The sequence below is a fragment of the Salvelinus sp. IW2-2015 genome, linkage group LG26, assembly GCF_002910315.2.
Source record: "Salvelinus sp. IW2-2015 linkage group LG26, ASM291031v2, whole genome shotgun sequence".
Classification (NCBI taxonomy): Eukaryota; Metazoa; Chordata; class Actinopteri; order Salmoniformes; family Salmonidae; genus Salvelinus; species Salvelinus sp. IW2-2015.
In genome coordinates, this window is record NC_036866.1 from 41,854,568 (window position 1) to 42,141,883 (window position 287,316).

The 287,316-nt window shown below is 43.2% G+C and overlaps 6 protein-coding genes and 1 long non-coding RNA gene across 11 annotated transcripts in view; 4 read left to right on the top strand and 3 right to left on the bottom strand.

Moving 5' to 3' along the window:
• The first annotated feature begins 13,400 nt into the window (after positions 1–13,400).
• On the top strand, positions 13,401–47,857 carry LOC111952692 (transcription initiation factor TFIID subunit 4-like). 2 transcript variants are annotated; one of them, XM_023971589.2, is made up of 15 exons: positions 13,401–14,634; positions 14,892–15,061; positions 15,627–15,716; positions 17,518–17,706; positions 17,997–18,119; positions 18,259–18,348; positions 18,612–18,788; positions 19,273–19,348; positions 19,677–19,788; positions 21,224–21,393; positions 21,638–21,768; positions 24,030–24,155; positions 30,983–31,039; positions 43,508–43,630; positions 46,439–47,857. In XM_023971589.2, exons 1-15 carry the CDS (start codon positions 13,422–13,424, stop codon positions 46,598–46,600), a joined length of 3,009 nt encoding a protein of 1,002 aa, XP_023827357.1. In that variant the 5' UTR covers positions 13,401–13,421; the 3' UTR covers positions 46,601–47,857. The 2 variants fall into 2 exon arrangements, with proteins under 2 accessions (XP_023827357.1, XP_023827358.1); XM_023971590.2 differs by having other exon boundaries at positions 17,521–17,706.
• Positions 46,679–68,468, bottom strand: LOC111952276 (BTB/POZ domain-containing protein kctd15-like). Its single transcript, XM_023970828.2, has 5 exons — positions 67,725–68,468; positions 65,818–65,993; positions 65,048–65,192; positions 53,401–53,703; positions 46,679–51,209 (listed from the first exon to the last, which is right to left on the bottom strand). The coding sequence occupies exons 1-5, from the start codon at positions 67,749–67,751 to the stop codon at positions 51,051–51,053; spliced, it is 810 nt and encodes a 269-aa protein (XP_023826596.1). The 5' UTR covers positions 67,752–68,468; the 3' UTR covers positions 46,679–51,050.
• Positions 68,469–75,615: 7,147 nt separating this feature from the next.
• LOC111952298 (carbohydrate sulfotransferase 8) lies at positions 75,616–154,783 on the bottom strand. 2 transcript variants are annotated; one of them, XM_023970862.2, is made up of 5 exons: positions 154,478–154,783; positions 137,897–138,126; positions 79,033–79,073; positions 78,481–78,890; positions 75,616–78,224 (listed from the first exon to the last, which is right to left on the bottom strand). In XM_023970862.2, the coding sequence occupies exons 2-5, from the start codon at positions 138,093–138,095 to the stop codon at positions 77,516–77,518; spliced, it is 1,359 nt and encodes a 452-aa protein (XP_023826630.1). In that variant the 5' UTR covers positions 138,096–138,126; positions 154,478–154,783; the 3' UTR covers positions 75,616–77,515. The 2 variants fall into 2 exon arrangements, with proteins under 2 accessions (XP_023826630.1, XP_070291409.1); XM_070435308.1 differs by lacking the exons at positions 137,897–138,126; positions 154,478–154,783 and adding an exon at positions 120,280–121,003.
• Positions 154,784–197,995: 43,212 nt separating this feature from the next.
• Positions 197,996–217,530, bottom strand: LOC111952670 (TBC1 domain family member 15). Its single transcript, XM_023971564.3, has 17 exons — positions 217,425–217,530; positions 216,705–216,800; positions 216,537–216,611; positions 215,986–216,142; positions 215,469–215,676; positions 210,171–210,273; positions 209,814–210,017; positions 208,214–208,342; positions 207,837–207,940; positions 207,532–207,626; positions 203,661–203,777; positions 203,368–203,468; positions 203,163–203,262; positions 199,407–199,504; positions 199,091–199,207; positions 198,875–198,961; positions 197,996–198,733 (listed from the first exon to the last, which is right to left on the bottom strand). The coding sequence occupies exons 1-17, from the start codon at positions 217,446–217,448 to the stop codon at positions 198,533–198,535; spliced, it is 2,016 nt and encodes a 671-aa protein (XP_023827332.1). The 5' UTR covers positions 217,449–217,530; the 3' UTR covers positions 197,996–198,532.
• Positions 217,531–228,481: 10,951 nt separating this feature from the next.
• LOC111952291 (zinc finger C3H1 domain-containing protein) lies at positions 228,482–254,200 on the top strand. Of its 3 annotated transcripts, XM_023970851.1 has the most exons (35): positions 228,482–229,227; positions 229,614–230,072; positions 230,237–230,430; positions 231,914–232,304; positions 232,516–232,739; positions 233,375–233,501; positions 233,698–233,789; positions 233,864–234,043; positions 234,343–234,504; positions 235,477–235,623; positions 235,788–235,903; positions 236,544–236,687; positions 236,780–236,954; positions 237,735–237,872; positions 238,141–238,767; positions 238,947–239,056; positions 239,174–239,305; positions 239,428–239,549; positions 239,726–239,827; positions 239,944–240,072; positions 240,285–240,465; positions 241,996–242,182; positions 243,603–243,794; positions 244,002–244,239; positions 244,528–244,633; positions 248,040–248,238; positions 249,916–250,010; positions 250,171–250,278; positions 250,526–250,630; positions 251,018–251,183; positions 251,357–251,457; positions 251,743–251,844; positions 252,056–252,095; positions 252,941–253,003; positions 253,142–254,200. In XM_023970851.1, exons 1-35 carry the CDS (start codon positions 228,687–228,689, stop codon positions 253,277–253,279), a joined length of 6,333 nt encoding a protein of 2,110 aa, XP_023826619.1. In that variant the 5' UTR covers positions 228,482–228,686; the 3' UTR covers positions 253,280–254,200. The 3 variants fall into 3 exon arrangements, with proteins under 3 accessions (XP_023826619.1, XP_023826617.1, XP_023826618.1); XM_023970849.2 differs by having other exon boundaries at positions 252,941–254,200; XM_023970850.2 differs by having other exon boundaries at positions 233,375–233,483; positions 252,941–254,200.
• A 9,993-nt stretch (positions 254,201–264,193) lies between these two features.
• LOC139023068 (uncharacterized) lies at positions 264,194–277,175 on the top strand. Its single transcript, XR_011474216.1, has 3 exons — positions 264,194–264,455; positions 273,604–273,715; positions 273,810–277,175. It is a non-coding gene; the product is annotated as an uncharacterized lncRNA (long non-coding RNA).
• A 115-nt stretch (positions 277,176–277,290) lies between these two features.
• LOC111952424 (receptor-type tyrosine-protein phosphatase beta) overlaps positions 277,291–287,316 on the top strand; it is a 46,368-nt gene continuing 36,342 nt past the window's right edge. Inside the window, exons 1-4 of the mRNA XM_070435032.1 lie at positions 277,291–277,479; positions 278,101–278,505; positions 281,142–283,079; positions 284,282–284,462. Of these exons, the coding sequence (XP_070291133.1) occupies positions 277,428–277,479; positions 278,101–278,505; positions 281,142–283,079; positions 284,282–284,462 (2,576 nt within the window). The 5' untranslated portion in view covers positions 277,291–277,427. The remainder of the gene's footprint in view (positions 277,480–278,100; positions 278,506–281,141; positions 283,080–284,281; positions 284,463–287,316) is intronic.

The window sequence follows — 287,316 nt, forward strand, 5'->3', positions numbered from 1 at the left end:
CACACAGAGACAATACTGAAGCAGCGTCGAGACTGCCAACATGGGTAGCTAGCCCATTACAGCCCCATTGGGGTCTATTCCCTCCGGTCAGCTGTCTTTCCAAGCTGTCACACAGACTTTCCTATGTTGTCAGCTGTCCTTTCACAGCAGTCACTGGACAAGTCCAGATAATCAGAATCATAAAACACGGGACGAGATGTTAAAAACTGTCCATTGTGCCAATAGATGGTATGCACTCACATGAGATTTGCCGTGATGTTGACAGAGTGGCATGGGAGGTTTATTTCTTAGACTGGGTTAAGATGTCAATTTTGGGACACATCCTCAGTAGTGTGCTTCGAATCAGTGGGTGTTTCGGCCTTTAATTACTAAACACCCTCATCAAAGGTGGCCAGCTAAAGGGTGATCAAGCCTTAGCTTGTGTCCCATGCCCAATTAAGATTTCCCACGGGACTATGCAAGGCAGGGGCGTCCTCTTCCCTGAGCCAGCCCTACAGCTGACCACATACCTCATATGCCCTCCTCAAGTTGGAGGGATCTGAATTGGGTTCTCAGGTGGGGGTGGGGGGGTCATGAAATTATAGCCCAGCAAGGGTCCTTCCGTTTGATCCAGATCCACTGGCTGCCTCTTTCAGCTGCTTGAGAAACTGCTCTGACGGTCTGCCTTATTCTAAAATGGAATAAATGTTGTTTTCCCCTCATCAATCTAAACACAATGCCCCCTAATGCCAAAGAAAAATCAAGTTTGTAGAAATGTTTTCTAATTTATAAAAAATAAAAAAATAAAATATCACAGTTTCTCAGTAATTTGTTGTAGCACCTTTGGCAACGTTTACAGCCTTGAGTCTTCTTGGGTATGATGCTACAAGCTTGGCACACATGTATTTGGGGAGTTTCTCCCATTCTTCTCTGCAGATCCTCTCAAACTTTGTTAGGTTGGATGGGGAGCATTGCTGCACAGCTATTTCCAGGTATCTTGAGAGATGTTCAATCGGGTTTAAGTCCAGGCTCTGGCTGGGCCACTCAAGGATATTCAGAGACTTGTCCGGAAGCTACTCCTGAATTGTCTTGGTTGTGTGCTTAGGGTCGTTGTCCTGTTAGAAGGTGAACATTTGCCCCAGTCTGAGCGCTCTGGAGCAGGTTTTGGTCAAGGATCTCCCTGTACTTTGCTCCGTTCATCTTTGCCTGAATCCTGACTAATCTCCCAGTCCCTGCCGCAGAAAAACATCCCCACAGCATGATACTGCCATCACCATGCTTCACCGTAGGGAAGGTGCCAGGTTTCCTCCAAACGTGACGCTTTTCATTCAGGCCAAAGAGTTCAATCTTGGTTTCTTCAGACCAGAGAATCTTGTTTTTGGCAAACTCCAAGCGGGCTGTCATGTACCTTTTACTGAGGAGTGGCTTCCGTCTGGCCACTCTACCATAAAGGCCTGATTAGTGGAATGCTGCAGAGATGGTTGTCCTTCTGGAAGGTTCTCCCATCTCCACAGAGGAACTCTGGAGCTCTGTCAGAGTGACCATCGGGTTCTTGGTCACCTCCCTGACCAAGTCCCTTCTCCCCAATTGCTCAGTTTGGCCGGGCAGCCAGCACTAGGAAGAGTCTTGGTGGTTCCAAACTTCTTCCATTTAAGAATGATGGAGGCCACTTTGGTCTTGGAGACCTTCAATGCTGCAGACATTTTTTGGTACCCTTTCCCTGATCTGTGCCTTGACACAATCCTGTCTCCGCACTCCACGGACAATTCCTTCGACCTCATGGCTTGGTTTTTGCTCTGACACGGCATTGCCAACTGTGGGACCTTATATCGACAGGTGTGTGCCTTTCCAAATCATGTCCAATCAATTGAATTTACCACAGGTGGACTCCAATCAAGTAGTAGAATCATCTCAAGGTTGATCAAGGGAAAGATGATGCACCGGAGCTCAATTTCGAGTCTCATAGCAAAGGGTCTGAACACTTATGTAAATAAGGTATTTCTAAAAACCTGTTTTGACTTTGTCCTTATTGGGTATTGTGTGTAGTTTGCTGAGGATTAAACATTTTTAAATCCATTTTAGAATAAAGCTGTAACATAACAAAATGTGCAAAAGGTCAAGGGGTCTGAACAGAAATATTTTCCACATGAGAAATTTGACATTACAGTATTCAGACCTAGCCTAAAAATGTCAATGGAAAAGGTGAACCGTCTGTTTTACACTTAAACTGTGTTTTGATTCGATGGCATAGAACTAAATACTTAGCTTATCTATTTTGTTACATTCTAAAAAGAAAAGGTTCCTGAAGGGTCCTTCAGGATATTATAAGGTAAAGAAATTAACCTTGAGGTTCATTTAAGCAATAAGACCCGAGGGGGTGTGGTATATGGCCAATATACCACGGGCTAGGGCGGTTTTTGCGTTATGCCTGGACACAGCCCTTTGTATATTAGCCATACAGTGGGGCAAAAAAGTATTTAGTCAGCCACCAATTGTGCAAGTTCTCCCACTTAAAAATATGAGAGAGGCCTGTAATTTTCATCATAGGTACACTTCAACTATGACAGACAAAATTAGGGAAAAAATCCAGAAAATCACATTGTAGGATTTTTAATTAATTTATTTGCAAATTATGGTGGAAAATAAGTATTTGGTCACCTACAAACAAGCAGGATTTCTGGCTCTCACAGACCTGTAACTTCTTCTTTAAGAGGCTCCTCTGTCCTCCACTCGTTACCTGTATTAATGGAACCTGTTTGAACTTGTTATCAGTATAAAAGACACCTGTCCACAACCTCAAACAGTCACACTCCAAACTCCACTATGGCCAAGACCAAAGAGCTGTCAAAGGACACCAGAAACAAAATTGTAGACCTGCACCAGGCTGGGAAGACTGAATCTGCAATAGGTAAGCAGCTTGGTTTGAAGAAATCAACTGTGGGAGCAATTATTAGGAAACAGAAGACATACAAGACCACTGATAATCTCCCTCGATCTGGGGCTCCACGCAAGATCTCACCCCATGGGGTCAAAATGATCACAAGAACGGTGAGCAAAAATCCCAGAACCACACGGGGGGACCTAGTGAATGACCTGCAGAGAGCTGGGACCAAAGTAACAAAGTCTACCATCAGTAACACACTACGCCGCCAGGGACTCAAATCCTGCAGTGCCAGACGTGTCCCCCTGCTTAAGCCAGTACATGTCCACGCCCGTCTGAAGTTTGCTAGAGAGCATTTGGATGATCCAGAAGAAGATTGGGAGAATGTCATATGGTCAGATGAAACCAAAATAGAACTTTTTGGTAAAAACTCAACTCGTCGTGTTTGGAGGACAAAGAATGCTGAGTTGCATCCAAAGAACACCATACCTACTGTGAAGCATGGGGGTGGAAACATCATGCTTTGGGGCTGTTTTTCTGCAAAGGGACCAGGACGACTGATCCGTGTAAAGGAAAGAATGAATGGGGCCATGTATCGTGAGATTTTGAGTGAAAACCTCCTTCCATCAGCAAGGGCATTGAAGATGAAACGTGGCTGGGTCTTTCAGCATGACAATGATCCCAAACACACCGCCCGGGCAATGAAGGAGTGGCTTCGTAAGAAGCATTTCAAGGTCCTGGAGTGGCCTAGCCAGTCTCCAGATCTCAACCCCATAGAAAATCTTTGGAGGGAGTTGAAAGTCRGTGTTGCCCAGCAACAGCCCCAAAACATCACTGCTCTAGAGGAGATCTGCATGGAGGAATGGGCCAAAATACCAGCAACAGTGTGTGAAAACCTTGTGAAGACTTACAGAAAACGTTTGACCTCTGTCATTGCCAACAAAGGGTATATAACAAAGTATTGAGATAAACTTTTGTTATTGACCAAATACTTATTTTCCACCATAATTTGCAAATCAATTATTTAAAAATCCTACAATGTGATTTTCTGGATTTTTTTTCTCGTTTTGTCTGTCATATTTGAAGTGTACCTATGATGAAAATTACAGGCCTCTCCCTTCTTTTTAAGTGGGAGAACTTGCACAATTGGTGGATGACTAAATACTTTTTTGCCCCACTGTATATCGCAAACCCCTGAGGTGCCTTATTGCTATTATAAAATAAGTGTTTTGTCATACCAATTGTATGACAATCAGCCAATCAGCATTCAGGGCTCAGCAATCAGCATTCAGTGCTTGAACCACCCAGTTTATAATTAAGAACCTATACTCTGCTATCAGTTAATTTTTTAACCTTTGTAGACTAAAGGGGTGCTTTGAAGAACCCTTTTCAAACTAGGGGTTCGCTTTGGAACCAGCAGTGCGCTCGTGACCAAAGGGCACTCGTGCGAATAATTCAAATTGAGAAAGTTAGTCAAAAAGACAACTGGATGCGAGAAGCACGGGGATGATTGGAGAGACTCGGCCAATAAGAGATGACTTGCAATGGATCGACGTGAAAGGTAAGTGAACCTTAGCTATTCGCTAGCTAAGATAATAATTAATCAAACTACTATCAAATAACATGATGTATTGTTTTTTTTGTTATCTTAGTTTTTCATCAGCTAGCCAAGCTACATAGCCTGTAATGCTAGCTGGTAATTGTTGTATAAGTGTTGTGTAGCAGACCAGGGGGTTTGGTCAAGACGTTTACACAGATCAGACGCGGACAGAGTTGGATTAGCTTGGTTTCAAGGGTGTTTATTTAAATAACAAACAAAAAGAAACTATAGGTCTCCTCCAGGATACCGTCTTCTGGGCTCCTGGGTCTTGCTGTATCCTGGGGGAACCAAACTGAGCTCCCTCCGTTATCCCTGGGACTGAGCAAGACTATACAGGAGTAATCTCTCTTCCCTCAGTCCCCTCTCCCGTGTGCTTTATGGGACTCGTCCAGCTGGTGAGCAATCAGCCCCAATTAGTCCTGCCAGAAGAGCCCGTCAAGACCTGGCATGTCCAGCAGAGGAAGGCATCGCCTCGTGATGTAGACCCCGTTTGGCACCAGGCCTCGACGAGTCTCCTCCTTAGCTCTGTCGGTGGAAGGGGCTGTCGTCAGTGCGACGTATGTCTCCCTTCTCGATAGGGCATCCCATGCTTTGCCCCTGACCTGTGCACAACAGAAAAAGAGAAGCGTTGAAGGGACAAGAACCACCTGGTGACCCAATCGTTTGTGTCCCTTCCCCTGGCGATCCAGACCAGGAGGGCATGGTCTGTGACCAGGGTGAAGTGGGTACCCAACAGGTAATACTTGAGAGTGTCTAGCGCCCACTTCACCACTAGGCATTCTTTCTTGACCATAGAGTACTTTTTCTGTCTGGGTATCAGCTTTCGGCTTGTTTACATGATGGGGTGCTCTTCCCCATTGTGTGCCTGGGACAGGACGGCCCCTAGTTCCGTGTTGCATGCGTCCGTCTGGACCAACATCGGCACCCAGAAATCGGGCAATACGAGAATCATATGGGAGCACAATGCTTCCTTTAGGCGCCTGAACGCTGCTTCGGTCTCGCCTGTCCATTTAACTGTTTTCGAGAGGCGGGCCTTGGTTAGATCGCTACGGGGGGAGGCTATAGCCGCAAAATTGGGGATAAAGTGGCTGTAGTATCCTGCCAGTCCCAGGAAGGACTTGACCTGTGTCTTGATGCGTGGAGCGGGCCAGTCACGTACCGCGTGGACCTTCCTCTCCTGGCGCTTGACGTTCCCCCGTCCGATCAAATACTCCAGGTACTCCACCTCCTCGAACACTAGTTTGCATTTCTTGGGGTTCGCTGTCAACCCAGCTTGCCTGAGTGCGTCCAGCTCCACCTGGAGGCGCGTCAGGTGCTCTTCCCAACCTTGACTGTGGATGATGATATTATCCAAATTGTCCGCTGCGTACTGTTGGTGGGGTCGAAGTACTTTGTCCATCAGGCGCTGGAACGTGGATGGGGCTCCGTGGAGACCCAAGGGGAGCACCCGGTACTGATATAATCCGTACGTTGTCGAAAATACCATCTTCTCCCGGGAGGAGACTGCCAACGGTACCTGCCAATATCCTTTGGTCAGGTCGAGGGTGCTGATATACCGGGCAAATCCCAACCGGTCCATGAGCTCGTCCACCCTCGGCATGGGGTAGGCGTCGAACAAGCTGATGGGGCTGCACCATGTGCTGTGGGACTCTTTGATGACCCCCATCCTTAGCATAGCCTCCACTTCCTGCTTCACGGCCTGCCTTCGGGCCTCGGGAATTTCGTACCGTTTCCCTGGGCCAGGTGCGGACAGTTCAATGAGGGTCATGCGGCCCGGCTTCTCCGAGAACACCGCCATGTTTTTCCGATCTACTAGCTCCCGGAGTGCTTGCTTCTGGGCCGGGTCGAGGTCTTCATTGCTCAGGACCACCCCTGGTACCGTTGGAGTCCTCGGTCTCGACCATAGCACGCCCAAGGCTGTCCTCTCGTGCCACTTCTTCAATAGGTTCACGTCGTAAATCTGTTGGGGTTTCCGTCTCCCGGCTGCCGCACGCGGTAATTGATGGGTCCCAGCTTCTCTATCCCCTCATACGGCCCGTGCCATGTTTCAAGGGACTTACTTGCTGCTGTGGGGATTAAGACCAACACCTTGTCTCCCACCTGTAATTCTAGGGGCTGGTTTCCCCGATTGTAGACCTGGGCTTGGGCACATTGGGCCTTCTCCATATGTTTCCTTACCACTGGCCATATGGCTGTCATCCGCTCCCTCATAGTCTCCACGTGTTCCAGCACGCTGCGTAAGGTGGCCGGTTGGGCTTCCCACACCTCCTTGGCGAGGTCCAATAGGCCGCGCGGCCTCCTCCTGGGAGCCCCGGGCTCCGGGGTCTTGCTGTATCCTGGGGGAACCAAACTGAGCTCCCTTGTCCCTGGGTTTGAGCGTGACTATACGGGAGTAACCTCCATTCCCCCAGTCCCCTCTCCCGTGTGCTGCCCTTCTGGCAGCTTTATGGGACTCATCCAGCTGGAGAGCAATCAGCCCCTTGATTACTCACCAATTAGTCCTGGCAGGAGAGCCCGTCAAGACCTAGCACGTCCAGCAGAGGAAGCCATTTCCTCGTAATGTAGACTCCGTCTGTCACCAGGCCTCGACGAGTCTCCCCTGGTGGCTGACCTGCTGTACGCCACAGTTGGTACGTTTTAGCTAATTTAAGCTAGCTAGTTAAAGTTATTGTAATGTTAGCTTACTTTAGCTAGCTAGATTCAGTATTGAGACATTGTAGTCGTTTAACCTCATGACACACTCTCACCACACACACACATGAGGTTATGTTTAACTTAACAAAAAGAAGAATACATAAAACAGATCAGATTAGTTTGATGCAATTGATATTGAATACTCATGTTGTGTTTGTGTCTAATTGCCATTGAAGAAGAACTTAAAGCCCCATTTGGAGCATCATATTATGAGTCAACACTTAAATGTTGGACTGCATAATCCCATAATGTACCATACTAAGAAATATGGCGTCAGATAAATAAGAGGGACATCTTCACCTTTCCTGACAAGCTCTGCTTTGTTATAGACAACCATAAATAAAGATTAGGAGGACAGGTGGTTGTCTAGAAAGAGTGGTATAGGTTATGTTTCAGCCTCAACACTAATACATTTAACTTTTGCTTTTAGTGTCAACTTGAATTTGATTGTGGCTGTGGAATTTGTCACATGCACCGAATAAAACAGGTGTAGACCTTACCGTGAAATGCTTACTTACAAGCCTTTAACCAACTATGCAGCTCAAGAAATAGAGTTAAGAAAATATTTATCAAATAAACTAAAGTAAAAATAAAATAACAATAACGAGGCTACAGTGCCTTGCAAAAGTATTCATCCCCCTTGGCGTTTTTCCTATTTTGTTGCATTACAACCTGTAATTGAAATTGATTTGTATTTGTATTTCATGTAATGGACATACACAAAATAGTCCAAATAATCAACAACAAAAAATAGTCCAAAACAAAATATTCCCCCCAAAAATTACTTGGAAAAGTGGTGCGTGCATATGTYTTCACCCCCTTTGCTATGAAGCCCCTAAATAAGATCTGTTGCAACCAATTACCTTCAGAAGTCACATAATTAGTTAAATAAAGTCCACCTGTGAGCAATCTAAGTGTCACATGATCTCAGTATATATGCAGCTGTTCTGAAAGTCCCAGAGTCTGCAACACCACTAAGCAAGAATACCAAGGAGCTTTCCAAACAGGTCAGGGACAAAGTTGTGGAGAAGTACAGATCAGGGTTGGGTTATAAAAAAAAATCTGAAACTTTGAACATCCCACGGAGCACCATTAAATCCATTATTAAAAAATGGAAAGAATATGGCTCCACAACAAACCTGCCAAGAGAGGGCCGCACACCAAAACTCACGGACCAGGCAAGGAGGGCATTAATCAGAGTGGCAACAAAGAGACCAAAGATAACCCTGAAGGAGCTGCAAAGCTCCACAGCCGAGATTGGAGTATCTGTCCATAGGACCACTTTAAGCCGTACTGTCACACCCTGATCTGTTTCACCTGTCCTTATGCTTGTCTCCAGGCCCTCCAGGTGTCACCCATTTTCCCCATTATCCCCTGGGTATTTAAACCGGTGTTTTCTGTCTGTCTGTGCCAGTTTGTCTTGTATGTTCCAAGTCTACCAGCGTGTTTTTCCTGTGCTCCTGCCGTTTCTTTTCTCTTTTGATAGTCCTCCCGGTTTTTACCCTTGCCTGTTTTCTGGACTCTGTACCTGCCTGCCTGCCCTGACCTCGAGCCTGCCTGCCACACTGTACCTCCTGGACTCTGAACTGGTTTTGACCTTTTTCCTGTTCATGACCATTCTCTTGCCTACCCCTTTTGGATTATTAAAAAATATCAAAGACTCAAACCATCTGCCTCTCGTGTCTGCATCTGGGTCTCACCTTGTGCCCTTATACGTACACTCTGCAGAGCTGGACTTTACGGAAGAGTGGCCAGAAAAAAGACTGCTTAAAGAAAAAACAAGCAAACATGTTTGGTGTTCGCCAAGAGGCATGTGGGAGACTCCCCAAACATATGGAAGAAGGTACTCTGGTCAGAAGAGACTAAAATGTTGCTTTCTGGCCATCAAGGAAAAAGCTATGTCTGGCACAAACCCACCACCATAGTGAAGCATGGGGGTGGCAGCATCATTATTATTTTTTAAATTATTTAACTAGGCAAGTCAGTTAAGAACAAATTCTTATTTTCAATGACAGCCTAGAAACAGTGGGTTAACTGCCTTGTTCAGGGGCAGAATGACAGTTAGTCAAGTTTCTGTTTTTTTTTCTTATTTCTTGTTTGTTTCACAATAAAAATTATTTTGCATCAATGTGGAAGGCATGTTGTGCAAATCAAATGATACAAACTCCCCCAAAATATAGATTATTCCAGGTAGTAAGGCAACAAATAGGAAAAATGCCAAGGGGGGTGAATACTTTCGCAAGCCACTATATTCAGACCCTTTGCTATGAGACTCTAAATTGAGCTCAGGTGTATCCTGTTTCCATTAATCATCCTTGATGTTTCTACAACTTGATTGGAGTCCATTTGTGGTCAATTCAATTGATTGGACATGATTTGGAAAGGCGCACACCTGTCTATATAAGGTCCCACAGTTGACAGTGCATGTCAGAGTAAAAACCAAGCCATGAGATCAAAGGAATTGTCCGAAGAGCTCCGAGACAAGATTGTGTCGAGGCACAGATCTAGGGAAGGGTACCCAAAAATGTCTGCAGCATTGAAGGTCCCCAAGAACACAATGGCCTCCATCATTCTTAAATGGAAGCAGTTTGGAACCACCAAAACTCTTCCCAGAGCTTGCTGCCTTGCCAAAACGCACCTAAAGGACACGCAGACCATGAGAAACAAGATTCTCTGGTCTGAAACCAAGATTGAACTCTTTGGCCTGAATGTCAAGTGTCACGTCTGGAGGAAACTTGGCACCATCCCTACGGTGAAGTATGGTGGTGGCAGCATCATGCTGTGGGGATGTTTTTTAGCGGCAAGGACATGGAGTCTTGTCAGGCTGGAGGGAAAGATGTACGGAGCAAAGTACAGTGAGATCCTTGATGAAAACCTGCTCCAGAGCAATCAGGACCTCAGACTTGGGTGAAGGTTTACCTTCCAACAGGAAAACAACCTTAAGCACATAGCCAAGACAATACAAGAGTGGCTTCGGGACAAGTCTCTGAATGTCCTTGAGCTTCCCAACCAGAGCCCGGACTTGAACCCTATCGAACATCTCTGGAGAGACCTGAAAATAGCTGCGCAGCGACGCTCCCCATCCAACCTGACAGAGTTTGAGAGGATCTGCAGAGAAGAATGGGAGAAACTCCCAAGCTTGTAGCGTCATACCCAAGAAGACTTTAGGCTGTAATCACTGCCAAAGGTGCTTCAACAAAGTACTGAGTAAAGGGTCTGAATACTTATGTAAATCATATTTCCTTTTTTTTGTTTTTTACATTTGCAAAAATGTCTACAAACCTGTTTTTGTTTTGTCATTATGGGATATTGTGTGTAGATTGATGGGGGGGGGGACGATTTAATACATTTTAGAATAAGGCTGTAACAAAATGTAGAATAAGTCAAGGAGTCTGAATATTTCCCGAAGGCACTGTATTAACCATCTGCACAAGGCTACTACTTTTGCCCTCTTGCATTGCAACACTTCAGCCACTAGAAACGGTGCATATGCATGGTCTAAACAAGTTTGCGGGAGTATAAGCACATTCTCAAGTTCAGTTTTATGTATGCCAACTTATGTGAAAACTGGCGCATGCATGTTTAGGAGCATATTTGTTTTTTGTGTGCATATGCAACGTTTATAAATGAGGCTGCTGGAACCACATGTATATCCACATGTGATCACAACCTTTCACAAACCTTTCACATGTGAAATCATGTGAAACCATATGGTCTGGAACACTTCAAATTATGATATTTCACAGGTGATAGATACCCTGCAAACAAAAATGTGTCATTAGGATGTCCCACACTGTTTTCAATTAACATATTTATACAGTAAGTAGTATTCAACATGTCCTCACCTGGGATTTGAACACACAACCTATTAATGCACGGCCTTCTGCTCTTCCTACTATGCCACCATGTCTGTGTCAATGATTGAGTTCACCTATAGGCATATTCCTACACTTTGCACTTCAAAGTAGATCTCAGCTTTGTTAAAATACATGGAAGAAAATAAATGTATCATAGACTAGTGATTCAGGAGTAATATTAAAACAGATTAATATGCACCATCAACATTAGACAGCTCTACGGAAAACACACACTCAAATTGCTGAAATAAGTAAATTAAATCAATGAGAGAATAGTCATATTAATGTATAACTAAAACAGCAATGCAGATGGGGCTCTTTTACTCAGTGCAGAGACATCTTTTAGGTAATGAATGTGTAGTGGACTTACAAATTCCACAGATTTGGTGGTGCAACAGAGAGATCATCATACTCTAGATGCAGAGGTCATGAGGTCAAGTCCCGTGGGAGTTATACTGAAAAGTCAGCTCTAATTGATCATGTCAAAAGTAATCATATTAATTAAAGATGTTTACACTGTTTTATCTGAACAGCATTACCGCTTACCTTAAAACCCCCATACTATTTCATGACTTCCCTTACAATAATAAAAACGTGAAATGTGTAGTTTCACATGTGGAAATCGAATTTGCACCATCACATGAAACATTTTCAAATTCTGATGCGTGTAGTTTCATGGGATCACATTTTGAAATGTTATCCCTATTTATTTAACATGATATCATGTTTTCTTAAGTATTCAAACGTTTTCACATGTGTAGTTTTACGTTATCACGTTTCTTTTACATGTTGTCACATGTTATCACATGATGGTGATCAGATGTGGCAGTGTCAGAGGAAGGCCCTAAAATTTGTCAGACTCCAGCCAGCAAAGGCATAGACTGTTGTCTCTGCTACCGCACAGCAAGCGGTACCGATGCACCAAGTCTGGAACCAACAGGACCATGAACGGATTCTACCCCCAAGACATAAGACTGCTAATAGTTAGTTAAATAGTTAACCAATATCTTGCTACCCGGACTATCTGCATTGACCCTTTTTGTCTCATCACATATGCTGCTGCTAATGCTTATTATCTATCCTGTTGCCTAGTCACTTTATCCCTACCTATGTGTACATATCTACCTCATACCCATGCACGTCAACTCGGTACTGTTACTCCGTGTATATTGCCAAGTTATCGTTACTCATTGTGTATTTATTCCTCATGTTATTATTTCTCTCTCTTTTTTTCTCTGCATTGTGTGGAAGAGCCTCACGTGAGTTTTTCACTGTTAGTCTACACCTGTTTACGAAGCACGTGACAAATAAAATATGATTTTAATTAATTTGATCACGTGAAATTCATGTGGTTTTTCCATAAGGGAACACTGTATTATTCAGTCCCAGATTAAATAACACCGTATATAGATTCTACAGACCCTACTGAGTACTCCCAATCCCACTTTTACATCTGCACAAATAATCGTTTTTTCACTATATATTATGCCAATATGAAATTCATATACAGGGATTTGCATTGTTGCCAATGGAATAGGTGGAGTAGGGAGTCACCAGCACTCTGTATTTAACCAGCTGCCCAGCACAAGAGACTCAAGTATTACATATTCTATTGCGCAAATCCAATAACATATATTTGTATTTTATTAAAAGTGTATTATTTCATTATTTCCTACACAACATCTTTCAACATACAGTACCAGTATTTGTTTAAACTTTCAAACGTAATGCTAGTATAAATAATACATTATGCAAAAAATGAAAGTACATAAAATCATCAATGTATGTTGTCAAAGGTGGTTGCAATGCTGTGAAAAACAATTGTACGTATATCGAGATTCCACAATTTTGGATATCTTTGCATGCGGCTCTTATTTTGAAAAAGAGAATCCGCGATCGTGACGCCAGCATCCTGCTACTTGAAAAATGGTAATATCGTTTTTCTAAATTTGGTGCTGACGGGAAATCAACATCTCGCGCGTTTTCGACATAGTCTGGAACCAATGGTTGAGTTCGTTTTGCATGGCTCGGTGCCCGTATGTGGGGAGTTTGGATTTTAGACCATTCGATTGGTGCTTAAGCGAATTCTCCACCCAACCGGGGAACCGGGGCATGCAAAACAAACTTCAACACTCTCTAACACGTCTGGAATGGGTCTACTAAATAGAAGCAATAAGTATATAGCTTTGATTTGTACATTAGTAGGCCTATTTGTTTCCTTCTTTGTTATACTTGTCTTGAAGCACTACTGTAGGGTATCTTGTTGAATGAGAAACTTTGACGTACAACCAGCGCAAATCTTCATTATAGTAGAACAGTGGTGCTTTCTTGAAATTATATTTCTACATTCAAAGCCCACGCGCATGCGTACATTCTAAAATACGATTTGCACAACGGTCTATCATCAAAGATGGCGGGAGCCTCCGACCCACTGGAGGACATGCTCTTCAATGAGGTAGACGAAAAAGCAGTAAGTGACTTAGTTGGCTCTTTGGAATCGCAACTTGTCAGCCAAAAGACTTCGCCCGCCACATATTCCGATATCAAGCGAGAAGGATCTACGGGCACTGTCAGCCAGTTCTCAGGGAAAGTGCGTGATCAAGTGGGGTCTCTGGAGCCGCCACAACAAGGACACCCAAAAGCGGTGTTAAACGCGGAACCCTGCGCGAATCAGGCGATTTCGAATACGAGTATCACCGCTTCTACCTCTTCCATCACTACTGGGGGCATTATAAACGCTGGTACCAATTTACAAACACATGGAGCCGCATCTCGCATCATTTCCCCCGCACCACCAGGATCGGTAACTTTGCCTGCTCAGACGACTAGCTTCAACAGAGGGACTGTTTTGGGTCCAGCTGAAATATCGGTGGTGACTGCTCCGAACTCAAACCCCACAACAACAACAGCTATCAGGACTCCTTCACCTGGATTACAGAGTTTTAACGGTAGCCCTGGAGCTGTGAAGTTGGTCAACTCGCCAGCTGCTGCTCCCCAAATCGGGTCAGGCGGCAACACTGTTATAAGTACTGCCAGTGCGGGCAACTCAAATATCATTGTGTCTATGGCTTCACAGCCTCCTTCTCTACCAAACTATCCTGTATCTCAATCTGCTGTGGCATTTGTTACTCCCACTGTTACATTGCAAAGGCATCCCAGCCCCATGGCCAGTGCCTCACAGAATGGAGTAATAGACCCTAAGGTTTCTGCAGTGGTCACACAGGGTGCAGGTTCTCCGGGGGCCACCACCTCTCAGGTCATGAACCGCAATAACACTCTCATTAACACTACAATGGTGGCACCCAACCAGCCAGTCTCTGCTGGCCAATCAATAATTCTCGGAGGGTCTCCCTCTCCTGTTGTTGTGAACTCACCCATAAGCCAGGCACAGAGTGTGGCGAGTCCCACTCTCGCAGCCGGGGTGAAACCAACGGTTAACGGAGTTGGTCAGCCCACGGTGACCATCGTGAGGCCCCCCGGTGCTGCTGTGATGACCACCTCCGTGCAGCAGCAGAGACCTGGGCTGGTAGCGAGTCCCACGAGGACTGTGGCACCACAGATGGTCGTCAGACCACCACAGCAGACCACCATTCAGTTACCCCCTGGATTTACCATACCACCCGGTAAGGAACCCCACTGATGTTATCCTGATTCTAAAACCTAGGTTCTGACTCCCCAAGCTCCATTCTGAACAGAAATGTGCACCCTTCAATGTGTTGACCCATTAGTCAATTAATTAATTAAACAGTCAATAGCCTAGTCTGTGCTATTCATTAATGCATTTATTAACCCAATGCTTAGGCCCCCAAAAAACTCAAACAGTAAACCATTGAAAATGGCAAATCGAGAAAGATGTGTGACCTGACTGTTTCTCCCTCAGGTATGGTGCTGGTGCGTACAGACACAGGCCAGCTGGTAATGGTTCCTCAGCAGGTTCTAGCCCAGGCTCAGGCTAAGACCCAACAAGGCCAGGCAGCTGTCTCTAACATCTCCCCCCGGCCTGCTACAGCTACCGCTGGGGCCACCATCAGAGTCGGTACTCCCAGCCAGGTATGGATGGGGGGGGAATCAGGCTAAAGTTATCTAGAGGACTGGAATGGATTATGTCATATCAAACGTGTTTGTTGATCTGAACGACGTCTGTCTGCCATGTCGTGTCCATTCCTCTTTAGTGGCCCAAGTATAGGCCTAGTCCCCCTGACAACAACAAAAAATCACACTGCTAGATCATGCGGATTTTGCATAAGATCGGTGCTGCCCATGTCAGGAATGTTATTGGTGATGATGTAGTATGTGACTGTGTAAGAGCTCATCGTCAACATCAGTCTCATGAGAACATAGATTCTCGTTCGGTCAGGCCTTGGTTATCTGCTGTGGCTGTAGAGTCCCATTCGTGAGAGGTATACTCTGCCATTGGGCGCAACTGAAGGTCTGCCCTTATGTTGTAGGGATGTCCTGCTTTTTCTTCCTCTTCACCCTTTTAATTTCCCTCTCGAGTTGTGCCAGTGTGGGTTTCACTTTTAAGTAAGTCATAAGTTGACCATGTATACCGGTACTAATGTCTGTACTAATGTCCAGTGCACCTCTGACCCCTTGCTCCCCCTGTTCTCTGCAGGCCCCTTGTACAACCCAGGCTGTTCGTCTGGCCTCCCCTGTCCAGGCCAGAATGTTGCAGTCCCCCTCTCCCACCAGCTCTGCTATACAGGTGTGATCACTTACTGTTTCCATGCAGCCCTCTGTCAGAAAACACAAACCTAATTATAGTTAGCTACTAGAGACTCTCAGTAGATTTAAAATTAATTTGTATTAAATACATTTCACATATTCCAGCCCTGTTTTTATTTTTGTTGTGGTTTTAGTTGTTTGACTTACAGTGCCTTCGGAAAGTATTCAGACCGCTTTACATTTTGATACGTTACAGCCTTAATCTAAAAATGTTCTCAGCAATCTACACACAATACCCCATAATGACAAAACAAACATTGTTTTTTTAGACATTTTTGCACATTTATTAAAATAAAAAACAGAAGTACCTTATTTACGTAAATATTCAGACCTTTTGCTATGAGACTTGAAATTCAGCTCAGGTGCATCCTGTTTCCATTGATCATCCTTGAGATGTTTCTACAACTTGATTGGAGTCCACCTGTGGTGAATTAAATTGATTGGGCATGATTTGGAAAGGCACACACCTGTCTATATAAGGTCCCACAGTTGACAGTGCATGTCAGAGCAAAAACCAAGCCATGAGGTGAATGAATTGTCCGTACAGCTCCGAGACAGGATTGTGTCGAGGCGCAGATCTGGGGAAAGGGTAACAAAAATGTCTGCAGCATTGAACGTCCCCAAGAACACAATGGCCCCCCATCATTCTTAAATGGAAGAAGTTTGGAACCACCAAGACTTCCAAGAGCTGGCCTCCCAGACACACTGATCAATTGGGGAGAAGGACCTTGGTCAGGGAGGTGACCAAGAACCCGATGGTCACTGACAGAGCTCTATAGTTCCTCTGTGGTGATGGGAGAACCTTCCAGAAGGACATCCATCTCTGCAGGACTCCACCAATCAGGCCTTTATGGTAGATGGGCCAGACAGAAGCCACTCCTCATTAAAATACACATGACAGCCGCTTGGAGTTTGCCAAAAGTTTGCACCTAAAGACTATCAGACCATGAGAAAAAAGATTCTCTGATGAAACCAAGATTGGCACCATCCCTACAGTGAAGCATGGTGGTGGCAGCATCATACTGGGGGGGGTTCAGCAGTTGGGACTGGGAAATATGAAAGATGAACAGAGCAAAGTACAGACAGATCCTTGACGAAAACCTGCTCCAGAGCGATCAGGACCTCAGACTTGGGCGAAGGTTTACCTCCAACAGGACAACAACCCTAAGCACACAGCCAAGACAACACAGAGAGTGGCTTCGGGACAAGTCTCTGAATGTCCTTGAGCCCAACCAGAGCCAGGACTTGAACCAGATCGAACATCTCTGGCGAGACCTGAAAAATAGCTGTGCAGCGACACTCCCCATCCAACCTGACAGAGCTTGAGAGGGTCTGCAGAGAAAGATGGGAGAAACCCCAAATACAGGTGTGCCAAGCTTGTAGCGTCATACCCAAGAAGACTCGAGGCTGTAGTCGCTGCCAAAGGTGCTTCAACAAAGTACTGAGTAAAGGGTCTGAATAATTATGTAAATGTCATATTTCAGTTTATTTTTAAAAAATATATAAATTAGTGAACATTTCTAAAAAACCTGTTCTTGCTCTGTCATTATGGGGTATTGTGTGTAGATTTTGAAAAAAGATCTAACCAAGTTCAGAATAAGGCTGTAACGTAACAAAATGTGGAAAAAGTGAAGGCGTCTGAATTCTTTCAGAAGGCACTGTGTTACGTTGTGGTAAATGGTTGTTTACTCTCTCAGCTGCACTATGTGTGTTGTGTTAACCGTTGTTCTACTACTGTATAAAGTTCTAGTCATATTTATGCCTGTTGCCATTCTCTCCAGAAGGCGATAACCGTGGCTCCTGCAGGTGCGTCTGTGTCGGTGAAAATGACCACCCCTCAGAAGGCCCAGACAGTGATCACAGGGGGTCAAGCCCTGACCAAGCCTGGTGCTGTACGGCCCTCTATAACCTTTAACACTGCAGCCAGTGCCTCCACAACCCCTACAATGGTAACTGCACCAGTCTCCCAGGTTTGTCAACTGTGTTACTTTACTGACACTTTGCTAGATCCAAACAGTTTACCATGTGGTGAGTTGATTGAATTTTTTATATTGGCCGGTTTCCCACTTGGGGAAAGTGTTGTTTACTGTAAAGTGTTTTGCTATTTTAAATGCCCTTAAAATAACGTTTGAGTTGATTTAATCATGTTTTATAATACCAGAAGTTGTGGTGACATGAGAAGCAAACTTTGTGCAAAACGTATCAATCATTTTCATGGAAAGTCTAATCCTACTCAATGACCCATTCTCCTCTCTTACAGGAAATGCAAGAGAATGTGAAGAAGTGTAAGAACTTCCTTTCCACCCTGATCAAGCTGGCGTCCCACAACTCCCCATCTCCAGACACATCCAAGAACGTCAAGGCCCTGGTGCAGGATCTTCTGGTGAGTCAAGACTCCTATAGAATACTTTTTTACATTTTTATGTGGTTCAATTGTCAGCAGAATTATGGAGCGTGGAATTATGACATTTTTATTTATTTTTGTCTGATTTTCACACTTAATGTCTTCTTTCTTTGATCAGGATGCTAAAATTGAGCCTGAGGAGTTCACCACACGTCTGCAGGCTGAGCTGAAGTCCTCTCCGCAGCCGTACCTCATCCCCTTCCTCAAGGTTTGTTTGTTACCCTTAACCCTCAGCCGGACCTTTTTCTGAGCTCATTGCTATGCAATTGAAATGCAATTACTAAAGTACCATGTAACATGTTACTACAATGTTGTTACTAGTGTAATTAGTGTTACTACCCAGGTATAAGAGCAACTTAATGTCAATTGTTACCTTAACAGGGCAGGCCTGTGTGTACTAATACAAAATATATACATAGTCAATTGTTGACGACATTACCATGTAACCCGTGTTTGTTTCCTTCCGTACAGAAAAGCCTTCCTGCCCTGCGGCTGTCCCTGCTCAACAACCAGCAGTCTCTGCTGGCCTCCACCAACGCTGCGGCCCTGGCCGCTGCCTCCAATACTACCACCAGCACTATCAGGGCCCGGCTCCCCACCACCGTCGGCCCCGCCACAGGCATGGTCAGGACACCCACCACTGCTCTGGTACGACCCTCCCGGACTTAGACACCGGCGACTGGGAAGAAGCGCTGCAGTTTTGAATGGTTCTTCTTTCTGTAGTAGGCCTAGTAGAATTCCTTTGAGGCCGTTGTAAGGTTGTCTCTCTATAATAGGCATCGATACACACAACAGTTCTGTGCTGTGGTCTGTTATATTTAGTGTGTTGTGTTCTGTCTGTTATGCGCCACTTGGCTCAAACTATTGTGAGTTTTCTGTTCAAGTTGTATTTGTCACATGCACAAGTACAGTGAAATGCTTAACTTGCCCTACCCAACAGTGTAGTATTCAATATCAAAGTAGTATAACTAATATATATATATATATATATATATATATATATATATATATATATATATATTTTTTTTTATACAAATAAAGGAGGAAGCTATATACAGGGTCAGTGCCAGTACCAAATGTGCAGGGATACTGTTCATGTTCTAATGGCTCCTCTCTCCCACCTCTCTTCCAGGGTGTGAGAAGACCAGGGGTTCAGGGGGTCCAGACTCGCATGCCGATGGTCATCCCTCAGACCATCCGGCCACAAGGTACTGGTACCGCACAGCGCCCTCTCTCTCTATGCAGACAATGGACAACCTCAATAAGACATCCCGGCGCTCTCGACCTGTGCTATTGTTGAAGGGAAGAGGTTATCCCCAGTGGACACTTGTTTTACCCACATCATTCAATTATTCAAGGCCTGGATGATTATTAAGTGTCTCAGGTGTTAAAGTGTTGAGCTCTAACAGAAATGGACCGGCAGGGGATGCCTCAGGACCGGAATTGAAAATCCCTTGTTAAAAGCAATGCACAGAGGCCCATTTTCTCACCATGCTATTGAACAGCTTGTAATGATATGTTTTGTTTCTTTGTCAGGCACAGTTGCAAGAGGACTCACTATTATTGCAGGCAGATCTCCTGTGGGCATTGGTGCCCAGGCCTCTGCCAATCAGAAGAAGCTGAATGAGCCTGGAGGCGGGACGTTCAGGTACAGAATATCCAACTATACTCTCTGTAACCAGGTTTCCATCCAACCTTTTTATGCAGGTAAAGTACATGTCGGATAAAAAATGTTTAATGACAGGCCTGATGGAAACAGAAAGTTTAACAACAAATTTTACAAATGTCGACAATACAAAATACGCTAGACACGGTGGGATCTTTTTGTGGCTGTAAAATGTTTTATACGAGAAATGTCGGTGGAAATGCTTTTATGCACAAATATTGATATAATAAGCGTCATATCGAAGTAAACTTGGAGTCACGCGAGATGACTTGTTGTGTGACCCTCCCACTACGACTCGTTGGGAAAGCATGAAGTTTATTAGGCTACAGATTTAAATCAGTTATAATGAACTTCAACGGGTGGTGAAAGTGCCAGGTGAGCTTGATGCTCCTTTCCAATAAATATCGACGGTCTTATACAGGTTACATTATCATCGACGCTTGGCTTCCGTTTGACAAATACAAATAATCTATCTCATGTATGTCGGCTCTACCCGCACTGTATCTGGAAAAGGACAACTGAATGCATCCAACTGAAATGTGTCTTCCGCATTTAACCCAACGTGTGGGGGGCTGCCTTAATCGACATCCATGTCTTTGGCGCCCTGGGGAATAGTGGGTTAACTTCCTTGCTCGGGCAGAATGACCGATTTTTTTTTTTTTTTTTACCTTGTCAGCTCGGGGATTCGATCCAGCGACTTTTAGGTTTCTGGCCCAACACACTAGCCACTAGGCTACCTGCTGCCTGTTGGCAATACCAGAGTGGGCACACTCGCTATATAACGCAACATTTGAAAATGTGATGGAAACACTTAACTTGTATTTGGTACATGGGAATTAAACCACACAAGGTATTTTTTATGTGCAAATGTCATCACTCACAGCCTTTTATCTGCAACAAGTCAATTTGATAGAAACATCTCTTGTGGGAAAATGTGCATATTGTTTTTATGCAGATTTTAAAATATTCACATAAACATCTCTCACCAATTGGATGGAAACCTGGCTACTTTTGGTATCTGACCCCATGTAAACCTACAGTATTCGAGGCTCCTGGCACTGTTTGGCTTAGTTACTGTGATAGTTTTCCATGACGCACAGAAACAGATCGACCACAGGATGGCAGCATTTCACACGTTTTGACACAATGGTGGGGTTGAGAAACATACTTAAGTTAAACAAACTCCTGTTCTTGATCTGTGTGTAAATTACTTCATGTTCTTTTGAGAAATTGACATGAAATCGACATGAAACTGACATGGTGTAATTGTCTAAGCAACCACCAAATTTATATTCATGTTTAGCTTTCTTTAATGAACCAGAAAATCAAGATCACTGATTAACAAAGTTAGCTGGCCAACTTAATGAACTTCCTTTCTGGAGCACCCCACTGATCTGTGTATACTGCATCTCTTTAGAGATGATGATGACATCAACGACGTGGCGTCCATGGCGGGGGTGAACCTGAACGAGGAGAACGCCCGCATCATGGCCACCAACTCTGAGCTGGTGGGCACCAAGATCCGCTCCTGTAAGGACGAGGCCTTCCTCCCACCAGGCCTGCTGCACAGACGCATCATGGAGACCGGTATGTGCAATAACCTGTCCTTTCTCCTGAACCAGCTATAAGACCTGAAGTGTGCACTTGTTCACTTACTTTAATGGATTTTAAAGGAAATGACTAGTGTAAGAAATAAGCCTCTGAAAGAAGTGGAGCTGGGCCCTGATGTCTGTCGACCATCAATAAATAACTGACCGCACCTTGCCATCCTACCACAGATAATGGCACTGATTGGCTGCTAATGCCTTTCTCTCGCTTTCTTCCGCTAAAGCCAAGAGGTTTGGGGTGACAGAGGTCCCAGCTGAGGCAGTGAACTACATCTCCCATGCTACCCAGGCCAGGCTGAGATCCATGCTAGAGAAAGTGTCAACTATCGCCCAGCACCGCACTGACGGGGGCAAGGTAAGAACAGGGAGAGTAGAGGTTATCATGAACAGAAGTAGGTGAACAGTACAAGCACAAGTGCAACAGTACATGAATAACACAAAAATAACACATGACCAACATCATGAACAGTACACAAACTACATGAACAGTACACAAACTACATGAACCGTACACAAACTACATGAACCGTACACAAACTACATGAACCGTACACAAACTACATCATGAACAGTACATGAACAACAACATGAACAGTACACAAGCTCCATGAACAACAACATGAACAGTACACAAATTACATGAACAACAGCATGAACAGTACACAAACTACATAAACAACATCATGAACAACATGAGCAACATCATGAACAGTACATGAACGGTACACAAACTACATGAACAACATCAAGAACAGTACAGTCGTGGACAAAAGTTTTGAATGACACAAATATTAATTTCCACAAAGTTTGCTGCTTCAGTGTCTTTAGATATTTTTGTCAGATGTTACTATGGAATACTGAAGTGTAATTACAACCATTTCTTAAGTGTCAAAGGCTTTTATTGACAATTGCATGAAGTTGATGCAGAGTCAATATTTGCAGTGTTGACCCTTCTTTTTCAAGACCTCTGCAATCCGACCTGGCATGCTGTCAATTAACTTCTGGGCCACATCCTGACTGATGGCAGCCCATTCTTGCATAATCAATGCTTGGAGTTTGTCAGAATTTGTGGGGTTTTGTTTGTCCACCCGCCTCTTGAGGATTGACCACAAGTTCTCAATGGGATTAAGGTCTGGGGAGTTTCCTGGCCATGGACCCAAAATATCGATGTTTTGTTCCCCGAGCCACTTAGTTATTACTTTTGACAAGGTGCTCCATCATGCTGGAAAAGGCATTGTTCGTCACAAAACTGTTCCTGGATGGTTGGGAGAAGTTGCTCTCGGAGGATGTGTTGGTACCATTCTTTATTCATGGCCGTGTTCTTAGGCAAAATTGTGAGTAAGCCCACTCCCTTGGCTGAGAAGCAACCCCACACATGAATGGTCTCAGGATGCTTTACTGTTGGCATGACACAGGACTGATGGTAGCGCTCACCTTGTCTTCTCCAGACAAGCTTTTTTCCGGAAGCCCCAAACAATCGAAAAGGGGATTCATCAGAGAGAATGACTTTACCCCAGTCCTCAGCAGTCCAATCCCTGTACCTTTTGCAGAATATCAGTCTGTCCCTGATGTTTTTCCTGGAGAGAAGTGGCTTCTTTGCTGCCCTTCTTGACACCAGGCCATCCTCCAAAAGTCTTCGCCTCACTGTGCGTGCAGATGCACGCACACCTGCCTGCTGCCATTCCTGAGCAAGCGCTGTACTGGTGGTGCCCCGATCCCGCAGCTGAATCAACTTTAGGAGACGGTCCTGGCGCTTGCTGGACTTTCTTGGGCACCCTGAAGCCTTCTTCACAGCAATTGAACCGCTCTCCTTGAAGTTCTTGATGATCTGATAAATTATTGATTTAGGTGCAATCTTACTGGCAGCAATATCCTTGCCTGTGAAGCCCTTTTTGTGTAAAGCAATGATGATGGCACGTGTTTTCTTGCAGGTAACCATGGTTGACAGAGGAAGAACAATGATTCCAAGCTCCACCCTCCTTTTGAAGCTTCCAGTCTGTTATTCGAACTCAATCAACATGACAGAGTGATCTCCAGCCTTGTCCTCGTCAACACTCACACCTGTGTTAACGAGAGAATCACTGACATTATGTCAGCTTGTCCTTTTGTGGCAGGGCTGAAATGCAGTGGAAATGTTTTTTGGGGGATTCAGTTCATTTGCATGGCAAATAAGGACTTTGCAATTCATCTGATCACTCTTCATAACAAACTGGAGTGTATGCAAATTACCATCATACAAACTGAGGCAGCAGACTCTGAAAATTTATATTTGTGTCATTCTCAAAACTTTTGGCCACGACTGTACATGACGATCTACATGAACAGTACATGAGCAACATCATGAACAGTACACAAGCTCCATGAACAACAACATGAACAGTACACAAACTCCAAGAACAACAACATGAACAGTACACAAGCTCCATGAACAACAACATGAAACAGTACACAAAACTACATGAACAGTACATGAACAGTACACAAGCTCCATGAACAACAACATGAACAGTACACAAACTACATGAACAGTACACAAGCTCCATGAACAATAGCATCCTACTTGTCCCTTTTTTTCTTTCACTCTCCCTTTCTCCTGTCCCTTCCCTCTCTATGTAGGATGAGGAGTGGTATGAGCCGTCGACGGACGTCAGGGCCCAGCTCCGCTTCTTTGAGCAGCTGGACAGGATGGAGAAACAAAGGAAGGACGAGCAGGAGAGGGAGGTCCTACTCAAGGCTGCCAAGGTAGAGACACACACCACCTGACTACATGCACACCGGGACTGTGTTACAACCACACTACTGCATCGCCGGCAATAATTTGTTTAACTCCAGAAGAGGAGTGGCCTGTTAATAGTTGCAGTGTGTTTGTCCACCTCATGGGAACGATGTGACACATGAAAACGGAGGTAATTAGTGGATTTTGAACAGAAACCACAACTCCCTCTACAGACATCATTAGACGTCCACGGGAGTGTACACACACACACTAATTAACTTCATGTGGGATAGAGATGTCATCCAGGAGATAATTATCTCTGTGGTGCTGTGTAGATGGGAACTCACCAACCATATTAACACTGTCATGTGGGAGTTGGCCTAGTTAATATGCATTGCACTGCTTGTGATTGACATTAGACAGCACATACACTGGGCAAGAATATAAACGCAACAATTTTAAAGATTTTACTGAGTTACAGTTCATACAAGGAAATCAGCCAATTTAAATAAAACAATGAGGTCCTAATCTATGGATTTCACATGACTGGGAATACCGATACCTTAAAGAAGTGTAGGGTTGTGGATCAGAAAACCAGTCAGTATCTGGTGTGATGACCATTTGCATCATGCAGCGTGACACCTCTCCTTCGCATAGAGTTGATCAGGCTGTTGATTGTGGCCGGTGGAATGTTGTCCCACTCTTGTGGCTGTGTGAAGTTGTGGGATATTGTTCGGGAACTGGAACAGGCTGTAGTACTCGTCGATCCAGAGCATCCCAAACATGCTCAATGGGTGACGTCTGGTGAGCGGAGCGAGGAGCAGAGCGTGCCCAATTTGACTGGAGCGCCGAGCGAGATTCCCAAAGGCTGGAGCGTCATCTGCCTTCTCGCCCGCTCCAGTTGCGCTCCAGTGGCGCTCACTTCGCGAGTTCAGGGCGTGCCCGGCCCAGCACGCATTTGTAGTCTACTTTGTAGACTACTTGTGTGCTGCTATGGCTACTGTCATGGAGTTCTCTAAATATTTTTGTAAAGAAACTGATCAAATACTCAGGTGCAAAATCAAGGTGACTTACAAAGATGAGGACTAAGAGTAGTATAGTGAGTGCAATGATGTAAGGTCCATAACTAAAGAATCATTGTGGAATTTGAAAGACACGTATCCGAAAGCATGATAGGTGCCCTTGCTAAAAGAAGGGAACGAGGTGTGTAGCTAATTGTCATTGTAGCCAAGTATTTATAAACAAAAAATCTGATCACTTAAAAGTTTCCTTTATTTTTTTTCTTTCTATTATCTCTACAATTGATTTTGGCCCAATAGACCTGGCATATTCCAACTTTCAAGGAGCTTTCTGTTTTCATTGGGTTATTTTGCTTAGAAACCTTTATGCTTACAACTCTGCATGCCTGTCAAGAGTGGCCAAAAGGGTGTTTAGCGTCCCCAGTGGCTCTGCAAGAGCAGAGAGGATATTCTCTGCTGCTGACCTGCTCTCTAGGAACAATCACATGAGCCTGAAGCCACAGACTCTGGCCAAACTCGTCAATTCTAAAAAATGAATTCAAAGGCTCTGTAGACTGAGCCTAATAAGGCTTTTTTTCGTTGAATTTGTATTTAATTCTAAGTAAATCACAGCCTATATGTGCAATTTCTAGACTATAATGATTTGATTTCAATGAGATGTTTAAATGCTGAGCGCTTAATGTCTCCGACTCCCTACCAGCCTAGTGTGTCGCACTCGCAAATGCTTCACAATGTATTTCTTTTGTAGGCTATAACCTTGAAATAATTGGTTCCCTGTCTGGCTCTTGACCTATTTAGAGTGTTTATATGCTGTTTCATACGACACGTAGCCTATTTTAAAATGATGAGCACTTCTTACATCTTTTCATGTTTATTAAAATACTTTTCATTCAAATCATATGGTTTGGTTTCAATGCTTCAAACCAAATGGTAGGTCCAAAAATAGATGGTTGTTGGTTAAATTGTGATTTTTTTTGATGAATGGAGTTAATCATGGTGCACAAGCACCGCTCCATGAGCGATGAGCGGGATTTCCGACCGCTCAACTCCACTCACATACTCTGCTGGTGAGTATGCAGGCCATGGAAGAACTGGGACATTTTCAGCTTCCAGGAATTGCGTACAGATCCTTATGACATGTGGGTCGTACATTATCATGCCGAAACGTGAGGTGATGGCGGCGGATGGTTGGCACGACAATGGGCCTCAGGATCTCGCCACGGTATCTCTGTGCATTCAAATTGCCAGTGATCAAATGCAATTGTGTTTGTTGTCTGTAGCTTATGCCTGCACATACCATAACCCCACCACCAACATGGGGCTCTCTGTTCACAACTTTGACATCAGCAGACCGCTCGCCCACACGACGCCATGCACGCTGCTTGCCATCTGCCCGGTACAGTTGAAACCTGGATTCATCCGTTACGAGCACACTTCTCCAAAGTGCAAGTGCCCATCGACAGTGGGAATTTACCCATTGAAGTCGGTTACGACGCCCATCTGCAGTAAGGTCAAGACTCTGGTGAGGACGACGAGCACGCAGATGAGCTTCCCTGGGATGGTTTGTGCAGAAACTATTCGGTTGTGCAAACCCACAGTTTCATCAGCTATCCAGGTAAATAGTCTCAGACGATCACGCAGGTGAAAAATCTGTATGTGGAGGCCCTAGGCTGGCGTTGGTTACACGTGGTCTGCGATTGTGAGGCTGGTTGGATGTACTGCCAAAATCTCTAAAATGACGTTGGAGGCGGCTTATAGTAGAGAAATGAACATTCGATTCTCTTCCAACAGCTCTGGTGGACATTCCTGTAGTCAGAATGCCAATTGCACACTCCCTCAACTTGAGACATTGATCATGCTGTTTAATCAGGTTCTGTGCCACACCTGTAAGGTGGATGGATTATCTTGGAAATGCGCATTAACAGGGATGTAAAGAAATTTGTGCACACAATTTGAGAGAAATATATTTTTGTACATATGGAACATTTCTGGGACCTTTTATTTCAGCTAATGAAACATGGGACCAACACTGCGTTTTATATTTTTGTTCAGTATATAATTGACTAAAGTGAAAAAACAATACTTCTCTTCCCACACCAGATGCATAATCTTTATCAATAGTTCAGAACAGTAACTAATATACTATAACAGTGTTCTACAGCCCACATTGGTGCTATGATCTGCGGCTGTGACGGTAATGGAATTTTGGATGATGGGAATTGGCTAGCTAAATGACGCAGTCTCTTTAATAACCGTTCAAATAGCAATAGGCTTTTGGTAAAAAAGCAAAAAAAAATGTTTTAATTTAGGAAATCTGTTCCCAAGTATTCCCACAAATAAAAAAAGGCGTGATCGTGTCTCAATGTAATTATCAAGGTATGAAATTATTATTTTCAGATACAATCTCTTTTTGGGCTTAGTTGTGTTCAATTTGCAGAGTACAAATTATTATAATTATTTTGCGACCCCCAATTATTTTCCTGCCGCCCCGCGGCTGACTCATTGCCTACCGCTGAAGTTGTACCTTTTCGAGTTTAGAAGAAGTGACTGCTAAATGCTAACTCCCGATCTTATTAGCCATTCCTGTATGCATAGCTAGCACACAAAAATCGTTGCTTGTAGTCAGTCATTGTTAACTGTTGATTGGTGACTATGGCATGAACATATATTGGGGTTGACATCCATACAAGCATTTTCTACTCCGATTTTACCTCAACATAGTGTGAAATGCAAGTCGGAAGTTCACATACATTTAAACTCAGTTTTTCACAATTCCTGACATTTAATCCAAGTAAGATTCCTTGCCGTAGGTCAGTTAGGATCACCACTTTATTTTAAGAATGTGAAATGTCAGAATAATAGTAGAGTGATTTATTTCAGCTTTTATTTATTTCATCACATTCCCAGTGGATCAGAAGTTTACATACACTCAATTAGTATTTGAAGGCATTGCCTTCAAATTGTTTAACTTGGGTCAAACGTTTCAGGTAGCCTTCCACAAGCTTGCCACAATAAGTTGGGTGAATTTTCGCCCATTCCTCCTGACAGAGCTGGTGTAACTGAGTCAGGTTTGTAGGCCTACTTGCTAGCACACAATTTTTCAGTTCTTCCCACAAATCTTCTATAGGATTGAGGTCAGGGCTTTGTGATGGCCACTCCAATACCTTGACTTTGTTGCCCTTAAGCCATTTTGCCACAACTTTGGAAGTATGCTTGGGYTCATTGTCCATTTGGAAGACCCATTTGCGACCAAGCTTTAACTTCCTGACTGATGTCTTGAGATGTTGCTTCAATATATCCACATCATTTTCCTGCCTCATGATGCCATCTATTTTGTGAAGTGCACCAGCCCCTCCTGCAGCAAAGCATCCGCACAACATGATGCTGCCACCCCCGTGCTTCACGGTTGGGATGGTGTTCTTCGGCTTGCAAGCTTCCCCCTTTTTCCTCCAAACATAACGATGGTCATTATGGCCAAACAGTTATATTTTTGTTTCATCAGACCAGAGGACATTTCTCCAAAAAAGTATGATCTTTGTCCCCATGTGCAGTTGCAAACCGTAGTCTGGCTTTTTTATGGTGGTTTTGGAGCAGTGGCTTCTTCCTTGCTGAGCGGCCTTTCAGGTTTTGTCAATATAGGCCTTGTTTTACTGTGGATATAGATACTTTTGTATCTGTTTCCTCCAACATCTTCACAAGGTCTTTTGCTGTTCTGGGATTGATTTGCACTTTTCACACCAAAGTACGTTCATCTCTAGGAGAGAGAACACGTCTCCTTCCTGAGCGGTATGACGGCTGCATGGTCCCATGGCGTTTATACTTGCGTACTATTGTTTGTACAGATGAATGTGGTACCTTCAGGCGTTTGGAAATTGCTCCCAAGGATGATCCAGACTTGTGGAGGTCTACAATTTTTTTTCTGAAGTCTTGGCTGATTTCTTTTGATTTTCCCATGATGTCAAGCAAAGAGGCACTGAGTTTGAAGGTAGGCCTTGAAATACCTCCAATTGACTCAAATGATGTCAATTAGCCTATCAGAAGCTTCTAAATCCATGACATAATTTTCTGGAATTTTCCAAGCTGTTTAAAGGCATAGTCAACTTAGTGTATGTAAACTTTTGACCCACTGGAATTGTGATACAGTGAATTATAAGTGAAATAATCTGTCAACAATTGTTGGAAAATGACTTGTGTCATGCACAAAGTAGATGTCCTAACCGACTTGCCAAAACTATAGTTTGTTAACATAAATTTGTGGAGTGGTTGAAAAACGAGTTTTAATGACTCCAACCTAAGTGTATGTAAACTTCCGACTTCAACTGTATAAACAATAGCCTAAATGTAGGCTAATTTTGCTGGGGGGCAATGATATTCGTGATCTTTCCCCCACGCATTTCCATGTCATTTCCATTGTTTTGGTCGAGTTCGATTGACCTCTTTTCCGCATCTATTACGCGTGTACCCATGAGTTTACCAGTCCAATTGCCAGGGTTAGAGGTTCCAAGCCCTTTCTTTTTCTATGTGTGCTGCTTCTGCATTGTGGGAGTGTTGCCTAGGCCAGTGGTTCTCAAACCTCTCCTCGGGGACCCCCAGACGTTTCACAATTGTTTGTTGTTGCTCTGAACTAGCTCACCTGATTCAACTAGTCAAGGTGATTTAGTTGACAAGTTGAATCAGGTGTGCTAGCTCTGGAATAGATCAAATGCATGGAACGGCTGGGGGTCCCCGAGGAGAGGTTTGAGAACCACTGGCCTAGGCAACCGAAGACTCATTTGCTACAGCACCTTGCTTGTTTCAGCAAGGCGCAACAAAGTTTCTTTGCGTTGTTAAGAGTCCATGTTACCGCAGAAACGGACTCAACCGCAAATAATGCCTGTGGCCGTCCTGTCTTAAGTCAGCTGTTGGTTCCTAATGACAATATTTTATCTTCTTGTCGGTCTTCGTCCATAACCGTTGGTTACGCAGTTATTTAGTTGTTGGGCCAGCCCTACAAGCTAAAAAATAGATTCAAATCTAATCTTATTTGACACATTCGCCGAGTACAACAGGTGTAGACTTTACAGTGAAATGCTTGCTTACGAGCCCTTTCCCAACAACTGCAGGGGTAAAAAGTAAAACATTTTAAAAGTGAGAAATGTGCTAGATAAAAATAGTAACACAATATAGCAATAACCAAGCTATATACAAGGAGTACTGGTACCGAGTCAATGTGCAGGGGTACAAGGTAATTGAGAGATGTAGGTAGGGGTAAAAGTGACTCGGCAATCAGAATAGATAATATACAGAATAGCAGCACTCTGTGTTTGGCGTCAATATGCGTGTGTGTTGTAGTATGTGTGAGTGTGCATAGAGCCTGTGCAAGAGCCGGTGCAATTAAAAAAGGGGGGTCAATGCAAATAGTCAGAGTAGCAATTTGATTAACTCTTCAGCAGTCTTATGGCTTGGGGGTAGAAGCTGTTCAGTAGCCTTTTGGTCCCAGACTTGGCGCTCCGGTACCGCTTGCCGTGTGGTAGCAGAGAGAACAGTCTATGACTTGGGTGACTGGAGTCTTTGACAATTTTTTGTGCCTTCCTCTGACACAGCCTGGTATAGAGGTCCTGGATGTCAGGGAGCTCTGCCCCAGTGATGTACTGGCCGTACGTTTTTTCAGGGGGAAGAGGCGTTGTCGTGCCCTCTTCATAACTGTCTTTGGAGTATTTGGACCATTTATAGGTCCTTAGTAATGTGGACACCGAGGAACTTGAAGCTCTTCCTCTCATGACAAGGTATCCACCTCCCCTGTCTCTCTCTTTCCCTCTGTCTCTCCTTCTAACCCGTGTTTCTCTCAAATATAGAGTCGCGCCAGGCAGGAGGACCCGGAGCAAGCTCGGTTGAAGGCGAAAGCTAAAGAGGTAAGCGCTTCATTTAGTTTCCATCCACATACCAACACATCAAAGCAGTTGACACTCAGTATCATTATCGATGTACAATATCCCAAAATACGCAAATGGTATATATAGTCCATTGTCAGACGGCTACAGACTGGCATGCAAGAACTTTTCCACCAAAATTACTAAATTGGTCCATATAGACCGCCCCCCCCCCCCCCCCCACACCCAACCATGCCCATATTTGAGGCTAGCTCTACCCATATTATAGCTATGTCTTGGGGCACACTCTGTTTGGACAGTGTTTCACCACTTTGACCCAGAGGGGGCTCTGTGACCTCTGTGCATTATCCATAAAGATCAGGACAGGGGAGCCCAAGTCAGGACATGTTGCTGTAGTACCGTAGAAGTCACCTAATCAGTCTTTTGTTTAGCTTTATCATTTTTGTTAGTGATGGGCTAGACCAAAGGCATGTAAGCCAAGTTGCTCCCCGGGAGGAGGGTTGGCCCACACCTGGTTTGGTGTTTGGTATTTTATTAGGATCCCCGTTAGCTGTTGCAAAAGCAGCAGCTACTCTTCCTGGGGTCCACACAAAACATGAAGCATAATACAGAACATCAATAGACAAGAACAGCTCAAAGACAGAACTACCTAAAAATAAAATGTAAAGGCACACACAGCCTACATATCAATGCATACACACAAACTATCTAGGTCAAATAGGGGAGAGGCGTTGTGTTGCTTTATCTGTTTATTTGAGCAATATTAGATGGAAGGAAGTTCCATGCAGTTAGGGCTCTATATAATATACACTTTCTTGAATTTGGGGACTGTGAAAAGACTACTGGTGGCATGTGTGGTGGGATAAGTGTGTGTGTCAGAGCTGTGTAAGTAGACTATGCAAACAATTTGGGATTTTCAACACATTAGTGTTTCTTATAAAAAGAAGTGACGCCGTTAGTCTCTCCTCAACTCTTTGCCAAAAGAGACTGGCATGCATAGTATTTATATCATACGCCTTCCGGCGCCGACCGAGATGGCCGCCTCGCTTCGCGTTCCTAGGAAACTATGCAGTATTTTGTTTTTTTATGTGTTATTCCTTACAGTGGTACCCCAGGTAATCTTAGGTTTCATTACATACAGTCGGGAGGAACTACTGAATATAAGAGCAACGTCAACTCACCATCGTTACAACCAGGAATATGACTCTCCCGAAGCGGTTCCTGTGTTTTGCCTTCCACCCAATACAATGGATCTGATCCCAGCCGGTGACCCTAAACAACGACGCCGTAAAAGGGGCAAACGAAGCGGTCTCCTGGTCAGGCTTCGGAGACGGGCACATCGCGCTCCACTCCCTAGCATACTACTCGCCAATGTCCAGTCTCTTGACAATAAGGTTGATGAAATCCGAGCAAGGGTAACATTCCAGAGAGACATTAGGGATTGTAACGTTCTTTGCTTCACGGAAACATGGCTCACTCGAGAGACGCTAACGGAGTCGGTGCAGCCAGCTGGTTTCTTCACGCATCGCGCCGACAGAAACAAACATCTTTCTGGTAAGAAGAGGGGCGGAGGTGTATGCCTTATGATCAACGAGACGTGGTGTGATCATAACAACATACAGGAACTCAAGTCATTCTGTTCACCAGATTTAGAATTCCTCACAATCAAATGTCGACCGCATTATCTACCAAGGGAATTCTCTTCGATTATAATCACAGCCGTATATATTCCCCCCCAAGCAGACACATCGATGGCCCTGAACGAACTTTATCTGACTCTTTGTAAACTGGAAACCACACACCCTGAGGCTGCATTCATCGTAGCTGGGGATTTTAACAAGGCTAATCTGAAAACAAAACTCCCTAAATTCTATCAGCATATCGAGTGCTGTTAAACTAAGTGTTGTGTTCCAGAAGGGTGCTTGGTACAAGCTTGAATTCAGTGAACAGACTTCAGCGACGCATATAAGGCCTCCCCCGCCCTCCTTTCGGAAAAAGCTAACCACGACTCCATTTTGTTGCTTCCAGCCTACAAACAGAAACTAAAACAGCAAGCTCCCGCGCTCGGTCGTTTCAAAGGCTAGTCCGACCAATCGATTCCACGCTTCAAGACTGCTTCGATCACGTGGATTGGGATGTGTCCGCATGCGGTCCAACAACACCATTGACGAATACGCTGATTCGGTGAGCGAGTTTATTAGAAAGGTGCATTGACGTGTCGTACCCACAGCAACGATTAAAACATTCCAAACCAGAAACCGTGGATTGATGGCAGCATTCGCGGTGAAACTGAAAGCGCGCAACCATCGCTTTTAACCAGGGCAAGGTGACCGGAAACATGACCGAATACAAACAGTGTAGCTATTCCCTCCGCAAGGCAATCAAACAAGCTAAGTCCCAGTATAGAGACAAAGTAGAGTCGCAATTCAACAGCTCAGACACAAGAGGTATGTGGCAGGGTCTACAGTCAATCACGGATTACAAAAAGAAAACCAGCCCCGTCGCGGACCAGGAGTCGTTTGCTCCCAGACAGACTAAATAACTTTTTGCTCGCTTTGAGGACAATACAGTGCCACTGACACGGCCGCTACAAAACCTGCGGGCTCTCCTTCACTGCAGCCGAGGTGAGTAAAACATTTAAACGTGTTAACCCTCGCAAGGCTGCAGGCCCAGACGGCATTCCCAGCCGCGTCCTCAGAGCATGCGCAGACCAGCTGGCTGGTGTGTTTAAGGACATATTCAATCAATCCTTATCCCAGTCTGCGCTGTTCCCACATGCTTCAAGGGGCCACCATTGTTCCTGTTCCCGAAAAGCTAAGGTAACTGAGCTAACGACTACCGCCCCGATGCACTCACTTCCGTCATCATGAAGTGCTTTGAGAGACTAGTGTCAAGGACCTATACACCTCCACCCTACCTGACGACCCTAGACCCTCCAATTTGCTTACCGACCCAATAGGTCCACAGACGACGCAATCGCAACCACACTGGCACACTGCCCTAACCCATCTGGACAAGAGGAATACCTATGTGAGAATGCTGTTCATGCGACTACAGCTCAGCATTAACACCATCAGTACCCTCCAAACTCTGTCATCAGCTCGAGCACCCTGGGTCTCGACCCCGCCCTGTGCAACTGGGTCCTGGACTTCCTGACGGCCGCCCCCCAGGTGGTGAGGGTAAAGGTAACAACATCTCCACCCCGCTGATCCTCAAACACTGGGGCCCCACAAGGGTGCGTTCTGAGCCCTCTCCTGTACTCCCTGTTCACCCACGACTGCGTGGCCATGCACGCCTCCAACTCAATCAAATCAAATCAAGTTTATTTTATATAGCCCTTCGTACATTCAGCTAATATCTCGAAGTGCTGTACAGAAACCCGCCTAAAACCCCAAACAGCAAGACAATGCAGGTGTAGAAGCACGGTGGCTGAAGGAAAAACTCCCTAGAAAGGCAAAAACCTAGGAAGAAACCTAGAGAGGAACCAGGCTAATGAGGGTGGCCATTCCTTTTCTGGCTGTGCCGGGTGAAGATTATAACAGAACATGGCCAAAGTGTCAAAATGTTCATAAATGACAAGCCATGGTCAAATAATAACAGGATAAATGTCAGTGTTGCTTTTCATAGCCGATCATTAAGAGTTGAAAGCAGCAGGTCCTGGGACAGGTAGGGGTTCCATAACCGCAGGCAGAACAGTTGAAACTGGAACAGCAGCAAGGCCAGGTGGACTGGGGACAGCAAGGCAGTCTCATGCCGGTAGTCCTGACGTATGGTCCTAGCGGCTCAGGTTCTCCGAGAGAGAGAAAAAAGAAGAAAAGAGAGAAAGAAAGAATAAGAGAGAGCATACTTAAATTCACACAGGACAGGAGAAGACAGGAGAAGTACTCCAGATATAACCAACTGGACCCTAGCCCCCTGACACAAATATGCAGGCATAAATACTGGAGGCTGAGACAGGAGGGGTCAGGAAACACTGTGGCCCCATCCGATGATACCCCCGACAGGGCCAAATAGGAAGGATATAACCCCACCCACTTTGCCAAAGCACAGCCCCCGCACCACTAAGGGGATATCTTCAACCACCAACTTACAATCCTGAGAACAAGGCCGAGTATAGCCCACAAAAGATCTCCACACACAGCACAAACCAAGGGGGGGCGCCACCGCAGAACATAGAAGATCACGTCAGTAACTCAACCCACTCAAGTGAACGCACCCCTCCTAGGGACGGCATGAAAGAGCACCAGTAAGCCAGTGACTCAGCCCCTGTAATAAGGTTTAGAGGCAGAGAACCAGTGGAGAGAGGGGAACCGGCCAGGCAGAGACAGCAAGGGCGGTTCGTTGTTCCAGAGCCTTTCCGTTCACCTTCACACTCCTGGGCCAGACTACACTCAATCATATGACCTACTGAAGAGATAAGTCTTCAGTAAAGACTTAAAGGTTGAGACGAGTCTGCGTCTCTCACATGGGTAGGCAGACCGTTCCATAAAAATTGAGATCTTATAGGAGAAAGCCCTGCCTCCAGCTGTTTGCTTAGAAATTCTAGGGACAATTAGGAGGCCTGCGTCTTGTGACCGTAGCTGACGTGTAGGTGTACGGCAGAACCAAATCGGAAAGATGGGTAGGAGCACAGCCCATGTAATGCTTGTAGGTTAGCAGTAAAACCTTGAAAATCAGCCCTTGCCTTAACAGGAAGCCAGTGTAGGGAAGCTAGCACTGGAGTAATATGATCAAATTTCTTGGTCTAGGTCAGGATTCTAGCAGCCGTATTTAGCACTAACTGAAGTTTATTTAGTGCTTTATCCGGGTAGCCGGAAAGTAGAGCATTGCAGTAGTCTAACCTAGTAACAAATGCATGGATAATTTTTCTGCATCATTTCTGGACTGAAAATTTCAGATTTTTGCAATTTTACGTAGATGGAAAAAGCTGTCCTTGAAACAGTCTTGATATGTTCGTCAAAAGAGAGATCAGGGTCAAGAGTAACGCCGAGGTCCTTCACAGTTTTATTTGAGATGACTTCAACCATCAAGATTAATTGTCAGATTAATCATCAAGTTTGCGGACGACACTACAGTGGTAGGCTTGATTACCAACAACGACGAGATGGCTACAGGGAGGAGGTGAGGGCCCCTCGGAGTGTGGTGTCAGGAAAATACCCACTCACAACTCGAACGCTCAACAAAACAAAGGAGATGATTGTGGACTTCAGGAAACAGCAGAGGGAGCACCCCCCTATCCACATCGACGGGACAGTAGTGGAGAAGGTGGAAAGTTTTAAGTTCCTCGGTGTACCACATCACGGACAAACTGAATTGGTCCACCCACACAGACAGCGTTCAACCTCAGGAGGCTGAAGTAATTCGGCTTGTCACCAAAAAGCACTCACAAACTTCTACAGATGCACAATCGAGAGCATCCTGTCGGGCTGTATCACCGCCTGGTACGGCAACTGCTCCGGCCCACAACCGTAAGCTCTCCAGAGGGTAGTGAGGTCTGCACAACGCATCACTGGGGGCAAACTACCTGCCCTCCAGGACACCTACACCACCCGATGTCACAGGAAGGCCATAAAGATCATCAAGGACAACAACCACTGAGCCACTGCCTGTTCACCCCGCTATCATCCAGAAGCGAGGTCAGTACAGGTGCATCAAAGCAGGGACCGAGAGACTGAAAAACAGCTTCTATCTCAAGGCCATCAGACGTTAAACAGCCACCACTACATTTAGTGGCCGCTGCCAACATACTGACTCAACTCCAGCCACTTTAATAATGGGAATTGATGAAATTATGTAAAAATGTATCACAGCCACTTTAAACAATGCCACTTAATATAATGTTACATACCCTACATTACTCATCTCATATGTATATAGACTGTACACTATACCATCTACTGCATCTTGCCTATGCCGTTCTGTACCATCACTCATTCATATATCTTTATGTACATATTTTTATCCCTTTACACTTGTGTGTATAAGGTAGTAGTTGTGGAATTGTTAGGTTAGATTACTTGTTGGTTATTACTGCATGTCGGAACTAGAAACACAAGCATTTCGCTACACTCGCATAAACATCTGCTAACCATGTGTATGTGACAAATAAAATTGATTTGATTTGATTTATCAGCCCTCTTACAATTAAGAGCAAAACTGTGCCGCTCTGTTCTGGGCCAGCTGCAACTTAACTAGGTCTTTCCTTGCAGCACTGGACCACAACGACTGGACAATAATCAAGATTAGACAAAACTAGAGCCTGCAGAACTTACTTTTTGGAGTGGTGTCAAAAAAGCAGAGCATCTCTTTATTACGCCAGACCCTTCCCCATCTTACAACCATTGAATCTATATGTTTGACCATGACAGTTTACAATTCTAAAGTAACAGAAAGTAATTTAGTCTCCTCAACTTGTTCAACAGCCACACCATTCATTACCAGATTCAGCTGAGGGCTAGAGCTTAGGGAATAATTTGTACCAAATACTATGTTCTTAGTTTTAGAGATGTTCAGGACCAGTTTATTACTGGCCACCCACTCCAAACGGACTGCAACTCTTTGTTAAGGGTTTCAGTGACTTCATTAGCTGTGGTTGCTGATGCGTATATGGTTGAATCATCAGCATACATGGACACACATGCTTTGTTTATGCCAGTGGCAGGTTATTGGTAAAAATAGAAAAGAGGGCCTAGAGAGCTGCCCTGCGGTACACAAACACTTAACATGTTTGACATTTGAGAAGCTTCCATTAAGGAAAACCCTTTGAGTTCTATTAGATAGATACAGTGGGGCAAAAACGTATTTAGTAGCCACCAATTGTGCAAGTTCTCCCACTTAAAAAGATGAGAGAGCCTGTAATTTTCATCATAGGTACACCTTCAACTATGACAGACAAAATGAGAAGAGAAAAAATCAGAAATCAATGTAGGGATTTTTATGAATTTATGGTGGAAAATAAGTATTTGGTCAATAACAAAAGTTTATCTCAATACTTTGTATATACCCTTTGTTGGCAATGACAGAGGTCAAACGTTTTCTGTAAGTCTTCACAAGGTTTTCACACACTGTTGCTGGTATTTGGCCCATTCCTTCATGCAGATCTCGGACTTTCAACTCCCTCCAAAGATTTTCTATGGGTTGAGATCTGGCTAGGCCACTCCAGGACCTTGAAATGCTTCTTACGAAGCCACTCCGTCGTTGCCCGGGCGGTGTGTTTGGGATCATTGTCATGCTGAAAGACCCAGCCACGTTTCATCTTCAATGCCCTTGCTGATGGAAGGAGGTTTTCACTCAAAATCTCACGATACATGGCCCCATCATTTCGTCTTTACACGGTCATGCGTCCTGGTCCCTTTGCAGAAAACAAGCCCCAAGCATGATGTTCCACCCCCATGTTTCACAGTGGGTATGGTGTTCTTTGGATGCAACTCAGCATTCTTTGTCCTCCAACACGACGAGTTGATTTTTTACCAAAAAGTTATATTTTGGTTCATCTGACCATATGACATTCTCCCATCTTCTTCTGGATCATCCAAATGCTCTCTAGCAAACTTCAGACGGGCCTGGACATGTACTGGCTTAAGCAGGGGACACGTCTGGCACTGCAGGATTTGAGTCCCTGGCGGCGTAGTGTGTACTGATGGTAGGCTTTGTTACTTTGGTCCCAGCTCTCTGCAGGTCATGCACTAGGTCCCCCGTGTGGTTCTGGATTTTGCTCACCGTTCTTGTGTATCATTTTGACCCCACGGGTGAGATCTTGCGTGGAGCCCCAGATCGAGGGAGATTATCAGTGGTCTTGTATGTCTTCCATTTCCTAATAATTGCTCCACAGTTGATTTCTTCAACCAAGCTGCTTACCTATTGCAGATTCAGTCTTCCCAGCCTGGTGCAGGTCTACAATTGTTTCTGGTGTCCTTTGACAGCTCTTTGGTCTGGCCATAGTGGAGTTTGAAGTGTGACTGTTTGAGGTTGTGGACATGTGTCTTTATACTGATAACAAGTTCAAACAGGTGCCATTAATCAGGTAACGAGTGGAGGACAGAGGAGCCTCTTTAAAGAAGAAGTTACAGGTCTGTGAGAGCCAGAAATCTTGCTAGTTTGTAGGTGACCAAATACTTATTTTCCACCATAATTTGCTAATAAATTCATTAAAAATCCTACAATGTGATTTTCTTTCTCATTTTGTCTGTCATAATTGAAGTGTTCTGTGATGAAAATTACAGGCCCTCTCATCTTTTAAGTGGGAGAACTTGCACAATTGGTGGCTGCCTAAATAGTTTTTTGCCCACTGTAGCTCTGAAACCACAATATGGCAGAGGTGAAAGGCCATACACACGTTTTTGTTATGGTCAATAATATCAAAGGCTGCACTGAAATCTAACAGTACAGCTCTCACAATCTTCTTATTATCAATTTCTTTCAACCAATCATCAGTCATTTGTGTCAGTGCAGTACATGTTGAGTGCCCTTCTCTATAAGCATGCTGAAAGTTTGTTAATTTATTTACAGAGAAATAGCATTGTATTTGGTCAAACACCATTTTTTCCAACAGTTTGCAAAGAGCTGGCAGCACGCTTATAGGTCTGCTGTTAGAACCAGTAAAGGCCGCATTACCTCTTGGATAGCGGAATTACTTTGGCTTCCCTCCAGGCCTGAGGACAAAGACTTTCCTCTAGGCTCAGATTATGGCCACTCCTATCTGTCATATCTTTAGAGTCAGCTACCATCCTCAGTAGCTTTCCATCGAAGTTGTCAATAACAGGTTTGTCATTATTGATCGATAACAATAATTTACCCACCTCTCCCACACTAACTTTAGAACATTCAAACTTGCAATGCTTTTCTTTCATTATAATTTTTTTTCATGCATGAATACAATTGCTCACTGTTTGTTGTTGGCATTTCCTGCCTAAGTTTGTCCACTTTGCCAATAAAATAATTGGCAACATCAAATGGTTTCGTGATGAATAAGCCATCTGATTCGATGACAGATGGAGTTGAATTTGTCTTTATGCCCATAATTTACTAGTACTGAAGTTTTTTTTCCATAATTCTTAATTTAATTGATCTTGGCTTCATAATACAGTTTCTTCTTTTTGTTGAGTTTAGTCACATAATTTCTCAATTTGCAGTAAGTCAGCCAGTCAGATGTGCAGCCAGACTTATTCGCCACTCCTTTTGCCCCATCTCTTTCAACCATACAGTTTTTCAATTCCTCATCAATCCATGGAGCCTTAACAGTTCTAACAGTCCGTTTCTTAACAGGTGCTTGTTTATTAAGAACTGGAAGAAGCAATTTCATAAATTCATCAAGTGCAGCGTCTGGATGCTCCTCATTAATCACATCAGACCAACACATATTTTTAACATCATCCACATAGGAGTCACAGCAAAATCTTTTGTATGATCTCTTATATACCTTTTTAGGCCCAGCTGTTGGAACTTTGGCTTTCCTGGATATAGCCACTAGTGTATATTGTGATCACTGCATCCAATGGGGACGGATACAGCTTTAGAACAAAGTTCTACAGTATTAGTAAAAATGTGATCAATACATGTGGATGATCTTGTTCCTGTAGTGTTTGTAAACACTGGTAGGTTGATTAATAACCTGAACCAGGTTACAGGCACTGGTTAGAGTGAGAAGCTTCCTCTTGAGCGGACAGCTTGATGAAAACCAGTTTAGGTCCCCAAGAAAGTAGACCTCTCTGTTTACATCACATACACTATCAAGCATTTCACACACATTATTATTTAGATTCTGACTGTTAGCAGTTGGTGGCCTATAGCAACACCCCAAAAGAAAAGGCTTTAGATGTGCCAAGTGAACCTGCAACCACAACACTTCAATAACACTTGACATATCTTCTCTGAATATATACAGCAACACCTCCCCATAAGCATTCCTGTCTCTTCTATAGATGTTATATCCTTGTATTGTTACTACTGAATCATCAAATTAATTATCTAAGTGATGCCTAGTTTAACATCTATGTCAAGAATAGGCAACTGGTTTTCATTCTCTCCTAATCAGGGACCGACTCAGACCTGAGACACCAGGTGGCCTCTGTCCAATCAATCTGTGACATACAGTTGAAGTCGGAAGTTTTCATACACTTAGGTTGGAGTCATTAAAACTCGTTTTTCAACCACTCCACACATTTCTTGTTAACAAACTATAGTTTTGGCAAGTCGGTTAGGACATCTACTTTGTGCATGACACAAGTCATTTTTCCAACAATTGTTTACAGACAGATTATTTTACTTATAATTCACTATCACAATTCCAGTGGGTCAAAAGTTTACATACACTAAGTTGACTGCCTTTAAACAGCTTGACTGCCTAAGTTGACTGCCTTTAAACAGAAAATGTCATCATGGCTTTAGAAGCTTCTGATAGGCTAATTGACATTTGAGTCAATTGGAGGTGTACCTGTGGATGTATTTCAAGGCCTACCTTCAAACTTAGTGAGTCTTTGCTTGACATAATGGGAAAATCAAAAGAAATCAGCCAAGACATCAGAAAAAAAATTGTAGACGTCCACAAGTCTGGTTCATCCTTGGGAGCAATTTCCAAATGCCTGAAGGTACCACGTTCATCTGTACAAACAATAGTACGCAAGTATAAACACCATGGGACCACGTAGCCGTCATACCGCTCAGGAAGGATACGCGTTCTGTCTCCTAGAGATGAACGTACTTTGGTGCGAAAAGTGCAAATCAATCCCAGAACATCAGAAAAAGACCTTGACCTTGTGAAGATACTGGAGGAAACAGGTACAAAAGTATCTATATCCACAGTTAAACAGCCCTATATCGACATGACCTGAAAGGCCGCTCAGGAAGGAAGAAGCCACTGCTCCAAAACCGCCATAAAAAAACCAGACTACGGTTTGCAACTGCACATGGGGACAAAGATTGTACTTTTTGGAGAAATGTCCTCTGGTCTGATGAAACAAAAATAGAAGTGTTTGGCCATAATGACCTTGTTATGTTTGGAGGAAAAAGGGGGAGGCTTGCAAGCCGAAGAACACCATCCCAACCGTGAAGCACGGGGGTGGCAGCATCATGTTGTGGGGGTGCTTTGCTGCAGGTAGGGACTGGTGCACTTCACAAAATAGATGGCATCATGCGGCAGGAAAATTATGTGGATATATTGAAGCAACATCTCAAGACATTAATCAGGAAGTTAAAGCTTGGTCGCAAATGGGTCTTCAAATGGACAATGACCCCAAGCATACTTCCAAAGTTGTGGCAAAATGGCTTAAGGGCAACAAAGTCGAGGTATTTGAGTGGCCATCACAAAGCCCTGACCTCAATCCTATAGAAGATTTGTGGGCAGAACTGAAAAAGCATGTGCGAGCAAGGAGGCCTACAAACCTGACTTAGTTACACCAGCTCTGTCAGGAGGAAGGGGCCAAAATTCACCCAACTTATTGTGGGAAGCTTGTGGAAGGCTACCCAAAATTTTAACCCAAGTTAAACAATTTAAAGGCAATGCTACCAAATACTAATTGAGTGGATGTAAACTTCTGACACACTGGGAATGTGATGAAAGAAATACAAATAAATCAGAAATAAATCATTCTCTCTACTATTATTCTGACATTTCACATTCTTAAAATAAAGTGGTGATCCTAACTGACCTAAGACAGGGGATTTTTTACTAGGATTAATGTCAGGAATGTGAATGTATTTGGCTAAGGTGTATGTAAACTTCTGACTTCAACTGTAAATAAATCATTGCTACTACAAAGTAGAAAATAAAACCAGCAATACTTGGGCCCTCCAGGCCTCTGGCCTATGTGATCAAGACTAGTTTCTAGGATGTGCAGAGAGGCGTAACCTGGTTCTGCCTCTACCAATTTAATTTCTCAGACAGACAGAGACCTGACCAGAGGCAATGTTGGCTAGGCCTACAGAGCCCCACTCTCTACCTTGTGCCCTCATATCTAAAGATACAATGCCCCCGACACACACACGCGCTCGCCTGCTTCTGGCCGCTGTTCCATCTTAACCTCCAGGGTCAGGTCTCAGCTCACTGTACCACATCACCAGTGTGTGTGTGCACCATGTGCAGCACTTCCCTTTCAATTAGCATTACTAACGTTGACATTAATGAGGACGACAACGTTGCCTTGAATTATATCTTCTGTCGATTCCAGGCTCCTCCTTTGGAGAAGGCGGCTGTTTTAGTTTGCAGCACTAGCCTGCTGCAGAAGGATTTGTTTTCATGGCAGATGATAATAGCTCAATAATATGAAATGGTTGTGGTCAATGAATAGGCCTATTAGAGGGGTTTGTCCTGTATGATTTCTCTGTGCCGTTTTATAAGGCTACTGTACTTCTTCGCTCTGTATCACATCTCTCTTTTTGTAGATGACAACTGTCTCCATTCCAGCTGTTATGCCACCACTGATTGATCCTTTTCGGGATGTAAATCAGACAGGAGAAGTATAAATGCGTGTGGCTCTCTCTTTCCCCTCTTAGATGCAGCAGGCGGAGCAGGCCCAGATCCGGCAGCGTGAAGCCAACCTCACTGCCCTAGCGGCCATCGGTCCCCGCAAGAAACGCAAGATGGACTCGCCAGGGGGCTCCACATCGGGCACAGAGGTAAGGGGCCCTAAAATGTGGCAGTATGACGGTGCTGATATCCTCATTTTCCAATGACTTTCACCCTCTGACTCTTCATCACATTACGGGCGGGAAAAAAATATATAATATATATATATAAAAAAAAGAAAGTGTGGATTTCTTTGCTCACAGTCGTACATCTGTCATCAATGCACATCCCCCAGCACTCTCCCAATCCAGCAGAGAGCAGAGTGAATGTGACCAGAGTTGAGTGAAGGGGGTCAGCGTGGGCCTCTAGGCTTGTTGTGGGTGTCGGCACTGCTCTACCCCCTCTCCTCTCACCCCCTGAGAGGAGCCATAGATTTCAGCTCTGCAGAAATGAGCCTGAGGGGGGGGGACACAGCCTAGGGCGGCTGCAGTATGGGTGCCTCGGTCACACCCATCACCCCCTCCCACATCCAGCCCTGAGTTCTCCCCAAAGCGATCCCAGACAAAGGGCTCTGTGCGGGGAGAGAGCCCGGGATTAGGAGAGGGAGGGAATGCAAGCTTTAGAGGGAACATTTTAGGGAGGGGAAGGTGTAATAAAACTTTGCCATGGTGAAGTCATCTGAACGGCTAGCAAGCTTGTTGGTCAGTTGTGTAGTTAGCTAGCCAGGTAGTTAGCTGGGTCGTTCCAACAATTCTGGGTGCCTTTTGAGAAGTCGGTAAATCATTTTTCTTAACACTGTGTCAAAGAGCACATTTTCAAATTCATTATAAACATGTTTTCCCATCAAGAGATTAAAAAATAAATAATACTATAGTAAGTGCCTATTAAGTGCCAAATAAAGTAACAGGGTCGACTGTCATCTTAATCAGACATAAATCCCCTTGTGACAGGGTGAATGGAAGCTTGTTGTGTGCAACAGGGAGTGGCAATTGAATGCAAGCTTCCCAAAAAATGAAATTGTTCAAGTGTCTAGCCTGTCTATCTATGGGTAACAAGGTTGACTTGTTATGCAGATCCGCTCAGTTTTCCACCACTAAACACTAATGGCCAAAAAGAGTAGAACCAGCTCACCTGCTGTTACACTATGATTTGACAATTACATGTCCAATGTTTCTTTTGAGAAAAATATTTGAAAAGGAAGTTTCACCATATTAAAATGAAAGTTCAGTTCACATAACAGGGTTGACCTTAAAATGAGGGACAGCTGTAAATAAATCATCATCTTCAGAAATGACTGTCAAAGCAACAAAGTAACTAGGGCTTTACAATGATGGCGAAAACACAGAGGGACATATCAAAATGGCACTTTAGCAGTTATTTATTCATGTTACACTTCTCTTACTATAACATGTTTTTAAAATTCAATATCGGTGCACAATTTCTACTTAAAATATCAAAGGGACGCATAAGGCACTCATTTTGGGGAACTACCCAGCTAGTCCCTCATCAGCTACTTTGCATGCTAGTTTGTAAAATGGATATAAAGATGCTAGTGGAAATCTACACACTCATTGCACAGTATTCATATACAGATTAGTTACAAAGCAGGCAGCTTGGAGACAAGATTTCACGCCGGGATTCAATCCGATCGCCCCTTTTCGACTATGCACCTTGAAGGCAATCCTTGTGTTCACAAAGATTGCATTTGTCAGCTCAGTCAGATTTTTTTAAATGGAGATTTTCAGGAGCTCAATCAGTAGTGTTTAATGTCATCCCGCTATAAGGCGGATCTGATCGGAATGAATTTGGCCTTTTTAAGAACTAAATAACATTTGTAATACGTTCTTCTCAATAGAGAAAGGTTATTTATCCACGGCCAACTTCCATGCCTAATGTGAACGGGTGTCCTGAATGATCAGACCGGTCAGAGTTATATCACACGGGGATCTTTGACTGATTTGAGTCGGAACGGTGATCTCGTGCTTCCCATCACGCTTGATTGGAGTGTCTCCACTGAGTGTGTAATGTTGGGCATTCATTGTGCCAGTATGGAGTACACACCCGTGTGTGTGGCGCGTGTGTGCAGGAGGTTACCACACCTGCAGGCTGTTAAGCTGTATAATGCTCTGATTGTGTTCCTGTATGGACCTGGAGCCTCATTCCTATCCTCCAGTGTCAGCTCCCCCCTCAGGCTCTCGGCACATAGAAGTAGAATATGGTACTAAACTCATTTTACATAATAAGAACCACCATTGGTTCACAAAATGGCCATTTCATAAAACAGACATTTTCTAGTTCCCAAATGTTTTTCCTTGAGCACCGATAATGAAATGTACCCATTGTCACCACCAGGCCCCAGTTAAGGAACCCCTGACTGGCTTGTAGCCTATCAGTTCCAGGATACACTACAGGGCTATTCAGTTAGGCCCAATGTCACGGAGTTCACTAAGACATGTACAATTTTGTCACCCCATCAAACAAGCCTCAGGATACTTCAGTAGTGTGCACCACACAGCATCAACTCAACCCACACTGTATGATATCAGGTTGGTAATTGCTGCTCTTTGAGTTTGTTGGAGCTGTCCCGAAATGGAGCGAACATGGCATTTAGTGTGCACGGTGAGGGTGTGACCGTTTCCCTCAAGCTGTACATACACCTTGTATGAAACTGTGGTGACGTGCACACAAGCCTGGGCTATCAAAGGTTAATAGTGAGTGGGACAGGACAGGTGACAGTGAATTGACATTTCTCTGGTTAGACCACATCGCTTGTTCCCCCTGCCTGCATTACTATTGCTTGAGCCTCGATTTTGGCACACAGGCTGGATATCGCCAACACATATTTTAAGTCACTTGAAACAACCCTAAATCATTTACTAGCAGATCTAACTTTTGTCATGCCATCCCTTTCTCCTCAGGTTGCTTTGGGTTCAGGGGCCGGCTCTTCCACAGCCACCTCCTCCCGCCAACAGCTCCGTCAGCGGATCACGCGAGTCAATCTCAGGGACTTTATCTTCTGCCTGGAGCAGGAGAGGGCCACATCCCGGTCCTTACTGCTCTATAAGGCTCTCCTGAAGTAGTGGAGTCCCCCAGGGTTCTGGACTTCACCTAATACAAATTTGTGACAAGTTTCCCCTTTACCCCAACTCATACACACACACACACACACACACACACACACACACTCCCGTACCACACTATCCTATATCCCCCTAATCTGATGCTAAGCAACCCCACGCCACCCCAACGTTGCCCCCTGATCATACAGCCCCTTGTTCTCACATCAAATCTAGTCTCATTCACTAGCTGTGTCCTTTACAATGCCGAGAGCCTCGAAGCTGGCAGGCGGGCACACACTCGTTTTTTTACCATGACTCTATGCTATGTACCTGATGAGGTGCCTTTTTGAGTCTGTCCCGATCCGTTGCGTAATTCTCAAACAAAAACCTACAGTTGTAGGATTTATGTCAGGATCCTTGCTATTTTAGCCCAATGGCTACTCACTAAGGATGTTACGTCACACCACAGATAGTTTTGACCGGATTGTCAAGAGGTTTGTTTGGTCACCCTGGGTAGGATCTGTGCTCTCCAGATCAAAACCTACAAACACTTGTGTTATCTACGATTTTCCAAACATTGAAAAGGAACCATTTCAAATTGAAAGATAATGTTTGCATTTTATGTACCATACAAGTAAGTACTGAGTTTGAAAAAACGACAGGTTTTAATTCACCACACCATATAGTGAATGTTAGAGAAATCTATTGTCAGATAAATGTACAGAGTACTGTGATGTCTCATTTTAAAACAACAAATACATACAGTACTTACTAGTTCCAGACCTGGGTCCAATACTTTCAAGTTATTGAGCTGTGCTCGATTTAGTTTGCCTGGTACAGTAGAACCAATGGAATAGTCCCATTAAATGCAAACGCCAAGCTAAATCAAGCACACCTTAATTTGACCCAGGTTTGGCTGGTATACACGGTGGTTTAGGGTTCATATTACGATATTACTGCGCAGCATGTCTGATAGGTATTATGGCAGAATAGTGAAACATAAGATTATATATTTTTTGTGTGTGTGTGTAAAGAGCCAACTCGGTTCATACATAGACTTGTCTCTCCTATTGTAGACCGTGAATCTAGATAAATTACCAGTAGCCATTTTAAGATATTATTATTCAGACTCAAGCTCAGCACAGAACAGGGAGCTGGGCTCTCTTACACACTCACTCAGGCTAATGAAATAAAGACTTCAACAAACAATGTCCTATTGAGCACCATTCCTATAATTTTCTTCTCAAGACCTTAAATTCCATCCAGGATTTATTTTAATTTTTTTCACCTGGAAAGTCAGTCTCTTGCAGCACCACGCAACAAGATCTGTAGAGTGCTTTGCTATTTTAATTCTGATCAACATCAAAATGATCTGTCGTAGCGATCAAGCAAGTATTTTTCTAATGCTAATTGTATACAACTGCTCATTTTTTGGGGGTCGAAAGCGCTTTTTTCCCCCAGTTTGACTTTGGAATGACTGAAGGTTTTTAATGCTTTAAATGTATTTTTTACAGTAACAAGCATTTGTTTATATAGTTCTAATTGATCATTGAGATAAAGCTGTGGTGTTAAGAGTCTGGGTCTTGGCACCTAGCTACAGTACCATCTGTTGAAGGACACATTTTTGTGACTATTTATATTTCCTACTATCTGTGTATTCAAACCTGACGCATTTCAGGCGATGCAATTTTACTATTGTTTGTACCTTTGCAAAAAAAATTAAAGAAAGTGACAAAGTACAAATAGCCTGATTTCTTTGATGGTACGGTACATTCGGAAAGTATTCAGACCCTATGACTTTTTCCACATTGTTACGTTAGTCTTATTCTAAAAATAAAACAATTTCCTCCTCAATCTTAACAAAATACCCCATAATGACAAGCGAAAACAGGTTTTTTTAAATTACTGCAAATGTATTAAATAAAAACATACCTTATTTACATGTATTCCCCTTTGCTATGAGACAACCTGTTTTTGTTTTCATTGTGGGGTATTGTGTGTAGATTGAGGGGGGCGGGGGGCGATTTGATCCATATTAGAATAAGGCTGTAACGTTAACAAAATTTGGAAAAAGTCAAGGGGTCTGAATGCACTTTGTGCCAGGTTGAGTTTGCCTCTTTGGAGTCTTATGAATCTCTGCAACCCAGAACCAGAATCTCCAAGCTACTTGGCTGTCCACGAGAGATTAGTCAAAACTGCCAAAACCAGTTACAAATACAGACTGTACAAACGAAAGAATATTGACTCCGTAAGCAAACATACCTTAAATATTAACTGAAATTGCAGTTATACAAATCGGTGAAATGTGCACCATATTAACACATCCAAAATCCCAGTTTTCACATCATGAACATTTGTCAGGAAAGTTTTACATTAGTACCAGTCAAAAGTTGACACCTACTCATTCAAAAGGTTTTTATTTTTACAATTTTCTACATTGTAGAATAATAGTAAAGACATCAAAACTAAGAAACAACACATATGGAATCGTGTAGTAACCAAAAAAGTGTTAAACAAATATTTTATATTTGAGATTCTTCAAAGTAGTCACCCTTTGTCTTTGACAGTTTTGCACACTCTTGGCATTCTCTCAACCAGCTTCAAGGAGTTCCCACATATGCTGAGCACTTGTTAGCTGCTTTTCCTTCACTCTGTGGTCCAAATCATCTCAATTGGGTTGAGGTCGGGTGATTGTGGAGGCCAGGTCATCTGATGCAGCACTCCATCACTCTCCTTCTTGGTTAAATAGCCCTTACACAGCCTGGAGGTGTGTTGGGTCATTGTCATGTTGAAAAACAAATGATAGTGGGACTAAGCGCAAACAAGATGGGATGGTGTATTGCTGGAGAATGCTGTGGTAGCCTTGCTGGTTAAGTGTGCCTTGAATTATAAATAAATCACCGACAGTGTCACTAGCAAAGCACCCCCGCACCATCACTCTTCCATACTTCACTTGGGAACTACACATGCAGAGATCTGTTCACCTACGGTTTGAACCAAAAATCAAAAATTTGCACTCTGACCAAAATACAGATTTCCACCAGTCTAATGTCCATTGCTCGTGTTTCTTGGCCCAAATAAGTCTCTTCTTATTGGTGTACTTTAGTGGTTTCTTTGCAGCAATTTGACCATGAAGGCCTGATTCACACAGTCTCTTCTGAACTGCTGATGTTGAGATGTGTCTGTTACTTGAACTCTTTGGGCTGCAATTTCTGAGGTTGGTAACTAATTAACTTATCATCTGCAGCAGAGGTAACTGTGTCTTCCTTTCCTGTGGCGGTCCTCATGAGCCAGTTTCATCATTGATGGTTTTTGCAACTGCACTTCGAGAAACTTTCCAGATTGACTGACCTTCACGTCTTAAAGTAATGAAGGATTGTCGTTTCTCTTTGCTTATTTGAGCTGTTCTTGCCATAATATGGACTTGGTCTTTTACCAAATAGGGCCTTCTTCTGTATACCCCGCCTTGTCATAACACAACTGATTGGCTCAAGCGCGTTAAGAAGGAAAGAAATTTCACAAATTAACTTTTAACAAGGCACACCTGTTAATTGAAATGCATTACAGGTGACTACCTCATGAAGCTGGTTGGGAGAATGCCAAGAGTGTGTAAAGCTGTCAAGGCAAAGGCTGGCTACTTTGAAGAATCTCAAATAAAATATTTAACACTTGTTTTGGTTACTACATGATTCCATATGTGTTATTTCAGAATGTTGATGTCTTCACTATTATTCTACAATGTAAAAAAAGTACAAATAAAGAAAACCCTTGAATGAGTAGGTGTCCAAACTTTTGACTGGTACTGTATATATAAAAATTGGAAACCCCATATTGTCCATTTGACATTTAATTGAACAAATACCTACACATTACAGTAAATTACATTCAGATCTTGGGTAGGAAGTCGTCAGGAAATGAGGCAAACACAGACATGTTCTGTTCTTCCTGTGGTAGGGCATGGCCATTTTTGGCTGCATTTATAGTTTACCAATCATTGGACAAAAGGTCAGAATTGGGATGCCTGTGTAAACGCAGCCATAATGTCTCTGAAGCGGAGGTCATTGGTCATACCAGTAGGGAGTCCCTAGTTAAACCTGGAATTGAGCACCATATTTCTAGAGCTATTTCCTCCTAGTTGTCAACAGCCCAGAAGTGACGGACCGATTCACGTGGATCCTGATAGATACTGTATCTCTGTTGGAAATGGCAGCAGTAAGAGTTCCATACAAACAGAGCTAATGAGCTCACCTCAGACAGACTCATTTCAGAGGATCCCTTTAGTGTCTTTGAGTCTCAATAGAATCACAACCTTCTCACATCTTGCTAGTCCAGTCTACATTGCCACTGGCAAATGATATTCCCAAGCATGAAGAGTCCTTGTGTGTTTTTCACTGTTAAAGTTGTGTAAATAGGACTCGAAAATCAGCACCGGACGTGTTGATCTCTCACGGGTCCCTCTGTTCCTCCCAACCTAGTCCAGAGGCTCTTGTTTGATGTGGATGGTGGTGCCGATGGACTGACCCCTGCGGAGCTCGCGACACAGGACGTACTCGCTGAACTGTGAGGAGTCAACGCCGCCGCCACATGACGCCGTCACGCTGAAGCCCTTCTGGAACAACCTCTCCAGAACCTGCAGGGAGCACAGGAGAGTCAGACAGGGTCTTTAGACATTTGACATAAGTTATAGTGCCGAGTACGCTATTGTTATACCCTCTTCCTTATACACTATACAGTATATACACAAAAGTATGTGTACACCCCTTCAAATTAGTGGATGCTGCCATTTCAGCCACACCCGTTGCTGACGTATAAAATCGAGCACACAGCCCTGCAATCTCCATAGACAAACGTTGGCAGTAGAATGGCCTTACTGAAGAGTTCAGTGACTTTCAACATGGCAGTCATAGGATTGCCACCTTTCCAACAAGTAATTGTCAAATTTCTGCCCTGCTAGAGCTGCCCCGTCAACTGTAAGTGCCGTAATTGTGAAGTGGAAACGTCTAGGAACTGCTCACCCGCGAAGTGGTAGGCCACACAAGCTCAGAACGGGACCGCCGAGTAAGCTGACTGTCCTCGGACGCAACACTCACTACGAGTTCCAAACTGTCTCTGGAAGCAACGTCAGCACAAGAAATGTTCGTCGGGAGCTTCATGAAATGTGTTTCCATAGTCGAGCAGCGTCGGCTGGAGTGGTGTAAAACTAGCCACTATTGGACTCTGGAGCAGTGGAAATGTGATGAATCACGCGTCACCATCTGGCAGTCCGACGGACGAATCCGGGTTTGGCGGATGCCAGGAGAACGCTACCTGACCCAATGCATAGTGCCAACTGTAAAATTTGGTAGAGGAGGAATAATGGTCAGGCTAGGCGCCTTAGTTCCAGTGAAGGGAAATCTTAATGCTGCAGCATTAAGCATACAATGACATTCTAGATGATCCTGTGCTTCCCCAAACTGTTGCCACAAAGTTGGAAGGCCCTTTCCTGCTTCCGAATGACAATGCCCCCATGTCCATAGCGAGGTCCATACAGAAATGGTTTGTCCAGATCGGTGTGGAAGAACTTGACTGGTCTGCACAGAGACCTGACCTCAACCCCATTGAAAACTTTTGGGATGAATTGGAATGCCGACTGCGAGCCAGGCCTTATCGCCCAACATCTGTGCCCGACCACAGTAATGCTCTTGTGGCTGAATGGAAGCAAGTCCCCGCATCTAGTGGAAAGCCTTTCCCAGAAGAGTGGAGGCTGTTATAGCAGCAAAAGGGGGACGAAGTCCATATTAATGCCCATGATTTTGGAATGAGATGTTCGACGAGCAGGTGACCAAAAGTATGTATAATAGAGTTGACCAGGAGCCATATAAGAACTAAGAGTTGACCTGTAACTACATCACTGCACCTGAACTGAGTTGAGCCTATTAAGAACTTAAACATTTTAAACTGGGTTTGCAAAGTAACTGAAGTAAGTCAGTCTGCCATGTTACAGAGTTTACTTTCAGTCTTCAGCATTGCTGGATGACCCGATCTGCGGTGTACACAAAACATTAAGACTGACCAGGTGAATGCAGGGGAAAGCTATGCTCCTTTATTGATGTCACTTGTAAAATCCACTTCAAATCAGTGTAGATCAATTGGAGGAGACCAGTTAAAGGACTTTTAAGCCTCGAGACAATTGAGACATGGATTGTGTATGTGTGCCATTCCGAGGGTGAATAGGTAAGACAAAAGATGTACAGTGCCTTTGGAAAGTATTCAAACCACTTGACTTTTTCCGCATTTTGTTAGGTTACAGCCTTATTCTAAAATGTATTAAATTGTTTGTTTTTTCTTCCATTTAAGAATGATGGCCACTGTTCTTGGAGACCTTAATCAAGTTTAGAATAAGGCTGTAACGTAACAAAATGTGGAAAAAGGTCAAAGGGGCTTTCCGAAGGCACTAAGTGAAACGGGGTACTGTAGTAGGTGCCAGGCACACCAGTTTTGTGTCCAGAACTTCCAACACTGCTGGGTTTTTCACGCTCAATAATTTCCCGTGTGTATCAAGAACGGTCCACCACCCAAAGGACATCCAGCCAACTTGACAACTATGGGAAGCGTTGGAGTCAACGTGGGCCAGTGGACCATTCTTGAACCCTGTGGAACGCTTTCGACACCTTGTCGAGTCCATGCCCCGACGAATTGAGGCTGTTCTTAAGTCAAAAGGGGAGGGTGCAACTCAATATTAGGAAGTTAATCCTAATGTTTGGTATGCTCAGTGGCATTTACCTGAATCCACATCAGAACAGAATTGACCTATAGAACTACAATTATATCACTGTCCGTACCTGAACTGAGTTGAGCCTGCAGTAGCCGTTGAGAGGGAATCTGATTACGTGCGTGGGGTCGTGGTTCCAGCCGGAATTCACAGAGTTACACATGACGTCTCCAGTCTCGGGGAAGATCTCCTCGATGAGCACCTTCCCTCCGCTGAGGGCGATCCTCTCCCCCAGGTCAGGGGTCACTCGGACCACCAGGCACTCGCAGGGTGGTCTCTTCTGGCCCTCCTGCTCCGTCTGCCAGCGCTCCAGCTCGCGGACCATGGGTGTCAGTTGGTAGTAGCGGGCCTCCTCGTATAGCTGGGGGAAGTCCTGTCATAGTAGAAACACATAAGCAAGGATACATACCCACAAGAACACACAAACACAAGAAAGCATACACAAACACATATGAATACATGAACACCAGGGTTTCCATTAGCTGGTAATAGCTGTCCAGGAGAATAAGAGAAGGAGAATAAGAAACATCTATTGATGGAAATACATTTGACTGGTCATGTTTATCAGTCCATAGGTTCATTTGCATAATTTAGTGGAATTAAATTTGCGTGTGTGTACAATATATTCGTTATGCACAGTATCTTATCACACGCGTACAGTATACAGATACAGAGCCTGTGAGCGGAAAATCTGTCAAAGCGCAAGCACTGCTGCTAGAGCATCTTGTGCTGCTTTCAAGACAACTGGAAACTCATGACATTAGTGATCTTCAGATCGGGAATTTGGAGCTCTAGAAATAAATCCTTGTTTCAACAGGATGTTGTATCTATCTATACCTTATGTCATGCCTTTTTGGTTTTATTGACAATATCGGTTGGGGAAAAGGTTGGATGTTGCCACATACATCATTTTGTTAAGTAAGGAAGTTTCTATTCAAAAGATTAATAAATATTATCCTGCCAACAACTATATGAAGTAAAACAAAAAAAAATGCATTCGAATTGTACATTTTGTAATGACCACCCAGAAACGGTGTTGCATCTTTTTTGGCATTGTCTTCATTGAACATTTCAGATTTTAGACCATTATGGAGAGATGTGCTGCTTGGATTCCTTACCTACGAGTTAAACAAATACATTTACAAACAAAACAGAACATTTTCTTACCTTACAATTTTTTGGAGGAACTATTTGAATACAATTTAACACTCTACCAACAAAAAAAGCTGTTAGAATTCTAAGTGTGTGTATGTTTGAACACACACACCAGTTGACGTCTGAAGTTTACATACACCTCAGCCAAGTACATTTAAACTCAGTTTTTCACAATTCCTGACATTTAATCCTAGTAAAATGTCCCTGTCTTAGGTCAGTTAGAATCACCACTTTATTTTAAGAATGTGAAATGTCAGAATAATAGTACAGAGAATGATTTAATTCAGCTTTTATTTATTTCATCACATTCACAGTGGGTCAGAAGTTTACATACACTCAATTAGTATTTGGTAGCATTGCCTTTAAATTGTTTAACTTGGGTCAAACGTTTCAGGTAGCCTTCCACTCGCTTCCCACAATAAATTGGGTGAATTTTGGTCCCTTCCTCCTGACAGAGCTGGTGTAACTGAGTCAGGTTTGTAGGCCTCCTTGCTCGCACACGCTTTTTCAGTTCTGCCCACAAATCTTCTATAGGATTGAGGTCAGGGCTTTGTGATGGCCACTCCAATAGCTTGACTTTGTTGTCCTTAAGCCATAACTTTGGAAGTATGCTTGGGGTCATTGTCCATTTGGAAGACCCATTTGCGACCAAGCTTTAACTTCCTGACTGATGTCTTGAGATGTTGCTACAATATATCCACATAAATGTCCTGCCTCATGATGCCATCTATGTTGTGAAGTGCACAAGTCCCTCCTGCAGCAAAGCACCCCCACAACATGATGCTGCCACCCCTGAGCTTCACGGTTGGGATGGTGTTCTTTGGCTTGCAAGCCTCCCCCTTTTTCCTCCAAACATAACGATGGTCATTATGGTCAAATAGTTCTATTTTTGTTTCATCAGACCAGAGAACATCTCTCCAAAAAGTACAAACTTTGTCCCCATGTGCAGTTGCAAACCGTAGTCTGGCTTTTTTATGGCGGTTTTGGAGCAGTGGCTTCTTCCTTGCTGAGCGGTCCTTTCAGTTTATCGATATAGGACTCGTTTTACTGTGGATATAGATACTTTGTACCCGGTTTCCTCCAGCATCTTCACAAGGTCTTTGCTGATGTTCTGGGATTGATTTGCACTTTTCGCACCAAAGTACGTTCATCTCTAGGGGACAGAACGAGTCCTCCTTCCTGAGCGGTATGATGGCTGCGTGGTCTGGTGTTTATAGTCTACTATTTTGTAAAGATGAACGTGGACAGATTTTGGAATCCTCAAGGATAGACCAAGTTTGGCTGATTTCTATTGATTTTCCCATGATGTCAAGCAAAGAGGCACTCAGTTTGAAGGTAGGCCTTGAAATACATCCACAGGTACATCTCCAATTGACTCAAATGATGTCAATTAGCCTATCAGAAGCTTCCTAAACTCATGACATAAGTTTTCTGCAGTCAACTTAGTGTATCTAAACTTCTGACCCACTGGAATTGTGATACAGTGAAGTATAAGTCAAATAATCCGTCTGTAAACAATTGTTGCGAAAATGTACTTGTGTCATGGCACAAAGTAGATGTCCTGAACCGACTTGCCAAAACTATATGTTGTTACAAGACATTTGTGGAGTGGTTGAAAAACGAGTTTTAATGACTCCAACCTAAGTGTATGTAACTTCCGACTTCAACTGTGTGTTGTGTGTGTGTGTGTGTGTATATACAGTGGGGAAAAAGTATTTAGTCAGCCACATTGTGACAAGTTCTCCCACTTAAAAAGATGAGAGAGGCCTGTAATTTTCATCATAGGTAACTTCAACTATGACAGACAAAATGAGAAAAAAAATCCAGAAAATCACATTGTAAGATTTTTAATGAATTTATTTGCAAATTATGGTGGAAAATAAGTATTTGGTCAATAACAAAAGTTTATCTCAATACTTTGTTTATATACCTCTTTGTTGAATGACACGAGGTCAAACGTTTTCTGTAAGTCTTCACAAGGTTTTACACACTGTTGCTGGTATTTTGGCCCATTCTATGCGACACTCCTATCTAGAGCAGTGATGTTTTGGGGCTGTTGCTGGGCAACACGGACTTTCAACTCCTCCAAAGATTTTCAGGGGTTGAGATCTGGAGACTGGCTAGGCCACTCCAGGACCTTGAAATGCTTCTTACGAAGCCACTCCTTCATTGCCCGGGCGTGGGTGTGTTTGGGATCATTGTCATGCTGAAAGACCCAGCACGTTTCATCTTCAATCCCTTGCTGATGGAAGGAGGTTTTCACATCAACTCACGATAAATGGCCATTCATCTTTCTTTAACACGGATCGTCTCGTCCTGGTCCCTTTGCAGAAAAACATCCAAAGCATGATGTTTCACCCCCATGCGTCACAGTAGGTATGGCGTTCTTTGTCCTCCAAACACGACGGGTTGAGTTTTTACCAAAAAGTTCTATTTGGTTTCATCTGACCATATGACATTCTCCCAATCTTCTTCTGGATCATCAAATGCGCTCTAGAAAACTTCAGACGGGCCTGGACATGTACTGGCTTAAGCAGGGGGACACGTCTGGCACTGCAGGATTTGAGTCCCTGGCGGCGTAGTGTGTTACTGTGGTAGGCTTTGTTACTTTGGTCCCAGCTCTCTGCAGGTCATTCACTAGGTCCCCGTGTGGTTCTGGGATTTTTGCTCACCGTTCTTGTGATCATTTTGACCCCACGGGGTGAGATCTTGCGTGGAGCCCCAGATCGAGGGAGAGGATCAGTGGTCTTGTATGTCTTCCATTCCTAATAATTGCTCCCACAGTTGATTTTTTCAAACAAGCTGCTTACCTATTGCAGATTCAGTCTTCCCAGCTGGTGCAGTCTACAATTTTGTTTCTGGTGTCCTTTGACAGCTCTTTGGTCTTGGCCATAGTGGAGTTTGGAGTGGACTCTTTGAGGTTGTGGACAGGTGTCTTTTATACTGATAACAAGTTAAACAGGTGCATTATACAGGTAACGAGTGGAGGACAGAGGAGCCTCTTAAAGAAGAAGTTACAGGTCTGTGAGAGCCAGAAATCTTGCTTGTTTGTATGTGACCAAATACTTATTTTCCACACATAACTTGGCAAATAAATTCATTAAAAATCCTAAAATGTGATTCTTCGGATTTTCTTTTCTCATTTTGTCTGTCATAGTTGAAGTGTACATATGATGAACTTTACAGGCCTCTCTCATCTTTTAACTTGCACAATTGGTGGCTGACTAAATACTTTTTTGCCCCACTGTATATAAGTATATATATATATATTAACCACATACATACTTACCACATACGTTCCCCCATGTACTTTTTGTTGTTAATAACAAAACAAAACAAATTGAAAGAGGCCCGAGTTCCCGAGTTGGAATACCGAAATGGATGACCGCTCAAAACTATTCCCCCCCCCAGTCTGTGCTTGTTTTCCCCCCAGTTCCCAGTTGTCTAGAACGTACAACAGTCTGAGATTTACACGTTCCCAGTTGTTTTGAACGCGGCATCCAACAGCAGCGGAAGGCAGGCTTCATCAGTGCGTCACACACCTCTTCGCAATGAGCTGGAGGCAGTATGCATTTTGAAAACATATACTTAACCCTTGTGTGGTGCTCATGTTTTTGTTATTCACCCGATGTTCGCGGGTCTGATAGACCCACAACATTATTGGGTTTTTAAAATAATACAGCCATAACAATTTACGTAAAAATACTTAGATGTTGACTTATCAGTTGCAAGCAATATAGACAGCATACATAGTTAGTATTTACCATTTACCTCTGCTAGATCCCATTTGTCAATTAAAAGCGCTGTTTTTTTAATAATTAAAAATATATATATTTTACCTTTATTTAACTAGGCAAGTCAGTTAAGAACAAATTCTTATTTACAATGATGGCCTACCAGGGAACAGTGGGTTAACTGCCTTGTTCAGGGGCTGAAGGGCAGATTTTTACCTTGTCAGCTTGTGGGTTCGATCCAGCAACCTTTCGGTTACTTGCCCAACACTCTGACCACTAGGCTACCTGCCGCCCCATAATCAAGACATGGGTGGAATAAATCATGTTTATCTTGAACATATATAAATAAAAACAAGGTTTTAATCACTATTGATGTTTATTGCTGTAAACTGAACAAATTGGAAGGACAAATTTTACGGAAATGATAAATGAGCCCCATTGAACTCAAATTAAGGCCGGTCTACACACCACATGAGGGACAGAGTTATACTGTGTGTGTGTTGCAAATGTATTTATTGCACGATGCATGTGTACTGTGTCTTCCTGTCCTTCTTGGGTCCACACATATCACAGCACTTCTTGTTGCTACCGTCTATAAATCTAGAATGATGAAAACACTTAGTCCAGGAATTTTACTAATATCTCACTCACATATATAGTTAGAGCAGACCAAGGTAAGAGAGTCAGAAACACACACACATGCAACAACACTCACACCTACTTCCGGTATTGGAGTTGTTGGTTCTGTGGGTCGGGCGGATGGGGCACCAGCATCCTCCTCCTGAATCCTCCTCACGATGACTGCAGAAACTGGAGTCCTTGTGTTGCCTCCTCTGGATTTGAGGTCTTACCAATGCATTGCCCAGCTCCTTGAGAAAGAGTCATCTCCTCTGGAGCTTCCCTCTGTTCCAATCTGGGTTCAACGCCATCCAGATGACAAACGCGTTGTACGCCGAGATGTTGAAGAATATCACAAGTCGCCAGCGTAGGGTTCTTCTTTTGCAGCTGTAGCCAGTCACCAGCTTGTCTAAATTGTCCACCCCTCCTTTTGTAGCATTGTAATCCATTATGATTTCAGGTTTTTTTATGTTCCTGGACACAGATTCTCCAATCCCTATGCAGCGTACTCATGAGTACCATGTTTGCCATTGGCTCTACGGACATGTCGGCCGTGAACACAAACTTAGAGGAATTGATCGGCCTGTTCCGTGTATTCAACAGCTAAGGTGGGAGCTTTGGCTTGTTTTTTCATACTGTTCCTACCATTGTCAGCTTCCTTTTGAAGAGCTCCTGTCCCAGCTTGTGCAAAGTAAAAAAAGTTATTGCATGTGATGTTGTGGCCACGGAGTCCCTGTGTCACATCCAGGTCAACCCGCATCTCTTGGTTCTTCTCAGGGGCTCCTCCATCTGGCTTCCCCGTATACACTTGCAAGTTCCACACATATGATGAAGCAGCATCACAGGCAGCCCAGATCTTGATTCCATATTTTGCGTGTTTAGACGGTATGTACTGCCTAAAGGGGCAGCGGCCCCTAACTGGCATAAGCTGCTCATCAACAGTAATGTTGGGCCCAGGGTTGTAAAACAGGGGAAGACGGTCCACCCACTTGTTCTACATTGGCCTGCACTGCAGCTAGCTTGTCTTTCAACCGCAGAGCTGGTCTGGTGTCTTGGTTATCGAAGTGGATAATCCTGGAAATAATGTGGAAGTTTTCCAGATACATTGTTGCACTGAAAAGTTCTCTGCCAGTTTCTGCATCCCACAGGGATTCTGGGGATTCCCCATTAAATCTGAAAACACCAGCAAGGATAAGTACCCTAAAGTATGCATGTAAATGACTTTGGTCCATCTTCTTCCATCTCTCTTCAAAAACACACCTTCCCTTCAAATTAAAGCAGTTCAGAATGATTTTCTGGATGGTGTCTGGGATGAACAGTTCAAAAGAAGACTTTATGTCCTGCACCTGAGTAACCGCCATCCACGTCGGCCTTGGTTGCATCCTTATCGCATTGGCAGCCATGCGGGGTGGCTCATTCCTTGGGCAAGAAGACCATTCAATTTCAACAAAATTTGACATCCATATTTCTCCTCCTGCAGAATGCTGATGAGCTGGTTGCTGACGGGCTGGTCCTGGGACTGGCTGAGGGTCAATCTCATCCTCCAACTGTCAGACTCCAAATTGACTGAGACATGAACATTTTTCATCTTCCAGGCTGGAAGATGCTCCTTCCACACTAGCTTCTCTCTCTGCAAAAATAATTTCTAAGGCCCTCTGAGCAGAGATTATTTTTGCCATTCTGATTGATTGTGGTAAGGAGCCACACAAGCAACTCTATTTGTTGTGTCTCTCCCACAATTTGCACCTGGTGGGGGTAGTGTGGGAAAATACCTTTTTTTTTTATACAATGTATCAAAATAATGTATTATAATAGCATTGTGCAGATTCCAGCAAGAGATTGTGTACTTTAACACACTACAAAGGGTAAAAAGAGTGAGAAAAGCAGGAGACAGACAGGTTCTTGGTGCTATGTTGAAACAGCAGGCCCAGCGAGGAGGAAGACAGAGTGATGGCACTCATTTTTACTTGTTTTCACCCACACTTTTATTACCCTCGTGTCCAGTGGACCCAAACACCACATATGCAATATAAAATGTGTATGGGGGTGCACAGTCAATAAAAATGTGTTATTTCATACAGTGGCAAGAAAAAGTATCTGAAGCCTTTGTAATTACCTGGATTTCTGCATAAATTGGTCATCAAATTTGATCTGATCTTCATCGACAATAGACAAACAGTGTGCTTAAACTAATAACACAAATTTTAAAAACGTTCTTGTCTATATTGAATACATCATTTAAACATTCACAGTGTAGGTTGGAAAAAGTATGTGAACCCCTAGGATAATGACTTCTCCAAAAGCTAATTGGAGTCAGGAATCAGCTAACCTGGAGTCCAATCAATGAGACGAGATTGGAGATGTTGGTTAGGGCTGCCTTGCCCTATACATTATTTTTTTTTAACTCACAAAATTTGAACCATGCCTCGAACAAAATAAATCTTAGAAGACCTAAGATTAAGAATTGTTGACTTGCATAAAGCTGGAAAGGTTTACAAAACTATCTCAAAGTGTTGACGTTTATCAGTCCACGGTAAGACAACTTGTCTATAAATGGAGAAAGTTCAGTACTGTTGCTACTCTCCCTAGGAGTGGCCGTCCTGCAACGATGCAAGAGCACAGCGCAGAATGCTCAATGAGGTTAAGAATCCTAGCGGGTCAGCTAAAGACTTACAGAAATCTCTGGAACATGCTAACATCTCTGACGAGTCTATGATATGTGAAACACTAAACAAGAATTGTGTTCATGGGAGGACACCACGGAAGAAGTCACTGCTGTCCAAAAAAAACATTGCTGCATTTCTGAAGTTCGCAAAAGAGCATCTGGATTTTCCACAGCGCTACTGGCAAAATATTGTGCGGACAGATGAAACTAAAGTTGAGTTGTTTGGAAGGAAGGAACACACAGTATGTGTGGAGAAAAAAAAGGCACAGCACACCAACATCAAAACCTCATCCCAGCTATAAAGTATGGTGGGGGGAGCATCATGGTTTGGGGCTGCTTTGCTGCCTCAGGGCCTGGACAGCTTGCTATCGTCGAAGGAAAAATGAATTCCCAAGTTTATCAAGACATTTTGCAGGAGAATGTTAGGCTATCTGTCCGCACATCAGCAGTTGTGTGATGCAACAGGACAACAACCCAAAATACAGAAGTAAATCAACAACAATGGCTTGAACAGAAGAAAATACAACTTCTGGAGTGGCCCAGTCAGAGTCCTGACCTCAACCCGATTGGTGTGGCATGACCTCAAGAGAGCAGTTCACACCAGACATCCCAAGAATATTGCTAAACTGAAACAGTTTTGTAAAGAGGAATGGTATAAAATTCCTCCTGACCGTTGTGCTGGTCTGATCCGCAACTACAGAAAACATTGAGGTTATTGCTGTCAAAGGAGGGTCAACGAGTTCTTAAATCCAAGGGTTCACATACTTTTCCCACCCTGCACTGTGAATGTTTACACGGTGTGTTCAATAAAGACATGAAAACATATAATTGTTTGTGTGTTATTAGTTTAGGCAGACTGTGTTGGTCTATTGTTGTGACCTAGATGAAGATCAGATCAAATTTGATGACCAATTTATGCAGAAATCCAGGTATTTACAAAGTCTTCACACATTTGATGCGTAACCTACTGCCTTGTATGCATTGCTGCGCTTGGAATGTGAAGAAAAAACGTAGTTTATCAACATGAAGCTTAATGTTCTGATTTGTTGCATTATTATAATAATAACTTATTTTCAAAATGTATGTAGCATAGGCCTACTGGTTGTTTGAATTTGGGATCCATCTTCCCCCAACTGGCCCAGAGTGTTTGGAATAGGATATTCATTTCTCAACAAGCTGACCAATAAAAAGGAAGCCTAAACTTTACTAGAGTATATTGACATAGGCTAGTGACTTTTCTGTTAGTCTCATAGTGTAAACCAAATGTTTATCTTTACACAAACAAAGATTGCAGTTTTAAAACTGCTGTAAAAGTGCAGTAACTGCAGTCGACTGGTATTTTGGACTTGCAGAATAACTGCAGAATAACTGCAGTGTACAGCAGTTGACCGGCAGTTATACTGCACAATTACTGCAGTAAAAAAATATAATAATAATAATAATATTTGGGGTGCAGTAGTTGCAACATACTGCAGTTATACTGCAATCTTCTTTTGAAAGGGAAGACGTGTCTTTACATCTCACTCTCCCCTGTATCATCCCCTTGCATGCCCTATATTATGACAGCATTGCAGCACATAGATGTGCACACACACACAAACTTCTGTTTAGAATTACTGCGTGTGAAACAGAGAGAGCTGCTTCTATCTGCCTTTGCGCCATACTGCTTCTGACAACAGGCGTACACAGAGCTGCTGACCCCTCAGGCTCCTCTCTGTATCAAAGCCTGCCTCCTTAGCTCCCCTCCCTTCATAGGCTTGAAGCGAGGGATAGATGTGTTTTATAAAAAGAGGGCTCTATCTGCAGGGCACTTTAGTCATCCTGGGCAAAGCACAGAATAACACAGCTACACTAACTACAGAGAAGGATACACACACACACACACACACACATTTACACATGCACACACACACATCAATTTAGCAAAACACACAATGCCCCTACTTCCAGCCATGCAGAACTGGCCCCTGTAGAAGCCCAAGGCATAATGGATAACTGATTAAAGTGTTCGAATACTGCAGTTTACACACACTGAGTGCCTATAGTGGCACACCGTGAGAATTAAGCTAACGATGTGTTTCTGGGTACTGCAGGATAATTTGTATGACTTTACGGTCATGTTGGGGTTTGCATAACCATCCTGAAATCACTGTGAGAGACACTATTATTTCATACACAGAACAAAATCCCACAAATTTACCAAGACTGCATTTTCATACCAGCTTTTTGTATATCTAGAATGGGTAGGGGGTAATAAAAATAAAAAAATGGCAAAAAAATGAAAAGCCACCTAAAGACCTAGTCATGATTCCTGCATTTTCCCAGACCCTGTAACCAAAATATAGGTATTGGGTCTGTGTGATAATGACAAAGTAAAGAGGTTTTTACAAATGTTTGCTAATTTATTCAAAACCAAAAAGCAGAAATACCTTATTTACATAAGTATTCAGACACTTTGCTATGAGACTCGAAATTGAGCTCAGGTGCATCCTGTTTCCATTGATCGTCCTTGAGATGTTTCTACAACTTGATTGGAGTCCACCTGTGGTACATTCAATTGATTGGATATAATTTGGAAAGGCACACACCTGTCTATATAAGGTCCTACAGTTGGCAGTGCATGTCAGAGCAAAAACCAAGCCATGAGGTCAAAGGAATTGACCTTCCAGAAGGACAACCATCTCTGGAGCACTCTACCAATCAGGCCTTTATGGTTGAGTGGCCAGACGGAAGCCACTCCTCAGTAAAAGGCACATGACAGCCCACTTGGAGTTTGCCGAAAGGCACCTAAAGGACTCTCAGACCATGAGAAACAAGATTCTCTGGTCTGATGAAACCAACACTGAACTGCCAAGCGTCACGTCTGGAGGAAACCTGGCACTATCACTACAGTGAAGCATGGTGGTGGCAGCATCATGCTGTGGGCATGTTTTTCAGGGGCAGGTACTGGGAGACTAGTCAGGATCGAGGGAAAGATGAATGGAGCAAAGTAGACGGATCCTTGATTAAAACCTGCTCCAGTGCGCTCAAACTTGTTTTTGCTTTGTCATTATGGGGTATTGTGTGTAGATTGATGAGTAAAAAAAGATTTAATCAATTTTAGAATAAGGCTGTAACGTATCAAATTGTGGAAAAAGTCAAGGGGTCTGAATACTTTCCGAATGCACTGTATTATTAAAAGGGTTATACCCGCCAACAAGTGGTAAATAACGAGCTGTTTGAAAGGGGGTCATATAAATATTGCCTTATATTTTTACAGGTAACATACCACATCTGCGGTCTGAAATGGGTATAAGTTTGTATGTGTAAAAAAAATGTTGGGAAATTAAGTAATACCTGGTTAATAGACTGTGTTAGCCTAGGCATTAGCTCAGAAATAAAACAAGTCTTCATGCCTCAGGCAAGTTTATGCATAAGTAACAAAGTTGGTTTGGTTGAACTATGCTCGGGTGATAAGTAAAGTAATGTATTAGGCCTATTTTAGTCTTTTGGTGAGATGTGAGCTATTTTGGACAAGTGTTGTCCTCCTGGATTGTGAACTGTACCTTGAAGTCCTCTGGGAGCAGTAGTTTGCAGGTCCTGAGGAAGCTGAGGATGTATCTGAATATATCTCCATCCCTGTCTATGAAGTAGTGCTGCTTCAAGCTGTCCAGTACAATGGGCTCTGTTCCATTAAACAGACGACTGATTCTGGAGAGAAAGACAATGGTTAAGAGCTCTAGATTAATACTATGAAACAAGTAGTACTTGAAGTATGTTTAGTGATGCGTAAAACTTGTTTCTAGTGTAGTTGATCATTCCTTGAGAGTGATGTAAGTCATGTAGGCCTACATTTTAGGCAGGAAGTGGGCTACGACTTCGGAATCACATACTGGTTTGAATACAACACTCTCTCTCTCTCTCTCGCTCTCCCCCTCTAAATCGATGCCAACTGCACAGTACTCATCTTTCTTCTCCCCTATGCCTGAGGTGGTCCTCTCCTCTTCCAGCAGGAGTCTCACCTCACAGCTCCAGACAGCTCAGCCTTCTCCACTCGCTCTTTGTCTTCCAAAAAGCAATTAAAATCTACTCTTTTCTTTTCTCTCTCTGCCCTCTCTCTGTATTTGCTTGCTCTCAGACCAATTATCATGGATGCCAAGCTGCTTGCGTTTCAACACGATGCTAGGTGGATTTCTAGAAGTAATTGAATAACGTATCAGTCATAATGCACAGTCAGTAGGAAAAAAGTTAGTATTGAATCAATAATACATTATTTTCCATGAGAAAATTATTCACATTGCCATGGTGGTGCTACTTTATGGCCTTATACTCTTACCTAGACTCTGGGTATTTGGTGAGAGTACCCAGGCTGCTGGTGTACATGTGTCCTCCCACGTCGATGTGGACCGGGGCGTTGGCTTTAGTCAGCTGGGCCGGTGATGGGATGCCCTGGGCATTCATTGGAGAAACTGGAGAACGACTCATAGACATCCTGGACATGCTTCTTCCCTCCTACAGGAACACATGGAAAGAGATAGTATTTGTTATAGAAGTGTGTACTGCATCTGCCCTGAGTAAAGTGAAATGTAGTGAGAAGTCTACTTTTTATTGAAGTTAGGCTACTGATTGTGTAATGACGTGAAGCAATAGCAAATGAGGTGTATGACTCTGGGCTCGCAGCCAATCAAATTGTTTGAGAGATACATAAGCCTCAGCATTCCCCAATTAACATGAATACAATATTCATAAGCAGAGGGTGTTCATGACCCCAGGGCACTGGGCAAGTGCAGCTTCTGGATTAATTAAACCAACCATCCCCCACCAAGTCTCTCCATTGTAAAGAGGTTCTTTGAACCATAAAAAGGTGAACTTCATTCAATGTTTTGCCAGGGGCAAGATACCCGGGGCTGCTGAGCAGAGCACACAGAGTTCTCACTAGATTTCCTGGGTGTTGTCTCCTCTGCATAGTCAGAAACCAGTATTTTATGAAATCCAATTATTAATTTATTTTTTACACACATTTCTGGCCATAAAACCAAGTGAAAAAAATATATTGCAGAGAATCTACTTAACACTTGCATACTTTCCCCTCATATTTTGAAATTGAACATTCTTTAGCATATTATTTCAGACATTAATTCAATCAAGATGCGGTATAGAGGTCAATGGGGGGAGGGGAGGGGGAGGGGGGGGCGAATCTCCTCATTGCCCCCTAGCAAAATTTGCCTATTGTTCATATGTGTATTTCATAATATGTTGAAGTGAAAATCGGAGTATAATGTTTGTAATATGGATGTCAACCCCAACACATGTTCATGTCATCACCAATCAACTGCATTACAGTTAAAGGTGCTACACATAGGATTTATAGATTTTTCTTGCATTGTAATTTCACAAAATGTCAGTGAAGAATTTTAGCAACCAGGAAATAAATCAGAACAGCTTTCCCAGTTTGACAACTAGGTGCTGCTCCAGCTGGAGAAATCAATAGGCGAATATCACAGCCAATCACAACACTGGCGGGTAAGTAATACTATAAAACATTATTATTCCACTATTAGAGGCAGATATATTATGGACATTTTCTGAAATTACAATGCACATTTTAATTATATGTGTAGCACCTTTAAAAACGAGGACTACATCAACGAATGCTAGCTATGCTAACCAGATTATACGAACGGGAGTTAGCATATAGCTTCTAAACCTGAAAAGGGACTTCTAAATGTTATGCAGCGAAAACAGCCAAATATATCCAAATTGGATTTAAGTAACCCCATTTTGGGTCTGTTACAACACATAAATCATGACAGATGACAAATATCCACTTTGCTAGATCCGATTTGTTGAATGTGCACCAATGTGGTCAATGGAACGTCTGAGTTCCATCGACCCCTTTACCGTATCTTGAATCGAATAGAAACTACAGTATCTCAATAAATTGAATCCACCGTTTCAAACATTTTAGATCAGATGCGTTCCGGTGATTCTATCAGGTCACTGAAGCTTCCGTTCCACTAGAATATTACAAATACATTTGGCACAATCCAATAGTATCCGAATACGGGCGGCTAGTTTTTCTTGGCGTTTGGAGTCCAAATGTTTGAAAACTTTGGGGATAATCCCGGGAAATCTACACCAACGCAAGGATTTTAGAGCGTCCCGGTCTTTAAAATTCAATTTGTCAGACAGACTAGCCTACCCCCCCAAAACAACTACAAACGAAACAAATTGCGTCCTTACCTGGGAGGACACGGATAGAGAAGACATAGGAATCTCTTATCCCTTTCAATTGTATCTCTGTTTTATGCCAGTTTGGTCGTCGTTTGCTGTATATCTGTCTTTGTCCGGGTCTTTCCTTTTCTGATATGATGAAACCGTCGAGTTTTATGAGAAGAAAACCAGTCCGTCTCTAAATAAGAAGAGGGCTAGAAATATTCTTGCTCTGGGCTATTCAAACGCCTACAGGGCAAGGATTACGTTATAATAGAGCAGCCTTTTCTATCTCGCCTCATTTCGGTTCAAGATGAAAATGAGATCTACTGTTTCTTATTTCACAAGTAAATTTTATTTTACCAAAAACATCGCAGTTTTATTCCAACGGAGAGCAGTCTGGTCTGCTGCATGGGTAGCAGTGTTCGGTTTAATCTTGCTCCCAATTGTCAGAACTCCCTCATCGGATTTAGGAGTGTGAAAATTGGCTACGTTCGTCCCCAAAAAAACATACATGTAACGTTTTGATAAAATGTCTAATAAAAGGGATACTGTGAATGTCCATAAAACTATTAAATGATAGGCTCTTAAATAAAACTGTCCTCTCAGTTCTGTAGTGTTCTCGTCTCTCTCCCCAATAGTTTTATATTTTAACATCAAACATCTCCCTGGAATTTAAGCCAAATTACGTCTATCGTCATGCATTATGCCATAGCAAAAACCGCCTTAGGCAAAATGTGCCATTTCAGTTATTGCGCGCTAGTAGATGGAGATGCTTGCCCCGAGCGCTTGCAGGCAGATACGTTTTACCCATCAAACACTAGCTCAGTTTGGTAGTCTATTGGTATCATTCATCCACCAAAATGGGTCACTGCAGTGCATGATCTAGCCATATGGTCACCAATTTGCGTTCCATTGCTCAGAAAGATTCCAAAAACTGTAATGTCAATTTTTGCACCAGTGCTCTAGACATTAATTGCCAGGGTTGGGGAGTAACTGATTACATCAGTTACATGTAATCTGATTACAAACGGTCATCTGTTACTTTACCAGCAACACTGTTGTAATCAGATTACAGATACTTTTTGAAAAACTAGATTACTTCTTGGATTACTTTTAAATTCAGATTTTTGGTAAAAAATACATTGACACCTTTCTGTTTTCTCAATGACAGTCAATTCAGAATTGAAAAAAGGTGCACGTTTTAGTTTTTCTCCTGAGCAAGTCTGACCACAAGTCAGAGACCACTATGATGACACACCAGATGTGTTTTAATGGATCATTTTTGTCTTCTAATGCCTCTTAAGGGGAAAGTAATCCAACAGTAACAAAGTAAAAAGATTACTTTACTGAGTTTGGGTAATCCAAAAGTTAAATGACTGATTACAATTTTGAACAGGTAACTAGTAACTGTAATGGTTTTCATTTAGAAAGTTACCTACCCAACCCTGTCAATTGCCCATATGTTTAGATTTATTGTCAACTAGTCCCCCCCCCCAATTTTATTCATACTCAAAGGGTCCAAGACAGACAAAATGTACCTTAAAGATATACATAGGCTAGCCTAACTATGGACCATTTCAAGCATTACCCAATGCTTTCCCTCGCGTATGAAGCTACAGTATGGGTGAGTAGGATGGTATGGACATAAAAGACATTGCTTTGATAATTTCCTTGTTCATTTTTACATGAAAGTCATTCTCTTCATCGGTTGTAGAGCTATACACACAATGTCTGTTTGACACTAAGACTCCAGTGTTAAATCCTCCTCTTCCATTTGTTTTTGCCCCAGGGTGATGCTGTGCATGTGGTTTCCTCTGCTGTAGTGAAAACCAACACAAGGACTTGATTCTGCCTCTGTTCCAAATGGCACCCTATTCCCTAGATAGTGGACTACTTTTGACCAGTGCCTATTGGGCTGTAGTCAAAAGTGGTGCACTATAGGAATAGGGTGCCATTTGGGACAAATTACTCAATTTTTTTTCTAATTAAAGCAACCCTGCAGTTAGTTCAATTAGATTAAGTATGGGGAAGATGTTGTGAATTTGTAGATTTAAATAGCTGGCAAAGTCACCTCAGGCACTGGCAGTTCATTTTCTTAATTTATGAATGTTATGCTGAGTGTCTGATGTGGAAAGAGAAGAAGCAGCTCAGTTGTCTTTATGTCTAAAGAGCTCATCTTCAAATAAAGAAAATTAACCGTCTCGTTTTTGAAGTCATAAACGCAACACGTAAAGTGTTGGTCCCATGTTTCATGAGCTGAAATAAAAGATCCCAGAAATGTTCTATTGGCACAAAAAGCTTATTTTTCTCAATATTTTGGCACAAATTTGTTAACATCCCTGTTAGTGAGCATTTTATCTTTTGTCAAGGTAATCCATACACCTGACAGGTGTGGCATATCAATAAGATGATTAAACAGCATGGTCATTACACAGATGCACCTTGTGCTTGGAACAATAAAAGGCCACTCTAAAATGTGCAGTTTTGGCACACAACACAATGCCATAGCTGTCTCAAGTTGTGAGGGAGCATGCAATTGGCATGCTGACGGCAGGAATGTCTACCAGAGCTGTTGGCAGAGAATTTAAAGTTAATTTCTCTACCATAAGCCACCTCCAACGTCGCTTTAGAGAATTTGGCAGTACGTCCAGCCAACCTTACAACCGCAGCCCAGGATGTCCACAGCCGGCTTCTTCACCTGCAGGATTGTCAGAAGAAGGGGGGGGGGGGGGTGCTGAGGAGTATTTCTGTCTGTAATAAAGCCCTTTTGTAGGAAAAAACTCATTCTGATTGGCTGGGCCTGGCTCCACAGTGGGTAGGCATGGCTTTCAAGTGGGCGGTCCTATGCACTCCCAGGACCACCCATAAATCAATCAATCAAATTTATTTATAAAGCTTTTTTTACATCAGCCGATGTCACAAAGTGCTGTACAGAAACCCAGCCTAAAACCCCAAACAGCAAGCAATGCAGATGTAGTAGCACGGTGGCTAGGAAAAACTCACTAGAATGGCCAGAACCTAGGAAGAAACCTAGAGAGGAACCAGGCTCTGAGCGGTGGCCAGTCCTCTTCTGGCTGTGCCAGGTGGAGATTATAACAGAACATGGCCAAGATGTTCAAACATTCATAGATGACCAGCAGAGTCAGATAATAATAATCACAGTGGTTGTAGAGGGTGCAACAGGTCAGCACCTCAGGAGTAAATGTCAGTTGGCTTTTCATAGCCGATCATTCAGAGTTAGAAACAGCAGGTGCGGTAGAGAGAGTCCAAAACAGCAGGTCCATGACAAGGTAGCATGTCCGGTGAACAGGTCAGGATTCAATAGTCGCAGGCAGAACAGTTGAAACTGGAGCAGCAGCATGACCAGGTGGACTGGGGACAGCAAGGAGTCATCAGGCCAGGTAGTCCTGAGGCATGGTCCTAGGGCTCAGGTCCTTCGAGAGAAGAGAGAGAGAGAGAGAGAGAGAGAGAGAAAAAGAGAGCGAGATAATTAGAGAGAGAATGCTTACATTCACACAGGACACCAGATAAGACATGAGAAATACTCCAGATATAACAGACTGACCCTAGCTCCCCGACACAAACTATTGCAGCATAAATACTGGAGGCTGAGACAGGAGGGGTCGGGAGTAGAGGTCGACCGATTATGATTTTTCAACGCTGATACCGATTATTGGAGGACCAAAAAAAGCCGATACCAATTAATCGGCCGATTTTGATATATACATGTATATTTGTAATAATGAAAATTACAACAATACTGAATGAACACTTATTTTAACTTAATATAATACATCAGTAAAATCAATTTAGTCTCAAATAAATAATGAAACGTTCAATTTGGTTTAAATAATGCAAAAACAAAGTGTTGGAGAAGAAAGTAAAAGTGCAATATGTGCCATGTAAAAAAGCTAACGTTTAAGTTCCTTGCTCAGAACATGAGAACATGAAAGCTGGTGGTTCCTTTTAACATGAGTCTTCAATATTCCCAGGTAAGAAGTTTTAGGTTGTAGTTATTATAGGACTATTTCTCTCTATACCATTTGTATTTCATATACCTTTGACTATTGGATGTTCTAATAGGTACTTTAGTATTGCCAGCCTAATCTCGGGAGTTGATAGGCTTGAAGTTATAAACAGCGCAATGCTTGAAGCACAGCGAAGAGCTGCTGGCAAATGCACGAAAGTGCTGTTTGAATGAATGCTTACGAGCCTGCTGCTGCCTACCACCGCTCAGTCAGACTGCTCTATCAAATCATCGACTTAATTATAATATAATCAGAAATACAAGCCTCAGGTCATTAATATGGTAAATTCCGGAAACTGTCATTTCGAAAACAAAACGTTTATTCTTTCAGTGAAATACGGAACCGTTCCGTATTTTATCTAACGGGTGGCATCCATAAGTCTAAATATTCCTGTTACATTGCACAACCTTCAATGTTATGTCGTAATTACGTAAAATTCTGGCAAATTAGTTCGCAACGAGCCAGGCGGCCCAAACTGTTGCATATACCCTGACTCTGTGTGCAATGAACGCAAGAGAAGTGACACAATTTCCCTAGTTTAATATTGCCTGCTAACCTGGATTTCTTTTACTAAATATGCAGGTTTAAAAATATATACTTTTAAGAAAGGCATTGATGTTTATNAGAAAGGCATTGATGTTTATGGTTAGGTACATTCGTTCAACGATTGTGCTTTTTTTCCGCTAATGCGCTTTTGTTAAATCATCCCCCGTTTGGCGAAGTTAGCTGTCTTTGTTAGGAAGAAATAGTCTTCACACTTCACACAGTTCGCAATGAGTCAGGCAGCCCAAACTGATGCATATACCCTGACTCTGTTGCACAGAACGCAAGAGAAGTGACACAATTTCCCTAGTTAAAAGAAATTCATGTTAGCAGGCAATATTAACTAAATATGCAGGTTTAAAAATATATACTTGTGTATTGATTTTAAGAATGGCTTTGATGTTTATGGTTAGGTACACATTGGTGCAACGACAGTGCTTTTTTCGCGAATGCGCTTGTTAAATCACCCGTTTGGCAAAGTAGGCTATGATTCAATGATAAATGAACAGGCACCGCATCGATAAATGCAAGGCAGGACAAGCTAGATAAACTAGTAATATCATCAACCATGTGTAGTTAACTAGATTTTTGTTAAGATTGATTGTTTTTTGTAAGATACGTTTAATGCTAGCTCGCACCTTACCTTGGCTCTTTGCTGCACTCGGTAGTCAGGTAGTCAGCCTGCCACGCAGTCTCCTCGTGGAGGGCAATGTAATAGGCCATGATCGGTGTCCAAAAATGCAGATTACCGATTGTTATGAAAACTTGAAATCAGCCCTAATTAATCGTCCATTCCAATTAATTGGTCGACCTCTAGTCGGGAGACACTGTGGCCCTGTCCGACAGATACCCACGGACAAGGCCAAACAGGCAGGATATAACCCCACCCACTTTGCCAAAGCACAGCCCCCACACCACTAGAGGGAAATCTTCAACCACCAACCTACTCTCCTGAGACAAGGCCGAGTATAGCCCATGAAGACCCCCCCGGCACGAACCCGAGGGGGGCGCTAACCCGGACAGGAAGATCACGTCAGTGACTCAATCCACTCAAGTGACGCACCCCTCCTAGGGACGACATGGAAGAGCACCAGTAAGCCAGTGACTCAGCCCCCATAATAGTGTTAGAAGCAGAGAATCCCAGTGGAGAGAGGGGAACCGGCCAGGCAGAGACAGCAAGGGCGGTTCGTCGCTCCAATGCCTTCCCGTTCACCTTCACACCCCTGGGCCAGACTACACTCAATCATAGGACCTACTGAAGAGATGAGTCATCAATAAAGACTTAAAGGTCGAGACCGAGTCTGCGTCTCTCACATGGATAGGCAGACCATTCCATAAAAACAGAGCTCTATAGGAGAAAGACTTGCCTTCAGCTGTTTGCTTAGAAATTCTAGGGACAGTAAGGAGGACTGCGTCTTGTGACCGTAGCGTACATGTAGGTATGTACGGCACGACCAAATCGGAAAGATAGGTATGAGCAAGCCCATGTAATGCTTTGTAGGTTAGCAGTAAAACCTTTAAATCAGCCTTTGCCTTAACAGGAAGCCATTGTAGAGAGGCTAGCACTGGAGTAATATGATCAAATCTTTTGGTTTTAGTCAAGATTCTAGCAGTCGTGTTTAGCACTATCTGAAGTTTATTTCGTGCTTTATCCAGGTAGCCGGAAAGTAGAGCATTGCAGTAGTCTAACATAGAAGTGACAAAAGCATAGATAAATTTTTCAGCATAATGTTTGGACAGAAGGTTTCTGGTTTTTGCAATGTTAAGTAGATAGAAAAAAGCTGTCCTTGAAACAGTCTTGATATGTTCATCAAAAGAGAGATCAGGGTCCAGAGTAACTTCGAGGTCCTTCACAGTTTTATTTGAGACGACTGTACAACCATCAAGATTAATTGTTAGATTCAACAGAAGATCTCTTTGTTTCTTGGGACCTAGAACAAGCATCTCGGTTTTGTCCGAGTTTAAAAGTAGAACATTTGCCGCCATCCACTTCCTTATGTCTGAGACACAGGCTTCCAGGGAGGGCAATTTTGGGGCTTCACCATGTTTCATTGAAATGTACAGCTGTGTGTCATCCATAGCAGTGAAAGTTAACATTATGTTTCCGAATGACTTCACCAAGAGGTAAAATATATAGTGAAAACAATAGTGGTCCTAAGACAGAGCCTTGAGGAACACCGAAATTGACAGTTTATTTGTCAGAGGACAAACCATCCACGGAGACAAACTGATATCTTTCCGACAGATAAGATCTAAACCAGGCCAGAACTTGTCCGTTTAGACCAATTTGGGTTTCCAATCTGACGCCATTAAAAGGTCATTTACCACCTTCACAAGTGCAGTCTCAGTGCTGTGATTGGGTCTAAAACCAGACTGAAGCATTTGTATCCATTGTTTGTCTTCAGGAAGGCAGTGAGTTGCTGCGCAACAGCTTTTTCAAAACATTTTGAGAGGAATGGGAGATTCGATAAAGGCCGATAGTTTTTTACATTTTCTTGGTCAAGGTTTGGCTTTTTCAAGAGAGGCTTTATTACTGCCACTTTTAATGAGTTTGGTACACATCCGGTGGATAGGGAGACATTTATTATAATCAACATAGGAGGGCCAAGCACAGGAAGCAGCTCTTTCAGTAGTTTAGTTGGAATAGGGTCCAGTATGCAGCTTGAAGGTTTAGAGGCCAAGACTATTTTCATCAATGTGCCAAGAGAGTCATGTGAAATCCATAGATTATTAGGGCCTAATTCATTTATTTCAATTCATTGATTTCCTTTATATGAACTGTAACAAAATCTTTGAAATTGTTGCTTGTTGCGTTCATATTTTTGTTCAGTATAAATATCTAATCTAATTTCCTATGCTCCGACCTAAGGCAGATTCGCAACATACCACCAACAGTTTTAGTGATAATTAAGTGAAATTATAACCCTGAACCTTATCTTAGTTGATAAACTTACACTGACTCAGACAAGGAATATTGAAAAACCCTCGATATGGTACATACTGTAGATCTATTACTGTTCAGAAGAGTGAAACCAATTCATTTGCATCCATGTGACTATGTCGTAATGTTTGTCTCAATTGGCCAAACTGTGTCGATCTATGGTTCTGATGAGTCCTCTGAGCACCATGTATTTCCTGACCCTGCGCCTGGGGGCCCTGGCCTGATGAGAGACAAAAAGAAAGGGGGGGGGGGGCTAAGAGTGGCCCACAGGACAGGCCAGGGGAATGAGACATGACACTTTAACTCAGATTAGATAAATAAAGTGTCAAATGTGTCATTTGAAGTGGGGAAATGTAACATTTGTCACTTTTCCTAAAACCAGCAGTGGAAAAACAATAGATACATGTTTATGTTTAATTACTTAACATTTATTCATAGTAACGGCGCTTGAAAACCCAAACAAATGAAAATTGGCAGTGTTAAGGCTAGGGGATTGAAATCACGTTTGTAGATGGAACACTTCTGCACAGACATGTAGAACAATTGTACATTCACTTTTACAGTGTAATCATTTGTATTGTAACATTAGGCCCATATACAGTACCAGTCAAAAATTGGACACACCTACTCATTCAAGGGTTTTTCTTAATTTTTTACTATTTTCTACATTGTAGAATAATAGTGAAGACATCAAAACAATGAAATAACACATATGGAATCATGTAGTAACCAAAAAGGTGTTAAACAAATCAAAATATATTTTATATTAGAAATTATTCAAAGTAGCCAACCCTTTGCCTTGATGACAGCTATGCACATGCTTGGCATTCTCTCAACCAGCTTCATGAGGTAGTCCCCTGGAATGCATTTCAATTAATGCATTTTAACCTTGTTAAAAGTGAATTTGTAGAATTTATTTCGTTCTTAATGAATTTGAGCCATTCAGTTGTGTTGTGACAAGGTAGGGGTGGTATACAGAAGATAGCCCTATTTGGTAAAAGACCAAGTCCATTTTATGGCAAGAACAGCTCAAATAGAAACGACAGTCCATCATTACATTAAGGTCAGTCAATCCGGATAATTTCAAGAACTTTGAAAGTTTCTTCAAGTGCAGTCGCAAAAACCATCAGTGCTATGATAAAACTGGCTCTCATGAGGACCGCCACAGGAAAGGAGGAATCTGAAATATATTTGACTGAGTAGGTGTGTCCAACTTTTGAGTGGTACTGTAATTACCCAAAAACAAAATCATATGTTTCAATATAAATTGTCAACAGATTCAAAGATATTTTACCCTCATATACATCTGGAAGGCTTTATGCAATGAACCAACATACTATATAGTAATACCACTATTTCCTCCTCTATTCACAGATTCTTAAACTTTTTCAGCTCGAGACCCAAATTATAGATTGACTGTCCCCCCGTGACCCAAATTAAGAAGAAATAGTGTGTGATTTATAGATGTATTCTCTCAACTCGCGACCCATATCTCACAGGCCCAAGGCCCACCTTGGGTCCCGACCCATAGTTTAAGACACCTGCGTTGATATATTTTTCCTGTCCTTTATTTCATGTGTTTCTGTATTTGAGTAATGTACTGTAACAAGTCTATTTCATGTACTGTATGTAAAATACAAAACAAATACCCCAAGACCTCCCGAGTGGCGCAGCGGTCTAAGGCATTGCAGTGCTAGAGGCGTCACTACAGACCCTGGTTCGTTCCCAGGCTGTGTCACAACCGGCCGTGATAGGGAGTCCCATAGGGCAGTGTACAATTGGCCCAGCATCGTCCGGGTTAGGGGAGGGTTTGGACGCCGTCATTGTAAATAAGAATTTGTTCTCAACTGACTTGCCTAGTTAAATAAAGATTAAATACAAAATTAGTATATCTAGCCTCTCTCTTTCCCTTCTTTTCATGAACTTAGGCTTGAGCATAAGAATACACATTATTGAAGAGGACCAAAAAGTATACCTTCACATAACAAGGCTGAAAAACAATAACAATAACAGATCACTAACTCTTTACCCAAAGTACAGGTCACTTCATAGAAGTCACTGGTCTGCCAATCAATGCAAATGCATTTGACACACTATACAAAGCTTTATGACAAAAAGCTGTAGGCCTACAACCTATGTCCAAAGTAATTACATTAAATCATTATTTTAGCCATTTGTAAATAAGACCCGTAAAAAATAATATTTTACATGAATGTGCCTGTAGTGCTTGTTCAAGTCCCACAGGATAATAATCTCTTCCGTAGTGTTCATATTAATAACCTCAACCTGGCAATCCAGCCAGTACCTCAGTACAGGTCTTTAAAGGGCTTGGGGTAGTTAAACATCAGATAATCCATGTAATAAAAGTCATAGGCCCTCTGTCTTTCTGTGGAGTTCAATTGTTCAAAGTATCTCTGGGTGATGGAGGAGGAAGTCCTTTCTGCCTTTGGGTTCCTGTCTTTAAAGTCAGGGAAAGTTAGGTTTCTAGGTGCCCCGATGCTCCGTAGCAGGAAGTTGGCCTCCTCCTTCAGGTTCTCGAACTTCCCTATGAAGTCGTAGCGCAGCAGGCAGGGGCTGCAAAGCTGGCTGACCGGCTCCCAGTGGATGTCCATGCCCACGGGCCGCCTCACATCCAACAGGTACTGGACAAACTCTCTGAAGGTGACCCCGGCGCCGGTCCGCAGGGCGGAGCGTGAGGCGTTGGCCCGATACCGGGAGATGATGGGCCGGCCGAACACCGGGTGGTAGTACGAGTTGGGGCTCTCAAACTTGTCACGGAAGGCCGACACAAGCCTCTCGAAGGGCTCCCGTACGAAGAGGACCTTGGTGTAGGAGCGGAGATGCTTGGCCACGCCCGCCTGGTCGAAGGCGTCCAGTCGGCGGAGCTGGTTGGCGTAGTGGGCGTCGTCGTGGGCGATGATGTGCGTGGAGGTGGCGCTGCCGCCCAGGACCATCAGCACCCGCTTCCAGTTGGAGCAGCCGGCTTTGGGCACCTCACAGTACAGCAGGCCTGACCTATTATTTATTCAACAGTATAACAAAAATATATTCATAGTTATCTGGGGCTGTGTCCTGTATGTATCTAGGAATCCTGATTTCGGATCAGTTCTGCCTTTTTAGATCACAATGACTTAAATGATATGGACGGGGGGACCTCAAGATCAGCCGGGAACATGAATTGCAATGAAATACAATTATACATATAAGTTATGTACTGTAAATAATATCTGTAGATAATTCTCAATGAAATGAACCACTAAAGTTACAACACCTGTCCTCCACGTAGACGCGGGACACCTGCCGGCGGGACACGGGGCGCTCGGTGACACCCGGCTGGTATTTGGCGCAGACCTCCCTGAGCAGGCGGCGGCGGGACGCCTGGGTTTGCGCCAGGCCCTGTAGCCGACTGTCCTCTTCACCAGAGCGGGCACCACCAGGGGTTACAGACCCGCTCTTTAACAGCAGCTTCCTGTGGCGTTTGGTGAGGGGTCGCCTGGTGCTCTCGGCCTGCTGGTCCCCAGAGGTTGGGGTGGCTGGATGGGGCAGCCACTGGAAGGCTGGAGGTTGTCTGGGGCTAGGAGTAGGGAGGCTGGGGTAAGAGGACATCTCTACCCCTGGTGCTCCATGGAAACCTCCACCCAGGTTGATGCCTATAACGACTGCACTGTCAAAGGATTGCTCCTGTGGCACATGGAACAATTGTTAACAGAAGCTCAACTTTACGGATATAGTGCTTGTTTCTCAAGAATCCACAAGATGGTGCCATTACATTATTTTGAGTGAACTGAGCTAACAGTGATCTGATCTGATCCAATAATCGTACCTTTGGAATTGGCCACCTTGGAGCAACCATCAACTTTGCACCTAGAGGGAGAGAGAGAGAGAGGGGGGGGGGGGGGGGTTGAGTTTGAGAGAGATTGATAGAATCCTACATTAGTTATTACAAAAAGTCCTTTGCTGGTAACAAGTTTCTCCAGCTGAGCTGAAATAGTTATCAAGAGAGAGCCTGGAGGAGAGATGGTGTCTATTACCGATGGTACTATAGGAGGAGGGTCCATTTCATCACAAGATTAGGTTTTTGATAGAGAGGCAAGACGTGTGTGTCTGTGTTTGTGTGTGTGTGTGTGTGTGTGTGTGTGCCTTGCCAAGTGATATTCTTTAGACTGGGAAAAGTGACTATGCATAATAGGACAGGAATTGTTACAGGACTGGTGAGTAGGGATGCCAAAAACTGCTTTGTCATCAAAATATACAGTGCCTTTCCCGAAAGTATTCAGACCCCTTGACTTTTTCCACATTTTGTTACGTTACAGCCTTATTCGAAAATGGATTAAATAAAAAAAAATCTGAAATCTACACACAATATCCCATAATGACAAAGTGAAGAGGTTTTTAGAAATTTTTGAAAATGTATTAAAAATAAAAAGATGGCTTATTTACTTAAGTATTCAGACCCTTTGCTATGAGACTAGAAATTGAGCTCAGGTGCATCCTGTTTCCATTGATCATCCATGAGATGTTTCTACACAAAAAAGCTCAAAAACCAAGCCATGAGGTCGAAGGAATTGTCCGTAGAGCTCCGAGACAGGATTGTGTCAAAGCACAGATCTGGGGAACTAAAACATTCTTAAATGGAAGAAGTTTGGAACCACCAAGAATCTTCCTAGAGCTGGCCGCCCGGCCAAACTGAGCAATCAGGGGAGAAGGGCCTTGGTCAGGGAGGTAACCAAGAACCCGATGGTCACTCTGACAGAGCTCTAGAGTTCCTCTGTGGGAATGGGAGAACCTTACAGAAGGACAACCATTTCTGCAGCACTCCACAAATCAGGCCTTGGTGGCCAGACAGAAGCCACTCCTCAGTAAAAGGCACATGACAGCCTGCTTGGAGTTTGCCAAAAGGCATCTAAAGACTCTCAGACAATAAGAAACAAGATTCTCTGGTCTGATGAAACCAATATTGAACTCTTTTGCCTGAATGCCAAGCGTCACGTCTGGAGGAAACCTGGCACCATAAAGCTTTGGGATGGCAGCATCATGCCGTTGGGGTGTTTTTCAGAGTCAGGGACTGGGAGACTTGGCAGGATCGAGGTAAAGATGAATGAAGCAAAGTACAGAGAGATCCTTGATGAAAACCTGCTCCAGAGTGCTCAGAACCTCAGACTGGGGCGAAGGTTCACCTTCCAACAGGACAACGACCCTAAGCACATAGCCAAGACAATGCAGGAGTGGCTTCGGGACAAGTCTCTGAATGTCCTTCAGTGGCCCAGCCAGAGCCCGGACTTGAACCCTATTGAACATAGCTTGTCAATATGGGGTATTGTGTGTAGATTGATGAGGGGGGGGGGGGGGGGGATTGTCAATAAATTTTAGGATAAGGCTGTAACCTAACAAAATACGGAACAAGTCAAGGGGTCTGAATACTTCCCGAAGGCAAAGTATGTTGCAGAACTGAAAAAGAGCCAAACAGAAAGCATGATTCAATACTGGGGACTGAGTCACTCGACAATGTCTTTCACATTGTGTTGATAATCCATCATAAAATAATATTCTTTCGTGAGGGAAGTAGACACCCAAGAGATGGAGGAATACAACAGAAAACATCATTAGTCACCATGGCAGATGTTCAAGACATCACGTGGACATTAGAGATGTTGCTGGTGAGAACAACTGTAACTACAGTAACTACAGTAACTACAGTGCACGCTACCTTTTAAATACAGTCATGTAATAATACATGTAATGTTGCATCTAGAATGTATAATGACACTGTGCTAAATTTCTCATGAACCATTTCAAAAACAAGTACTCAATATTGTGTTACTTCTCTATAGCACTAGGCAGCTACAAGAAAACGAAATAAATAAATTCAGGGCCATTGGGCTGCTCCACAAGGGGGTGACTGATACTTGACATAACAATGACAACCTTGCCATTCTTTACTAGAACACACACGCACACACAAACACAGAGCACCTGCTAATGTGTTTGTACCAAGGGTAATGGGGGATCCAGATGGCTTCATAGCAGTTGACCTGGGATCATCTTAATACTGAAGGTTACTGCTTTCTGACGGCTGCAGTGTCAGAAGAGCCATGAAGAATCTCTCCACCTCTCAAGAGGTCAACCACTTCTTACCCTGACTTCTAAGAGACAACATTTGACTGAGTTTGGCACGATAAAGGAAAAGCAAAAAAACAAGCAACTGTATGGAGGGATATATTTTGAGCATTATAAAATAACGTATTGCAAATGAATGAGGGTAACAAAGACATACAGTGCCTTCTGAAAGTATTCAGACCCCTTGACTTTTCCCACATTTTGTTACATTACAGCCTTATTCTAAAATTGATTAAATAGTTGTTTTTCCTTATTAATCTACACACAATACCCCATAATGACAAAGCAAAAACTGTTTAAAAAAACTGATCACATAAGTATTCAGACCCTTTACTCAGTACTTTGTTTAAGCACATTTGGCAGCAATTACAGCCTTGAGTCTTCTTGGGTGTGACACTACAAGCATGGCACACCTGTATTTGTGGAGTTTCTCCCATTCTTCTCTGCAGATCCTCTCAATCTCTGTCAGGTTGGATGGGGAGCGTTGCTGCACAGCTATTTTCAGGTCTCTCCAGGGATGTTCGATAGGGTTCAAGTCTGGGCTCTGGCTGGACCACTGAAGGACATTCAGAGATTTGTCCCGAAGCCACTCCTGCATTGTCTTGGCTATGTGCTTAGGGTCGTTGTCCTGTTAGACTGGGGTGAAGGTTCACCTTCCGAGGTCCTGAGAGCTCTGGAGCAGGTTTTCATCAAGGATCTCTCTGTACTTTGCTCCGTTCATCTTTGCCTCGATCCTGACTAGTATTCTAGTCTCTGCCGCTGAAAAACACCCCCACAGCATGATGCTGCCACCACCATGCTTCACCGTAGGGATGGTGCCAGGTTTCCTCCAGTAGTGACGCTTGGCATTCAGGCCAAATGGTTCAATCTAGGTTTCATCAGATCAGAGAATCTTGTGGTCTGAGAGTCTTTAGGTGCCTTTTGGCAAACTCTAAGCAGGCTGTCATGTGCCTTTTACTGAGGAGTGGCTTCCGTCTGGCCACTCTACCATAAAGGCCTGATTGGTGGAGTGCTGTGGAGATGGTTGTCCTTCTGGAAGGTTCTCCCATCTCCACAGAGGACCTATAGAGCTCTGTCAGAGTGACCATCGGGTTCTTGGTCACCTCCCTGACCAAGGCCTTTCTCCCCTGATTGCTCAGTTTGGCCAACCGGCCAGCTCTAGAAAGAGTCTTAGTGGTTCCACACTTCACCCATTTAATAATTATGAAGGCCACTATGTTCTTGGGACCTTCAATGCTGCAGACATTTTTGGTAGCCTTCCCGAGATCTGTGCCTTGACACAATCCTGTCTCGGAGCTCTACGGACAATTCTTTCGTCCTCATGGCTTGGTTTTTGCTCTGACATGCACTGTCAACTGTGGGACCTTATATAGACAGGTGTGTGCCTTTCCAAATCATGTCCAATCAATTGAATTTTCCACAGGTGGACTCCAATCAGATTGTACAAACATTTCAAGGATGATCAATGGAAACAGGATGCACCTGAGCTCAATTTCGAGTCTCATCGCAAAAGGTCTGAATACTTATGTAAATAAGGTATTTCTGTTTTTATTTTTAATAAATGTTTAAACATTTTGAAAAAACTGTTTTCACTGTGTTATTATAGGGTATTTGTGTCGACTGCTGTAGATATTTATTTATTTAATCTATTTTAGAATAAGGCTGTAACTCAACAAAATATGGATAAAGTCAAGGAGTGTGAATACTTTCCAAAGGCACTGTACAGAAATGCTAATTGCTGGTTATGTCAATTGCACTTGTGTTGGTTGTCGAAGTAATAGCCCTCAACGGCATGTGTTCAGTTTTCCTCTTCACATATCTGGAACACCTACTGGTCGTTAGGGCTATTACTGTAGTGTTTACATACTGTATCTATTTAGGGAAGATTGTAAAGCATGCACCTGCTGCCTGCCTAAAAACCACCCCCTACCCATACATACCACCACACACAACCATCAGTTCCCTTCCTTAATGTCAGGCTTGACTCTCATGGCTCTCTAGCAATCATAGACTCACAGCCGCAACTGTAAACCTAAACTTCACTTTTTCATCTGGAGTTTAGCGCCGCGTACACACAGACAGACACACACACTCTCAGACAGACTCAGACAGACTCAGACAGACAGACAGACAGACAGACAGACAGACAGACAGACAGACAGACAGACAGACAGACAGACAGACAGACAGACAGACAGACAGACAGACAGACAGACAGACAGACAGACAGACAGACAGACAGACAGACAGACAGACAGTGGCCTAACGACCCTGGCCTGCCTATGATGGAGATGATGAGAGGGGAGCGACCTGACTAGGGTTGAGTATTTCACCAATGTTCCATCCAGAGAATAAATCACTTTTCTCCAGGTAAACCCGCTATTTCTCACCAAAACCGGAAGTGTCATTCAAAAACATTATAAAGCATATAAATAGGCCTATGTCTGGATTTGATTAGAGCTTTGATCGAAAATTCAAGCCTGATGCTACCTGAGCCTGATGAGTCATACATTTTATGAGCCCTACATTAACAACATTTAATGAGCCCAAGCCCAAAAAATACCAAATGATTGTGCTATTAACTAATACATATATGATACTGGCTACTGCACATTACGCACAACAGATAAAGATAAAAGCCCAAAGATGTAGCTAGCTATATGCTCTCTTGTGTAAATAAAGGAAACTAGCTCCAGTAGGCTAATCTTTTTGAGTGTGAACTGTATTACTGTATTTTATTATTATATGGACTGGAATTATGCACATCGTTCAAACCATGATTAAGCAGGGAGAGAACATGCGATACTGGTGCAGCAAATGCAGCCTACAAAGTTAAAAGTATAGGCTAGAACATTAGATTTTCATTTTGAAATATAATAGGGCCTATTTTAGAATTAGTAGGCTGACGCATTTATACCTTTCATAATATTTCCCCTAATGTTATTAGCCGACCTCCTATTTCTATTTGTTGTTGCTCCATTCCTTCCTTGCTTTCAACAGTTAAATTAAATACGTTTCGTTTACCTTCCCTTCATCATTCTAATGACATTCTTGAATAAGATAGGACTAGCATTCAATGACGAAGACTTTCACTTCTCTTGAGGAACTTTGAATGGTTATGGGTCTGAATAAATAACTGCTTTAGCCTATCGCCATCGTGCGTTCGCTCTTCTTTCAAACGACCCGATCTATTGGCTGCTGTATTTAACATTCAGAAAACAATTAATTTAAATAGTTTTTCCCTCATCAATCTACACACAATACCCCATAATTACAAATCAAAAACATGTTTTTAGAAATGTTTGCTAATTTATTAAAAAAAAAAAACGCAATGATCACATTTACATAAGTATTCAGACCCTTTAACTCAGTACTTTGTTGAAGCACCTTTGGCAGCGATTACAGCCTCGACTCTTCTTGGGTTTGACACTACAAGCTTGGCACACCTGTATTTGTGGAGTTTCTCCCATTCTTCTCTGCAGATCCTCTCAAGCTTTGTCAGGTTGGATGGGGAGCGTTGCTGCACAGCTATTTTCACGTCTCTCCAGAGATGCTCGATCAGGTTCAAGTCCGGGCTCTGGCTGAGCCACTCAAGGACATTCCGAGACTTGTCCCGAAGCCAGTCCTGCGTTGTCTTTGCTGTGTGCTTAAAGTCGTTGTCATGTTGGAAGGTGAACCTTCGCCCCAGTCCTGAGGTCCTGAGAGCTCTGGAACAGGTTTTCATTAAGGGTCTCCCTGTACTCTGCTCCGTTCATTTTTGCCTTGATCCTGACTAGTCTCACAGCCGCTGCCGCTGAAAAACATCCCCACAGCATGATGCTACCACCACCATGCTTCACTGTAGGGATGATGACAAGTTTCCTCCAGACGTGACACTTGGCATTCAGGCCAAAGAGTTCATTTGTGGTTTCATCAGACCAGAAAATCTTGTTTCTCATGGTCTGAGAGTCCATTATGTGCCTTTCGGCAAACTCTAAGCAGGCTGTCATGTGCCTTTTACTGAGGAGTGGCTTCCGTCTGGTTACTCTACCATAAAGGCCAGATTAGTGGAGTGCTGCAGAGATGGTTGTCCTTCTGGAAGGCTCTCCCATCGTCACAGAGGAACTCTAGAGCTCTGTCAGATTGACCATCGGGTTCTCGGTCACCTCCCTGACCAAGACCCTTCTCCCCCGATTGCTCAGTTTGGCCGGGCGGCCAGCTCTAGGAAGAGTCATGGTTGTTCCAAACTTCTTCCATTTAAGAATGATGGAGGCCACTGTATTCTTGGGGACCTTCAATGCAGCAGACATTTCTTGGTACCCTTCCCCAGATCTGTGCCTCAACACAATCCTGTCTCGGAGCTGTACGGACAAGTCCTGTGACCTCATGGCTTGGTTTTTGCTCTGACATGCACCGTCAACCTTATATAGACAGGTGTGTGCCTTTCCAAATCTTGTCCAATCAATTGAATTGACCACAGGTGGACTCCAATCAAATTGTAGAAACATCTCAAGGATGATCAATGGAAACAGGATGCACCTGAACTCAATTTCGAGTCTCATAGCAAAGGGTCTGAAGACATCTGTTTTTATGTTTAATACGTTTTTAAAAATGTCTAAGAACCTCTTTTCACTTTGTCATTATGGGGTATTGTGTGTAGATTGCTGAGGATTTTTATTTATTTAATAAAAAAAAAATTTAAGTCAAGGGGTCTGAATACTTTTCGAAGGCACTGTATAGGGCTATATATCAATCTAGAACAGGATGATCTATTTTGGATGCAATTTTAATGGAGAGATCGAAAGACTGCGAAAGAGTGCTCGCGCGTGCACTGATTTAAAGCGATGATATTCCAGTGATAGGCTGTTTTAAAACTTTGCAGCTGGAATAAATAAATACAAATGTTTACAATTTAAAAAATAAGGTGACCCCCAAAAGCCAGATGTAGATGGGTAAATTAGATGCGCATTCAGTCTTTATATTACTGTAGCAGAGACTATGCTTCAGAAAATGCAGGCTTACCTGTCACAAGAAAATAAGTTACTGTGATGAGATGAAGTATTTGTGAACTGCGTACCATACTGAGATAGGCTGTCTGTCCCCACCATGAGTGTTGATGATTCATCATGCAGAGGCCGTAGAGAAGACAGATTTAGACATTGCATATAATTTAACAGTTCCATTTCACGCCATGCTGTTCATATAAATAATTTACCGGTTTCTTGCAGTTAGTTATCCCGGGAAAAGGGAGTGGTTTTGGGCGGTAAATCCCGGTAAATCTTGGTAACCAGGCCATTCAATTCTAGACCTGACTGACAGCACGTGTCAACAGGGAGGACAGGAAGGTTGTGTCAATGCCATCACACTGACCTACACAGGGTCAGCACAGGTTCGATTATATTCCAGACCTGTGGAGGCCTGCTACTGGTGACAGACTGAAAGAGAGGGGTGTGTGTGTGCGTGTGTGTGTGTGTGTGTGTGTGTGTGGGTGTGTGTGTGTGTGTGTGTGTGGTGTGTGTGTGTTGTGTGTTGTGTGTGTGTGTGGTGTGTGGTGTGTGTGGTGTGGTTTTTGTACTCTGGCTCAGTTTGTAGAACATGGAGCTTGCAACGCCAGGATTGTGGGTTAGATTGGGGCGGCTAGTGTTGGGCCAGTAACCACGAAAGATTGCTAGATCGAATCCCCGAGCTGACAAGGTAAAAATCTTTCGTTCTGCCCCTGAACAAGGCAGTTAACCCACTGTTCCTAGGCTGTCATTGTAAATAAGAATTTGTTCTTAACTGACTTGCCTAGTTAAATAAAAAAGAGATATTCCCGAGGCCACCCATATGTAAAAATGTATACACGCATGTCTGTAAGTTGCTTTGGATAAAAGCATCTGCTAAATGTTATATTATATTTACTTTGTGTGTGTGTGTGTGTGGTGTGTGTGTGTGTGTGTGTCGTGGGGGGCTGAGCAGAAGGGCCAACTACTTACTTCCTAGGCAAGAACCAGAGGTCTCTCCACTGTCAGTCTACAGACAGACTCTATGAGTGACATCCATAACTCTGCACTCTGCTCTTTCTAATCCTCACCATGATAACTACTCTCTCGATTAAAATCTACTGTCAAACAGTGTAATTGTTTCAACTTGAAAAAGGTCGGTCACCCAGTTTCCTAACTAAATGTAATTCCATCAACTCATTAGTTGACTTGACTAACTGCATTCACGCTTCATCTTCTCTCTCAGCACTGAGCAAGAAAGGACAGCGCAACTCCATAGACTCAAACTTTGAGTGTATGGGAGGGATGTCTGTACAAGAGTAGTCACTTGTATAGACACACAAAGACACTCGTGCAGAGCAGTGGCGGTCGGTGCTGTTTAAGATGAGGGAGGAGGATTTGTTTTACATGAGCATGGCCTTATTTCTATTACAGCATATTGGATGACTCTCATTCATAGTCCATTCACCCAGTTCAATGGAACAGCGATAGGTTTAGGCTACTGATACTCAAATGTCCCCTATACCCATCATGACGTTGCTACAACCTAGCCTATGAATGAAGGTTTACAACGTAGGTGCACACAGGCCGGGAGACAAATTTGAGGTGACGGACGGTGACACATGGACAGACAGTGACACATTCGATACCGCCTTGCACACTCTTGCCTGCATCTAGCTGATCTAGGGTGTACTCATTAGTCCAACAGTTGAAAACAAAGAGTTTTTATTGGACAAATTCAGGTATGTTTGTCCCCGTTTTGTTCTGTTTGCTTCTGTTTAAGAAATGTTTTTCAACAGAATCGGCGGAATGAATGAATACACCCTTGAACATGGGCAAACAGTTAACTTTCATAGCCATATACAAACAGCCTGTTGTATTCCTTTTCACATCTACACGTGACATTTTGAATATATTTTGTATAATTTGATCTAAAAAGGATTACGTTTATTTTTTATATATATCTTTTTTTTAATGAAATTCACTGAGGAGGATGGTCCTCCTCTTCTTCCTCTGAGGAGCCTCCACTTGTGTAGACACACACACACACATAGGTGTATACAAACAGATCCTCACAAACATGTATAAAAACACATGCAATATGCATAAAGGAAGGTACACACACATGCTCAGAAATGCATACAGTACACTGTAAATGTATCTGTATATCCTATCAATACACATTACACAGGCCCGTCCACTCTTTACATCACAATTATACATGTCATCTTCTAGAGCACATATGTCAGAGTCAAGGCCCGCGGGCCACATCCGGCCCGCGAGAAGGTTTTTTACGGCCCCTGGGATGATCTTGATTTATTATTAGAACCGGCCCGCAGACCGCAGCAAGCCGGCAGCCCGCAGATCTTTTACACGCACCAATACTACATTTCCCACAATGCAACGGTGACGCACCGAGCAGTAGGCTGCTTCATTTCAATATTTATTGGCACAGCAGTCGTCAGCATCACAGTAAAATTAACTTTCAGATACCCATCAAAAATGGCAAAACGGAAGGTGGACACTGAGAACCGGGGGTTTCAAACAAGGTGGGAGTCGGAGTATGATGTGTCAGGTAAAGGAGGGTGAGGCTGGAAACCTGTGTGTCTTCTGTGTGGAGAAGTAGTGGTAGAGCGGTAACTTGAAGAGTATAATCTGAGACGACATTATGAAACGAAACACGCGGACAAAAACAAGAATATGGACATGGAACAAAGGCTACAAAAGGCAGAGGAATTAAAACGAGGCCTCAAATCTCGACAGGCTCTTGTTCAAAAAAGCCAAGATCAAAGGCCAGGTCTGCTGTCAAGTCCAGTTTTATTTTGGCAGAAGAGATCGCTAAATCAGCCCGGCCATTTTACGGAGGGGGATTTCATCAAAAACTGCATGATTAAGTTTGTGACGAAGTTTGCCCAGAAAAAAGGCAACCTTTTTAAATGTGAGTCTGAGCAGAAACACCATGCCGAGAGAGTAGACCAGTTGTCCATCAATCTAAAAGAGCAGCTTGTGAAAAAGGGAAAAGATTTCATTGCATATTCCTGGCTGTGGATGAGAGCACCGACATTTTCTTGACATTGCCCAGTTGTCAATTTTCATCCGCGGAGTGGACTCCAGCCTAAGCGTGACAGAGGAGTTTTTGGCTTTACGTCCTATGCATGCGCACAACTACGGGGCATGATTTGTATGAAGAGGTGTCAAGATTGTGTAAATGAGATGGAGCTGCCTTGGGAAAAACTCGTGGGTTTGACAACCGACGGAGCACCTGCGATGTGTGGACACAGGAGCGGACTGGTGGCGAAGATACGGGAAAAGATGCAAGAGGAAAACGCGACAGGTGAGCTGACAGCTTATCATTGTATCATACACACAGGAAGCGTTGTGCGGTAAAGCCTTGAAAATGGAGCAGTAATGAGCATCATCACGCGCACAGTTAACTTTATCAGAGCAAAGGTGTTTGAATCACCGCCAGTTCAAGGCATTTCTGACGGAGTTAGAAACGGAGCAGGGTGATTTGCCTTATCACACAGAGGTGCGATGGCTAAGCCAGGGAAAGGTGCTTTCAAAGATAGTTTCGAGCTTCGTGAGGAGATTTGTTCTGTTCTTGGACAGCCAAAGGGAAAGGACACAACACAACTCCCGAAGCCGAAATGTTTCCTGTGTGAAAATGGCTTTTCTGTGTGAAACATTACGAGTCATCTGAAATGCAATGAACTTGCAGCTGCAGGGTCGGGATCATGTCATACTCTGATATGTACAGTACAGTGAAAGGCATTTAAAACCAAACTGACTCTGTGGGAGACGCAGATGCGGAAGAGAAAATTTGAGCCACTTTCCCCAGCTGCCAGACCATGAAAGAGAAGCTCTCTACCAGTGCCTTCCCCCCCTGGGAAAAAGTATTCTAACATGTGACATTTTAACACAAAAGCGTAATTCCGTCCGCTTTGCATAAATACTAGGAAGTACCCTAGAACTGCCAATTGGCTGATTAATCAAAGGTATGCAAGACGTTGCTGGCTTGACTCGAGTTGATCTTGCTGACTTTGAAGCACAAAAAAGCAGGTTGGAACTGCTCCGGCCTAACACGACAGATGTTGCTAGTGACTGTGGAAAGCTCACACCCAAACCTCCAAATGCGAGTTCGATTGCCTCCAATGCAATGATGCACTGAGGGCAAAATATGGCGTGCAGGGGTGCTAAACGCGGAAGTTCGCATTGGCCGTTTCCTCCCCGACACAATGCCCAGCTGCGCATCCAGGCTGCTCAAACGTTGTCTATGTTTGCAGCACATACCTGTGTGAACAACTGTTTCTTTGATGAACCGAAAAAACATCACAGCAGAAGTCCGACTTACTGCTGAACACCTCCACTCAATTCTGAGGATTTCCTCAGCTCAGAGCCTTACCCCGAACATTGATGAACTTGTGGAAAAGATGGGACACCACCAAGTATCACCCTCAACCTCAAACAAGTGAACATTACTGTGGCAATCACATATTTAGAGTTTTTTACTCAAAGTTTCAAGTTTAAAAGTTAAAGTTTAATATTTGTTTTCAACTGCATGTTACTTCTCCTTAAAACAAAGTGTTGTTTTTGATTATAGATTTTTGCACTTTATTTTATTGTATTTCAATCCAATTATATTTTAAATATTTCAGTTGAGTGGAATGATAGAAAAATTGGCTAATTATTGTTTTTTTCTTTGAAGTAAATTTAGCCCACTTTTGCTAAAATAGAAAATATAGGCTACTGATGGTGCCTTGAATACCGGTTTCTTTCATTTAATGTTCATGTTATGGGGATTTTTATATAAAGGAAATTTGTCTTTTGTGTCTGTTGAAAATTAAAGATTACTGACAGAGCCATAAGAAAATATTGCTTTATTTATCTGATCATATTGGAATATATTTGTTAGGTTTTCAGTAGGTTCAATTAGGTTCACTAGACTATATGCGTCATTTAAAAAATTTTCAATGAACATTCGAACAGTCCGGCCCTCGGCTTGTAGCTAAATTTTTTATTTGGCCCTCCGTCCATTTGACTTTGACACCCCTGTTCTAGAGGGATTACCAGTAGTTTATCACACCACTTCTTTACTGGTGTGTGATGTATGACTAGGGCTGGTGTGGTGCCAATATTACCACCACACCTGCAGCCATGAGTCAGGAACGCAGTAAAATTCTACGTGACCGTTGAGTCATGGTAATCTCCTTTTATGCACTCTGGACATGCATTCGTAGTACCCAACTTACTAACGATCATCAGGTGTCTAATGGCCTGGTACTCTGGGCTCTATTGTCCCTCTAACCACTCTGATATCAATGCAAATGCTATGTGCTTTTAAAACTCACCTCACTGTGATTGATCAATTCGAGGAAAGAAGTTAAACAATAGGATGAAACTGAGTGAAAAACTTGGGCATTGTGGATGTTGTTTCAATGCCTAACACAAAGAAATGGACAGCACTTTATAGGCCTAAATATGAGCACCCCCCCCCCCAATTTTTTTTTTTTAAATTAAAATAATGATTGTGCCGTTATACAATAAATAGCCTACCGCATATTACACATGGCAGAAAAGCATTTAAAATAATATTGATTTAAGATCTCTTTGGTGTATGATTGGTCTAGCCTAAATTAAACAAATTCAGATTTAGCCTACAATTATAGTGAATTTGTTTTTGATTTTGAATAGCCTAGTAATAGGGCTTTTTTAATAAAAAATAATAATTAATAGACTGACACATTACCTTTAACTACAGAATATCTCACCACTGAGTTTAAATCTTCTCCTCTCTCTCCTTCATTCCTTTCTCCACCGCGCAGAGAGAGCTGTCAACAGTTTAATAAATATATTTAATTGTGAAAACATGTTACCATTTATGTTCCCGAACAGATTTCACTTGTTTTCCCAAATGAAGCACTGGGTAGCTACAGGAACAGGGTTGGAGAGCCTGTGGCATACAGAATAGCGCAGGGAAATTACCGGAGTAGCCTACCCAACATGAGTGAAAAACATTCAGGTGGGAAAATAGCCTCCATTCTCTATTCCAGTCCTTATGGATTACATGCATTTTTTTGTCTTGTCCCTGTTCTTGCCTATTTGATAATGGGCCATTGTAAATCGAAAAATAATTTTACATATTAGTAAAGACAAGATTCAATTGAGAATAGTCTGATGGGTGAAAATATGATAACTTGATGAGGGACCAGCGGCAAGAAACAGAGCGCAAGCTTTTCTTTTGCAACTTTTCAAATCCTCAATAGCCAATAGTCACATCATGCAGCCCATATATCTTTTGTTTTCTAAGGCATTCTAAGGTTTGTATCATTTACAACTAAAGTTTCCAAATAACTATAAATCTATCATATAGGACCTGTTTCACAATGTAGACGTTCCTTGTTGCGGCTTATGTGTGGAGCCTGGAGATGCTAAATGTGTTTCTGTTATTTAATGGTCAATTACCGTGAGAAAATTCCATGACTGCCACAGCCCTACGTATGACTCACGGATGCAAAGACAAAAGATCTATAGACAAAATGAAAGCCAACAAAACATAAAAAGATGACAAAGCACAAAGGCAGATACAGAGATGTTTAATCTCGATGTGACAAGCACACCAACTCACTGCTGTACGAAATATGCATTCGGTGGATATTGTTTCTTGTGCTAAGGATGTACAGTGCCTTCGGGAAGTATTCAGACCCCTTGACTTTTTCAAATTTTATTAGGTTACAGCCTTACTCTAAAATAGCTAAAATAGTCCCCCCCTCTTCAATCTACACACAATACCCCATAATGACAAAGCAAAAACAGGTTTTTAGAAAATGTTGCAATTTATAAAAAAGTCAAAAACAGAAAAATTATATTTACATAAGTATTCAGACCCTTTACTCAGTACTACTCAGTACTGCAGAGATGGTTGTCCTTCTGGATGGTTCTCCCATCTCCACAGAGGAACTATAGAGCTCTGTCAGAGTGACCATCGGGTTCTTGATCACCTCCCTGACCAAGGCCTTTCTCCCCTGATTGCTCAGTTTGGCAGGGCGGCCAGCTCTAGGAAGAGTCTTGGTGGTTCCAAACTTCTTCCATTTAAGAATGTTGGAGTTCCCCAGATCTGTGTCTTGACACAATCCTGTCTCAGAGCTCTACAGACAATTCCGTCGACCTCATGGCTTGGTTTTTCCTCTGACATGCGCTGTCAACTGTGGGACCTTATATAGACAAGTGTGTGCCTTTCCAAATCATGTCCAATCAATTTAATTTACCAAAGGTGGACTCCAATCAAGTTGTAGAAACAGCTCAAGGATGATCAATGGAAACAGGATGCACCTGAGCTCAATTTCGAGTCTCATAGCAAAGGGTCTGAATACTTATGTAAATGTCATATTTAAAGTTTTTTATTTTTAATCAGTAGCAAAAATGTCTGAAAAATTTGTTTTTTCTTTGTTATTAATGGGGTATTGTGTGTAGATTTGAGGATTTTTAAAATGTTATTTAATCCATTTTAGAATAAGGCTGTAATGTAACAAAATGTGGAAAAAGTTGAGCGGTCTGAATACTTTACGAATGCACTGTTTATAGCTACTTTCTGCATGAAAGCATGGAGTAATCAAAGAGAATCGACAATATATTCATGCATAATCTTCTATTTTATTAATGCGTCAGCCAGAGCAGAGCAGTGGTCGATTGAACTTAGTACTTTGCATAGTTGCTGTCATCCCACATTGGCCCACATAACCTTGGTATGACTTAAAGTAGAGCTGCAGCTCCAGCTCACCTGGTCTCAGTCAACTGTTGTGTGCACAGAAGAACAGTCATGTTAATGTCAGTCATGTGTCCATTCATCAGTTAAGAGAACAATGTATGAACATGGTGACTGGAGAATTTAGGCTACTATACGCTAATGGTGGTTTTTTGCTAGTGTGACATAGTGTTCCCATTTTTCCTCTACAATGGCAAATAACTTGAATGTGTATGTATGCATACAGTATCCACTGCATGCATACTGTATGTCAATGTGTTTAAGTGCACTTATGCAATGAAACCATTTCCATTTGGTTTCAAAATTCTACCCAGCCAGTCACACCATGTCAGGAAGATATTCTGATCTTCAGAGTAAGCATGTTAGCTTATGGTAACGCATCGATGTCAAATTACCAGGAAAGCCTTGCAGAGCTCCTGACTCTAATTTCACAGGGATTTATTTACCTGACTCCCTAACGACCTAAACTGAGATCTTTAATGTTCCCAGTATTAATCCCACCAAACATCAATTCTGTACATGCTTGCCAGATCTTTTTAAGATATGAGTTCTCCCTGTCTCCATTAGACACTGTTACCCTTGCTAATAAGAACTGAGACTGAAATCTACACCAACAAACATTGACTCACTTTTTAATGTGCTCAACTTTGGTCCATTGGGTGCAATATTCCTGAAGTAGGCCTTATTGCTCAGATGCCTTTGCTTCAACAACAACAAATAGTAAAGAAAACCTAAGGGCATGAGTTGGTCTTTTATTCAGATTTCTCACACAGCACTGCTTGTATCACAGTATCTTCTGACCAGTAGACACTCCTCAGAAGAGGAAGGGGAGGACCATCCTCCTCAGTGAATTTCATAAAAATTTAAAATGTAAAACATTAAAAAAGTTATCATTTTTAGATAAAACTATACTAAATATGGGCCTATCGAGTGGCGCAGCGGTCTACGGCACTGCATCGCAGTGCTTGAGGCGTCACTACAGACCCGTGATCAGGAGTCCCATAGGGCGGCGCACAATTGGCCCAGCATCGTCCGGGTTAGGGGAGGGTTTGGCCGGGGGGGCTTTACTTGGCTCATCGCGCTCTAGCGACTCCTTGTGGTGGGCCCGGGCGCTTGCAGACTGACTACGGTTGTCAGTTGAGCAGTGTTTCCGCCGACACTGGTGCCGCTGGCTTCCAGGTTCAGCGGGCGGGTGTTAAGAGGCGCGGTTTGACGGGTCATGTTTCGGAGGACGCATGACTCGACCTTCGCCTCTCCCAAGCCCATTGAGGAGTTGCAGTGCTAAGAAAAGATCGTAATTGAATATCACGAAATTGGGGAGAAAAAGGGGGTAAAATACAAAAAAATACGATAAAAATAAAACTATACTAAATATAATCAAACGTCACCAAATAACTGATTAAAACACAATGAACATTAGACCGGTGTAAATCTGTCCTTTGGTCTGATGAGTCCAAATTTGAGATTTTTGGTTCCAACCGCCGTGTCTTTGTGAGACGCAGAGTAGGTGAACGGATTATCTCCGCATGTGTGGTTCCCACCGTGAAGCATGGAGGAAAAGGTGTGATGGCGTGAGGGTGTTTTGCTGGTGAGACTGTCAGTGATTTATTTAGAATTCAAGGAACACTTAACCAGCATGGCTACCACAGCATTCTGCAGCGATACACCATCCCATCTGGTTTGCGCTTAGTGGGACTATCATTTGTTTTTCAACAGGACAATGACCCAACACACCAGGCTGTGTAAGGGCTATTTGACCAAGAAGGAGAGTGATGGAGTGCTGCATCAGATGACCTAGCCTCCACAATCACCCGCAACAACCCAATTGAGATGGTTTGGGATGAGTTGGACCACAGAGTGAAGGAAAAGCAGCCAACAAATGCTCAGCATATGTTGGAACTCCTTCAAGACTGTTGGAAAAGCATTCCAGGTGAAGCTGGTTGAGAGAATGCCAAGAGTGTGCAAAGCTGTCATCAAGGCAAAGGGTGGCTACTTTGAAGAATCAAAAGTATAATATCATATATTTTGATTTGTTTAAATGTGATTCCATAGGTGTTATTTCATAGTGTTGATGTTGTCACTATTATTCTACAATGTAGAACATTTGTAAAAATAAAGAAAAACCCTTGAATGAGTAGGTGTGTCCGAGCTTTTGACTGGTACTGTATACAGTTGGTTTCTGTCCCTAACAGTGCACATGCCCATATGACTGGTCAGAACCCGCTATCCTCTCTCTGGACATTGAAGCTTCCATAGATTTCTAGTAATTCTACTTTAGGAAAGCTCCTCAGGTGCTCTATTCCAACTCAGTGCCTCGACTCATTACCTCTGCACTGAGCAGGAGATACTGTGACAGAGATGGCTCTTTCAACAAACAGCACACAGTGCTGTGGTCCGGAAGCCTTTCAAGTCACGCTGAAATGCGCTCAAATATTTATAACCTTTCCATCAATAAAATATACCCCTACAGCAGAGAGAGAGACCTGAGGAGCTGGAGGTGGAAACTGAGCTGCTCTTCCTAACCTCCTGCTAAATGTATGACCATATTAGAGACACATATTTCCCTCAGATTACACAGACCCACAAATCCAATTTTGATAAACTCCCATATCTATTGGGTGAAATACCACAGTGTGGGATCACAGCAGCAAGATTTGTGACCTGTTGCCACAAGAAAAGGGCAACCAGTGAAGTGCGAACACCATTGTAAATACAACCTATATTTATGTTTATTTATTTTCCCTTTTGTACTTTAACTATTTGCACATCATTACAACACTGTATATAGACATATGACATTTGAAATGTCTTTATTCTTTTGGAACTTTTGCGAGTGTAATGTTTACTGTACATTGTTTATTTCACTTTTGTATATTATCTAAACATATAGCACCTTAAATTGGAGTGAGCGAGGGAGGGAGATCCAGTGCTCAGTTATAGATAGTAAGTTATAGTACTAGTTAGTTATACAAACAGTCTTGTTCTAGGTTAGTCAGTTAGAGGCAGTTCTGCACATTAAATTCTCTGCCAACAGCTCTGGTGGACATTCCTGCTGTCAGCATGCCAATTTTTGTTGAAGCACCATTGGCAGCGATTACAGCCTCAAGTCTCCTTGGGTACAAGCTTGACACACCTGTATTTGGGGAGTTTCTCCCATTCTTCTCTGCAGATCCTCTAAAGCTCTGTCAGGTTGGATGGGGAGCGTTGCTGCACCTCTATTTTCAGGTCTTTCCAGAGATGTTTGATCCGGTTCAAGTCCGGGCTCTGGCTGGGCCACTCAAGGACATTCAGAAACTTGTCCCGAAGCCACTCCTGCGTTATCTTGGCTGTGTACTTAGGGTCGTTGTCCTGTTGGAAGATGAACCTTCGCCATAGTCTGAGCGCTCTGGAGCAGGTTTTTAATCAAGGATCTCTCTGTACTTTGCTCCACTCATCTTTGCCTCGATCCTGACTAGTCTCCCAGTCCCTGCCGCTGAAAAACATCCCCACAGCATGATGCTGCCACCACCATGCTTCATTGTAGGGATGGTGCCAGGTTTCCTCCAGACGTGATGCTTGGCATTTAGGTCAAAGTGTTCAATCTTTGTTTCATCAGACCAGAGAATCTTGTTTCTCATGGTCTGAAAGTCTTTAGTTGCGTTTTGGCGAACTCCAAGCGGGCTGTCATGTGCCTTTTACTGAGGATGGGGCTTCCGTCAGGCCAAAAAGGCCTGATTGGTGGAGTGCTGCAGAGATGGTTGTCCTTCTGGATGGTTCTCCCATCTCCACAGAGGAACTCTGGCGCTCTGTCAGAGTGACTATCGGGTTCTGGGTCACTTCCCTGACCAAGGCCCTTCTCCCCTGATTGCTCAGCTCTAGGAAGAGTCTTGGTGGTTTCAAACTTCATCCATTTAGGAATGATGGAGGCCACTGTGTTCTTGGGGACCTTCAATGCTGCAGATTTTTTTTTGTACCCTTCCCCAGATCTGTGCTTTGGCGCAATCTTGTCCCTGAGCTTTTTGGACAATTCCCTCGACCTCATGGCTTGGTTTTTGCTCTGACATGCACTGTCAACTGTGGGACCTTATATAGACAAGTGTGTGCCTTTCCAAATCATGTCCAATAATTTTTATTTAATGGACTCCAATCAAGTTGTAGAAACATCTCAAGGATGATCAATGGAAACAGGATGCACCTGTGCTCAATTTCGAGTCTCATAGGAAAGGGTCTGAACACTTAAATAAGGTATTTCTGTTTTTTATGTTTAATAAATGTGCAAACATTTCTAAAAACCTGTTTTCGCTTTGTCATTATGGGGTATTGAGTGTAGATTGATGAGGAATAATTTTTATTTGATCCATTTTAGAATAAGGGTGTAACGTAACAAAATGTGGGAAAAGTCAATGGGTCTGAATACTTTCTGAATGCACTGTATAGTCTAGACTGTCCTTCCAGTGCAGCCATCTGTTCAGACAGAGTGTCTGTGTCATGACACTGTGTGGACAGGTCACAGTGCTGGAGGGTGTCCAGTCTACTGTGTCTCTGCCAGGTCTTTATAGAATTAATCAACACTTTGGACTCTCTTCCACATCGCAACACCCTGCCAAACTTACCCCCTCCATTTCTCCTTCCCTCCCTCGCCCCATCTATCCTCCCCTCTTTCCCTCCCTCCCGTCCTATAAAATGGGACTGGAGTGAGTCTGTGATCGCACAGAGCTGTTGGTGTGTTTAGTACTCAGATGTGTTTTGTGTTTGTCTCACTATCGTAGCTGAAACCCCCGCAGCCCTCGCAAGGGGGGGGGGGGGGGGGGGGGCAGACGAGCTCTGGAGGCCCATGCGCCCACCATCATCTCACGCTTATGTCTACATTTTATTAATTTCTTTAATAAATCATTTTGATGGTGGACTGATTGGATTATTTGGCATGAAAGGGGAACTTCCTTCTAGAACCAACTGCACGGGTTATAAAAGGCCTATGTGGCATCGATATGAGTCAGAAACATGAATTCTAGTGTCAAAATTGACTACAAAGTGTAAATAGGATAATCCAGTTGCCCAGAGACAACAAGATGTGGTCCGCCCCCAGCTGCCACGTGTTGTGGACCTGTTGTCAAGTCTGAAATGCACACACACTTGCCCAGTATAGGAGTGAAAATGTGCTTCCATAAAGTTGGTGCAAACTTCATAATGGCAAGGAATGGATTATATACAACAAACATACAACATGATGGCTGTGACTGGTGTGTCGTGAGTATAGTTAGCTAACGCAATTTTTTACATCACGCTGTAACGTACAATTGACCTTATTTTAGTGCCCCAAAAATGTAATTCTTCCAGGTCAACTGTAATATGAATACCATTGTAAAGCACAATTTCTCCCCTTTCTAGTAAAATCAATAACGAGACCTTCATGCTGCCCATCTTTGGGGTGGCAGGTAGCCTAGTAGTTAGAGCGTTGGGCCAGTAACCGAAAGGTTGCTGGATCGAATCCCGGAGCTGACAAGGTAAACATCTGTTGTTCTTGCCCCGAACAAGGCATCACCCACTGTTCCCTGGTAGGCCGTCATTGTAAATAAGAATTGCCTGGTTAAAAAAATGTAATAAAAATCTCTGCATGATTGAAGAAGCTCTGTTGAGTCTTTTTAAAAATGTTGGGTGGGGAAGCGAAACCTACTGCGTGATGGGGAACTGCTTTTTTCACCGATCTGTCCAACTTATCACCTCTAAAATGTAAATAAAATAGTTTATAAAATGCTTATTTGAAGATTTGTGTCAAATTTGAATCTGGTTTTTAGGGCGGCTGTTACGTTCCCCAGTTTCTGTGTTGTGGGTTTGTGTGTGTATTTCAGGAAATGGCTTCCTGGATTCTAAGCAGCTGATTGGTCAGCCCCATCGATGATTGGAGCTCTGAACCCTCCCTCTCGTCAGGGGAAACAGCTGTTTAATTACCAACTCCTTCTCCAGCTGGATAAAAGCCAGTGTTCCTTTGTCAGGAAGAGAGAGAGTGTCTTTGATGTTCTGTGTTGGTTGTTGAACAGTAACAGTTTTGTTGAAAGTATTTTCTAGCCGCTACTTCTGAGGTATGTGTATGCCAAAAGGATTGTGTTTGTGATTATTGAAATTGTTCACTTTATGTTAGTAATTATTCTGTTTTTGTTCCCAGGGGGGAAAGGGAAGGCACCTTGGGAGTGCTTAGGCAAGAGGCCTGCCGGCATACATAACCCATAGTATTTACTGTCTGCACACTAGGTAATACCTGGGCGGACCACCCCCTGTATATTGGTTAGCGCGCAGGAGATGCTAAAAGGTTAGGTGGGTAGGCAGGGAAGGTAGGAGAGGGGACTCTTTAACTTTAACTTTCTTTGGCTTGGTTCCGTCCAGCCCCTTTTCCCCACATTAACGTGTTAGGGAAATAAATTCCCTGAAAACGGTAATATTCTCTTTCATCCTTACCCACACCTACAATCACATACCTCTTTCACTCCATGGGGAGTTGAGTTGTAGCAGGGTGTTGCGTTCCCTCCAAGAGGCGTGTGTAACAGCTGTGCTAAAGTTGTCTTCAGAAGTAAACGGCAGCTGTCGCGGCTTTTGAGAGTCATGATGGCTTGCAGTGATGACGCAAAAAATGAATGCATTCAGTTGTACAATTGACTAGGTATCCCCCCTTACCCGGTCCCTTTCTTGTTTCTAATCTGCAAGAGGAGTGCTACACCTGGTGGAGAGAGGCTGTACAATACAGAATGAGTTCCGTCATGCGTGCTGTACGTTACGTCATGACACGTCACAATTTAGCGTACAGCGTCAGAGTTAAACAATTTAAAGGCAATGCTAGCAAATACTTATTGTTTTATTTTAAGAATGTGAAATGTCAGAATAATAGAGAATATTAGTTATTTTCAGCTTTTTATTTCTTTCATCACATTCCCAGTGGGTCAGAAGTTTACATACACTCAATTAGTATTTGGTAGCATTGCCTTAATTGTATAACTTGGGTCAAACGTTTAGGGTAGCCTTCCACAAGCTTCCCACAATAAGTTGGTTGAATTTTGGCCCATTCCTCCTGACCGAGCTGGTGTAACTGAGTCAGGTTTGTAGGCCTCCTTGCTCGCACATGCTTTTTCAGTTCTGCCCACAAATTTTCTATAGGATTTAGGTCAGGGCTTTGTGATGGCCACTCAATAGCTTGACTTTGTTGTCCTTAAGACATTTTGCCACAACTTTGGAAGTATGCTTGGGGTCATTGTCCATTTGGAAGACCCATTTGCGACCAAGCTTTAACTTCTTGACTGATGTCTTGATGTTGCTTCAATATATCCACAATTTTCCTGCCTCATGATGCCATCTATTTTGTGAAGAGCACCAGTTCCTCCTGCAGCAAAGCACCCCCACAACATGATGCTGCCACTCCCGTGCTTCACGGTTGGGATGGTGTAGCTAAGTTACTCACTACTTCCCTTGTTTGTTGTGATTAAATGGCAAAAGAAAAAGAAACACCCACATTAATTAAACCAAGACCCAAAGACAACTCTCTGGCTTCGATAATGGCCGCTGCATTTGAGTGCAGTTCACCTTTTTAATAAGACCGGTTTTACACAGCACAAACGTTCTATACTAGCTGCGATGATGGCTATCGGCCTACAGGACAGTTGTATATTCTAAAATAAGTTATTGGTTACTGATTCTTTTTTTTTTACAATCTGAAATGTTAGAATTTTCCACTTTAATTACTGATTTTTGCAGGGGTCCAGAGAAACTGTGCTACGCCAGTGGTTTGTATGTTTAAGTTTTTAAAGGGGTTGGGTGGGTTAACTGTCTGGGTTGTGTTTTAACCTATATAAAAAGGGGTGTGAACCTTTTTTAAAGCAAGCTCATGGTGTGTGTGGCTCTTTTCCACCCAGCCACACCCACACACAGTTATCTATACTGTATTATTCATTGGGCTGTGCTTGAGCGCATGTCTTTTCAAGGCAACAACAAGCGATATGATTGGACGTGCTCTGAGACAAAACACCTTCTGAATAAAACAGCAGGGAGGAGGTCAAGTGTTTAGGTAAATGACCGGATGATTGCTGCGAGAAATGCATTACACCGTATTTAAAGCTGGACACTTTACAAGCCTGCAGCTTGTACCTGAAATGCATCGGCAATAAATACGATTGAAAGGAATAAAGCTGCCATGCTGAACCTTTATGATTTTAGTAAAGTGACAAAGCATTGAGTTAGTTTCTAAAAACTACATCAAACATTTGATCATGATCCACAAAGTGAGGAAGAGAGTCAGTATTTTCGTGCAGGCAGACGAGTTGCTAACTTGTTGACAATGCAGTGCGGATTACTTTCAAGAGGATTCTCTATGGACTATTTGAGAACAAAGCTATTATTTATGGCAGAGGACCCAAACAGGCACTCTGTACAATATAAATCCAAAAGCTTGCATAGTGTAGCACATTGATATACAGTAGAGAAGTACTACAATCAACTTGCCTGCTGCATAGATACTTTGTGTGATGTAGTGTATGTGGACACCTGCTCGTTGAACATCTCATTCTAAAATCATGGGCATTAATATGGAGTTGGTCCCATCCTTTGCTTCTATAACAGCCTCAACTCTTCTGGGAAGGCTTTCCACTAGATGTTGGAAGATTGCTGCGGGGAATTGCTTCCATTCAGCCACAAGAGCATTAGTGAGGTCGGGCACTGATGTTGGGTGATTAGGCCTGGCTTGCAGTCGGCGTTCCAATTCATCTCAAAGGTGTTTGATGGGATTGAGGTCAGGGCTCTGTGCAGTCCAGTTAAGCTCTTCCACACCAATCTCGACAAACTATTTCTGTATGGACCTCGCTTTGTGCACAGGGGCATTGTCATGCTGAAACAGGGAAAGTCCTCCCCAAACAGTTGCCACAGAGTTGGAAGCACAGAATCATCAAGAATGTCATCGTATGCTGTAGCGTTAATATTTCCCTTCACTGGAACTATAGGGCCTTGCCCGAACCATGAAAAACAGCCCCAGAACATTATTCCTCCCCCACCAAACGTTACAGTTGGAACTATGCATTTGGGCTGGTAGTGTTCTCCTGGCCTCCGCCAAACCCAGATTCGTCTGTCGGACTGCCAGATGGTGAAGCGTGATTCATCACTCCATAGAACGTGTTTTTACTGCTCCAGAGTCCAATGGCGGTGAGCTTTACACAACTCGGAATTGCGCATGGTGATCTTAGGTTTGTGTGCGGCTGCTCGGCCATGGAAACCCATTTCATGATGCTCCCGTCGAACAGTTTTTGTGCTAACTTTACTTCCAGAGGCAGTTTGGAACTCGGTAGTGAGTGTTGCAACCGAGGACAGAGGATTTTTACAGGCTACGTGCTTCAGCACTCGGCGGTCCCGTTCGTTGAGCTTGTGTGGCCCACCACTTCGCGGGTGAGCCGTTGTTGCTCTTAGATGTTTCCACTTCACAATAACAGCACTTACAGTTGACCGGGGCAGTTCTAGCAGGGCTGAAATTTGACCAACTGATTTGTTGGAAAGGTGGCATCCTATGACGGTGCCACGTTGAAAGTCACTGAGCTTTTCAGTCAGGCCATTCTACTGCAAATGTTTGTCTATGGAGATTTGCGTGGCTGTCAGCAACAGGTGTGGCTGAATCCACTAATTTGAAGGGTGTCCACATACTTTTGTATATATTGTGTAGCACTTCATATCAACCCTGTCAGTCACATCTTCTATTCTAATCATCAGGGCCTCACAACAATGGAGTCTATTTTGATTTAGAGAAATTACAGTAAAGACGATTAATATAGCTTGAGTAAGCTTCACAGTAAAATATTTCAAAAGAACTGTGGAGATCTACTGTATGTTGGGTTAATGTTCTAAAAATACAGCTAGATATTAAATGAGAAATACATGTCATCATTAGCACTCATCTATCTACACTCTTAGAAGAAGAAAAAAGGTAATTGTCCCCATAGGGGAACCCTTTTTGGCGCTAGGTAGAACCCTTGCAGTGTGTAATTCCTATTATACCATAGCATTGTTGAATACTCCTTTCTGATTTCCTTGAAGGGCATTCTGGAGCGTGCATTACTTCCCTATAACGCACAGTATTTGCAGGGTAGAATTCAATGGCTCTAGTTAATTTTTTACATGTTTTGTTTGAGCTGCTTTTGAAAGGAAAAGTTGAAAACAGTATTGGTATTGTTGAATTCGGTTTTCATAATAGCAAACTAGGACAGATGGTTTGGTTAGCCAAGTCTGTTTGTTTGATTACCACGGCAACTACTGTAGCTATCTAGTAAACTTGCTAGCTGCTTCAGTGGATGTCGAGCACATTTCTAGTGGCAAATGTGTTAAATTATAGCCTTGGTATAAAAGGGATAATTAACTCGGACGCAATGCATTATTTTCCAGAGAACGCAACTACGTGGAAGGTCAGTTCCACTCTGCTAGCGCTTCCTGGAACACACCTTCCATGTCGTTCATTATTTTCCAAAGAACTCATTCCTTTATTATTCCTTAATTGGAATCCAAAGAGAGTGAAAATATCCAATAATTGGAACTTTTAATCACCCGCATTCAAAGTGACTGCCAGGGTAGGGAAGATTCAGTAATGAGACTACCTAAATCATCTAAACTGGAACAACCATCTCAGTAATGCATGCAATAAGTCCAACTACAAACCCTTTGGATTAGTTTAGAAAAATGTATGTTATTTATCTTTGCGTAGCACAAGATTTAAGCGACCAATCTATGTACATGCAAAAATCCAGATATTGAAACAAACAATTCTGAAAATCAACCTGCAATATAACATGCTGGGAAATATGATAATCATGGCTGTGGTTTTCAGTGTTTTACAGAGTCAAAATGACACAATCACACTCAACTCTGGTTATGAGTCCCACTGTATCACTGGCACATTCTGGACTTCTAACCCCTTTTAAACATTGTGTGCTTGAGATACAGACTCATACCAACCATTAGTCTGTGTGATAAACGGGGGCTGAGCTAGAGGGGTTTTTGTGAGACAAGGGTGGATCCCGACAGGTTCCAGGGCCGGGTCTTCTCACAAAAACATCTGTAGAATCCGAATACAAAAATATACTTGCAACAATTACAAAGATTTTACTGTTACAGTTCATATAAGGAAATGAGTCAATAGAAATAAATAAATTGGGCCCTAATCTATAGATTTCACATGACTGGGCAGGGGTGCAGCCATGGGTTGGCCTGGGAGGGCATAGGCCTACCCACAGGGCCCAGCCAATAAGAATAATACGAGTTTTTCCTCACAAAAGGAAAAACAGATGTATACAGACAGATGTAGTCCCATCTATGAAAAGCTGAGACTCACTCAAACACGTACATTTGTAATCTATTTTGCTCTACGACGGTTATTTGTCGTATATTAATTTCCGACTTAGAAAACAATTTCTGTACTTACAGCATTTTGGGGGGGGGGGGGGGCGGGGGGGGGGGGGCGGCTTGTCGGACTTTTTTTTTCATTGATATTTGTCAATAAAACTCATGAATGCAACTGTTTGTCAATTTTTTTGTGTGTTATACTTGTGGCCTTGGTTGTCCTAAAAATAAAATGTTAAAACACTTCATTGTGATGCTTAATATAAGGGTTGGACATTTAGATTTTAACCTTTTTATTTAACTAGGCAAGTCAGTTAAGAACAAATTCTCATTTATTTAGGAGCCCTAAATGAAAATAGTGAGAAAAAACACTGATTTTTGCTGTGGTCCTTGGGCCTGTTGAGGTTAAAACCAACAGTGGGGTTCTTGTACACACCTGCGTGTTAAGTTAATTTAAATCCTGAATCAACACTAGAAATGTTACACTGAAAAAGCAACACTAGGTAAAACTGGCCAATTTGCTGCGTACCATTCAATAAACTGTGGGTTCACTCATACTCACTTCTATTCTTCTACTCTCTGCTCAATAAAATCACTGAAAATACTAATTTGAAAGACAGAAATCATGGCAAAGATATCAACTATGTCAGTACTGTATATGTAAAATGATTAAGGGAATACCAGATATACAGTTACTTCAGAAAGTATTCATACCTCTTGACTCATTCCATATTTTGTTGTTAGCTTGAATTCAACATTTATTAAATTCATTTTTTTCTCACCGATCTACACACAATACCCCATATTGAAAACATGTTTTTAGAAATGTTTGCAAATGTATTGAAATACAGAAATATCTCATTTACATAAGTATTCACATCCCTGGGTCAATACAATCAACTTTGGCAGCGGTTACAGCTGAGTCTTTCTGGGGAAGTCTGTAAGAGCTTTGCACACCTGGATTGTAACTTTTTTTATTTATTATTCAAGCTCTGTCAAGTAGGCGGTTTTCAAGTCTTACCATAGATTTTCAAGACGATTTAACTACGCCATTCAATGTCATCTTGATAAGCAACTCCAGTGTATATTTGGCCTTGTTTTAGGTTATTGTCCTGCTGAAAAATGTATGTCTCCCAGTGTCTGTTGGAAAGCAGTCTGAACCAAGTTTCCCTATAGGATTTTTGCCTGTGCTTAGCTTTATTTTGTTTATTTTTATTCTAACAAACTCCCTAGTCCTTGCTGATGACAAACATACCCATAACATGATGCAGCCACCACAATGCTTGAAAATATAAAAAGTGGTACAGTGATGGGTTGTGTTGGATTTCCCCAAACATAATGCTTTGTATTCAGGACACAAAGTTAATTTATTTTCATTTTATTTTGCTGTTTTACTTTAGTGTCTTATTGCAAACAGGATGCATGTTTTGGAATATTTTGTATAGGCTTCCTTTTTTTCACTTTGTCATTTAGGTTAGTATTGTGGAGTAACTACAATATTGTTGATACGTCCTCAGTTTTCTCCTATCATAGCCTGTAACTCTGTAACTGTTTTAAAGTCACAATTGGCCTCATGGTGAAATCCCTGAGTGGTTTCCTTCCTCTCCAGCAACTGAGTTAGGAAGGACGCCTATATTGTTGTAGTGACTGGGTGTATTGATATACCATCCAAAGTGTAATTAATAACATCACCATGCTCAAATATATATTCAATGTTTGTTTAAAAAATAAAATACCCATCTAGCAATATGTGCACCTCTTTGCGAGGCATTTGAAAACCTCCCTAGTCTTTGTGGTTGAATCTGTTTTGAAATTCACTGCTTGACTGAGGGACCTTACAGATAATTGTATGTGTGGGGTACAGAGATGAGGTAGTTATTTAAAAAATGATGTTAAACACTGTGATGGAAAATGTTATGTTTGTGCTTTTCTATGAACCCATTTCTGTGTTCATGCAAGACTGATTTGAACGAATCCTCACTATCAGTATCTGCAATTTGGCAGTACGCGCAGACCCTTGTTTTGAGAACAAAATATATTTCAAGGTCTCCGCTTAGAGAGAAGAAGCCTCGTGAGGTATTGGTCTTTTACATGCATGACCCAGTATTGGTCGGTCACATGAGTGAAGCAAACGTTAATGATGAATTCATTATGAATAATGAATATGATAAATCATGCAAATATTACTTTCTGTGTAAGCAGTAAATAAGATAACTAATGGGACTGCCCTGGTAGAGCTCCTGATTGACATGTGTATGTAGCAGTGTGATGTTATTCCCCTAGATTATGCACCAAATTGCACACAAGGACCAATTCAAATAGGCCAGGTCAAGAGGGGATGTTAATAATTTGATAATAATAATTCAGTGTGTTTTTTTAAATTTAATTACAGCTCTGTTATTTTTTGGTGTACAAACATTTTATTCATATCTATATTGAACATACACGTGATTGTAAAAGTTTTGTATATTTTGGTTTGGCCCATTGCGGGTTATCTGTATTTCCGTACCCCCTTATTGTTCTCTTTTGCCTGACCTTCGGCTAGCGAGGTATGTTGTCCTTGGCTTCGCAATTGTTCAATATAAAACCGTGGTAATGTTACAATGTGATGTTATGCAACCATAAGTTTTGTTACAATGTGGACAATATAAAGATTTATGTTAACAGGTTTCACCGAGCTCGCTAACTAGGGTACCTATTGTAACTTGTGAGTACTTGGGACATTGTTTGAGTGAGTTTCCATGTGCTCGCGCAGGTGCCTGAGAGCTGTGACTGCGCCAAGGGCTAAAATATTTTGTGTTGCCTCTTCGTGTGTCGTATGTCTTTTATTTTGTCCGAATTATGTTGTATGTCATTTTACTTGTATGACATACAACAGTTTTCTCAACAGTTTTTACCCCCAAGCCATAAGACTTCTGAACAGGTAATCAAATGGCTACCCGGACTATTTGCATTGTGTTTTTTGTGTTTTTACCTACCTATTGTTCACCTAATACCCTTTTTTGCACTATTTGTTAGAGCCTGTAAGTAAGCATTTCACTGTAAGGTCTACACCTGTTGTATTCGGTGCACGTGACAAACTTTGATTTGATTTATGAGGCCGCCATCTGGTGTTTGGGTTAGAGATAAGCTTCCTGTTGAACAATTGATAGCCACCAGTACACACTGAACTCAAACAGGCTGTGGAGGGACACAGTGGGGAAATTTGGGACAGAGGTATGAATAAATGAATATGACACATTTTTTTACTATTTCTCAATTCTATAGTTTGGGTAGCATTAAAACAATCATCTGTTTCAATTACGTGGAACTGTGTCCAGAATGAAGTAGATCCATGTAAATGTTTTTAGTCCCGAATATTGAGCTGATAAGCCAGCACCAACGTTATGAAGGTCCTAGCTGATTTGTTAAACCACATGTTTCATATTTTGAATACTTTATGTCCCAGGGACAGTTTGTACAGAACTGTATGTCAATGCAACAATGATAACAAGAGAGGGGCTCTGGGATTGTTTACTTTAGAAGGTGCCTATTCAGCTTGACGGGACACTATCATCTGATGTGTCTGAGGTATAATTCTGTAAATGCATGGGTTTATCAAGACTTCCTGCCCAATTTTCTTAGGACTGATCTAGATGTTCATTTCCTTTCTTACAGGACTGGTGGAATGTCTGCTACAAAGTTTTTAAAAATATATATGTTTGCCAATGGTTATTTGTCTTTCCCTTTGAGGGGCTTCCTGCGGCAGGTGCCATAGGAGAGCAGTTATTGAGACTGTGCAGTGTAAAGGTGCCTGGATCCAGCTGTTGAGGGAGCTCCCAAATGAAGTAAGGCCTGGCCATTTTGTTTGTTTTTACCACACACGCCAGCACCCACACACAATCCACCTTGATAAGAAATGTACTGAAACACCCAATGTAAACCTGATACAATTTTTTTATTTTTATATCTTTAAATAATGTCTGAGGTACAGGGAAACAAACAGACTTAATGGGGTTGAATGACCTCTGACCTCCGTTCTGACTTCCTGGTGAGGCCTGATCACCCTCATTAGAAAGACTAGAAACATTGGGTGAGATTTAAATGGGCTATGTTAAAAACTAGATAATTAGGAAGACGTTTATAATTTATCAACAGTCCTATGTGTGATTCAGAACAAGAGAAGGAGAGAGAGAGAGTGCGCTGCCCCTGAATGTTGTTCTTTTTTTGGGACGCATGACTCACGATCTGAGTCATGTGTCCAAAGGGGGAATTACTGGTCCACTGGGGCCCTTTGGTAAATATGCAAATAGTTTTTCTTCACATTCCTGCCAGTAAAAGGAAAAAAGATAAGTTGGTAATGTTTGACAGTTACTCCAAATGGATTGAAGTTTTCCCCACCTCTACTTTATTATAAAGAAGTGTATTGCTGTTGTGGTGTTTTTGTCTTTATTTTTTTTTCAATGTTTTACCTTTTTTTTTTTTTTAGGGGGTAGATGAGCATTAATACTGTACATAGATTGTAGCTTCCATCAATGTAATTGTCTGCATCACTTCCAATCCCCCATATATTTTTTTGCAAATATATATACATATACAGTTGAAGTCGGAAGTTTACATACACTTAGGTTGGAGTCATATTAACTTGTTTTTCAACCACTTTTTCAACCACTCCACATTTCTTGTTAACAAACTAAAGTTTTAGCAAGTCGGTTAGGACATCTACTTTGCATGACACAAGTCATTTTTCCAACAATTGTTTACAGACAGATTATTTCTGTGTTGTGGAGATTGTGGAGGTCTGCACACTGTGAATTGTATAGTAATTTAGATCAGAAATGCATTGAGATACCGATCTGTCATTAACATGCCACTCGCGACAAAAGCTCCAGCTGAAATGTCATTCCCAGAAACCATTACTGTGGATATATATAGTTTGTACCTGTTTCCTCCAGCATCTTCACAAGGTCCTTTGCTGTTGTTCTGGGATTGATTTGCACTTTTTGCACCAAAGTACGTTCATCTCTAGGGGACAGAACCATGTCTCCTTCCTGAGCGGTATGACGGCTGTGTGGTCCCATGGTGTTTATACTTGCTTACTATTGTTTGTACAGATGAACGTGGTACCTTCAGGCGTTTGGAAATTGCTCCCAACGATGAACCAGACTTGTGGACGTCGACAATTATTTTTCCATGATGTCAAGCAAAGAGGCACTGAGTTTGAAGGTATGCCTTGAAATACATCCACAGATACACCTCCAATTGACTCAAATTATGTAAATTAGTCTATCAGAAGCTTCTAAAGCCATCACATAATTTTCTGGAATTTTCCAAGCTGTTTAAAGGCACAGTCAACTTAGTGTATGTAAACTTCTGACCCACTGGAATTGTGATACAGTGAATTATAAGTGAAATATTCTGTCTATAAACAATTGTTGGAAAAATGACTTCTGTCATGCACAAAGTAGATGTCCTAACCGACTTCCCAAAACTATAGTTTGTTAACAAGAAATGTGTGGAGTGGTTGAAAAACAAGTTTTAATGACTCCAACCTAACATGCTGACCAGACCGGACACATGGCGTGCACGAGCGTCGCAAAATAAATGTAGAAATCCATGTTATTCAATTATTGCACCCACACTGCTCGCGCGCGCCAACCAGCGTCTGCGACGCCAAGGGCTAAAATAGAACTCATTCCTATTTCTGACGCAGATCGAGCTGCAAGTCCTGCCTCTCCCATCTCCTCATTGGTTTATAGAAGCAGGTACCCACGTGCCATCTCCTCCTTGGTTATACCCACGTGGGGGATTGAAAGACGAACTTTGTTGCCGGTTGTCGTGGTAATACAATGAAAGTTTAGATGCGATCACCATATAAGTTCAAAGATGAAAAAGCCTGGAAGGAGGAGAGATGACTAGAAACGATTCGGTTGGCCGTTTTGTGTGGATTAATTGTCGGAGCAGAGGTCCTTGTGCATTTCAGGTAAAATAAAAACTCAATGTTTATATCCCAGGACAAATTAGCTAGCAACAGCAAGCTAGCTAAATAGGTACAAATTAACGTCCGCTAGCAAGTGCAAGCTAACTAGCTAAATTGCCATACATGTTTAATGCTTTTCGACCTGTCCCCAAATGAATGTCATTGGTTCAGTTTTGATATTTTAACCTGCGTGTCGTGATCGCGTTTGGTGTGGGGGGGCAAAATACATTTATGCACGATAGCACACTTTGGCGCACGCTCGCAGCCGGTTTGGGTTCAGTGTTAGTGTATGTAAACTTCCGACTTCAACTGTATATTACCTTACCTCGCTCATCAACTCATCCTTGACCGCTGGCTACGTCCCTTCCGTCTTCAAGAGAGCGAGAGTTGCACCCCTTCTGAAAAAACCTACACTCGATCCCTCCGATGTCAACAACTACAGACCAGTATCCCTTCTTTCTTTTTCTCTCCAAAACTCTTGAACGTGCCGTCCTTGGCCAGCTCTCGCTGCTATCTCTCTCAGAATGACTTCTTGATCAAATCAGTCAGGTTTCAAGACTAGTCATTCAACTGAGACTGCTCTTCTCTGTGTCACGGAGGCGCTCCGCACTGCTAAAGCTAACTCTCTCTCCTCTGCTCTCATCCTTCTAGACCTATCGGCTGCCTTTGATACTGTGAACCATCAGATCCTCCTCTCCACCCTCTCCGAGTTGGGCATCTCCGGCGCGGCCCACGCTTGGATTGCGTCCTACCTGACAGGTCGCTCCTACCAGGTGGCATGGCGAGAATCTGTCTCCGCACCACGTGCTCTCACCACTGGTCCCCCAGGGCTCTGTTCTAGGCCCTCTCCTATTCTCGCTATACACCAAGTCACTTGGCTCTGTCATATCCTCACATGGTCTCTCGTATCATTGCTATGCAGACGACACACAATTAATCTTCTCCTTTCCCCTTCTGATAACCAGGTGGGCGAATCGCATCTCTGCATTGTCTGGCAGACATATCAGTGTGGATGACGGATCACCACTTCAAGCTGAACCTCGGCAAAACGGAGCTGCTCTCCTCCCGGGGAAGGACTGCCCGTTCCATGATCTCGCCATCACGGTTGACAACTCCATTGTGTCCTCCTCCCAGAGTGCTAAGAACCTTGTGCGTGATCCTGGACAACCACCTGTCGTTCTCAACTAACATCAAGGCGGTGACCCGTTCCTGTAGGTTCATGCTCCTACAACATTCGCAGAGTACGACCCTGCCTCACACAGGAAGCGGCGCAGGTCCTAATCCAGGCACTTGTCATCTCCCGTCTGGATTACTGCAACTCGCTGTTGGCTGAGCTCCCTGCCTGTGCCATTAAACCCCACAACTCATCCAGAACGCCGCAGCCCGTCTGGTGTTCAACCTTCCCAAGTTCTCTCACGTCACCCCGCTCCTCCGCTCTCTCCACTGGCTTCCAGTTGAAGCTCGCATCCGCTACAAGACCATGGTGCTTGCCTACGGAGCTGTGAGGGGAACGGCACCTCCGTACCTTCAGGCTCTGATCAGGCCCTACACCCAAACAAGGGCACTGCGTTCATCCACCTCTGGCCTGCTCGCCTCCCTACCTCTGAGGAAGTACAGTTCCCGTCAGCCCAGTCAAAACTGTTCGCTGCTCTGGCACCCCCATGGTGGAACAAACTCCCTCACGACGCAGGTCAGCGGAGTCATCACCACCTTCCGGAGACACCTGAAACCCCATCCTTTAAAGGAATACCTAGGATAGGATAAAGTAATCCTTCTAACCCCCCTTCCACCTTAAAAGAGTTAGATGCACTATTGTAAAGTGGTTGTTCCACTGGATATCATAAGGTGAATGCACCAATTTGTAAGTCGCTCTGGATAAGAGCGTCTGCTAAATGATTAAATGTAAATGTAAATGTAAATGTATATACCTCATCTGCACAAAATTGAAAGCGCTCTCTCTCATTCCCTGCTCACAGACACACATTGGGTAGGGTAGTGAGGTCTGCACAACGCATCACCCGGGCAAACTACCTGCACTCCAGGACACCTCACCACCCGATGTCACAGAAGGCCATAAAGATCATCAAGGACAACAACCACCACGAGCCACTGCCTGTTCACCCCGCTATCATCCAGAAGCGAGGTGAGTACAGGTGCATCAAAGCAGGGACCGAGAGACTGAAAAACAGCTTCTATCTCCAAGGCATCAGACTGTTAAACAGCCACCACTAACATTGAGTGGCTGCTGCCAACATACTGACTCAACTCCAGCCACTTTAATAATGGAAAAATGATGTTAAAAATGTATCACTACCACTTTAAACAATGCCACTTAACATAATGTTTACATATCCCTACATTACTCATCTCATATGTATATACTGTACTCTATACCATCTACTGCATCTTGCCATCTTTATGTAATACATGTATCACTAGCCACTTTAAACAATGCCACTTTTTATATGTTTACATACCCTACAATACTTCATCTCATATGTATATACTGTACTCTATACCATCTATTGCATCTTGCCTATGCCGTTCTGTACCATCACTCATTCATATATTTTTATGTACATATTCTTCATCCCTTTACACTTGTGTGTATAAGGTAGTTGTTGTGAAATTGTTAGGTTAGATTACTCGTTGGTTATTACTGCATTGTCGGAACTAGAAGCACAAGCATTTCGCTACACTCGCATTAATCTGCTAACCATGTGTATGTGACAAATAAAATATGATTTGATTTGTTCTGGGATATGCAACCATTTCCTTTCTCACTCATTTAACGCCACAGTTTTCCAAACACCAAAAACACACACCACACGTTCCATCACAATACATCCACACATACCCACATACTGTGCCTTCTATGTCTTCTGTCTGCTGTGTTTTTATCTCTACCATGTTGAGTTAGTACTTTTGTGTTCCAATTAGTTATATTTGAAGATCATTTTTTCTAGTTATCCTTTCTTCTAATGCCATCTTATCAATTTGTGAAATACTATAAAAGGACAATTGAATACTAATTATTCTACAACATTCCCTATCTTGAAAGGTACAGTGTAGTTGTACTTTATTTATTTAACAATTATTTTATTGCTTTTCTATCAATTTTTTTTGTATTATTACAATCCCTACCATGGCTAGTATTGGGTGTTCCATTATTCGACTCCTTTATGAGAGCGATGTAATTTTTAGAATAGCCATGGTCTTTGTGTCTCGGGAACATTTGGTTGTCAATATAAAATGAATCGACTACGAGAGCAACACGCTTCCCTTTTTAATCTATTCTCCTTGAAGATCGGATACAGAACTTTGTGCCGTTCTGCAATCTCCCTCAGGAACTGATCATTCATGCCTATTTTTGTGCCAGCGAGTCTTTTACTCAGGCTTTTAATCATTACTTTATCTTTAAAGAAAGCAAATTTGGCAATGATTGGACGCTCATATCTCTGTCCTCTTTGTCCGAAACAGTGTACACGTTTGAGTTGGATTTTATCGACAGCATCGAGTGGGATTTGAAGCGCTGTAAGAAATAATTCCTTTTACTAAGTTTTCGGGAACTTCTCCTTGGATACCCGTAAATACTAGATTTTCTCTCATAGATCTAGTCCGAAAGGTGCCCAGTTTGTCATTTGTTGACTTTAACAGATCGCTTTCCACACTTAACAGCCCAGTGGTGAAAAGCATAAATAATTTGTATCCGTAGAGGAGTCACATTTTCGATATTGATTCTCCACGTCATGTTTGAGTGTTGCTTGTTTTTGTAATATTTGTCAATACATTTCTCTAGCCTTATGATTTGTTTTGTGTTATTATCCAGATTGAATGTAAGTATCCCTGAGTATATGAAGTGCTAATATTTAGTCTAACTTACTAATATTGAATATTACAAATTTATCACCATCTTGCTGGTCTGTCTGCCTGTCTCCAATATGTCATTTTTTTTTCAATACAAATCTCATCAGATTGGGTCTGCTGGATGGTCGGGATATCTCTCTAACGATTAGCCCTCTACCTCCCCGACCCTGTAACTCTGCAGTGAGATCGCCAAGATGATAGGAGAGTATAAGCCAAAATTCTACTGTTTAAAAAAAAAAAAAAAAATGTCTTTCACCTTTATTTAACCAGGTAGGCTAGTTGAGAACAAGTTCTCATTTGCAACTGCAACCTGGCCAAGATAAAGCAAAGCAGTTTGACACATACAACAACACAGAGTTACACATGGAATAAACAAACGTACAGTCAATAATACAGTAGGAAAAAGTCTATATACAGTATGTGCAAATGAGGTAGGATAAGGGGAGGTAAGGCAATAAATAGGCCATGGTGGCAAAGTAATTACAATATAGCAATTAAACACTGGAATGGTAGATGTGCAGAAGATGAATGTGCAAGTAGAGATACTGGGGTGCAAAGGAGCAAGATAAATAAATACAGTATGGGGATGAGGTAGTTGGATAGGCTATTTACAGATGGGCTGTGTACAGGTGCAGTGATCTGTGAGCTGCTCTGACAGCTGGTGCCTAAAGCTAGAGAGGGAGATATGAGTCTCCAGCTTCAGTGATTTTTCCAGTTCATTCCAGTCATTGGCAGCAGAGAACTGGAAGGAAAGGCGGCCAAAGGAAGAATTGGCTTTGGGGGTGACCAGTGAGATATACCTGCTGGAGTGCGTGCTACGGGTGGGTGCTGCTGTGGTGACCTGTGTGTTATAATCTTTGACATTTGTCTTAGAAATCTGTATTAAGAATATTGGTACTAGTAATAATTTGTCATACAGTGAATAATTTGTCATTTGTTATAAAGTAAATAATTTGTCTGGATTTCCTGAATCAGAAATGCCCTAAACTAAACTGTTGTACTGGTCTGTCCTCTCTCGAGGTTATGGCAAATGTGATCACAGATGGTATTTAGATGCATGGAAGAGATAATTCAGCCAAGAACAGAGTGAATCCTCACCCCCTTTAACCGGCTGAAGTAATGGCAACAATGGCTTCACTGTGGTCCTTTCCCACTTCTACCGTGAGACCTGAGTCCAAGCCAGCAACCTGTACACAGCATCCAGTCGAAGCTATCAACTGCCTTTTCTCTCAGGAGTGAGACATGTCCACGTGGAGTGAGCATGGAGAGAGATCCAGTTCAAACTTCTCTCATGCTGCTGGTGTACTGGTAGGAAATTGGACAAGACATAATGGACTGTAAAAGGACAGTGGCAGCTCAGGTGAGGGACATTATCAAGGGCCATCCACTTTGAACATGTGCCATTGGGAGGACGAACTGAAATGCCAGAAGAATGAGTGCCAAGAGGGAGGGGGTGGTCAACCGAGCCCGTAATTAATTTAGGCTTAACCAAAATTGATTATTTGGGGTACCAGGTTGATTGTGGAGGTCTGCACACTGTGAATTTTATAGTAATTTAGATCTGAAATGCATTGAGATACCGATCTGTCATTAACATGCCACTCGCAACAAAAGCTCCAGCTGAAATGTCATTCCCAGAAACCATAAATGAAATTGTGTAATGAAGCATATGTCTTAAGCCATGGTTTTACAATAAGGATTGTACAACCCAGAATGAAGGGTTTGAAATGCTGAAGTGTCTGGTTTTATGTGTTGATTTACCTTACTTTTAATAGAGGTATAGAACCTTTTGATAGAAGTATATAAGTATATAAGATAACTAATGGGACTGCCCCGGTAGAGCTCCTGTTTGACATGTGTACTTTATGCATTGAGTTGGTTGGAACCTCTCCAGTGCACTGATAATAAATAAATATTTATTTAAGATTGACTTTGAGTGTGCCTGTGTAGAATTTCCACGACAACACTTATTGCACACAGAGTGAGTCCATGCAACGTATTATGTGACTTAAGCCATTTTTTGCCGTAACTAAGCGGTGAAATACTTATTGACTCAAGACATTTAAGCTTTTAATTTTTTATTAATTTGTAAACATTTCTAAAAACATAATTCCACTTTGACATTATGAGGTATCGTGTGTTAGGCTATTGACACAATCTAAATGTAATATATTTTTAATTCAGGCTATAACACAACAAAATGTGGAAAAAGTCAAGGGGTGTAAATACTTTCTGAAGGCACTGCAGGTATAGTTTAAAACATTCTCACACCTATCTTTTTAAACTTATCAGATTACTCCTGATGTTAAAGTTTAAACACTAATGCTCAGGGGGGGTTGATAAAGGCATAGTTCACAAATTTCATGGATTTCTTATTTTTTTAAATAACATTTTGTATTATTACATTTTTAAAAAGTTGATTTATCAGGTGGTGCTGCAGCACCTCAGTATCCCTACTTCCTGAGGCTATGGCTAGCAGTCACATGAGTGAGTGCTAGCTAGGTACCGACCGGGAACATTAAGCTAGCCAAGACCAACAACACAATCAAACAGACTATACAGCAACAATTATTGAATGGAGTTACAAACTAACTATTCTAAAGAAGTTAAATGTCTCACCTGTGATGAAATGTTTTCCACACACACAGCTACGTGTAGCGCACTTGGACACCGTGTACCCACATTTCCCACTCTCCCACAACAAATAGCCTGAAGCCATAGGGCTCTTCTCGCAGGCTCTATTTCCCTACGTGGGAGCATTGAGAAATGTAGGTCAGGATTTTTGACCTGGTTACATGTAAATTGAACAACGCAGTAGCTTTCCAGCATGTTTTGTTTTCCCCAATGTGTGGTCGTGGTCGAGGGGAATTCCTTCGTATGAGGTGAATATCTACTCGGAGTATGTTAAAGGGTCTAGAACCCTTTCCCTTAGAAAGAAGCCTTTAGAACAGTTTTTTGTAAGTGTAGTCTTTTTAAGGAATGTATATGGACAATATACCACGGCTAAGGGCTGTTCTTAAGCACGACGCAACGCGGAATGCCTGGACACAGACCTTAGCCGTGGTATATTGGCCATATGCCACAAACCCCAGAGGTGCCTTATTGCTATTATAAACTGTCTACCAACGTAATTAGGAGCAGAAAAATAAAGGTTTTGTCATACCCGTGGTATACAGTCTACTATACCACGGCTGTCAGCCAATCAGCATTCAGGGCTCGAAACACCCAATTTATAATAGTCATTATAGTAGGCCTACAGTCAGCACTCTGATTTCGATGCACAAATGTCTCAGAAATAATGACTAAATCAAATTGTACACCACTACCAAAATGCAGACGTCTTCACTTCTTCGCTCATAAGGAAATGGACATAAATTGAATTGGAGTCCAGTGTCAGAAAAGTGAGAAAGACAATTAAGACAGCATGGCAGGAAGTCGTTTTATTGAGATTCACTAACAGCATGATATAATGTGTTGTGGTCCAGACTCTAGCTAAAAGCCAGACTAATGCATTTCACCCAATCAATCACTGTGTGACTGTATGATTCTATGAAGACTTCAGACCGCGCTCATCAATTTGATTACTGCCTATGCATTCCAAATGGCACCCTATTCCCAAGTTAGTGCAATACTTTTAACTAGGGTCCATATGGCTCTGGTCAACAGTTGTACACAATATAGGGAATAGGGTGCCATTTGGGACGAAACCAAGGATGTGTCTAGACACTAGATTGAATACGAAAATTCCATTCACACTCTTTGTTCATGTCCGTCATTTTGTCCTCTGTTCAAAACCATCTTAGTGAATCGACTGCAGGTACGTGAAAAAATCATGTTAATTTGTATTTCGAGGAAACTAAGGAAACCCATAGATGACTTTAGTGATGACTAACCGAAAGATGACTACAGAGCTCTAGTTGTTCAATGCAGAGCATCACAGGTACATCTTTATGAGCTGGTGCAATGTGATCGATTTGGAGAGGAGACGTCATAAATGAAGAAGCACTTAGGGAGGCCCCTCTCATAAGGGGTCCATCCTGCTCCAGAGGTGAACTAGATGATGGAGGAAAGGCCCGGTCACACTGGAGATGTGTCCGCTTACATAGGACCTTTAGTGGGTTAATGCAGCTTATCCACAATAGTGTGTCATGACAAACTTATTTTAGGGGAGGTGTCAAGTCTACACAATCTTATCGAGGAGTCCAGATGGCAACAATCTTGGAAGAATGAGGGCAGGGGAGGGGCTTAGCAAGGAGGGAAGAGTCGGTAACTAGCTCTCTCTTACTCTCTCTCTCTTACTCTCTCTCTCTTCCTCACACAAGAGCACAAGTACACAAGCACGCACACACCAGACACATTTCCCATACAACCCAAGATTCTTACGACACAACTCTTGAGAGGTTTACAGTATGTCTTGAACCGAAAAAGAGAACTACTTTATTGAGGGGAAATGTACTTGCTACGACTGTGATATGTGGTTGTCTTGCCCAGCTATCGTTAAAACACTAATTGTAAGTTGCTCTGGATAAGAGTGTCTACTAAATTACTCAAATGTAACGTAAATGTAGAAGACAATCCGCTGCTAATGAGCTATTACGATGCAACACACGCTTCTTGATGCATTGGCTTTTGAGAAACTCAACCACCAATGTTCAACCTTAACATGTGATGACAATACAGAACAGGTGAACAGGAATGACATTTACTGTAATGGGTGGCCCAAAAAATATGTATCTTAAAACTTCTCACGAGTCAGCAACCCTGATCCGGTAGCACCCCCCAACTCACCCCACTGATTAGCACAGATAGCATAGCGTCACAAGTAACTTGTAGCATCTAAATATCATTAYATCACAAGTCCAAGACACCAGATGAWAGATACAGGTCTTGTGAATAAAGCCACCATTTCAGATTTTTAAAATGTTTTACAGGGAAGACAGAATATGTAAATCTATTAGCTAACCACGTTAGCGGAGGACACGATATTTTTACCAGGCAGATTCGGCTAGGCGCCCACGTCCAGTTCACATGCACAACAGATATGATATAAAATCGTAAATTGGGTCTTACTATGGCTGATCTTTCATCAGAATGTTGATCAAAGTGTCCTTTGTCAAGATGAGTCGTTGGTTCCGTTCAGAAATGTTCTTTTCCCACTGCATTTAGCACAGGTACCGGCCGAGTGGCACGAATTTCTCAAACGTAAATACAATCCGACAACGGTACACCGAAAAACTCCCGGAAAAATTCAAATAATCTGATTAAACTATATTGAAAAAACATACATTACGATGATATGGTCACATGTATCAAACAAAATTCGACACGGAGATAGTTTGCATACATAACGCCAGCAAAACAGTACACCAACGCAGCTCAAATTCGAGCGATTCAGTAAACCGGAAGTTGTCGGTCACGCCAAAGAATTGGGTCCTATTTCACGTCAGTCCCAGATAAACAAAGAATTTCTCCTCTGACGTCATCTTGACAACCAGAGGAAGGAGAACGAGGTGTGTTTCTGGTCATAGGGGGCACGACCATATATAGGCAGAGCTTTGAAGCCAGCATAACACATCTTGATTTTATGTTCTTGGTCATGGAAAGTGCTGTTGAATGACTTCTGTATCACTCAGAGACAAAATTGAAACGGATTTAGAAACTAGAGATTGTCTTCTTTCCAATGGTATGATTCATATGCATATAGTAAGAGCAATGATTGAATAAGAGGCAGTTTAATCTGTAGAGCAAATTATGCTAAAGCGAAAATATTACCTCCTGTATTCTCAAGAGGTTAAAGCCACCGCCATACTAAGCCACACCTCCACTCCAGGATTCCCCCAGGAACCAGTTGCTATATTGATCAATAAAAGCATGGGTAAGCAACCCTGGTCCCGGAGTGCCTGCGGGCAATTCATGTTTTTAATGTAACCGACCTGGAAGACCAGGTGTGTTGAATTTAGTCAATCACTGAACTGATCAATTAGTTCAGTTGGCCAGGTGTGGTGCCTAGTTGGAACTAGGCACCACCTTTGCGGCACACCAGGAACATGGTTGCCTACCCTTGCATTAAAGGTTCCTCCAAGAACCCCTCAACTAACCAAATGTGCAAATATGAACCATTGACTAGCAATGGTTCCTTGAGGAACTCGAGGGGTTCCTCGAGAATCTCCAAGGTTCCTCGAGTCACCACTAATTGTGTAGACTGGCTGTAATTAAGAGTCCTGCTCCTGTGTCTGTAAGATCATGTCGGTAGTCTTCCAAATGTAGATGGGTGTTATGCTTGCTTATAAGCAAAGTGCTGTAGTTAGCTACATGTAACATGTATCTGTAAAATAGTATAAGGTAGTCTCTTACAACCATAAGGCTTTACGTGAAATCCGGCCAGATTTTCAACCACACACTCAGTGCCTGCAAACACTCTACTCACATCAAATGCACATTTTGATTTACGGTACTGTGAAGCGCTACGCATATATAAAAAAAAATCCGTTATGACAATGAGGGAGAGAAATAGATGCTTTAGTTGACACTAATCGTTTCCTCTCTGACTGTAGTATGGAGTGAAGAACGCCCTGCCTGGACGGGGAAGCAACTCCTTCGATAGCACTGCTGCCGTGGCTCAGCAGTCAGACTATGAGGGAGGAACTCTTTATTTGAAGTTCAGTAGAGGGGCACTCTTCGGGGAGATGAGCGCCCTGACCGTCCTCACCTCCTGAATTGTGGATGAACTTGTCATTTGGAGCTGAGGAAGGCTTGAGAAATTCTCTCTGGAGGAGATGGAAATGAGGAGCCTGGCTCTGGCTGGCTTTCCTCCATGACCCTGAACCGATCTAAGCCGATCCTCACAGGTTACCACAGTCCAATACCCCTCCATTCACACTCTATTCAGTCAGCTTGGTCTGTACTCTATTAACTTCCACTTTAGTCCAAATTTCCTTTAGTCTCCCATTGGTTATTAGGCCTGTAATTTCCCTTCAGTTGGTATAGCCTACATTATCACTTCATTTAATTACATTGTTTTGTTTATCTTCATTTGCTTCCTCTGTAAATGCAGCCAGGGCCGTACGGTTGTTGCTGAGGATCATCAGTAACAGCAGGCAAATTAAATCGTTATGGAGCGGAGTGCAGACCAAGCCATAACAGTTTGTGGCAGATTCTTAATGCAGGCAAGTGCGGGCAATAGACAAGGGTATAGCCTACACTGATTCATCCTGAAAGTTGCCGTATTCAGTTCTTCAACCCATGGTAATGTTGGAAGATTAGCGTACATACAATTATAATAGGGAGAATAAACAAGTGTAAAGGCTCTCCAAACCTGTTGTTTCCTAAGCCTAAATCATTTACAAGATTAGAGTATTTTTAAATCTACCAATTGGTGCTGAAACGGCGACGAATACGCATGTATTTATGTGGCCCACTGGGCACACACTGGTTGAATCAACAATGTTTCCACGTCATTTCAATGAAATTACACTGAACCAACATGGAATAGACGTTGAATTGATGTCTGTGTCTAGTGGGGGCTTCTTTCATTGATCCCTAATATTCTGAACCTGACTATAGTGAGTCTGTCAACAAAATTCTAACTAAAAGGTACATGTACTGAAAACCCTATTGAATGAAAATGGCACAAGAAAATCTGTTGGCCAGCAAGTGGGAGGGTTTTCAGTGGTTTACATAAATGTATTCCAAGCGAGCAAGGTAGCCACATCTGCAGCGCGCAAGGTAGACGAGCAGTGTAGTATTACAATCTCACACACACCTATACAAACTGAGCTAATAATTCTGTACATGCAGCATAACAGTTATCGTAGGTTGGTTGAATGGACATTTTGACTAGGAGGCTGGCATATATCCAACTGATTTGTTTGCGCTCAGTGTAGTGGAGGTGGTAAGGGCTGCCTGCTGTCAGAGCTACCTTCCAGAACTCAGCCAGTGAACTGGAGTGGGCAGGAGGGGCGAGGAGAGTGGAGATGAGAGGAGAGAGAAGGGGAGAGGAGAGGGTAGGGGAGGGTAGGGGAGGGGAGGGGAGGGGAGACTTGTGCTCAGACTGTGTTTGCATGCTGGCATCCTGATGTTCTATTCTCTCTCTGTGGGTGGCTTGTCCCAGACATCGCTGGTAACACTATGTGGCTAATAATAAGTCAGATCAGATGTCATGATCAAACTTGTCTCAAGGAGAGGCAGCATAAAGCATGTAGCCGGTGCATCTTTCTGTAAGCTATATTAAAAATGATACATTCCTAGTGACAGGGTGAAAGACGACATATTTAGCAATTCCTGCACAGCACTTTAGAAAAAATAATTATACTAGACAGGACACTTTTCTACTCGAGCATGTCAACAGAGCCATCAAACTGGCATCTTGACGTAACCATGCCAACTATTCCTGTGTGGCCTGGAGATTTTCTGAATGTCTAAATTATGAAATTAATAACTGAGATATGAAAAATGTTGAAGGACTTTTATAATCTCCCGGAGTGAGTTGGCAACACAACCCTGACCTTGTAATTATTTGAAACTAGTGATAAAAAATAAAAAAACATCTCAAGTTCATGATTTTATTTTTATTTATTTAACCTTTATTTAACCAGGTAGGCAAATTGAGAACACGTTCTCATTTACAATTGCGACCTGGCCAAGATAAAGCAAAGCAGTTCGACACATACAACAACACATAGTTACACATGGAGTAAAACAAACATATAGTCAATAATACAGTGAAAAAAAATAAGTCTATATACAATGTGAGCAAGTGATCTGACTCATGATTACCCATGAGCTATTTTGATAGGACATGCATATGCGACGTAAGGGAATCACTCTTGTCTCTTGAGGACCAATACCTTGAAGCTTTGACCTTCCTAGAAGTATGCGCTGACTCACTCAATGCCCAGGGGTAGGAATATGTGTATGTCTCTTCTATCTGTCTCCTGTCAGCGTATTCAACACAAGTCTAGGTGTATGAAGTCGTATACCAGTGTATATGTGTACGTGACCTGGGATCTAAAAAATGTGAGAACCATCTTATGGCCTTAAAAGCCCAGCGCAGTCAAAAATGTGATTTCCCTGTGTTTTATATACATTTCCACATTATGAGGTTGGAATAATACTGTGAAATTGTGAAAACGAGGACAATGCCATTTTAGTGTGAGAGCTGTTGGAACAGACCGCCTGAAATGACAGTTTGTTTTAGTGGGATGGAGTTTTGGCCTGCCTGTTGACATCACCAGGCAGCAAATTGAACATTTTAGATAAGCACTAAACCTTCCGTAGTTTGCGTTGTTTTAATAGTACGTGCCCACAGGAAAGAATGATGGTGCCTTTAAGTGTATTTAGACATAGCCTATTTAAAACTTAGAATTATTCCTTCTCTTTTTAGGCCTTTTCAATAAGTTATTTAATCTAGCTTATTGACAACATTTGGTATGTCCATGCTCAGCAATAATGCAATTTACAGTAGGCCCCTATATCAGTGTGAATGTTATGTATAAATTTCAACATTGAAGCCATGCAATTACACAGAATAATGTGGACCGCAAACAGGTTCAAGTTAACATATTTAGCAAAGATAGGATAGGTCTACATTTTTGTTATTTTGTTTCTGTAAGCAATTTAACTAACTATAACGGACTAACCTTGGAATTGGAGTTGATTCCAAGGCAGTACAGAAAAGCAACCACATATTTAGAAATGGATTACGTTCTGATTGGCCAGTGAGGGGCCAAACCTCGACACACCCACAACTTGTTTATTCATCAAAACCCAGCTCTTTGTTGCCAACCCCAGCAACTGCGCCATTAATTGTGCCTGTGAAAATAGCTAAAATATCTTTGACACACCCCCCCGAACCTATAGCGCTAGCGCCCAGCCCTTAAATTGACCGTTGCGTTAGGTTTCTTAAAATTGAGCCTTAGGTGAAATGATTGGTGTTGCATGGTTACTGCCAAGCAACCGTTAGCCTCAGTCTTGAACTGTGTGGATTGAAAAGACTCCCGCCTTTGTGTGGGCTCACAAATCCCTAGATTGAGGTGGGCTGCAGTTCTAAACAACACTGAGTTTATTCTCAATGTATTGTTACAGAGACGTTTTCTATCATACTCACTAACACAGGTATTCCCAAACTGGGGTACGCGCAATGCCGTCGGGAGAACGCCAAATAAAAATGTGATTCACATTTGTATTTTTTTATATACTTTTTTAACGTTTTTTTTTTCCTTCACATTTTCAAACAGTCCATTTATATTTTCCAACGAGGCTATACATTTGGGTGAGGTTTTTTCTCGCCTGAGTAGCCTCGTTTCACTGCCAAAAATAAAATTAAACCTTCTAGTGTTCAGCAAAATAACAACACAATGTCAAATACAGGTAGCCTAGTCCAATAGTTAACATCCAATCACATTACTCTCTCACGCGAATTCCACTAACGGTTCGTATGTAGCCAAACGTAGGTGCTGCTCATGTTGGTATTTGTACTGATGGCGCAAAAGCCATGACAGGGAGACATAGTGGAGTGGTAACGCGCATGCAAGCAGTTGCTCCCGACGCCATTTCGGTACACTCCAGCATCCACCAAGAGGCTCTTGCTGCCAAGGGAATGCCTGATAGCTTGAAAGACGTTTTGGATACAAGAGTGAAAATTGAACTTTGTTAAAGCAAGGCCCCTGAACATTTGTGTATTTTCTGCACTATGCAAGGATATGGGCAGCGACCATGTAACGCTTTTACAACATACAGAAGTGCGCTGGTTATCAAGGTGGCAAAGTATTGACACGTTTTTTTTTTAATTGAGAGGCGAGCTTAAAGTGTTCTTTACTGACCATAATTTTCACTTGTCTGACCTCTTGCATGATGACGAGTTTCTCACACGACTGGCCTATCTGGGTGATGTTTTTTCTTGCCTGAATTATCTAAATCTAGAATTACAGGGACTCTCCGCAACTATATTCAATGTGCGGGACAGAATTGAGAATATGATTAAGAAGTTGGAGCTCTTTTCTGTCTGCATTAACAAGGACAACACACAGGTCTTTCCATCATTGTATGATTTTTTGTGTGCAAATGAACTCAAGCTTACGGACAATGTCAAATGTGATATAGCAAAGCACCTGAGTGAGTTGGGTGCGCTATCACGCAGGTACTTTCCCGAAACGGATGACACAAACAACTTGATTCGTTATGTCACGCCCTGAACTTAAGGAGCCTTTTAATGTCTCTATTTGGTTTGGTCAGGGTGTGATTTGGGCTGGGCATTCTATGTTTTTGTTTTCTATGATTTTCTATTTCTATGTTTTGGCCGGGTATGGTTCTCAATCAGGGACAGCTGTCTATCGTTGTCTCTGATTGGGAACCATACTTAGGTATCCCTTTTCCCTCCTTTCAGTGTGGGAAGTTAACTTTGTTTGTGGCACATTGCCCTTAAGCTTCATGGTTGTTTTGTATTGTTTATTGTTTTTGTCGGCGTCATTTCTAATAAAAAGGAATATGTATGCTCACAACGCTGCGCTTTGGTCCAGTTCTTACGACGGCCGTGACAGGACCAAGCAGCGTGGCCAGGAGTATGAGACCACCAGGGAGGAGGTAGAGAGGTGGTCGGTCGACCCAGGGAGAGTGCCAGAGCCCGCCTGCGATTCAATTGAGCAGTGCGAAGAGGGATACCGGAGAATGGAGTCGGCGAGACGTACACGGTTAGCGAGGAAGCCCGAGAGGCAGACCCCCCAAAAATTCGGGGGAGGCACGCAGGGAGTTTGGCTGAGTCACGTTGGAGACCTGAGCTAACTCCCCGTGCTTACCGTGGTGAGCGTCGTACTGGTCAGGCACGTGTTATGCGGTGGAGCGCACGGTGTCTCCAGTGTGCGTTCACAGCCCGGTGCGCTACATCTCAACTCCCCGCATCTGCCGGGCTAGGGTGAGCATCCAGCCAGAACGGGTTGTGCCAGCTCTAAGCTCGAGACCTCCAGTGCGCCTCCACGGCCCAGTGTATCCGGTGCCTCTGCCAAGGACAAAGCCTCCTGTATGTCTCTCCAGCCTGGTGAGTCCTGTGCCTGCGCCTAGAACTAAGCCTCCTGTATGTCTCCCCAGCCTGGTGAGTCCTGTGCCTGCTGCCAGAAGCCTCCAGTAATGATCCATGGCACGAAGCCTCCAGTGATGATCCATGGCAAGAAGCCTCCAGTGAAGATCCATGGCACGGAGCCTCCAGCGACGGTCTCCAGTCCAGGGCCTCCAGGGACGATCCCCAGTCCGGAGCCTCCAGCGACGTTCTCCAGTCCGGAGCCTCCAGCGACGGTCTCCAGTCCGGAGCCTCCAGCGTCGGTCTCCAGTCCGGAGCCACCAGCGACGGTCTCCAGTCCGGAGCCTCCAGCGACGGTCTCCAGTCCGGAGCCACCAGCGACGGTCTCCAGTCCGGGGCCTCCAGCGACGGTCTCCAGTCCGGGGCCTCCAGCGACGGTCTCCAGTCCGGAGCCTCCAGCGACGGTCCCTAGTCCGGGTCCCGCAACGAGGGTGCCCAGTCCGGGGCCCGCAACGAGGGTGCCCAGTCCGGAGCCCTTTTCCCTCCTTTCAGTGTGGGAAGTTAACTTTATGAACATTTGAACATCTTGGCCATGTTCTGTTATAATCTCCACCCGGCACAGCCAGAAGAGGACTGGCCACCCCTCATAGCCTGGTTCCTCTCTAGGTTTCTTCCTAAGTTTTGGCCTTTCTAGGGAGTTTTTCCTAGCCACCGTGCTTCTACACCTGCATTGCTTGCTGTTTGGGGTTTTAGGCTGGGTTTCTGTACAGCACTTTGAGATATCAGCTGATGTAAGAAGGGCTATATAAATAAATTTGATTTGAACTTTGTTTATGGCACATTGCCCTTAAGCTTCAGGGTTGTTTTGTATTGTTTATTGTTTTTGTCGGCGTCATTTCTAATAAAAAGGAATATGTACGCTCACCACGCTGCGCTTTGGTCCAGTTCTTGGACCCTGCCTCCAGTCCACTTACCGATATCTGAACAAGAGAGCCTCATCGAAATTGCAACAAGTGGTTCTGTGAAAATTTAATTTAATAAGAAGCCACTGACAGATTTCTGGATTGGGCTGCGCTCAGAGTATCCTGCCTTGGCAAATCACGCTGTTACAGTTTTTGACAATTGCTTCCACATGATTTCTGAAACTATGGCTCCTTTTCTCTAGACTCTACACACAAAACCCCAAAACACACACACAACATGCAAAACGTCACACATCTCTTGCAAAACGTCACACATCTCTTGCAAAATTAAACACTTAACTCTTCTCAAAATTGTGTTTTTGCATCAAATCTCTACACACAAACCATGAAATGATTAGCTCTTATACACACCAACTACACACGGATGTGACAAATGTAAAACACTACTATCTTGTGTCTTTTGCATGTTCAGTGTGCAGTGGAGTCCACGGCAGTTTGTCATAGCACTCACACATACATGTATCTGCACAAATATATACAGCATGTATGTATATTTTGTAGATATTTACACTATAAACAGAAATGCAAAACATTGTATTTTCATCCAGATTTCGGAATGAACAGTAATAGACAAAACAAATACAGTAGAAGATAAACAAATAGGCTTGTCCTCGTCCTCATCCTCCTCCTTGTCCTCTTCCTCCTCCTCCTCCTCCTCCTTGTCCTGTCCGATTCCGCCTCTTACTCTCACTCCTCTTCCTCTAACTCTCTCTCCAAAATTGGCATCCAAGAAAGCCAACCTGAAGCCTATTTATAGTGTAGAAGTGTAGAAATGAGCTATAAGTGTTTTCACACGCGAGCACTGGGTGTAGGTAATCGGTAAATGAGTGTGGCATATGGAATGGCAGTGTTTTCCAAACGAAACACAAGACCTGTTGGGTTTGAATGATGTGTCTAATGTAGAGAACTGTGTTAAGTGTTTTGCAAAAAGTGTGTTTTACAATTGAAAACTGAGTGTAAAGCAGATAATGGGCTTGCAGTGTTGCAGACTTGGTCTGGAGATCAGGTACATGGGTTAATGGTTTCACTGAGTGTGCCTCAAGTACCACCTTTAGTGTGTAAGAGATTGTATAAAACTGTAAGACACTTTTTGCCCTTTGCAACCACATACCTACAGTATGTGAGAGTGGATTCTCGGCCCTCACTAGCATGAAAACTAAATACAGGCACAGACTGTGTGTTGAAAATGATTTAAGACTGAGACTCTCTCCAATACAACCCAACATTGCAGAGTTATGTGCATCCTTTCAAGCACACCCTTCTCATTAACCTTTGGTGAGTTATTCACCATTTTCAATGAACAAATAAGGTTTTATATGTAAAATGGTTAAATAAAGAGCAAAATGATTGATTATTATTGTATTATTATTTGTGCCCTGGTCCTATAAGAGCTCGTTGTCACTTCCCACGAGCCGGGTTGTGACAAAAACTCACACTCAATCTAATGTTTAATAAATGTATCCTATAGTGTGTGTGTGGCAGGCTTACAATGATGGAGAAAAAAAAACATTTGAGAGTGCGTTGACACTGGTGCTAGAGGGGGTACGCAGCTGGAGGTTGAATGTTTGAAGGGGTACGGGACTATAAAAAGTTTGGGAACCACTGCACTAACAGATAGACAGGCATTGAAGCGTTAACATGTCTTGTCAACGTGAGAGAACGGCATAACAATGACAAAAGATTATAATGGGAATGTCACTAGAGCAATTTAAACAGGCTAGAATAAATACGCATTTCAATGTAGTTATTGCGTAGAAGCAGGGTGGCTGCAAAGAAATGGCTCAGACAACCCCTGGGTAGGGGGGGAGGCTGCTGTTGGACCACCCCCGGTGAACAGTAATTAAATCTTGCTGTTCAAATTAGGTTTTTAGCTTGCTGTGACATGTTTTTGTTTAGACTCAAATTGGACACACTTCACGTCTCACACACCCATAGTCAAACTTAAGGGAGAGAATTCAGAGAGGGTAGAGGGATAGAGAGGGAAGAAGGAAGGGAGGGAGTGAGAGAGATGGAGAGAGAGAGAAGGAGAAGGAGGGGGACAAAGAGAGATGTGGAGGGAGAGAGAGACGGAGAGGGAGAGATTGGGAAAGAGAGAGGGTGAGGGAGAGAGTGAAGGAAAACAAGAAGCTGGGAAAGCTTTGATGTGATTGAATGTGCTTTACTTTCTCAGGCTCACCTCAACTGAGTGCAGCCATGCCCCATTGTTTAGAGTCTCTGTTTGAAAAGCGCCAAGTTCTGAACAAAAGTCTGCCACGGTTTTTGGAGGGCCGTTGTTAGTTACCCGAGGTAGTCTTTCATAAAGCAGGCAGACAATGAAATATGACAAAAATAAATGAATCTACCTTGAATAATTGCAATGTGTTTCTGAGATGCATAGTACAATACATACAATTAATTCATAGTATATGCTTTGGATGAGGGCTGTTGATTAAAGTGCTGTAAAATGAAGTGATCATTTGGAGGAGATTCACTTCAGTAGCGTAGTAGATTCCTTTGCAGAAGGAATGTTCTGTGAGTTGCAAAAAATGTGAAATACAGTACTGAGAGAGTAGGCCTCAATTGGGGGAAATAGAGGGAAAGAAAGTGTGAAAGTGAGAAAAGATAACAGGGTGGCACTTCAATGCCAGTTAGATTATAAATACTGCACAGTGAAAAGTAGGATCTGTTTTCACAAGAAGCTCTGAAATTACGATTTGCATTGATTCAATTAAAGAGGACAGGGCCGTTTCTTGCTTCTTGGGGTGCCGAAGCGTGATTTAGTTGGGGGTCCCCCCCACCTCGCAGGCAAAACATTTTAGTGGCCCTCTTGGCATTGTAGAGATAATGTTGCAGATTCAATGCACATTTTCTGCAATTCTACACATTTTTCATGGGGCAGAGATACATTTGTGCAGGTTTTAAACTCATTTCATGTAATTTTACTCATTTTGCAATGGGGCAGAGAGAAATCGATGTATGTTGAAAACGAATTTCCTGAAATTCTAAACATTTTGCCATGGAGTTGAGAGAAATATTTGCAGTTTTAAAGCTCATTTCCTGCAGTGATACACATTTTGCCATGACTTCTGCCATGTTCATATGATATCTGAGTAAGAGTGTCTTACAAAATCAATAGGGGCCCCCTAGAGGTCAGGGCCCCCGGGCACATGCCTTGCATGCCAGATCAGTAATTCGGTCATGATTACTACAAGGCTTAGATAGCTGGCTAGACTAATTTAACTAGTCATCTATAAAATGTTAACTGACATGGGCTAATTGAGTGACTGTCAGTGACTGACAATCACTCAAACAGGAAACTGATGATGCGCTACAACATTTTAAAATTGCTCGTTGCGTATTCTACTATCCTAACAGTTATTTGAGACAACGACTGACTTCCTAAAATATTGGTTGGGAGCCCCCTAGCGGCACTTACTTCGCTTATGCCTACAAACGGCACTGGAAGAGGAACAATCATTTTAAATGGCATGTGAGTTATTATTACTCTCTGTCATATCATAGTGAACTTTCTTCCCTCCCTGAGAGCAGTGGAATCAATGATCTGCTAATCAATTAGAGTTTTGGGCTAGAGGATATCCAAGCTGGTCCAAGAACCCATCCAAGTAGCCTAAGCCTATGGTAGGTATATTGGATAATTCAACGTGTAATGACCCCGTAACAATCATTGAGAGTAGAATGCAACTTTTAGCTCCAAACCATGAAGTTGATATAGATTGAAAAAGGTTAGTGGTAGTTAGACAATTAACAGAATTATTATTGGATTAACTATGCATTTATAGAGTGATGTTGCCCGCATGCCTGTGTAGAACCACCACACTAGCTGCGCTATTTTTAGAGGGTCAGTGTCTGAGGAAGGCTGAGGGAGGGTGGACGGCTCAGGCTTGAGTCAACCTGCTGAATATTACATTGATCCCTCTCTGGACCTTCTCATCACTGTCCCCTCCCCTTACCTCCCCTCAGCCCCCCTCCTCTCCCTTCCTCCCCTCCCCTCACCTCCCCTCTGCCCTCACCATATGGGCACGGAAGCCAAACAGATGCTCATAAATTTAGATGAGATGTTTTGGGGATGATATTTTGGACGGCCCACACTGAGACAGTTGACTCAGCTATGAGAGAGAGGCCATACTGTACTGCCACTGGACTGGTTACGCTGTCTGATTAATGAGTAGTAGAGTATTCACTGGCCTCCTTACCTAGTGCATGAGTCAGACAGCATAGGACTATAGTGGTGAAGGTCTGGGAAGGTCATTGAGGAGTGTTCTAATAAACTCTCTGAAGACAAGTAGCATCGAATAGCAATGAATAGCCCCCACGAGCAACTTAACAGGGAAGTTAGGGACCAATATACACAGTCAGTTAGGAAAGCAAAGGCTAGCTTCTTCAAAAAGAAATTAGCATCCTGTAGCACAAATTCCAAAAAGTTTTGGGACAATGTAAAGTCCATGGGTAATAAGAGCACCTCCTCCCAGCTGCCCACTGCACTGAGGCTAGGAAACACTGTCACCACCGATAAATCCACGATAATCCAGAAATTCAATAACCATTTTTCTACAGCTGGCCATGCTTTCCACCTGGCTACCCCTACCTCTGCCAACAGCGCTACACCCCCCGCAGCAACTTGTCATAGCCCGCCCCCCCCCCCCCCCCCCTGCTTCTCCTTCACCCAAATCCAGATAGCTGATGTTCTGAAAGAGCTGCAAAATCTGGACCCTTACAATCAGCTGGGCTAGACAATCTGGACCCTCTCTTTCTAAAATTATCCACCGCAATTGTTGCAACCCCTATTACTAGCCTGTTCAACCTCTCTTTCGTCTGAGATGCCTAAAGATTGGAAAGCTGCCGCGGTCATCCCCCTCTTCAAAGGGGGAGACACTCTAGACCCAAACTGTTATAGACCTATATCCATCCTGCCCTGCCTTTCTAAAGTCTTCGGAAGCAAAGTTAACAAACAGATCACCGACCATTTCGAATCCCACCGTACCTTCTCCGCTATGCAATCTGGTTTCCGAGCTGGTCATGGGTGCACCTCAGCCACGCTCAAGGTCCTAAACAAATATCATAACTGCCATCGATAAAAGACAGTACTGTGCAGCCGTCTTCATCGACCTGGCCAAGGCTTTCGACTCTGTCAATCACCGTTGAGCCTTGGTTTCTCAAATAATTGCCTCGCCTGGTTCACCAACTACTTCTCAGATAGAGTTCAGCGTGTCAAATCGGGGGGCCTGTTGTCCGGACCTCTGGCAGTCTCTATGGGGGTGCCACAGAGTTCAATTCTCGGGCCGACTCTTTTCTCAGTATATATCAATGGTGTCGCTCTTGTTGCTGGTGATTCCCTGATCCACCTCTACGCAGACGACACCATTCTGTATACTTCTGGCCCTTCTTTGGACACTGTGTTAACAAACCTCCAGACGAGCTTCAATGCCATACAACATTCCTTCCATGGCCTCCAACTGCTCTTAAATGCTAGTAAAACTAAATGCATGCTTTTCAACCGATCGCTGCCCGCACCCACCCGCTTGACTAGCATCACTACACTGGACGGTTCTGACTTAGAATATGTGGACAACTACAAATACCTAGGTGTCTGGTTAGACTGTAAACTCTTCTTCCAGACTCACATTAAGCATCTCCAATCCAAAATTAAATCTAGAATCGGCTTCCTATTTCGCAAAAAAAGCCTCCTTCACTCCTGCTGCTAAACATACCCTCATAAAACTGACTATTATGGTGGAAAATTGCAAGATTATGTTATAATACTTTTATTGCATCAAATGGTTGTTTTTATGCAACAGAATAGAGTTTTCTTATAACTATTGTGTGTGTGTTCTACTGAGGATGGGCCTCTGGGAGATAACACTGACAGGAGATTTACCATGTCTTTTGGGTGATAAAACCTAAAGAGCATTCCAGAGCATGAGTTAATGTTTCTGTTCTATATGGGGCCAGACACTGGTCTCTACACAATGAAAACTGTTGACACAGCAGATACTGTTTGCTATGTATTATAGGTATCTTTCATACAAATCTTAACCTTGTGACCCATTCTATATATCTGTTGTTCGTCATGTAGGTTGAAAGGGGTGTATCTTGGCTATAAAATACCTTTGTACTTTTGTCTCGGGGCTCTCAACGAATCATCTGAGCGTGAATCGTCGACCAGCCATGACCAGCCATCATTATCGTAGAGCACTCAATCGATTCACTTTATATGTGTGCGTTGTATTGACCTGCTCCCTTATTAATAAGTGATTAAAGATTTAGTTTAAGTATAACTCTGACTTGTGTGATAATTTTGTCTCTCCTCATTTGATAGTAACGAAATTAACCACCACACTATCCTACCGATCCTTGACTTCGGCAATGTTATTTACAAAATAGCCTCCAACACTCTACTCAGCAAATTAGGTGTAGTCTATCACAGTGCCATCCGTTTTGTCACCAAAGCCCCATATACTACCCACCACTGCGACCTGTATGCTCTCGTTGGCTGGCCCTCGCTTCATATTTGTCGCCAAACCCACTGGCTCCAGGTCATCTATAAGTCTTTGCTAGGTAAAGCCCCGCCTTATCTCAGCTCACTGGTCACCATAGCAATGCCCACCCGTAGCTCGCGCTCCAGCAAGTATATTTCACTGGTCATCCTCAAAGTCAACTCCTCTTTTGGCCGCCTTTCCGTCCAGTTCTCTGCTGCCAATGACTGGAGCGAATTGCAAAAATCACTGAAGCTGGAGACTTATATCTCCCTCACTAACTTTAAGCACCAGCTGTCAGAGCAGCTTACCGATCACTGCAACTGTACACAGCCCATCTGTAAATAGCCCACCCAACTACCTCATCCCCATATTATTTTTTATTTTTGCTCTATTGCACCCCAGTATCTCTACTTGCACATCATCATCTGCACATCTATCACTCCAGTGTTAATGATATTGTAATTATTTCGCCACTATGGCCTATTTATTTCCTTACCTCCCTAATCTTACTACATTTGCACACACTGTATATAGATTTTTCTATTGTGTTATTGACTGTACGTTTGTTTATCCCATGTGTAACACTGTGTTGTTGTTTTTGTTGCACTGCTTTGCTTTATCTTGGCCAGGTCGCAGTTGTAAATGAGAACTTGTTCTCAACTGGCCTACCTGGTTAAATAAAGGTGAAATAAAATAAAAAATAAAAGTAGTTATTTAGTGTTTAGCTAAATCAACTAGCGGCATGCTAATCATGTAGTCGCAAACAAGTATATTTAGTCTGTCTTCAATTTTGTTTACATCTGGGTAATTTGATTTGTTTCTTTAGTATTTCATGAGGCAACAACAGAAGCATAACAATAATGGTATTGGAATCGCACTGTACTCTCACTTTGACAATTACACCCTCCCTCTATGTCAATTTCCTTACATGGGTTATAGAATTATTGAACATCAGCATTTGTTTAATCTATTGTGTCCGTGAAGGATTCAAAAGGGAAAACCATAGCAAATTTCAATAAAGACATCACAAACCAATTTCAGGGTGTTCTGAATTTCCTTCTGGTTCTCAGAGAGAGGCAATTTAAACATGGATTCTGATGTGTTTCTTCTTTTATGCCATTATATTGATCTGTGATATGTAATTGACTAACTCGGCCATTTTCCAATTTATTTTTCTTTCACTGACCTGCTATTCAGCTTTTTCTTGTCAACGAACACAGACATTATTATTCTATTCCACAAACGAGGTGTGCCATCTTAACAACTGCAATAATAACAAGCTGTGTTCAATAAAAAACGTCTAGAATGGGTTTAGCCTAAAAAGAACATGTATTTCGAACATATTCTTGTCACGACTTCCGCCGAAGTCGGCTCCTCTCCTTGTTCGGGCGGCGTTTGGCGGTCGATGTCACCGGCTTTCTAGCCATCGCCGCTCCATTTTTCATTGTTCCATTTGTTTTGTCTTGTTCCCTGCACACCTGGTTTACATTCCCTAATCACACTGCATGTATTTATTCCTCTGTCCCCACCCATGTCTTTGTGTGAAATTGTTTTGTTACGTGTTTTGTTTGATGCGCCAGACTGGTTTTTCCCCCGGGTATCGTATTTTGACTCGTTGTATGTATTTGTCATACATTTGTATATTTGTGAGTGTTTTCGCACGTATGTACTTTTACCTGTGGCTGGAGGATTTTGGACGCAGTTGCGTCTGTCTTTTGTGCTTCTGCCAAATAAAGTGCGCTTGATCACAACTCACAACTCAGCAACCTTGACAATTCTCTTCATTACTGCACCAAATCCCAACAAATGAGAGGATAACTGCAAAGTCACGTAACTTAAAAAGGTACCAAAAGCACAACAACACTGAGCCAGATTCAATACCAAAGAGAGTTACAGTTGAAGTCGGAAGTTTACATACACCTTAGCCAGATACATTTAAACTCCGTTTTTCACAATTCCTGACATTTAATCCTAGTAAAAATTCCCTGTCTTAGGTCAGTTAGGATCACCACTTTATTTTAAGAATGTGAAATGTCAGAATAATAGTTGAGAGAATGATTTATTTCAGCTTTAATCTCTTTTATCACATTCCCAGTGGGTCAGAAGTTTACATACACACAATTAATATTTGGTAGCATTGCCTTTAAATTGTTTATCTTGGGTCAAACGTTTCGGGTAGCCTTCCCCAAGCTTCTCACAATAAGTTGGGTGAATTTTGGCCCATTCCTCCTGACAGAGCTGGTGTTACTGAGTCAGGTTTGTAAGGTCTCCTTGCTCGCACACCCTTTTTCAGTTCTGCCCACAAATATTCTATAGGATTGAGGTCACGGCTTTGTGATGGCCACTCCAATACCTTGACTTTGTTGTCCTTAAAGCCATTTTGCCACAACTTTGGAAGTATGCTTGGGGTCATTGTTCATTTGGAAGACCCATTTGCGACCAATTATAAGTGAAATAATCTGTCTGTAAACAATTGTTGGAAAAATTACTTGTCATGCACAAAGTAGATGTCCTAACCGACTTGCCAAAACTTTAGTTTGTTAACAAGAAATTTGTGGAGTGGTTGAAAAACGAGTTTTAATGACTCCAACCTAAATGTATGTAAACTTCCGACTTCAACTGTATATCCACCCCTGACTCTGTCTGGGTTCTACGTCACCCATCTGTATCAGACAGTAGAACAAATCAGCCCCAGAAACCTCAGCTGGCTCCCAGTAAGTGGCTGTTATTACTAGAGACGCTTTTGCCACAGAGATCATAGCATCCACTTGTGATTACACAGCAGGGAATAGACATAGTACAGCACAGCAATATAGTAGAGCACAAAACTGATGAAATTTGAAATAGCTTGTCTATCATGATCGCTCCGACAACGGTATTCCTATTGGCCAGAAGCTATCATTTACTGGACATTTATGATACCAAACATGCTTCACAATGTATTTTCTGTTTCAGTTTGTATGCACACCCATCTTTTTTTTCCTGTGTTGATTGTTTGTGACACAAAAAACAACTAAACTCTAATGGCATGACCTAATCTGAGATCAGTAAAGCTATGTGGAGACACACCAACACCCGCATCACGCATCCTATGTCTACTTGTATCTGTCTCTACCATGCTCTCTTTCATTACTGCCTATACCAATAAACAAACTAACAAACACACGCACACACACATACACACCTTCACCTACATCCCCACTCACCCACACACTTACCTGGGGTCTGCTGTTGGAGCATGTCTGAGAGGTCCTGGAGATGTACGAGGAGGAGTAAAGACCCGGCTCCCAAGAGCAGGAGGAACCAGAGGGAGCAGTAGAAGGAGCAGGGAAGCTTCATGATCGACACCATCACCCTCCTCCTGCCACACAGAGCCTCCAGTAGCCTACTGGTACAACTACACTCCCCCAAGAGCATACCTGCTCAGCCTCGGTCCTGCCACGGGAACCTGTGGCGGGGAGAGAGTAATAGTTACATTATTTGCGGCACATAGTTTTAAAAAGACATGGCAACAGCAGAAAAGCAAACAGGCTAGTCACAATGAATACGTAATAGGTAACAGCAAATGAATAAGGCTGTGTATTCAGATTGCAAACGAGTGCAGGGAATTACACCAGATATGACCAGAGGCAACAGACTGTAAAAAGACCATTGGTTTGTGAAAATAGATCAGGAGAGTCATTTGTAAAAACAAAGCGTACAGTAAGGTTGTGGTCAAATAGACTAGAGATGCCCAATTAAAACACAATCTAGAGAGGCAATTATTTATTTGCGACTAGCAAATTGGCAGTGTGAATACTGTGAGTACTTTCACAGATTGGTGTTGGATGCAGTGAGAGTTGAGTCTGCAGAGAAAAGAGGTGGTTAGAGCCAAGAGTGAATATTGTTAGTAATACAGAACGCATCCGTGTGGGTGGGTGTGTGTGTTTACTATCCAGGAACCTTGAAGAACGTCCTGCTGACTGGGCTTCTTGTTCCCAAGAGGCCAGGTAGAGCACATCTGTCTCTCTGGCGCACACTCAAAGAATACTCAGCAGGTGTGACTAGCTTTACAAATCAGGTGTCCACAAACACACACACACAGGCATGCATAGGCACACACACACATGGACGTTCAACTAGGTGTGATTAGGATGTCTCCTGAAACGAGACAATTCTGGGTAAAAAAACAACAACATCCCTACACCTATCCCATGCTTCATCAGGTTTTTTTGTATTGGGTGTTGATTGCTTTTCCCTGGAATCCAACCACCCTCTTCCTCTAGTGGTGATTGCTTTTCCCTCTTGTGTAGCCCATAGATTAAAATGGATCAAATGGGCATTCCCATTCAAGTCAATGTTCCCTCCCAGGTGGATGGACAAGGAGCCATTTGATGTTGGATTTGGCAATTATACTAATTACCTTCATGTGCTTTGTTGATTTAATTTCTATGGTTTAAGTCACGAGGAACGTTTACATTTATACTTAGATAGAATTAGTATTTTGAATATTCGTTCACAAGGTTATGGTGTGGCCCACATATTTTATCATTATATTTCATCATTTCCTTACAATACATACAAGCTCTGTATCAGTTATTTTGTTCATGCAAATGAAATGTGCAGTGTGCACCCACCCTTCACAGTCATCGAGCAGAAGGCTTTGACAATGGAAATCAATCTCATCCTGTTAATTAAGTAGCACCTCTGAACCTACTATTTTATTCTTCTCAGCACAAGATTGAGTTCATTTTCAATAAGCAGACAGCGCACTGAGCTCATAGAGTATTTAAAATAATATAAATTGTAATTATACTGTCACGTGACTAAGTTGACAATATAATACATGTTATTTTGATTGCATTATTTAATAATTATGATGATGATAATGAACTGTGATTAGAAACATTTGGYGGGTGCAGGGGGGGGGGGGAATCAGGGGATACATGTCTAACYGGTAAGCATAACAAGAAGGAATAGACAGTCTAACAATGTTGGAGGAATAACGTTCTCCTGAAGGAGAACTCCTGACAGACAGAGAAACACAATCCAGCCTGCATACACACACACACACATATACACACACACACACAGAGAATACACACACACACACACACACACACACACACACACACACACACACACACACACACACACACACACACACACACACACACACACACACACACACACACACACACACACACACAGAGTATGCTTTAGCCTGCCTGGAGTACCAGATGGGCAGGGTTGGTACATTGTTTTATTGGACTGTTATATTGGTTCCCGTGCGCCAGACAAGCTCAATTAAGCCCCGATAACGTTTTTGAAATGATTTCGAATAGTATTCGCACCAAGGTCTGGGGTTATCTGATGACATGACCTACAGAAAACCACAGCTCAAGGATTACATCCATCCATCCATCACACAGCGGATCCCCACACCATATATCCCAGAGATGGATCATCAGCACTCTGAAATAGGAAACGATTGGTCATATCGAACCACTCAGAACACGTTTGCTGTATCAATATTGTGACCCTCACTGTTATGATTTGAAGAACAAATGGGTGGGTCCGATGAGCTGTCTGCTGCTGCAATACTACCAACGAGTTATTGGTTTGGATCCGTGTACAAAGCTCTATTGGAGAAGAACAAGAGAAAATAAAAAAGACAACCCTGTGTGATTCGCCATTGTCAATTCATGACAAACTGCTCAACAGTAGTGGTTTGAAGCCTGTTTCTCTGCAAGAAGGCCTAGCCTATATCTCCCAGTGTAGTTTGTGGTTGGAGTTCCCCTTTAAGAGTTAACCGGTCATGAAGGGCAAAAATAAAAGTGATACAATTGCAGTTTAGATGCTTATTCACAGTTCTACGTTCTGCTGTTCTTGGCCATAATGTAAACTTTACCTCACCTCAGCTAATTTAGAGGTCAACAAACATATTGTGAGATTAACATACACATAGAGGATACAGAGCTCAATGTTCTGTACTGTACTATCGTTTGCAGCTGGGCTCCACATCATGTAATATAATATTATATGTTTAATCAGAGAATGAAGATGGATTAATCATTTCCTTAGCTGACATTAGTGATGTGCAGTTGGCAAACAATTTGTTCTTTTTGAACGGCTCTTTTTACTGACTTGATAGTCATGTTTCTTTTTTCCGAGTGATTTGTTCATTTTAGTAGTTTGTTTGACCTTTGCTGGCCGCAATGAAAACAGCAGGATAAATATGCGTTCCGACCACCAACTGTCTATAATACAGTATGTATCAACTGTCTATCATACAGTATGCACCAACTATCTATCATACAGTATGCACCAACTGTCTATCATACAGTATGCACCAACTGTCTATGCATACAGTATGCACCAACTGTCTATCATACAGTATGCACAAATGTCTATCATACAGTATGCACCAACTGTCTATAATACAGTATGTACCAAATGTCTATCTACAAGTATGCACCAACTATCTATCAATACAGTATGCACCAACTGTCTATAATACAGTATGCACCCAAATATCTATCATACAGTATGCACCAACTGTCTATAATACAGTATGCACCAACTGTTTATAATACAGTATGCACCAACTGTCTATCATACAGTATGCACCAACTATCTATCATACAGTATGCACAACTGTCTATAATACAGTATGCACAAATATCTATCATACAGTATGCACCAACTGTCTATAATACAGTATGCACCAACTGTCATAAATACAGTATGCACCAACTGTCTATCATACAGTATGCATCAACTGTCTATCATACAGTATGCACCAACTATCTATCATACAGTATGCACCCTGTCTATCATACAGTATGCACCAACTGTCTATCATACAGTATGCACAACTGTCTATCATAGAGTATGCACCAACTGTCTATCATACAGTATGCACCAACTGTCTATCATACAGTATGCACCAACTGTCTATCATACAGTATGCACCAACTGTCTTTCATACAGTATGCACCAAATGTCTATAACACAGTATGCACAACTGTCTATCATAGAGTATGCACCAACTGTCTAACATACAGTATGCACCAACTGTCTATATACAGTCTGCACCAACTGTCTATCATAGAGTATGCACCAACTGTCTATCATACAGTCTGCGCCAACTGTCTATCATACAGTATGTACCAACTGTCTAACATGCAGTATGCACCAACTGTCTATCATAGAGTATGCACAACTGTCTATAATACAGTATGCACCAATGTCTATAATACAGTATGCACCAACTGTCTATATTAGAGTATGTACCAACTGTCTAACATACAGTGTGCACCAACTGTGTATCATACAGTATGCCCAACTGTGTATCATACAGTATGCCCAAACTGTCTATCATACAGTATGCACCAACTGTCTATAATACAGTATGCACCAACTGTCTATAATACAGTATGCACCAAATATCTATCATACAGTATGCACAACTGTCTATAATACAGTATGCACCAACTGTCTATAATACAGTATGCACAACTGTCTATCATACAGTATGCATCAACTGTCTATCATACAGTATGCACCAACTATGCTATCATACAGTATGCACCCTGTCTATCATACAGTATGCACCACTGTCTATCATACAGTATGCACCAACTGTCTATCATAGAGTATGCACCAACTGTCTATCATACAGTATGCACCAACTGTCTATCATACAGTATTGCACCAACTGTCTATCATACAGTATGCACCAACTGTCTTTCATACAGTATGCACCAAATGTCTATAATACAGTATGCACCAACTGTCTATCATAGAGTATGCACCAACTGTCTAACATACATATGCACCAACTGTCTATCACAGTATGCACCACTGTCTATCATACAGTTGCACCAACTGTCTATCATAGAGTATGCACCAACTGTCTATTATACAGTCTGCGCCAACTGTCTATCATACAGTATGTACAACTGTTAACTGCAGTATGCACCAACTGTCTATCTAGAGTATGCACCAACTGTCTATAATACAGTATGCACCAAATGTCTATAATACAGTATGCACCAACTGTCTATCATAGAGTATGTACCAACTGTCTAACATACAGTGTGCACCAACTGTGTATCATACAGTATGCACCACTGTCTATCATACAGTATGCACAACTGTCTATCATACAGTCTGCACCAAAATGTATACGATACAGTATGCACCAACTGTCTATCATATAGTGTGCACCAAATGTCTATAATACAGTATGCACCAACTGTCTATCATAGGTATGCACCAACTGTCTAACATACAGTATGCACCAACTGTCTATCATACAGTATGCACCAACTGTCTATCATACAGTCTGCACCAACTGTCTATCAATAGCAGTATGCACCAACTGTCTATCATACAGTATGCACCAATGTCTATAATACGTATGCACCAACTGTCTATCATACAGTCTGCGCCAACTGTCTATCATAGAGTATGTACCAACTGTCTAACATACAGTGTGCACCAACTGTCTATCATACAGTATGCACAAATGTATATAATACAGTATGCACCAATTGTCTATCATATAGTGTGCACCAACTGTCTATATACAGTATGCACCACATGTCTATCATACAGTATGCACCAACTGTCTATCATACAGTATGCACCAACTGTCTATCATAGACTAGCACCAACTGTATATCATACAGTATGCACCAAATGTCTATAATACGTATGCACAACTGTCTATCATACAGTCTGCGCCAACTGTCTATCATACAGTATGCACCAATGTCTATAACAGTGATGCACCAACTGTCTAACATACAGTGTGCACCACTGTCTATCATACAGTATGCCCAAACTGTATCATACAGTATTCACCAACGTCTATCATACAATATGCACAATTGTCTATCATAGAGTATGCGCCAAATGTCTATCATAACAGTATGCACCAACTGTCTATCAAGAGTATGCACCGACTGTTATTATACAGTCTGCGCCAACTGCCTATCATACAGTATGCACCAACTGTCTATCATTGAGTATGCACCAACTGTCTATCATAAGTATGCACCAACTGTCTATCATACAGTATGCACAACTGTCTATCATACAGTCTTGCCAATGTCTATCATACAGTGTACCAACATTCTATCATCAGTATGCACCAAACTGTCTATCCTAGAGTATTGCCCAACTGTCTATCATACAGTATGCACAACTGTCTATCATACAGTATGCACCAACTGTCTATCATACAGTATGCACCAACTGTCTATCATACAGTATGCACCAACTGTCTACATACAGTATGACAACTGTCTATCATACTGTATGCCCAACTGTCTATCATGAGTATGCACCAACTGTCTATCATACAGTATGCACCAACTGTCTATCATACAGTCTGTGCCAACTGTCTATCATACAGCGTGACCAACTATCTATCATACAGTATGCACCAACTGTCTATCCTAGAGTATGCACACAACTGTCTATCATTACGTATGCACCAACTGTCTATCATACAGTATGCACCAACTGTCTTCATTACAGTCTGCACCAACTGTCTATCTACAGTATGCACCAACTGTCTATCATACAGTATGCACCAACTGTCTATCATACAGTCTGCACCAACTGTCTATCATACAGTATGCACCAACTGTCTATCATACAGTATGCACCAACTGTTCTATAATTCAGTCTGTGCAACTGTCTATCATACAGTTGTACCAACTGTCTATCATACAGTATTGCACCAGCTGTCTATCATACAGTATTCACCACTGTCTATCTACAGTCTGCGCCACTGTCTAACATACAGTATGCACCTACTGTGCTATCATAGAGTATGCATCAACTGTCTATCTACAAGTCTAATCATACAGGTCTGCACCAACAGTCTATCATACAGTATGTGCAGAACTGTTCTATCATAGGGTATTGCCCAAACTGTCTATCATAAGAGATGCACAACTGTCTATCATAAGTATGCACCATACGTACTATCAGTACAGTATGCACCAACTGTCTATCATACAGGTCTCAAACTGTCTATCATACAGTCATGCACCAGCTGTCTTCATACAGTATGCACCCAACTGTCTATCATACAGTTGCACCAAACTGTTAAACATCAGTATGCACCAACTGTCTATCATACAGTGTCTGCGCCAACTGTCTATCATACAGTGTACACCAACTGTCTATCATACAGTATGCAGCCAGCTGTCTATCATACAGTATGCACCAACTGTCTATCATACAGTCTGCGCCAACTGTCTATCATACAGTATGCACCAACTGTCTATCATACAGTATGTACCAACTGTCTATCATAGAGTATGTGCGTGCAGGAAAATAGATCATGCTGCATGCAACATAGAAAAGAAAATCGATATGTTGGGAACTGATAATTGATCACATGGTGTCAGAATGAATGCAATTAATTGATTATTGAATGTTATCGATGGACATTCAGCCTGCCTCTGCTCAACAAGCTTGAATTTGAGAACTAATCGTTTGGGGGCCTTCTGCAGCTTGCAAACGGCATTGTGCTAATCTCCCTCGCGGCAGTCAAGCCATCCGCAAGGAGTCGTTCACAGCACCCGCAGCCCCCTGACGGCCAACGATAAACAAAAAACTTGAAAGAATCATGATTATACAAGCCTCTCGTTCACCATAGATCTATAAAAGTGTGCTTAAAACATTGTACATTTGTGATTGCTAGGCATAGAAATAAGATTAATTAACTTATTAACTTTATTAACTTTATTTCTATGCCTTGCAATCACAAATGTACATTGTTTGAAGCACACTTTTATAAATCACAGTCACAAATGACAGCTCCAATTAACCCTCTATGGTGAACGAGAAGCTTATAGAATAATTCTTATTTTGAGTTTTTGTTTATTGTTCGCCGGTAGGCAGGGTTGGGGAGTAACGGATATAATCCGTTACATGTAAGGGATCACAAAAAAACTGTAACTGTAATCCGTTACGTTACGAGCAAAAAATATTGTAATCAGATTAGATACTTTTGAAAAACTAGTTCAAGGATTACTTTTACATTCAGAAAGGATGTTTGCGGAAAAAAATCTTTGACACACTGTTTTCTCATAAGACATTCAAATCAGCATTGAAAAAATGTGCAAGTTTAAATTTGTTCCACCTGAGCGAGTCTGACCACAAGTCATAGACCACTATCATGACACACCAAATGTGTTTGATCGATCGTGGGAAAGCGCAGGAATAGGCTTTTGTCTATTTTGTCACATTTCTAAGTGATCACAAACTTTTGAACGGTAGTGTATATATCCATTGATTCTTGAAGAATATAATTTATAAATGCCTCATGAGCTTAGTTCAACTGTCACACTCCTTGAGAACCCAAAATATAAGCTATGTTTTTTCTCCAATGTTTTTAAACATTGTAAATGTAAACAAACACTGACTCATAACATGGTTAAAACAATACTTTTGATATCATGGATGGAAAGTCCTTGCATCCATAGCTCTGTCTATTAATCTGAGAGTGGTTACATTTCTCCAGCACTTTTCAGTAGCGCTCAAAGCATGCCATTCCATGAGCGCAGCATTTATTTTTCAACTCGAATCAATGAGCCCAATCAGTCCTCCATGACAACAAAATCATAAACAACAGAGTAGGGCTGGCTAATAAGTCCTTCGTTTTGGGGTTATGCTCAGGTAAAACAATTTGGCTAGTATATACTTCCATATTTCCAAGTCCTATTCTTGAAAATCAAGGGGTATAACATTTATTGGAATGACTGGAATTCTGATACTTTGGTTTTTAATGTAAATATATAATTTAATTGTATTATTATATATTGTAGAAAGCGATGGGTTAGAAGAAGCCTACATAACCACCCCATAAAGTAAAATGTAACATCCATTTATGGCCAGCAATGTAAACTATAACACTGATCCTGAAATAGATGTCGTTCAATTGGTAACATACATTTTTGTATTCTTCTAATGCCTCTTAAGGGGAAAGTAATCTAAAAGTAACTGAATGTAATCAGATTACTTTACTGAGTTTGGGTAATCCAAAAGTTATGTTACTGATTACAATTTTGGACAGGTAACTAGTAACTGTAACGGATTACATTTAGAAAGTAACCTACCCAACCCTGCCGGTAGGGGGTCGTGGGTGCTCTGGGCATTACTGAACCAAATGAGTTAAAATACTTGTTCTTTTGACTGAACGAGTTGAAAAGTTCAAAGTGAATAGAAAAGCTGAACTCATCACTAGCTGACATTGAAGGGGCGAAGGAGTTTTTATGTTGTGGAGGAGGAGGAGGAGGAGGAGGAGGAGGAGGAGGACATTTGATATCTCCACCCATAACATTAACAGATTATACTGCTGAGATCATAATCTGCATTTCCTAGTATCTGTGTATTGATTGATCTGCACTGACATTCAAATTACTTCAATATTTAAGCAAAACTATTGTTTTGGATGGAATACTTCTCTCTTATAATTCTTCCTCACTTGTCGCAATATCTCAATGCCCGATTGATAAACATTTTTATATCTTGGCAATATCGAAGTACCCTAAATGACCAAAAGTATGTGGACACTTGCTCGTCGAACATCTCATTCCAAAATCATGGGCATTAATATGGAGTTGGTCCCCTCTTTGCTGCTATAAAAGCCTCCACTCTTCTGGGAAGGCTTTCCACAAGATGTTGGAACATTGCTGCGGGGACATGCTTCCATTCAGCCACAAGAGCATTAGTGAGGTCGGGCACTGATGTTGGGCTATTAGGCCTGGCTCGCAGTCGGCGTTCCAATTCATCCCAAAGGTGTTCGATGGGGTTGAGGTCAGGGCTCTGTGCAGGCCAGTCAATTTCTTCCACACCAATCTCAACAAACCATTTCTGTATGGATGTCACTTTGTGCACGGGGGCATTGTCATGCTGAAGCAAGGAAAGGCCTTCCCCAAACTGTTGCCACAAATTTGGAAGCATAGAATCGTTTAGAATGTAATTTTATGCTGTAGCGTTAAGATTTCCCTTCACTGGAACTAAGGGGTCTAGCCCGAACCATGAAAAACAGCCCCAGACCATTATTCCTCCTTTACCTAACTTTACAGTTGGCACTATGCATTGGGGCAGATTCGTCCGTTGGACTGCCAGATGGGGAAGTGTGATTCATCACTCCAGAGAACACATTTCCACTGCTCAAGAGTCCAATGGCGGCGAGCTTTACACCACTCCAACCGACGCTTCGCATTGCGCATGGTGATCTTAGGCTTGTGTGCGGCTGCTCGGCCATGGAAACACATTTCATGAAGCTCCCGGACGAACAGTTCTTGTGCTGACGTTGCTTCCAGAGGCAGTTTGGAACTAGGGTAGTGAGTGTTGCAACTGAGGACAGACTACGGACAGACGTGTTACATGCTTCAGTACCGTTCTGTGAGCTTGTGTGACTTATTGCTGTTATTGCTTCTAGACGTTTCCACTTCACAATAAGAGTACTTACAGTTGACCTGGGCATGGCTGTGTGCTCAATTTTATACACCTGTCAGCAACGGGTGTAGCTGAAATAGTCGAATCCACTCATTTGAAGGGGTATCCACATACTTTTGTATATATATTGTATATTAACACCACTACTCAGACACCAAAACCGGCACAGATTGGTCAATTCGAGGCACTGAATTAAGCATTAAAAGTCAGCCCTGTCGTCATGTTTGACATACAACCATGAAACTTGGCATATCAGTGTTTCTCATCATAAGGGACAAATTTGCATGGAATCTTTGTAAAAGAAAAATATATATATATGTGCGTCCTCAATTAAACCCTAATAACTCCAATGATATTTGCTCTAACATCTTGAAACTTGCACATTAGTGTTTTCAATTGTTAGATTTATACGAGGGAGGATGTTTAATGCTTCCATGCAACTGTCTCTTTCAGCTTCCCCATCAGCCAGCACCCCGTTTCAATGCTGCTTGCAGCTATAATATTATTCTTTCTTTTATAGCTCTCATATCATTTTTGCCATTACATGTGATTTTGGATAACCTTTAGCCATGCTAAATAATGTTGGGGAATGAAAAAGGGGAATAAATTGGTGTGAATTAGCCTTAGCGGAGTTGCCAACAACTGTAAGTTCCGGTTTTCAGGGTAAATGGAAGAGTGCCTGTTCCGAAGGCTACATTCCCTCTTAACTCCTCCTTCACATTTAATGGATTGGCTGAACAGTTCAGAAGAGAACCTCCCCTGACAGTTTTTTTTCTCTCTTCTCGTCAAGACCAGAATGTCGGGGATCTAGTTGTAGTTTGTGCTTCTTTTACGCCTGGCTACATTAGGTTAGTGTGAATTAACGCCGTGTCATGCTCCCGTGGGAGCGCGGAAATTGAAAGCGGCACAGTTATCAAATTGCTTAGAAAAATACTATTTCAACATCACTTTTTCTTGCACTAAAGTTCCATACATGGTATAGCGTCCTGATCTGAAATAAATTGTACTTGAACCCTTGTACCCAGCTTGTACCCTTTCGTGAACTCTGAAGAATTAATCATTTCAACCAAGCTATTTTCCTTTATAAGATATATAGTGTATTCCAGTATGAGTCAATATGATACATTTTCCGTAGTTTGGGCTTTATTGCTTTGTTGCCACCATATGATAGCCCTTTATGGAGGAGAGGAGAAGAGAAAGACTGGATGCTGTTTCTTTTATCACAAAGCGCCACAGCTCTTCCTAATCATGGGGATATTGCTATAAATGTGTCAGGGTCAGACAAAGGTCCATGATTAGAAAACTGCTCATGTCATTCCACAGATTCATCCTCACGTCAAACTATGAGCTACTGAATAGAGTCAAATGATTCGAGCAACGAGGCAATCTTCCATTAACAATAGAGTTGAACGACAGAGTTAGGATTCAGCCTTGAGAAAATGTAATAATGGTCTTGTATCAACAGGGAAATGTCAGCTCATACTCAGTGGTATTTGTCAGATGGATTCTCAGATGAAACGCAATTGACGCTTTCAATCAATAAAGTGTGTCCATGCCTGAAATGGAACCCAAGTGATTAAACAACACGGCCTCACGATGATATCCCCACCTATGCATATTTACTATCAGTCACATGTATACTGTTCTAACTGAAATTACACAAAGCATAGAACTACACATGCAGTGCCTTCAGAAAGTATTCACACCCCTTGACTTTTTCCACATTTTGTTGTGCCACTGGCCTACACACAATATCCCATGATGTCAAGGTGGAATTATGTTTTAAGAAATGTTTACAAATGAATAAAAAAAGGTAAAGCTGAAATGTCTTCAATCAATAAGTATTTAACCCCTTTCTTATGGCAAGCCTAAATAAGTCCAGGAGTAAAAATGTGCTTAACAAGTCACATAATAAGTTGCATGATTTTTTTAATGACTACCTCATTTCTGTACCCCACACATACAATTACACTACATGATCAAAAGTATGTGGACACCTGCTTGTCAAACGGATTTCTACTAGATGTTGGAACATTGCTGCAGGGACTTGCTTCCATTCAGCCACAAGAGCATTAGTGAGGTCGGGCACTGATGTTGAGCGATAAGGCATGGCTCGCAGTCAGTGTTCCAATTCATCCCAAAGGTGTCTGATGGGGTTGAGGTCAGGGCTCTGTGCAGGCCAGTCAAACCAGTCAAACAGGCCAGTCAAACACACGGATCTTAACAAACCATTTCTGTATGGACCTCGCTTTGTGCATGGTGGCATTGTCATGCTCAAACAGGAAAGAGCCTTCTCCAAACTGTTGCCACAAAGTTGGAAGCACAGAATCATCTTGAATGTCATTGTATGCTGTAGCGTTAAGATGCCCCTTCACTGTAACTAAGGAGCCCTAACTATAAAAAACAGCCGCAGACCATTATTCCTCCTTCACCAAACCTAACAGTTGGTACTATGCAGTTGGGCAGGAAGCGTTCTCCTGGCAACTGCCAAACTATGACAGTGCCACGTTGAAAAGTCACTGAGATTTTCAGTAAGGCCATTCTACTTCCAATGTTTGTCTATGGAGATTGCATGACGGTGTGCTTGATTTTATACACCTGTCAGCAACAGGTGTGGCAGAAATAGCCAAATCCACTCATTTAAAGGGGTGTCCATATACTTTTGTATAAATAAATATCGTATCTGTAAGGTCCCTCAGTCGAACAGTGAATTTGAAACACAGATTCAATCACAAAGACCAGCAAGGTTTTCCAAAGCCTCGCAAAGATGGACACCTGTTGGTAGATGGGTAAAAAAACAAAACAGACATTGAATATCCCTTTGAGCATGGTGAAGTTATTAAATACACTTTGGATGGTGTATCAATACACCCGCTCACTACAAAGATACAAGTGTTCTTCTTAACTTAGTTGCTGGAGAGGAAAGCAACTGCTCATGGATTTCTCCATGAGGCCAATGGTGACTTTAAAACAGTCAGAGTTTAATGGCTGTGATAGGAGAAAACTGAGAATGGATAAACAACATTTGAGTTACTCCACAATACTAACCTAACTGACAGAGTGAAAAGAAGAAAGACTGAACAGAATAAAAATATTCCAAAACATGCTTCCTGTTTGAAACAAGGAACTAAAGTAATAGTGCAAAAAATATGGCAAAGCAATTAACTTTTTATCTTGAATACAAAGTGTTATGTTTGGGGCAAATCCAATACAACACATTACTGAGTACCACTGTGTAACGTGGGCGCTGGGAGTCGGGAAGCAAGTTCAGGGAGTGCATAATTTAATAAACAAAACAAGAAACATGAACAATGCACAGACATGAAACGGAAACAGAAACAATGACGCCTGGGGAAGGAACCAAAGGGAGTGACAGATATAGGGCAGGTAATCAAGGAGGTGATGGAGTACAAGTGAGTCTGATGACGCGCAGGTGCGCGTAACGATGGTGACAGGTGTGCGCCATAACGAGCAGCCTGGTAACCTAGAGGCCGGGGAGGGAGCACACGTGACACACTGTTCATATTTTCAAGCATAGTGGTGGCTGCATCATGTTATGGGTATGCTTGTAATCATTAAGGACTTAATAAACGGAATGGAGCTAAGCACAAGCAAAATCCTAGAGGAAAACCTGGTTCAGTCTGCTTTCCACCAGACACTGGGAGATGAATTCACCTTTCAGCAGGACAACAACCTAAACCACAAGGCCAAATATACACTGGAGTTGCTTACCAAGATGACATTAAATGAGTGGCCTAGTTACAGTTTTTACTTAAATCTGCTTCAAAATCTATGGCAAGACCTGAAAATAGCTGTCTAGCAATGATCAACAACCAAAATGACAGAGCTAGAATAATTATTTTAATAATAATGTGCAAATATTGTACAATCCAGGTGTGTAAAAGCTCTTAGAGACTTACCCAGAAAGACTCACAGCTGTAATCGCTGCCAAAGGTGATTCTAACATGTATTGACTGTGAATACTTACAGTATGTAAATTAGATATTTCTGTATTTCCTTTTCAAAAATGTGCAAAAAATTCTAAAACCATGTTTTCACTTTGTCATTATGGGGTATTGTGTGTAGATGGGTGAGAATATATATATTTGTTAATCCATTTTGAATTCAGGCTGTAAGAAAACAAAATGTGGAATAAGTCAATGGGTATGAACACTTCCTGAAGGCACTGTAAATCAGCTTCTTCCTTAGTCTCTAAAATATAATTCCTTTTGGTTTCCAGAGAGCTTGGAACCCTTCAAAGGCATTCATAGGAACATAGTCACCCAAAACAAACACAGACAACTTGAGAGGAGCTAAAGTAACTCTACTCCACATTAAAGCACTAAAACTGACTTGTTCTAAAACATCACAGCTCTCTGAGGACACTTAGCATCTATTAGGATAGTGCTAAAATATGCATCAGGGATCCCTGGAGAGTCTTGATTCCTCCAAATGGAAGGAAGCCATTGAACACCTCACATTCCTAACCAACATTCTGCGTCCCAAATGGCACCCTATTCCCTATAAAGGTCTTTGTGGGTTGACGCTGCTGCTACTCTCTGGGCCAGGTTATGTTGACTTGGAGAGACAATAAAACAAGCAGAGGTGCGTCACCTTTCTTTCTGAGTCCGACGTAAGGGGATCTTTTACAATGTATCATTAATGGATCTCAGTTCTTTGGCGGGATAATTTCACAATCCCAGGTGAATAATCAAGTCGTGTAGCTTTCCTCATTAGAGGAAGATGGAAGTATACATTTTCCTCTGTGAGAGGGGGCGTAACACGCTAACCTTTTAAAGGTCTTTATGATAACTGAATCCTAATACAGATTTAGTGAACAGCACACTTCAAAGAAAGTGGGTTTGAAATGAAGCTTGGTATTTCCAGCTCATGTTCTGGTGCTATAGTGAATTTAATGCCATTTAGGAAGCTATATGCTATCAGTAGTCTCTAAAATACTTGCCAGTAGATGTTATTAGGATGTTAAGGTACCATAACATATATCAGCTCATGGCGAATTGGCTAATACTGTCATGATATATAACGTTTTCTGGTTAATTGTTAAGATTGGTCATCACTGTACAGACCGGCATAGCTCACTGCTCTTACAGTGTACCAACTGCAGTGTGTGTTTGTGTGTGTGCGTGTGCGTGTGTGTGCGCGTGCGTGTGTGTGTGCAGATTCCACAGATGCACAGCCCTGCACGGAGTCCACAGATTCCCAGGCCAGGGGCCATGAGGTGCCCTCAGCACAGAGAGGATGAGACTATTTATAGCCAGGAGGAGAGAAATAATTCAGTGTGATCAGAGCGCAGGTCATTCAAGTCTTCTTTTGACAGAAGAGACAGGAAGAAGTGAAAGGATGTATATCCCCTCTCCTCTCGTTCCCTATCTACCGCTACTCTCCATTCATGACAGGGATGATATCTGTTTGAATCCCCTCGGTCTCCTTTTTCTACCACTACTCTCCATTCAGGACAGGTTATTCAAGTGTACTTTTCACAGAGGAGACGGGTGAAAGACGAATATCCACTTTCCTCTCTCTCCACCACTCTCTATCAGTCTTTATTCATGACAGTGGGGGTAGGTCCTCTCGCTTTCTCTTTCTCTTTCTCTTTCTCTTTCTCTTTCTTTCCACCACTACTCTTCATTCATGACAGAGGGGATATGTAATTTGTTAGATTCTTTATGGCTCAATCCCCAGTCCCTTCTGTGAGCTGTCAAAGAGAGACACTTTGGAGATATTGATGTCTTCTTCCTCTGAATAGTGCCGCACAGCCAAAGCCTGGCAAACAATCATGATATGATTTCTTCATCTAAACCTATGGCAATGAATGAAACTTGACATGACTGTATATCCTTTAGCGTGCTAGGTTCATCTATCAACTGGGTGTTTGCATAACATGGGGACTGACTGACTATCAGGAAGTCTTTCAAATGAATTTCAATGAATGTATTTATTTAACATATCTCCCATATCTCCAGAGAACTTATGCACAATGCCATTCCACAGTGAAATGTAAGATGAAAAATCAGGAAAATATGAATAAATAAAGCAGCCTACAAGTAGTTCTATCCTATAGAAGCCGTTACACAACGCAGTGTTTGGTATGCATGCAAAACATATAATTTCCTCTTTTGTTGAAATTATTTCGAAATCCAAACAACACTAAATAAAAGCTCATTATTTTCTCATTCAGATAGCCTGGTTTCACATACAGTAGTTACCGAAAATATAACCGGACGATTTCAGCATACATAGGTGATGGCCTATAACATTGTATATAACATAGTAATAACGTGGTAATAAGGTGTTATTTGCCAACTCACCTCCGTTGCAATCACCATCGGGCTTGGACGCTGAGAAGAGCTCGCGCGTGTCTGTGGAGTCAATTTCCTCCCGCTCGAGGTTGTTGATTTAGCATCACGACTGAAAACTCAGATTTCGCATATGTTTGCAAATACCATTTTCATCAAATGTACCTCATTGCTTCTCGCCATACGTTCCATTAACTCAGTCACCTTTTTGGTTGTGTCTGCTGAATTCACTTATTAGTGCCAGTGAGGGCTGTAGAGTAGCTCGAGGGTGAGAGAAGTAGACTACAAGGGCATTTTGCCAAATGTGTGAGTGGCGCGCAGCGCTCGCCGCCCGCATCTCCTTGCTGCTATTTTTTGCTCTCTACGTCCCTGGCAGTCCCATGGGAAAGCTATGCCGCTGATACTGCCGACACTGCCAAGCAACCGCTACAATAATAGCCCGCACACTCGGCGAATCCACATGATTCGATTTTTTTTCATCTGATATTTACCTGCTGTCTAATATAGCAGGCGGTCCATGACTAATGCATCAAGTGTACATTTTACAGGCGCATAATCCTTTCAAATAGGCTATATTTTTTTGAGTCTATAATTTAAAATGTATTGTGGAAAGTACAGTAAAATAAGACACTAGAACATTTAAATGTTGATTTTTTACCTTCACTTTTCTTTGGAATGGTCAAACAATAAGACTGTCTTGTGCGAATGAGTGCTGTGTCCTTTGCTTGAGATAAAGCTTTTTTTAAACCTGAAAACCACTGTCTGTCATCCTTTTTATTTACAATATGAAGAGGGAGATGAACACCTTGCTTAAATAAAATACAGCATTTTGTGTCGAAACAGACCACGCGGACAACACCTAGTAAATGTCATAGAGCTACTGTACGCGAAGAGGGCACAACAAAAACCTATTCCGCCTCAGGAGACTGAAAAGATTTGGCATGGGTCCTCAGATCCTCAAAAGGTTCTACAGCTGCACCATCGAGAGCATCCTGACTGGTTGCATCACTGCCTGGTATGGCAACTGCTCGGCCTCCGACCGCAAGGCACTACAGAGGGTAGTGCGAACGACCCAGTACATCACTGGGGCCAAGCTTATTGCCATCCAGGACCTCTATACCAGGCGATGTCAGAGGAAGGCCCAACAAATTGTCAAAGACCCCAGCCACCCTATACATGGACTGGTCTCTCTGCTACCGCACAGCAAGCGGTACCGGAGCGCCACGTCTAGGTCCAAAAGGCTTCTAAACAACTMKWYASCACACGTCTGAACRCCASRCCCCCCTTTACACCGCTTCTACATTGACTCTGTACTGGTACCCCCCTATATATAGTCTCGCTATTGTTACTTTACTGCTGCGCTTTAATTACTTATTACCTTTATTTCTTATTCTTATCCCGTTTTTTTAACTGCATTGTTGGTTAGGGTTAAGTAAGGATTAAGTAAGCATTTCACTGTAAGGTGAAACACCTGTTTTATTCGGTGCATGTGATTAATAATATTTGATTTTATTGTATTAGTGACAAACACACAGTTACAGATTGACACAGACGGCATACTGTATTTGATCACCCTCTACTGGTTTAGTTGGGTACATTTTGAGCCTGCAGTACACAAGCCTACACTCACTGACAGTTTGTCAATAGCCTTTGTTCGTGGAGGTAGAGGTCTGCGCGGGACTGATTTCTTCATCCCGCTCCCGCCCGCATCCGCTGGCTTTCTGTCCGACTCCCACCCGCTACAGCAAGAACTGGTCCGGTCCCGAACCCAATTACAGTCCAGTAATGTTATTTTAGGCGTATGTGACGCAGCTCACTTGCCAGCCATGGTCCCAACAATTTTGCGCCCTATAGGCAATATCAAAATGCAAAACAAAACCTAAGAAATGTGTTAAATTACCAGGGTGGCCCATTATATTAGGCTATCAGTATTACTAGTCTTAGTTTAAAGAGAGCAGAGTTAGAGATACTTGCATTTTCTCGATTTTCGGGAACAGTTACACATATGGGTGATCAATATGTATTTATAGGCAACGTAGTAAACTAGCAAACCATATTTTGGGAGTACATTTCGTTGGACAGATAAAGTGCCCGTTTCTCTGCCCATGCAAAGGCTAGGGTAACATGGGGTAAGACGCCTCTATTAGGGTGCTTAGGTTAAGGAACTACAAAGGAAAATAAATGGCTACAGTTGACAGATTCTTTGTTATTTAATCAAATTTATTTTTTATGAAAGGGGCTTTTTGCCCAGCTACCAGGGTAAGAGTTCAATAGTTTATTATTTGGCCTTACTGCTAGTAGCCGATACAAACGCATTGAATAACAATTTACTACATGGAAAAACAGATAGTCCTTCAAAAAATCAAAAGGAGGTTTGTTCTGAAGTGTCTGTCCTAGATCTGAGGGATACTGTATAAGAAAGATCAGGAAACATTATATGTCATTTTTAACATATATTTAACCCCTTATTTTTTTGCACTTAACAGTCTTAACAGTTACCTCGTACCCCTGCACATTATCTCAGTACTGGAACCCTGTGCATATAGCCAAGTTATCGTTACTCATTGTGTATTTATTCCTTGTGTTATAATTATTTCTAATTTATTTTCTCTCTGCATTGTTGGGAAGGGGCCCGTAAGTAAGCATTTCACTGTTAGTCTACACCTGTTGTTTACAAAGCATGTGACAAATACAATTGGATTTGATAGATAGTGTGCAGCTCTGTGGTGGCACATATTGATTGAGCTGTAGGGTCATTTGGCTGTTTTCGCTTTTCATAGTCTACTCTGTTTGAGGAAAATACACACAAGTTCTGTCTGTCTGTCTGAATTATGCACTATGGTTTTATAGCCCGCTTATTCCTCATGATTTTAGGATGAGACATTTTGTTGACATGATACTGTTGCTGTGCTACTGCATTGCACAACACTAGAATTCTTCTATGTCACCCCATACATTCTAGAACATGCAAGCATTTGAATGTGTTTTTGTTTGTTAATTGAGAAAAAAAACAAGTGACTGAAAATGACACTGTCAAACAGTTGAAGCACTCTTCACCGAAATATATTTAAATGGACGAGGTAGGAAAACAAAATGTTCTATTTTGATCGGTGTTTTGAAAGCAATTAGTCTCGAATAAGTATCGTTTGCTGCTCTGCATTTGAAACAGTTTTGATTGGTATGGTTTATATTGATATACTGTATTTAAGAAAGAAATGGGGGGGGGGGGGGTGCTGCAATAAAAGCCTATTATTAGCGTGTTATTGTTGTTAAATGCATTTCTCATTCCAAGTCAAATGCAAGTGATCAGATTATTTACCTTAACATCTATTGGTTTTGCACAGATTTAAATAATGCTTAAATGGCCTACACTTGTAGCCCCAGGCAAAATAAAAATAAAAATCATAATGGTTTATAAAGCCCTATGGATATCATACCATATTATCACCATCTCTTTAACAGAAGCAGTCACTGAGGTTGATCCTGGGTTCAAACGGCACCCAGGTCATAAAGGGCACTGCCACCAAGGCCAGGGGTGAGCAGTCAGGGCTGGGGGCCAGTGTTGGTGCCCAGTCAAGCCTGGCTCTGAAGCCAAGCACCAGGAGACCAGAGGAGGCTGGAGACCAGGCTGCCACCCATCCCCAGAAACAGGTAAGCTACACTGCACTGCTATAGCTTGGTCTCAGATATTTCTGAGCTGTCTTGTGAACTCCTATGGCCATTGTCATGCCAAAGTTGGCAAGAGAGCACAAAGAGATCTGAGACTAGGCTAGCACTGCTATGAACCTAATCAAAATAAAGGCATTTCATGATGCAAACTACTGTACTAGCCTGGTTCCAACTTTGCAACTGATGGAAATGCTTAGTAAATCACTTCTAGAGGGATTGCAGTCTGCCTTCTTCCGTACTGACTGACCAACGGAATAGTAATCGGCTCTATTCCACCATCATCTGTTCATATTCTGTCTGCTTTTCTTTTTGTACAGAAGTGTAAGAAGGAAAGAAGCAAACCACGAAAGATGAAAAGAGGGGTATATTTAATGCCATTAAAGCAGTATAAAGCATATACCCTTGGATCCCAAAGGACATGCAGACCTCTTCTGCTATTCGAAGTGCGTAAAAAGCACAACACTAAGCCAACCAAGCCAACCCTCCCAACCAAGCCAACCACCCGGCCTCTGCTCATCCATGGCCTGAGTGTCAATGAGTATCGGGCCATCTACAACACAGTGGTGGAGCCATTTGCAAGTACTGCTAGTGCATTGTCATCATATAGTCACCCCCAAGGCATAAACTTAAAGGAGAGACTGTGGCTCACACTGGACAGACCAAAGCTTGAGGAGGTGGTCCACAAAGACGGTCGTGTGGAAGTTCTAGAAACGTTTATCTCCGTTTTTTAGCCATAGATATCAAGTCTGAGACAGCAGAGAGCTCAGGTGGGGCCCATACCCAAATTGATTGTGTGTGTGGCTGTCCTCCCATCCCATATCCACAATACGTGTGTTAAACAAAAACTCTATTTTGAAATATTAAACTGAATTCCCCTCTGATGTGTCGGCTTTGTAATCATTACAATTAAATCAGATCAGGTAATAACACTGACGCACTGGGAAGATTTGAAGAGCCAGCAACTTGTTCCTACAATAAGCAATTGATTTCCTATGGGTAAACATCTAATGATGATTCATACAGATAGGCCTATTGTGGAAGATAAAGTTATCTTGGTACAAAATTATACATGTGGTGTTAACTCTATGGAGGTACTCTACAGAGAAAAGACACTGCTACGGTAGTAGTTATACAGCAGGCAAATTCGTTTTTTTTTTTTTTTTCATGAGTTGAGAGTGAAATGGCAGACCCAAATATTTATCTTTCCAAGGATATTTGCATGGTTCAGTTTCACACTGAATGGAAAACGATAAGAATGAGAGCTCCTTGGTGCGTCACAAGAAAAGACTATGCAAACATTCCCATGCTCTGTTACCTCTGTTGACTCTGTGGGGTGAGAGCCAATAGGAAGGGGAGAGGGAGGTTGTGAGAGGCAACAAAACCAAAAGAAAATAAGAAAAAAGAGAGGCAACGAAACCACAATATCTGTTTTCATCATCTCTTTTTAATTAATTGGATGACATCTCTAAATAGAACATTCCATACCATACGATATCAAACTTCATATCATTAAACTGACAAATATATTAGCCTGCTCCCAGATCTGTTTCAGCTATCATGTCAACTCCTCGTCATGCCAACATGACGAGGAGTGGCATGGTAGCACAAACATACTGCCCAATGGGCATACCACGTCATTTCAATGTGGATAAATCAGTAATATTTGGTTGGGACATTGATCAATGAGATTACAACCTATATTCACCCACTCAAAACATTTTGAAATATGTTATCACTATGCTTTCAACCATCTAAAAGCACAACCAAATTCCAATGGAAAAGCAACGTCTGATTTTTGGTTTAGTTATCAACCAAATGTCTATCACTGCGTTTTAAACCATTTAAAATCACAGCAAAATTTTATATGGAAATACCAAATTACCTGGATTGCAGAACCAAATTACCTGGATTGCAGTTGAGATTCCATTAAAAGAACATGATGTACAAAGTACAATGATCAATGACGTTTGAGATTCTGCGCATATTATTACAGCAATTGTGAAGATCTCCACAGACCTGCGAAGACGTACTGTATGTATGCTATCTTGAACAGTATATGATTACATAAGAATACATTTATACTTACAGTATCCTCAAAATGTGGCCATGGATGTGTTATTAATTTTAAGGTTAAACGTTACATTAGTTTGTAAGATAGCCTTACATTTGGGCTATTTACTGTATTACAAAAGTAATATTAAATAGTGTTTGATTGACAAAGTAACCAAATATCAACATTGAAAGGAGCTGTATCTACTACTTGGATAGTTCCATCTGAGCCACTGGCTTAATCCCATTCTTTAACTTTGATTTTTGGTTGAGATGGAGACGTGAATCCAGCATACTGTATAATTTGTTAACAAGTTACAAGGCTATTTATTGTATTTTAAAAGTGATATTGAATTGTGTTTGGTTGTCAATGCATGCAAATATCAACATTTGAATGAGATGTATCTTCTGCTTGGATAATTCCATCTCTGCCACTGACTTAGTCTGGATTTTAATTCCAGTTTGTCTACAAATTAATAATTGATATGTTGGATTCACGTCTCCATCTCAACCAAAAAGGTAAAGAATAGGACTAAATCAAAACAAACTTTAAATGTACTTTAAATAATGTTTGATTTGATTTTGTCCTATTCTTTCATTTAGATTTCTGGTTGAGATGGAGATGAATCCAACATGAATCCAACATATCAATTATTAATTTGTAGACAAACTGGAATTAAAATCCAGACTAAGTCAGTGGCACAGATGGAACTATACAAGCAGAAGAACCATCTCCTTCAAATTTTGATATTTGGTTGTCTATTCTGGGTTGGATTTAAACAGTAGTTGTTGAAGACTTTGTTATATAGGCCTAAATGCTGTAGCATCAATGATGATATATGACTTATAAAGTATGGTCACATTTAATTTATTCTGTTAAACCTACACTTTGGAATGACTTCGATAGCAACAGTGAATCTATTTAGTAAGATCTCGCAACTATCATTCTCACAATATCACATTGGTAATAATCAGTGACAAATATCATAGCTGGGCTTGGTTAATACCCTGGAAGGGAGACCAAAGGGTAGCTGTAGATATATACATTCTCCTGTAGGATTTTTTTTTCTGATAGTGGATATAACATTGAAGATACAAATTCAACATATTTTATACAAGATTTTTCTTTGTTGAATTTTGGTTACCATGATGACATAACCACGTGGATAACATTCAACCCTCAAAACAACCGTTTACGTTGATTACTTTTTTTCAAATCCAATGTATTTCCCACATAGATTCCACATCACAATATATTAACGAATTACGTTGAAAGAATATTGATTCAACCAGTTTGTGCCTAGTTGGTGTTGCCCAGGCTAGAAAAATATAAATACGATCAAACATATTTAACTTGGTAACTGTCATAAATATACATTTCATACTGGATCACAGGAAGATTGAACTATTTCCTGTATATCTAAATACACCTGAGAGATAGCCTATTCTGCCTGTGTCTTGGAGTCTGCTAGCACTTGATTATCCCCCTTCCTGCAGCAGGGGAGCAGCTGTCTGAAGCGGGACATGTAGAACAAGGGTCCAATGTGCAGGCCGAAGTTGGGGAAGGCCAGGAGCAACTGGAGGATGCAGCAGTGTATGCGGTTAGCCACTTGGTCCTCCTTCTCTGGGTGCCACACGGACATGAAGGGCACCAGGGCCACTAGAGGAGTGTAGGCCACCACCGAGGGCACCAGGATGAGCAAGATGTTCTTCCGAGCTCCCCTCAAAAGGTTCACGCTGCCCCCCGACCCCTCCCCAGAGCCCTCCCCAGTCCCACTCTGGCACAACACCCACATGATGCCCACCAGACACAGCAGCATGATCAGGAACAGGACTGAAATGGTGATGGCCAAATACAGAGCCATGGAGAACACCCCCTGGAAGTAGGCCAGCAGCATCACCACCAGGGTGAGGAGCCAGGCCAGGGCACACACCCCAGCGTGGTACTTCCACTTCTCCAGTCGCATGTAGGCCACGGGCCGCGCTGCCACTAGATAGTGCTCCACACACATGCAGGCCAGAAGGAGAGGACAGCCGAAGATGTTGATGGCCGAGAGGGCTCTGGCCGCTGAGAGCATCTGTTTGGACGTGTCGTGGTGCATGGCAGTGTAGATGTCCACGGGCAGGCAGAGGCAGTATAGGATGTCCAGGATGGACAAGTTGAGGACCAGGACCTCGGAGGCTGATAGGGCCTTCTTGCTGCTCATCAACATCCACAGCAGGCCCAGGTTGGCTGGGAGACCCGTAAGCAGAACAAAGATCTTGATGCTCAACCAGACAGTGGAATTGCCAAGTATGCGACACTGGTGCATCACCTCGTCCATGCTCATGCTGAGGAATGACCAGGAAAACTCGCCAACTGGTAACATGCCCCAACTATTGGTGCCATTGGTGTTTTGGCCCCAGCAAAAGGAAGAGTTGTTGCATGCTGTACCCCCACCGGAGGAAGTGCTATTGTTGACCATGGTGTTTCTTCTGAGGAGAATGATCAGAATACCCTGTAGGGGACAAAGCAAATCCCTATTTACATATGCTGAATATGTATCAGGCAAAGTATCACCAACCATTCAAAGTGAATGGGGGAAACGCCTGTACAATGGGTCATCATTAAACTAGCTTCAAAATCCCTGAATCTGAAGATATGAATCTGTAATGTTTACTCATCAATAATTTTGACATTAAAGTCTCTAACATTAAAGTCTCGACCCAACTCAAAAAAATAGTGATATTCAACAAATAAGGCTTATCCTTCTGACATTGACACATGAGATTATATCTCATCATGTGAAATAAATACAACCACATATCACAGACAAATATAGAGGAAACAAATATTCCATTGCAGCTAAACAATAAATATACAGTATAGCGTCTTGCAACAAACCCATTTTAATACACATCTGAAATCTATGAATAAAAAAATCTTAGAACAGTAATATTTTACACACACATGAAGGTACCGTAAACAATAATTTATTATGAAAAACAAAAATGTGAAAGCTTTGTGGAAACAGCATTTTGGAACTAAACTCTTAACATCTATCTAATTTCAAGTGCAATCTTCAAGCCATTTACCAATATAATTCCAAGGTTCTTGTCTTCTTGATGTCAAAGTAGTAATCTCTCAATGCATCACAATTACAAAATAAGGTCATAGAAATGAGTACTTTATGTATCCCATTTGTTTGCACCAGCTAATACATACAACTTCCTTCCCCCTTAGGGGATTAATAAAGTACTATCTTATCTTGTAATTGAAATTAACAGTATAAAATCAGTATAACTCAGTATAAAATCAGCGGTAGACAAATGAAAGTTGAAAGTGAACCAACCTGATCAGACAGACAGAGGAAGGTGTGGAGGACGATGATGACTCTGAGATGTAGCTACAGTGTTAGTCTGTTTCTACCCCTCCTCGCCTTATACATTTGTCAGAGGGAGGGGGCGGGGGTAGAGAGAGAAAGAGTGAGAGAGAGAGAGAGATGGCTGGATAATGATAACAAGAGAGAGAGAGATTAATGAGTTTGCATGTACCTGTGATGGTCCAGTGGGAAAAGGGAAGGTGCTATAGACCCAGGATGGTCCAGGGCAGGTATAGGGCTTCCCTTCCCTTCTGTTTTGTGTTCTGAGGCTGACTAAAACTACAACATGCAAATATTCCCGAAAAGCTACACAAACATGATGTTTGTTGGTAATTTCATACCAAGAAGAGCATTTCTGAACAACTCTCGTTGCTCTTCCTTCGCCTTACTTTATCTGCCTTGTGGCTTCTATCATAATATTCTGTTGTAGCTGCAAGGGGACCAGCATAATACCACAGAATACAAAGGGATGCTGGATATTGTATTGATCAACATCCCTTGTGTTTGTCTATGGAAGTGTAGACCATAGACAAACACAAGAGATGTTTTGTTAGCTGATGATGGCCCATTATTACCCATCGTACTGTTGGCCTTGTCACGGCCGTCGTAGGGAGGAGACCAAGGCACAGCGTGGTAAGTGTACATTCTACTTTATTTAAAGAATGAACACTGAACAAAACAAACAAAATAACAAAACAAACCGTGAAGCTAATATGGCTAGTGCAGACAGGCAACTAAACATAGAATAAGAACCCACAAACCAAAAGGGAAAATAGCAACCTAAATATGATCCCCAATCAGAGACAACGATAAACAGCTGCCTCTGATTGGGAACCAATTCAGGCCACCATAGACCTACATATACCTAGACATATCAAAACCCCTAGACATACAAAAAAACCTAGACAATACAGAAACAAGCATACCCACCCTTGTCACACCCTGACCTAACCAAAATAATAAAGAAAACATAGATAACTAAGGTCAGGGCGTGACAGTACCCCCCCCCCCCCCCCCCCCCCCCAAAGGTGCGGACTCCCGACCGCGAACCTGAACTTATAGGGGAGGGTCCGGGTGGGCATCTACCCTCGGTGGCGGCTCTGGTTCTGGACGCCGCCCCCCATCTTTACACTGATCCCTCCGCCTTTGTAGATCCAGACCGTGGATCATCGCCGGAGGCTCCGGACTGCGGATCATCGCCAGAGGCCCCGAACTGGGGACCCTCGCTGGAGACCCCGGGCTGGAGACCCCGGGCTGGAGACCGTCGCTGGAGACCCCGAGCTGGGGACTGTCGCTGGAGACCCCGGGCTGGGGACTGTCGCTGGAGACTCCGGGCTGGGGACTGTCGCTGAAGACCCCGGGCTGGGGACTGTCGCTGGAGACCCCGGGCTGGGGACCGTCGCTGGAGACCTTCGCTGGAGACTTTCGCTGGAGGCTCCGGACTGGGGATCGTCGTTGGAGGCTTCGTGCCATGGATCATCACTGGAGGTTTCTTGCCATGGATCATCACTGGAGGCTTCGTGCCATGGATCATCACTGGATGCTTCTTGACATGGATCATCACTGGAGGCATCGTGCCATGGATCATCACTGGAGGCTTCTTGCCATGGATCATCACTGGAGGCGTCGTGCCATGGATCATCACTGGAGGCTTCTTGCCATGGATCATCACTGGAGTGAGGAGACGAATGGGCAGTCTGGTACGTGGAGCTGCCACAGGGCTCACCAGGCTGGGGAGACATACAGGAGGCCTGGTTCTGGCAGCAGGCACAGGACTCACCAGGCTGGGGAGACATACTGGAGGCTTGGTTCTTGGCGCTGGCACCGGATACACTGGGCAGTGGAGGCGCACTGGAGGTCTCGAGCGCAGAGCTGGCACAACCCGTTCTGGCTGGATGCCCACTACCACCCGGCAAATGCGGGACGCTGGCACAGAGCACACCGGCCTGTGAATGACACCGTGCGCATCACCCCATAACACGATGCCTGACCAGTCACATGCTCCCCACGGTAAGCACGGGGAGTTGGCTCAGGTCTAAACTCAGACTCCGCCAATCTCCCCGTGTGCCCCCTCCAAATTTTTGGGGGGGAGCTGCCTCTCGGGCTTCCGTGACCGGGTCTTGTCCCCTGCCATTCTCTCCTCCCTGGTCCAGCTCATCCTCCAGGTTGGCGCACGCTGCTTGGTCCCTTGGTGGTGGGTAGTTCTATCACGGCCGTCGTTGGAAGAAGCGGACCAAGGTGCAGCGTGGTTAGCGTACATTACTTTTATTTTAGAATGACGCCAACAAAAACAATAAACCATACAAAAACCGACCGTGAAGCTGAAGGGCTATAGTGCCACAAACAAAGACAACTACCCACAACAAAACCAGGGAAAAAGGGCTACCTAAGTATGGTTCCAAATCAGAGACAACGATAGACAGCTGTCCCTGATTGAGATCCATACCCCGCCAAAACATAGAAACACAAAATCATAGAAAAAAAAACATAGAATGCCCACCCCAAATCACACCCTGACCAAACCAAATAGAGACATAAAAAGGCTCTCTAAGGTCAGGGCGAGACACTTGCTGTCATTAGGTGGTGGTCTGACCCAGGGTCCACTCCCCTCTTCACTCTGACGTCCAGCAGTGAGCGCCTAAACTTTTGGTTAATGCAGATGTTGTGTGGTTGGGTGACACCCATGTTGCATTGTGCATGTATTTGTGTGAGAAAATGGTTTCTTCATCCCTTGGTGGGGTATAGCATTGTACTACTTGAAGGTAGTACTTAATGAGTGGTATGGAACGTCACTGTTATGATTATAGAGTTGATGGATTCCCAGCTGATGAGGGCCCTCTGTACTTCTTTGGATAACATGAAACCTACTCCCTCTGTATGTGATGATGTGTCTTCTGGGTGTCCGGAGTACAATATGGACTCTCCGCTGGCCAGTTTAGTTTCCCCTGCCTGGAGCCATCTTGTTGCACACAGCCCTGGATCACTGCTGTCTTTCCTCCTGCAAACATGGCTCTGACATTGAATGTTCCTATGTCGGTAGATCGCCTAGGGGTAAGAAGATTTGAATGCATAGTCTCCTTGCGCTTTTCCATGTACATCATCATTTTCTGTTACAATGATCTTTTTGCTTTTTATCAATGTTTTTATGGGATGGGGTTGCTGGCTTTCTGCCATTTCTAGTTTTTTTTGGAGGGAGGGTTGATTTGTTAGTCCCCTGCCCTAGCCTTTTGTACTCCTGGAAATGGATTACAGTCTCATACCACGTGAGATCAGACAGGCCAATCCCTTGTAATTTACAGTAAAATACTGTGAAATACAAACCCCTCCCCTTAACGAATATCACTAATTCATCCATTAATTCATAACTTTTTCACAGAATAGTATAGTTCATTTTACAATATTGTACCTTGTGTCATTACACAGTACTTGCTTTGATACCATATTTATATAACAATAGGTGTACTGTAATATGAAATACATAATTTTACTTGCCACGGAGCTGCCTGTAAGTTACTCACAAGCAACCCTTTATACAGCGTAGGCTAACCTGTCAGTTTTGAAATGAAACAGTGGAGGGAATTGCCTTTATGATGTCATTTTTGGCTATCATGGACTGAATTGTTATTTGGAACTTTGGAAACATACTACTTGTTCTCTAGGGACACCTGACCGCTGACCAAGTCCCCATCCCCATACACTCTATTCATTTTGATTGGGTATTTACGTGCAAAGGGCGTAAAGGTCGTAGGGCATGGTCTTCAGCCACACTTACTGTAAAATTGATTCTTCAATGCCCTGCACAGATAGGTGTTTGATGACATTAAGCTACACAACAATGCTTGATTCAAAGGATGGTTCTGCAGATTTGATGCAAGAGCATGTGGGGGTCTTGTTGCAGGCTGAGCTATGAGCTTGATTAAAACACACTTTAGAACTAGTTCTTATCACATAGCAACCCCTTCTCTTCTCGCCAGACGAAGATATCTGCCTGCAAGTCCCGCTGACACCGTTTTCCTTCAACGTCCCACACAAAACTCAACACAACACTCGAAAATGTAGGCCTGTTTCACTATGGCCATTTACTGGTGTACAACCTGCTGACAAACCAGACGAAGACAGCGGGGTGTCCCTCACGCCTCCTAGACTATACACCTGCAGGGATTGTCTCCGACTCCCTCTTACCGGAGGGCGACCGTTTGTCTTCAGCAGGACAACCTGAAGATTCTCTGTACACTCATGATATCACACCCTGATCTGTTTCACCTGTCTTTGTGCTTGTCTCCACCCTCCTCCAGGTGTCGCCCATCTTCCCCATTATCCGCAGTGTAGTTATATCTGTGTTCTCTGTTTTTCTGTTGCCAGTTCGTCTTGTCAAGCCTACAAGCGGGTTTTTCCGTGCTCCTGTTTTTCCTAGTCTCTGTTTTCTAGCTATCCCGGTTCCAACCTGTTCTGCCTGCCCTGACACTACTGAGCCCGCCTGCCTGACCATTCAGCCTGCCCTGACCTCGAGCCTGCCTGCCCCCCTGTACCTTTCGGACTTTGACCTGGTTAATGAACTTCTGCCTGTCCTCGACCTGCCTATTGCCTGCCCCTTTTAATATTTTAATAAATATCAGAGACTCAAACCATCTGCCTCCTGTGTCTGCATCTGGGTCTCGCCCTGTGTCGTTATACATGATTTGAGAGGCAGTGATGAGCACTGTCTGTGCAGCGGTTCAGAGGATTTTTTGACTTGTCCATCTGAATCTCTGGACTCCTTGGAGTCCCCTTGGAGTCCGAGTTGGGCGTCAGCCGTCATGTCCTTGATTCATGGGTCAGGGTCATCACCAAACCTCCCGAGCTCCACACCTACCAGCAATCATAGTGATGGTAACGAGCAGATATCTGTGGAGTTCAAAGGGAAGCGCTACGTGTGGGTTCTGTCCCGGGTCAAGCCTGAGAGGGATGAAGACGTGGAGGCCAGTTGGAGGGTGACCGACTTCCCGAAGCATAGGGAGCCAGTGTTCTCTCTGCGACTTGACTTCATGCACCTGCCACCTGTACCCCGGTGGATGGAGGGCATATCAGAAGAGTACTGTTGATGATGATGGGCTTGACAAGAACTGGGCACTACTTGTCAATTTTTTTCTGATCTGCCTCCAATGTTGAGGAACATCTGACCTAAGGCCTACTGTCAAGTAAACAAACTCCAATTAAACCTACCAATGGTTTTGTTATTTATCAAAGCATTTAATGGAATAAAATAATAGAATTTAACTTTATTATCCATCATTAGGCCTAAGGCTGCAATCATTGAATGTCAAGTTGAATTGACAGCCTTTACCTGACTCTTTCCTGTAGGCTACTCTTTCCACTTTCTCAGAAACTAAAACCAAAGTTTTAAAATGGCAGTCGCTATGCCCTAGTTCAGTAAAAACTATCACCAACATTTTAAAACGGCACTCGCCATACCCTAGCTCAAGACCAAAAATATAAAAGTAGGCTCCAATAATTTTTTCAATATTCGTTTTTTCACATAGTGAATTTTACAAACACTCCAAAATAAGTATGTGTTTGGTGTAGGCTTACCTTGGCATGACGTTTTGATAACAATGTAATTCTCTCTCGGACAAGGTGAGTTTTATCAATATATTAGCCTCAATTTACTCCCAAAAAATGTAAGTGCTAATTAGCAATAGAGAAGACCTCCGCAAGACCACAAATTCCTGCCGAAAGCTCCTGCACATCAATCCATGATGAATCCATGGGCTGTATTGAAATTAATTGAATTTGTGTTGAACTTCTTCCAACCGCTTTCTCTGTCTTAGCTAGCCACTAAATACACTTTAGCTAGCTAGTTAGCAGAGCAGTAGATCAAAACAATTATTTTGTATTAAAAATCACTTTGCCTAGATAATTGTTTGTACAGTGTGTCGACGTTGGTGTCTATTTCAGACCTTATGGCATTTTTCAAGGATGAGCATAAGAGCATTTAAAGGGGAGAAGACCACTATAGGTCTGGCCATGTGGAGAAGTGCAGCTATAGTGAAGGGCAACTTACCGGTTTGGTCAAGGCCAGCATGAGGGATAAAGTTTATCCTGTGTCGGCGAGTGTAGCTATTAAATTAAGTTTCACCATCTTAGCAATACAATGTGTTCTATACAGCTGTCAACATTCTACAAGAGACACTTAATCAATTGTACAATCATTAACCAGATGACTAAATACCTGACTTAGATGAGCGATAACTCCATTCTAGAATGTTGTTATTGATGAGAATGAATCAAAAAATCCATTGACATTCAGGGTTGACTTTGTTTATACATCCAGTCTGTATTGTCATGACCAGAGACAAATATTCAAAGGAACAGTATTTGGCAAAAAGCCAATCTTACTAAAGCATATATCTTGGCCTATCACTGTACTGATACAGATCTACTACTTACACAGATCCTCTCAGGATCCCTCCCCCTTGACCCATCTTCCTCAACTTTCTTCACTGCCTCGGCATACAACCACTCTAATCCTGGTAAGCTCAACCTGCCTCTCTCGCACCAGACACCCAGCCCGACAGGCACCTCTACAATAAACGCATACCACTTAATTCCCCAATGTTACACATTCCTTTGTCTAATGCCCTTCTGCTCACTTCTCACACCTAGGAAAACTCCCTTCTACACACTGCTGCCACATGCCCATAAGCTTGACACATTTAACAACGTAACGTATTTGGCATACAAGCTCGTACGGGATAACTGAAATATCCTAACACCACTTTGTTCGGGCAGAGACACAACATCAAAACTCAAAAGAACAGACAAAGCCTCTTCTGTTTCACAACTTACGCCACCCTGTCTGCGTCGCACCAAAAGACAAGCATCACAAACACCGGGAATCTTTCCCTTCATTTGGTCCACTTTCACATTTACTGCTACCCAAGTAATCACTCCTTTCAATGGTGCCCTTTTCTTGAGAGCAAAACAAGTCACATCTCTTCTTCCAATTCGTTTGGCGCGAAGTGCCTGCTCCCTCTGACCAGCAGAAACACAAACCATTATCACAAGACCACTTCGGGTTACCTTCACCGATTCCACAGCACCAAACTCCGTTTTCACCCACCCTGAAACAAATGGATCGGCCGAAAGGCAGGGGTCCACCTTCTCCAAACATTTCACTCCCACCATCACATCTTTATCCTGACCATCGGTGCAAGCCTTGTGCTCCAAGGATTTCCCCAAACCTGCCACCTCTGATAATTCACCCTCACTCACTTCCATTTCTCCTCCAAACCTTTATACAGCATGTGATTCACTCTGCTTACACTTTCTACCATTCTTCTTTGACAAACCATCTTCCTTTTTTCCACCATTTTTTATTTAACCAGGTAAGTTGACTGAGAACACATTCTCATTTACAGCAACAACTTGGGAAATAGTTATAGGGGGGAGGAGATGAATGAACACATTGTAAGCTGGGGATGATTAGGTGACCGTGATGGTATGAGGGTCAGATTGGGAATTTAGCCAGGACTGGGGTTAACACCCCTACTCTTACAATAAGTGCCATGGGATCTATAGTGACCACAGAGAGTCAGGACACCCGTTTAACCTCCCATCCGAAAGACGGCACCAAACACAGGGCAATGTCCCCAATCACTACCCTGGGGCATTGGGATATTTGTTTTAAACCAGAGGAAAGGGTGCCTCCTACTAGCCCTCCAACACCACTTCCAGCAGCATCTGGTCTCCCATTCAGGACCAACCCTGCTTAGCTTCAGTGGTAAGTCAGCAGTGGGATGTAGGGTGGTATGCTGCTTTACACCACTCAAGCTCACCCTCTTCCTCCCTCTCTCTCATTGACCTCCTCTGCCTCTTTTTCCCTCCACCCCTCCTCCGTATTCCAAGTATATGTTGTGACAGCCCCTCCCTGCTCTGTCTACTTGGTTTTGCTTTGCTTACTTCCTGCAGGAGATTGGTGGGCGGAGCTGGGAGGGTCGTCACTGCTGATGGGGCACACCTGTGAAGGCTCAGCTGTGGCCTAAAGCCACTGTTTCCCCATTCAGCAAGAGATTCCTCTCTCCATGCATACCTTTGGTTGTTTTGTTGTGGCTCTGGCAGTTGACACCTAATTTACTGACCTTCATGCCTCATCTCATTATTGTTTTATTATTGTGAGTGTTTAATTTATTTATGGAATAAATTCATTTTGTTATGCCTTTCCTCAGTGTGGTTTGCCATTGTTTGTTACAATCTTGAGCCAGGTTGTAACAAGTGGGGGCTCGTTCGGGATCTATGTGGAGTTACTCCCTGGAACTGCATTTGTTTGGTAGCATTTGCTAACTGGTTTTAAGGTGGTATTTCAAAGAAAAGTACTTTGTGATTATTGTTTGGCTAACCCTTCTGTCTATGGGGTTATGTTGTGGGCACTACTTTGATTGGGAGTTACATACTGAGGTACACAAACAGTATTTGTGATATTTGGATACTGCCTGTTGCTACTTCTTTGGTTACACGCCTGTGGTTGGAGGTAGGGTTGGTTTGTTCAGCAGTGGCGAGAGGACCACAGTTTATCTCCATCCCCTGTTCCGGTTGGAGTTCCTGCTTTGCTCATTGTTGGGATGTCAGGTTAGTGTTTGTGCGGTGTTAGCAGTGAGAGATGTTTGGGGCTAGCGTGGATTGGCTACCTTCTCCCCTGGTAGATTTACGTTGGTCAGTGTTAGCTCTGTTATTTTTGTGTGGTGACTGGAGCAGTTGTCTCGGGAGCACATCTGTGGCTCAGAGGGGTAACCAGCTTGCTGGGAGCTTTTTCTGTGACAACGGGCTAAAGTGCATAAATACCCACCACCAGTAACTGCATGAAGACTAGGGTTGAGCAAGTAATAGGTCTTGGGGAAACTCCAGTTTTAATTTTTTTCTCCTGTGTGTGTGGTTGACACTGCTTCTGTTTTGTCTGGTTTGGTGTACTCAATTGTAGTGAGAGTAGGTTGTTCGTCCATAGTTGGTTGACTATTTGACTATGGCTAACATTGAGGAATTCTTTCAAGTCCCAAGGGAGGAGCTTCTGGATCGCTATACTAAAGACCAATTGTTACGAATTGCGACATAACATTGAGATTGACGATAAGCGTCTGAAAGAGACGGTTAAGTACATACTAAAGGCCAACTTGATCGAATCCGGCACTCTAAAAGTCATTTTCTCCTGGTTTGGCTACATTTCGGTCCACTACAAACGCCCCTAATCCTGTCTTATCTTTTGAACAGCAAAATAAACTGTTGTTGCTACAACTAGAGCATGATGGGCTGAAACGGCAACAATCCTTGGAAAAGGAGTTGGAGGTAGAAAGGCTTAAACAAGAAACGGAGCGTGCCAAACTGATACTGCAACAAGTCTGTTTAAATTTGGTCAAAGATGGTAAGCTCTCTGACATGTCTCTTAATGACAGTTATGGTGATTAGTGTGGAGGTCGTGCTCAGCTTTCCTTCGACGTAGCTGGAAACTAGAGGCTCCTGCCGAAATTCAGTTTAAAGGAACCTGAGATTTATTTTCACTGTTTGAAAGGGTAGCAGATTCCAGGAATTGGCCTGACACCGATTGTACGTTGATGTTGCAATGTGTGCTAACTGGGAAAGCACAAGAGATCTACTCGGCTCTTAACGTTGCTGACAGCCAAAACTATGGCAAAGTTAAAGCTGCCGCGTTGCACGCCTATGAGTTAGTTCCTGAAGCGTATCGCCAGTGGTTTAGAACCTGGAAAAAAGCTGACAGTCTTATGTTGAGTTTTGCACACCTAGTTTAACCGATGGTGCACGTCGTTGGATGTCCAGGGAGTGCAAGTATATATGTATTGTTTATTGCTTGTGTTTATTAAGACATTTTGGATTTGTTTCTGGGACATGGGAGGTCCCTGTATTTATGGGTTGGGGTGTGATGCCTGTGAAAGCTCAGCTGTGGCCTAAAGCCACTGTTTCCCCATTCAGCAAGAGATTCCTCTCCATGCATACCTTCGGCTGTTTCATTGTGGCTTTGGCAGTTGACACCTAATTTACTGACCTTCATGCCTCATCTGATTATTGTTTACTTTATTTATGGTATCAATTCATTTTATTATTCCTTTACTCAGTGTGGTTTCCCATTGTTACAATCTTGAGCCAGGTTATGATAATATTCTCCGATCATACATCTCGTTCTTGCTCTCTCAAGGGATGCTGTTGTACTCCGTCTTCCAAAATCTTGCCTCTGGGAGCCAAAGGACCATTCAAACTGTTTTTGCAATACAAAAATCTCTAGACCTTCGAGGCATAACAATGATGTGTGAGTTATGGCAATGTGAGAGTACTTTCATGTTGTCGGCGTAGGCAGCACATCCAATAGGCATGGGGATCTTCACAACTGGCTACATGATTATTGTAGCTGAATGGGTGTAACTTTTGTTGACAATTTCATTACCTTTTTGGAAATACAACAAGTTTTATGAGGATGGGATCCACCCAAATCATTTGGGATCCTTTCACAGCATTATAAGGCTGCATTGAAACAATGCCATAAGCCCAACTCAGTTAATCCCTACCGTTGCATCGCTGAATCATAATGCTTTAGCAAATGTACATTATACCAAGGGCATTGGTAGACACAATGAAAGTAACCTAATGCATGTCCCTCTAACTGCCCTGAATGCCTCTGCTGATCCTACAGCTATTTTATGCAGTAATCGTGCCTATGAACCATATTTATGCTGTTATCACTGAGGCGGTGTGTCCTAGTAGGAAGTCCACTGTGTGCAGCTCACCCTGCACTAACATAAATAACATAAGAATATCTACTTCTGATAAGCTTCCCAGTAAAGCAATGAAAACAAGCAGGCATCTCAGAGAAGTGCTCAAAATAGCCCACATTAACATACAGTATGTAGCTTAAGAAACAAAGTTCAGGAAATGAATTTGCTAGTAAGAGATTACATTCATATTCTATCTCTGAAACTCACTTAGACAATACCTTTGATACAGTGGTAGCAATACAAGGTTATAACATTTACAGAAAATACAGAAATGCAAGTGGTTTATATTCAGAAACACATTCCTGTAAAAATTAGAGGATCTCATGTTAAATAGTGTTGAAGTAATATCACTACAGGTTCATCTGCCTCAACTAAAGCCCATTCTTGTGGGGAGCTGCTATATTGTATTTTTATTTAACCTTTAACTAGGCAAGTCAGTTAAGATCAAATTCTTATTTACAATGACGGCCTACCAAAAGGCCTCCTGTGGGGATGGGGGCTGAGATTAAAAATAAATAAAATATAGGACAGACTATAGACCAACAAGTGCTAACAGTCGGTATCTGGATAACGTGTGAAATGCTTGATAATGTACAGTACCAGTCAAAAGTTTGGACACACCTACTAAATGTAAAAATTCAAAAAAAAATCGATTGAAGTTCATTTGAGTTGCCTCTTCGTTAATTCTCCTGCCCCAACAAATAAATGTCACGTGAAAAAGTAGATATTCAGCCCTAATATTCTCAGAGCTGATTGGGCTGGCCCTGGTTTATGGTTTGCGCAACATTGTAACCTATGTTTGAGTCCAATGCGTGGCTGTGTGCGAAGCATGCCAGTATCTCTCACATAACCAGAATGAGATTCACTTTCTATGATTCTCTCGCTCTCTCTGCTCTGATAGACATGAGCCTGCAACTCTCATCTCTCCAGCATTGCACTTCATTTATTTCTTTATAGAATCATAGCTGCGCAAAGGGTTCTGGAAGAGCTGCAGCCCCCCTGATAAATTGACATACATTTGCCAAAGTCATAGAATTACTGCTGTCTGTTCAGAAATAAATGAAATCATTCAGAATAGCCTACTACACTAATTTAGCCAAAGAGCATAAATAGCTTCTTTAAAAAAAAAATTGCCTAGCTTTGGATTGTACCCCAATAACAAGGAATAGCCTACAGTCAGGAACATGTGGTAAATCTGTCAGTGAAAAAACAGCACGCAGACAAAGCGGGCCTTTCGCAATATTTCAAATACAATGGAGAGAAAACACAGGTTGGAAAACAATGGCTCCTGCTATAAAGAGAAGGCTATGCTGTAGGCAACCAAAACATTTGATCAACTTCCAAATATTGTTTTACAAAAGAGAGAGAGATGCTTTTGGCAAGAGCGCATCGACAATCACCAGCGAGTGAGCTGTGCATCATTCAGTGAGCCAGTGAAACTGGAAAGCTTTTTTAGGACTATAATTTCCTCCTCATATTGTAGCATACAATATGTCTCCCCATACACCTAGGCCTAGGATGTTGATGGATTCAAGACAACGTTGTTTTTATCGATTCTCAGTGTCAAAGCAGCCTGCCATTTAAATCATTGGTGCTCTATTAAAAAAAGATTCTGCCTAAGTCTCCAGTCATCTAAAATGACGTAGAATTACATGAAATGCGTTTATAAAAGGCCAAAATTCCCGGATCCTAGGCTATTAAAAATGTTACCCATGTGTGCAACTTCTGTATGTGCCTCTACTCTACTGCTCTATGCTACTACACAAATGCGATGATATGCATGCAATTTTCCATTTTAAAGGTGGGTTTTTTTCTCACGCATTCCGGGACCTTGGATGTCCCCAGGTCACCTCCCTCTAGCGCTCACTTTTTGTTTCATCACCTCCCGATTTACAAATTATGCACTGGGGGGTGGGGCACAAGCTACGCATTAATGACCAATTAGCTGATATAGCTATTGAATCTGAAACAGGGGAATTACTATCAGAACCCAAATTAATCAAAGATTCTCTCACTTCTATAAACTGTACACCTCTGATTGTAGATCGACACCAAGCCAGATTAAGTCCTTTCTGAAATAATTAAGAACTTCTCTTGTCTCAACAGAGGATGCCACCTTGCTGGGAGCCCAAATCTCTCTCAATGAACTCAAAAGGGCATTGAATAGAATATAGGCAAATCACCTGGATGGGACAGTATTCCTCCTGAGGTCTATTTAAAATGTTGTAATCAATGAGGTCGACTATTGCTCAAAATGATTAAATCAGCCGTTCACAAAAGGTTCATTTGGGAGAGGTGAATACAGCACAAATTTTACTTTTATAAAAAAAGGTAAGAATGCCACCCAGTGTTCTCACTATCGCCAACAAAAAAATGTAAACGCATATTAAACTTTTCTAAAAAACAGACCAAAGCAGATTTGTTAAAAAGCGTTTATACTCGGATAACATCCAACTATAAGATATCTTAGATGCTTCATCAGAAATAACAGGTCCTTGAGCTGTAGTATCTCTCGATGCAGAAAAAGCTTTTGATAGACTAGAATAGTCATATCTCTGGTCTGTCTGGGAACATATGGGAATTGGCTCCAATTTCATTAATATGATTAAAATACTATATGCCAATCCCTCAGCCATTGTTATTAACAGGCAATATCTGCTCTTCTCCATTCTGAAGCAGCAGACAAGGTGATCCATTTTTACCTTTGCTTTTCTTATCCATGTAACCCCTGGCCAAGACAATTCATCAATTGAACGAAATAACACCAATTTCTCTAAAGTCTGCTGATCACTTCATCTCATTATATGCAGACGATATTTTACTATATCTAGACAATGTATCTCAATCACTCCCAAATACATTGAAGATCATAGATAAATTATGTTTCATCTCAAGCTATAACATTTATCTAAATGTATATGGTCCTGGATAAAATGAACACATTTACAAAGAGGGAAGGATGTAGGAGGACTATCAGTATCCGTTTTTATTGGATTTCCTGGGGTTATCTTTGTATGGATTTATTTTGTACCTGTAACACCCCCTCAAATAAAGACAAAACGAAATAAAAAGTTGGTCACCAAAAAAATAGTATGATTATGGCAACAGATCTTGAGATGAGATGAGATGTAATTTTAAGTGATTGGAGCGCCCTTCGTGGTGCTGAAAGGACAGTGCCAGGATCGCGCAATGATTAAGAAGTTGAACCAACCTGTGGTGCTGAAAGATAGCTCTGCAATTCAGCCAGATCAGGAACAAACCAACAATAAACTGCAGTAGGCCTATAACCTAATAGGCCTACGACTATGTGGAATAGCTATTTGTAGGCTATAGCCTAATGTAAATACAAAAACATATAGCTTAGTATCATTGCACTGTTTGTGAGGAGAGCTTTATTGCGAGTAGGCATTTCATTGTATTGTGTAGCCTACGTCAATAAATACAGCAGCTCATAGATTACTGCACCTGTACATAGCCCATCTATAATTTAGCCCAAACAACTACCTCTTTACCTACTGTATTTATTTATTTATTTTGCTCCTTTGCACCCCATTATTTCTGTCTCTACTTTGCGCTTTCTTCCACTGCAAACCAACCATTCCAGTGTTTTTTATTTATTTTATTTATTTTACTTGCTGTGTTGTATTTACTTCGCCACCATGGCCTTTTTCTATTTTTATTTATTTATACATATATTTGTTTGCCTTCACCTCCCTTATCTCACCTCACTTGCTCACATTGTATATAGACTTATTTTTTTTCACTGACTATCATTGACTATATGTTTTGTTTTACTCCATGTGTAACTATGTGTTGTTGTATGTGTCGAACTCTTTGCTTTATCTTGGCCAGGTCGCAATTGTAAATGAGAACGTGTTCTCAATTTGCCTACCTGGTTAAATAAAGGTTAAATAAAAAAAAAAAATAAAAAACTTTGATTTATTAGCTTGAACACATGGTTACAATATACCCTATTACAGAATAAAATAAAACAGAGGTGAACTATCAATTCATATACACTGCTCAAAAACATAAAGGGAACACTTAAACAACACAATGTAACTCCAAGTCAATCACACTTCTGTGAAATCAAACTGTCCACTTAGGAAGCAACACTGATTGACATAAATTTCACATGCTGTTGTGCAAATGGAATAGACAACAGGTGGAAATTATAGGCAATTAGAAGACCCACCCAAATAAAGGAGTGGTTCTGCAGGTGGTGACCACAGCCACTTCTCAGTTCCTGTCACGATCGTGTGGTTGAGAGACGGACCAAAACGCAGCATTTGGAAAAATAAGCCATCTTCCTTTTATTAACACCACGAAGATGAACACGACACAAAACTCTATACAAACTAACAAAACAACAAAAACGACCGTGAAGCTACAAACGTTGTGCACATACATACAGGCTACAAACGTTCTACATAGACAATTTCCCACAAATACCTAAAGCCTATGGCTCCCTTAAATATGGCTCCCAATCAGAGACAACTATGACCAGCTGTCTCTGATTGAGAACCAAATCAGGCAGCCATAGACTTTTCTAAACACCTACACTCAACCATAGACTATACTAGACACATACACTAAACCATAGACTATTCTAGACACATCCACTCAACACAAACCCATACACTCTAACAAATCCCCCTAGACACTCCAAACCACCCAAGACATACAAAACACAAACCTAACCCCATGTCACACCCTGACCTAACTAAAAAATAAAGAAAACAAGAAATACTAAGGCCAGGGCATGACATAACCCCCCTTAAGGTGCGAACTCCGGGCGCACCAGCACATAGTCTAGGGGAGGGTCTGGGTGGGCTTCCGTCCACGGCGGCGGCTCCGGCACTGGTCGTGGTCCCCACCCCACCATAGTCACTACCCGCTTTCCTAGCCCCACTGGAATAAGAGGCAGCACCGGACTAAGGGGCAGCACCGGACTAAGGGGCAGCACCAGGATAAGGGACAGTACCGGACTAAGGGACAGTACCGGACTAAGGGGCAGCACCAGGATAAGGGACAGCACCAGGATAAGGGACAGCACCAGGATAAGGGACAGCACCAGGATAACGGGCAGTTCCGGACTGAGGTACGGCAGCTCCGGACTGAAGGGCTGATCCTGGCTGGCCGGCTCTGGCGGATCCTGGCTGGACGGCTCTGGTGGATCCTGGCTGGACGGCTCATGGTGGCTGACGGATCTGGCTGCTCATGGCTGGCTGACGGATCTGGCTGCTCATGGCTGGCTGACGGATCTGGCTGCTCATGGCTGGCTGACGGATCTGGCTGCTCATGGCTGGCTGACGGATCTGGCTGCTCATGGCTGGCTGACGGATCTGGCTGCTCATGGCTGGCTGACGGATCTGGCTGCTCATGGCTGGCTGACGGATCTGGCTGCTCATGGCTGGCTGACGGATCTGGCTGCTCATGGCTGGCTGACGGATCTGGCTGTTCATGGCTGGCTGACGGATCTGGCTGCTCATGGCTCGCTGGCGGATCTGGCTGCTCATGGCTCGCTGGCGGATCTGGCTGCTCATGGCTCGCTGGCGCTCTGGCAGATCCTGTCTGGTTGGCGGCTCTGGCAGATCTGTCTGGTTGGCGGCTCTGGCAGATCCTGTCTGGTTGGCGGCTCTGGCAGATCCTGTCTGGTTGGCGGCTCTGGCAGATCCTGTCTGGTTGGCGGCTTCTGGCAGATCCTGTCTGGTTGGCGGCTCTGGCAGATCCTGACTGACGAACGGCTCTAGCGGCTCGGGACAGACGGGCGGCTCAGATGGCGCTGGGGAGACGGATGGCTCAGATGGCGCTGGAGAGACGGATGGCTCAGATGGCGCTGGAGAGACGGATGGCTCAGATGGCGCTGGAGAGACGGATGGCTCAGATAGCGCTGGAGAGCCGGATGGCTCTAGCCGGCTGAGGCGCACTGTAGGCCTGGTGCGTGGTGCCGGAACTGGTGGTACCGGGCTGGGGACACGCATCTCAGGGCTAGTGCGGGGAGCAGGAACAGGGCATACTGGACCCTGGAAACGCACATTAGGCCTAGTGCGTGGTGCCGGAACTGGTGGTACCGGGCTGGGGACACGCATCTCAGGCTAGTGCGGGGAGCAGCACAGGACGCACAGGACTCTGGGACACACAGGAGGCTTGGTGCGTGGTGTAGGCACTGGTGGTAATGGGCTGGAGACACGCACCATTGGACGAGTGCGTGGGAGAGAACAGGGCTTGGAGACACACTGAAAGCCTGGTGCGTGGTGTTGGCACTGGTGGAACAGGACTGGGGGGGGAGGTGGCGCCGGAAATACCGGACCGTGCAGGCGTAATGGCTCCCTTGAGCATTGAGCCTGCCCAACCTTACCTGGTTGAATGCTCCCGTCGCCCGACCAGTGCGGGAAGGTGGAATAACGCACCGGGCTATGTAGCGAACCGGGGACACCATGCGTAAGGCTGGTGCCATGTAAGCCGGCCCGGGAGATGTACTGGTAGCCAGATAGGTAGAGCCGGCTTCATGGCACTTGGCTCAATGCTCAATCTAGCCCTACCAGTGCGGGGGGTGGAATAACCCGCACTGGGCTATGCACACGTACAGGAGACACCGTGCGCTCTACTGCGTAACACGGTGTCTGCCCGTACTCCCGCTCTCCACGGTTAGCCTGGGAAGTGGGCGCAGGTCTCCTACCTGCCCTTGGCCCACTACCTCCTAGCCCCCCCCAAGACATTTTTGGGTAGTACTCACGGGCTTCCAGCCTTGCCTCCGTGCTGCCTCCTCATATCGCACCTCTCTGCTTTCGCTGCCTCCAGCTCAGCTTTGGGCGGGCGATATTCTCCAGGTTGAGCCCAAGGTCCCTTTCCATCCAATTCGTCCTCCCATCTCCAGAAATCCTGTGTAGGTGGGTCCTGTTGCCGTTTCACACGCTGCTTGGTCCTTTGGTGGGAAATTCTGTCACGATCGTGTGGTTGAGAGACGGACCAAAACGCAGCATTTGGAAAATAAGCCATCTTCCTTTTATTACACACACGAAGATGAACACGACACAAAACTCTAACAAACTAACAAAACAACAAAAACGACGTGAAGCTACAAACGTTGTGGCACATACATACAGGCTACAAACGTTCTACATAGACAATTTCCCACAAATACCTAAAGCCTATGGCTCCCTTAAATATGGTCCCAATCAGAGACAACTATGACCAGCTGTCTCTGATTGAGAACCAAATCAGGCAGCCATAGACTTTTCTAAACACCTACACTCAACCATAGACTATACTAGACACATACACTAAACCATAGACTATTCTAGACACATCCACTCAACACAAACCCATACACTCTAACAAATCCCCCTAGACACTCCAAACCACCCAAGACAATACAAAAACACAAACCTAACCCCATGTCACACCCTGACCTAACTAAAATAATAAAGAAAACAAAGAATACTAAGGCCAGGGCGTGACAGTTCCTTGCTTCCTGGCTGATGTTTTGGTCACTTTTGAATGCTGGCGGTGCTTTCACTCTAGTGGTAGCATGAGACGGAGCTACAACCCACACAAGTGGCTCAGGTAGTGCAGCTCATCCAGGATGGCACATCAATGCGAGCTGTGGCAAGGTTTGCTGTGTCTGTCAGCGTAGTGTCCAGAGCATGGAGGCGCTACCAGGAGACAGGCCAGTACATCAGGAGACGTGGAGGAGGCCGTAGGAGGGCAACAACCCAGCAGCAGGACCGCTACTCCGCCTTTGTGAAAGAAGGAGCAGGAGGAGCACTGCCAGAGCCCTGCAAAATGCCCTCCAGCAGGCCACAAATGTGCATGTGTCTGCTCACGTCAGAAACAGACTCCATGAGGGTGGTATGAGGGCCGACGTCACAGGTGGGGGTTGTGCTTACAGCCCAACACCGTGCAGGACGTTTGGCATTTGCCAGAGAACACCAAGATTGGCAATTCGCCACTGGCACCCTGTGCTCTTCACAGATGAAAGCAGGTTCACACTGAGCACATGTGACAGAGTCTGGAGACGCCGTGGAGAACGTTCTGCTGCCTGCAACATCCTCCAGCATGACCGGTTTGGCGGTGGGTCAGTCATGGTGTGGGGTGGCATTTCTTTGGGGGCCCGCACAGCCCTCCATGTGCTCGCCAGAGGTAGCCTGACTTCCATTAGGTACCGAGATTAGATCCTCAGACCCTTGTTAGACCATATGCTGGTGCGTTTGGCCCTGGGTTCCTCCTAATGCAAGACAATGCTAGCCCTCATGTCAGCAGTTCCTGCAAGAGGAAGGCATTGATGCTATGGACTGGCCCGCCGTTCCCAGACCTGAATCCAATGATCACATCTGGGACATCATGTCTCGCTCCATCCACCAACGCCACGTTAATGCAACGCACAGAACAATGTCAGAGATTCGGCCTCATGTCAGAGCATGACAGGCGATTCCGCTCCAGGCGCGGTCCATTAACACCGCGCACGTCGGACGCGACAACAAACACTCTGGGAGCACTCATTTATGACTTTAGATTTTAAGGACATTACATCAAAGTTGGATCAGCCTGTAGTGTTGTTTTCCACTTTAATTTTGAGTGTGACTCCAAATCCAGACCTCCATGGGTTGATAAATTTGATTTCCATTGATAATTTTTGTGTGATTTTGTTGTCAGCACATTCAACTATGTAAAGAAAAAAGTATTTAATAAGAATATTTCATTCATTCAGATCTAGGATGTGTTATTTTAGTGTTTTTTGAGCAGTGTACTTTATTTGCATAGATTACACAGGCTATCAAGTAAATTGACCAAGTAGTGAACATAAATCATTACTACTTAGAATTGCAGGAAATTCACTTTAAAACAGCCATAAAAATCAAGCTTTTGGTATGGTGTATTCATGCATCTCAAGAAACTATAACCTAAATGCATTATTACACCCAACTTGGCACAATTCACATTTCCAATTGCCTACCATAAAATACCAAGCTAGAACGGGCCATGCGTCTCAACCAATAGCCAGTGTAGGCTAAATATACCAAGCAGGTCAACAGCAACTTCCAGAGAGGGTCGGGCTCCTCTGGTTTGGGTTTCCTCGGCAGAACGGTGTCGCCGTAACCAAGTGGTAACATATCATTCTGGGTTCCATTGGGCAAGAGGGGGTCCATGGAGATTTATGAACATTAAGACAGACACATGGTAAATTTAGATTTTTTTTCAACGCTCTGATTGGCCAAAGTGGTCAAGCCTCCGATGGGCCTCTGCAGTGCACACACGTACTGCCTGTAGTTCTTCATCATTCTTGCCAATGCCAGAGAGAAGACAGGGAAGAAACCACCATTTACCTTCCTCTAGGCTGCTATACATATTTATTTGGTTTGTCATTCTATCATTTTTTTCATGGAATTTTAGTGGTAATTCAATATAATTTATTTTGAATCTATCACAATACATTTTCCAAAAATAGTTTTAACAGCTCTGTGTTCTCAAATTGAAAAAAGTGAGAGAAAGCCGCTCCTCCGCACTCTAGCAGCACAACACCCCTGCTCCTGTTATTGGTAATGGTGAGAGGTTAGCATGTCTTGAGGGTATGATCTATGTTTAGTGTTTAGAAACATTATATTCTCATTTATAATAAAAGTGACTTCAAAATGACACACTACATTATTTACCATTCATTTCTATAGGGCACAAAATAATCTGAAAAACAACCAAAACAAACTGCAAATGCATCCAACAGGTTTGGAAAGTCAGAAGCTTGTTGTAGGCATTGCGTACTAGGAATATGAGACCAAATACTGAAATTTTGACTACTTTATATACAGTTGAAGTCGGAAGTTTACATACACTTAGGTTGGAGTCATTAAAACTTGTTTTTCAACCACTCCACAAATTTCTTGTTAACAAACTATAGTTTTGGCAAGTCGGTTAGGACATCTACTTTGTGCATGACACAAGTCATTTTCCCAACAATTGTTTACAGATTATTTCACTTATAATTCACTGTACCACAATTCCAGTGGGTCAGAAGTTTACATACACTAAGTTGACTGCTGCCTTTAAACAGCTTGGAAAATTCCAGAAAATTATGTCATGGCTTTAGAAGCTTCTGATAGGCTAATTGACATCATTTGAGTCAATTGGAGGTGTACCTGTTGATCAATTTCAAGGCCTACCTTCAAACTCAGTGCCTCTTTGCTTGACATCATGGGAAAATCAAAAGAAATCAGCCAAAAAGTTTGTAGACCCCACAAGTCTGGTTCATCCTGGGAGCAATTTCCAAATGCCTGAAGGTACCACGTTCATCTGTACAAACAATAGTACGCAAGTATAAACACCATGGACCATGCAGCCATCATACCGCTCAGGAAGGAGACGCGTTCTGTCTCCTAGAGATGAACATACTTTGGTGCGAAAAGTGCAAATCAATCCCAGAACAATAGCAAAGGACCTTGTGAAGATGCTGGAGGAAACCGGTACAAAAGTATCTATATCCAGAGTAAAACAAGTCCTATATCGACATAACCTAAAAGGCCGCTCAGCAAGGAAGAAGCCACTGCTCCAAAACCGCCATTAAAAAGCCAGACTACGGTTTGCAACTGCACATGGGGACAAAGATCGTACTTTTTGGAGAAATGTCCTCTGGTCTGATGGAACAAAAATAGAACTGTTTGGCCATTGTTATGTTTGGACGGAAAAAGGGGGACGCTTGCAAGCCGAAGAACACCATCCCAACCGTGAAGCACAGGGGTGGCAGCACCATGTTGTGGGGGTGCTTTGCTGCAGGAGGAATTGGTCCACTTCACAAAATAGATGGCATCATCAGTCAGGAAGTTAAAGCTTGGTCACAAATGGGTCTTCCAAATGGACAATGACCCCAAGCATACTTACAAAGTTGTGGCAAAATGGCATAAGAACAACAAAGTCAAGGTATTGGAGTGGCCATCACAAAGCACTGACCTCAATCCTATAGAAAACTTGTGGGCAGAACTGAAAAAGCGTGTGACATTTCACATTCTTAAAATAAAGTGGTGATCCTAACTGATCTAAAACAGGGAATTTTAACTAGGATTAAATGTCAGGAATTGTGAACTTGAGTTTAAATGTATTTGGCTAAATGTATGTAAACTTCCGACTTCAACTGTATAATAATCTTTAGGGATGTCAATCATTTTGACCCATACCCTTTTGAGAAAGAAATATGCTTTTTTAAATTTATTTTTATCGCTTCCTCTGAGCAATTGTATTAGTATAAAATAATCTAATTTCCCCATTCTTTTGAGCATACATTATTTCATTATTGATTTTATACAGTCATTATTGCTAATCTTTATGAAGGTTGGCAATCATTTCGGACCCTACTGTATGTCTATGCAGAGGTGAATGTATAACTGAGAACAAAATAGGCTGTGGCTTGTGTTCCGAAAAACTGTAAAACTGAAAGCCTACAACAGAAAGCCAGCCTGCTGGGCCGTACCTGTTTCTGCAGACCACTCGTTTTGGGGTGTGTTGAAGGAGAGGATGTTGACGTGGTCTTTGAGGTGCTCCAACAGATTGTTGAACTCCTTCTTGCTGCAGCTGCGGTCAACGTAGATCTCCACCTCGAAGACGATGCGCTTGGACATTCGCGACTACATCTGAGCGAGGTTTACACGCTTTTCCTGGAAGAACAGAGGAGAGGACATAATAGAGTAGTGGAGAAGAAAAGAGAAGAAGAGAATGCCTAAGGCTTCACAAAACAGAATAGCATTGCAAGGCTGGGGAAGAGCAGGAGTCAGTTACAGTACACGCACAGTCAGATTAATATAATAGTTTGTTTAAAACGTTTACATGCTTGCAAGAAAACCGATTTCCCTCACAATCCTCTTTACATGGATAGCCTACATCTGAAAATCACCTATCAAAATAAAAGTTATACCACAGTGACATTGTTATTTTTGTAGGCCTATAAAGTTTGTGTGTGAAAACTATTGTAACGACCCGGTATTGTGTTCTGTGTTTGTGGGTGTGTTATGGTTCTCATGGCTACTAGCAGGGGTTAAATATGTCAGGACAGATGGAAAGGTTGGGGGGGTATGATGGGTAATCCCGCGGGATTTGGAAATGCATAAATAGGGATTACTGTCTCATCTTTTTTTTCTTTCTGTTCGGGGCCTTGATCTGTTCCTATGAGAGTGACCCTTAACTCGACAGGGTAACATTGTGTACGTTCGGCATTTAGCGGCGTGGGCTGGGGCCGGAACAATAGCCCAGTTTAGGAATAAACCTGTGTTCTGACCTGCACACCTAGAGTCCGTCTCTTTTTCCTTTATGACCCAGCCGGGTCATTACACTATTTTTAAAGGAACAGATCGCAATTTACTAGAGGGGGGGGGGCGTCCAAAAATTAGGTGAGGGTTGTGTGGTGTTTCATTGGGCACAGGGGAGGGTAGTACGTTTTATCCCTGGTTTACATTTGCTCTTTTGCAGGTTTTACTATATAATTTCTTCCATCCTAGCCACATTTCCTCATCTGCTTGAATACATCTCCCCAATATAAAGGTGTTTTGCTACTTCCCTTTTGCTCTACACTTTTCCTTGTGCTAACTTTTACTAAACCACAAGTCAGTGTAGTCTACCAGTCTAATGGTCTATCCTGCCCTCTATCCACCATTCATAGGGACAGGTGGGTAGGTGAATAATTTGTCCAGATCAGCAGCAGGCTAACTAGCAATCATAACACACAAAAATTCAAAGCTGCATACATTTTTTTAATATGAATCAACAAGAACAAATAGGAATAGCTGATAGGCAGCGTATAGGCCAGGTGCATCATTGCACATGAAAGAACAGTGAAGACATGTGAGACAGCTCAAAAATCTCCCCCATTGATCTTGTTTAGGGACAATAGAATTATCCTACCTTGACTAGCCTACAGCACCACAATGGAATGAATAATTTCATTATTGTTTTCAAGTGAGTACAACATTCGATCCTAGGCTGCAGTGAAAATGTCATTTGAATGATGGCGCAAACGCCCTGTGATTTGAATGTTTCATTTGATTTGGATCAGTCGTGGATCCACTCTCAACAGTTTATAAGGTCCAGAAAGGCACAGTAGCAGGCCAGTCTGGCTGTATTTTTACTTCTTATACTGAATGCGCGGTCTGTTTCAGATCCTCATTCTCCCAAGTCGTCCTATAATAATGTGGCCACATATGCTCCCGGCAGGCCCAGATGTTCGATCGGATTCAGGTCCGGGCTCTGGCTGGGCTACTCAAGGACATTCAGAGACTTGTTCCGAAGCCACTTCTGAGTTCTGTGCTTAGGGTCATTGTTCTGTTGGAAGGGAAACCTTCGTCCCAGTCTGAGGTCCTGAGCGCTCTGGAGCAGGTTTTCATTAAGAATGTCTCTGTCCTTTGCTCCGTTCATCTTTCCCTCTATCCTGACTAGTCTCCTAGTCCCTTCATCTGAAAAACCTCCACACAGCATGATGCTACCACCACCATGCTTCACCATAGGGATGGTACCAGGTTTCCTCCAGACGTGATGGTTGTCATTCAAGCCAAAGAGTTTGATCTTGGTTTCATCAGAACAGAGAATCTTGTTTCTCATTGTCTGAGAGTCTCTTTATGTGCCTTTTGGCTAACTCCAACTGGCTGTCATGTGCCTTTTACTGATGAGTGGCTTCCATCTGGCCACTCTACAATAAAGGCCTGATTGGTGGAGTGCTGCAGAGATGGTTGTCCTTCTGGAAGGTTCTCCCAGATCTCCAGAGTGACCTCCCTGACCAAGGCCCTTCTCCACTGATTTCTCAGTTTGGCCAGGCGGCCAGCTCTAGGAAGAGTCTTGGTGGTTCCAAACTTCTTCCATTTAAGAATGATGAAGGCCACTGTGTTCTTGGGGACCTTCAATACTGCAGACATTTATTGCTACCCTTCCCCAGATCTGTGCCTCGACACAATCATGTCTCGGAGCTCTATGGACAATTCCTTCAACCTCATGGCTTGGTTTTTGCTCTGACATGCACTGTTAAATGTGGGACCTTATATAGACAGGTGTGTGCCTTTCCATATCATGTCCAATCAATGTAATTGACCACAGGTGGACTCCAATCAAGTTGTAGAAACACCTCAAGGCTGATCAATGGAAACAGGATGCACCTGAGCTCAATTTCGAGTCTCATAGCAAAGGGTCTGAATACTTATGTGTTTCTGTTTTAAATTTTTCATACATTTGCAAAACCTGTTTTCACTTTGTCATTATGGGGTATTTTGTGTAGATTGATAAAAAATATTTAATCCATTTGAGAATAAGGCTGTAACTGGTTGTGGATAAAGTCAAGGGGTCTGAATACTTTCCAAATGCACTGTAATTACAGCATCCTCAAAATGGCTTGGAATTAACCAGGTTTCCATCCAGCCTTTGTATGTGAGTAAAGTAGCCTACATGTCTGATAAGAAATGTCATCAAAGCATGCAGTTTATTAGTCTACATATGAAATAAGTTATGAGGAACTTCACAGGGTGGTGAAAGTGCAAAGTGATGAGGTTGCAGTGGCGACATTCAGGGCAGTTGTTTTGAGCCCCATTTTTTTTTTTTTGGGGGGGGGGGGGGCTTGCCTGTTTTGCATGTTATTTTGGCATTAATACGTGTCACATTTGAGTTTGGAAACAATGTAAAAAAATATATATCATTGCGTTAATAAAGTTAATAAACAAACATAGTCTCTTTTTTTGTTTTCTTGAGTAAGGCAGTTCCAAAATGCAGGTGTTTGAGCCTAGCTCAGTGCTTTCTGTGGTAGTGGGGCAAGCCAGCAGAAAATATGGAGCGTTGTGCCGTGATTTTCTCAGTGTTCTGTCACTCATGGGGACACTACGTCACCGCCAATTCTAAGGGAAGATCTCAAAAGTTCTAGCCCTTTGGGTGCTGCCATAGAGTTACATTAGAAGTGCCCATCCAAGAAGGCTCAAGATCATTGGCCACACATAAAATGACGTCAAATCAAATGTACAGTAGCTTTGATTGGACTGATCATGTCAACATCATACTTTCAAAATATTAGCTAGCAGTCATCATCATGAATCAAGTCGACAATCTACAGGCAAATCCTTTTAATCCTTGTCATACGAAGAGAAATAATGAAGAGAAGTTATAGATAAAACGTATCGGTGCTCATCGGCCACTGGACGTTACAAAACAAGTTTGAAATTGCAAATTCAACAATGAGTGGTTTGGAAGGAATCAGTGACAGTGGGTGTGTGGTCCCAAATCTGGGATTAAGGGGCTCTTTTACAAGTTTAAAATTATAAACATTCACCATTGGCCATGCTGTCAATTAAACTGGATCCTGGATTCCTGACGGGCCGCCCCCAGGATGTAAGGGTAGGTAACAACACATCCGCCACGCTGATCCTCAATACAGGGGCCCCTCAGGGGTGCGTGCTCAGTCCCCTCCTTTACTCCCTGTTCACTCATGACTGCACGACTCCAACACCATCATTAAGTTTGCCGACGATAGGCCTGATCAACGACGAGACAGCCTATAGGGAGGAGGTCAGAGACCTGGCCGTGTGGTGCTAGGACAACAACCTCTCCCTCAACTTGATCAAGACAAAGGAGATGATTGTGGACTGCAGGAAAAGGAGGACCGAGCACACCCCATTCTCATCGACGGGGATGTAGTGGAGTAGGTTGAGAGTTTCAAGTTCCTTGGCGTACACATCACCAACAAACTAACATGGTCCAAGCACACCAAGACACAACCTATTCCCCCTCAGGAGACTGAGAAGATTTGGCATGGGTCCCCAGATCCTCAAAAGGTTCTACAGCTGCACCATCAAGAGCATCCTGACTGATTGCATCACTGCCTGGTATGGCAACTGCTCGGCCTCCGACCGCATGGCACTACAGAGGGTAGTGCGTACGGCCCAGTACATCACTGGGGCCAAGCTTCCTGCCATCCAGGATCTCTACACCAGGCGGTGTCAGAGGAAGGCCCTAAAAATTGTCAAAGACTCCAGTGACCCTAGTCATAGACTGTTCTCTCTGCTACCGCACGGCATGTGGTTACGGAGCGCCAAGTCTAGGTCCAAGCGGCTTCTAAACAGGCTTCTACCCTCAAGCCATAAGACTCCTGAACATCTAGTAAAATGGCTACCCAGACTATTTGCATTGCCCCTCCCTCTTTTACACCGCTGCTACTCTCTGTTATTATCTATGCATAGTCACTTTAATAACTCTACCTACATGTACATATTACCTCGACTAACCAGTGCCCCCGCACATTGACTCTGTCTATCAGGCTGTCTATCATAGCCTGCACCCCGAATTCACGTTTCAGCACCATTCTCTCACGCCTTCTCTCACGCCTTCTCTCACGCAACAGCAGAACCTTGGCCTAGGCTACTGTTGATTGCTAAGATAGAGGCATTTGTCATTGAAGTAAAACAAAAGTTAGAAAAAAAAAAAAAAAGCCTGCAAGGGGAATTTAATATAAGTTTTAACATTGTTAGTGGACTAAGATGAGAAGAAGGATGCAATTTTGGAACTGTGTAATCATTATTATTATTGTACATCATTGTTATTATTGTAAGCCTATTTCTTAATCGAAACCAGTTCTTTAAATATTTAAAACCTGTTTTGTTTATATTTAGTTTAATATAGGTTATAAGTAGATCTATTGTAAAATGAATAACATTAGCCTTTTTCTGTAATTTATTGGATATGGTAGGCACTTGCCTTTGTTGATAACTGCTGCGATGTAGCCTGTTCAAAACTTTTTTGAACATTTAAACCAGTTCGCAACTGTTTTGTTTGGTCAAATTAAAACTGTAATCCTGTATTTGCCACAATATAATAGCCTGCTTATATTTTCCCTATAAATAATGGATCAACTTTTTATATTACCCTAATAAAGTTTAGAAACTTTTGTGAAGATTTGGTGTGGCTATTATTAAGCTTTAGCTACTGCAAGCCTATGATATGAAGGCAGTATGAAACAGCACTCCAACTGACTCCAACAGTTGAATTTGAAGTAAGGAAGAATGTTTCAGGCCTACCAGAGATTAAGATAAGCATAGTAAGGTGCTTACAAGACTATTTCCATACTCGGCCTACTGCCACAATCAGTTTAATATCCTATTCATTAGTGTGCACGTAAACATACTCAGCTAGACAGAGATTGATACCCACCTGAAAGAGCCGTAGGGCTTTGCCCAGGCAGCCCATCTCGTAATTCAGATCAGAGAGAAAACAGCAGTTGTCATTGACTCCCTGATCACTTTTTCGGTCAGGTTCTCAACGCAAACAACACACTGTCAGTAGTGTACAGATGTCTAGAGGTAAGCCAAATTAACTTTGCTCCACAAGTGGTCTAAGACAAGGTTACTCATTTTTCTTGATTTACCAAACCATCTTCAGTATTAACAGTTTCCTTTGTGTATCAAGAATGGTCCACCACCCAAAGGACATCCAGACAATTTGACACAACTGTGGGAAGCATTGGAGTCAACATGGGCCTGCATCCCTGTGAGAATGCTTGACACCTTGTAGTCCATGTCCTGATGAGTTAAGACTGTTCTGAGGGCAATAGGGCAGTTCTGAGGGCAAAAGGGGGGTGCAATTCAATATTAGGAAGGTGTTTCTAATGTTTTGTACACTCAGCGTATATGTCACGTAGTATGCCATTTTCAGGGATCATTTTTGGCTTGTGAGTACTACTTTCAGAACTACTAGCTAAGAAGTATACAAAATTACCGTAGAATCTCTTTAAAGAGTTTTCTAGGCTTCCATATCTTAGTAGCCATCACTCAAAACAGGCCAGGAAATCCTAATTTTATTATCTGGTGTAATGGCTAGCTATCTCATCTCTCTGGTCATGTGAAAGCAAAGAAGGCGAGTTGAAGTAGAACTGATTGTTTGAGGCATTGGATGAGACCTATAAGGATTTTTTTTTTTATGTAGGCTTGGGAAAGAGGCTAACTTCTTTGGGATCGGTGTCCCTTCCACAGGACGGTTGAGCTAGCATAGGCTAATGCGATTTGCATGAGGTTGTAAGTAACAAGAACATTTCCCAGGAAATAAACATATCTGATATTGGCAGAAAGTTCAAATTCTTGTTAATCTAACTGCACTGTCCAATTTACAGTAACTATTACAGTAAAATAATACCATGCTATTGTTTGAGGAGAGTGCACAATATTGAACATGAAAAGTTATTAATAAACAAAATTAGGCACATTTGGGCAGTCTTGAACAGAAATACAATGGGTCATTGGATCAGTCTAAAACTTTCCACATACACTGATGCCATCTAGTGGCCAAAATCTAAATTGTACCTGGGCTGGAATAATACATTATGGCCTTTCTGTTGCATTTCAAAGATTGCACAATTTTTTTGTTTTGTTTTTTCTTTATCTTTTACCAGATCTATTGTGTTATATTCTACTACATTCGTTTCACATTTCCATGAACTTCAGTGTTTCCTTTCAAATGGGCAGCTAGATTTGGATATGTCATTTTGGGTGAAAATGTATAAAAAGGGTCTAATCCTTAATTAAGCGTGAAAAACCCAGTAGCATTGCAGTTATTGACGGTGCGCCTGGCACCTACTACCATACCCTGATTTAACAGGCTACACAAATAAGGGATTATAGCTTTCAACTGGACATACAGTACCAGTAAAAAGTTTGGACACACCTACTCATTCAAGGGTTTTTCTTTATTTTTACTATTTTTTACATTGTAGAATAATAGTGAAAACATCAAAACTATTAAATAACACATGGAATCGTATAATAACCAAAAAAAAGTGTTAATCTAATCAAAATATATTTTAGACTTTAGATTCTTCAAAGTAGCCATCCTTTGCCTTGACAGCTTTGCACACTTGGCATTCTCTCAACCAGCTTCACCTGGAATGCTTTTCCAACAGTCTTGAAGCACTTCCCACATATGCTGAGCACTTGTTGGCTGCTTTTCCTTCACTCTGCGGTCCAACTCATCCCAAACCATCTCAATTGGGTTGAGGTCATGTGATTGTGGAGGCCAGGTCATCTGATGCAGTACTCCATCACTCTCCTTCTTGGTCAAATAGCCCTTACACAGCCTGGAGGTGTGTTGGGTCATTGTCCTGTTGAAAAACAAATGATAGTCACACTAAGGTACAAACCAGATGGGATGGCGTATCGCTGCAGAATGCTGTGGTACCATGCTGGTTAAGTGTGCATTGAATTCCAAATAAATCACTGACAGTGTCACCAGCAAAGCACCCCCACAACTTCTCCTCCATGCTTCACGGTGGGAACCACAAATGCGGAGATCATCCATTCACATACTCTGCGTCTCACAAAGACACGGCGGTTGGAACCAAAAATCTCAAATTTGGACTCATCAGACCAGGTATTCCTAAACTGGGGTATGCACAATGCCGTCGGGGGGTACGCCAAATAAAAATGTGCTTCACTTAAAAAATATACAATATATATATTTTTTTCTCTTCACATTTTCAAACAGTCCATTTATATTTTACAATGGGGCTATATTTTTAGGTGAGTTTTTTTCTCTCCCCTGAGTAGCCTCGTTTCACTGCCAAATACACTGCTCAAAAAAATAAAGGGAACACTAAAATAACACATCCTAGATCTGAATGAATTAAATATTCTTATTAAATACTTTTTTCTTTACATAGTTGAATGTGCTGACAACAAAATCACACAAAAATTATCCATGGAAATCAAATTTATCAACCCATGGAGGTCTGGATTTGGAGTCACACTCAAAATTAAAGTGGAAAACCACACTACAGGCTGATCCAATTTTGATTAATGTCCTTAAAACAAGTCAAAATGAGGCTCAGTAGTGTGTGTGGCCTCCACGTGCCTGTATGACCTCCCTACAACGCCTGGGCATGCTCCTGATGAGGTGGCGGATGGTCTCCTGAGGGACTTCCTCCCAGACCTGGACTAAAGCATCCGCCAACTCCTGGACAGTCTGTGGTGCAACGTGGCGTTGGTGGATGGAGCGAGACATAATGTCCCAGATGTGCTCAATTGGATTCAGGTCTGGGGAACGGGCAGGCCAGTCCATAGCATCAATGCCTTCCTCTTGCAGGAACTGCTGACACACTCCAGCCACATGAGGTCTAGCATTGTCTTGTATTAGGAGGAACCCAGGGCCAACCGCACCAGCATATGGTCTCACAAGGGGTCTGAGGATCTCATCTCGGTACCTAATGGCAGTCAGGCTACCTCTGGCGAGCACATGGAGGGCTGTGCGGCCCCCAAAGAAATGCCACCCCACACCATGACTGACCCACCGCCAAACCGGTCATGCTGGAGGATGTTGCAGGCAGCAGAACGTTCTCCACGGCGTCTCCAGACTCTGTCACGTCTGTCACGTGCTCAGTGTGAACCGGCTTTCATCTGTGAAGAGCACAGGGCGCCAATCGTGGTGTTCTCTGGCAAATGCCAAACGTCCTGCACGGTGTTGGGCTGTAAGCACAACCCCCACCTGTGGACATCGGGCCCTCATACACCCTCATGGAGTCTGTTTCTGACCGTTTGAGCAGACACATGCACATTTGTGGCCTGCTGGAGGTCATTTTGCAGGGCTCTGGCAGTGCTCCACCGCTCCTCCTGCACAAAGGCGGAGGTAGCGGTCCTGCTGCTGGGTTGTTGCCCTCCTACGGCCTCCTCCACGTCTCCTGATGTACTGGCCTGTCTCCTGGTAGCGCCTCCATGCTCTGGACACTACGCTGACAGACACAGCAAACCTTCTTGCCACAGCTCGCATTGATGTGCCATCCTGGATGAGCTGCACTACCTGAGCCACTTGTGTGGTTGTAGACTCCGTCTCATGACCCACTAGAAGTGAAAGCACCGCCAGCATTCAAAAGTGACCAAAACATCAGCCAGGAAGCATAGGAACTGAGAAGTGGTCTGTGGTCACCACCTGCAGAACCACTTCTTTATTGGGGGTGTCTTGCTAATTGCCTATAATTTCCACCTTTTGTCTATTCCATTTGCACAACAGCATGTGAAATTTATTGTCAATCAGTGTTGCTTCCTAAGTGGACAGTTTGATTTCATAGAAGTGTGATTGACTTGGAGTTACATTGTGTTGTTTAAGTGTTCCCTTTATTTTTTTGAGCAGTGTATAAAATCAAACCTTCTAGAGTTCAGCGAAATAACACAATGTCAAATACAGGTAGCCTAGTCAAATAATTAACATCCAATCACATTAACTGTTACTCTCTCGCGGGAATTCCCCGAACAGTCCATATGTAGCCAAACGTAGCTGCTGCTCATGTTGGTATCACCACTGATGGTGCAAAAGCCATGACAGGGAGACATAGTGGAGTGGTAAAGCACGTGCAAGCAGATGCTCCCGACGCCTCTTGGGTATACTGCAGTATCCACCGAGAGGCTCCTGTTGCCAAGGGAATGCCTGATGACTTGAATAACGTTTTGGACACTAACAAAGTTAACCATTTTCACTGTAAAGCAAGGCCCCTCAACTCTTGTGTATTTCTGCACTATGCATTGATATGGGCAGCGACCATGTAACGCTTTTACAACATAAAGAAGTGCGCTGGTTATCAAGGGGCAAAGTATTGACACATTTTTATTTATTTATTGAGAGGCGAGCTTAAAGTTTTCTTTACTGACCATAATTTTCACTTGTCTGACCGCTTGCATGATGACGAGTTTCTCACACGACTGGCCTATCTGGGTGATGTTTTTCCTCGCCTGAATGATCTGAATCTAGGATTACAGGGACTTTCTGCAACTATATTCAATGAGCAGGACAAAATTGAAGCTATGATTGTTGGAGCTCTTCTCTGTTCTTAGGGATAGCCCCTTTTTCAATTTTCACCTAAAATGAAATAACCAAATCTAACTGCCTGTAGCTCAGGCCCTGAAACAAGGATATGCATATTCTTGGTACCAAATGAAAGTTAACACTTTCAAGTCTGTGGAAATGTGAATTGAATGTAGGAGAATATAACACAATAGATCTGGTAGAAGAAAATACAAAGAAATAAACATATCTAGCCATCACTCTGGTTGTAATTCCGATGGTGTCCACAAGAGGGCAGCAGTGTATGTGCAAAGTTTGACAGATAACTTGAAGAATGCCAAGCTACATGACATTTAGTGTGAAGTCACCCAGGTACATTTGGGCAAATCGCGAAGGAGACATTTACATTAAATTTTTCTGCAAGAATATCATCAAATCTGTATACTTGGACTTTGATTAAACTTTTCCAGTAATAGTAGCCATATTGTAAGTTCAACATTTGCAAAACATCTAGTTTTCATAACTTCATATTCTTGTATTAGCCTTTCGAACTAAGGATTTCATGGCTAATTGAGGTAAGAATAATTCTGCTCATAGATTATGCATTTATGAACTACACATTGACACATCCAGCCCAAAGCTGGAGGTTTAAAAATGTGTAGTCGCCAAAGTTACGGAGCATGTCTAAGTGTGCATCACTCAGAAAAGACCATAGCAATATAAAGTCTAAATGGAACATGCGGGTCATGTGGTTATCAAGAGAGCCTCAAAGCTAAATCAACCAACCAACGGATCAATGAACCCATCCATCAAGTCATCCATGTATCACAGATGGCTTAAATAAACCAATCAAATCAACCACCCAACCCATCTATTGCAGAGGACAGTAGATCCCATTCCATGCAGCCCTTCACTCACGAATAGCTCCGCATTGTTACAACATTTGGGAGGCGCACGGCGATGCAGTACGGAGCTCGATTTTGCCTCCGCAATTGCTTCAAACCCTCCATACGGAGCCTCAAGATCACACTGCCAGAGCAAGCAAAATTGGCTTTAATACTTCACACAGCAGTGAAATAACAAAATGTGTGACATTTCTGGACAACTTAATGGAGGAAGTCATTTGAAGACCAAAGGGTGTTTACCATGTAAACATTGGAGACAAAGACTAAAGCAGGTTGTTGACATTATGGAAGAGTGCTTGAAATCCAATAGGATGAGGTATTCTGGCAACACACCAAGAACACAACAGCAAAAGTGACATGAAACAGGTCTTGTAAATAGATAGGGTATAGAAGACTCATCAGTGCCTGGACACTACTGTACTTTCATCCAATTAAACTAGTCATTTCCAAGCAACTGCAAAAGGAAAGATGGTGATGTATTCTTAATCCAAGGTTGTGCATTTTCAAACAATGAGATGGGAAAGGTGTATCCAAGTGAAAAAAATATGTATTTCAACTGTTGTTTTACACCATAATGAAAACAACAGTATAAATACATAGTGTTCTTAGTCATTTGCGAAATGACAACACATGTAACAGTGTAAACCATATACAAGACCGGATGAGTGAAAGAGTTGATTTCCTAAAGTGGCCATTTCACTAAATGGGCCAGAACTCACTCGATAGTTTCCTTCCTGGGCCAGATACAGACAGTTCACAATTCAATATGTTGGAAAGCAAGCTAAATATTGTATTAAATAAACAGTCACCCAAATTGAAATATCATTGATATTTTGGAGAAGAAAAATAATTGACATTTTGTTTTTGCCAAACCGGTCAAAGGAAGTCTTTCTTACAGGACAGTGTGTGAGTGTGCACACATTTTCTCTAACAGGGTATGAAATATATATATATATATGAAATGGAAAAGAAAGCTTCCCTCAATAGGAAAATCTCAGACCAAAGTAACGCATTATACTCCAGTACTGAGTACATAATTAAAGGCTATACTTTTATTTTGATTCAGGGAGATGTTTTGAGTTTTCTTTTTCACATTTTCAATTTGAAAAGGGTATTATTGTGACAGAGCATTAAGACAAAACATTTTACAGCACTTTTGTAATTTACTACCAAATTGATATCTGGCTAGATCTTGATAAAGTAGTTGTTTGTTTTTAAAACGTAAATCAATCAACATTTAATACTTGTGTGTGTGATTCAGGAAAAAGTTATAGTTGAAATAATAACAGCATATTATTACTTTACAAATTAAACTCACCTTGCCAGTCTTTACAAAAAAAACCTTAGCAAGGAGGAATGACTTATTTAAATGAAAGACAATATGGTACAAGAAATTACAAAAATAATAATTTTAAATCCTTTTTACATTATTTTCTCTTCATATCTTTTCTTATAGGGCTTTGATAAGCTTGCTTCAGTTAACAAATTATCCAATAACGGAATCCAAAATACTCATTCTGGTATGTGGACATTGCAAAGTCTCTGTGTGAATGATATTGTTCACTATGATATGAAAGTGACTTTGCAGCCGTTTTGAGGGGGTTCTCTGTAATGTCCATTGTGACCATTAGAGAAGACCTCCTGTCTCTGTGTGGGTCTGGGGGACTGAGGAGAATCAAGAGTCCCAAACTCCCGCCCTTCTAATCTGGGAAGTTCGCTTTCTGTGTTGAATCCCAGGATCTCAATTATTGAATGAGGCAAATCCTGAAAGGAAAGAAAATAAGAATATGTAGATTATATACAACCAAGACGTAACCAATATGTAAATCTGGACCTGCATAGTTTATTTTAATTGACTCTTATGGACTTTGAATTGAAAGTACAAAATCACATCCTTGACCATACCTTACAACTTCTGATCTGCATACAAATAGCCTCTGATTTGTGGAGGATTTCTTCAATGTCCAGTTTCATTGAAAGTTCATTGATGTGCTGGATTAACATACAAAACAATGACATTTAAAACTAATTCACTTGGAAAACACTCCCAACAACCGTTCTTGAAAATGTCTGATATTTTTCAACTGACAAACCAGTCAATCTGCAAATGACTGCTGTTACCTTGAGGATCTCATTGAAGCCATAGTTTTCCTCCATGATTTTCCGTTTCTCTGAGTCTAGGATGGCACAGCACACCAGCAAATGGAAGTTTTGGCAGGGCAAGCCAGTCCACATGACCTAAGCAAAACCAGGAAGTCTTATTAACAAGACCTATCAGAATACGAAGATAAATCATGAACTCAAAAAGAAAAAGTGATAAAATCATCAACTTGAATCATTAATCAAATCTCATAGGCGAGAGACTGACATTGATTTCCCCCTAAATGATGACACTTACGCTAACAGGTCAAAGGTATATGGACAGAACAGCACTCACCTCCCACATACGAAGAACATCTGGATAACTGAGCTCCCTCTTGAAGCGGATCAGCAACCACCGGAAACAGAAATACAGGTAACCTGAATCCTGCGACTCTGGAGGAACCAAAACACACGAGGAGAAATCAGAGGAAACCAAGGATGAAAGGAATATTGTTGAACTTGAATTTACAGTGCCTTCAGACAGTATTCACACGCCTTGATCCCCCCCCCACATTTTGTTGTGTTACAGCCTGATTTTAAAAAGGATTACATTTAGATTTTTTTTGACACTGGCCTACACAATGTCAAAGTGGAATTATGTTCATCAATATTTTTACAAATTCATTAAATATGAAAAGCTGAAATGTTTTGAGTCAAGTATTCAACCCCTTTGTTATGGAAACGCCTAAATAAGTTAAGGAGTAAAAATGTGCTTAACAAGTCACATAATAAGTTGCATGGATTCACTGTACAATAATAATGTTTAACATAATTCTGAATGACTACCTCATCTCTGTACCCCACATATAAAATTATCTGTAAGGTCCCTCAGTTGAGCAGTGGATTTCAAACACAGATGCAACCACAAAGACCAGGGAGGTTTTCCAATTCCTCGCAAAGAAGGCCACCTATTGGTAGATGGGTACATTTTTAAAAGAAAATCAGACATTGAATATCCCTTTGAACGTGGTTAAGTTATTAATTACACTTTGGATGGTGTATTAATACATCCAGTCACTACAAAGATACAAGTGTCCTTCCTAACTCAGTTGCTGGTTAAGAAGGAAACCAGTCAGGGATTTCACCATGAGGCCAAAGGTGACTTTAAAATAGTTACAGAGTTTAATGGCTGTGATAGGAGAAAGCTGAGGATGGATCAACAACATTGTAGTTACTCCACAATACTAACCTAATTGACAGAGTGAAAAGGAAGCCTGTACAGAATACAAATATTCCAAAACATTCATCCTGTTCAGCGCCAATTATTATTTTTTTGATCCATCAGACACTGTTTCAGGTAGATTACAAAAATCTACCATCCAAGTTGAATTTTACCAGCCAAAATATTTTTCTCCCACTAAAATTACACCAGCAAAACACAAAAAAAACAGATCAGCATGCTTTGTATAATGTTTCTAAAACAATACATTTATTACCAGTAAGAAGTAATATGTTATATTGTTCAATTACATTTTTTTGTGACCCAAGTCACTTTTAACCAAAATATCACAGATGAGACAAATTTTCACCTGCCCCTTTAAGGGTGGGATGTTCCCGTGGTAACACAACTTTCACTCAGCTCTTCACGTGTGCATGGCACCCAGCCAGGCAGCACGAGATGGGATAGGCTACATAGGAATCGTAGTTCTTTTGACTTTGTGCAAATATTTTATCAGCTATGAAACCAAAACGGCAGAAATACTTTGAAAACATCCACAGCAGCATTTATTTTACTATAAAATGTGCTCATACTTGACTATTTCTAGTCACAAATGTGAGTGAAATGCTCACACTGTGGAGCCCTGACCACCCGCCAACGTGGCTGGTGAAATAGACATCTTACCCGTCAGTGCCAAAATCTACCCGCATTTGGCAGGTGGCAGGTGTTCATTTTAGGCCCTCATCCTGTTTGCAACAAAGTCCTAAAGTACTACTGCAAAAAATGTGGCAAAGCAATTCACCTTTGGTCCTGAATACAAAGTGTTATGTTTGAGGCAAATCCAATACAACACATTACTAAGTACCACTCTCCACATTTTCAAGCATAGTGGTGGCTACATCATGTTATGGGTATGCTTGTAATTGTTAAGGACTGGGGAGTTAAGATCTAAAAAACGTTTTAAACTGAAGGGAGCTAAGCACAGACAAAATCTGTCTGCTATCCACTAGACACTGGGAGATGAATTAAACTTTCAGCAGGACAACCTTTCACAAGGCCAAACCTACATTGGCGTTTCTTACCAAGAACACAGTGAATGTTCCTGAGTGGCCGAGTTAGTTTTGACTTAAATCTACTTGAAAATCTATGGTAAGACCTGAAAATGGTTGTCTAACAATGATCAACAACCAATTGGACAGAGCTTGATTTTTTAAAATTTTTAATAATGGGTAAATGTTGCACAATCCATGTGTGGAAAGCTCTGAGTTACTCAGCAAGCTGTAATAGCTGCCAAATGTGCTTCTACAAAGTACTGACTCAGAGGTGTGAATACTTACATAAATGAGTTCTCTGTATTTCATATTATATATATATATTATTACCCCCCTTTTTTGTGATTACGACCTTGTCTCATCTCTCCCAACGGGCTTGGGAGAGGCGAAGGTCGAGTCATGCATCCTCTGAAACATGACCCTCAAAACCATGCATCTTATCACCCGCTCGCTTACATTTACATTACATTTAAGTCATTTAGCAGACGCTCTTATCCAGAGCGACTTACAAATTGGTGCATTCACCTTATGATATCCAGTGGGAACAACCACTTTACAATTAGCATCTAACTCTTTTAAGGGGGGGGGGGGGGTTAGAAGGATTACTTTATCCTATCCTAGGTATTCCTTAAAGAGGTGGGGTTTCAGGTGTCTCCGGAAGGTGGTGATTGACTCCGCTGACCTGGCGTCGTGAGGAGAGTTTTCCACCATTGGGGTGCCAGAGCAGCGAACAGTTTTGACTGGGCTGAGCGGGAACTGTACTTCCTCAGAGGTAGGGAGGCGAGCAGGCCAGAGGTGGATGAACGCAGTGCCCTTGTTTGGGTGTAGGGCCTGATCAGAGCCTGAAGGTACGAGGGGCCGTTCCCCTCACAGCTCCGTAGGCAAGCACCATGGTCTTGTAACGGATGCGAGCTTCAACTGGAAGCCAGTGGAGAGACGGAGGAGCGGGGTGACGTGAGAGAACTTGGGAAAGTTGAACACCAGACGGGCTGCGGCGTTCTGGATGAGTTGTAGGGGTTTAATGGCACAGGCAGGGAGCCCAGCCAACAGCGAGTTGCAGTAATCCAGACGGGAGATGACAAGTGCCTGGATTAGGACCTGCGCCGCTTCCTGCGTGAACGCGGTCGACTCTCGAATGTTGTAGAGCATGAACCTACAGGAACGGGTCACCGCCTTGATGTTAGTTGAACCCAGAAGCACTTAACCCAGAAGCGCTTAACCCAGAAGCACCAATGTGTCAAAGGAAACACCGTTCAACTGATGACCAGAGTCATCCTGCTGGTGCCCGGCCCAAAGGAGCCACAAGAGCCAAGTAAAGCACCCCCAGCCAAACCCTCCCCTAACCCGCTGGGACAATTATGTGCCGCCCTATGGGACTCCCGGTCACGGCCGGTAATGACACAGCCTGGGATCGAGCCCCAGGCTGTAGTGATGCCGCAACATTGCGATGCAGTGCCTAAGACCGCTGCGCCACTCGGGAGGCCCCCTGTATTTCATTTTCAATACATTTGCAAAAATGTCTAAAAACATGTTTTCACTTTGTCATTATGGGGTATTGTGTGTGTTAACTCATCAATTTAATCCATTTTGAATTCAGGCTGTAAAAAATTGTGGGAAAAGGGGTATGAATACTTTCTGAAGGCACTGTATATGCAAGACTGCTGTACTGATTGATAATCTGTTTAACATGACATTTCATTTACTTCTCAGGATTTGCCTCAATCTTTACAGCTAAGTACGCAAATGATAATGATTTATTTTTTTATTTTTTTAAGTATGCTTTTTCGAAGCTGAACATGAAGAGGTGAATGATAGAGGGAAGGCAGGTGGTGTTACGTACCAAGGTAGTTCCAGAAGGCCAGGTCGAGCAGCCTCAACAGAGCACTGAGCTGGATCAGTTGTGTCTTCATGCCCTGCATCTGCTCCTCAAAGTTCTGGTGCTGCATACGGAGACAGACGCACAAGTCGGGTCATAAAAACAGCACACTCAGACATATCAAAGTGAACAAGTCAACACAAACACAAAACAATGCTACATTTCTTACCATATGATCCATGAAGGAGACAAAACACCAGAAGGCATCCACCTCATTCTCCATCACATAGAGGATCGGGGAGAGGAGGTCACTCATTCCCTGGACATACCCTGGAGACGAGTACAATTCCCATAACATTAATTAAAAGATGAGCATTACAAATCCCACTGATATGCAGTTATCAGCCGTGATTGCTGAATCAGCTATGTTACAGCAACAATTTATTATCTTCAATAAGAGACTTCGCCAATCAGACATAAATGATATCTCCTGTACGACTTGGCAATAATGCTATCACTTACCCAGATCAAAATCATACATGCAATACGTCATCAGGATGTCGTGGAGTAACACCAGGCCTGGGTTGTCTATGCCCTCATAGAACCTGTTGGTTCGGTCTGTTCTGTTCACATCCTTCTCTGAGAAGACAAGACATTCACAGATGATAAATAAACAACCATATTTAGCCTATTTCAGAAAGGATACACCATACTAACGGAGGCATTTCAGATGCTTCCTCAAAGCTGAATATTCTCAAATCAAACTACAGTAAAACCAATGCAGTAAGAGTTAAAACAAACAAAAGGCGATACATAAATCACCATTATTGTTAAAACAGGATTAACATGTAAATCAGGGTTCTAAATTAACTATTTTCATTGGTAGCCCAGAACTTAACTTCTCTAGGGTAGGGGGCAGCATTTGGAATTTTGGATGAAAAGCATACCCAAATTAAACTGCCTGCTACTCAGGCCCAGAAGCTAAGATATGCATATTAGTAGATTTTGATAGAAAACACTCTGAAGTTTCTAAAACTGTTTGAATCATGTCTGTGAGTATAACAGAACTTATTTGGCAGGCGAAACCCCGAGGACAAACCATTCAGTTTCTTTTTTTTGAGGTCACTCTTTTCAATGGTTTTCATTGGGAATCCAGATTTCTAATCGACTTTCTTGCAGTTCCTATCGCTTCCACTGGATGTCAACAGTCTTTAGAAATTGGTTGAGGTTTTTCCTTTGAGAAATGAAGAAGTAGCACTGTTCAGAACGAGGCTAGAGGGAAGTGTAATCTTTGTTAGAGGCGCGTTACACAGAGGCTCGCTACACATTGTTTTCCTCCGGTATTGAACACAGTATATCCCGTCTTAAATGTTATCGATTATTTACGTAAAAAATACCCTAAAGTTGTATTAGGAAGTAGTTTGAAAAGTTTTGAAATCTCACAGTATCAACTTCGCTGTGTGTTCGACAGCCTATGGCTCAAAGAAACGGTTCTCCCTTCAGACACATGAAATTGTTCAAAATGGGAGGGGGGAAAAAACAGCAAAAAAATGTATTAAATATATGTAGGAACAAGGCTTTATCGTTGTGTTTATCGTTGTGTTTGACTGGTACATACAGTACCAGTCAAAAGTTTGGACACCTACCCATTCAATGTTTTTTCTTTATTTTCACAATTTCTCTACATCGAATTGCTGCAAAGAAACCACTACTAAAGGACACCAATAATAAGAAGAGACTTGCTTGGGCCAAGAAACACGAGCAATGGATATTAGACCAGAGGAAATCTGTCCTTTGGTTTGACGAATCCAAATTTGAGATATTTGGTTCCAACCGGTGATGATCTCCGCATGCGTGGTTCCCACAGTGAAGCATGGAGGTGGTGTGATGGTGCTTTGCTGGTGACACTGATTTATTTAAAATTCAAGGCACATTTAACCAGCATGGCTACCACAGCATTCTGCAGGAATACGCCATCCCATCTGGTTTTCTGCTTAGTGGGAGTATCCTTTGTATTTCAACAGGACAATGACCCAACACACCTCCAGGCTGTGTAAGGGCTATTTGACCAAGAAGGAGAGTGCTAAATCAGATCTGGCCTCCACAATCATCCAACCCAAACCCAATTGAGATGGTTTGGAGAGCAGAGTGAAGGAAAAGCAGCCAACAGGTGCTCAGCAAATGTGGGAACTCCTTCAAGACTGTTGGAAAAGCATTCCAGGTGAAGCTGGTTGAGAGAATGCCAAGAGTGTGCAAAGCTGTCAAGGCAAAGGGTGGCAACTTTGAAGAATATATCTTGATTTGTTTAAACACTTTTTTGGTTACTACATGATTCCATATGTGTTATTTCAGTGTTGATGTCTACACTATTATTCTACAATGTAGAAAATATAAAAAATAAATAAAAACCCTTGAATGAGTTGGTGTATCGAAACCTTTGACTGGTACTGTACATTTTTGGTGATGGACAAGATCGACCAGTGGACAAGTTGGTGCCCACTTATGTAAAGTGTTGGTCCAATGTTTCATGAGCTGAAATAAAAGATCAGACATTTTCTATACCTATACCTAAAAGCGCTCTCCACCATTTTGTGAACAATTTTTTTTACATCCCTGTTAGTGAGCATTTCTCTTTTTCTAAGACAATCGATCCACCTGACAAGTGTGGCATATGAAAAAGCTGATTAAACAGCATGATCATTACACAAGTTCACCTTGTGCTGGGGACAATAAAAGGCCACAAAATGTGCAGTTGTGTTACAACACAATGCCACAGATGTCACAAGTTGAGGGAGTGTGCAATTGGCATGCTGACCTCAGGAATGTCCACCAGAGCTGTTAACAGAAATTGAATGTTAATTTCTCTACCATAAGCCGCTTTGTGTTATTTCACAGAATTTTGCAGTACGTCCAACCCAGCATCAACTGCAGACCATGTGCAACCACACCAGCACAGGACCTCCACATCCGGCTTCTTCACCTGCGGGATCGACTGAGACCAGTCACCCGGACAGCTGATGAAACTGTTGGTTTGCACAACCAAAAAAGTTATGCAAAAACTGTCAGAAAGCATCTCAGGGAAGCTCATCTGTGTGCTCATCGTCCTAACGAGGGTCTTGACCGGACTGCTGTTTGGCGTCGCAGCTGACTTCAACGGGCAAACGCTCATCTTCGATAGCCACTTGCACACTCTTCACAGATAGCCACTTGTGCTCTTCATGGATTAATCCCGGTTTCAACAGTAGCGGGCAGATGGCAGACAGCGTGTGGGCGAGCGGTTTGCTAATGTCAAACAGAGTGCCCAAAGGAGGCAGTGGGGTTTTGGTATGGGCAGGCATAAGCTACGGACAACGAACACAATTGCATTTTATCGATGGCAATTTGAATGCACAGAGATACCGCGACGAGATCCTGAGGCCCTTTGTCGTGCCATTCATCTGCCGCCATCACCTCATGTTTCAGCATGATAATGCAGAGCCCCATGTCACAAGGATCTGTACACAATTCCTGGATGCTGAAAATGTCCCAGTTCTTCCATTGCCTGCATACTCATATATATCCAGAATTTTAGCACAGCCATTGAAGAGCGCGACAACATTCCACAGGCCACAATCAATATCCTGATCAACTCTATGCTAAGGAGATTTGTCGCACGGCATGAGGCAAATGGTGGTCACACCAGATAGTGACTGGTTTTCTGATCCACGCCTCTACTTTTTTTATTTAATAAGTTATCTGTGACCAACAGATTCATATCTGTATTCCCAGTCATGTGAATTCCATAGATTAGGGCCTAATTAATTTCTCAATTGACTGATTTCCTTATATGAACGGCAACAACTTGAAATTGTTGCATGTTGCATTTAGATTTTTGTTCAGTGTAGATCTTTTTCAGAGGTCGATCGGTAGGGGTATCTCCTATAGCATCATCTTCTTCCGGTTAGTAATTTTCATCATTCGTTTCTTGTTAGAGAAAGCTTAAATTCCACTGCGTTTCATTGTTGTTGTTTAGCTTGCTAGCTAATGCCATTACTTAGCTTACAAAAAGGGGCTGTTCTGGAGGGAAAGTTTGCGTAAAAGGGATTGGTTGTGCCTGGCTTCTGATTTTTTTAGTTAGCTACGTTTAAGAATTTGTAGCTTTATGATTGGTTATGATTTGTAAACAATGTATCAGCCTGTCTTGTTTGAGCAGTGAAGAGAAGAGAATTGTGGCGAAATATGGTTATGCATCGAGTTCTTTTATTAGATAATTGTTTTGTTGTACGGTGCTACCAAAATAAAAGTACTGGTCGCACAGCAAAATGTTTAGTCAACCAAATTGGTAATGTATGTACTGTTATCTCCGTCTGGAACAGCCTGATAAGACAGCAGGGTGAATGGGATCGACATTTACCTATCAGGCTCCTGAAGTCTCTCAACCTGGAGTTCCTCCTCTCCTGCTCCTCACTCACCGACTTCCACTGGAGCTTCATCCTGAAGTACTCATCCCTTATTCACCAGGGAGAAAACAAAAAGGAGACACTTTACTCATCTTATGTTTCACTCACATAGCCTACGCTGGTTTAACAAAGGAAAATGTCAACAAAGGCTGATCATCATTGTAAGACCACGTTGGCCACTTTGATTAGTGGTGATAATTCATTTGTTATAATAAAAACAGCCGTTTCAAATATGTCTGTCTTGGTAAAGCACACATACGTTTTCCTCCTCTGTAGGCCTTTCCTCTCCTCGTAGGTGCTGTCCCAGGGGTAATACCCCAGCAGAAACTTCCAGGCCTCTTTCCTCACCGCATGGCACAAGCCCTGCAGGATCAAGACATAATTTAGAAGAATGACTTTACCCAGAATTGATAGTTACCACAAACGAATATACACAGAGGGCCAGTTTCCCAGACACAGATTATATGAAGCCTAGTCCGGGACTAAAAAAAGCATGTCAGTTCAATAGAGATTCTCTGTTGAAAGGTAATTTTAGTCCAGAACTAGGCTTAATCTCTGTCTGGGAAACCAACCCAGAGTTTCACTGGAGAAGGTGCTTTACCAGGTCCTCTTAATCTCCCCATAAATTCAACATACCCCTTTGAATATTATTTTCTTGAGGTGAGGCACATTTTTCATCCTTCCTCCCTTCTCCTGGTGCTCAGCCCAGTCCTCTGCAGACAGTGGCTGCCTCCTCATCACCTCTGGCCTTGCTCCCAGGTCGATCTGAGACAAACAAATCACTAACCAGTAAGATCATGCACTCCTCCGCACTGTACGCATGTTAAAAGACAAACTCCAGCTGAAGACAGACAGAACCGATACCACTGCCAGAGAATCCATTCATAGGCACTAGACCAGGGTTGGCCAAGCCTCCTCCTGAAGAGTTACTGGGTGTCCAGACTTGATTCAACTCTGCTCTAACTAGGTTGGACAATAGAACGAGTCAAAATTCACCCCCGGCTGAAAAAAGAACATTTGCAGAGCTGGAACACTAGCGTGATGCCATAGCAAATGAATTGAAAGGAACCGTCGCTGAGCCCTTTCTGACTGGAGTGACACCAAAACATTTCTTCCTTTTTATTTTACCACTACAATCTGTTTTTAGGACGAAACTGAAAAAGAACAACTCATGTAGGAAGTAAACATCCGCTCATCGATGACGTCAAGTGTGCTTATGTCTTTTTCCACATCTTGTTACGCCTTACTCTAAAATGTATGAGTTTTTCCCCCTCATCAATCTACACACAATACCCCATAATGACAAAGCAAAAACAGGTTGACACATTTTTGGTAATTTAATTTACATTTTTCTAATTTCATTTTGCTAAAAATTCCATTTACATAAGTATTCAGACCCTCTACTCAGTACTTTGATGAAGCACCTTTGGCAGTGATTACAACATCGAGTCTTTTTGGGTATGACGCTATAACCTTGGCACACCTGGTTTTGGAGAGTTTCTCCCATTCTCCTCTGCAGATCCTCTCATGCTCTGTCAGGTTGAATGGGGAGTGTTGCTGCACAGCTATTTTCTGGTCTCTCCAGTGATGTTTGATTGGGTTCAAGTCCAGGCTCTGGCTAGGCCACTCAAGTACATTCAGAGACTTGTGCCAAAGCCAATCCTGCTTTGTCTTGGCTGTGTGCTTAGGGTCGTTGTCCTGTTGGAAGGTAAACCTTCGACCCAGTCGGAGGTCCAGAGCAGGTTTTCATTAAGGGGCTCTGTACTTTGCTCCGTTCAGCTTTCCCTCGATTCTGACAAGTCTCCCAGTCCCTGCCGTTGGAAAATATCCTCACAGCATGATGCTGACACCACAATGCTTACCGTAGGCGAGTTGGTGCCACCATGCTAAATATAACTAATAGGAGCTGGCAGGGTGAAAAATGCCCTAAAATAAAGTACCGTTTTTTAACGACAACTTAAACTACAGCAAGCAGCTGGGACATATGGTAATATTATGAAACTGGGCTCCATGGCAGATGCAATGAACTAGTTATCAGAAAAAGGGCATTTTGTCCCAGCCTACGCTAACACACCTCACAACAGCCCAACTGTACTACATCTAGAACAAAGCCTGCACATTCAGTAGCTGTCCAAGTAGGACGGTTGGCCTGTTTCCCTTTCAGACCCCACAGCATCTTGGGGTGCCAGGGCTCATGGCCAGAGATGCTGTTATGTCATACTCTCCATCCACTCACCCTGGTGATGACCTCAAAGCCCGGCTCCTCCTGCTGGTTGATCTCCAGGCCAGGGATGACCTCTCCCAGGATGTCCAGGTCAGCCATCTCCTCCAGGGGACGCTGCTGCTGCTCCAGCTCTGGACCACGGAACGCATCGAAGATGTAGTTGGTGACCTTGGAGAAGCCCCCCAGGGTCGTCACGTACGGATCATTCTTGAGCTTCTGTAAGGGAAAACATGTTTTAGGAAGGCAAAAATAAGCTTTTCCCCCCCTGTAGATATACATGCTAGTTTCACAACCAGTCATTCTGGTTAACCAGGCTAGGTAAGTGACATATGTATGACAACTATTTGCATGACAATAGTAGCCTCTTACAGTAACAAGGCCGTAGTTGTTGTCATCCAGAAGGTTCTCGAAGGACTGAGACAGAGCTCTGTTGGGAGTGCTGACCAGCAGGCAGGTTTCATCATCCGGGGCCCTGAAAACACGAGGAAATAATGTATATCCATTCTCGACATCAACCTAAAGTTAGAGATCCGGAACCTACGAGTGAGCATGCATTTCAGACAAAGGTGTTCACATCAAGGCTGTATGAGGGGAAGAGACGCAACAAGACAATGCATAATCCTCAGAAACATTAAAGTGTGCTCTCTCCTTCATGCAAAGCAGGTAAAGCCCCCTGATAGCCTCAATATCCAATTTCATTCATTTTTTAAAAAAGTGTTAACAGTTAGTCACAAAAATACTATATTTATTGGAAGACATGGTACAGGGTGAGATATCATTCATTGCCTATTCTCTGTTCTAACCAGACGCCTGGCTGAAAATGGCCGGCCGGCACTTAAAGGTGGGTGCACTATGCAGAAATCGCTCCGCCATTTCCTGGTTGCAAAAATTTGAATAATTCGCCTGATTTCAGTTTGTGACAAAACAAAGTACAGTGTAGAGAATCATTTTACCATCTAAATCTCTGTTTAATATATTTTCCATAAGCAGAAATATTGTATTTTCAGCTGGTGTACAAAACTGAAAGTAAAAGATGCAAAAACAAAACTTAAGGATGGGAAGCGTAGAAATAGCACACACAGAGCAGAACTACCAACTTGCTTTCAATCAGGACAGACCTATAACAATAATTTGTGTGAATTTTGTTGGGTCGCCTAAAAAGTTACATAATGCAGCTTTAATTGAAAGTAGTCATTATGAAAGGCCTTGATAAGAATTTCAACAGCTATATGCGCTGACTGAAAGAGGAACACAGTGCCTCTATAGGGGGAATTATATGATGTTATATTGGGCTCAAACAGAAAGCCCGGCTCTATCATGGAGGAGAAACTGCCCACTAACCAGTCAGAAAGAAGAGGGGATAGGGAGAGGAAAACCAAGTGTTTGCTATAAATCTAATTTTATTTGTCACATGCACTGAATACAACAGTGAAACGCTTACTTACAAGCCTTTAACCAACAAAGCAGTTAAGAAAATACCAACAACAACAAAAAATATATATAAAAGTAACAAATAATTAAAAAGCAGTAAAATAACAATAGCGAGGCTATATACAGGGGGGACCGGTACAGAGTCAATGTGTGGGGGCACCGGTTAGTCGAGGATGTGGGGGGGCACTGGTTAGTAGACCTTATGCAAATCACTAGCATATTAGATAAGAAACAACATGAAAATGCCAAGTGTTTCAGGGGGTGAAAACCCCCTCTATTGAGCCAAAACATAGAATTCCTTTAACTACCCATCTTCTATCTACCAATTAATTCCAGAATGCTATACAACAAAGCATACTAAATCTACTCAAGCTTTTATAAATCTAGTCAGCTTCAGTTAACTTCACATTCCAGGTCAGACGTTATCCGTACTATGACGGTGGATATTGCTCAGACAGTATCCGCCTGCTGCTAACTCTAGCAGGCTTGTAACGGTGGGTGCATGTCACACATGGCTAGTTGAACACCAAATTATTCTGTGAGACAATGCTGAAACATAAAATTTGATTTGATGTCTCACATGCGGAGTATACAACAGGTGTAAACCTTACTGTGAAATGCTTACTTACAAGCCCTTAACCAACAATGCAGTTCAATAAATAGAGTTAAGAAAAGACTTACTAAATAAAATATCGAGGCTATATACAGGGGGTACGAGTACCGAGGAAATCAGCGGGGGTACAGGTTAGCAGAGGTCATTTGTAGATGTAGGTAGGGGCTAAAGTTAAACAGCGAGTAGCAGCAGTGTAAACACAAAGTCAATGTAAATAGTCCGGGGGGCCATTTGATTAATTGTTCAGCAGTCTCATGGCTTGGGGTAGAAGCTGTTAAGGAGCCTTTTGGACCTAGACTTGGCACTCGGGTACTGCTTGCTGTGCGGTAGCAGAGAGAAGAGTCTATGACTTGGGTGACTAGAGTATTTGACAATTTTTTGGGCCTTCCTCTGACACCGCCTGGTATAGAGTTCCAGGATGGCAGGAAGCTTGGCTCGACTGATGTACTGGGCCGTACACACTAACCTCTGTAGCGCCTTACGGTCAGATGCAGAGTAGTTGCCATACCAGGCGGTGACGCAACCGGTCAGGATGCTCTCAATGGTGCAGCTGTAGAACTTTGAGGAGCTGATCTTATGCTCTCTCTAATTCTCTCCTTTCTCTCTCTCAGAGAACCTGAGCCCTAGGACCATACGTCAGGACTACCGGGCATGATGACTCCTTGCTGTCCCCAGTCCACCTGGCCTTGCTGCTGTTCCAGTTTCAACTGTTCTGCCTGCGGTTATGGAACCCCTACCTGTCCCAGACCTGCTGCTTTCAACTCTTAATGATCGGCTATGAAAAGCCAACTGACATTTATTCCTGATTATTATTTGACCATGCTTGTCACTTATGAACATTTTGAACATCTTGGCCATGTTCTGTTATAATCTCCACCCGGCACAGCCAGAAGAGGACTGGCCACCTCTCATAGCCTGGTTCCTCTCTAGATTTCTTCCTAGGTTTTGGCCTTTCTAGGGAGTTTTTCCTAGCCACCGTGCTTCTACACCTGCATTGCTTGCTGTTTGGGGTTTTAGGCTGGGTTTCTGTACAGCACTTCGAGATATTAGCTGATGTACGAAGGGCTATATAAAATAAACTTGATTTGATCTGGGGACCCATGCCAAATCTTTTCAGTCTCCTGGGGGGGAAAATATGTTGTCGTGCCCTCTTCACGACTGTCTTGGTGTGTTTAGACCATGATAGTTTGTTGGGGATGTGGACACCAAGGAACTTGAAACTCTCGACCCGCTCCACTGCAGCCCTGTCGGTGTTAAATGGGGACCTGTTTGACCCTCCTTTTCTCCTTGCTCACATTGAGGTTGTTGTCCTGGCACCACAATGACAGGTCCTGACCTCCTCCCTATAGGCTGTCTCATCGTTGTCAGTGATCAGGCCTACCACTGTTGTCATCAGCAAACTTGATGGTGTTGGAGTCATGCTTGGCCACGCAGTCGTGGGTGAACAGCTAGTAAAGGAGGGGACTAAGCACACACCCTTGAGGGGCCCCAGTGTTGAGGATCAGCGTAGCAGATTTTTTGTTGCATACCCTTATCACCTGGGGGCAGCCTGTTAGGAAGTCTAGGATGCAGTTGCAGAGGGAGGTGTTCAGTCCCAGGGTCCTTATCTTAGTGATGAGCTTTGTGGGCACTATGGTGTTGAACACTGAGCTGTAGTCAATGAACAGGAATCTCACATAGGTGTTCCTTTTGTCCAGGTGGGAAAGGGCAGTGTGGCGTGGGCGAGTCAGTGCCACATTTCCATTTGTGACTAAATCAAAATGAGAGAAACTTATCTTGCAAAATTCAGCAGGCTATGGTGGGAAATAGGCTTTTAGAAGTGCAGTCTATTACTCATCTTTAATGCCATCTTTGGAGTGCTTATCAATGCACAATCACCTTTTCCCCCCACTCCTATCGCCCCTTCTTCTGTCTGTGGAACAGCTTGTTGCATTGTGGCCAGGTTTTTGGAACCTCTAAATCTGGCAATTTGACTGTTAAACTCACGGGTACACTAGCCATGGCTGCCAGTCTTGACTTGAATGGGAACTGCCATCTATGGATTATACATATCGATTGTTGGTTCTGTCGCAAATTTCAAAATTACACACAAACATTCACTAATAAATGATTTAAATCAGTCGTTTTCTCAAATGAAGGGGATGATAACACCCTCCCTCTCACAAAGATTGTATCTGAATTCACTGGTCCTCAACTCCTGGCTCAGAGACTTCATTCAGGATTAATGGAGTTAGCCTGCCCCAGAGCAGGTTAGTTCAGAATGATTTGTTGCCATAGAAATGTACCTAACTAAAAAAGGTGAGCCACTTGAACTCAGAGTTGACCAAAGTTACCTCGCTATCTCCTCAAACCCGGTACGTAGTATACCCCTCTGGTCTAATGGTGGGTATAGCTACAACAGGTCATTATTGTCCAGCAGCCAAAGGCACAATCGTAGTCATATCAGTAAGCCATGCTAGTTCATGCATCTTTATATCTCCCCTAACTAATATTTTCATCTCGGGCACCACTCTCGCATGAGGTGTGCTTTTGAGAATGGTGTTTTCCCGTTAAATGCATTTTGGAACATCGCGTGTACCCTACAGCCATGTGCACATTGCTAAACTTATAATATGAAGAAATAAAATCTTTATCAACATCTTAAGATATACAGTCCAATCTGTTGCATCAGCCTCCTTGCTTTTATTATTTTTTTCATGTGCAGTGATTTTATGAATTTTGGATCTGTCGTCCCAGACCTGTCTTATGCATATTTTTTTTTTATTGTCCCAGAGAGGACACCTTTAATTTTGAGCTATGGAGGGAAATATTTTATACAGACAAAAAACGTTTTGGGTTGTAATTGTAACGTTTCAATAGATTTTATAGGCTACTAAGGGTGGCCCACCTTCTGCCACGAAAGCCTTAAAGGAGCTGTGTCTTATTTTGAGAATGGCTTCTTTGCCTATTCATGCCAAAGGACAGAGTGCAGCCTACATTTTTGTCTGATTCTCTATGATAAAAAAATATAGTAATGCATTTTATTTTGTCAGGTGGTTCCTTGCATCATACAGTGATGTAAAAATGGTGTTAGACTTTTTATTTTTGGACAAGTGATTTGAGCTTTCGGACAAAAAAAAGTTAATGTCAAGCTGTGTAAACACTCATACAGTGTTTTTAATTTTGAGTCATTGTCCACTGTTGCACCATTCACTGGCCTTTGGAAGAACATACAGTAGTAATCAACAAAATAATCATCCTGTGATTCAAATGGGCTCAGAGGATCCCTCTGCTGGTGATTCACCACACAGCGCTCACTACAGTCACATTACCAGGCCTACATAAGAGGTCGTTTAGCATCCACGATTGCACTTAGAAACAAAATGTAATCATGCAATAACCATGGTATCGAATGGAATCAGAATATATTAATGTCTGATCCTGGTTCCTCTAAGTTTTTTTACTAGCCACTTTTTCCTGACCACTTCTGCTGGCTCTTGGTTTCTACTGTAAAGCACTTGACCACTGCAGATGTAAAAAGGGCTTCATAAATCAATTGGATTGATTGATCAATCGTCAAATAACAACTTTTTCCCCAGAACCAGTTGGACTAGTTTAGCAGACCAGAATGCTGAAGCACTCACTCAGTGATCAAGGCATATCTCCTCAAGCAGTCCAGGAAGTCTTCACTACCCCCTTGGTGGAAGTGGAGGACTGGCAGGGAGGTGGGGGGCTCCTTCAGTCTGAACATCAGGCGGGACGAGCCCTCCTCCTTCACTGTGATAGACCTCAGGTCCCACACACTGAAGGTGAAGGCCCACTTGCTTTTCTCATGCGTGTGGTTCAATGCACCTGGAAGAAAGCAAAGAAATTAATCCGATTTCATTCTGACCTCATCTGGTGATGACCTCAACAGACAATTCAAACTATGTTCAGTCCTTAATAAACCATAGTGGAGATTTACAAAAGGAAAGCCCAAACCTTGGCAAGAGATTCTGATATCAAACCCACTTCACACAATTTAGTAAACTTCTGTTGTAAGTGAACTTCTGTGTTAATTGAACCCATCTGAACAAAGCTCATGTTACATGTAGGAGGCATTCTTTTGGTATCACCCGGCATCGTGTGAGTTACAACGAATGCACCCAATTGTCCACCCACCCTCTCCGTTGGAGCAGGGTTTCCTCTTAGGAAAGGAGACGGCATTGATCATGTCCCACTCAGTCTCGTAGCTCTGCTGCTGCTCTACCACAGCCTGCTGAGGAGTCGACCTCTCCTCCCCGGGACACTGGGCCCACTCCATCACCGAGCTGGAATCCTGGGGGAATGGAATGGATTCACCTCGTAAATGACACGATGAATCAGGTCTTTACCCATCATCATTCAAATTCTAAAGGCTTGAAACAGATGTGTGAATGGTGTTGCTAAATATTGGAATTCTTGAATTTGCTGAATCATGAAGAATGTTTATGGAATGTTGGTTCCTGGAATAGTTATTGGAAGGCGGCTGTTTGAAGAGACTATCCCCATCAGCAATGGTTAACAATTTAGACAAATACACACAAATCTTCAGTAAAGTTCTGTCAGATAATATCCTTAGTTAAATGCATTACCGGTTTTCTTTCCAATTTACATAGCGATATAATGCACAAATTTACTGAACAATTGGTTGGCATTTTGGTGAATTAAACATTCCAAAAGAAATGTCAAACCTTGCCAGCACACAACATGTTGGATGGATCAACACTGTCCTCCAAGGGTTTGTATTCCACGATAGTTTCACCATCCTGGTAATCATTAAAAACACAATAAGCACACAATACAAGTTCCAGGAATTCACTAACTAAAACGCAATCAACAACTCAGGAATTGATATCAACCTTATCAATGAGCCGTAGGAACCCAGAAACAAGGAGATCTGCCTCTTCACCGTCTTCGTTTGAGTGTATGAAAACACCTTCATGTTCAAATAACACCTGAAGAAAAATACAATACAGCAGGAAAATCAGCTATGGTAACAATGGGTGAATTTATTTTAAATTCTACATAATAATCTTTCTCAATACACTAGCCAACAACAGTATTTAGCTGTATAGTAACGTTAAATCCAAGAGTACTTGCCAAAAAAAAAAAAGAGACCCCCAGACAACTAGCTAGGGAATCCAGAGAATTGAACTGGTCAGCTAGCGGGTGAGCAAGCGAGGTAGCAACTAGACCTGCAACGAGCTAACGTTAGATGCTAACTGAGCAGTCACTTGGCCGATGTATGGTTGTTTTTTCAAACTACAAGAGGAAACTGATAGTATCAGGTAGTTATTTACAACACACACAGGTTCATGAAATTCAACTACCGAGATCTACTTATATGCTTTCGTGGCATTGTTGTGGGCTGTAAAATAGTTAGCTGGCTACCTAGCTAGTTTAGCAAGGAAAAACAGCTGATTGACACCACCAAAGTGGGTCAGCTCAAGCGTTTGTATGAACAGAATCTCCTTCCCCACGGTTATATTCACATTCAGTGATAGATGCATCTAAATACGAAAAAAAACGGAGAATAAAGGCGCAAAGACGATATTCCAAAAGTTGTGCATTTTCAGTACCTTGGGAGGAGTATCAGCCGCCATATCGCCTGCTTGCACTCACGACGACGTTGCACAGTGCAGCTCACGTGCCTGACAGCTTCAACAACAGTGACAAGTCATCTTCCGCATTTCCGGGAAGCGCAGGCGCAGTTAGCTCAGGCGTTACCACGCAGACGTGTAACTCCTGATGGTTAATTGCAGCAACTGGAGTATGTTGTCCTGTGAAATTGGCGTTTTTTCACAAGCAGTCTTTTAATGTGCTGGGCTTTGTGGTACAAACACAACTTTTCACCCCATAAATGTTTTATATGGAATAATGGGGCGATTCCGAAATTACCATAGTTGGTTCTCAAAAAACATTGTTCTAGTCAGCCAAGTAGTTAGTATTAGTGGGAATCTGTTAACACAGAGAGCATTTATTGAAAGAAACAACAATACCTAGTGGGATAACATATTTACTACAGAATAAAGCATCTTCTGGAAAATCTCCTATTGTAAGCGATATCCCGGTGAATGGCATAGGTTTACTAGATAAGAAATTCAATAATCGGTTATTAAGGGATATTTTCTACAGGAATTCTATTTCTTCTGCTATATTTTGTTGGCCTTCATCGTTTGATGGTAACATGCTTGGCTCACTCAACATAAATTTATGGTGACCATAAATTTAAAATTATCCATAGATTTAAATGTAAAGATTATCCATAGAGTCTACCTGTATAATAGCTTGATTTTTAAAAATACTGTATATACTCGATGTTGCCAGTGAATGCAGTTTTTGTGAACTACAAACTGAATCTGAACACTTATTTTGCAATTGTTTACATAGTGAGGTGTTCTGGACTGATGTGAAACTATATTTTGGTAGCAAAATGCATACAAGTTTGACATATTATTTCACTACACTGATTCCACAATTGAACGCCAGTATATCATAAATCTCTTTATTTTGTTAGGAAAATTGTTAATTCACAAATAAAAATGTATGAAGAAAAATGCCCTTAAAAAAAACTGATTTGGACAATTATTTAGAATCATTAAAACGTATGCAAAATGTCTCAAAAATGTATTCGCTACACGTCTGTATTTAATTTGATATGATGTGGATTTGTTTTTATTTATTTTTCCTCTTTGTTATTTCTTTGTGGAATCCCTTTGGCTGTTCTGTCTTTTTGTTTTGCATGTTATGTGGCGGGAACAGGACCCGGAAGTAGGACAGACGGAGGTTGAGATGACGGAAGCAGAAGTGTTGTTTGAAGCTGAAAGCGTGTAAAGTACTGTCAGTGAGAAATATGAGTGGACAACAGTGAAGTCCAAGAATGGAACAAAAAGGGCTAAAATTGTTGTGGGAAATTAGTCTGATGAATCATTGCTTGTTGGAGTAGTGTTTTGGATAAAATGTTTATTTGGGAAACCCTTTTTATGTCACAAGAATGGTGAAGAAGGCTCTGGGAAAAGTGGATGCAGTCTAAGTAACCAGGAGTGGTATGATGTTGATATCGTGTGTATCTAAAGAGCAAAAGGAGCGTGCATTGTGGCTAACAAAATTAATGACGCATGAAGTTGACAACTTAGATTTTTGGAGCAGGGCACCGGTAAAAGGTGCTGGCATCCCATTGGACATTGATAATCAATATCTTTGGCAAACAATTCCAAGAGTAGTTAATACATGTCGCTTGACCGATATGGAGAATGGGATAAAGAAGCAAAGTTTATATGTATTATTGATGTTTGATGAAGAGTATCTAACACTTCACCTGCCTCCTCAAGTTTATTTTTTGTGAAGAAGAAGGATGGAGGTCTGCGCCCGTGTATTGACTATCGGGGTATCAATCAGATCACGGTGAGGTACAGCTACCCGCTGCCTCTCATCGCCAGTGCGATCGAGGCAATGCACGGGGCACGCTTCTTCACAAAATTGGATCTCAGGAGCGCTTACAACCTGGTGCGTATCCGGGAGGGGGACGAGTGGAAGACGGCATTTAGTACCACCTCAGGGCACTATGAGTACCTCGTCATGCCGTACGGGTTGATGAAGGCTCCATCAGTCATCCAGGTCTTTGTAGATGAGATTTTCCGGGACCTGCTCGGGCAAGGTGTAGTGATGTATATCTACGACATTCTGATATACTCCGCTACGAGCGCCGAGCATGTGTCCCTGGTGCGCAGGGTGCTTGGTCGACTGTTGGAGCATGACCTGTACGTCAAGGCTGAGAAATGTCTGTTCTTCCAACAGTCCGTCTCCTTCCTAGGGTACCGCATTTCCACTTCAGGGGTGGAGATGGAGAGTGACCGCATTACAGCCATGCGTAATTGGCCGACTCCCACCACGGTAAAGGAAGTGCAGCGGTTTCTAGGGTTTGCCAACTACTACCAGATTTTTATCCGGGGCTTTGGTCAGGTAGCGGCTCCCATTACCTCACTGCTGAAGGGGGAACCGGTGCGTTTGCAGTGGTCAACTGAGGCGGACAGGGCTTTTGGTCAGCTGAGGGCTCTGTTTACCTCGACTCCCGTGCTGGCTCATCCGGATCCCTCTTTGGCGTTCATAGTGGAGGTAGACGCGTCCGAGGCTGGGATAGGAGCCGTACTCTCTCAGCGCTCGGGTACGCCACCAAAGCTCCGGCCCCTGTGCCTTCTTTTCGAAGAAGCTCAGCCCGGCGGAGCGAAACTATGACGTGGGGGACCGGGAGTTGTTGGCTGTGGTCAAAGCTTTGAAGGCGTGGAGACAGTGGCTTGAGGGGGCTAAACACCCTTTTCTCATCTGGACTGACCACCGCAATCTGGAGTACATCCGGGCGGCGAGGAGACTGAATCCTCGCCAGGCAAGGTGGGCCATGTTTATTACCCATTTTGTTTCCACCCTGTTCTGCAGACCAGGTTCCCAGAACGCAAAGGCAGACGCACTGTCCCGGATGTATGACAGAGGAGCAGTCCATGGATCCTACTCCCATACTCCCGGCCTCTTGCCTGGTGGCACCGGTAGTGTAGGAGCTGGACGCGGACATCGAGCAGGCGTTACGTACAGAGCCCACTCCCCCCAGTGTCCAGCTGGGCGTCTGTACGTTCCCTTTGCTGTCCGCGGCCGTTTGATCTATTGGGCCCACACGTCACCCTCCTCTGGTCATTCGGGCATCGGTCGGACAGTGCGCTGTCTTAGTGGGAAGTACTGGTGGTCCACCTTGGCTAAGGACGTGAGGGTTTATGTTTCCTCCTGCTCGGTGTGCGCCCAGTGCAAGGCCCCTAGGCACCTGCCCAGAGGGAAGTTACAACCCTTACCCGTTCCACAACGGTCGTGGTCGCACCTGTCGGTGGACTTCCTGATGGATCGTTTTTCTAAGTCCTGCCGTCTCCTCCCTTTGCCCGGTCTCCCTGCGGCCCTACAGACTGCGGAGGCCCTGTTCACACACGTCTTCTGGCACTACGGGGTACCTGAGGACATAGTATCTGATCGAAGTCTCCAGTTCATGTCAAGGGTCTGGAGGGCGTTCATGGAATGTCTGGGGGTCTCGGTCACCCCGAGAGTAACGGGCAGGTGGAGAGAGTAAACTAGGATGTGGGTAGGTTTCTGCGGTCTTATTGCCAGGACCGGCCGGGGGAGTGGGCGGCCTTAATACCCTGGGCAGAGATGGCCCAGAACTCACTCCGCCACTCCTCTACCATCCTCTTCCCTTTCCAGTGCGTACTGGGGTCCCAGACGGTTCTGGCGCCGTGGCATCAGAGCCAGATCGAGGCTCCTGCGGTGGACGACTGGTTTAGGCTCTCGGAGGTGACGTGGCACGCCGCTCATGTGCACCTTCAGCGGGCCATGAGGCGTCAGAAAGCCAGCGCAGACCACCACCGCAGTGAGGCCCCGGTGTTCGCACCGGGGGACCGGGTTTGGCTCTCGACCCGAAACCTGCCCCTCCGCCTGCCCTGCCGGAAGCTGGGTCCGCGGTTTGTGGGGCCATTCAAAGTCCTGAGGGGAGTGAACAAGGTTTTTTATAGTTTACAGCTTCCCCCAGATTACCGTATTAACTCCTCGTTCCATGTGTTTCTCCTCAGGCCGGTGGTAGCTGGTCCACTCCAGGAGTCTGAGGTGCGGGAGGTTCCTCCACCCCCTCTGGACATTGAGTGGGCCCCGGCGTTTTTACTCTGATCCATACTGGACTCGAGGCTTTGGGCGAGGGGCCTTCAGTACCTCGTGGAGTGGGAGAGGTATGGTCCGGAGGAGAGATGCTGGGTGCCGATGGAGGACGTATTGGACCCTTCGATGCTGCGGGATTTCCACCGTCTCCATCCGGATCGCCCTGCGCCTCGCCCTCCGGGTCGTCCCCAAGGTCGGTGTCGGCGCACTGCTGGAGCTGCGCGTCAAGGGGGCGGGGTACTGTCACGACCTCCGCAGGAGTCGGTCCCTCGCCTTGTTCGAGCGGCGTTCGACGTCACCAGCCTTCTAGCCATCCCCGATCCACTTTTAATTTTCCATTTGTTTTGTCTTTGTTTTCTACACACCTGGTTTCAATTCCCTCATTACATGTTCATTATTTAACCCTCTGATTTCCCCCATGTTTATGTGTGTGTTTGTTATATTGTGAAGGCTGTATCTGATGGCTGGTATATTGTTGCCGGGTTTTGTTATTATGCCCGTTTATTTCGTGGTACTTTTCCTGCACCATAGTATTGTGTTTATACTGGTGTTATCTTGTATTAAATACCTTGTCCACGGATCTCAGCGCTCCTGCGCCTGACTCCTTTCACCAGTTACCCACAGCCTTGACAGTCATGTCATCCCATGGCCACTTTTCTGCTTCAACAGAGAACCACAACCACAGCCCCTGTCTCTGACCAGGATACTTCTGCTTCAACAAAAAGATCCCAATCGGAGATGTCCCTGCTTGTCACGCCCTGGCCTTAGAGTGCCTTTTTATTGTCTATTTTGGTTAGGTCAGGGTGTGACTAGGGTGGGCATTCTAGTTTTGTTATTTCTATGTTAGCCTGGTATGGTTCCCAATGAGAGGCAACTGTCTATCGTTATCTCTGATTGGGGATCATATATGGCAGCCTTTTCCCACCTGTTTGTTGTGGGATCTTTTTTGTATAGTTGCCTTGAGCACTGCAATACTGCACGTTTGTTATATTCTTTGTTGTTTTGTTGTAAGTTTCACTATTAAATATAATGTGGAACTCTACGCACGCTGCGCCTTGGTCCACTCATTTCAACAAACGTGACAGAAGATCCCACCACAACTGGACCAAGCAGCGTGCCCGGGAGGAGATGGCATCCTGGTCTTTGGAGGAGGTCGAGGAGAGAATATCCTGGACTTGGGAGGAAGTCTTGGCAAGACACGAAAGCCTGCCATGGGAGCAGACGGAGGCAGCGAGGGAGGAACAACGACGACACCGGGGTTCGCCACGACGACGGAAGCCCGAGAGGCAACCCCCCCAAAAAATTTGGGGGGCACACGGGGTGGTTGGTGGAGCCACGGTTTGAACCAGAGCCAACTCCCCGTACTCACCGTGGGAGCGTGTGACCGGTCAGTCACCATGTTTTGCGGTGATACGGACTGTGTCTCCAGTGCGCATCCACAGCCCGGTGCGTTCTGTGCCAGCTCCCCGCACTTACCGTGCGAAAGTGAGCATCTGTCCAGGACGGGTGGTGCCGGCTCAACGCGCCTGGCCTCCAGTGCGCCTCCTCGGTCCAGGATATCCTGCGCCGGCTCTACGCACTGTATCTCCGGTGCGCCTTCACAGCCCAGTGCGTCCTGTGCCAGCTCCCCGCACTTGCCGTGCGAAGGTGGTCCTTTGTCCAGGACGCGTTGTGCCAGCTCTACGCTCCAGACCTCCAGTGCACCTCCACGGCCCAGCATATCCTGCGCCGGCCATACGTACTGTGTCTCCAGTGCGCCTTCACAGCCCAGAGCATCCTGTGCTAGCTCCCCGCACTTGCTGTGCGAGGGTGGTCATTTGTCCAGGATACGTTGTGCTCCGGACTGGGAACCCCCGCTGGAGGCTCTGAACTGCAGAGTGTCGCTGGATGCTCTGGACCGCAGACCGTCGCTGGAGACTCCGGACCTTGGATCGTCTCTGGAGGCTCTGGGCCATGGATCGTCACTGGAGGCTCCGGGCCATGGATCACCACTGGAGGCTTCTTGCCATGGATCATCACTGGAGGCTTCTTGCCATGGATCATCACTGGAGGCTTCTTGCCATGGATCATCACTGAGGCTTCGTGCCAGGATCATCACTGGAGGCTTCTTGCCATGGATCATCACTGGAGGCTTCGTGCCATGGATCATCACTGGAGGCTTCTTACCATGGATCATCACTAGAGTGGAAAGACACACAGGAGGCCTGGCTCTGGGAGAAGGTACAGGACTCACCAGGCTGGGAAGACATATAGGAGGGTTAATTCTCGGCACAGGCACAGGACTCACCAGGCTGGAGAGACATGCAGGAGGTCTTGTCCTTGGTCGAGGCACCGGATACACTGGGCCGTGGAGGCGCACTGGCGGTCTCGAGCGCAGATCTGGCCCCACCCGTTCTGGCTGGATGCCAGCTTCCACCCGGCAAATGCGGGACGCTGGCACCGAGCACACCGGCCTGTGGATGCTCGGCCGAGACACCGTGCGCATCACCCCATTGCACGGGGCCTGACCAGTCACATGCTCGCCCCGGTAAGAACGGGGAGTGGGCTCAGGTCTCCAACCTGACTCTGCACACTCCCCGTGTGCCACCCCCCCAAAACATTTGGGGGCTGCCTCTCGGGTTCCTTGCCAGCCGTGTCCCTCGTACCGCTGGTTCCCTTCTCCTGCTGCCTCCGCTCTCCTGGCTGCCTCCACCTGTTCCCATGGGAGGCGATCCCTTCCAGCCAGGATCTCCTCCCATGTGTAGGATCCCCTCCCGTCCAGAATGTCCTCCCATGTCCATTCCTTCTTTTTTCCCACGCTGCTTGGTCCGTTGGTGGTGGGTAGTTCTGTAACGGCTGTTGGAAGGAGAGGACCAAGGTGCAGCATGGTATGTGTCCATATTTATTTAATGAACACTGAAATAACAAAAATAACAAAGAGAACGACCGAAACAGTTCTGGCTGGTGCAGACACACAACAGAAAACAACTACCCACAAAACACAGGTGGGATGAGGCTACCTAAGTATGGTTCTCAATCAGAGACAACGATAGACAGCTGCCTCTGATTGAGAACCACACTCGGCCAAACACATAGAAATATAAAACATAGAACAAAACATAGAATGCTCACACCAACTCACGCCCTGACCAAACTAAAATAGAGACATAACAAAGGAATTAAGGCCAGGGCGTGACAGATATGCAGAACAGGCCCTGGGAACAGTTGTATCGCCACCATTCTCTGTTCCTCCCTGCAATTCCCACATAGCTAAATTCCTGCCGATCGTAAACACAGGAGGTCACATACTGCGGTCGCACCCAAGCGGCTCATAAATCTATACGCTCAGATTTATTACTAAGTCACACAAGACAAGTTTGTATCAGTAAAAAATACTAGCATATAACAATGTACAATTATTTAAGTAAAAAACAGTATAGTATGTCTAATTAAACAGTATAGCATGTAATGAATATTAATTTCTTCCACATAGTTCATAAATACTTTGCTTCAATGACACACTTAGTTATCTACCCACCTCATTTTTTTCCTTTTGCATGTGCACATAGTACGTACACCATCATGCTTTCGGGATACATGTCAGATTCCACAATGATTCTTTTAGTTGTGGACAGACACTACATCACCACACTTCCTCTCTTGGTCCTCATCTTTGTAAGTCACCTTGATTTAGCACCTGTGTGTTTGATCAGTTTCTTTATGAAAGTATTTAGCGAACTTCATGACAGTAGCTAAAGCAAGGGGAAATAAAAGAACACAAGTTGTCACGCATGCTGCCGCTCTCCCTCTCTGGCGCTCCAGGGCGCCAGAGAGCCTTCACACCTGTCACCATGTTACACGCACCTGCGCTTCATCACCGGTCACCATCACGCGCAGCAGCACATCATTGGAATCACCTGGACTGCTTTAATTTGTTGAATGCCTTCCCTATTTCTGTCTGCTTCCCCGTGTGTTCCCTGTATCAGTATTGTTGTCGTTTCACCTGTCCAGACGCTGTCCGTATTATGTTCCTGCTCTGTTTCATGTCCGTTACTCATAAAATTTTCACTCCCTGTACCTGCTTCTCATCCCCGGCATCGATCTTTACAGAATGCTGATACCATTAAAGAAGCATCAGGGAGTTTTTTTGTTGTTGTTTTGGTTGGTGCCTTTGGTTCCGCGTTCTGTCGCCGAGGGAACCGGGGTGCCTCAGCCAGCTCGTCAGGCTTCCACAACTTAGCTGGCTCGTGAGGTCTTCTTGCCTCGGTGGGCTCGGCAGGCGCCCACCCCACGTCATGCTTCAGCCGGCCATCAGGCTCCCACGCCTCAGCCAGTTTGTCGGGCTCCCACGCCTCAGCAGGATCGCCAGGCTGTCATGCCTCAGACGGATCGTCAGGCTCCCACGCCTGAGCCGACTCGCCAGGCTCCCACGCCTCTGCCGGTTTGTCTGGCTTCTACGCCTCAGCCGGCTTGTCCAGCGCCCATGCCTCGGCCGGCCCGTCAGACTCGCCCAGGTGGGACGCTGGGTGGCACCCCTAGAGGGGAGGGGTACTGTCATGCCTGTCTCCCCAGCCGAACAGTTCGTAAATATGTTATGACGACATTGTGACGTTTTTGTTCGTTTTGCGGCTGTTCGGGCACACCATTTTTTCTCAAGGCAAGCTGAAGTCTATAGCTAAAAAGCGGCAACTGTACTGTTTGTCCATTTTGAGACACAGTAGACAGTATACACCTCCTCAAACTAGGCTGAATTAATCTAAGATAACTCAAGAAATCTTTACATTAATTTTACATCTAACTACAGTAAGATGTATGGTTCCGTATTTCTCAATTACAAAATGTGCATGAAAATCAGTCATCTCTCGTTGAATGACAACAAAGACTTTATTAAAGAATCCCTACTGTTGACCAATCACCGAAGAAGGGGCGTATTTCGGCTTGCCTCCAGAAAATATATAGCGTGCTTGAACAGACAAAGAAACCCTAACAGAAGTCCAAAACGGAAAAAAACATCACAAAATGTTGTCTTAATATATGCACAAACTCGTCCGAACTGTTTCTTTAGGGAAGCATACAGAGGCTTTAATTAAGCTGCCTGCTGCAGGGCTCTCTCAACACACACACCCCTCCCGAGGCCAACCACTCCCTCAGCAACAGCCTGCCTCACTGCCTGATAGTAAGCAGCAGCAGTTCACAGTGAAATATATATAAGAGAAATGCCATGGGGCCACGGTGCAATTTAAAGTAACCCAAAAGCCTGCACCTGCGACCAATACATTTTCACGACATCGTCTTCAAAGTAGGCACATTTTGCCCAAAAAAACGCAGACATGGCAATCCTGGATGGGCATCTTTGTTGGGCATGCGCAATCAGGACATGGGGGGGATGGAAATAGTCTGGGCAGCCATTTGCTTAACTGTTCAGGAGTCTTATGGCTTGGAGGGTAGAAGCTGTTTAGGAGCCTCTTGGAACTAGACTTGGCACTCCGGTATCACTTGCCGTGCGGTTGCGGAGAGAACAGTCTATGACTAGGGTGGCTGGAGTCTTTGACAATTTTTAGGGCCTTCCTCTGACACCGCCTGGTATAGAGGTCCTGGATGGCAGGAAGCTTGGCCCGGTGATATACTGGGCCGTCTGCACTACCCTCTGTAGTGCCTTGCAGTCGGAGGCCGAGCAGTTGCCATACCAGGCAGGGATGCAACCCGTCAGGATGCTCTCGATGGTGCAGCTGTAAAACCTTTTGAGGATCTGGGGACCCATGCCAAATCTTTTCAGTCTCCTGAGGGGGAATAGGTTTTGTCGTGCCCTCTTCACGACTGTCTTGGTGTGCTTGGACCATGTTAGTTTGTTGGTGATGTGGACGCCAAGGAACTTGAAGCTCTCAACCTGCTCCACTACAGCCTTGTCGATGAGAATGGGGCATGCTCGGTCTTCCTTTTCCTGTAGTCCACAATCATCTCCTTTGTGTTGATCACATTGAGGGAGAGGTTGTTGTCCTTGCACCACACGGTCAGGTCTCATCGTTGTCGGTGATCAGGCCTACCACTGTTGTGTCATCAGCAAACTTAATGATGGTGTTGGAGTCGTGCCTGACCGTGCAGTCATGAGTGAACAGGGAGTACAAGAGGGGGCAGAGCATGCACCCCTGAGGGGCCCCCGTGTTGAGGATCAGTGTGGCAGATGTGTTGTTACATACCCTTAGCACCTGGGGGTGGCCTGTCATGAAGTCCAGGATCTTCAAAATAGCATGGTTGGTTAAGAGCCAATAAGACGGCAACCCTCCCCTCCGGCGCCATCGTAATTGGGGAAAGTAGTGGTATGTGTTAATTGTAGGGGTACCCATGCGGCTGGGCATCAGATATGTCCTGTGTGAGAGAGGCAGGTTTAGGTTTCCAGAGTTAGAGTACTGCAGAAGTTGTCATATGCTGAGGCATTGAAGAAAGTAGAGGAAGATGGGTCCACGGGGTAGTAGAACTGTACCAGTACAGAGGGATAAACCAACAAGTGATATATGTTTCAGTAAGATTTAATTTTTGGCATTTATAGCAATAGTTATCAACTGTACTGCAGGGATGGAACGTACATCGCTGAAAATAGAGTTTGTGGTGGCACAGGCAGAGAGGTATTTGGTTATGTGAGATTTGACGTCAGAAGAGTTACAGGGTGTGTTGAGTGGTGGTGTCCCATCCTGAAGTAGGACTAAATAGATTTAGATATTGGAGTATTGTATATATATTATTATTCATATTTTTATTTTAAAAATGTATAATTGTGAATGTAATGCTTGATGGTAGGGTATTTGTTTTATTTATTTACTTTTTCAAGCATAGTATAAGGGAGTCTAGTAGGTGGCGGTAATGCAACATTTATTGGATGCCAACCGCGGTTAAACCTCATCGAAGAAGAAGAAGTCCGCATACGTGCCTTTGGAGCTCCACCCAAGCGAGGCATTTGACGTGTTGCATAGCGTCACAAATTAACATCGGCCCCCCCTCAACTTCTGCGGTGGAACTTCCCCAGGCTTCAAGCAGAAGAAGGGAGAGAAATAGCGTAGTTAGCGTTATATTCTTTAACGTTGGCGTAACAACACAATAATACATCCAAGTTTGTAATTACAAACATATGTTGTGCGTTTAAGTACCAGTCTAACTAAGGTAATACCTCATTACTCTACAAAATGGATTCAAAGTCAAGCAATCGGTCTCCGACGGACGAAGGGGAGCTGGAAGACGGGGAGATATGCGATGATGACACCGACGAAAAGGTGCTTATACAGCAGGATACAATGAGGCCTAGTAGTACGAACAACAACTCATCACGAAATACACGGAAATCGAAGCCATCGGCGCGAAGTTTACCACCTCTTATGGGTAGCCAGCCTACAGATTTTCGACTCTTAATGCCATACAACCGTGGACCTCATTCGCACAGTCCCTTCCCCCCGAACCACAGACAGCAAAGCGGACCCGACCGGCCGCCGCCACTGGGGCCTCACTGTGACCAGAGCCCACGTTCCAGCTTCTGGGAACGAAGTCACACAGCCCTGGGTCGATTTAGGCACCGGTGGAAACCAGACGATGACGGTCGCGGGGATTGGGGACGTGGAGGCTGGGGAGACGGATGTGGTGGAGGGAGAGAGACTGGTAGGGTTCCCCCCGGCCGTTATGGGCCCGGAGAGAATCACAGTAACAAGAAAGAATCTCCCTCGAGAAACAAACGTATCCTTTGGCATTCATCTCATGGCATCTGTATGATTGTAAAGTGTGTGATGCCATGTTGCTGAAGGTAAAAGCCTAACAAACGTAACCACACATTGTAACATATTTCTCTGTTTGGCTGTTGTACTAGCCTTGATTGTAGTTACCATATCGCCTCTAGCTAACAATATATCTGCCATTTTGTAACAGTTGATTTTACACCGTATTTCCCTCCCTGCCATCAAAGCTCAATTGATTGGTAACATTTTGAATTAGAAACAAAATACTTTGTGCTGTTGACCTGGAAATGGATTTTTGGATCTAAATACATGTTGCTATTAGTGTCAGTCTTTGTATGTCGTAATCAAACTCATTAATTGTGCATTTCCTTCACTTCATGAATTCAGAGAAGGTAATGATGGGGAGGAATCAGGTAAGAAACAAGCAGTTGATGCACCACAACGCTGCCAAAACCGAGAATGGTGTTAACGAGAGCTTTGAGGACCTGCTCACCAAGTACAAACAGATTCAGCTGGAGCTGGAATGTATTAGAAAAGAAGAAAACATGGTTCTGAAGCCCGAAGAAGACCTGCCGGCTCTGAACGAGTCTGAGGTTCCTGCCAGCAATCCCCAGACCGAGCCATTACCCGACACTAACAGTATTCCCAATGACAGCACTGCGGAGGAGAAGAAGGTATTTCAGGCGTTCAACCTCAAACCTCTACGACAGAAACTCCTCACTCCTGCAGAAATTGATGCCCTCAAAACGAAAACGGAAAAGAAAGATCCGGAGAAAGAGGACAGTGACATGGAGAGTGAAAGAGGTCCAGTTGAACCAGTTGCTACCCCGCTTGCTATTCCCAAAGGTGTGTACCAAAGCCACGATACAACACAAGTCTGCAGCAATGGCTACAGTGGTGGTAATTAACTAAGGAAACATTGTGAAGCAGACTTGACTATAATCAATTATGTATTGTTTTATCAGCCACAATGTTTAAGACCCTGTTTGTGTTGTCTACTGACTATTTAGGAGAAGAGGAAAAGGAGGAGAAAGATGGGTTGAAGAAGGAGGCGAAAGAGAAAGTGGAGAAGGACGCAACAATCTGTGTGTGCTGCAGCAGCAAATCTGAGGACCCGAAGAAAGAGGGGGAGACGAAGTATTCGAAAGTCGGTTGTGTGTGCTGCAGCGAATCATCAGAGGACTCCACTCCATCCCCTGTCAAGGTAGGCATCTGTTAAAATTAGGGCCGTCAAAGTTAACGCGCTAATAATGCGTGACGTGTTTATCGGCGCACATTTCTACCCCTCGCGTAACCTTTTTAAGCGTGCGTGTTTCCGCACTGACCACCTTAGGCCAGAACACCACACGAAACACAGCTGCAGCCGATGCTTGTGCCTTTACGTTGCTGAAGACCACGTGCCTCTAACCCAAATCACCTAAAGTTATGCCCGGTATTACCAGAGCTATGTTTTTTTTCTTTCTGCCGCTGTTTGCGCATGTCGCAGGCAGTTTTAAACTACTTGTGAACATTGTGTAGCTAGTTAGTCATGTTACCTAGCTAGCAACCTGATAACTTGACCACTGGTTAGGCTATGCACACATTTGGATGGCACAGGAAAAATTGAAAAGGAATAGGCTACTCGAAGAGATTCTTCCAAGAGTGGGGTGTGTGGGAGTATGTGAGAGAGGGTGTGGGAGAGTGTAGGCCTATGTGTGTAAAGTTATCTGAACACTACAGATGGTTACAGTGTTTTCATAACATTGTTGGACAAGATTTAAAGCTCTTGGTACTTTGTATCCGTAGAGCCAGTTTTCTTTCTCCCTATAGTCCCACTCATTTAGTATGCCTGAAGCTTTGGTACGTGGTATTTTATTAGGATCCCTATTAGCTGTTGAAAAGCAGCAGCTACTCTTCCTGGGGTCCACACAAAACATGAAACATGACATAATGCAGAACATTAATAGACAAGAACAGCTCAAGGACAGAGCTACATATCTAGGTCGAATAGGGGAGAGGGGTTGGGCCGTGAGGTGTTGCTTTATTGTTGCTTTATTGTTGTTTTTTAAAACCAGGTTTACTCTTTATTTGAGCAATACAAGATGGAAAGGAGTGCCATGCAATAATGGCTCTATATAATACTGTACACTTTCTTGGATTTGTTCTGGATGCGGGGACTGTGAAAAGACCCCTGTGTGTTGTGCACAAGTGTTAAACTTAAACATTGATAAGAGGGAGTAGGCCTACTTAAACATTGTGAGCATTAACAGCTGGCTGAATATTACTGTTACTTTTGTGTTTATGGTGAAAATGCTATTCAAACATTCTGATGTAGATAATTTTGTGTTTCCATCCCTTGCAATCAAAACATAGTATGTCTAACTCAATATACTGATTCTTAAATGGAAAGATCTTTCTTTAGGGCAAAATTTGAGCAAATTCTGAAGTTGTGATTAATGCCATTAACTCAATTCACTATTTTAATGGTTTGACAGCCCTAGTTAAAATGTTTTATGTCAAGGCATTAGGCTTTATCTTGTTTAAACTGGTTTAGACACAAATGTTGACTTGAGATGTGGAAATGTCCTTTGACACAATGCATACTTGCGAAAGTTGAGTTGCATTGTTTTCAAGTTAGGAGCCAGGTCATCTGGCCCTTAGGTCATTCCTATTTAAAATCCCATTATAATTACCCCCCCCCCCCGCAGCCTAAAGTGAAAGGGAGCAATGAAGACGAGGAGCTGTCTGAGCTGCAGCTGCGTCTCTTGGCCTTGCAGTCAGCCAGCAGGAAGTGGCAGCAGAAAGAACAGCAGGTAATGAAGGCGAGCAAGGAGAAGATCACCAACGCCAAGCCTTCCAAGGAGAAGATCACCAACGCCAAGCCTTCCCAGGAGAAGATCACCAGCTCTACATCCAGTGCATCCAACCCACCCGAAAGAGGCAGAGTCACCACCAGGTCTGCCTCCTCTGCTGCCTCGGAGAAGGCCAAAGCTCTGGCCAACAAGCCCCAGGAGAAGGCCAAGGCTGGGGCTAAGCCTCCAGTGGAGAAGAGCAAAGCTCCGGTCAAGGGGTATCCAGGGAGGAAGATGGTCAGCCCAGGTGAGGAGGGCCTTTCTGCTTTGTCAGATACAAACTGTCCTCAATGTTAGCACCAAACGTTCCATGAAACTGACATTCTAGTCTTGGAACATTTGGTGCCAACATGGAGTATATTAGATTTCTAAAGCTCAAACTTGAGTTTACAAAACTGCTTATGTATTGCTTAGGCTTTTCTCCAAAAATGTCCCCCCTCTTGATTCCTGTACCCCAGGCTCGGTGGCCAAGCAGACGTTCCGGAAGCAGCAGTTGAGGACCTGGAAGCTCCAACAGCAGAGAGACCAGGACGAGCTGCGGAGACAGGAGGAGGAGGAACGCCGCAGGAGGGAGGAGGAGATCCGCAAGATCCGGGATCTGTCCAATCAGGATGAGCAGTACAACCGCTTCATGAAGCTGGTCGGGGGGTCCAAGCCGCCACTGCCGCGCAATCCGAGCAAGGTAAGAGGGAGAGAGAGAGTTCCTGTCCAGAAACCCATCCTAGACCCTAGCCCAGGGGTGTCAAACTCACTTTGACCCGCGGGCTGCATTTGGTCTTCAACGAGGGCCGCACTTAAAATGTATTATATTTCCTTGCTGGCAAAATGGCAAAATATAAATCCTCTATCCATCGCTTTGAATTGTTTTATGTTTCATGAGTATCTAGCTTTCGTTTTGATGGCTGTTAGTAATCAGGACATAGTAAAGAGACTATAAATGTTGGTCCATTATCATTTTTACCGTTTCAATTTGGTTTTAGTCATTTTAATGTTTAAAATCGTAAAAAATAAATAAATAAAAAAACTCAAACCACTCGCAGTCCAGAATGCCCTAGCCCCTACTCCCTAGGCACTTCAAGTAGCTTCGAAAGGATTGGATATGAGTATGTAATATGGAGGTGGCTCTACCTTGCCGTCTGATATACTTGGTGAATTTTTCACCATATTGCTTATCGCTTATCCAATCGTTACAGATCTACACAAGTGGTTATGAGGCAGGGGCCAGTGATGGGGATCTGTGTCAGAAATGTTCACTTTCCCAGATAAGAGAAAGACTGAGAAAATGTTTAAGTTAATATGTCTATTTGTCCCTCTCAGTCCAGAGACAGCGACCACACTAGGAAGTCTTCTGGTAAACAGGGATTGGACACCTCAGGGAACCTTTACCAGTATGACAACTACGACGAGGTTGCCATGGATACTGACAGTGAGACCAATTCTCCGGGTGAGCAATCAGCTCACCTGCGAATGCACTCACAGCACTATTCAACCTTTCTGAAGGTGTTATATAGAACCCATCCTACATCGTGGAAGGATTGTATGTAGGGACATGGTCATCAATCCATGCCGCTTTTGTGATGTTTGACAGTTATTTCTGTCAGAATCTGATTGGCTAAAATTCTGTTCTTGTCTCTTTCCAGCGTCTTCTCCAGTACATGATCCATTCGAGGTCCCAGGATGTTTCACTCACATGCACATGCCTTTCCCCGTGGACTCCCCTCAATACAGAATTGTACGTTCCACTCTAAACTCTAAACCATGCTTCTCTTATAGGTGAAACTAAACAGCTTTCCTCTTTCTTTCCAGGATTTGGGTCAGCCGCGTTTCCTGTCCGTCATTCCGTCCGCGCCCCCTCCACCCTTACCCCCAATGCCCCCACCCCCGGATGAGCTAGAGCCGCCCCCCAAGCCGCCGTTCGCTGACGAGGAAGAGGAGGAGGAGATGCTGCTCAGAGAGACCTGCCTCATGTCCATGGTCAACAAGAAGGTGGTACTTCCTGTGGTACAACACTAGATGGCGCCACAGGAGCGTAAAGTGACATGCCCGTGTTATCTGTGTTGTTTTAGGAGTAGGTCATACTCTAGAAAGTGAATTCAGCTCAACAGAAGGATGCATCTTTTTCACTCTGTTAATTTACAGGTGTTGAACAATGCTAATTTATCTCGTTACCCTGCTATATGAGATGGGCAACTCAATCGTGATATTTTCCATTACTACAGCAAATGGTTGTCTTTGAACAGTGGGCTTGGTGAGTCTGGCTTTAACAATGTCTTCCTCCCCCTTAGGAGATTACCCTTGACAGCGGCCCCCCCTCTCCCTCCCCCCTGGTCAGTCTGGTTGAGCCGGTGCCCATAAGCAACCGGAGTGTGGTCAGCCTCAACACAGCACCCCAGCCACGAAACAAAAAGTACAGCCGCGGGCATCACCACCCCAGGCTCCCACTGGTGGTAAGGATAATAACACAATGGAGATAATATACTACAGGCTAATACATAGTTGTTACTGAATTAACCAGGGAACATGTTCATCTGTACTTTATAGTCAATTTTAGTTCCTGTTGGCTTTCAAACCAAACCTAAACATTTTAAGGAAATCCAGCGTTGGGTCGGTAACCGAAAGGTCGCCGGTTCGACTCCCCGAGGTGACTAGGTGAACATTCTGTTGATGTGCCTTTGAGCAAGGCACTTAACCCTACTTGCTCCTGTAAGTCTCTCTGAATAATAGCGTCTGCAAAATGACTAAAATGTGCATTTCTTAAAACCCACAATGTCCTGAATAGTGTTCTTTCTTTGACACTTTCAACCACAATATTCCGGATGGCATTCATTCTGTTCACCTACATTATAAACACAGCCATGGAAGTATGTTGAAGCAACAAGTCAGTAGATTCGCAAATGAGTTTCTTCTCTGATCATCTTGCACGTGCTGAAAATATAAATATTTTTGTTAATATGCTATATTTTTGTTAAAGAACTACATATTCTGCTTTTTTTTGCAGCTAAATTGTGTAAAACAGGACTTTGGAAGCCACAGGTATCTTTGTCCTCAGTAACGCCATGTGGTGTCTTATAAGACCAATGGCTTAGAACTCGCGCTGTGATTGCTATAGGAAAACACTCGTGGATCCCTTCAGCAGGACATGTGTTCCCAATGACGCCCGGCCTCAGTTATGTTCCCAGAGTCCATGAACAATAAGCTCATCTTCGACTGCATCCCAGGGCTCGTATTCACTAAGAGTAGGAGGGCTGACATAGGATCAGTTTTGCATTTCAGATCATAATGAATAAGACGGGGGGGGGATCTGATCGTAACTTGACACTCCCACTTTGTGATGAATTGATTTGGAGCCGTGAAGTCCGCGCCCGTTCCTCGCGATGACCCATTTTTAAATTCATACTTTTTATTGTTCCCCCCGCCAGCTCCCTCGGCACAAGGCGGTGGTAGTCCAGCTCAACGGTTCAGACGACAGTGACTCGGACACGGAGGCCTGCGGCAGCTCTACACAGACGCAGTTTGTCTTCGGAGGCCTGGAGTTCATGATTAAGGAGGCCCGCAGGTCTGCAGAGGTACGTCTGAGTGTGGCCCAACAGTTTAGCCTCCAGGACCTCCTCTCAATGTGTATGTGAATGGCAGAATTCTAATTTGAGTTGCTTGCAAGTGTGCTAATTGTATATGATCTGAGGGGGACGGGCAGTTGATGCTTTTTTATTTTCTCTCTCTGAACATCTAGGCCGCAAAAGCCAAACCGACGTCGGGGTCTGAGGAGAAAGATCCAGTCAGAACTCCGGAGGCTCTATCTGATGCCAAGAAGGCGGAGTATCGTCTGCTGAAAGAAGAAATAGCCAGGTATGGTTTCCCCAGAAGATGACCTAGTGACGTAGTTTTTCTACCCAGGCGCTATCGATGGCTACAACCATTCATTAACACGCGTAGCTATATCCAAGGCACCAAGGCGAGGAAGGATGTTCCTTTAAAATGTGAATGGTGGCACGCTATGGACTACAAATGTTCCTTTAAAATGTGAATGGTGGCACGCTATGGACTAGAAAGGGTCCTTTCATTCGTTATACCCGCGGTCTTGGAATTCCTTCCAAGCCGAACCTAAAACAGGACCTGGTGTCTCTGGAGGAGGTCAAAGGACAAATGGATGAACAGGTTGTTGAGACATGTCGTTGCCACTAGTTTGCGTTGCCTTATGTAAGGAAGCATGTTTCACTTCACGCACATTCCTGCGTGCGTGCGCACACACACACACTGTTTGTTTGCTGTTGTATTTGTGCTGTTGCCAGTGTCTCCTGTCTGTGTTGTCCGTTTTTATCTTAGTATTTATTTTTTTATGCTGGCCCCCGTCCGCACAGGAGGCCTGTTGCCAGGCCGTCATTGTAAATAAGAATTTGTTCTTAATTGACTAGCCTGGTTCAAATCAAGGTTAAAATAAAAACACTGACAAAAATGTCTCACTGTTTTATTTGTTTTCTAACTGCAGTAGGGAGAAACAGAAGGTTCTGATGGACCACAGTCCCAGAGCTGTGTCCTCTCCTGCAGGCTCTGATCCCGATGTGGACTTTGCTGCCAAGGCAGCGGCCAAGCTACAGCTGACCGAGGCAGAGACCAACCTGACCAAACACAGGTGAGGCCCCCAAACACATTGGTATTTTCAGTAGTTGTCTCACATTAGGAAATCACTCGGACTAATGGTTTCTCCCCTTTCCCTCCTCCCAGAAACCTGCTTCTGAAGGACGACGGCATTCTGAGGCAGCTCTTACAGCAGGAGCAGAAGAAGAAGGAGGCGTTGAAGGTGGCTGAGGCCAAGGTGGCCAAGCTCAAAGAACAGCTCCTTGCCTCGGAGAAGATAGTCAGCGCCAACAAGACCCTCCTCAACAGGCTCCAGGAACAGGTGTGTCAGTTAGGGAGGAACCCAGGGGAAATGAAACTGAAAGGGAATGAAGTTTGAAGTAAACTTCAATTCTCCTTTGCGTGTATATAGCAGGTGTGGTCACGCCTTCTCCTTGGAGGGCTACTGGGTGTGCCGTCTTTCACTCTCAACACACCTGATTCAGCTAATTAAGGTTCTGATGAGTTATCATACTGTTTTAGCTCATCTGTCATTTACACGGAGTACACCAAACATTAGGAACACCTTCCTAATATTGAGTTGCACCCCTCCCCTTTTGCCCTCAGAACAGTCTTAATTCGTCGAGGCATGGACTCTACAAGGTGCCGGAAGCGTTCCACAGGGATGCTGGCCCACGTTGACTCCAATGCTTCCCGCTGGTGTGTCAAGTTGGCTGCATGTCCTTTGGGTGGTGGACCGTTCTTGATACACACGGGAAACTGTTGAGTGTGAAAAACCCAGCAGCGTTGCAGTTCTTGACACTCGAACCGGTGCGTGTCAAGAACCGGTGTGTCTCACCTACCGTACCCCGTTCAAAGGCACTTAAATATCTTGCCCATTCACCCTCTGAATGGCACACACACACAATCCATGTCTCAATTGTGTCAAGGCTTAAAAATCCTTCTCATCTACACTGATTGAAGTGGATTTAACAAGTGACATCAATAAGGGATCATAGCTTTCCCCTGGATTCACCTGGTCAGTCTGTCATGGAAAGAGCAGGTGTTCCTAATGTTTTGTTTCCACCCGTTAACGTCTGTCACGTATGTTCCCGCCCTATAGGTTCATCGTGTTCAGCTCCGTGTGTCGGTGAAGAAGAACCACAGCTTGAAGCTGCAGAAAGAGATGGTCCAAGCCCAGGCCGCCGCAGGCAGAGAGCCAGGGGGTCAGAAACGACGCACGGACGTCAGCCACCCCTCGGTGAGCATCACAACGTACCGACCCACACTATACTATTCCGGAGCCCTTACTTGTTGTTTGATAAAACATAGAAACGTGTTCAAGGCCTTGTCAAGTAGGGCACAACATCGTAACATTGCTTTGAAGTGGAAAATGTGTGTTATTGGCCTTGTAACACCACCTCTGTTTCGAAAGTCTTCTCCCATTTCCTTTCAACTGCACACAACCCAGCCATAAGTAAAAGCCAGTGTTCTCTAAACAGTCTCTCTTCCCTGCCTCCATTCTACAGCCTGTGAAACGTCTGCGGGTGGAAGTCTCTGTCGCCCCCCGCGGGACTGAACGCCACTTCGCCGACCTCCTGGCCCAGAAGCAGCGTCTGCAGCTGCTGGAGTCAGAGTACGCCCTAAAGATCCAGAAACTGAAGGAGGCCCAGGCCCTCCACAACCGAGGAGCCGTCCCCGAACCCCCGCCACCCCAGGCCACCTCCACCCCAATCCCCAGGGCTCGCCAGCCCAGTGCCCCTCCCACCAGCCCCTTCCCTTTGCCCCAGCCATCCCTGCACGACCTCACCCAGGATAAACTCACCCTGGTCAGCAGTGAGGACATCACTGAGACTGAAGACAGCGACATGGAACTCGCCGCTGCAGCCGTGCCCGCCGCCTCCACCCAGAGTGTTCGCAGACGCTCTTTCAGAGAGACGGGCGCCTTCACCAAGCCTAAACTGGAGCCCGGTGGGACTGGGCTGGTCAAGGATTGTCCAGCCAAGGTGAAGGCCCCTGGGCCTGGGGAGCTGTTCTTAGGGCTGGAGGTGGAGGCCCTGCAGACGATGGACAAGCAGCAGGCCAACCTAGGAGAGCTGCTGCTCGGGGAACTACGGGCGCTAGGTGGCACTGTGGAGAAACCTCCAGCTGGGAAGGTAAAGCAGAATATAACTGAAACCTACTCGCACTGAATTCAAATAGCCTTTTGTTGTGATTTCAAATGCTACTTAGATGGTTATGTAGAGTTTCTGGACTAGCGTTCAACACACACGTCCTGTCTGGAACTGTTTTCCATTCATTCTCCATGCGAAGACTGACATGTTTTAATGTTCAGGTGATAGAGGTGGATGTAGACATAATGGCTGCCCAGTCAAGCCGTGCTGAGCTAAAGCCTGTCCCGTTCGGACAATATCGCAGCCCTCTCCTGGTCTTCAAGTCTTACAGGTAGGTGGCTACTTCACTGCTAGGCCGTCTCCCAATTACACATTACCAGTGCTAAGAATGACCTTTTCAATAAGAACCTCTCGCCTTTTCCTCTTCTCGTTTTTTGCCTTTCTTCAGGTTCAGTCCGTACTTTCGGACCAAGGAGAAGTTATCACTCAGCTCTGTGTCTTACAGCAACGTTGTCGTGCCCAAAAAGTGTTTCTGCCGCTTCGACCTCACAGGCACATGCAATGACGATGACTGCAAGTGGTAAGTCGGGCTTCTTAGTGTGTGTGAACATGCATGTGAGTCTGTGTTCATTTCTGTTTCATTATAATCACCCCACCTCATTTGGGTGATCTGATGTTGGTTTCTCCTGGTCTGTTTTCTAGGCAGCATATGAGAAATTGCACTTTCGGTGGAAACCAGCTTTTCCATGATATCCTGTCGTACAACCTGGCCTTGATTGGCTGCTCGGAGAGCAGTACTACTGATGACATCAGTGTTGCCACAGGTAACAGAACCACACTGCATCGGGCAATATTGAAATGCCATTAAGTTTAGAATTTATGGATTTGGCGATTTAATAATGCACGTTTAAAAAAAATCTTAAACCTCTTACTCCATGATAAATACATGTTTGAGACTTTCACTGACAACGTTAGTTGTGCCAATGTTGCTTCTTTACAGAGAAGTATTTAAAAAAGCTCTTTGGGACAAATAAGGATCGCATGGGAATGGACCAGAAGGCCGTCCTACTGTTGAGCAAAGTGAATGAAAGCAAAAGACATGGTGAGAGATTCTTCCTTTGTTTTATCTCCTATTCACTCAACAATGTGTTGTTAGTTTAAGGAACCTGCTCCACAATAGAAGCATTCTGACTCTAGTCTAACTTGTGTTTTGTCTAGTCCCTCCCTTCACAACATGTAAGGATCTCCGGAGGTGGAGGCCTCAGCCCACTCGCCAGGCCAGCCCAAGCGCAGGGGACGACAGCGGGGACGAGTGTGCAGACGCCAACCCTGGTCCGGTCAAATACGGTGAGTCAGTCAGTAGGTTCATCTCCCGACAACAGACCACAACGGACGAGCAGAATTACAACTGATCTGAAGCGCAGTGTAAATGGAAGCGGCACGAACACAGCAATTGCTCCGCTTCAATTGTGCAGAACACAACCGTTTGAGTTTTTCCCCCTGGAGAGTTTCACCGATATCCTTTTGCTCTTTGTCGTTTTTTTTTATCATTGTCATAGACGGTTGTTTCAAGAGGAGTTTGTCTGCTGCCATGGATGTGTGTGTGACCCCAGACGACAAGCGCTACTTCATTAGTGAGACCGACGACATATCTAACCTGGAGACCAGTGTCCTGGAGAGCCCCCGCAACGCACAGCTGTGGATCAAACTGGCCTTCAAATACCTCAGCCAGAAAGAAACGTATGTATGACCCTCTACTCAAGGCATACTCAAATCTGGATCTGGTGTGTCAAATAGTTGTTTTCTTGGGTGATGAATGTGTATCAGATTGGATATGTATCATACAGTACCAGTCCAAATGTTTGGACACACCTACTCATTCAAGTGTTTTTCTTTATTTTTACTGTTTTCTCCATTGTAGAATAATAGTGAAGACATCAAAAAAACTATGAAATAACACATGGAATCATGTAGTAACCAAAAAAGTGTTAAACTAATCAGAATATATTTTATATTGAAGGTTCTTTAAATTAGCCACCCTTTGCCTTGATGACAGCTTTGCACACCGCTTGGCATTCTCTACCAGCTTCATGAGGTAGTCACCCGCAATGAATTTCAATTAACAGGTGTGCCTTGTTACAAGTTAATTTGTGGAATTTCTTTACTTAATGCGTTTGAGCCAATCAGTTGTGTTGTGACAAGGTAGGGGTGGTATACAGAAGATAGTCCTATTTGGTAAAAGACCAAGTCCATATTATGGCAAGAACAGCTCAAATAAGCAAAGAGAAACAGTCCATCATTACTTCCAAGACATGAAGGTCAGTCAATCCGGAACATTTCAAGAACCTTGAAAGTTTCTTCAAGTGCAGTTGCAAAAACCATCAAGCGCTATGATGAAACTGGCTCTCATGAGGACCGCCACAGGAAAGGAAGACCCAGAGTTACTTCTGCTGCAGAGGATAAGTTCATTAGAGTTACCAGCCTCAGAAATTGCAGCCCAAATAAACAGACACATCTCAACATCAACTGTTCAGAGGAGACTGCATGAACCAGGCCTTCATGGTTAAATTGCTACAAAGAAACCACTACTAAAGGACACCAAAAATAAGAAGAGACTTGCTTGGGCCAAGACACATGAGCAATGGACATTAGACCGGTGGAAATTTGTCCTTTGGTCGGAGTCCAAATTTGACATTTTTGGTTCCAACCGCTGTGTCTTTGTGAAATGCAGAGTAGGTGAACGGACGTTTTCAACATGTGTGGTTCCCACCGTGAAGCATAGAGGTGGTGGTGTGGGGGTGCTTTGCTGGTGACACTGTCAGTGAGTTTATTTGGAATTCAAGGCACACTTAACCAGCATGGCTACCACAGCATTCTTCAGCGATACACCATCCCACCTGGTTTGCGCTTAGTGGGACTATAATTTCTTTTTCAACAGGACAATGACCCAACACACCTCCAGGCTGTGTAAGGGCTATTTGACCAAGGAGGAGAGTGATGCATCAGATGACCTGGCCTCCAGGTCAAAAGCTCTAAGGGTGGCTACTTTTGAAGAATCTCAAATATAAAATATATTTAGATTTCTTTTAAAACTTTTTGGGTTACTACATGATTCCATATGTGTTATTTCATAGTTTGTCTTCACTATTATTCTACAATGTAAAAGTAAAGAAACCCTTGAATGAGTAGGTGTGTACGAACTTTTGACTGGTACTGTATGTTTTGTAATATAACGTGATATAAGTATTGTATTATGTTGCTTCCCTGTAGCTCAGTGGCAGAGTGCCTGGATGCTGCGTTGAACACGCTGTCTCGTGCCCTGGAGGACAACCGGGACAACCCAGAGATTTGGTGCCACTACCTGTCTCTGTTCTCCCGCCGCGGGAAGAGGGACGAGGTGCAGGAGATGTGTGAGATGGCTGTTGAGCACGCCCCCGACTACCAAGTCTGGTGGAGTGTAAGTTCTCATGTCCAACCTACTCTCTGCAGCAGTGTTCACCAACCAGTCAATCTTCGAGGCATTCCTAGTCGATCACCAAACATTGCTGTAGAAACGCCAACGATAAAAGCATGCAGGTGGTAGGTGCACTTGATCCAGAAGCTTTGCGCCCCGGGTAGGCAGAGTGTTGGCATTTTGAACCATTTAATTTGTCTGAAAAGTCAAACTCTGCCTGCCCGGCAGACCTGGAGGTCTGTGGCTAAATCGAGTGCGCCTACTGCGCTGGCCAATCAGATAGCCCAAATCGATTTGCCTACCTACAGCTGCCACAAACCTGGCCACAGCAAAGTTTAATACTAGCCTACGTGAGATTTCATTACTTTTAAAACCATGACCAGAGACTGTCAAAGAATACAGCAAAGGGCTGCTGTTTAAAAAAAAAAAGATGTACCTTTTCTTTAATTAGGCAAATCAGTTAAGAACAAGTTCTTATTTTACAATGACGACCTAACCCGGACAATGCTGGGCCAATTCTGAGCCGCCCAATGGGACTTCTGATCACGGCCGGTTGTGAGACAGCCTGGGATCAAACCAGGTTCTGTAATGACCCCTCTAGCACTGGGATGCAGAGCTTGAGACCGCTGTACCACTCGGGAGCAATGAGCGAGTTCATGTGTACGTTCTTTCAGTACTGTCAACACTGTTTTTATTCAACACTATTACCCAACATAACATGCTTCTAACTACTTCCACTGCAGCTGCAATGAATGAGTAGCCAAGTGTATCGATAGTCCAGCGTTAAAAAGAAATAATCATTCTTAGCAGCTCGTCGTGTCTATTTTAATATTGAGGAGTAGGCCTATTTCACTTTCTCTGGTCATAGGAACAACATGAATTTGTGCACGAGGCAGATGTGGTGCGACTCGTGTTTTGCCATCAGGTGGAAGACGGGTCCCCTCTTTGGTCGGTTTGGCCGGAGGAAAGGAAGGAGAGAGCAGGGACCGTGAGAGAGCAGACCCTCTGCTGTTTTCCCTCCCTCCGCTGAGACTAATGCCGCGTTCAAGACAACTGGGAACTCGGAAAATAATGAGATCCGACTGGGGGAAAATCTTTTGAATGGTCATCCAACGCGGGCATGTTTCTAGAGCTCTGACTTTCCAACCTGAAGATCACTGATGTCATGATTTGACCCAGAGTTCCCAGTTGTCTTGAAAGTACCATGACCATCATATCCAGTAAAATAAAATAAAAAGCTAATTATTTCAACTTACGCTGCGCTGTGCCTCGCAAGAGCTACACCAACTGATCTATTTAGTTATCAAAGCTCGAGTTCTGAAATATAAACTGGTCTGAGAATAATAATATTAGCAGGCCAGGCATGTAGCCAATATGCTGTTATGGTGTATTAGGTCTAAACTACCCCCCCCCCCCCCCCCAGTACCTAACCATGGAGAGCTCGTTTGAGGGGAAGGACTATGTGTGTGGTCGTCTGCTGCAGTACCTACTGGACTGTTCTTGGACTAGTGGTTTCTCTGAGAGGCTCTCCTTCCAGTTGCTGGAGTCTCTACTCTACAGGGTCCAACTCAGCGTGTTCACCGGCCGGCTACAGAATGCCCTGGCCATCCTACAGGTAAGCAACTGCGAAGACATAACACGAGAGCGCCAACAATCTAGCTGCACACATCAATTCCCGGGGCAATTCCAAGTCATATGGCATCTTTTTTTCCGCCATCAAGCCAAACCGATTTAATACCTCTTGAATTTGCTACTGCAACACAAAATGCACAAGATAATCAAGGGCAAACAATCACCTCTCTGGCATCCCTGTTCATTTCAGAATGCCTTGAAGTCGGTCACTGAGCAGTGCATTGCTGACCACCTGACCGCGAGGGACCGCTGCCTAGTCTGGCTGTCCTTCATCCACCTGACAGAGTTTGACCGCCTGCCGGCCAGCTTGTATGACCCAGCCAACTCCAACCCTTCCCGGGTGGTAAGCACAGAGTCCTTCGCCCTCCCCTGGAGAAAGCCGCTCGACGTCCGCACCGAGCCTGATACACTTATCGCTGTGTTCGAAGGTGAGCTTTCACCATCGCCACGATTCAACAACTCACATGGAAACTGTCCCATGTTTTTTTACAGGTCTTTTACTTCGCTTTTTCACACAGTCTATAAATGTTCACTTTGTCCACAGTTACTCATGGTAAATGTAGTTTACTTGCCTAAACATTTTACGCTTTCAGTTCGACTATTTCCACTGTTACTTATTACATTTTTCTACAATTTACAATTACTGCCACATTGATGTTAATGTAGTTTACAGCTGAGAGGGGCATTGATTTCATTCTTGTTTTTTTCAACGCTAGATGCAGTACGTCAGTGCACAGACCAGACTCTGCCTCCCAGTGAGAGAACTCTGGTCTGTCTGCCTCTATACACAAACCTCATCGCCTGCTACAGCCTGCTGGGAAAGTAAGCTCAACGCTAACATTCTGCTAGCTGGGGGGGGTGTGTGTGTGTGTGTGTGTGGCCCCAATAAAATCTGTCTTGTGTGTAGTGCTGGGCGGTATACCGTATTTTACTATATACAGGTATTGATGCACAGACCGATTTGGGTTTTTACTTTACCTTCTATAATGGTATTTCAGTGTTTGGTTTGATAAATGTGATACGCAACTTCCGACACGTGTAATGGTTTTGTTTTTACATACTGAGCAAAAATATAAACGCAACAATTTCAACGAGTTACAGTTCATATAAGGATGTCAGTTATATCAGTAAATTTAAATAAAGGAACTAGCCCCTAATCTGTGGATTTCACATGACTGGGCAGGGACGCAGCGATGAGTGTGTCTGGGAGGGCACAGGCCCACCCACTGGTGAGCCAGACCCAGCCAATCAGAATTAGTTTATTACAGACAGAAATACTCCTCAGTTTCATCAGCTGTCTGGTTGGCTAGGTCCTGGGCTGCCTTTATGGTAGCGAAATGAACATTAAATTGTCTGACAACAGTTCTGGTAGACATTCCTGCCGTCAGCATGCAAATTGCACGCTCCCTGGAAACTTCAGACATCTGTGGCATTGTGACAAAACTGCACATTTTAGAGTGGCCTTTTATTGTCCCCAGCACAAGGTGCACCTGTGAAATGATTTTGCCGTTTAATCAGCTTCTTGATATGCCACACCTGTCAGGTGGATTATCTTGGCAAAGGAGAAATGCTCAGTAAAAGGGATTTATATAAATTTGTGCACAAAAGGAGAGAAATAAGCTTTTTGTGCATATGGAACATTTCTGGGACCAACACTTTACATGTTGCGTTATATTTTTGTTCAGTATAGTTTGTGTGTTTGCTACTTGGGTTGTCTCTCTCCTTCCACATGCCACTTCCCCATGTCAGTCAAGAAGAGTAGAATTGCTCAAGCACTTGGTTTAAGTTGAACAGTATAATACGATCAGAATGGAGAGAGCCCCATTTGAAATCACTTACTTTGTCATCTAGTGTACATTATATGTGGACACCTGCTCATCGAACATCTTATTCCAAAATCATGGGCATTAATATGGAGTTGGTCCCCACTTTGCTGCTATAACAACCTCTACTCTTCTGGGAAGGCTTTCCACTAGATGTTGGAACATTGCTGCGGGGACTTAATTCCATTCAGTCACGAGAATTAGTGAGGTCAGGCACTGATGTTAGTCGATTTAAGCCTGACCTCACTAATTCTCGTGACTGAATGGAATTAAGTCCCCGCAGCAATGTTCCAACATCTAGTGGAAAGCCTTCCCAGAAGAGTAGAGGTTGTTATAGCAGCAAAGTGGGGACCAACTCCATATTAATGCCCATGATTTTGGAATAAGATGTTCGATGAGCAGGTGTCCACATATAATGTACACTAGATGACAAAGTAAGTGATTTCAAATGGGGCTCTCTCCATTCTGATCGTATTATACTGTTCAACTTAAACCAAGTGCTTGAGCAATTCTACTCTTCTTGACTGACATGGGGAAGTGGCATGTGGAAGGAGAGAGACAACCCAAGTAGCAAACACAAACTATACTGAACAAAAATATAACGCAACATGTAAAGTGTTGGTCCCAGAAATGTTCCATATGCACAAAAAGCTTATTCACCCAGGTAGGGTTTTTCTTTTAATTTTACTATTTTCTACATTGTAGAATAATTGTGAAGACATAAACTATGAAATAACACATGGAATCATGCAGTAACCAAAAGTGTTTTCTATTAGAAAATCTTAAATGCTTGACAGCTTTGCACACTCTTGGCATTCTCTCAACCAGCTTCACCTGGAATGCTTTTCCAACAGTCTTGAAGGAGTTCTCACATGCTGAGCACTTGTTGGCAGATTTTCCTTCACTCTGCGGTCTAACTTATCCCAAACCATTTCAATTGGGTTGAGTTCGGGTGATTGTGGAGGCTAGGTCATCTGATGCAGCACTTCATCACTCTCCTTGGTCAAATAGCCCTTATACCACCTGGAGATGTGTAGGGTCATTGTCCTGTTGAAACACAAATGATAGTCCCACTAAGCGCAAACCAGATGGGATGGCGTATCGCTGCAGAATGCTGTGGTAGCCATACTGGTTAAGTGTGCCTTGAATTCTAAATACATAGGCAACAGTGTCACCAGCAAAGCAGCCCCACACCTCCTCCTCCATGCTTCACGGTGAGAACCACACATGCAGAAATAATCTGTTCACCTATTCTGCGTCTCACAAAGACACGGCGGTTGGATCCAAAAATCCCAAATTTGGACTCAACAGACCAAAGGACAGATTTCCACCGATCTAATGTCCATTGCTTGTGTTTCTTGGCCCAAGCAAGTCTCTTATTTTTATTGGTGTCCTTTAGTATTGGTTTCTTTGCAGCAATTTGACCATAAAGGCCTGATTCATGCAGTGTCCTATGAACTGTTGATGTGTCTAACTCTGAAGCATTTATTTGGGCTGCAATTTCAGAGGCTGGTAACTCCAATGAACTTATCCTCTGCGGCGTAGGTCATTCTGGGTCTTCCTTTCCTGTGGTGGTCCTCATGAGAGCCAGTTTCATAGCGCTTGATGGTTTTTGCAACTGCACTTGAAGAAACTTTCAAAGTTCTTCATTTTCCTGATTGACTGACCTTCATGTCTTGAAGTAATGATGGACTGTTTTTCTTTGCTTATTTGAGCTGTTCTTGCCATAATATGGACTTGGTCTTTTACCAAATAGGACTATCTTCTGTATACCACCCCTACCTTGTCACGACAACTGATTGGCTCAAACGCATAAGAGTGAAAAATTCCACAGATTAACTTTTACCAAGGCACACCTGTTAATTGAAATGCATTCCAGGTGGCTACCTCGTGAAGCTGGTTGAGAGAATGCCAAGAGTGTGCAAAGCTGTCATCAAGGCAATGGGTGACTACTTTGAAGAATCTCAAATATATAGAATATATTTTGATTTGTTGAACAGTTTTTTAAATATTATTATTTTTTTTTGGTTGCTACATGTTTCCATATGTGTTATTTCATAGTTTGTCTTAACTATTACTCTACAATGTAGAAAATAGTAAAAATAAATAAAAACCCTTGAATGACTAGGTCAACTTTCGACTGGTACTGTAGATGGTAGTTCATGAACCTAGGGTGGCAACACACACTCATAAATATTTAACTTTTATTATTAAAAAAACATAAAATAAGTCATTAAAATATCATGACATTTTGGTCTTATCGCCCCTTCCCTACTTTAGTGTTTGGACAAGAAAGGTCTTAATGTGTTTGCGTATGTGGTTGGGTGGCTGTGTGTGTGTGTCATTAAACATTCTACTAATATCTACTTGCTAGTCTTAACTTAAAACTGACTTGCACCCCGTAGGTACGATGCGGGCCTGGAGCTGTGTGAGTCCCTGTTGGCGCTGTGCCCGCAGTCCTGTGTCCTGTTAGATGCCCTGTCAGGGCTCTACGTGGGGAAGGGGGACTGTGAGCAGGGTGTCTGCGTGTGGCTACGGGCTCTGTCCCAGTGTCCACACAATGCAGAGGTCTTCTACCACACTTGCAAGTTCTTTATGGCACAGGTCAGTCTGTCTGTTAGTGGGTTGGGTGGCACTCCTGGTCATTTCAAATGTTATATATCCCTTTAGGGGCAATTAAGAAGGGCATAGTCAATTTACATGTAGTGACATTTGTGTTTTTTTTGCACTAAGATTCTTCGTGACCTAGCTAACCTACAGTGCCTTCAGAAAGTATTCATACCCCTTGACTTATTCCACATTTTGTTGTGTTACAGCCTGAATTCAAAATGGATTAAATATAAAACAAATTCTCACCCATCTACACACAGTAGCCCATATTGACAAAGTGAAAATATGTTTTTAGGAAATCTTCCAAATGTATTAAATTCAATACAGAAATATCTAATTTACATACGTTTTCACACCCCCGAGTCAATACATGTTAGAATCAACTTTGGCAGCAATTACAGCTGAGTCTTTCTGGGTAAGTCTCTAAAAGCTTTTCACACCTGGATTGTACAATATTTGCACATTTTGTAATTTTAAAAATTCTTCAAGCACTGTCAAGTTGGTTGATCATTGCTAGACAGCCATTTTCAAGTCTTGCCATAGATTTTCCAGACAGTTTAAGTCAAAACTAACAAGGCCATTCAGGAACATTCAATTGCGTCTTGGTAAGCAACTCAAGTATATTTTCGGCCTTAGATTATTATCCTGCTGAAAGATGAATTCTTCTCCCGTTGTCTGTTGAAAAGCAGACTGAACCAGGTTTTCCACTAGGACTTTGCTTGCGCTTAGCTCTATTCTGTTTCTTTTTATCCCTGAAAAACTCCCTAGTCCTTGCTGATGACAAGCATACCCATAACATGATGCTGCCACAACCTTGCTTGAAAATATGAAGTGGTATTCAGTGATGTTGGATTTGCCCCAAACATAATGCTTTTTATTCAGGACATAGTTAAATTCTGTTACATTTTTTTGCAGTTTTACTTTAGTGCCTTACTGCAAACAGGATGCATGTTTTGACATATTTTTATTATTTTCACTTTGTCATTTTAGGTTAGTATTGTGGAGTAACTACAATGTTGGTCCATCCACATCCATTATACTATCCACATCCATTAAATAGTTAGTCACCATTTGACCTCATGGTGAAATCCCTGATTGATTTCCTTCCTCTCCGACAACTTAGTTAAAGGATGCCTGTATCTTTGTAGTGACCGGGTGTATTGATACACCATCCAAAGTGTAATTAATAACTTCACCATGCACCAAGGGATATTAGATGTCTTTAGGTGCCCTTTGCAAGGCATTGGAAAACCTACCTTTGTGGTTAAATCTTTGTTTGAAATTCACTGCTCTACTGAGGGACGTGTATGTGTGGGGTTCAGAGATGAGGTAGTCCTTCAAAAATCATGTTCAACACTATTATTGCACAGAATCCATGCAACTTATTATGTGACTTGGTAAGCATTGTTTTCTTCTCCTGAATTTGTTTAGCCTTGTCAACGAAGGGGTTGAATACTTGAATCAAGACATTTCAGCTTTTTCATTTTGAATTCATTTGTAAAAAAAAAAATGTCAAAACATAATTCCACTTTGACATTATTGGTATTGTGTGTAGGCTAGTGGCAAAATCTCAATTGAATCCATTTTAAATCCAGGCTGTAACACAATAAAATGTGGAAAAAGTCAAGGGTGTGAATACTTTCTGAAGTCACTGTATGTGTCTCTGAACAGGAGAAGTCAAGTTGCATCACTCCTCTGTTCCGAGAGTTTGTCCTGTCTTTCTGTGATGGGGAGAGAAGTGAACAGAAACCTGTGGATGTGCTACGGTAGGACATTTCCTCCCAGAACTTAAGCAGGAATGAGTGTCCTAACTCTCTTAACTTAAAAAAACAACCTGACTTTTTGTAAACCAAGTTGCTTCCTTTTTGTAGAGGGGTATATGGTTAAATGTTTAATGAATTAATGCAATCGCCATGTCTTTTGAAGGTACATCCTTGGTATTCCAACAGAGGACATCCTAAGAGGCCCAGTTATCAAAAAGCAACTTCAAGAGCAGCTTAGTCACCAAAAGCCTTACCTGAACCTCGTCCACTGGTAAGTATTGTGCTGTACTGCGCTGTGATACGCTGGCTGACCCTACACTACACATAAGCCCAGTTCTTTTTCATATATGGCAGTTCAATGCACCATCGGTAACATTTACCGGTAACAGTTTATAATAAGGTTACCTTTTCATAAAGGTTTTTAGAATGAGGTTATTCATTCATTCATCAATACAATAAAACAAGATAAGTCATTTCATACAGTCCGAGACAGTGTTGTGTTTTCTGGTGTCTTGCAGTCTGTGGCAGTGGGTGCACGGTAGTGTTGGGGAGGCGATGGATGCTTTCGAGAGAGCCCTGGGAGCCGTAATGCAGCTAAATGTCCTTCGAAAGCTATGGATGGAGTGAGTCAAGTCTTACAATGTCTTACACCAACTCCTTAACGTGCGTCTGTTTCATCCTCTCACCCAGTATCGCCATAAGGATAGTACTATCGTTCCATGGGATGATGGGGCCACATCTGGTGAGAGTCAAGCCAGATCTAATGCTCCTTTATAGCCATGATGAACAGGCACACATACAATAAAAGGGTTCACAAGTGGGAGCACAGGATTTCATCAGGATGACTTTGCATCCAATCAGAAGGCCTTACCAACTAACCAACCACAGTGTGATTGGGTAGCGGCTATCTTCTACTCAGCTTCTGACGGGCTGCCTTAGCATTAGCAAACGTCCAGGTGGGGGTATGCCCAGAGACCTACCCGAACTAACCTTTTTACTGTTCTCTCCAGTTATCTCCTTTTTACCAGCAGTAAGCTAGCCGGGAGCCCCTCCAACGGCAGAGAGCTTCGGATGTTATCAGACCTGGTCCAGCGTTGCCTAGTAACTGTCCCTTCCAGGCTAGAGGTTCCGTTCAGCTCGGCCCAGTACTGGAGCTGCTTCAGATTTCACAACAAGGTAATAGAACCGCAACTGGACTTGTCTTCACTATGACGACTGATCAGATGAGCCCCAATGACAAAAATAAATCCAGAGAGCCAATGTTGATCAAGAGGGGTCTAAGAAGTTGAATCGTTTTGTTAGCGTTTGTGGTATTTGAAATGTGCAACTGCAAACTTCTCCACACTCAGGTTATGTTCCACTACCTGAGCTGTCTGCCCCAGTCCCAGCACCCCCATATCCTGGAGAGACTAAAATACACCATGCCCACCAACGCTGAACTGGCCCTGAGGTACCCAAAGCACCTGACACTACCGGCCTAAACCTGTTGTAAACTAGTCCCGCTTGCTTTGACATGGACAGAGGGTGATAGAAGTTGGAATATATTCAAGTTGGAACTGTTTTAGAGCCTTATTGTTGTTTAATCTCTGTTAGTTACTGGTTGTAATGTCAAGTTATCTGCTTGTGGAATTTATTATTATCTAGGTTAGTGTTATAACTGCGGCTCCGGTCTTATTTTGTTGTCTAGGCTGTATTCTCCAGACGATTAGGTTAGATTTTTGTTGTTGTTGTGTAGGTTGCTGCATCAAGAATGGCAGGACGGAAATATAGAACATCTGAAATTCCAGGCCAGAATGTTGAGCAGTAGCATTCCAAACTATCTGGCCAACTGGAAAATGTAAGTCCAAACTTTCTCCTGCGCTGTGGATTATTATTATACGGTGATTATCTTTCTAGATGGTTTCTCACTGTTCTGATGCACTTTTCAAATGCACTTTTTCACATTAAAAAAATGCAGCTTCTGTCCTGCTTCAATCGCAGCTTTGAAAAGCCGCTGCACTTGAATTGCGGTTATAGCTGACAGGCTTTTGTGCTGTGTTTCTCGGCAGAGCGATCGCTGTGGAGAGGGAACTCAAGGAGCGCTCCGAGGTGAGTTAGAGGGGGCAATGAGCGAAGTGGGTAGGGGCAGTGAAAGAAGGAAAGACTAGTTGGGCAAAAATAGAAGCGCAAAAGACTGGTTAGGGCTCTACGCTGACCTATTTTAAAAGGAACATGTGTGCGCCTAAGTTGAAAAATGTAGGGGCACACAAATGTAGGACCACAATGAAAAACATTTGACGTAACAAGCTGTTTTCTTTGTAGTAATGGTGCAAGCATGATGGTCATGAATCTGCGCTCAGTGTATTCTCCATGGGCTGCGGTACAGTGAAATAGTCATTGCAACTACTGGTGAACTGGTGCTCGTCGCACAGCCAAATATTCCGGTGCGTACGCGAGTAAAATGGATTGACTGTAGAGCCCGGCTGGTAAGGGAGTGGATGGGTGAAGGTTAAAGTTTAGGGAGAGGGATATGACAGTAAGTTAGCAGGGGGTTGTGTGAATGTACACTATATCATGTATGTTGCTCTGTTAACATGTTGATGACTCTGCTGCTGTCCCAACCTCTTGTCAGTGTTTCGCTTTGCATATTTACCTTGACCCAGCTGTCCCATAATCTTCCCTTCATTTTGTTGTAATCTATTTCTTCCCTACAGGCTGTTGTCAGTGTTCGCCACAATGTAATGTATGACAGTTAAAAGGCTTACAACTGACGTTGGGGACAAACTGGAATGGTTGGATTTTGTTGCTCGGTAACAGTTTGGTCTATTAGAGACAAACTAAACTAGTTACTAAAACCACTGACCTCATTCCACGCTCTTTCTCCTGTTTTGTCCTTGTCCTCCGCTAAACTGACATGTGGCTCCCGCGTTTGGTATTTTTGTTTGTTTTTGTAGGTCCGGCTTCTTTATCAGCAAGCCCTGCAAAAGCTTCCACTGTGTGCCACCCTATGGAAAGATGTAATTTCCCTCTCGGTTACTATCTCTCTGAAACGCACACACTTCTCAACAAAAAAAGTTTGTTTTTTGTCCCACCTGGGAGATAATGCACGCATGTTCACCTCCCCCCCCTTCCCCCTCCTCTCTCTCCCTTTCCAGCGTCTGCTGTTTGAAGCTGCGGAGGGAGGTAAAACTGATAAACTGAGGAAACTTGTTGACAAATGTCAAGAGGTGGGAGTGAGTCTAAGTGAGCCCCTAAATTTAGGCTGGAGCAAAATGGAGGGAGAGGATCACTGAGGATAACCACCCCCACCCCCTCAAAAACTAAAAAAAGGTTAAATCTAAGTCCAATCAGACCAGACCACTGCCTAGGTTAGCCAGAGAGAGAGGGGCAGACTCTAGAGGCAGACCCTCCCGCAGTAGGACTGTCTCCAGCCGGGAAATGTCTGTGGGCAGGACGGTTGCTCGCTCATCACCGAAGCCAATGAATGAACTCCCTCCCTGTCCAAACTCTGGGCCACGCACTCAGGGTTATATCACCTTACATCATGTACGTAAGTATAGACCTGCTAACTAAGTGACACGTCTTTGTTTTTCCCTTTTTAATTTACATGTTCCTTTTTTTTTTTCTCATGTCACTTAATTTTATTTTTACCTTTACGTACGGGGTTGAAGACTTGACTGACTATGGCATCCTAACTGGGATGTTGACGTGCGTCTGTCTTGAGTGTTTTTAAAGGAGGTTTTCCCCAAAATAGTGACGCTCGCTGCTGCCTTCTACAGTATGTAACTTTTTGTTCCAGTGTCTCCCAAGGGAAGAGATCAAATTACCTGTTTATTTCGCTATTTGTTTTAATAAGTGATTAAAAAAAACATTAACAATCGCATGAAAATTAAAGGGCTGGCCATGGTGACGTTAAAATGGCTGCCTGCAAAAGTATTTATTTGGCCCCTCATCATTGTCCCATGTATTTTTGAGACTGCTGAATGCTGTGATATCCCCTCTGCCAGACAATCGATCAGCGGGGAAGACCCTTTAAACACATCACCAGGCGAGGATAGTCACAAACATCTAGTTTAAATGTTCTCATGTGCAATTTTGTTTTTGTCAAAAATATATTACAATGATTAGGCTATTTGAGAGGCGCCAAGGATGAGTGTTTCAACAGTTTTTGTATGTTGAATTTGAATGTGTTTATATTAAATTATCTAATGAAATTATGTCCTGTCTTTATTTACTATGTGAACTTTTAGTGGGTTTGGTCAGAGGGAGCTTGTCAAGTGGAGTGAAAACATGTTGGAAGTTTACATACACTTAGGTTGGAGTCATTAAAACTTGTTTTTCAACCACTCCACAAATTTCTTGTTAAACTATAGTTTTGGCAAGTCGGTTAGGACATCTACTTTGTGCATGACACAAGTCATTTTCCCTACAATTGTTTACAGATTATTTCACTGTACCAGAAGTTTACATACACTAAGTTGACTGTGCCTTTAAACAGCTTGGAAAATTCCAGAATATGATGTCATGGATTTAGAAGCTTCTGATAGGCTAATTGACATAATTTGAGTCAATTGGAGGTGTACCTGTGGATATATTTCAAGGCCTAGAGGCTAAAAGAAACGCACAGGTATTTAGGCGAGGTGCTGGCTAGCGGAGTGGAACACTTAAAAAAATAAAGGAGAGCCCCACACTAGGAGCTCAGATGCAAAAATATGTCTTCATCGGGGTATAATGACAAACACTGCGGGATGAATCATTTATATAGTGTCTGTAATCATGGCCAGTTGTGGCCTGATATCATTGGTTAATTCTCATATTAAAATAGCATACAAAAAACAAATGGATATGATCATAGATACAATTTGTCTACATAAGCCTACAAACATTTACAATAGCAAAATCACAAGAATGGCTTCAGATCAAAGTCTACGTTGAGACCGAAGGGAGCAAGGGTCTTTAAATTAAAGATCCAAGCAGCCTCTCGTTTTATCAAATTGTCGAGGTCACCCCCTCTCCGAGGGAGGGTGATATGTTCGATGCCAAAATAATGTAGAGATGAAATCGAGTTTATTTAACCAGGTAGGCAAGTTGAGAACAAGTTCTCATTTACAACTGCGACCTGGCCAAGATAAAGCAAAGCAGTGCGACAAAACCAACACAGAGTTAGTTACACATAAACAAACGTACAATCAATAACACAATAAATCTATGTACAGTGTGTGCAAATGTAAAAGAGTAGAGAGGTAAGGCAATAAATAGGCCATAGAGGTGGAATAATTACAATTTAGCATTAACACTGGAGTGCTAGATGTGCAAGTAGAGATACTAGGGTGCAAGAGGATAATTAACAATGGGGGGATGAGGTAGTTGGGTGTCCTATTTACAGATGGGCTGTGTACAGGTACAGTGATCGGTAAGCTGCTATGACAGCTGATGCGTAAAGTTAGAGAGGGAGATATAAGACTCCAGCTTCAGTGATTTTTGCAATTCGTTCCAGTCATTGTCAGCAGAGAACTGGAAGCAAAAGCGGCCAAAGGAAGTGTTGGCTTTGGGGATGACCAGTGAAATATACCTTCTGGAGCATGTGCTACGGGTGGGTGTTGCTATGGTGACCAGTGTGCTGAGATAAGGTCTGGGCTTTGTCTAGCAAAGACTTATAGATGACCTGGAGCCAGTGGGTTTGGCAACGAATATGTAGTGAGGGCCTGGCAACGGATATGTAGTGAGGGCCAGCCAACGAGAGCATACAGGTTGCAGTGGTGGGTAGTATATGGGGCTTTGGTGACAAAACAGATGGCACTGTGATAGACTACATCCAATTTGCTGAGTAGAGTGTTGAAGGCTATTTTGTAAATGACATCGCCAAAGTCAAGGATCGGTAGGATAGTCAGTTTTACGAGGTTATGTTTGGCAGCATGAGTGAAGGAGGCTTTGTTGCGAAATAGGAAGCTGATTCTAGATTTAATTTGGGATTAGAGATGCTTAATGTGAGTCTGTAAGGAGATTTTACAGTCTAACCAGACACTTAGGTATTTGTAGTTGTCCACATATTCTAAGTCAGAACCGTCCAGAGTAGTGATGCTGGTCGGGCGGGAGGGTGCGGGCAGCGATCGGTTGAAGAGCATGCACTTAGTTTTACTGGCATTGAAAAGCAGTTGGAGGCCACGGAAGGAGTGTTGTATGGCATTGAAGCTTGTTTGGAGGTTTGTTAGCACAGCATCCAAAGGGCCTGATGTATACAGAATGGTGTCGTCTGCGTAGAGGTGGATCACAGAATCACCAGCAGCAAGAGCGACATCATCGATATATACAGAGAAAAGAGTCGGCCCGAGAATTGAACCCTGTGGCACCCCCATAGAGACTGCCAGAGGTCCAGACAACAGGCCCTCCGATTTGACACACTGAAATCTATCTAAGTAGTTGGTGAACCAGGCGAGGCAATCATTTGAGAAGACAAGGCTATTGAATCTGCCGATAAGAATGCGGTGATTGACAGAGTCAAAAGCCTTGGCCAGGTCGATGAAGACGGCTGCACAGTACTGTCTTTTATCGATGGCGGTTATGATATCGTTTAGGACCTTGAGCGTGGCTGAGGTGCACCCATGACCAGCTCGGAAACCAGATTGTATAGTGGAGATGGTACAGTGGGATTCGAAATGGTCGGTGATCTGTTTGTTAACTTGGCTTTCGAAGATTTTAGAAAGGCAGGGCAGGATGGATATAGCTCTATAACAGTTTGGAGAGGGGGGTGACCACGACAGCTTTCCAAACTTTGGGGATCTCAGACGATACGAAAGAGGTTGAATAGGCTAGTAATATGGGTTGCAACAATTTCAGCGGATCATTTTAGAAAGAGAGGGTCCAGATTGTCTAGCCCAGCTGATTTGTAGGGATCCAGATGGCGGGGGGGGGGGCTTGGGCAAGTTGCTGCAGGGGGTGCTGAGATGTTGGCCGGGGTAGAGGTAGCCAGGTGGAAAGCATGGCCAGCCGTAGAAAAAGGCTTATTGAAATTATCGATTATCGTAGATTTATCAGTGGTGACAGTGTTTCCTATCCTCAGTGCAGTGGGCAGCTGGGAGGAGGTGCTCTTTTCTCCATGGACTTTATTGTCCCAAAACTTTTTGAATTAGTGCTACAGGATGCAAATTTTCGTTTGATACAACTAGCCTTAGCTTTCCTAACTGACTGAGTATATTGGTTCCTGACTTCCCTGAAAAGTTTGCCTAATCGCGGAGGCTATTCGATGCTAATGCAGAACGCCACAGGATGTTTTTATGCTGGTCAAGGGCAGTCAAGTCTGGGGTGAACCAAAGGCTATATCTGTTTCTTAGTTCTACATTTTTTGAATGGAGCATGCTTATTTAAGATGGTGAGGAAAAGCACTTTTAAAAGAGCAACCAGGCTCCTCTACTGACGGATGAGGTCAATATCCTTGCCAGGATAACCCGGGCCAGGTCGATTAGAAAGGCCTGCTCGCTGAGTGTTTTAGTGAGCGTTTGAAGGTGATGAGGGGTGATCGTTTGACCTTAACCTTGTGCCCATTCTATACATCTGTTGTTTGTCATGCAGAATGAAAGGGGTGTATCTTGGCTATAAAAGACCTTTGTACCTTTGTCTCAGGCTCTCAACAAATTCATCTGAGGGTGATTCGTCGACCACCATCATTATCGTAGAGCACTCAATCGATACACTTTATATGTGTGTGTTGTATTGACTTGCTCCCTTATTAATAAAGTGAATAGAGTGAATAAAGATTTAGTTTAAGTATAACTCTGCTTGTGTGATAAGTTTGTCTCTCCTCATTTGATAGTAAAGAAATTAACCACCACACAGTTAATGACGAAGGGTGTGCTTGAAAGGATGCACATAACTCTGCAATGTTGGGTTGTATTGGAGAGTCTCAGTCTTAAATCATTTTCCACACACAGTCTGTGCCTGTATTTAGTTGTCACGTTAGTGAGGTGCGAGAATCCACTCTTATACAGTGGCAAGAAAATGTATGTTAACCCTTTGGAATTATCTGGATTTCTACATAAATTGGTCATAAAATTTGATTGGATCTTCATTTAAGTCACAACAGACAAACACACTCAAAAAACTCCTGTGGCTTATTTTTCAAATTGGGATGTTACGTTTCTAAATGTCCGCACAAGAGTGAAGGTTTCATTGAGTTGTGAGATAGTACTTTTGCACATATAACACACTGTGGCTGAGGAATGGCACTACTCCCAATATACACTACCGTTCAAAAGTTTGGGGTCACCTAGAAGATATTACTGCACTGTCAGAGCTAGAAACACACGCATTTCCGCTACACCAGCAATAACATCTGCTCAACACGTGTATGTGACCAATAAAATTTGATTTGATTTATATTTATCTGTTTATTTATTTTCCCTTTCATAGTTCAACTATTTGCACATTATTACAACACCATACAAAGCCAATCATATAACATTTGAAATGTCTATATTCTTTTAAAACTTTTGTGAGTAATGTTTACTGATTATTTATTTTGTTTATTGTCTATTCCATTTGCTTCGGCCAGTGGCGATTTTAGCATGTAAATCTTGGTGGGGCAAAACATTTTTTTAAGTGGGATTGTCACGTGTGCTGCCTCACCAGGCTGCTCGTTGTGGCGCACACCTGTCACCAATGTTACGTGCATCAGCGTATAATGACACTCACCTGGACTCCATCACCTCCTTGATTACCTTCCCTATATATGTCACTCCCTTTGGTTCATTCCCCAGGCGTCATTGTTTCTGTTACAGTGTCATGTCTGTGTGTTCTTGTTTTGTATTTAGTTGCGTTTATTTATTAAAAACACTCACTCCCTGAACTTGCTTCCCGACACGCAGCGCACACGTTACAGAGATGCATGCCAGCAAAGCCACAACACAACACTAAACAATACATTAATTGCACTCAAACGCTGCCCCAACATCTTACCACTGCTACACCTGACTATCAGCGAAACAGTTCATTCAGCCTCATTTACTGTCTTAAAAAAAAAACATAGTTGATAAGGCTGACTTGCTTATTCAAATGTAGTTTCTAATGACAATTGAGATGTACAAACTATGACATAAGGAGACAACAAGCGGATAAGAGGCAAACCGTAACTTCAATTAAGACATCAATGAGCAAGCTAGGACGGAGGTAGTCAATATAACTATTTGTTTAGCACTTTTGAAATGTACAGCGACAGAATTCAGAACATGGGCCGTTCCTACAGTGTTCTCCCTGTTCACCAAGTCAGAACTGTAGGATAAATAATGGGGGCATATAAGCAGACAATGAAAGCTCTTTCAAAATTCGATGATTACATTTCTCTACAACAGGTTATAGGCTACATGTGCACCACTAAGTCAGAACAGTAGGCAAAATTAAGAGGGGAAAATAGAACAAATTATTAGGGTGAGGCACATGTGCTACTAACATCTTACTACACAACATACACTTAGTATTACTTTCTTAGCGACAGCATACATATCTCCCTGACATATTACATCATTTAGGCAGCAGCATACAATACATTTTTGGACTCACCTTGTTGTGCTGTGCTCACTTGAACAGAAAGGTGGCACGGCGGTCCTTCGTGGGCAAATTGTATCATCAAAGACTAGCATTCTCTGGATTTATTGTGCTTTCAAGACAATTGGGAACTCTGAAAAAAACAAAGTTGAATCACGAATTCATGTCGTAGCTCTAGAAAGAGGCCCGAGTTCACGGTTTACAATTCCGAGTTGGATGACCGTTCAAAACGGATTTCCCAGTCAGAGAAATGTTTTCCGGAATTCCCAGTTGTCTAGAACTCACTGAAGTCAAGTTTTCGCTGTTCCGAGTTAACAGTTGTTTTGAGCGCAGCACAAATCATGCGTCATTGACAGCATGGCCAATGTTGAATATTTATCATTTTAAATTTGGAAAAGAGCTCCTTAATCCCAGATTTGGGACCACACAGCCACTGCCACTGATTCCTTCCAAACCACTCATTGTTGAATTTGCGATTTCCAACTTGTTGTGTAATGTTTATGTCCAATGGCCGATGAGCACCGATACGTTTTATCTATAATTTCTCTTCATATGACAAGGATTTAAAAGGATTTGCCAGTAGATTGTCTACATGATTCATGATGATGACTGCTAGCTAAGATTTTGAAAGTATGATGTTGACATGATTAGTCCAATCAATGCTACTGTACATATAACATGATTTGATGTCATTTTATCTGTGTCCAATGACCTTGAGCCTTCTTGGATGAGCATTTCTAATGTAACTCTATGGCAGCTCCCAAGGGGCTAGAATTTTCGATGTCTACCCTTATACTTGGTGGTGGGTGACATAGTGTCCCCATGAGTGACAGAACGCTGAGCCAATCACTGCGCAATGCTCCGTATTTTCTGCTGCCTTGTCCCACCACCACAGAAAGCACTGAGCTAGGCTGAAAACACCTGCATTTTGGAGCTGTCTTATTCAAGAAAACAAAAAAGAGACCATGTTTGTATGTGGCTTTATTAACTCAATGATATATATATATTTACATTGTTTGCAAACTGATATGTCACACGTATTAATGCCAAAATAACATGCAAAACAGGCAAGCCCCAACAAAAAACAAAAACACAGTTTTTATGTATTTATTTTTGGGGTAAAAATGTGGCTCTGCCCCTCCTGCCCTGAATGACTGTAAACATATGTTTCCCATGCCAATAAAGCCCATTGAATTGAGAGAGAGAGACGCATATAGGCTAATGGTGTAAACTGAAGAAATAAGGTTGAGGATAAGGAATACAAATCGTAAATGTACTGCATAAAGTTTGTTTTAGCTTTTTATTCGGTGTTTTATCCCTTGCTGAAAAGACAGGTGCAAACTTGTATGGAGAGCTTCCACACACAGTACATTTACACTCGCAACAGCTGCCAGCACACAAACAAGTTCTATAATGAATATAAATGAAATGTACAGGTAGGCAGTAAATACGCTCAGATTTGACGGCAACTCCGCAAGACCGATGCCATCGTCTTCACAAATACAAAGGGACGGGCAGTCCGTGTCGGCGTCATTTAAGAACCGCGGTCCATTCTGTGCCCGCGGAGTCAGACATTCCAAGCAGGAAGGTAAGCATAATTACAAGAAAACACATAATATCCATAAGCAGAAATGTTCTTCAAAGAACACCTTGCAGTTGTAAAACTAGTTTTTGACTTATTCTCTCTTGGTTACTTTGCGATGTCTTGGCTGGCTAGAATAGAGCGACATTCGTACCACTCTGCGTCATGACGAAGTTCATTCAATAGACAGATGTGGGCAAAAAGCAGAGTAGGGAGGACGAGCGCACGTTGTATTGTTATTACCAAAATACCACTATGTGTAACTGTGGGCTACTGTGTCATGTAGATTACCGCCATCTCGTGGTGTATTAAAAACCTCCACTTATTGCAGGCCTTGTTTCTCAAAGAAGTGTGGTGAGAGACAGCTCAAATACTGATGGAGGCAAAGAGCTACTTGGAGCTCTTCAGCACCTAGGATAGTTCTTACCAACGTCCAGTATATCAACGGGGCAAGTAGTGCACTAGCAAAGCAACACCCTTAATTAAAAGAGTGACTCCTCAATGCACCATGCTCCTCCCATGGCTATAAATATCATTCATTCCAGTTGTTGATGCTGTGATGTTGACTTCACACTATAGAAGGCTGAGTGTCAGGTAGATGTTTGACAATAGGCTTTATGTGTGAAGCTCCCTCCAAGCAAGCTCGTGAAACAGTCCTAAATCAAATCTAAGCCCTAAGCGCATGGGAAGTAGATATTAGACGGGATCATGCTTAGTTTTCTGGAACATTAGTGAGGACAGAGCAACAGCCTGTTGATGGCTTCAGAACCTAGTCTTCATCTGCTTCGTGGTCAAGTGATGTTACAGCAGCTAATGCCACCCACCACACGTAAACCTCACAGTTGCTCTGGATGTCCTCTCAAATTGCTATGAACAAATAACTAACACATTTGGTGTACATTGTGAAAATGGGACACCTTGTGGTCATTTCTGTCACTGCAGTTGTATTCCACTAAAGCTGTCGATGGGGGTGGTATTGTGTAATATCTGGACGTTGGGAGGAACGATTGTTGCCCATTTACTGTAAAGGGAGTTAAATCATTCATTACACTCATGAAATGCCAATTACATTCCTTCCCTACCTCAGAGGGTGATGAGTATCCTGAATAGTTGGACGAGTGATGTCCATAAATGGTTGTATGTCCTTGTAACTGTGTCCAGTCAGGGATGACTTTTGAGCATCAAACACTAAAGCTGGGCAGGCCCATTTTCCTGTACGGACCTAGCCTGGTGTAACCCCTTATAACAGGTTATAACATTAGATATGTTATCAATCTGAGAGTACAGTAGAGAGAATGTTTACCGGGTTACAGTATAATTATATTATCTTCCTGATTATTGTTGCATGCAATAATATCTCTTTCCAATAAACTGTCCGTGGTTCACCTCTCTGTCTTTGCATGCTAACAGCCCCTTAAACTGAACCTCGAACTTTGACTTTTGACCCTTTTAGCTGAAATGAGAGACCAGGCCCTACTGATATGATGGGCCCATCAATTATTGAAACTGTATTCCTTTCCCCTCGTCCCCCTCTTTTCCTTCATCTGCACAGGGTCAAGATGTGGAAGCCACTTTGGCCTGTTGGGATGGACCCAGGAATGTCCTGCAGACTAACAAAGATGTTATCAGGACCCCTAGACATGCTAGGGCAACTCTGCCTGATTATAAAAGGCTGGAGGCGAAAGGCTGTGAAAGGAGTTCGTGTCAGCTGGTTTCCTGACCAGGATACCAGGATATAAGGTGTGCTTAAGACTTAGTCAGCACTCTAGATGGTCAGAGGAGCTACGTCACCTCCTCTTTCCTAGTCCCCTCGCTCTTCCTTCTACCACCAGAGAATGCCTGGCATGTTTTATCGACAAGTAATCAAGTTGTATTCCCAGATCTCTAGTAATGCTGTACACCTCAGCGGCTCCTCAGCAGTGACAACATGTTAAGTACTTCACAATGTACACAATATCATTAGAACTAAGGTACAATTTGTTTGGCTCATCCGTCTCTCTCCAACCCTTCGAAGGGGTCGCAGGTCAGGGTGTGGGCGTGTGCTCAAGGTCGCCAGGCTCTGATTGAACCAGGAAATGGCAAATTGCAGAGGAACTGGAGACTTCCTGAGCTGCTAGCGTTAGCAGCCAAACCCTGCCTGGACCGGACTGAAAGACTGAAAGTAGGAAAAGGTAGAAGTCAAGGTTAACGCACGGGACATGATGAGTTGTCTTTTCCACAAGTTCAGGAGGACTCGTTGAAATAACATGGAGTGATAAGAGACGGTTTTGTCCAACCACAGTGCCCTGTTTGGCCTGAAAAACGTATGTTATTAGACAGCTGCAGACAGTTTTCTTATTGGACTGCCATAACATTGTATGTGGATGGTGGTTCCAGTGTTTCCCATCCCATCCACTTTGTGTATATCACCAGGTATCACTGGGTGAATAGAACAAATGATACTAGCACACCTGGTGAAACCTTGTTTAACTAGTCCACTGAGTATTAAAGCTTCCCTCACGAGCCTAGTGCTGGTACTTAACACGTGCAACACATGGGGCGTGAGGACCTAGTTGGGAAACTGTAGACACAACTTGAACAGTGTAGTCTGGGTTCTCTGTCCGTCTGGGTCTTTTTTCTCTGTGCTTGGGTCTAGAGATCAGGGGGTTCATGTGTCCAGAGACCAGAGCTCTGGGGTCTATGTAGACAGACCAGGGTTACACAGCATGTCTTCCTGTAGAGGGTGGAACTTCCTCTTCACCAATTAGCAGCAGGCTTGTTTTTAGTGGGGTTAAGTGTACAAGCTCACTCTCTGCACGAAATGGTACTAAATCTTCCCATCCATCCATTTTGTGCAGAGAGTGTGTAGTGAAGGGCTCGAGGTAAGATGAGTAGTAGTTTTACTCACGCTTCAACACTGAACAGTATAAAAGCCTAAGAACCCCATATTAATCCGAATGATTTTCTTTATATTTTGCACCATTCTGGGCACTGGAACGGCACGCTATTGTCCAGCCTTATCTCTAGACCTTGGCACTAGAGGGGCAGGAACAGACTGGCAAGGCTGGGTACAAAAGATAGAGGGAAAGGGAGGTAGGAAAAAGAGAAAGCGAGAGGGAAGGAGAAGGGGGGCTGAGAGAGAGAGAGAGAGGAGGGGGGCACCCAGGGACCGCCCTGGCTAAGCATGGGAGTGCACCAACACCCTCCACCCTCTCCCTCCATTTATCTGGCCCTGTGGGACCGGGTCTGCCACAGTCTCTCTGACCTCTCAGCTCCCAGATGGAACACGATGGGTCAACAGGGAGAAGACCTGGAGAGACCAGCATATACCTCACCCTAGCCACTGTATCAAGACATACTTCAGGAAGTAGGTATGTTGCTTTATCTGACTTTTGGAAATCATTTGTAAATATATTTCAGATTTTTAAGTCAGTTTTTTTTTTGGGGGGGGGGGTGCTTCTCCCTTTGCAGTATGTTGCACTGATTAAGTGGATAGAGGATCTTACAGACGCATCATCTTGAGTCAAGGTTTGCTATCATACAGCATTCTCTCTGTTTCTGTACTGTCATCCCTCTTGAAACTAGTACTACAGCCTAAATCACTGTCCATTAACAGTACGTCGTGGTCGACTAAACCTGTGTTTTCCAACCCTGGTCCTCCAGTACCCCCAACGGTACCCATTTTTATTGGAACCCTGGACAAGCACACCTGATTCAACTTGTCAACTAATCATCAAGCCCTCAATAGGTTGATTGAGGTGTGTTTGTCCAGGGCTACCATGAAAATGTGTTCTGTTGGAGGAGGTACTGGAGGACCAGGGTTGGGAAACACTGGACTAAACTGAGCTGAATACCTGCCAGGGTGGTGTTGTGGTGTCGGTCTGGACAAAGAGATGAGACACAGGGATGAGCAAGAAACCATAAGAGGACTTTAGGGACCCAACCAGGACATACTGGAAAGGGGAGGAGAGGACACACATTTACAGTACATTCGGAAAGTATTCAGACCCCTTGACTTTTTCCATATTTTGTTACATTACAGCCTTATTCTAAAATGGATTCAATCATTTTTTTCTACACACAATATCAGGTAATGACAAAGCAAAAACAGTTTGTTTTTTTACTTTGCAAATTTATAACAAATAAAAAAACAGAAATACCTCATTTACATAGGTATTCAGTCTTGAAATTGAGCTCAGGTGCATCCTGTTTCCATTGATCATCCTTGAGATGTTTCTACACCTTGATTGGAGTCCAACTGACAGAGCTCCAGAGTTCCTCTGTGGAGATAGGAGAAACTTCCAGAAGGACAACCATCTCTGCAGCACTACACCAAATCAGGCCTTTTTGGTAGAGTGGTCAGACGGAAACCACTCCACAGTAAAAGGCATATGACAGCCTGCTTGGTGTTTGCCAAAAGAAGACACCTAAAGACTCAGACCATGAGAAACAAGATTCTCCGGTCGGATGAAACCAAGATTGAACTCTTTGGTCTGAATGCCAGGTGTCACATCTGGAGGAAATCTGGCACCATCCCTATGGTGAAGCATGATGGTGGCAGCATCATGCTGTGGGGATGTTTTACAGCGGCAGGAATTGGGAAACTATTCAGGATCGAGGGAAAGATGAACGGAGCTAAGTACAGAAAGATTCTTGATGAAAACCTGCTGCAGGGGGCTCAGGACCTCAAGACAACACATGAGTGGCTTCGGGACAAATCTCTGATTGTCCTTGGGTGGCCCAGCCAGAACCCGGACTTGAACCCGATCGAACATCTCTGGAGAGACCTAAAAATAGCTGTGCAGTGACCACCCCATCCAAACTGACAAAGCTTGAGAGGATCTGCAAAGAAGAATGGGAGAAACTCCCCAAATACAGGTGTGCCAAGCTTGTAGCGTCATACCCAACAAGACTCAAGGCTGTAATCGCTGCCAAAGGTGCTTCAACAAAGTACTGAAAAGGGTCTTATGTAAAGGGTCTTATGTAATATTTCAACAACAAAAAATTGCAAACATTTCTAAAAAACAGTTTTTGCTTGTCATCATGGTGTATTGTGTAGATTTATGAAGGGGGGGGGGACTATTTCATCCATTATAGAATGAGGCTGTAACGTAACAAAATGTGGAAACAAAATCAAAGACATACAAATAGACGGGCAATGCAATGCAGGTCCAGAGTGTGAGTGAGATGGTAATAGTAAAGATTTTCAGTTTGAAATTATGACCGACCATAGTTCTCTGAAACATTAGAAGCTGTCTTTGTGTACAACAGCCAGAGGGTCTCTTTGTATGCTGTTTTTGTTGTGTGGTTGGTTTGTGGAGGTTGTTGTAGTGGAGTGACAGCCTTAGTTTCTTTTTTAAAAATTGTATCAAAAGCAGATGATTTCTGTTTGTAAAGCAGAGGACAGTTAGTCTGGCTAACACCTAATTCTTGAAGTCCTCCTGACTTCAGAGTCTGAAATAGCTCTTTGATATTGTTGGCACAATACATTAATAATGAAGGGGGCTGTGCTTTTACTGGTTGGGTCTCCTCTGTGTCTTTCTCACTCAACCCACACACACAGCCCCTGAGCGCTACCCCCTTCCATTACAATGGTTGGATTTTCAAATCCAAACGATGAGAGGTCTCATTTGAGAGAACCAATCAAACCCGTCTCTCAATTTCTGAGCGAACATTGCATTAACAAACAGCCTCCTTTCCAGTATAGTGTGTCGCAGCTCTCCCTGTGCTGTGAGTCACGTGGGTTGCGTCAGTCAGGCTGGAAGACAATATCAATGCAGAAGTCACCACTGCAGTGCTGGGTGTCTGTGGGTTGTTGCTGTTCAGTTCAGATAGAGCAGTATCAGTGTTTCTCCTATATTAATTTAGCATTGGCAACAAACTAACTGTTCACTTATAAGTTCTCTGAAAATTAGATCCAAAAAACTCAACAACCGTGGGCTTTCTATCAACATTTGTTGCTGTGTCAATGAGCCAAGGTCCAGGACAGGTTAGGGCTTCATGTGTCAATGACATGTCAAGGTTGAAAGTACGGTGGGTGGAGGCTGACAGGAGGATGTGGAAGAAGGGTGGAGGAGATGTCCTGCTCAGAGAGAGAGAGAGAGCTCACCCGCTCCTCATCCTTCTCCTCCTCCCCTCCACTATCCCCAGACTAGCACAGGATGTTAGGGAGGGGGTAGAGTGTTCCACAGGGGAAAGGGACGAGACGGGGAGGTCAGGGTTGTTTTAGGGCGCTATCCCACGAAGGACCCACTCCTGCTGGAGATAAGAGCAGGAAAAAAGAGCTGAGCCTGAGCGAAGGCCCCAATTCTCTGTTGACCCAGAAGTGTTGTAGCCCTTATTCGGAGCTTCCCTCTCTCTCTTTCACTCTCCAATCCATTCCGTTCTCTATTACCTTTTCACCATCAATTATTTCATGACATGCATGTCAACAAAATATGGAAGCATTTGACTTACTAACTTATGCCTTCCGATGGCCCTAAAACCATGGGTGCCATCATCTTTATGCAGATTGGTGTTCTCACTCATACAGATACCTTGCCAATGTTGCAACTGCCTTGTATTTTGAGGCTCAAGGCCAATGGTAATATGTGTTTGTGTGGAGGGCTGGCATGATTCAAGTCTGTGAAGCCATGACTCACTGGGCACAAACTGGTTGAATCAACATTGTTTCAATGTAATTTGTCAAACTATTGTGATTGGAAAATACATTGGATTTGAAAAAGGTCATCAAGTGTTGTTTTGAGGGTGAATGTTCAACCACAGGATTATGTCATGGTAACCAATTTTCAACATAGTCAAACCTTGTATAAAATATGTTGAATTTGCACCTTTGAAACAAATCAAATCTTATTTGTTACATACACATGGTTAGCAGATGTTAATGCGAGTGTAGCGAAATGCTTGTGCTTCTAGTTCTGACAATGCAGTAATAACCAACGAGTAATCTAACCTAACAACTTCACAACAACTACCTTATACACACACAAGTGTAAAGGGATGAAGAATATGTACATAAAAATATATGAATGAGTGATGGTACAGAACGGCATAGGCAAGATGCAGTAGATGGTATAGTGTACAGTATATACATATGAGATGAGTAATGTAGGGTGTGTAAACATTATATTAAGTGGCATTGTTTAAAGTGGCTAGTGATACATTTATTACATCAATTGTTCCATTATTATAGTGGCTGGAGTTGAGTCAGTATGTTGGCAGCAGCCACTCAATGTTAGTGGTGGCTGTTTAACAGTCTGATGGCCTTGAGATAGAAGCTTTTTCAGTCTCTCGGTCCCTGCTTTGATGCACCTGTACTGACCTCGCCTTCTGGATGATAGCGGGGTGAACAGGCAGTGGCTCGGGTGGTTGTTGTCCTTGATGATCTTTATGGCCTTCCTGTGACATCGGGTGGTGTAGGTGTCCTGGAGGGCAGGTAGTTTGCCCCTGGTGATGCGTTGTGCAGACCTCACTACCCTATGGAGAGCCTTATGGTTGTGGGCAGAGCAGTTGCCGTACCAGGCGGTGATACAGCCCGACAGGATGCCCTCGATTGTGCATCTGTAAAAGTTTGTGAGTGCTTTTGGTGACAAGCCAAATTTCTTCAGCCTCCTGAGGCTGCTGCACCTTCTTCACCACGCTATCTGTGTGGGTAGACCAATTCAGTTTGTCTGTGATGTGTACACCGAGGAACATAAAACTTACTACCCTCTCCACTACTGTCCCGTCGATGTGGATAGGGGGGTGCTCCCTCTGCTGTTTCCTGAAGTCCAGTCTCTTTGTTTTGTTGACGTTGAGTGTGAGGTTATTTTCCTGACACCACACTCCGAGGGTCCTCCCTCCTATAAGCTGTCTCGTCGTTGTTGGTAATCAAGCCTACCACTGTAGTGTCGTCTGCAACTTGATGATTGAGTTGGAGGCGTGCATTGCCACGCAGTCATGGGTGACAGGGAGTACAGGAGAGGGCTCAGAACACCGTTGTGGGGCCCCAGTGTTTGAGGATCAGCAGGGTGGAGATGTTGTTACCTACCCTCACCACCTGGGGGCGGCCCGTCAGGAAGTCCAGTACCAGTTGCACAGGGCGGGGTCGAGACCAGGGTCTCGAGCTTGATGACGAGTTTGGAGGGTACTATGGTGTTAAATGCTGAGCTGTAGTCGATGACAGCATTCTCACATAGGTATTCCTCTTGTCCAGATGGGTTAGGGCAGTGTGCAGTGTGGTTGCGATTGCGTCGTCTGTGGACCTATTGGGGCGGTAAGCAAATTGGAGTGGGTCTAGGGTGTCAGGTAGGGTGGAGGTGATATGGTCCTTGACTAGTCTCTCAAAGCACTTCATGATGACGGAAGTGAGTGCTACGGGGCGGTAGTCGTTTAGCTCAGTTACCTTAGACAACGTGAGATTTTCAATGTTATATCCACTAGCAGAAAAAAACTATAGGTTGGGCAGCACCTCCTACTGGAGAGTTGATCTAGCTACAGCTATCCCTTTGGTCTCCCATCCAGGGTTTAAACCAAGCCCAGCCCTAGTTAGCTTTGACATTTGTCACTGACTACTACCAATGTGTTAACGTGAGAATGATTATTGAGAGATCTCCACTTAATAAGCAAATAGATTCACAGTTGCTATCGAAGTCATTCCAAAGGGTAGGTTTAACAAAGCAAATTAAATGAAATGTAAGTCATACAGTATATCATCAATAATACTATTTAGGCCTATATAGCATTTGTGAAGTCATTAACAGGTATTATTTCAATTCAACTCAGGGTTTAACAAAAAATATACAATGGGTGGGTCTAATCCTGAATGCCGATTGGTTAAAACCGCATTCCAGCCGGTGTCTATTCCACATGTTACCATCGGTTAAATCTATGACATTAAAATACATATTTAAATCTGTTCCATCTGACTGAGCAATCCACTGTCTCATCAGCACAGCCAGGGAATTTATAAACTTGATCTCCACTATAAAAAGCATCTAGATTCTAGACATTATCTCACATTATCTCATTTCTTTTAGACTAACATTTAATTTTCAACAGCTGAGAATTGTTTAAACCTTGTTCTCTGTCTCTCCGACGTTTGCAACATTGTTTCAATATTGAAGCTGTCCCATAGTAATGAACGTGTTCGAGAGTCGGGACGAGACAGACAGACTGACAGGCAGGCAGCATTTCTCAGCCAGTCGAAATCATGAATCAGCTGGCATCATTTTTATGGATATATATATATTGAAATAATGTACAATGAAACGCAGCTAATTTGCAGTCTTTCCAGCTTCAGTTTGTAGTGATTGTGTTACTGTAGCTGTGTTGTTAACTAGCTCCTCTGAACAACAGGGTCCTGATAAGTGAGCACATTTTCTATGCCAGGCGAAATCGTGCCTCATTAGCTCATTGTTATAAATGTATCCAAATAATTGTCACTAGAAAACAGCTTTAACAAATGCAAATGCAGCTACTTTTCTGTTATTCTGGCTGCAATTTTTGACGTGACTGTAAATTAGCCGTAGTTGGCTGGCTAGCAAGCAAGAGATAAGAACGTAGCCAGCCATTATCGTGATTGAACACTTAGAACGAACAACTGGGTCGCGTCCATAGATACAGAACTAAAAGACTGAACGACTGGGTCGCGTCCATAGATACAGAACTAAAAGACTGAACGACTGGGTCGCGTCCATAGATACAGAACTAAAAGACAATAACTGGGTCGCGTCTCTAGCAACCTTCGATTTGTGCAAGGATAAAATAGTATGAATATATTCATCTAAATAACGTTTTTAATGAAAATATGTCAATCATTATTTGAATATGTTGGTAACCCTTTGTATAAAAGTGATAATGCCCTCGAAGCCGGTGTTTGGAGAATAAACTCAGGAAAAAAAGAAACATCCCTTTTTCAGGACCCTGTCTTTCAAAGATAATTCGTAAAAATCCAAATAACTTCACAGATCTTCATTGTAAAGGGTTTAAACACTGTTTCCCATGCTTTTTCAATGAACCTTTAACAATTAATGAACATGCACCTGTGGAGCGGTGCAGCTTACAGACGGTAGGCAATTAAGGTCACAGTTATGAAAACTTAGGACACTGAAGAGGCCTTTCTACTGACTCTGAAAAACTCCAAAAGAAAGATGCCCAGGGTCCCTGCTCATCTGCGTGAACGTGCCTTAGGCATGCTGCAAGGAGGCATGAGGACTGCAGATGTGGCCAAGGCAATAAATTGCAATAAATGTCCGTACTGTGAGACGCCTAAGACAGTGCTACAGGACAGACAGCTGATTGTCCTCGCTGTGGCAGATCACGTGTAACAACACCTGCACAGGATCGGTATATCTGAACATCACACCTGTGGGACAGGTACAGGATGGCAACAACAACTGCCAGAGTTACACCAGAAACGCACAAATTCCTCCATCAGTGCTCAGACTGTCCGCAATAGGCTGAGAGAGGCTGGACTGAGTGCTTGTAGGGCTGTTGTAAGGCAGGTCCTCACCAGACATCACTGGCAACAACGTCGCCTATGGGCACAAACCCACTGTCGCTGGACCAGACAGGACTGGCAAAAAGTGCTCTTCTCTGACGAGTCGCAGTGTTGTCTCTCCAGGGGTGATGGTCGGATTCGTGTTTATCGTCGAAGGAATGAGCGTTACACCGAGGCCTGTACTCTGGAGCGGGATCGATTTGGAGGTGGAGGGTCCGTCATGGTTTGGGACGGTGTGTCACAGCATCATCGGACTGCGCTTGTTGTCATTCAGGCAATCTCAACGCTGTGTGTTACAGGGAAGACATACTCCTCCCTCATGTGGTACCCTTCCTGCAGTCTCATCCTGACATGACCCTCCAGCATGACAATGCCACCAGCCATACTGCTCGTTCTGTGCGTGATTTCCTGCAAGACAGGAATGTCAGTGTTCTGCCATGGCCAGCGAAGAGCCCGGATCTCAATCTCATTGAGCACATCTGGGACCTGTTGGATTGGAGGGTGAGGGCTTGGGCCATTCCCCCCAGAAATGTCTGGGAACTTGCAGGTGCCTTGGTGGAAGAGTGGGGTAACATCTCACAGCAAAAACTGGCAAATCTGGTGCAGTCCATGAGGAGGAGATGGACTGCAGTACTTAATGCAGCTGATGGCCACACCAAATACTGACTGTTGCTTTTGATTTTGACACACCCTTTGTTCAGGGACACATTATTCAATTTCTGTTAGTCACATGTCTGTGGAACTTGTTCAGTTTATGTCTCAGTTGTTGAATCTTGTTATGTTCATACAAATATTTACACGTTAAGTTTGCTGAAAATAAACGCAGTTGACAGTGAGAGGACGTTTCTTTTTTTGCTGAGTTTATACACTGAGTATACCAAACATTAGGAGCACATTCCTAATATTGAGTTGCACCTCCCTTTTTTGACCTCAGAACAGCCTCAATTTGTCAGGGATGCTGGCCTCCAATCCTTCCCACAGTTGTGTCAGGTTGGCTGGATGTCCTTTGGGTGTTGGACCATACCCAGCAGCGTTACAGTTCTTGACACAAACCAGTGCGTCTGGCACCTTCTACCATACCCCGTTCAAAGGCATTTAAATGTGGAAAGAGCAGGTGAAATTCATCAGATGTCTGGGTGGCTGGTTTCAGACGATCCCGCAGGTGAAGAAGCCGGCTGTGGAGTGTCAAGTCTACTCCCGCTCCCCCACTCCGGCTCTCGACGTCGCCGGTCTACTAACCCACATTACACCTGGCAGCCATCATATGGGCACACCTGCTCCCCATCGTTAAGCACACCTGGACTTCATCACCACCCTGATTACTCTCCCTTCATATATCCCTCAGTAAGCCTCAGTCATCAGGCAGTATTGGTTTTGGTTACGTTCAGTATGCTTCTCCTGTCTTGTATTAGCTTCATGATGATGATGATGATGATTATTAAACTCACCTTCTTCACCTGTTTCCTGACTCCCTGCGTATACGTTACATGGAGGTCCTGGGCTGGTGTGGTTATACGTGGTCTGCGGTTGTGATGCCAGTTGGGTGTACTGCCAAATTCTCTAAAATGTCGGAGGCGATTTATGATTCAATTAAATTCTCTGGCAGCAGCACTGGTGGACATTCCTACAGTCAGCATGTCAATTGCACACTCCCTCAAAACTTGAGACATCTGTGGCATTGTGTTGTGTGACAAAACTGCACATTTTAGAGTGTTATTTTATTGTCCCCCAGCACAAGGTGCCCCTATGTAATGATCATGCTGTTTAAACAGCTTCTTAAAATGCCACACCTATCAGGTGGATGGGTTATCTTGGTAAAGGAGAAATGCTCACTAACAGTGATGTAAACAAATTTGCGCACAACATTTTAGAGAAATAAGCTTTTTGTGCATATGGAAGCTTTCTGGGATCTTTAATTTCAGCTCTTGAAACATGGGACCAACACTTTACATGTTGCGTTTATTTTTTTGCTCAGTATGTTTATATTCCGGATTCTGAAATTGCTGACCTCATCATGATTAAACCTTGTTTTTTTTCAGATTTCTCAGTTGTCTTGAAAGCTCCATAAATCCAGAGAATGACAGATTTGATGACAAAATTTTCCCACAAAGGACCGCCGCGCCACCTTCCTGTTCAAGTCAGCACAACAAGGTGAGTCCAAACATGTCTTGTATGCTGCTGCATAAATTATGTAATATGCCAGGGAGATATGTATTGTCACGTATACTCCCTCTCCGGCCTCTAGGTCATCAGGCTGCTGATTATCCCGCACACCTGTCACCATCGTCTTGCGCACCTGCGCCTCATGACACTCACCTGGACTTCATAATCTCCTTGATTATCTTCCCTATATCTGTCACTCCCTTGGTTCTTTCCTCAGGTGTTATTGACACTGTTTTCATGTCGGTGCGTTGTTTGTGTTACGTGTTTATTGTTTAATTTATTTATTAAAACACCCACTCCCTGAACTTGCTTTCTGACTCTCAGCGCACTTGTTACATGTATACTGTACCTAAGACAGTAATACTAAGTGTATGTTGTGTAGTAAGCTATTAGTAACCCATGTGCCTCACCCTAATAACTTGGTCCATTTACCCCTCCTAATTTTGCCTACTGTTCTGACTTGGTGGTGCACATGTAGCCTATAGTCTGTTTTAGAGAAATGTAATCGTTGAATATTGTAAGAGCTTTCATTATCTGCTTATATGCCCACTTTATTTATCCTACAGTTCTGACTTGGTGTACAGGGAGAATACTGTAAGAACGGCCCATGTTCTGAATTCTGCCGCTGTACATTTCAAAAGGACTGAACAAATAGTTATTGACTACATCCATTCTAGCTCACTCATTACGGTCTTAATCTAAATTACGGTTTGCCTCTTATCCACTCGTCGTCCCCTTATGCCATAGTTTGTACATCTCAATTGTCATTAGAAACCACATTTGTTTAAGCAAGTCAGCCATATCAGCTATGTTTTTTTTTTAAAGGCAGTAAATGAGGCTGAATGAACTGTTTTCGCTGCCAGACAAGGCCCCGCTGATAGCCAGGTGTAGCATTAGTCAGGTGTTGGGACTGCTGTTGGGACAGCTTCATGTAGGCCCTAGCAGTTTGTGGGCACCGTTTGTCACCATTATAGTGCAATTAATGGTTTGCCCCACCAGAATTTACATGCTAAAATTGCCACTGATTGTTAGGTATTAATGCACTGTTGGAGCTAAAAACATAAGCATTTCGCTGCACCTGCACACTCCTTGACGTTTTCCACATTTTGTTGTGTTAGACTGAATTTAAAATTGATTACAGCAACATTTTTTGTAAATGGTCTACACACAAAGTACAAAGTGTCTTGAGTCAATAAGTATTCAACCCCTATTTGGCAAGCCTAAATAAGTTCAGGGGTAAAAATATGCAAGTCATAATAAGTTGTAAGAACTCACTCTGTGTGCAATAGTGTTTAACATGATTATTGAATTACCACCTCATCTCTGTACCCCACACATACTATTATCTGTAGGGTCCCTCAGTGAGCAGTGCATTTTTAACACAGACTCAACCACAAAGACCACGGAGGTTTTCCAATGCCTCACAAGGGCACCTATTGGTAGATGGGTAAAAATTAAAAAAAGCAGACACTGAATATCCCTTTGAGCATGGTGAAGTTATTACACTTTGGATTTAGTCATTACAAAGATACAGGCGTATTTCCTCACTCAGTTGCAGTAGAGGAAGGAAACTGCTCAGGGACTTCACCATGAGGCCAACGGTGACTTTAAAACAGTTACATAGATTAATGGGTGTGATAGGAGAAAACTGAGGATGGATCAACAACATTGTAGTTACTCCACAAAACTAACTGACTGAGTGAAAAGAAGGAAGCCTGTACAAAAGAAAAAATATTTCAAAGGCAAAGAAATGTACTTTTGGTCCTGAATACAAAGTGTTATGTTGGCAAACCCAATAAAACACATTACTGTACCACTCTCCATATTTTCAAGCATAGTGGTGGCTGCATCATGTTATTATAAGGGCACAGGGCGAGACCCAGATGTAGACACGAGAGGCAGATGATTCGAGTCTCTGATATGTATTAGTAGCCAAGGGGCAGGCAAGAGAACGGTCGTGGACAGGCAAAAGATCATAACAAGGTCAGAGTCCAGGAGGTACAGAGTGGCAGGCAGGCTCCAGGTCAGGGCAGGCAGTATGGTCAGGCAGAAGGGTTCAGAGTCAGGGGAGGCAAGGGTCAAAACCGGGAGGACTAGCAAAAGAGAGATAAGAAAAAGCAGGAGGACGGGAAAAAACACTGGTTGACTTGACAAGACAAACTGGCACAGAGAGACAGGAAAAACAGGGATAAATACACCGGGGAAAATAAGCAACACCTGGAGGGGGTGGAGACAATAACAAGGACAGGTGAAACAGATCAGGGTGTGTGTAACGGCTGTCTAATGCCTCCTCCTCGGATGAGGAGGAGGAGTAAGGGTCGGACCAAAACGCAGCGTTGACTGAAGACATAATGAATTTATTTACAGACAGACGAAGACGGTAAAACTCTTAAACAAACTACAAAACAACAAACGACGTAGACAGACCTGAACTTGAGAACTTACATATACACGAAGAACGCACGAACAGGTACAGACTACACAAACYAACGAAAACACGAAACAGTCCCYTGTGGTAGACACAGACACAGGAACAATCACCCARAAACAAACAGTGAGAACAGCCTACCTTAATATGGTTCTCAATCAGAGGAAACGTCAAACACCTGCCTCTAATTGAGAACCATATCAGGCAACACATTTAACCCAACATAGAAACACTTAACATAGAATGCCCACCCCAACTCACGCCCTGACCAACTAAACACATACAAAAACAAGGAAAACAGGTCAGGAACGTGACAGTGTGACAGTTATGGGTATGCTTGTAATCGTTAAAGACTGGGGAGTTTTTCAGGATAAAAATAAACGGGATGGAGCTAAGCTCAGGCAAAATCCTAGCTTTAAACCTGGTTCAGTGCTTTCCACCAGACACTGGGAGATGAATTCACCTTTCAGCAAGACAATAACCTAAAACACAAGGCCAAATCTACATTCGAGTTGCTTACCAAGATGACAGTGAATGTTCCTTAGTGGCCAAGTTACAGTTTTGACTTAAATCTGCTTGAAAATCTATGGCAAGACCTGAAAATGGTTGTCTAGGAATGATCAACGACCAATTTGACAGAGCTTGAACAATTCTGAAAAGTGGGCAAATGTTTCACAATCCAGGTTCGGAAAGCTCTTAGAGATTTATTCAGGAAGACTTGCTGCTGTAATCGCTGCCAAAAGTGATTGTAACATATATTGACTCTGGTTTGAATACTTATCTCATCAAGATATATTAGTGTTTATTTTTTTATTTTTTTTAATTACAAACATTTTAATTTTTCTTCCACTTTGACAATGTACAGTATTTTGTGTAGATTGTTGACAAAAAGTGTGAATTAAATCAATTTTAATCCTACTTTGTAACACCGCAGAATATGGAAAAAGTCAAGGGGTGTGAATACTTTCTGAAAGCCCTGTATCTCTATGCAACCAATAAAATGTGAATTGATTTGATAAACCGGTGTCCCCTCATTGCATTTGTTTGCCTTCTATCTGAACAGTTGAACATCTGCGATGCTCTTTGGAATTTCCGATAAAACAGCATTTCCCTGTCAATGTCCAGTGCTGAAGGTTACTTTACTATGAAACAATTGAATAGAAGGAAACGCAAGTCACTGACTTTTTCCTCCCCAGAAGGTCACTTCCCTTTGACGCCTCAGCTCATCTGAATCTATCAGACGAGTCAAACCATTACGAGTTGTAGACTAAAATGGATACTTTGTTTTTCCTTATATTTATACTTTTTCGATGTACTTCGTCAAGTAAGTAGACTAACTTTTAAAGTGTGAAGATGTCGGTTAATTTACTTGCTTATTATTAGAGTAATAACAACTTTCTTGTGCGTAGGCCTGAAGATATTTAACAACGGAAACGTTAGTTAATCCTTATCTATACAGGGAAGCCAGTCAGTGAAAAAATGTTTGATTGAGGTAATTTCAAATATTATGATCAAAGTAGTCTCTCACTGTAACAATAAATAGTTCATTCTTTGGCAAAGAAAATATGTATTTCATTTTATATTGACCATCGTATACTATTTTACAGGTAGCCTAATAAAATAAATACAATTTAAATTCACCCTGTAGGTTTGAGATGTGGATTATTAATTAATAATAAATTACGTCAATAACAAATTACTTTCACCAGTTTTATTTAGCAACACCTAAAGAAAATTCCTAGCGTAAACATGTAGCCTTTTTTAGGCCGTAGCTATTTTAGAAATGTTTGGATTTATGCATTTAAAAAATGACATTACTAACCTGCTTTCAAAATAATACTAAATGTGGCTCTTAATTCGTTTTTGGAACATTAGTTCTTCAGTCTTTCAATGATTGTTAGTCTCCACACCATTAATTCACCTTCAATTTGCATCTTCCATTTAGACAGTTTCCTTATTGTGCACACACCAAAGAAACTGTGCATGTCTACCCACAAATCGACCGTCATCCTTGGAAAATGCAATGTCGCCAGTCCCTATCAACAATGGGAATGGACGAACGATATGAAGTTACATCACACGCAATCATCGAAGTGTCTCTGGGCCAACACGAGCAATGCGATACCTATGCACGCTCGCCTGGTCTCAATCATCAACTGTGACAGCGCACATGCCTGGAAATGTTACGACAAACAAGGGACTTTCGGGTTAGCGGAGAAGCCCATGTACCTGAAGAAACAAGGTACACGCGTTGTGATTAGAGGAGATCCGAGGTATTCCAACTGGACAAAGCACGAAGAAGTCGACTCAGGAGGAGGACAGGTGATGACACATTTATGCTCGCGTAAAGGTGAGTGGTCTTTCGAGGAATTACCGGGCTATGCCCTCTGTGTTTAGCTACATTCAGCGAATTATTTATGTATTTATTTCGGCTATTTGAAATGTTTATAGCCTCATAGTCACAGTTATTTACTACCTTACATACATTACCAGTAATAGTAGCCTTGAACTGTATGGCTATTTAATATTTCCTCCGCTGAAGTTTGATAAGAAAACATAATCTTGTAAAATGATAAGGCCCAATCACAGAATAGTATCCTATCTCTATGGGCCCAACAAACCCAATATGACTTAAATTACCAAGTTTTTCTTTACAGTAATTTAACCGATGGTAATTTTAAACCAGGGAAAACAGAATAATCACACAGACAAAATCCATAGCTAAATTACTCCACACCATGTCAATTTTGGACTTGTCTGACATTGGTTTGGTGTGAGTGCATGAGGAAAGGCAGAGGATGACACTCTTGATACTGACTTCCCTGCACATGGTTGTCAAGTTCTATCAGCCCACTCAGTCAGGAAGAACGTCAATGTTCTTCCTGTGACAATATGGCCATTCGGGGGACGTATGAGTGTCTCTCAATGTCCCATTTGATGAAAAATACATGCCACAATGTAACTGGTATTGTTTAATGTTTATTTAGACAAAGTTTATTCAGGCCACCTGTTATTACAACCATGCATGAAACCAATAGGGGAGAGTGGGGTATGGTATTATTTCTCACAAAGATATCTACATATATTTCAGGATGTTGTGTATCCCTGGAAATAATCAGAATTTATGTAAATATTACAGTTTTGAAAACATAGCTTGTCCAAAAAAAAGTGGTGTCTTGGCACAACTTAGCCTGGGTACTTTTTTTAACACTTATTTTTTTGTCAGACTTTCAACACTTACAGAAATACAATTTGACTGTTTTTCAACCATTCCAGGGTTTTTCTTTATTTTAAAGAAAAACCCAGGAATGAGTAGGTCTGTCCAAACTTTTGAGTGGTACTGTATTCTCTGGGTAAATAATTAGGATGCAAAATGTTGGGATCACTGGTATTGGGGTAGAGGTAAACTCAGATCTATAGCGCAGTACTGAGCTCCAAAACCTTTGTATCTCAGCACACTCCCACAGGCAATGATACAAGGTGCATAGATGCATGTTACATTTAACAAACAGGTCTGTGATATTAGGGTCGGTATCAGGTAAATTGAGCCACGGGACAGGGTAAGTTAAGCCACCTACAAATGTCTGTACTGAATGAAACATTTTTATTTTATTTAACCTTTATCTAAATAGGCAAGTCAGTTAAGAACAAATTCTTATTTACAATGACGGCCTAGCAAAAGGCCTCCTGCGGGGACGGGGACTGGGATTTAAAAATAAATAAATAAATAAAGGACAAAACACACATGACAAGAGAGACAACACAACACTACATAAAGAGAGACCTAAAACAACAACATAGCATGGCAGCAACACATGACAGCACAACATGGTTGCAACACAACATGGCAGCAGCATAAAACAGGGTACTGCTTAGCCGGCCCACAGGAACGGAATGGTCTACCATATCAAATGCTTTGGCCAAGTCAATAAAAATAGCAGCACAACATTGCTTAGAATCAAGGGCAATGGTGACATCATTGAGGACCTTTAAGGTTGCAGTGACACATCTATAACCTGAGCAGAAACCAGATTGCATACCAGAGAGAATACTATAGACATCAAGAAAGCCGGTCAATTGATTTACCATTACCTTTTTAAAATGATGTCTATCTTTATTTCCCAAACACACTTCAACACAATCACAATCACTTTTTTGTATTTTAAAAATGTAAGCATATTTTAACAGTCTTAAAACCTAACAAACACTTTGTACTTTTGTTTTACACTTTTAAAATAGGCCAGGCCCTGTTGTTAACTCATATCCCAGCGATAAACGCCTGGGAAGAAAACACTTAAATTTGCTCAACTTGCCGTTGGCTCAATTTACCGCAAGGCAAACATTTTGACTATATTAGCTAACACAGCTATACGGATGCACTTTCATGCTCCACCTCATTTTTAACCTTATAGAGACCCCAACTAATGTATAGAACCATCTTAAAACGATCTACTTTGGTTTAGATACAAGCATCATGAAACCTCTAACACAATATATTCATTTGACTTGGTGAAAATCCGTTTTTTGGACTAAATTACCACTTTTTCCATGTGGTTTCTTCCTTCACAGACTCCATGAAATGGTGACCTGATCCAAAACATTGGTCAAATTATTAAATTTTGTGTATGGTTTCCTAGAAACAAGGGTGGCTCAACTTATCACACTCTCTCCTACCCATCTATTTATTTCACCCACGTACATTTGTCACGTTAAAAGATGAACAACATGATAATGAACCATCTATTACCATGTTATTTAAAGAGCATTTAGCGTTTCACTCAGGAAGCAACGCCCACATCAAAGCACAGAGGTGTCAGGAACTGAGGGGGAAATTCTTTCATTTCCCTTTCAAGAGCAACTGGGCTAGGTGAGAGTTATTACATATGCAATGCAGACAGTATCTTGAATATATTTCACTGCTATTTTCCGATATTATTACAACCATCTGTGTATACCTCTAGTCACAATAACCCGTCTTTCTTCTAGGGTCCACCACCATCTCAACCACCAGAATGTATTCATCCACACACAAACCTGTGGCATACACCAGCACTGTCCACGCCATCAGAACGCCCGCTGTAACAGCCATAGACACTCACTCTTCATCAAACGCTATGAGAACCCATAGTAGGACCACCCGTCAGATCTCTATGTTAACAGTTCCCATCACAACGCCCAACAATGTGGTGACCTATGAGTCTATGGTGGCAACGCACACTTATGACATCGTCAAGACTCAGACGGCGGGTTTCATTCCCAGGTCCATCTCAACGGTCATCACGACCTCTGGGACAGCTCTCAACGACAGCCATGATTTTATCTTGTCCAGTCCTGCTTTGTCCACAACTGACTCTGCCATGGACGAAACGGTGAACGCTGCCACCGAAAATGCCCCCCTCGACTTGAGGAACGGAGCCAAGATTCCATCAGTAAACCAAGCAACTTCCAGTTCCACACCCCCTAATGTTGATGAGCTGGTGTCAACTGCCTCTACCCCTACTGTGGTTTCCTCTATAATTTCCTCAGTGCCCAACTCAAGTGCTATGACTGATTCACCATCCACTTCTGCATCCGTAGTCGTTACCTCTGATGCTAAAGTCCCAACTTCTGTTGCTTTACCTACCCCTACCCCTGATTCCATCTCTAATTCTTCTGCTACCACCACACCTACCGATACCACAACATTGTCCACAACTAGGAAAGTACCCCCCAGAAAGACTGTGGTTCCATCTACAACCAAAACCACAACAATGCAGACTACAACACCCGCTGCCCCTCCTACTCCTACTGTCGGCCAAACCACTATGACTACAGCAAATCCCATTATAAAAGTAGCCCCACCCACAACCGCCATAACCTCACCCACAATAACTTCAACTCTGCCCACAGCCTCCTCAGCTCCACCAACAACATCTTCAACTTCGCCCATAACATCTTCAACAGTAAAGATTACAGCTAAAACCACAAAGAAAATAGCCCCACCCACAACCTCCACAGCCCCACCCACTACCTATTCAACTCCACCCACACCCCCTCCAATCACATCTACAAATGCCCCACCCATGACCACTACAATGCCTCCCACAACTACCAAGACTTTGGCCACAACTACCGTAACCACAACTACTGCAACCACACCCACAACTACTGCAACCACACCCCCAACTACCTCACACACAACTACCACATCTCGAACTACCACATCCACACCCACAACAACCACACCCATTTCTACCACAACCACCACAGCTCCACTCACAACTACCACAACCACACCCCCAACTACCAAAACCACACTCACAACTATCACACCCACTTCTACCACAACCACTCCCACTAAAACCATAGCTCTACGCACAACTACCAAAACCGCACCCACAACTACCACAACCACACCCCCAACTACCAAAACCACACTCACAACTACCACAACCACACCCCCAACTACCAAAACCACACTCACAACTACCACACCCACACTCACAACTACCACACCCACTTCTACCACAACCACTCCCACTACAACCATAGCTCTACGCACAACAACCAAAACCACACCCATTTCTACCACAACCACACCCACAGCTCCACTCACAACTACCACAACTACCACACCCACAACAACCACAACCATAGCTCCACTCACAACTACCACAACTACCAAAACCACACCCACAACTACCAAAACCAAAACCACAACTACCACAACCACACCCACCACACCCATAGCTCCACCCACAACTACCAAAACCACAACCACATCTCGAACTACCACAACCACACCAACAACACCCACAACTACCAAACCCACAACTACCACACCCACACCCACCACAACCATAGCTCCACTCACAACTACTACAACCCACACCCATAACTACGCCACACCCCACTTCTACCACAACCTCACCCATCACAACCATAGCTCCACCCACAACTACCAAAAACCACATCTCGACTACCACAACCACACCAACAACAACCACAACTAACACACCCACTTCTACCACAACCACACGCACCACAACCATAGCTCCACTCACAACTACCACACCAAACCCCCAACTACCAAACCCACAACTACCACACCCACCACAACCATAGCTCCACTCACAACTACTACAAACCACACCCACTTCTACCACAACCACACCCATCACAACCATAGCTCCACTCACAACTACCAACAACCACACCCCAACTACCAAAACCACAACTACCCACTTCTACACAACCACAGCTCTACGCACAACTACCACAACCACACCCATAACTACCACACCCACTTCTACCCCACAACCACACCCATCACAACCATAGCTCCACCTCACAACTACCACAACCACACCCCCAACTACCAAAACCACAAACTACCACCTCTACCACAACCAACAGCTCTACGCACAACTTACCACAACCACACCCACTTCTACCACAACCACTCCCACCATAGCTCTACGCACAACTACCACAAGCCACACCCATAACTACCCCACCCACTTCTACCACAACCACACCCATAGCTCCACTCACACCACAACTACCAGACCCACTTCTACCACAACCACACCCCCGACTACCAAAACCACACCCACTTTCTACCACAACCACTCCCACCATAGCTCTACGCACAACTACCACAACCCACACCCATAACTACCACACCCACTTCTACCACAACCACACCATAGCTCACTCACACCCACAACTACCAGACCCACTTCTACCACAACCACAGCCCCGACTACCAAAAACCACACCCACATACTACCACACCCACTTCTGCCACAAACCACTCCCACCACAGCTCCACTCACAACTACCACACCCACAACTACCACACCCCCAACTACCACACCCCCAACTACCAAAACCAAAAACCACAACTAACCACTTCTACCACAACCACACCCACCATAGCTCTACCAACAACTACCAAAACCACAACTACCACACCCCCAACTACCACAACCACACCCACTACAACCACGCCCACTACAACCACAACTACTAAAACCACAACTACCACACCCACTTCTACCACAACCACTACTACCACAACCATAGCTCAATCACAACTACCACAACCACACTCCCAACCACAACCACACCTACTAAAACCATAGCTCCACTCCACAACTACCACAACCACACCCCAAACCATACCCCCAACCCACACCCCAACTACCACAACCCCAGACCACACCCAAACTACCACTTCTACCACAACACAACCACACCCACAAACAGCTACAGCTCCAACAACTACTACAGTACCGACCACAGAGTTGAACCACCACCCCACAGGTGAGTGATGATGACAGTCACTTGAAATGAACGTTTAAATTGATTTAGCATTGTTGAAATTCCATAAAGAATGTTCAAGATCATATTTGCATACAGATTTGGACGGAGGACATTAAAAGGCTGTGAAGCTTTGAACAAACCTGAAAGAAGCGGCTATGTAATGGATAACAGTAATATAGAACATAGGCATATTCAAAAAGTATTCTCAGAGAGAAACATTCTACAAACACAAAAGTAGGCTATGAAATACACCCATGCATTGCCAACTTTAGCCTGCTGTATCTATGGATGTTAGTTTAGGTGGACCTTATTTAAGGTCTTCAGAAAGAGAAAGTCCAAGGCAAGCAGGAAGAAAAGAAGAGGTGTGGTGGCAAGAGGAGGGGAAACTGCTCCAAGGTGCTGTGTCCAGACTCAAGTGAAAGTTAGGGCTGTGAGAAACAGTAGGCTGTTTGATTAGAATTAGGCTATGTATGAATTTATAGAACAGTTTATAGACAGAGCTTGAAGTGGATTGCTTAATGATATGGAATACATTTCCTGAGCACTCTGTCTACCTGACGCCAAGGATGGCTGCAACGCTGAGCATGGAGGGAATGTGTTAGGAAAAAGTATTTAGCCTAGATATTTATTTAACTAGGCAAGTCAATCCGATGAGTCCAGCCTAGAGATTGGAAAGGCTACGAGATGGTAGCAGGGGAAGGAGACTGCCGTCGAAAGAGATTGCCACGCGTTGTTAGGCGCGTACCACTACTGTAACGCCTCCAAACATTGCCATTGTGAAATTCTGAATATAAAAATACATTGTATTTGATAGACCGATTATGACAAACCAATGTTGGAATTATTTTACATTTATTATATATTGACCTAACATATCTAAATCAGCGTCACGCAAGTGTTAGATGCTAAAACTTATTTTGATACTTGTGTTTATGTGGAGTTGTGTCAAGGTGATCATTGTTAAAGTACATTTAAATGGTAAGTTCGTTCTCCACCTGTAGCATACCTGTTGCCTCTTATTGTTCCTTTTCAGGTCAGCACCACTGAAGCCAGGTAAAGTTGTTCATTTAACCTGGACTAAATCAGCGCAATCGGATTCTATTGCACTAAATTATAACAACAAGGAGACGGCGTGTAACTACACCGTGTTTTATGTAGACCAGTCGTCCGATTAACGGATTGTATCAGATGGGGAGTACACTAACGTGTATATCTGCGATATAAGGGATTTGAACCAGGACATTTACACAATTCGAAGTATAATCGAAGATGTATGGGAGAGGAGGGGCAACGTTATCAGTGCGACAGGTAAGCGTTCAAAACCAAAATTGGCGTTTCTATTCTAATCTAATTATCCTAATCAATAAATTATAGTTCAAAAGTATATAGACGTGTTAAATTGACTTAATTCATTTCAAACGTGCTACCGATACTGAAAATTATATATTTTTTTCCAGTATCAGACAATATATGTTTCTCTGTGTATTTATATATGTACATTTTGAAAACCAAGGCAGTTCGACAATGATGTATATTCGTAAAAAGATCACAACCCTTCAGAAGATAAGGTGAATCGACTGCCTCTGATGGCAAAACCTGTTATCATTGAATTTAGATCATAACACATTATTATATCACATTATGACAAGAAGAGTTGATAAATTTATTTGAATATTCTTTAAATTCTCTGAAGGGCTCAGGGAAGGTTCTCTCTCGGTTGGTGTTTATTCCACAAAGATTAAAAAGCACAAAAGATTTGATACTTATATGCATGTTAAAAACATTTAGAGTTTTGGCATTAGTGTATCATTTTTCAATTTTGCAGTTAATATTTGATGTATAGGGAAATGGCTTGAAATATTTATATTTTTATTCAGGATATCAATCCTTTTTATTATTTGTTTATGCGTTACAGTATGTTATTTTTCTGCACAGCATCGCACTGATTGTGAATAGATTCTGTGCACCACTTGAGAACATCAGAGAATAGATAACTATTGTGCCGACACCCCTGAAGTTCCAGAGGTACACTTTATCCACTTGTACCTTCAGTACAATCCTTTTGGCACATTGTCAAGGCCAACAACCTTAGAATTCCTGTCAAGAACCCCTCTGGTCAGTTGGTCTCAAAGCTCTAAGATTAGGAACCCTGTAAGTTCTGGAACACAGGCTCCAAATCATTCAACAGTGTTGCAGTCAACCCCCCCCCCGTGAGCGTCAACAACGCAGAGCATCGTGTTTGTTTCCAGAATATCATCCCTCTCCCCAGAGCCATCATCCGGTCAAGCATTATTGTTTCTCTTACTAACGGATACAGAGGCCTCCATGTTTATTCTTTCATGCACAGATAGACTTACACGGAGAAGTACACTCACATCTTTGCAATTGAAAGTGTGCCCACGGTTTGTTTCTTTGGTTCCTTGGAGTGGACGCAACGGTTTCCATTATTTGACAGTATAGCTACGAAGGATGAAATCCTCAAGCAAAACCAGTTCAGAGAATTTGCCAATCACTTGGACTTACATTATCCAATATATTTTGAAACGGGCTAGAAATCACAGAACAATGTAGTTCATGGTGGTATACAGTAGTGGTCTTGCTCAGTTTGTTTTAGATTGGGGAGCAATGTCCTTAGGTTCTCTGATTGGCCAATTGTGATTCCTTGGTTGCTATGAAGGGGTCCAGCAGAGAGGAAGCCATTATGAGAAAGGTCCCAAAGTCAACGCTGAGCTACCGGAGGCACTGGCCTCTCCGCCCCGTCCTGCTCCTTCTCTCTCTTGTTTTTGTCGTTTCTGTAACGTCTCGCTCTAAAGACGCATTGCAGGTTCCCAGTGAATCCACCGACATTCTTTAA

Bases quoted from the DNA above. Each gene is read 5' to 3' on its own strand.
- LOC111952692 (XM_023971589.2), top strand. From the start codon at position 13,422: ATGGCGGGAGCCTCCGACCCACTGGAGGACATGCTCTTCAATGAGGTA. The intron at 15,062-15,626 runs GTATGGATGGGG...TGTTCTCTGCAG, and splicing joins GAGTCGGTACTCCCAGCCAG to GCCCCTTGTACAACCCAGGC. The intron at 19,789-21,223 runs GTACAGAATATC...GCATCTCTTTAG, and splicing joins CCTGGAGGCGGGACGTTCAG to AGATGATGATGACATCAACG.
- LOC111952276 (XM_023970828.2), bottom strand. From the start codon at position 67,751: ATGTCTTCTCTATCCGTGTCCTCCCAG. The intron at 53,704-65,047 runs GTACAGTTCACA...CTACTATGACAG, and splicing joins TGCTCCCAGAGGACTTCAAG to GACTTCCCCCAGCTATACGA. The intron at 51,210-53,400 runs GTACGGACAGTG...TGCTCCCTGCAG, and splicing joins GCAGGCTCAACTCAGTTCAG to GTTCTGGAGAGGTTGTTCCA.
- LOC111952298 (XM_023970862.2), bottom strand. From the start codon at position 138,095: ATGCTCTTGGGGGAGTGTAGTTGTACCAGTAGGCTACTGGAGGCTCTG. The intron at 79,074-137,896 runs GTAAGTGTGTGG...CTCTCCCTCTAG, and splicing joins GCTCCAACAGCAGACCCCAG to GTGCAAAGTTGATGGTTGCT. The intron at 78,225-78,480 runs GTGTTGTAACTT...AATAAATAATAG, and splicing joins CGCGTCTACGTGGAGGACAG to GTCAGGCCTGCTGTACTGTG.
- LOC111952670 (XM_023971564.3), bottom strand. From the start codon at position 217,448: ATGGCGGCTGATACTCCTCCCAAG. The intron at 207,627-207,836 runs GTATGTGTGCTT...CTGGTGAATAAG, and splicing joins GGCCTACAGAGGAGGAAAAC to GGATGAGTACTTCAGGATGA. The intron at 203,469-203,660 runs GTAAGTGATAGC...ACTCGTCTCCAG, and splicing joins CATGTATGATTTTGATCTGG to GGTATGTCCAGGGAATGAGT.
- LOC111952291 (XM_023970849.2), top strand. From the start codon at position 228,687: ATGGATTCAAAGTCAAGCAATCGGTCTCCGACGGACGAAGGGGAGCTG. The intron at 236,955-237,734 runs GTGTGTCAGTTA...CCCGCCCTATAG, and splicing joins TCAACAGGCTCCAGGAACAG to GTTCATCGTGTTCAGCTCCG. The intron at 251,845-252,055 runs GTAAGTCCAAAC...GTTTCTCGGCAG, and splicing joins TATCTGGCCAACTGGAAAAT to AGCGATCGCTGTGGAGAGGG.